Raw genomic sequence first — 231,242 nt, 5'->3', positions numbered from 1 at the left:
CCAGATCAGCCTGGACTAGAGGGAGATCTTACCTTGAAAAAAAGGCCCGGTGTGTGGTGGTGCACACATGCCTTTTATCCCAGCACTTGGGAGCAGAGGTCGGAGGATCACCGTGAGCACGAGGCCAACATGAGATGACACAGACAGATGCACAATGTCACTTACATCTGGAGTTCATTTGCAGACGCTAGAAGCCCCGCACATCCATTCACTTTATTTCTCCCTCTCTCTCTCTCCTCTATCTCTCTATGCTTGCAAAATAAATAAAATAAATTTTACCAAAATTTAAAAAAAAAGATTTAGGTTTAAGGCTAGAGGGATGGCTTAGCAGCTAAGGCACTTGCCTGCAAAGCCAAAGGACCCAGGTTCAGTTACCCTGGACCCACATAAGCCAGATGCACAAGGTGACACATGCATCTGGAGTCATTTGAAGCAGCTGAAGGCCTGGGAGCACCCATTCTCTCTCTCTCTCTCTCTCTCTCTCTCTCTCTCTCTGTCTCCTCTCTCTACCTCTAGCTTTGCAGGCAAGTACCTTAACCACTGAGGCATCTCTCCAGGCTCTCTGTAATTTTTGATAGATGCTATCCAGAATAGGTCAATCTGTAGACACCAACCAGATTGGTGGCTGTCAGGGGCTGGGGGCAGGGGAGAGGAATGAATGACTTTTGGGTTTTTTTTTTTAAATCTTTGCGGTGATGGAAATCATTCAGAACAAGACAGATGATGGGCTGGGCATGGTGCTGTGCCTGCAATCGCAGCACTTGGGACATGCCAGTCTCTCGAGTCTTATGATGAGGCTCCTCCTAATTGGATGTGTGTGTGTTTTAAAGATTTTATTTATTTGTTTATTAGAGATAGATAGAATGAGAACGAGCACGCCAGGGCCTCTAGCCACTGCAAACAAACTCCAGATGCATGTGTCACCATGTGCATCTGGCTTAAATGGAACCTGGAGAATCAAATCTGGGTCCTTAGGCTTCATAGGCAAATGCCTTAACTACTAAGCCATCTCTCCAGCCCCTCATTTGATTCACATAATGGAACCTAACCACGTGTGTGAATCTCTTGGTCTTTCTTCCTCTGGCTCTTCATGTGTGTCTTTCTCATCTCCTCTCCCTTTTCCCAAGCTGACTCCCCTATGTGAGGGGGATCTTTTGGCTTGAGCTCTCCTACCTTGCTCTCCACTAGTGTAAGCCCCTTTTTCCTAGGCTGTTTGTCTTGCTCATTCCTGCCTGCTAGCCTTCCCTCTTGATCCTAATGCTCCTTAAAATAAACCTTGTAATTCAGAACTTACCCCTCTCTAAGTCCACACATTTTCAATTCTTTGCTAACTTTGAGACAAGGCCCCAAAAGATAGAGGGACCACGGGCCTGGGAGCTTCTGCAACTTTAATGGAATTTAATCCCACCCTGGAAAGACAATCCAGACTTTTGGGACTGAGTTTACTGCGAGGTGCATTTTTTTTGTTTTGTTTTGTTTTGTTTTTCGAGGTAGGGTCTCTCTCTGGTCCAAGCTGACCTGGAATTCACTATGTAGTCTCAGCGTGGCCTTGAGCTCAAGGCGATCCTCCTACCTGTGCTTCCCGAGCGCTGGGATGGCTTGTGAGGTGCTTCTTTACAAAACCAACACACTCCAATGCTTGGCGTCCACCAAGCCATTCACGTCCACTGCTTGAAGACCTGCCCACGGCTGAACTAGGGCCTAGGTGGCCCGAGGGCGCGGCTGGGACTTACCAGACCACGCCACGTCCAGGCGGGTCCCCAAAGGCGGTGGCGTAGCCACGGCCGCTGCAGACGAGCAGCCCTAACGGCTGCGGCCGGAACGACCTTGACTGTGGCAGTCTGGGCTTCGAGGGAGGACCTGGCCCCAAGCACGCAGCTCTGTCCAGCGGGAAGGCGAGACCTCGTGGTCCCGACATGCACCGCGCGCGAGTACGTCACTGCGGGGCGGCTCCTGCGAGATAAGGGCAGGCGGCGTCCAGTTGCTAGGCAACAAGGCTAGGTGACTCTGCTCCCATTCAGCTGCTGATCTTTGGTCCTGAGCGGAAGAGCTTGCATGTGGCTAGCATCTTGCCCTTCTCAGACTGGGAGAACCCACTCCAATTACTCTATTTTTTTTTTTTTAAATCCGCTTTTCCCATTCCTTCCCCTCTTTTCTTCAACTTATTTTTCTGGTGTCCACACTGGCTTTGCTTGGAATCCCTTCGTGATTTAGCAGCGAAGGCTATAGGGGAGTGACATCGTCAGGTTGGGGAGGGTTTCCATCGTGAGCTTGGACTTCTAGATAAATTACATTGTAATCACTTCAAGCTTCCCTGGTGATCATTCCCATAGGGAAGTTTAAAAAGAGGAAGGAAAATGTCCAATCGGTGCTAACTTGGTTGGAGAGATAGATGGCTTAGTGGTTAAGGCATGGTTAAGGCTCTTGCCTGCAAAGGCTAATGACCTGAATTCAATTCCCCAGTACCCACTTAAAGCCAGATGCACAAAGTGATGCATGCATCTGGAATTTGTTTGCAGCGGCTGGGGGCCCTGGTGCGCCCATTCTCTGTTTCTCTTCTCTCTCTGCTTGCAAATAAGTAAGGGCACACCAGTGCTTTTTTTTTTTTTCTGGGTGGGGGGGGGGGTTGCAACAGAATTTCACTATGTATCCCAGGCTGACTTCAAACCTGGGATCCTCCTGCCTCTGCCTCCAAAGTGCTGCAAGTTTATCACTATGGCCTGCCTTTCTGGCACTCCGGGATGTCGTAGATAAAACCCGAGGCTTGTGCATGTTAGGATGAGATCTGCTGCTTAGTGCCCTTCCCCCACCCCCAGATCCTCACTAGAAGATTCTAGGCAAGTGCTCTGCCCCTGAGGCACACCCCTTGCCTGCAAACCAATGTTTCTAAGACATATGATCAAAGGTGAACTTGATGAATGAACCTCACAATGCAGCAGGCTGGACACTGGAGCCCAAACCCCAGGGCCACTCTGGTTGATCAGTAACCACCACTGTTCTCCATGACCAGGCTGAAATATTTATTTGAAAAATTGAAAACACAGGCGCAATGCATTATACAAAGAAAGGTCTTAATACCATAATCAAAGTTTCGTTGGAAGGAAACAAAAGCCAGTGGCTACCTGCCCTGGGAAGGTAGGCACTCTGTGAAAAGTGAACTTCATTTATTGGGACTATTCTAATGGAAGATTGGGGAAAAGGTTAAAAACAGAAAAGAAGGGGGGAAAAAAAAAACACAAACCCAACCCCATCCCTGCAAATCTGAGTTTTTTATAAGTTAGAGACATTTGTGTTATCAAGATTTAACTGAACCTCCTCGGTTTGTCCCTTGCATGGTAATCAGCCTAATTGAGGGTATTCAAACCTGAGGTAGTTGAGGGTCACCTGAAAAAAACATGTCTGGAAAGATCTATGCTCAGAATTGGATCCCGCAGCATCTAACCATTTCTGGCTGTGGCTCCTGGGATACGAGGCACTGTCACCATTGTGTGGCTGGTCCTGTTTGGCCCGGACCTGGGAGACAAGAAACTAAGCAGCCAACAGCCAGCTTAAATCGTTGTGACTGCAGGGCTGTGTGGTGGTTCCCTACGCCATAGGCAGTGCGTTTTCTGGGGGAATCCAAGTAGCGGAGAGAGGTCTGAGCTGTGCGGGTTGAAAGGTTCGTGTGGAGGACTCAAGATGGCAGAGGAGGGGGTCTGAACTGCTTTGGGTGGAAGGCCAATGCTGGACCTGAAGGCTTTCCTTGAGAGACAAATTTCCAGAGATATGTAAAGGTGGCAGAAGGCAGCCAGACATTTGTCAGCTGTAAATATTAGGATGAAATGGTGTCAGGAGACTCTTCTACACCAACAAGTTGACCAAGAAGCAAGAATTCCCCAGGCTGGAATTGCGAGCCAACTCTTCCTAAGAGGACAGAGGCCATAGCGGACTGACATGACCAAAATGACAAGTACCTGTGATCTCAGAATATCTGAGAGAAATCCTTGGGTCTTGATTTGGTGGCTGAAACAATTGGAATGCCATGTTGGGCAACAGATCCAAAAAATAATCTAGATTACATTCTTTTTTTTTTTTTTTTGGTTTTTCAAGGTAGGGTCTCACTCTGGTCCAGGCCGACCTGGAATTCACTATGTAGTCTCAGGGTGGCCTTGAACTCATGGAAATCCTCCTACCTCTGCCTCCCGAGTGCTGGGATTAAAGGCGAGTGCCACCACGCCCGGCAAAATAGATTACATTCTAACTCATTAAAAAAATTTTTTTTTTGGGGGGGGAGACTGGATGGCTTAGCAGTTAAGGCGCTTGCCTGTGAAGCCTAGGAAGTTCTGTGCGAATCTCCAGGTCCCATGTAAGCCAGACACACAATGATGCAAGCACGCAATTTGGCACACACGCACAAGGGGGCGCGTGTGTCTGGAGTTTGCTTGTAGCAGCTGAAGGCCCTGGTGCACCCCACTGTCTCTCACTCTCTGCCTCTTTCTCTCTCTCAAATAAATAATTTAAAAAACTTTTTTTGGAGTCAGGGTCTCAGTATGTAGCCCAGTTAGCCTTGAATTAACAAATCCTCCTGCCTCAGCCTCCCAAGTGCTAGCATTGACAGGCAGGTACCACCATGTCTAATTCAAGGTCCTTGCTCATAGAGCTCCATGTTGCCCGATTCAATGTCAAATGCAGCTCACTTTGAATCCCTTTTCAATCCCAAACCATTATTTTGCCACTTTCCTGCCTAGTTAGGATCAGTCCACACTCATCCACAACTCAGGCTGACCTCAAGCTCATCACCACAGCCCAGGCTGGCCTAGAATTTATGACCCTCCCGGCTCAGCCCCTGAAGTGCTGGAATTACAGACATGCACCACCACGCCCAGTTTAAGCCTATCACAGTTGCTAACCTGAGTGAGCTATTATCCAAGCAATTATATGACATTGGACAAGCAGGGACACGTGTGGCACTGAATCACCCTGTGCTCAAGGCGCAAGGCAGAACTCACTAGGGTCTTAGAAATAACTGTGACCTCTTTTTAGAAAAGGCGCTCTGCAGAGAATCCTGCCCTATTGAAATACACTTGGTTTCTCCTTTGACTATGACCCACAAGTGAGAACAGTTGAGTCTAGAACTCTGGAAAAGCTGATCCACACAGAACACACAGATCAGCCTAGTTGGCACAAATGGGCCCAAGGGTGCTACATACTGCTTATTTTGACCCTTGAACTTAAGAAATGTTAAGTCCTGACACTGTATCAACCAACACAACACTGCCCTGTGACTACCACGGACAATTCCTTTAGCCCAGCGTGTGTGGGGGGGGCGTGGTCAACATGTTTGGAAAATGGTCGTCTTGGTTTCTGGGACAGTTTTCAGAAAATGCTCAGAGATGGAGGGTGGGTGGGGAAGGGAGGGAGAGGCTCTTCCCAGCGATCAGACAGAACTCTCACAGCTTGTCACTCTGCAACTTGGGGACAGGTCAAAGGGAAGCACCTGCTGGCTCCTACCTATGAGCTGCTATAGATAACATGGAAGCCTCTCCCCCCCATCCCCGGATCAGAAGGTCACTTAATTTCAGGGGTTCCATTTTGAGCGTGGCAAAGTGCTATCGGACTGCTTGTATCTAGGTGGCTGTCCTCTGTCCCATCCTGGCTGCAGGGCGGCCAGAGGCAGGCAGTCATAACCACTGGTCCACTGTACTTGTTTCCCCTGCTCTTTGATGCTTTGAGAAACCAACCAGCCTGCTTTGGAATTCCAAGACTGCAACTGACCAGAGGTGACACCTTGGCCTTGTCTGTGATGGGAGGGGGGAGAGGGAGGGAAGACTGAGGTTGGAGGGCTCAGCCGGGCACGTCTGGCCACAGTCACCTGCGGCCTGCATTGCTCCCAAGCATCTCTGTGGGGTGTTGGTACTTGGAAGGGCAGTAATAAATACGAAGGGTCCTACGCCGAGCCAAGTTCTCTCCTGATGGGAGCAAACAGGCCTGATCTTGTGGGCGTGTGGAATAAGTAGCACTCGGAACTATCGTCTCCTAGTTCAACAGGATGCCTGGGGAAGGAACTGTTTCCAGTCCTTTCCTGTGCTCCCTTGGGGAACTGCCTAGGTTTGAAGGGAGGCAACCCGGGTGGTATGGCATGGGTAGTTCCCTCTGGGGTTGTAGTGTTGCTATTCACACCAGCTCCACTCGAGCATGTGAGGAAGGGAGGTGAGCCTCGTCACAGGAGCTCCTAAGGGAGATGGCCCTCAACAGCTGGGCCCTGGGCATCCTGTTCTATTTCTCTGATGTCCCCTGGCTTGTGAAGATGGACAGAAGCATAGAGCTGACGTCCAGCTTGAGGAAGGAAAGGCACTCACTAGACGATTACTGCCTTTTGAGGAGAGCTGTCACCAGCCCTGGGGGAGTGACCAAGGCTGACCGGAAGCAGCTGAGCTGGAGCACCAAGGCCTAGCCTAAAGGGCACCATAATGTGTGTGTGTGTGTGTGTGGGGGGTTCCCCCTCCTGGAAGGCTCAGAGTTCCAGATGGAGGGTGTGTGTGTGGGGGGGTTGGTAGGTGCCCTTTGGGAAAGTTCGTTGTGTGAGTGAAGCTTTCCAAAATGTAAAACCAAAAGACCCAAACGACCACCACAAGAAGCAGTGGGAATCCTTGGAATTGCCAAAAGTGGGGAGGGGCCTTGCTTTGGCGTGCTCTGCGGGGGGTGGGGGGAACCCCCAACTCCTTCCCTGTTCTTCTGAGCGTGGATTCAGACCGCCTTCTGGTGTGGGTGGAATCCATCAGACCTTGGATGCTCACAGGTTTGTGCAAATGATGAAATGCAAAAGACTGAGAGGAAAGAAAGAAATTAAAAAAAAAAAAAAACACGTGTGAGATGTCCACGATCTCAAATCTAAATGACGCAGCTTAAGAAGGGCATGGTTGTCGGTGAGAGAAAAATACTATGCAAGACCGGTTAGCCATATTCATGTTCTCTGTGGGCCCAAGCTTGCCTGTGGCAAGCTTGCTCATGGAGGGTGCCCCTGGTGGGGGGCATGAGACGCCTCAGCTCTGGTCAGTGGGTAGTGTGACTGTTACAGAGTCTGGCCAGCAGAGGGAGGGGTGTCACACACACAGGGGTAATGAGGATTTACATTCTGGCGAACGGGGCGCTGGCTCGGCTCTATTCTTTCTCAGGCACTGGGTCTGGCAGCGCAGATCTTGCTTCTGACCCTAGGAGGAAACAACTCACGTCAGATCGTACTTTGTGCGCGCACAAACTCTTCCGCAAAAATTGTTAGCACTGCCAGGCGCACGCCTTTAATCCCAGCACTCGGAAGAGGTGGGAGGATCGCAGTGAGTTTGAGGCCACCCTGAGACTACACAGTGAATTCTACGTCAGCCTGGGCTAGAGTGAGACCCAATCTTGAAAAAAAAAACCCACCCCAACAAAAAAAGTGCCACCATGATGGGCTCTCAGATTCAGGATGACCATATAATGGTGGCATCGATTATGTTCCAATGTCTAGGACTCATGATGACAGATAGATGGTTTAGTTACCAGGGTTGATCAAAATCAATAAACCACAGTCAGGCTTGTGATACACTAGACTACTGTGGACGTATGGAAAGGAGCACACATAGGTGATGGGGACACTGGAGAGATGGTGCAGAGGTTAAGGTATTTGCCTGCAAAGCCTACGGCCCTGGGTTCGATTCCTCAGGACCCAGGTAAGCCAGATGCATAAGGCGGTGCATGCATCTGGAGTTCGTACACTGGGCATGGTGATGTACACCTTTAACCCCAGCACTTGGGAGGCAGAGGTAAGAGGATCACCCTGAGTTCGAGGACACCCTGAGACTACATAGTGGATTCCAGGTCAACCTGGGCTAATGTGAGACCCTACCTTGAAAAATCATAAAAAGATGTGAAGTACATTTGTAGTGGCTAGAGGTCCTGGAGTGCCCATTTTCTCTCTCTGAATCTTTCTGTCAAATATAATTTCTTTTTTTTTTTTTTTGGCTGAGGTAGGAGGATTGCTGTGAGTTAGAGGCCAGCCTGAGATTAATTCTAGGTCAGCCTGAGCTAGAGCGAGACCCTACCTCTCAGTCCTCCAGCCTCAGCCTCTCCAGTAGTTGGGATTAATGGTGTGCACCATTAGGACCAGACTGGGGGCTTCATTATTCTTCCACCCCACTTCTCCTCATGAATATTTCTGTATCTTTTGGCCATTTTGGTGTATTGCTGATTTTACTCAGTCAGAGCCTTGTAATTCTCTTGACCCATCTGCTGTATCTCCACTGAGCACCACTCATCCAACCACAGCCTTGTTTGGTAACAAGACTAGTAGTGATCCAGGAAGGGCACAGGAGTGACTGAGTGCTGAGTGATAAGTTCCTGGGCCAATGTTGAAGTCTTTATTTTGATTTTTAAAATTTTTATTTATTTGTAATGGAGAGGAGAGGGGAGGGGAGGGGAGAGGAGAGGAGGGGAGGGGAGGGGAGGGGAGGGGAGAGGAGAGGAGAGGAGAGGAGAGGAGAGGAGAGGAGAGGAGAGGAGAGGAGAGGAGAGGAGAGGAGAGGAGAGGAGAAGAGAGGAGAAGAGAGGAGAAGAGAGGAGGAGACAGAGAGGCATGCCAGGGACTTCAGCTGCTGCAAATGAACTCCAGATGCATGTACCACCTTGTGCAAGTAGATTATGCGGATACTGGAGAATAGAACCTGGGTCCTTTGGCTTTGTAGGCAAGTGCCTTAACCACTAAGCCATCTCTCCAACCTTTTATTTTAATTTTTTTTTGTTTTGTTTTCTGAGGTAGGGTTTCATTCTAGCTCAGGCTGACCTGGAATTCACTATGTAGTCTCTCAAGGTGGTCTTGAACTGATGGTGATCCTCCTACCTCTGCCTCCCAAGTGCTGTGATTAAGGGCGTGCGCCACCATGCCTGGCTATTTTAATTTTTTTTATAGATACATATTTTATTTTATTTTTGTTTATTTATTTGAGAGTGACAGACAGAGAGAGAGAGAGGAGAATGGGCGCGCCAGGGCCTCCAGCCACTGTAAATGAACTCCAGATGCATGCGCCCCCTTGTGCATCTGGCTAATGTGGGTTCTGGGGAATCAAGCCTTGAACCAGGGTCCTTAGGCTTCACAGGCAAGCACTTAATCACTAAGCCATCTCTCCAGCCCTGTTTTAATTTTTAATATAGGTGGTGGTTGTTTCTTTTGGGCTACATAGCCCAGGGTGGCTTCCAGATTGTGATATGCTGTCTGGGAATGCTGGGATTACAGATGTGTGCTTCCACATCTGGGTCAGTGTTAGGTCTTGAATGGTTTCAATTGACTACAATGTATTCCTGCTTTAGGCTTAACGGATATTATGAAAAGAGGAGGAGGGAGACACAGAGCCCAGGGTTCCCTATTACAGAGAAAGACCCTCACCTGAGGTGACACTGTCAGTGCTCAAGGTCAGCTTACCTTCTTCCCAGCCCTCAGCAACACCAGCAAGCTCGTAATGCTTTTTCCGAAGCTCTCCTAGCTTTTGACGCTCCTTCTGCAGGTCGTTTTCTAGCTCCAGCACCCTCACCTGTGGATAAGGACGTGGAGTTTGCCCACCATATTATGGTTTTGTTTTTGTTTTAGTGTTGGGAATTGAAGCCATCACACACTGCTGAGTTAAGTTCTTGATCTGCTGAGCTACGCCCCCAGTCCCTCACTAGGAAATTCTAGGCAGGAGCTCTACTACTGAGCCACGACCCCAGCCCCTCACTGGGGGATTCTAGGCAGGAGCTCTACCACTGAGTCACACCCCCAGCCCCTCACTGGGGGATTCTAGGCAGGAGCTCTACCACTGAGCCATGCCCCCAGCCCCTCACTGGGGGATTCTAGGCAGGAGCTCTACCACTGAGCCACGCCTCCAGCCCCTCACTGGGGATTCTAGGCAGGAGCTCTACTACTAAGCCACGCCCCCAGCCCCTCACTGGGGGATTCTAGGCAGGAGCTCTACCACCGAGCCACGCCCCCAGCCCCTCACTGGGGAATTCTAGGCAGGAGCTCTACCACTGAGCCACACCCCCAGCCCCTCACTGGGGGATTCTAGGCAGGAGCTCTACCACTGAGCCACGCCCCAGCCCCTCACTGGGGATTCTAGGCAGGAGCTCTACCACTGAGCCACACCCCAGCCCCTCACTGGGGATTCTAGGCAGGAGCTCTACCACTGAGCCACGCCCCCAGCCCCTCACTGGGGGATTCTAGGCAGGAGCTCTACCACTGAGCCATGCCCCCAGCCCCTTATTGTGTTCAAATTTTATATTTCCATCATATTCACCCCATTTCCATAGCTCACTGAATCCTTAATCGCAAGCCTCAAATCCATTTTCCCCTTCCACTATCACCAGTGGCTCTTCTGTGTCACTGAGACCCTCCTCTGGCTACAGTGCTTTACAAACCAAATATATAGTGAATGGCAGGTGGGCCCAGCTTCTGTCCCTGGTAAATGTGCTCTGATGAGTACTCTCTACATCAACTTGATTAGGAATCACCTTAGACACTGGACAGGCACACCTGTAAGTGTGTTTCTGAAGCCATTTACAGAAAGATCAACTGGAGAGGGACAATACACCAACATGAGACAATATATACATACATATATATATACATATATATATATATATATATATTTTTTTTGTTGTTGTTGTTGTTGTTGTTTTGAGGTAGGGTTTTGCTCTAGCCCAGGCTGACCTGGAATTCACTATGTAGTCTCAGGGTAGCCTTGAACTCATGGTGATCCTTCTACCTCTGCCTCCCAAGTGCTGGGATTAAAGGTGTGCACCACCATGCCCGGCACCAACATGTAATATTGATGGCACCATGGAATGGGTTGCGGATGCAAACAGAGTAACAGGAGAAGCTGGGCATGGTGGTGCACGCCTTTAATCCCAGCACTCAGTAGGCTAAGGTACAAGAATTGCTGTGAATTTGAGGCCAGTCTGAGACTAATTCCAGATTAGGAAGAGCTAGAGGAAGACCCTACCTTGAAAAACCAAAAGAAAAAAAAAAAAGATTAGGTCAGGATCACTCCATCTGGGGACAATAATTAGGTAAGAACAATTTAGATATTATCTTGTGTTCAGAGAAGCTATTAGAATAATTTAAGCATGAAGGTGACCTATTGACCCTTATGTTTTCTTTCTTCTTTATTTTTAAAAATAAAATATTTATTTATTTATTTGACAAAGCGGGAAAGAAAGAGAATGGGTGCACCAGGGCCTCCAGACACTGCAAACGAATTCCAGACATTTGTGACCCCTTGTACATCTGGCTAACGTGTGTGTCCTGGGGAATCAAACCGGGGTCCTTTGGCTTTGTAGGCAAGTACCTTAACCGCTAAGCCATCCCTCCAGCCCTCTTTTTTTTTTTTTTTGAGGCAAACTCAACTCACTGCCTTTTTTTATGGGTGTGTGTGTGTGTGAGAGAGAGAGAGAGAAAGGGAGAGAGAATTGGCACACCAGGGCCTCTAGCTGCTACAATCGAATCCAGACACATGCACTCCTTGTGTGCGCATGTGGCCTAGTGTGCCTACATCACTGTGCATTTGGCTCATGTGGGACCTGGAGAGTCAAACTTGAGTCATTAGGCTTCGCAGGCAAGTGCTTTAACTGCTAAGCCATCTATCTCTCCAGCCCAACCCTATGTCTTCAAAATATGATGTGGAAAATGAGTGTGTTGTGGAAGGTCAACAACAGAAGCAAAGTAGCCCAGTTACTTTTTCTTTCCCTCCCTCCCTCCCTCCTTTCTCTCTTTCTTTCTTTCTCTCCTTCTTTTCTTCCAGGTAGGGTCTCACTCCAGCCTAGGCTGTCCTGGACTTCACTATGTAGTCTCTCAGGGTGGCCCTGAACTTCCAGTGAGCCTCCTACCTCTGCTTCCAGAGTACTGGGATTAAAGGCATGTGTCACCACACCTGGCTTTCATTTCTTTTTAATTTTTAGTTTCTGGACACAAGATCTTTCTGTGTAGCAGACTGTCTGGAACCAGACAGGACTTGAACTTGGGGTCCTCCTGTCTTAAGACTTCTTGGTGCTGGGTGCACATGCCTATAATATGAGCCTTCACAAGGTGGATGGCTGGGGGATCAGAATTTTAAGGTCAACCTCAGCTTAGGGAGTTCAAGGTCAGCCTGAGCTATAGGAGACCTTGACTCAAAACAAAATAAAACAAAACAAAAACCGCAAACCAGCTCATAGACTAGGATCATCAGAAGATCTCTGGTAGTGTTTAAAGGAACATTAGTGCAAGCCTACTGAGCAAGAGATAAGATTCTGATCTTTACTAATTACTGCTTGGCACCTCTACAGTTTCTTCCAGCATTGTTTACATTCAGTCTTGGACTAGCAGGTGCTTCTATGTTTATTTCTCTCTTTGTTTCCAATCTCTCTCTTTTACGTGTGTGTGTGTGTGCGTGTGTGTGTGTGTATGCACGTCGAGTTGTACATGTGCCATGGGTTGTGCATGGAGATCAGAGGATAGCCTTGTGTATTGGGCTTCTCCTACCTGTTTGAGAAAGGGTCCGTCTTGTCATTCCAGACTAAGTGGCTCACAAGCATCTAGATTTTCCTTACATTGCCTTGCTTTCCATTTCATAGGTGTGATAGAATTATAGATGTGTGTGACCTTTCTTTTCCTTTTTTAAAGATTTTTTTTTTTTTTTTTAATTAGAGAGAGAGAAAGAATGGGCACCCAGGGTCTCCAGCCACTGCAAACAAACTCCAGATGCATGGGCCACCTTGTGCATCTGGCTTACGTGGGACCTGAAGAATTGAACCTGGATCCTTAGGCTTCGCAGGCAAGAGCGTTAACTGCTAAGCCATCTCTCCAACCCCCTTTCCTTCCTTCCTTCCTTTCTTTTTTTTGGGGGGGTGGGGTTCAGCTTTACGTGGGTGCTAGGGATCTGAACTCTAGGAATTAGCAGGCTTGCAGAACAAGTGCCTTTAACCATTCAGCCACTCCTCCAGCCCAACTCTTGTTTCTTTAGAGTCTTCCTTATGGAGCTTAGGTTGGCCTGGAACTCACTAAGTAGCCTAAGTGGGCCTCAAGCTTGTGGCATCCCCGTGCCTAGGTTTCCCATGTGCTGGGATGACATGCGTGCCATCATACCAGCCTTTGTTTCCCCAGATGGGCACAGTATTTGGGGTCGATGTGCAGGTGGGCACTAGTTTCACATATGTCCATGGTGTTCTCACCTGGGAATCCATCTCCTGGCGTTTGATCTGGGTCAGCGTCATGCTTGAGAAGTCCATATTGTCTGTAAGGAAGGAAATAAGGAGGTCTTGTCGAGTCTGTAAGCCCAACGAGCCCTTCCCTCCCACGACTGCTTTTGCTTGGGAGCTTGGCGCCGGCACCGTGACTGCAGTGAGGGGGAGAGTGACGGCGGGGCCACCTCACGTCCCCTTGTCAGCGCTGCAGGCGAGTACACGAGAGCTGCACGCTACACGCACGGGCACACATTACACACACCACACCGCGCCGCCACGTGCCGCATCTCAAACACACGCGCCCCAAGAGACAAAAAGGAAGAAAGAATTTACGAACCGAAACTTGTGTGAAATCAGGGTCACGGGGGTGCGGGGTGGTAACGGGGGAATGCAGAGAACGGTTGAAGGGTTACCTGTCTCCTCGATCTGAGATTTGCCAGAAATGGTGGAAGCCACCACCTCGGCCGTGGCCTGGTTCACCCTCCGAGAAGCCTGCTGAAGCTGGGTCAGGCCGTGGCTACCCTTACCAGCTTTCACCTGCCGGGACAAAGCGGAGTTACGTCGCACCAAACCTGGAGCAGCAAGGATGGGAGCAAAGGGCTGGTCTGATGGTACTGGCGAGCTTGTAAGGTCCATTCTCACCGCCAGCCGGCTTCTCCGAACACTGTGCGGCAGGTCCTGGCTTTGTCTGTAATGTGAACCATCACTCCCGGCACATAGGCTGGGGTGCTTCCACGCTAGCTTTCTTTTTATTTTATTTTATTTTATTTTTATTTATTTATTTGAGAGCAACAGACAAAGAGGCAGAGAGAGAGAGAGAGAGAGAGAGAGAGAGAGAGAGAGGGAGGGAGGGAGGGAGGGAGAGGGAGAAAGGGAGGACATGCCAGGACCTCCAGCCACTGCAAACAAACTCCAGATGCATATGCCCCCTTGTGCATCTGGCTAACGTGGGTCCTGGGGAATTGAGCCTTGAACCGGGGTCCTTAGGCTTCACAGGCAAGCGCTAAACCACTAAGCCATCTCTCTAGCCCCATGCTAGCTTTCTCATGTAAACTCATCCAGTTTCCCATGATCAACTTCCAACTGTGGAAGACAATTTGGGACCATGAGAAACAACATGGAATAAGGAATATTCTCACTGGGTGAGACACTACCTGGTGAAGAGGCACAATCTTTATGTGAGGAGGAATGGGCACGGGTTCAAGCTTAGAGACACATGAGGGGCAGGGAATGGCTATATCTGAGTCAGGTGACTTGTGGGCTGCATCACCAGTTATCTCCCAGCACATCCAATTCTATTTATTTCTTTTTATTTATTTGTGGTAGGGGTGGAACTCAGGGCTTTGTGCATAGTAGGCAATTGCTCTACCACTGATTCATGCCCCGAGCCCCTCACTGGGGGATTCTAGGCAGGGTCTCTACCACTGAGCCACATCCCCAACCCTTCACTGGGGGATTCTAGGCAGGAGCTCTACCACTGAGCCACGCCCCCAGCCCCTCACTGGGGGATTCTAGGCAGGAGCTCTACCACTGGGCCATGCCCCAGCCCCTCACTGGGGGATTCTAGGCAGGAGCTCTACCACTGAGCCACGCCCCCAGCCCCTCACTGGGGGATTCTAGGCAGGAGCTCTACCAATGAGCCACATCCCCAGCCCCTCACTGGGGGATTCTAGGCAAGTGCTCTACTGCTGAGCTATAGCTCTGGCCTATTTTTAAAAATTATTTTATTTATTTGAGAGAGAGAGAGAGAGAGAAAGAGGGAGGGAGAGAGGGAGGGGGGAGAGAGAGAGAGACAGAGAGAGAGGAAGAAAGAAAGAAAGAGCATGACAAGGCTTCTAGCCTATGCAAACAAACTCTAGATGTATGCGCCACCTTGTGCATCTGGCTTACGTGGGCCCTGGGGAATCAAACCATCAAACCTGGTTCCTTTGGCTTTGCAGGCAAGAGCCTTAACCACTAACCCATCTCTCCAACCCTCTGGCCTATTTTTTAATTTTTCTTCTGAGACAAGGTCTTGCCAAATTGCTCAGTCTGGTCTCGAACTCAGTCTGTAGCCTAGGTTGGCCTTAAACTGTCTAGCCTCCTGCCCTGGGCTCTGGAGCAGCTGGGATTACAGGCCTGTGCCAGTGGGTTAGCTGAATGCTTTGTGGATGTCAGGTTGATTACTTGGAGCCTGGGTGTCTGGGACCCTCAAAGGCTACTTAACTGAAGGGAGCAGCAAGGCACACACGTGAAGAGCTAGAGCAAGGTCTGGGCTCTTGGCTGACAGATGTTGGGCTTTGAGGAACATTATTATATGATTATTGGAACATTAAGAATCAGAATTTTTTTTTTAAAAAAAAACTATTTTTTGAAATTTCTTTTATTATTTACTTACCAAAGAAAGAAAGAGAGAGACACAGAGAGAGAAAATGGGTGTGCCAGGGCCTGTAGCCACTGCAAACAAACTCCAGAAGCATATGCCATCATGTACATCTGGCTTACGTAGGTTCTGGGGAATTGAACCTGGGTCCTTAGTCTTTGCAGGCAAGCACCTTAACCACTAAGCCATCTCTCCAGCCCAAGAGGCGGAATTTTTATCTGGGACTCAACCAACCTGGGCTGTGGATAAATCGCCTGTGCTTGGGGTCAGTTATGTGTAAGCCTTACAGCGTCATGGGGGAGTCGGACATGGGTCCTACCTTGGATGCAGCCACCAGCTGGGCGGTGCTAGCAGCAATCTCACGAGAACACACCATTAGCTCCTCAAACTTCCCTTTGCCTTGTACCACAAGGTCTGCAGCGTCTCTGACAGTCAGGAAAAGGACATGAAGGATAAGGTTGCAGACAGCCATGACAACTCCTGTCTCCATCACCAGCCCACCCGGAAGTTCCTGCGTCCGTGTCCTCCAGAGAGACCCTGAGTCCCTTTCAAATTCTCAGTCCTACCGACTTCCTTGTCAATCATCTGTTTCCAGATTTTTTTCCCCCCAAGATGGGGTCTCATTTTAGCTCAGGCCCACCCAACCAGATTTTGTTTTGTTTTGTTTTTTGAGGTAGGGTTTCACTCTAGCCCAGGTTAACCTAGGAATACACTATGTGAATGTAGTCTCAGGCTGGCCTCGGAACTCACAGTGAGCCTTCTACCTCTGCCTCCCGAGTGCTGGGATTAAAGGCATGTGCCACTACACCCGGCCAGATTTTCGTTTTTGAAAAAAAAATATTTTTGGGCTGGAGGAATGGCTTAGCAGTTACGGCATTTGCCTGCAAAGCTGAAGGACCCAGGTTTGATTCCCCAGGACCCATATTAGCCAGATGCACAAGGGTGCGCATGCATCTGGAGTTCATTTGCAGTGGCTGTAGGCCCTGTTCTCTCCCTCTTTCTCTGTCAAATAAATAAAAATAAAATATTAATAAGTATTTTTACTTATTTATTTCCAAATGGTGTTGGGCATACCAGGGCCTCTTGCCACTCCAAACCAACTCCAGAAGCATACACCACTTTGTGCATCTGGTTTTACATGGGTACTGGGGAACTGAAGCCACACTGGCCAGCTTTGCAAACCTTTAATTGCTGAGCCATCTCCCCAGCCACTGTTTGCAGTTTTTTTTTTTTTTAAGGTAGGATCTCACTCTAGCCCAGGTTGGCCTAGAATTCACTATGTAGTCTCAGAGTGGTCTTGAACTCATGGTGATCCTCCTACCTCTGCCTCCCACGGGCTGGGATTAAAGGTGTGCACCACAATGCCCGGCTGGTTTCCAGATTTTAAATTACTTCTTGGCAGTGCTAAAAATTGATCCCAGGGATCTACACATGTTCAGCTCCAGCCCCAGCTACACTCTCAGTCCTTTACACCCCACACTGAGACAAGGCCTTCCTATATAAGTGAGACTGGCACTGCGTAGCCCAGGCTGGCTTGAACTCAGGCTCTTCCTGCCTCAGACTCCTGAGTGCTGGGATTATAGGGAGGCACCCCATGCCAAGCTATGGGATGGATACTTTTTCTCCCTTATTGCCAGTGGATTGCAAGTTGGTATAGAGGGAGCCTTGGGCCCAGACACTTACACCATGATGGTAGCTCCCCAGCCAACAGCTTTGGAGGCAGAAATCAGCCCTTCTGTCCACCGAGAATTCTTGGCATAAAATTCTTTCGGGGATGCAGTACCCTATAGAAGTAAAAATAACAGTTTGTTTATATTTATTTATTGGGTCATCAGACTTTGCAAGCAAGCCCCTTTAACCACTGAGCTAGCTCTCCAGCCCTATCTTTATTTATTTATTTCTTTGTCTGTGTATGTAGAGGTCAGAGGTCAGTGTCACAAGTTTTCCTCAATCACTTTCCACTGTGTGTGTATGTGTATATATGTGTCTGTGTGTATACACTTTTTGTTTTGTTTTTTTCAAAGCAGGGTCTCACTCTAGCTCAGGCTGACCTGGAATTCACTCTGTAGTCTCAGGGTGGCCTTAAACTCAAGGCAATCCCTCTACCTCTGCCTCCCAAGTGCTGGGATTAATGGTGTATGCCAGCACGCCTGGCTTTTATCTTTTTTGTTTTTTTTGAGGTAGGGTTTCACTGTAGCCCAGGCTGACCTAGAATTCACTATGTAGTCTCAGGGCGGCCTCAAACTCACGGCAATCCTCCCGCCTCTGCCTCCCGAGCGCTGGGATTAAAGGCGTGTGCCACTGTGCCTGGCACATCATTGTATTTATACAGTTGGCACTCCATGTCTGAGGATTCACCATTTATTGACTCAACCAACCATGTATCAAAAATGCCTGATTAAAAAATAATTATTTGGAGCCGGGTGTGGTGGCACATGCCTTTAATCCCAGCACTCAGGAGGCAGAGGTAGGAGGATCACTGTGAGTTCCAGACCACCCTGAGACTACATAGTAAATTCCAGGTCAGCCTGAGCTAGAGTGAAACCCTATCTGGAAAAAGAAAATGTTTGTGTCATATCTTGAGGATACCACAAGCAGAGTCAACCAATCACAGTTTAAAAATATGAGAAGAGCCGCGCGTGGTGGCGCACACCTTTAATCCCAGCACTAGGGCAGTAGAGGTAAGAGGATCACTGTGAGTTCGAGGCCACCCTGAGATGACATAGTGAGTTCCAGGTCAGCCTGGGCTAGAGTGAGACCCTACCTTGAAAAAAAAAATATATATATATATGAGAAGATATTATGTGTAGTGAATATGTACATATATTTTTTTATCATTTCCTAAATAGCAGTTTAAAAACTATCCACGCAGAATTTACACAGTATATGGCTTATGAGATATCTAAAAATAACTTGAAGTATACGGGATAATGTATGAAGGGTATTTGCAAATCCTGTGTGTTTTTTTTTTTCCCCTGGGGGAAGAAAGAGGTGGCATTGAGATAGGGTCTAGATGTATAGCCAGGGTGGACCTCAAACTCGAGAACCTTCTGCTTCAGCCTCCTGAGTGCTGGGTTAACGGGTATATGCCACCACGCCTGACCCTACATCATGTTGTAGAGAAGGAACATGAGCATCTGCCGACCTGGGAATCCAGAGGAACCTGGAAGCAGGCCCCCACATCCTGAAGGACAGCGATACCAGGTTTGCCCTCAAGATCTGCCCAGTCTCCTGGCGCTCTCAGCTGTCAACAAGGTTTCCATAGCAAGTCTGCCTGGCTTCCAGTGCCCGAAGCCATGGCTAAGTTCTCCTGAGAGAGCCACCACCAGGGCCTGCGGTTTCCCAGAGTGTCTGCTAAAGTCCACGAGAGCGGCAGCTCTGCCCTTGATGCGGGCAGGACGTGATCTCAGCTCGGCTGGACTTCAGTGTGCGTGGGGTTAGCTAACCCCAGTTCCAGCCAGGGGCCCTTGTCACCACCATGCTTACCCTGCCGCTCTCCACGATCTCCCTCTGGAGGTCCTTGGAGGCCACCACCAGGACCTGGATGGCTTGCATCAAGCTGGTACAGGAGCCCAGGATCCTGTGGAAACCAAAATCGGTCAGGGCCCCGGGGACCAAGAGGCGGGAGGACCCTTCTCTTTCTCACTCCTAAGCCAGGCAAACTGTGATGGGCATGGGGCGGAGAAGGCGCTGAGGTTGCTCAATGATGCTCAAGGAGGGCTGGTGAGGGAGGATCCACGCGCTCCTGTGGATGTGATCTGTAGGGATCCCACTTACCTACGCCACCTGGATCACACTGACCTTTCGTTCACCTCCAACTTGACTCCTGTGTCTCCAGCTCGGGATTTGCTGAGCATTTCCTGTGAAAAGGAAGTTTGATTTTGGAAAAGAGAAAACAAATAAAATACAAAAGTAAGGGCTGGAGAGATGGCTTAGCGGTGAAGGCACTTGCCTACAAAGCCAAAGGACCTCATTTCAATTCCCCAGGACCCACCTAAGCCAGATGCACAAGGTGGTGCATGCGTCTGAAGTTCTTTTGCAAAGGCTGGAGGCCCTGGTGTGCACATTCTCTCTCCCCCACTTTTGTCTCTCTCAAATAAATAAATAAACAAAAGGATGGCCTTTCTTCCTTCCATCCTTCTTCCCTTTCTTTTTGCAGAGAGGGAGAGAAGAAAGAGAGGATAGAGACAGACATAGAGAATGGGCGCACTAGGGCCTCCAACAAACTCCAGAAGCATGCACCACTTTGTGCATCTGACTTTCGTGGGTCCTGAGGAATTGAACCTGGGTCCTTTGGCTTTACAGACAAGGGCCTCAACTGCTAAGCCGTCCCTCCAGCCCCTCCTTCCCTTTCTTTTCATGATACTAGGAATTGAACCCAGGGCCACATGCTTATGCGGGTGCTCCACCGTCAAGCCATGCTCAGAGCCCTTCACAAAGGGCTTCTAGCAGTTACTCGACTCCTGAGACACGCCGCAGCCTCTCACTAGAGGATTCTGGAAATGGCTGTTTTGTTTTTCCTCAATATTTTTATTTATTTATTAGCAAGCAGAGAGAGATAGAGGGATGAGAGATAGACACAGAGAATGGGCATGCTGCAGCTTCCAGCCACTGCAAACAAACTCCAGATGCAAGTGCTCCTTTGTGCATCTGGCTTTACATGGGTCCTGGGGAAATGAACCTGGGTCCTTTGGCTTTGCAGGCAAGCGCCTTAACCATCTCTCCAGCCCTAGTTCTGACTTTTTCTTTTTCTTTTTTCTTCCTTTCTTTTCTTTTCTTTCTTTTTTTTTTTTTTTTTGGTGGTTTTTCAAGTAGGCTCTCACTCTAGCCCAGGCTGACCTGAAACTCACTATGTGGTCTCATTTTTTTATTTTTTGGTTTTTCGAGGTAGGGTCTCTCACTCTAGCTCAGGCTGCTATGGAATTCACTCTGATTCTCAGAGTGGCCTTGAACTCAAGGAGATCCTCCTACCTCTGCCTTCTGAGTACTGGGATTAAAGGCATGTGCCACTATGACTGGCCCTCTAATTTTTCTCTTTCTTTCTTTTTTTAAAAATATATTTTATTTCTTTATTTGAGAAAGAGAGAGAATGGGCATGCCAGGGCCTCCAGCCACTGCAAATGAATTCCAGATGCGTGCCCCACCTTGTGCATCTGGCTTATGTGGGACCAGGAGATTTGAACCTGGGTCCTTTGGCTTTGCAGGCAAACGCCGTAACTGCTAAGGCATCTCTCCAGGCCCCTCTGATTTCTTTTATGGGGGACTAAGACATGCTTTGGAAAATAGCTATGAGAGCATTACTATAGAAGATTGTGGTGGTTTGAATTGGGTAATTAGGAGTCTCCCATAAACGAATGTATTTTTTTTTAATTTTTTTTATTTATTTATTTGAGAGCGACAGACACAGAGAGAAAGACAGATAGAGGGAGAGAGAGAGAATGGGCGCGCCAGGGCTTCCAGCCTCTGCAAACGAACTCCAGACGCGTGCACCCCCTTGTGCATCTGGCTAACGTGGGACCTGGGGAACCGAGCCTCGAACCGGGGTCCATAGGCTTCACAGGCAAGCGCTTAACCGCTAAGCCATCTCTCCAGCCCAACGAATGTATTTTGAATGCTTGGTAGACTGACAGCTGGTGGCAATTTGGGAGGTGGAGCCTTGCTGGAGGAGGTGTGTTGTGGGGGGGGGCGCTTAGAGGTGTTACAGGCAGCTCCCCTTTGCTAGAGTTCAGGTCACTGTCCTGCTGCTGTCTTCCACCTGCTGTGACAGAGCTGATGTCCCGCCTCCGCTCATGCCCTGTCATCATGAAGCTTCCCCTTGAACCCTGTAAGCCCTGTAAGACTGTAAGCCAGGAAAAAAAACAAACAAACCACTTCCCTCCCATCAGCTGCTTTTGGTTGGATGCAATGAGACAGTGAGTGGGTGACTAGACGATGGCAAAGATTTCTCTCACCTCAATCCGGGCAGTGGCGGCTTCAATGGCAGCCGAAGTGGCAGCCATCTCCTTGTCCACCAGGTCCCCCAGCTCCTCCTGTTTGATGTCCAGGCCCCTGGGCAGCAATTCCTGTGAACCACATTGCAGAGGTTGAAATAACACGCTGCCTTTCTCTCGGCCCGTGCATGGGAACCGTGGATAAGGCTTTGACCACAGACCCTGTCAAGTCCTTTAAGCCATGCTGTGAGTGTTGGGACCTCATGCCTCTTCCTGCTCGGCACACTCAGAACCACGTCCTTCTGGGACGCCACCAGCCACAACCCTACAGAGCCATTAAGATGCAGTTGCTGGGGTCCCAACTTCTTATTTGCACCTATCAATTATACTTGATAATGGGAAGATTTTTTTTCTTTTGTTTTCTGAGGTAGGGTCTCACTCTAGCCCAGGCTGACCTGGAATTCACTACGTAGTCTCAGGCTGACCTCGAACTCATGGCGATCCTATTATTTCTGCCTCCCAAGTGCTGGGATTAAAGGCGTGCGCCACCATGCCCGGCTTTTCTTTTCTTTCTTTCTTTCTATTTTTTAGAGTGACCGAGACAGAGAGGAGAGAGAGCAAACTGGTGCGCCAGGGCCTCAATCACTGAAATCGAACTCCAGATGCTTACGCCACCTAGTGGTCATGTGTGACCTAGTGCTTGCCTCACCTTTGTGTGTGTGGCTAAGGTGGGATCTTGAAAGTAAAACATGGGTCCTTAGGCAAGCGCCTTAACCACTAAGCCATCTCTCCAGTCTTTGTTGTTTTTCAAGGTAGGGTCTCGCTCTAGCCCAGGCTGACCTGGAATTCACTATGTAGTATCAGGATGGCCTCAAACTCAGAACAATCCTTCTCCTCAGCTTCCCCAGTGCTGGGATTAAAGGCGTGCACCCCCATGCCCGGCTGGGAGTTGATTTTTCTTTTTCTTTTTTGGTTTTTCGAATAGGGTCTCACTCTAGCTCAGGCTGACCTGGAATTCACTCTGTAGTGTCAGGGTGGGCTCGAAGTCATGGCGATCCTCCTAAACTTTCCCTCCAAGTATGGGGATTAAAGGCATGTGCTACCATACCCAGCTATAATTATTTTATACATTTTATTTATTTATTTGAGACAGAAAGAATAATAGGCAGAAAGAGATAGCAAGAGAAACTATGAATGCCAGGGCCTCTTACCACTGCAAACAAACTCTGGATGCATATGCTACTTTGCTCGTTTTGCTTTATGTGGGTCTGGAGAACTGGACCCAGGCATCAGGCTTTGCAAGTAAGTGCCTTTAACTGCTGAGCCATCTCTCCAGCCTCACCTTTTTTTTTTTGAGGTAGGGTCTTACTGTAGCTCAGGCTGACCTGGAATTCACCATGTAGTTTCAGGCTGGCCTTGAAATCAGGGCACTCTTCCTACCTCTGCCTCCCAAATGCTGGGATTAAAGGTGTGTGCTACCCCTCCTGGTTTTGTTTTTAAAGATTATTTATTGGGCTGGAGAGATGGCGTAGCGGTTAAGCGCTTGCCTGTGAAGCCTAAGGACCCCGGTTTGAGGCTCGGTTCCCCAGGTCCCACGTTAGCCAGATGCACAAGGGGGCGCACGCGTCTGGAGTTCGTTTGCAGAGGCTGGAAGCCCTGGCGCGCCCATTCTCTCTCTCTCCCTCTATCTGTCTTTCTCTCTGTGTCTGTCACTTTCAAATAAATAAATAAAAATTAAAAAAAATTAATATTTAAAGATTATTTATTTATGAGAGAGAGACAAATAGGCAAATAGAGAGAGAATGAGATCGCTAGGGCCTCTAGCCACTCACTGCAAATGAACTCCAGACCCATGTGCCACCATGTGCATCTGGCTGACGTGGGTTCTGAGGAATCGAACTTGGGTCCTTTGGCTTCACAGGCAAGTGCCTTAACTACTAAGCCATCTCTCCAGTCCTGTTTTTTTTTTTTTTTTAATTAAAAAAAAATATCCATTTTGAGACAGACAGAGAGAGAGAGAGAGAAAGAGAGAGAGAGAGAGAGAGAGAATTTGAGTATGGGCACACCAGGGTATCCAGCCAGTGCAAAAGAACTCCAGATGCATGCGCCACCATGTGCATCTGGCTGACATGAGAATTGAACTTGGGCCCTTAGGCTTCACAGGCAAGCACCTTAACTGCTAAGCCATTCTCCAACCCCCCCACTTTTTTTTTTGAAACAGGGTCTCATGTAAGCCATGTTTGACTTGAACACACCAAGTAGCTAACAACGGCCTTAAATTTCTGATCTTCAAGCTTCCGCCTCCCACCTGCTGCTCAGTCAGACGTGCATCACCACATTGGGTTTCTGTGGTGCTGGAGATCGATCCCAGAGCTCTGTGCACGCCAGGCAGCCCTCTACTGACTGAGCCACCTCGCCAGCCCTCATGCTCAGGTATTTTTTGCATTTACATGACCACCTAAATGCCAGTACTTGCATACCAGACACACACACCAACTTTATGGAATGAGCAAGAACACTCTGATGTCTGTGTCCATATTAAGTGTTGGCTGACACGAAAATGAGGGAACTGGGACGCAGGGATGGTTAGCAGTTAAAGCGTTTGCCTGCAAAGCCAAAGGATCCCGGTTCGATTCTCCAGGACCCACGTAAAGCCAGATGCACAAGGGAGTGCATGCGTCTGGAGTTTGTCTGCAGTGGCTGGAGGCCCTGGCGTGCCCATTCTCTCTCTCTCTCTCTCTTAAATAAATAAATGAATACATAAGCAAACGAGGGAACTACCTATCCTTTCCTTTGGTAGCAATGGTGAGACCAGTGGCTCTGGGGTCTTGGAGGTGGCAGGATGGATATTAGGGGCCCCAACTGGCTTCCTAGTCTCTGATCTCCCTCATGCAGTCTCCTGGAGTGCAGAGGCCCTGGTGTGTCCATTCTCTCTGCCTGTCTCTCCCCCCCACCTCTCTCTGCTGGCAAATGAATTAATAAATATTATATTAAAAAAGAATGAGCCGGGCGTGGTGGCGCATGCCTTTCATCCCAGCACTTGGGAGGCAGAGGTAGGAGGATCGCCGTGAGTTTGAGGCCACCCTGAGACTCCATAGTGAATTCCAGGTCAGCCTAGGCTAGAGTGAGACCCTACCTCAAAAACCAAAAACCAAAAACAAAACAAAAAAAAAGAATAAGAGAAAATCTTTATTAGCTAAACATCTGATAGGGGATTAATATCTAGAACATTTAAATAATTTAAAAAGTCTAAAGACCAGGGCCGGGTGTGGTGGTGCACACTTTAGTCCCAGCACTTGGGAAGCAGAGATAGTAGGAGAGCCAAGAGTTCGAGACCACCCTGAGATTATATAGTGAATTCCAAGTCAGCCCAGGCTAGAAAAAAAAAAAAAAGAAAAGAAAAGAAAAGAAAATCACCAAAAATACCTCGCCAATGGCCTTGATCTTGCTGAGACAGTTCCTCATGGCCGTGCAGTTGGGGTTCTCTGTGGCTCCCTCTTCCAGGGAGGACAGATAGGCCAAGGTCTCCCTGCCAAAGTGCCTACAGGCCTCGGTCAGAGCTGGGGACACAGGACACAGACATTTAAGTGCCTGCTGCTCCCCGGTGTTCAGCAGTGGCCCACCCCACCTCAGTACTCACAGTCTGCAGGCTCTGGTGGGGCCCGGAGGCTGGTGCTGCTCCCCTGAATGATGGTGTCACTGGTCAAGTGGACCAGCAGGGTCATGGAGTGCAGAAGCCCACCGATGTCTGCAGAGAGTAAGAAGGACAGCCTTAGCTGCGGAGTTATACATACACTTTCCTTGGTACGCAGGAATCTGTCGCTGTTCCTGCATTTGAGTTCCAACATGTATTTACTGTTTGTTTGTTTTGGTTGAGGGAGGCTCTCACCTGGCCCATGCTGACCTGGAGCTCACACTGCAGTCCCAGGTTGGCCTCAAACTCACAGGGATCCTTCTACCTCTGCCTCCTGAATGCTGGGATTAAAGGTGTGTGCCACCACGCCCAACTATTTATTTTGTCTTTTCAAGATAGGGTCTCGCTCTAGCCCAGGCTGACCTAGAATTCATTATGTAGTGTCAAGGTGGCCTCGAACACATGGCGATCCTCCTACCTCTGCCTTCCAAGTACTGGGATTAAAGGTGTGCGCCACCATGCCCACCTTTATTTTTATGTATTTATTTACTCTTGCCATTTTTGTACTTAATTTTTTATTTGTATTTTTAATACTTTTATTTTTATTTACTTATTTGGGAAAGAGAGGGAGAGAGAGAGAACGGGTGCGCCATGACCTCAGCCACTGCAAATGGACTCTAGAAGCATGCGCCACCTTGTGCATCTGGCTTTATGTGTGTACTGGGGAATCAAAGTTGATCCCTAAGCTTTGCAGACAAACATAGTAACTTCTGAGCCATCTCTCCAGCCTCTTCATTTACTTATCTATTTGTCTGTCTGTCTGTCTGTCTGTCTATCTATCTATTGAGAGAGAATGGGCACACCAGAGCCTTTCAACCACTGTGAACGAACTCCAGGCGTGTGCGCCCCCTTGTGGGCATGCATGACATTGCATGCTTTTCTATATGGGATCTGGAGAATGCAACAGGAGACCTTAGGCTTTGCAGGCAAGTGCCTTAACCGCTAAGTCATCTCTCCAGCCCTATTTATTTATTTATTTTTAGTATCTTATTTATTTATTTGAAACAGAGCGAGAGAGAGAGAGAGGGAGAGAGGGAGGGAGAGAGAATATCAGATAAATAGAGAATGGGCATGCCAGGGTCTCTAGTGACTATAATTGGAATTCAAGATGCATGCGCCACCTAGTGCATCTGGCTTTACGTGTGTACTGGGGAACTGAACCTGGATCCTTAGGCTTTGCAGGCAAGTGCCTTTGCCGCTGGGCGATCTCTCTAGCCCAACTTTATTTTATTTTTTTGAGATAGGATCTCACATAGTCCAGGCTTGCCTTGAACTTGCTATGTAGCTGAGAATGACCTTGAACTTCCAATCCTCCTCCATGCCTGTTTTATGGGTGCTGGGGATGGAAGTCAGAGCTTCGCGCATACTAGGCTCTGCTACCGAGCTCCATCCAGAGACTTGAGCTTTGTTGTATTAGGGTTTGTTTTGTTTTTTCCCCCCTTTCTTCTGTGGTGCTAAGACTATAGGCATTCAATACCTCAACAGACTACATCTTAGGCTTTTCTGTCTATCTTTCTCTTTTGTATGTGTGTGTCTGGGCATGTGTGTGCACATATGTATGCATGTGCATAGAGGACTGAGGTCCACAGACAGTGTCTTCTCAATCACTCTCCACATTCTTTACTGAACAGTGTCTCTCACTGAACCTGGAGTCCTCTGACTTGCTTAGTGTAGCTTGCCAGCTGGTCCCAGGGATCAGCCTGTCTCTGTCTCCTGAGTGCCAAAGATTACACAGGAATGCGTCTCTCCACCCAGCGTTGCTGGTGGTGCCTGGAATCTGAGCTCAGTCCCTCAGCCAGTGCTTTGACCCCCTGAGCCATCTTCCCAGCTGGACCTGAGCAGCTTTGAACCCCATCCGGCTGCCCTCAGTGACATAGCCCATGGTTCACTTTTTACTTTTTTTTATTTTTATTTTTAAATATTTTATTTATTTATTATTTATTTGACAGAGAAGGACAGACAGAGAGGCAGATAAAGAGTGGATGCACTAGGGCCTCCAGCCACTGCAAACGAATTCCAGATACATGCACTACCTTGTGCATCTGGCTTACATGGGTTCTGGGGAACTGAACCTGGGTCCTTTGGCTTTACAGGTAAGTGCCTTAACGGCTAAGCCATCTCTCCAGTCCCCCCTTTTTTGTGTGTGCCCCCCTTACCTTCTGGGCAGGCCAGATACTGGCTGTGGTTCTTTTCCAGTTGCTCGAGGCAGCTGGAAACAGACTTGACCTTGGAGAGAAGGTGATCTGTGAGAGAGAAGACAGCAGAATCTCAGCAAGGGTTCTCATGGCTTTTTTGTTGTTGTTGTTTGTTTTGTTTTTCGAGGTCGGGTCTCTAGCTCAGGCTGACCTGGAATTCACTATATAGTCTCAGGGTGTCCTTGAACTCATGGTGATTCTCCTAGCCCTGCCTCCTGAGTGCATCACCACACCTGACTTGTTTTTAATTTTTTTTGAGACAAAGTCTCACCCTGAAGCCCAGGTTGGTCTTGAATGTTCTATGTAGTCCCTGCTAGCCTTGAACTTGAGAGATCATTCTGCCTCAGTCTCCTGAGTGCTTGGATTATGGGTCTGTGCCAACATGCTTGGTTTACTCTATGCCTTATGAGGCCTCCTGGCACAGCCATAGCTTCTACACCTCAAAAATCCCTTTTAATTAAAAAAAAAATATTGAGAGAAAAAGAGGCAGACAGAAAGAAAGTGAGTACGGGTGTACCGCCAAGGAAGGCCTCCTACTGCTGTAAACAAATTCCAGACACATGCACCACCTTTGTGTATCTGGCTTTACGTGGGTACTGAGGGAATCGAACCTGGGTTGTCAGGCTTTCAGGCTTGGCAAGCAAGCCTGCGCCTTTAACTGCTCAGCCATCACCTCTCCAGTCCCAGAATCCATTTTACTTCAAGATTGCTTCAGGGTTCTGCTTGCTGCATGACCGACTATTAGGGTTTGACTCTGAAGGGCTTCCATGAGCTCATGTGTGGAATGCTTGCTCTCCAGCTGGGTATACTACCTGGGGAGGCTCTGAAAACTTGGGGGGGGGGCAGTGAGGTACAGCTGGACCAAGTGTGTCACAGCACCCAGGTGCAAGGGGGTATAGGCTAGCCTCACTCACTTCCTATCTTGTTCTCTGCTTCTGGATCCACCATGACGTGAACAGCCTCCTGCACACACTCCCGCCGCCACGAACCGAACTGCTCAGTGTTGCCTTCCGCGAGCCAACATAAATCTCCCTCCCCACGTGGCTCCTGCCAGGTACTGTGGTCACAGCAACGTAGAAGTAACTAACAAGCTGACTAACGCAGTGCCTATCACGCCAGCAGGGCTATAGAAGACACGACTGCTCAGGCCCTGAGCCAGACATGCCAATTTAATTGACAGAGCATGGGGCTCTGGCATCCAGCTGGGCAGACAGCCTCTGGTCTATGTGCCAGGGCGATTTGTGCCAATGGGGAGCACTGTGGGCAGAACAGGTGGAGGAGTACCTGCAGATCCCGCACAGCTGATGAGGGCGGGCTCCTCCAGCTGGCTCAGCGCCTCCTGAATCACCTGCTCTGCAGCCTCCCTGGATCTTACCAGTAGCATTTTCCGCTGGTCCTCTGCAAGCTGGGACACAGATTCCTAGAAATAGCCCAGGAAGGGGAGAGTCTGCCGTGGAGCCCGTAATGCACCCCAAGCAACGTCCACCTAGGAGCACACTGGGGTTCCTGGCTAGTCAGCTCACGCTGACACTTCTGAGGTCCAAGCAGGTCAGCTCAAGGTAAGAAAAAATACCTGTCCAGAGGTGTGACAGCTGACCTTGGGAGGCTATGAGATGGATCCACTCCTAGGGTGGAAGCCAAAGTACCTGATGACTAATCTTGTCATCTTGACTGGATTAATATATAATATATGCCTAGGATATTAGTAGGCCACACCTCTGGGTGTGTCTGTGAGGGCATTTCCAGAGGCCATTAAGTCATGAAAGCTCTGACCAAATCAACCCTAATAACCCCTTGATGGGTTTGAAGTTTTTTTTTTTAAATAATTAAAAAAGTTTATTTCAGAAAGAGAGAATGAGAATTGGCATGCCAGGGCCTCAATTGAACTCCAGACGCTTGTGCCACCTAGTGAGCATGTGCAACCTTGTGCTTGCCTCACCGTTGTGCGTCTGGCTAACGTGGGATCTACAGAGTCAAACATGGGTCCTTAGGCTTCACAGGCAAGCACCTTAACCACTAAGCCATCTCTCCAGCCCTCTTGGCTTTTTTTTTTTTTTTTTTTTTAGGAAGGGTCTTAGTCTAGCCCCAAACTGACCTGGAACTCACTCTATAGTCCCAGGCTGGGCTTGAACTCACAGTTATCCTCCTACCTCTGCCTCCCAAGTGCTGGGAATAAAGGTGTGCACCACCACGCCTGACTAGTTCTTGGCTTTGTTTTATTTTGTTTTTGAGGTAGGGTCTTGCTCTAGCCCAGGCTGACCTGGAATTCACTATGTAGTCTCAGGGCGGCCTCGAATTTCCGGCAATCTTCCTACCTCTGCCTCCCGAGTGCTGGGATTAAAGGCGTGCGCCACCACGCTTGGCTTTTTGTTGGTTTGGTTTTTTAGGAAGGGTCTCACTGTGGCCGAGGCTGCCCTGGAATTCACTATGTAGTCTCAGGGATGGCCTCAAACTCATGATGTGCGGCACCACGACCACCCGACTTAGTTCTTGGCTCTTGCTCACTGGCTGGCATTCAGAGCCATGCCTATAGAAGGCCTTGGCAGTGCAGCCGAAGGTCATGAACCCTTCACAGCACCCCTCCTCTGGCTTCCACACACATGCCAAGGCCCACTGGTATCTCAGTGGGTTTCCATTACTTGCCTGGGCACTGGCCAGTTTGATCTGGGTGCATTCCAGCTGCTCTCGCAGGGCCGATAATTCCTCCTCTCGGTGAATTGCGACAGTCGCCAAGCCTTCTCGTTCCTTCTCTAGTTCCGCAATCTGCGTCACCCACCTGGCTTCTGTCTGCAATGGCGACCACACAGGCGTACAGAGATGCTGGGTGAATGAAACTGTCCCTTTTCCAGAGGTCCAAGCCCACCTCCCGGCCCCAAAGAGCAGGGGGTGAGATCTCTTCTGATGCCACTCTCACTGGCCCTGAGTAAGTGGGGAGTCACAGATGGGGTCAGTTTGGTCGCGGACAGGATGTGAGGGGCACCCAAGGGACGGGAGCCTGGAGAAGCTCACCTGGGCAGAGGTTTCCAGGTTGCTATGGAGAACCTGCAGCTCCTGTCTACTGGTGGCAAGTTCTTGCTTCAAGCTCTCCACAACGTCCTGCTGCTCTTGGGTCTGAAAGACAAGTAAAACACAAGGTTTCTGACCCGGGTGGGAACAGCAGAATATGCAAATATAGGAATATACAAATATAAACGCTCCCCAGCTATCAATGGAGACTGTATACACCACTGGGTCTGTTACAATGGGGGGGGGGGGACCGGGGCAGGGGGAGCGGAGGTAGGCAAGCTCCCATGTGGTATGGATGACTTTCTATCTCACGTAGTTTATTTTAGGTGTACAGGAATGCACGTGTGTGCACCTTACTCGATCACTCTCCATCTTATTATTATTGTATTATTAATTATTACTAGCAGTATTATTTTACTTTTTTCAAGGCAGGGTCTCTCTCACTCTAGCCCAGGCTGACCTGGGTCTCACTGTATATAGTCCCAAGCTGGCTTCAAACTCATGACAACCCTCCTACCTCTGCCTCCTTAGTGCTGGGATCGAAGGTGTGCTCTACCACGCTGGGCCACTTTTATTTTTTTGAGACAGGTCTCTAACTAGACCCCAGAGCTTGAAAACTCAGTTAGACTAGCTAGCCAGATTGCCTGGGGATCCGCTCTCTCTACCTCCTCAGCACTAGGATTATAGATAGGCCACCACATCCACTTGGCATTCATGTCTCTGAACGCATCTCAAGCTTGAGTGGTAAGTGCCTTATCCACTGAGCCGTCTTTATTTATATAGAGTACTGCATCCTTATTTATGTATTTATTTATTTTTTTGAGGTAGGGTCTCACTGTAGCCCACGCTGACCTGTAATTCACTATGTAGTCTCAGGGTAGCCTCGAACTCACAGTGATCCTCCTACCTCTGCCTCCCAAGTGCTGGGATTAAAGGCGTGTGCCACCACACCTGGCTTTTTCCTTCTTTTTTGTTTAATTTTTTAAAAAATTTTTCGGTTTTTCAAGGTAGAATTTCACTCTAGTTCAGAATGACCTGGAATCCACTATGTAGTCTCAGGGTGGCCTCGAACTCACAGCGATCCTTCTACCTCTGCCTCCCAAGAGCTGGGATTAAAGGCGTGCACCATCACGCCCAGCAATATTTTATTTATTTATTTATTTATGAGAAAGAGAAGAGGTAGAGAGAGAGAAGAAGGGAGGGAGAGAATGGGCACGCCAGGGCCTCCAGCCATTGCAAATGAACTGCAGACACATGTGTCCCCTTGTTCATTTGGCTTACATGAGTCCTGGGGAATTGAACCTGGGTCTTTTGGTTTTGCAGGCAAGTGCCTTAACTGCTAAGCCCTCTCTCCAGCCTCCATGAGTCTCCTCCTGCTCACCTTCCGCTGGACCTGGTCAGTTATGCGCTCGAAGGAATCTTCCAGCTCTTTTTTCTCTCTTTCCAAATCCACCTGGGCTTGCCTGGCCGTGGACAACTGTTTAGTCACCTCTGCATTCTATAAGGGAAGAAGAGTGTCTTGAGTGGACATCTCTCAGGCGTAAAGGGCATCTCCCTTCCAGAACGAACTATCCTTGTCAGACTTCTGAGGGGCAGGGGGGCAAACACAGGATTCTTTTTCTAGCTGGATGAAAGCCAGAATCAAGCTATAACTTTTTTGTTATTTGTTTATCATGGCAGGGTCTTACTTTAACCCAGGCTTACCTGGAACTCACTCTATAGTCCTAGGCTGGCCTTGAACTCCCGGCTTCAAGCTATAACATTTTTTTTTTTTTGAGGTAGGGTCTCACTGTAGTCCAAGCTGACCTGGAATTCACTATCAGTCTCAGGGTGGCTTTGAATTCACAGTGATCCTCCTATCTCTGCCTTCCAAGTACTGGGATTAAAGGCGTGTGATGCCATACCAGGCCTTTTCAAGCTATAACTTTCAATGCTGAACTTTCAACTATTTACATAAATAACATATATTTGTTTGGTTTGGTAGTTTCTTTCTTTTTTTCTTAAAAAGTTTTTTGGCTGGACATATGGCTTAGCAGTTAAGGTATGTGCCCTGGTGTACACATTCTCTCTCTCAGATACGATAAAAAAAAAAAAAAGACTATTTAAAAAAAAGTTTTATTTAGCCAGATATGGTGGCACACACCTTTAATTTCTGTACCTGGGAGGCAGAGGTAGGTGGTTCGCTGTGAGTTCAAGGCCACCCTGACACTACATAGTGAATTTCAGATCAGACTGGACTAGAGAGAAAGACCCTACCTTGAAGCCCCCCACCAAAAAAGAAAAAAAAGTTTATTTATTTGCAAGGAGAGAGAGAGAATGAATGGGAGTACCAGGGCCTCTAGATGCTGCTAGCAAATTCCAGATGCATGCACCAGTTAGTGCATCCAGCTGTATGTGGGCACTGGGAAATCAAACCCAGGTCGTTAGGCTTTGTAGCATCTAAGCCAGCTCTCCAGCCCTGGTATTTTCTTTTCTTTTCCTTTTTTTTGTGATAAAGTCTCACTCTGTACTGGAACTCACTGTATTAGTCCAGTCTAACCTTACACTCTTAGAAACCTCTTTCCTCCCAAATTCTGGGATTCGAGGTGTGAGCCAGTATACCTCACTTTACTTTTTTTTTTTTTGGTTTTTCGAGGTAGGGTCTCACTCTGGCCCAGGCTGACCTGAAATTCACTATGTAGTCTCAGGGTGGCCTCAAATTCATGACTATCCCCTACCTCTGCCTCCCCGAGTGCTGGGATTAAAAGCCTGTGCCACCACGTGCGGCTCCTCACTTTACTTTGTATTTATTTCACTGAAATAGGGATAGGCCCGCTGGCTCAAACTCACAATCTTCTTGCCTCTGCCTCCCGAACAATGGGATAACAGGCATGCACAACCATGCTCAATTCAGATGGGAAGTAATTCTTGGAGAAACCCGAGGTGCAGACTGATTTCTCCCTGTACTGTAGAGTGGGGGGGGGGATGGTGGCGAGGGGTCAAAGGTCATACCTTCCGCAGCAGGCCAGCGTGGTTTTGAACCAGTTCACTGTACTTCTCCTTTAGCTTGCTGTATCGCTGTTCATTGGCCTGGGCCTTCCCTGCATCGACAAGGTCCAAGGTGAGGTGTCTCCTCTGGCTGGGACCACCTGCCTTCTTCCCAGAAAACCAGGATCCCTAGAAGATGTTTTCTTTCCACCAATGCATAGACCCTTTGTCCCTCAAAATACCCTATAGAAACTTCTCTGGGAAGTCACCCTTTGACGCTTTAAAACAAATTTTTTTTTCCCCCCAAGGTAGGGGGTCTCCCTCTAGCCCAGGCTGACCTGGAACTCACTGTGTAGTCTCAGGCGATCCTATCTCTCCCTCCTGTGTGCTGGGATTAAAGGTGTGTGCCACCTCTCCTGGCTACCTTTGGCTTTTCTTTTTTAAATATATATTTTTAATTTTTGTTTATTTTTATTTATTTATTTGAGAAAATGGGCGCGCCAGGGCTTCCAGCCACTGCAAACAGACTCCAGAAGTGTGTGCCCCATTGTGCATCTGGCTAACGTGCGTCCTGGGTAACTGAACCTCGAACTAGGGTGCTTAGGCTTCACAGGCAAGCGCTTAACCACTAAGCCATCTCTCCAACCCAACCTTTGGCTTTTTTTGAACCAGGGTCTTGGTATGTAGCCCAAGTTAGCCTTAAACTCATGGTTCATTCATTCATTCTTTTATTGTTGTTGTTTTTCTGAGGTAGGGTCTTACTCTAGCCCAGGCTGACCTGGAATTCACTATGGAGTCTCAGAGTGGCCTTGAACTCACGGCGATCCTCCTACCTTTGCCTCCCGAGTGCTGGGATTAAAGTCATGAGCCACCATGCCCGGCAAACTCATGATTCTTTCATCTCAATCCCCCAGTAGGTGGGTACCACCATGCCAGGCTCCAAGTCAATGGTTGGTTAATTTTTTTGTATGTGCATGCATACATGTGTGTTAATACATGTGCACATGCACACGCCTGTGTATGGAGGCCAGTGGTCCATGCTTGTGTCTTAATCCACTGGTATCTTTTTTTAGTTTTTTATTTTTTTTTTTGGTTTTTCTAGGTAGGGTCTCTCTCTAGCTCAGGCTGACCTGGAATTCTTTTTTTTTTTTTTTAATATTTTATTTATTTATTTGAGAGTGACAGACACAGAGAGAAAGACAGATAGAGGGAGAGAGAGAATGGGCGCACCAGGGCTTCCAGCCTCTGCAAACGAACTCCAGACGCGTGCGCCCCCTTGTGCATCTGGCTAACGTGGGACCTGGGGAACCGAGCCTCGAACCGGGGTCCTTAGGCTTCACAGGCAGGCGCTTAACCGCTAAGCCAACTCTCTAGCCCTGACCTGGAATTCTTTATGTAGTCTCAGGGTGGCTTCAAACTCGTGGAGATCCTTCTACCCCCTGCTTCCCGAGTGCTGGGATTAAAGGCGTGCGCCACCACGCCCGGTGACTACATTATTCTTTGAGACAGGGTCTCCCTGAACCTAGAGCTCACAGATGTAGCTGGTCTAACTAGCCAGTGAGCTCTAGGGACTCCCTGCCTCTACTTCCCCAGCACTGGGAATGCAGGTAGGTACATGGCACCATGCCTGGCATATGTGTGGGCATGGCCGAATCCAGGCTCAGGTCCTGATGCTAGAGCCTGAGCCCTCTCCCCAGTCCTGGCTTTGTTTTGTTTTGAGACAGGCTCTGCCTATTGTAGCCTAGGCTGGCATCAAATTTGTGATTTTCATGCTTTAGCCTCCCAGGTGCTAGAATTACAGGTGGGTGCCCCTAACCCTGGCATAAAAGTTGTCTTTGTCTTTCTTTCTTTTTTTAAGAATGCACCTGATTTATTAAGAGCTTGCCTGTGAAGCCTAAGGACCCCGGTTCGAGGCTCGGTTCCCCAGGACCCACGTTAGCCAGATGCACAAGGGGGCGCACGCGTCTGGAGTTTGTTTGCAGTGGCTGGAAGCTCTGGCGCGCCCATTCTCTCTCTCTCTCTCTGTCTGTTGCTCTCAAATAAATAAATAAAATAAACAAAAAAAAAATTTTTAAGCCAAAAAAAATGCACCTGATTTAAATTCCTCTATGACTTGATGCTTCCTCAGCACTTATGAATACATAGGTTTTATTAATTTAAAACTTGTGTGTGTGTGTGTGTGTGTGTGTGTGTGTGTGTGTGTGCACAAGGGTCTCCTGACACTGCAAAACAAATGCCAGGCCCACACATCACTTTGTATCCCATTGCATCTGGCTTTATGCGGGTACTAGGGAATTGAACCCAGGCCGTCAGGCTTTGCAAGCAAGTGCCTTTGGCTGCTAAGCCATCTCCCCAGCTCCTGATTTTAATTTCTTTTTGGTTATACAAGATCTCATGCAGCCCAGGCTAGACTTGAGCTTGCTGAGTAGCCACGGGTGACCTTAAACTGCTGGTCCTCCCGCCTCTCCCCCGGAATGCTGGGCTTACAGGATGTGCCACCATGCCCGACATTAGCAGTATTTTTGCCATTTATGGTCCCCCTGCTCCCCTTCCCCCAGGTAGGGTCTCACTCTTGCTCAGACTGACCTGGAATTCACTATGGAGTCTCAAGCTGGCCTCAAACTCATGGTGATCCTTCTACCTCTGCCTCCCAAGTGCCGGAATTAAAGGAATATGCCAGCATACCTGGCTCTGAATTGATGATGATGATGATTTTTCTCCTTAGGCCTGTCTCTTAGGGAAGGCCCCTCCGCCAGGACAGGAGCCCTGTCCTCACTCACTGTTGTGCCTCTGGTTGCCTTAGGCCAAGGGGTGCTTTGGATGGAGCCCTGCTTGCAAACCTATCTCTATCTGATGATAAGAGCCAGCTGTCTGGAAGCACTTCGGGAAGGACGCAGCGCGAGGTAACCCTGGCCTGAGCCGGTACAGACCCCGGGCTCCCTCCCACATGCACGGCCGGTTCCTGGCCGTGGGGCCCTCACTTTCTATCTCAGTCAGACTCCGCTGTGCCTTCTCCTTGTCCTCTCGCTGCTTTTTCAGCTCGTCCAGCTCCGTGCGCAGGAACTCGCAGTCATCAGAGGCCTGACGCCCCAGGTGCTGCTGCTCGGCCAGCTCTGCCTCCAGCTCGCTCACGCGGCCCTTCAGCTGCAGCACGCCCCGCTGGCCCTGCGGGAAGCAAGGGGCTGAGGAACTGCTGCTTGTGCTGCTGCTGCTGCGGCCACGTGCCGGGACCAGGCAGGCTGAGCAGGACCCACCGCGTTACCCCACTGATGCAGGACAGTTGACCTCGGCTTCTGGGATTTGCTGACCCACATATCCAACAAACCATGGACGGGAAAACTTGACACCTGCCCCTCACTGGGGGATTCGGGGCAGGAGCTCTGCCACTGAGCCACGCTCCCAGCCCCTCACTGGGGGGTTCTAGGCAGGAGCTCTACCACTGAGCCACGCCCCCAGCCCCTCACTGGGGGGTTCTAGGCAGGAGCTCTACCACTGGGCTACGCCCTATACTAAGAATTGGTCTTCTGTATCACTGATTCCTGACAAAGGTAACCACTGCTACTTCTAGGTCCACTGGGTTCCTGGCATAAGTCAGGCCTTTAAAGGCAAGTGCCATGGAAATGAATTCATTTTTCTTTCTTTTTGATGGTTTCTCAAGGTAGGGTCTTGCTCTAACCCAGGTTGATCTGGAGCTCACTGTGTTGTCCCAAACTGGCCCTGAGCTCCCAATGATCCTCTTACCACTGCCTCCTGGGTGCTGGGATTAAGAGGGTGCACCACCACACCCAGCTATGGAAATGAATTCTAATGTAGATGCGAAGACAGTCGAATTCACGGCCTTTGGCATCTCTACTGATTAAGCTGACTTATAAGGGGACCAACCAGCACCGTGGCACACGAGTGTTCTGTGAACGTCAGTGGCCGGCTGGTGATGCGCAGAGCAGATGGCCCGGCGCGTACCTCAGTCTTTGCGTTCTCCAGCTGCGCCGTCAGCCCGCTGATCTCTCTGTACAGGCGTTCAATCATGTGGTCCCTGGGGAGAGAAGAACGGGTTAGCTGCCACCGTGCCTCTCCTCCTCCTCCCCGCTAATGGGGAGATCCGGAAGGGATGGAAAAAGTTGGTACTAAGTTAGGGACGGTTCTTTTTTTTACTTAAGACAACGCGTCCTAGCGAAAGATGATCCTCTGGCCACAAGAATGTGCGTGCTGAACTCACGGGAGTGGCACCGCATCTGGTTTTATGTAGTGCTGGGGACAGACCCTGGGAACGTGCATAGCAGTCAGTCAACCCACCAGATGAGCTGCACCCCACACATTTATTTTTTTTCAAGGTGGGGTCTCAGTCTAGCCCAGGCTAACACGGAATTCACTTTGTAGTCCGAGGCTGGCCCTGAACTCACACTGATGCTCCTACCTCTGCCTCCTGAGTGCTGGGATGAAAGGTGTGCACCACCACAGCCAATCCCAGCCCTATTTTGATAAGGGTACTCACGGGGGACCATTCATCGACTCTGTAAATTATACAGTCAATCTTTCATAGCTTCAGATCCTACACTCATGATGTTAATGGACTGCAAATCAAAAGTGAATGCCTGAGGGAAAACATACAGACAAAAAAGCTGGGCGTGGTGGGGCACGCCTTTAAGCCCATCACTTGGAAGGCAGAGGTAGGAGGATCGTGGTGAGTTCGAGGCCACCCTGAGACTACATAGTGAATTCCAGGTCAGCCTGTGCTAGAGCGAGACCCTACCTCAAACCCAATCTCCCAGAAAATAAATAAATAAATAAACCACAAATACAGAAAAAGAACTATTTAAGCTGTATTCACATCCCATCAGGCTTTATAAGTCATGTAGAAATCAGTTCATGTATATAGAAGGATGTGCATAGGGTATATGCAAATACTAACTATTCCAATCCAACTTTATATACAGAACTTGCACGGCTGTAGATTTTGGTGTCCATGGTGGGGTGGTCATGCAATAAGGTCTCTTGGATACTAAGGGTTGATTGTAACCTAAGTGTTACGAGATTTTAATCTAATACTCATAGGTACACAATTACTGATCTTGTGGGAATAAAGGGGCTCATATTTGAGGGTCAAAATGTTCTTTTTAAAAAAATTTTATTTTTTGCAGTACTGGGTTTGCTCATGTTAGGCAAATACCTTCAGGCTGAGACACGCTCCCAACCCTTCACTGGGGGATTCTAGGCAGGAGCTCTACCACTGAGCCACGGCTCCAGCCCCTCACTGGGGGATTCTAGGCAGGAGCTCTACCACTGAGCCACACCCCCAGCCCCTCACTGGGGGATTCTAGGCAGGAGCTCTGCCACTGAGCCATGGCTCCAGCCCCTCACTGGGAGATTCTAGGCAGGAGCTCCACCACTGAGCCACGCCCCCAGGCCCTCATTGGGGGATTCTAGGCAGGTGCTCCACTACTAAATTATACTCCCAGCACTAAGACTTGTTTCCTTTTTTAAAATCCAAGAAGCCTAGTTATTATGAATCCCTCTTCAAGGCCTGGCATGTAGGTTCATGCTTGGATGCTAGCCCTCAGGAGGCAGAGGCAGAATTACCTGAATTCCATGCCAGACTGGGCTATGATGTGAGATCCAGTCTCAAAAAGCTAACCGAGGGCTGGAGAGATGGCTTAGCGGTTAGGGCCCTTGCTTGCAAAGCCAAGGGACCCAGGTTTGATTCCCCAGGACTCCCATAAGCCAGATGTACAGGGTGGCACATGTATCTGGAGTTTGTTTACAGCGGCTGTAGGACCTGTTGTGCCCATTCTCTCTCTTGTCCTCTCTATTGACCTCTCTCAAATAAATAAATAAATTTAAAAGAATATAGATTTAAAAAAAAAAAAGCTAGGGGCTGTAGAGATGGCTTAGCGGTTAAGCGCCTGCCTGTGAGGCCTGAGGACCCTGGTTTGAGGCTCAATTCCCCAGAACTCATGTAAGCCGGAGGCACAAGGAGGCGCACATGTCTGGAGTTCATTTGACGTGGCAGGAGGCTCTGCTGCGCCCGTTCTCTCTTTATCTGCCTCTTTCTCTCTTTATCTCAAATAAATCAATACATAAGTAAATAAATCAATTAATTAAAGAAAAGCTAATAGAATCCAAAAGAAAACGTCTCTTGGGGTAGTTCTTGCATGGCAGACCGTGGCTAACTGAGTCCCTGTATGGAGCGCCTCACCCCAGTTTGGACTCACTTCTCATCCTTGTTTACACCGTTTTGATTGTTGAAATTGAAGGGATCGCTGCTCAGTGAGCTGCCGAAGATGTCATCAAACTTGTTGTCAAACAAACTCTGCAGTGACCAACAGGGACAGGGAGAGAACAAGTCAGAGAGCCAGAGGATTCCATGCGGGCGGTCAAATGACGGGCATGCACAATCCCCCTTTTCTTTTTTTTGGGGGGGGGGTTGAGGTAGGGTCTCACTCTGGTCCAGGCTGACCTGGAATTCACTATGTAGTCTCAGGGTGACCTTGAACTCATGGCGATCCTCCTACCTCTGCCTCCCAAGTGCTGGGACTAAAGGTGTGAACCACCACTCCTGGCCTTTTTTTTTTTTTTTTTTAAGTATTTTATTTATTTATCTGCAAGCAGATAGACATAGAAGAGAGAACGAGTGTGCCAGGGACTCTCGCCACTGTAAATGAACTCCAGATGCATGCACCTCTTTGTGCATCTGGCTTTACATGGGTACTGGGGAATCGAGCGTAGGTGGTTAGACTTTGCAGGCAAGTACCTTAATCACTAAGCCATCTCTCCAGCCCTTTTTCTTTTTTTTAATTTTAATTTTAATTTTATTAATTTTTTGAGTAGGTTTTCACTGTAGCTCAGGCTCTCCTGGAATTCACTATGTAGTCTCAGGGTGGGCTCGAACTCATAGTGATCCTCCTACTTCTGCCTCCCGAGTGCTGGGATTAAAGGCGTGTGCCACCACGCCCAGCCCTTTTCTTCATTTTATAAAAAATATTTTTATGTTTTCATTTGCAAGAAGAGAAAGAGAAGAGAGAGAGCAAGAGACAGACAGAATGGGTGCATCAGGGCCTCTCTAACCATTGCAAACGAACTCCAGATGCGTGTGCTACTTTGTGTATTTGGCTTTATGGGGGTCCTGGGGAATCGGACCAGGGTTGTTAGGCTTTCAGGCAAGTGCCTTAACCGCTGAGTTATCTTCTCCAGCCTCATATTTCTTTGCTTTAAAAATATTTATTCAGGGGCTGGACAGATGGCTTAGCGGTTAAACAGTTGCCTGTGAAGTGTAAGGACTCTGGTTCGAGGCTCGATTCCCCAGGACCCACGTAAGCCAGATGCACAAGTTGGCACATGCGTCTGGAGTTTGTTCTGGAGTTCCTTTGCAATGGCTAGAGGCACTGGCTCTTTCTCCCCCCACCCCCTGGCTTTCTCTTTTTGTCTGTTGCTCTCAAATAAAAAAATTAAAACAAAATAAAAATATTTATTCATTTGAGGGAGAGACATCAGGCTTTACGTGGGTGCTGGGGAATCAAACCCAGGACGTCAGACTTTGCAAGCAAGTACCTTTAACCACTGAACAACCTCTCCTGCCCTGCTTTTATTTCTTTGCTTGTGTGTTGTGCAGGGGTGAGGTACAAATGTGTATGTGTGTGTATGGAGAAAACACTTTCCTTTTTCCTTTTCCTTTTAATATATGGGTGCTAGGGATCAAATTCAAGCCTTTTCAGACCTTCATGCTTGTTGGCAAGGGCTTTTGCCTGCTGAGCCATCTTCCCATCCTTTTATTTATTTATTTTTGTTTTTTTAAGGTAGGGTTTCACTCTAGTCCAGGCTGACCTGGAATTCACTATGGAGTCTCAGGGTGGCCTCAAACTCATGGTGATCCTCCTACCTCTGCCTCCTGAGTGCTGGGACTAAAGGCATGCACTACCACGCCCAGCTCTGCTCAGCTTTTTACTGTTGTTTTTTCAAGGTAGGGTCTTGCTTTACCCAGCCTGACCTGAAATTCATTATATAGTCTTCAGTCTCTCCTCAAATTCACAGCCACTAAAGGCATGTACCACCACATCTGGGTTTGTTTTGTTGGTTTGTTTGTTTTGTTTTTGTTTTTTGAGGTAGGGTCTCACTCTAACCCAGGCTGACATGGAATTCACTATGTAGTCTCAGGGTGGCCTTGAACTCCTGGTGATCTTCCTACCTACCTCCCAAGTGCTAGGATTAAAGGTGCATCACTATGCCCTGCTTTTTTTTGTTGAAATAGGTTCTCATATAGACCAGACTGGCTTCAAACTTCGCTAAGCAGCTGGGAATGACTATCCTCCTGCCTCTACCTCCCAAATGTTGGAAATACAGGTATGGGCCACCATGGCTGGCTTCAAGAATCCTACCTTGGTTTGGTTGAGACCCACCATTGAGAGCTGCAAGGAACCACAGAGAAGGATGCTCGGCTCAGGTTCCTCCTTGGTGGTGACATAGACAACAAACGCCAGGTGTGGTGGCATGCATCTATAGTTCCAGCTATCTTAGAGGCAGAGGCAGGGACAGGAAGATTGGGCACAGGAATTTAAGATCAGCCTGGGCAATATCCTGAGATCCATCGCAAAACAATGAAGGGCGGGTGGGAGTGGAGAGATAACGGAATTGGTTAAGTGTTTGCAAGGCAAGTAACCAAGTTTGATTCCCAAAACTCCGGTAAAAGCCCGCTGCAGTGCCATGCGCCTGTAATCCTAGAGCTGGGGAGGTGGAGACAGGAATCTTTGGGACTCACTGGTTAGCCTAGTCTAGCTGAATGAGTGACCTCTGGGTTCAGTGAGAGAGTAAGGAGAGTGACGGAGGACGACACCTGAGCTGTTGTCAAGCTCTATCCTGCACATACACACGTGTGCCCGTGCACACATGATCACACATGCATACTATTCACACACACACATTCAATTAAAACAAAAACAAAAACAAAAAGGGCTGAAGAGATGGCTCAGCAGTTAAGGCACTTGCCTGCATAGCCTAAAGACCCTGGTTCAACTCCCCAGTGCCCATGTAAAACCAGATGCACAGTGGCGCAGGCATCTGGAGTTCGTTTGCAGTGGCTGAAGGCCCTGATGCGCCCTCTCTCTCTCTCTCTTTCAAATAGATAAAATATTAAAAACATTAAAAAAAAAAAAAAAGGTGGCACACGCCTTTAATCCCAGCACTCGGGAGGCAGAGGTAGGAGGATCGCAGTGAGTTTGAGGTTACCCTGAGACTACATAGTGAACTCCAGCCAGGTCAGCCTGAGCTAGAGTAAGACCCTGCTTCAAAAAAAAAAAAAAAAAAAAAAAGCCTTGAAAAAAATTGAGGGCCAGGCGTGGTGGTGCATGCCTGTAATCCCAGCACTCAGGAGGCAGAGGAAGGAGGATCACTGTGAGTTGGAGGGCAGCCTGAGACTACATAGTGAATTCCAGGTCAGCCTGGATGACAGTGAGACCCTACCTCAAAAAAAAAAAAAAAAAAAAAAATTAAGGGCTGGACAGATAGCTCAGAAGTTAAGGCACTTGCCTGCATAGCCTAAAGACCCTGGTTCGACTCCCCAGTGCCCATGTAAAGCCAGATGCACAGTGGCACAGGCATCTGGACTTCATACGCAGCGACTGGAGGCCCTGATATGCGCCCACTCTCTCGCTGTTTCACTCAGTCTTCTATCTCTCTCCATGCTTGCAAATAAATAAATAAAAATATTTTTTAAAAAACCAAAGATGGAGCTGGGCATGGTGGTGCACGCCTTTAATCCCAGCACTTGGGAGGCAGAGGTAGGAGGAGTGCTGTGAGTTCGAGGCCACCCTGAGACTCCATAGCGAATTCCAGGTCAGCCTGGGTTACAGTGAGACCCTATCTCGAAAAAAAAAACCAAAAAACAAAAAACAAAGATGGGGCTGGGGAAATGGCTTAGCAGTTAAGGAAGGTATTTGCCTATGAAACCTAAGAATCCTGGTTCGATTCTCCAGGACCCATATAAGCCAGATGCACAAGGGGGCGCACAAGCGTCTAGAGTTCATTTGTAGTAGCTGGAGGCCCTGGCACGCCCATTCTTTCTTTCCCTCTTCCTCTTCCTCTCTCTCTCAAATAAATAAATAAATAAAACAAGGATGGGGAAATCCCTCCCAAGGGCCTGCACCTGCTGAGAGGCATCCATGTCCATGAGATCATCCTTCTCCAAGACGGGCTCGCTGTCTGGGGACGAGGCTTCCACCGGGATCACCACCACGGGGCTGATGTGCTCCGACAGGGCCGACGCTCGTAGGAAGTTGGGTGGGTTCTGAAGAGGTGAGAAACATCCTCAAACCATGCTTACCTGCCAGGCCCGGGGTGTAGGGGAGGTGTCCCCACAGTGCCCAGGGTATGGCCGGGTATGTGTGCTCACCTCGGGTAACTGGGGGATCTGAATGAGTCGCTTGAAGTACTGTAGATTGCTGGAACGGTGGAACAGATCTTTCAACCTGGGGGGTGCAGAAGGGTAATAGGGGTGTTGCGTATGGTTACCAGTGCCAGGGAGAGGACAAGGCAACTGCACCCTAATGTTCCCACCCAATACCTACCCCTCCCCCCAAAGGCACAAGGTTGCTGAGGAGCTGGTCTCCATGGTTCTAGGATTCAATTGTGATGTTACAGCCCAGGTCACAGACAGTTAGCTCTTGGAGTAGTTAACGACTGGTTGTCTACTTGGCAAGATTTAGAATCCTAATGGAAACAAATCTGCGTGTATCTTCAAGGGGTTTTCTTTTCTTTAGTTTTTATTTTTTTACTTTTATTTTTTTTTTAAATTTTATAGTATTTTCCATGATTATAAAAAAATATCCCATGGTAATTCCCTCCCTTCTCCCCCCGACACTTTCCCCTTTGAAATTCCATTCTCCATCATATTACATCCCCGTCTCAATCATTGTACTTACATATATACAATATCAACCTATTAAGTATCCTCTTCCCTTCCTTTCTCTACCCTTTATGTTGCCTTTTTACCTTACTGGCCTCTGCTACTAAGTATTTTCCTTCTCACGCAGAAGCCCAATCATCTGTAGCTAGGATCCACATATGAGAGAGAACATGTGGCGCTTGGCTTTCTGGGCCTGGGTTACCTCACTTAGTATAACCCTTTCCAGGTCCATCCATTTTTCTGCAAATTTCATAACTTCATTTTAGTTTTTATTTTTATTTACTTATTTAAGAGAGAAGGAGAGAGAAAGAGGCAGAAGAAAACAGGCGCACCAGTCTCCAGCCACTGTAAACCAACTCCAGACGCATGCACCGCCTTGTGTATCTGGCTTACATGGGTCCTGGGGAGTTGAACCTAAGTCCTTTGGCTTTGCGGGCAAGTACCTTAACTGCTAAGCCATCTCTCCAGCCTGCCCCCCCCCTTTTGTTTTGTTTTTTCAAGGTAGGGTCTCGCTTTAGCCCAGGCTGACCTGGAATTCACTATGTAGTCTCAGGGTGGCCTTGAACTCAAGGCAATCCTCCTACCTCTGCCTCCCCAAGTACTTGGGTTAAAGTCATGCGCCACTCTACCTGGCTTTAAATTTTTTTAAATTAATTAATTAATTTATTTATTTTGTGATTTTTCAAGGTAGGGTCTTGTTGGGGACCACCCTTAAGAAATGCTTCATCTTTCCCTTACCCCCTCCTCCACCCCCGCTGCATTCTGGCTAAAGAACAAACATTCTGCTCTGCGCCTGCAGTATCAAGGTCCCTGAGTTATGACTTCTCAGAACAACCACAATGTCTCTGGCCTGAGGCTAAGAAGAGTTTGTAACCTTCCACCACCTAGGTCACCCTGACCCCCTTCCATATGATCCATGCCTTGTGCAAGAAGATTCCCTACTGTCTCACCCTCTACTCCCCTTACCCCTCCCCTACCTAAAACTTTAAAAGATGAGCCTTCTGGCTGAATAAACGACTCTCGACAAGCATTGGTTTGCCTGAGTCCATTCCCCTCTCTCGCCCATTTTCTTTGCAGGCTAAGGTCCTCCTGGTGCCCCCACGAATAACTAGGTCCCGTGGGTCGGGGCAGGGTCTCACTCTAGCTCAGGCTGACCTGGAATTCACTATGGAGTCTCAGGGTGGCCTTGAACTCACAGTGATCCTCCTACCTCTGCCTCCTATGTGCTGAGATTAAAGGCATGCATCACCATACCTTGCTAATATTTTTATTTTTACTTATTTTATTTGAGAGAGACAGGAGAAAGATCTTTTTTCTTCTTCTTTTTCAAGGTAGGGTCTTGCTCTAGCCCAGGCTGGCCTGGAATTCACTACGTAGTCTCAGGGTGGCCTCGTACTCACGGTGACCCTCCTACATCTGCCTCCCGAGTGCTGGGATTAAAGGCATGCGTCACCACGCCCGGTTTTGAGACACGGTTTCCCTTGTCTGATGTAGGATTCTCCTGACTCTGGTTCCCTGCTGTGGGTGCACTGGGATTACGGACGTGTGAGTTTCATTGTGTCCAGCTTCACGTGGACTCTGTAGATCTGAACTCCAGTTGGCAGGCTTGTGGAGCTATTGCCTTTAACCACTGACCCATCTTTCTAGCCCCACCAAGTTTCTAATTTGAATCAAAACACTAAAGATGTCAAGTGTGTTGGCGTACGCCTTTAATCCCAGCACTCGGGAAGCAGATGTAGGAGGATCACTGTGAGTTCGAGGCCAGCCTGAGACTACAGAGTGAATCCCAGGGTTAGCCTGGGCATGAGCAAGACCCTTACCTCAAAAAAACAAAACAAAACACTAAAGACCAAGAAAACTGACATGAGCAAGGGTAAGAAATTTCTACCATATTTGGTACAGCAATTTTCTGTAGCTTAGCCTTGTAAGTGAACCTTTCAGCCTTTCAGACTGCAATATTTAGGTATTGCTGCGACATCACTACGCTCTCCCTGAATTCCAGGACAGCCAGGACTCTGAGAATAGTAGCCTCTATGTAGAGCTAGAAGGACAGAAAAAAGGAAGGAAATAAAACAGCTGAGCACACGTCCTCGTCTTCCTGGGCCGGAGCCAACAGTAATAGACTCAACTGCTTTTGCAAGCTACCGGAATTTGACATTTCAGGAAACCAGCTGCAGGGCCTGTCTCCAAGGATTTAATGAGTCATTTGTTACAGAATAGGCTCTAGGTTTCCCCAGGGGAACAAGGAAGCCAGGAGGTTAGTTCAGTCCTACACTGGTACTTTGTTTCTAGGGGGCCAATCAACAAGCACATGCTTTTTTTTTTTTTTGGCCGGGTGTTGTGGCGCATGCCTTTAATCGCAGCACTCGGGAGGCAGAGGTAGGAGGATCGCTGTGGGTTCGAGGCCACCCTGAGAACACCAGTGAATTCCAGGTGAGCCTGAGCTAGAGTGAGATCCTACCTCAAAAAAAAATAATAAAATAAGAAGTAACTTTTTTTAAATTTAATTTATTTATTTATTTGAGAGCGACAGACACAGAGAGAAAGACAGATAGAGGGAGAGAGAGAGAATGGGCGCACCAGGGCTTCCAGCCTCTGCAAAGGAACTCCAGACGTGTGCGCCCCCTTGTGCATCTGGCTAACGTGGGACCTTGGGAACCGAGCCTCGAACCGGGGGCCTTAGGCTTCACAGGCAAGCGCTTAACCGCTAAGCCATCTCTCCAGCCCAGAAGTAAATAACTTTTAAATTTTATTTTTATTTATTTATTTGAGAGAGAGAGACAGGGCCAGGTAGAGAGGGAATGGGAACACCAGGGCCTCCAGCCAATGCAAATGAACTCCAGACGCGTGTGCACCATAGGCATCTGGCTTACGTGGGTAGTGGGGACTCAAACCTGGTGCTTAGGCTTTGCAGGCAAACACCTTAAGAACTAAGCCATCTCTCCAGCCCTAAAGAATTTTTGTTTTTGTTTTTGTTTTTCCAGGTAGTGTCTCACTCTAGTTCAGGCTAACCTGGCATTCACTATGTGGTCTCAGGGTGGTCTCAAACTCATGGCGATCCTACCTCTGCCCCCCTCACATGAGTGCTGGGATTAAAGATGTGCGCCATGACACCCGGCTCTAAATATCTTTTTTTTTTTTTTTTTGGTTTTTCGAGGTAGGGTCTCACTCTGGTCCAGGCTGACCTGGAATTAACTCTGTAGTCTCAGGATGGCCTTGAACTCGCAGCGATCCTCCTACCTCTGCCTCCCGAGTGCTGGGATTAAAGGCGTGCGCCACCACGCCCGGCTTTAAATATCTTTTTTTATTGACAGCTTCTATAATTATAGACAATAAACCATGAAAATTCCCTCCCCTCCCCTCCCTTTCTGAGTATGGGTCACCTCACGTAACAATTCTTTTTTTTTTTTTTTTTGAGAATGACAGACACAGAGAGAAAGACAGATAGAGGGAGAGAGAGAGAATGGGCGCGCCAGGGCTTCCAGCCTCTGCAAACGAACTCCAGACGCGTGCGTCCCCTTGTGCATCTGGCTAACGTGGGACCTGGGGAACCGAGCCTCGAACCGGGGTCCTTAGGCTTCACAGGCAAGCGCTTAACCGCTAGGCCATCTCTCCAGCCCTCACATAACAATTCTTTACAGTCCATCCATATTTTCTGTAAAGTTCATAATTTTATTTCTCTCCACTACTGAGTGAAACTCCGTTGTGTGTATACGCCATATTTTCATTACACAGTCATCAGTTGATAGACATCCAGACTGTTGCTCTTGTGAATACAGCAACAATACAATGAACATGGATGTGTAGGTTTCGCTGTAGTAGGAGAGGGAGGCCTCTTGCCCAGGAGCGGTATGGTGAGTGTGGTTTTAATTTACATTTCCCTGATGGCTAAAGATGTTGGGCATTTATTCATATATATCTACTGACCATTGTATTGTGGCTACAGGTTCTCTCTCATACATGGACCTTAGTGTAACATATCTCTATGTAGGTATGCAAAGGGGGACAAATGGATAAAATCTAGGAATCTAGAAACGTGAGCAAGAGAAGGAAAAAGACGATGAGGAAGGAGGAGACAGTAGGGGAAGTTGCAAAAGGCCACACAGGACATGTAAGAAGAAAGGAGGGGCTGAAGAGATGGCTTAGTGGTTAAGCGCTTGCCTGTGAAGCCTAAGGACCCCGGTTCGAGGCTCAATTCCCAGGACCCATATAAGCCAGATGCACAAGGGGGCGCACGTGTCTGGAGTTCGTTTGCAGTGGCTGGAGGCCCTGTTGCACCCATTCTCTCCCTCTCTCTGTCTGTTGCTCTCAAAGAAATAAAAAAACAATTAAAAAAATCTACCAACTGGGCACTAGCTTTCAAAGCCTGGGCTTGAGTGAGGCCCCCACCTCATAAAAAAAAAAAAAAAAAGAAAGAAAGACAGAAGAAAGGAGATGGGGGGAGGATACACGGAGAGACAGAGTGATGGAAGAGATGAACGGGAAAGAGTCAACTAAAAGTATTATGTTTGAAAATGCCACAACAGTACCTAAAACTTTGAATATTAATTAAAAAAAAAAAACCTACACTGAGGGCTGGAGGACCCATGTTCCACTCTCCAGATCCCATGTAAGCCAGATGTATAAGGAGGCCCAAGCATGCAAGGTCGCACACATACCCAAGGTGGTACATGCGTCTGAAACTCGACTGCAGTGGCTGGAGGCCCTGGGGCCCCAATTCTTTTTCTCTCTCATAAAAAAAAAAAAAATAAAAACAAAACAAAAAAAAATCTGAAAATAGGGCTGGGGAGATTGCTTAGCAGTTACGTTGCCTGCCTGTGAAGCCTATGGACTCAGGTTCAATTCCCCACTACCCAGTAAAGCCAGATGCACAAAGTGGCGCATGTGTCTGGAGTTCGTTTGCAGTGGCTCGAGGCCCTTGTGCACCCATTCTTCTCTCTTTCTCTTTCTCCCAAATGAATAAATTTAAAAGAAAAACACAAAATTGAGACTAGAACCACAGGATCCAGCTGTAGCACTCCCGGGCCTAATGTGCTTGGAGGAATCTAAGTCCGCTTCCCACTGACGGGCCTGCCTACCCATGTTGTAAGAGCACCGTTCGCTGGCTGAGATATAAAGCCCACCCAGATGTCCAGCAAAGACGGATCGATGAGAATGTGACTGATCAACACAGGGCAATTTCAGCCCACCATAAAGAAGATTCATGTTCCAAGAAATGAAAAAGCTGGAGAGATGGCTTAGCGGTTAAGGCGCTTGCCTGCGGAGCCGAAGGATCCAGGTTCAATTCTCCAGGTGGTATGTCTCTAATAAATAAACTTAAATAAATAAATCTTTTTTTTTTTTTTAAAAAAAAAAAAAGAAGATCCAAGATATTTAGTTTACTTTTTGAGGTAGGGTCTCACTCCAGCACAGGCTGACCTGGCCACCCTGAGACCTATGTAGTCTCAGGGTGGCCTCAAACTCACTGCGATCCTCCTACCTCTGCCTCCCGAGTGCTGGGATTAAAGCCGTGTGCCACCACGCTGGGCACGTTCATCTATTTTAGTATATATACAAGACTGCACACTTCCCTGACAGCTGTTTATCAGGTACGAAGGGTGCAATAATTAATAATATGGTCAAACAGAAACAAGTCTGGATGAAACAGTGATGGGAAGCTCAAAATTTTGGGGTGGGACTGATGCAACAAGAAAAATAAATGGTTCAAATAGAGGGCCAGAGATTAACTTGCTGAGATGTCAAACAATGACCACAGCCCCACTTTATGAGCTAAAATATAGACATCTACACCCTGCTAGTATTTCAAAACACATGGTTTCGTGTGACTCGATTTTCTTTCAATGTTTTGGGGGCTAGGGGGATAGCTTAGTGGTTAAGGCACTTTCCTACTAAGCCAAAAGACCCAGGTTCAAGCCAGATGCACAGGTGGCACATGTGTCTGAAATTTGTTTGCAATGGCTGGAGACCCTGGCACACCCATTCTCTTTGTCTCATATAAATAAATAAAAATAAAAAATATTTAAATTTTGTTTTTTATATTACAGGATCTTTTTTTTTGTTTTCATTTATTTATTTGAGAGTGACAGACAGAGAGAGGAAGAGGCAGATAGAGAAAGAGAGAGAGAATGGACACACCAGGGCCTCCAGCCACTACAAATGAACTCCAGCCGCATGCGCCCCCTTGTGCATCTGGCTAACGTGGGTCCTGGGGAATCGAGCCTGAATCAGGGTCCTTAGCTTCACAGACAAGCACTTAACTGCTAAGCCATCTCTCCAGCCCTTACAGGACCTTTTCAAATACATTGCCAGACTGGAGAGATGGACTTTAAGGTGCTTGTCTGCAGAGTCTAACAACCTGGGTTTGATTCCCCAGTACCTACGTAAAGCCAGATGTTTAACGTGGCATATTCATCTAGAGTTTGTTTGCAATGGCTAGAGGCTGTAGTAGGCCATTCTCTTTCTTTTTTATTTATTTGCAAGTAAATAAAATAAAGTGCATGTGTGTATACATGCACATATGCGTGCCTACATGTAGGTCAAAGGACCTCAGGTATTACCCTCAGAAATACTATCCACCTTTTAAAAAATATTTTTATTTAATTATTTATTTTGGTGTTTCGAGGTAGGGTTTTGCTCTAGTCCAGGATGACCTGCTTTCACTATGTACTCTCAGGGTGGGCTCGAACATGTGGCGAAGTCAAGGCAATCCTCCTACCTCTGCCTCCCAAGTGCTGGGATTAAAGGCATGCACCACCATGCCCGGCTATTTTATTTTATTTCTATTTATTTATTTATTTATTTATTTATTTATTTATTTATTTATTTATTTATTTGACACACAGAGAGAGAGAGAGACAGACAGACAGACAGACAGATAAAATGAGCACACCAGGGCCTCTAGTCACTGCAAATGAACTCCATATGCATGTACCACCTTGTGCATCTGGCTTATGTGGGTCCTGGGGAGTTGAACCTGGGTCTTTTGGCTTTGCTGGCAAGCTCATTAATCACTATGCCATCTTTCCAGTTCCCTCATTTTTTCTAAAAAATATTTATTTATTTGAGAGAGCGAAATAGGCAGGGAGAGAAAAGGAGAGAGAATAGGTGCACCAGGGCCTCTAGTCACTGCAAATGAACTCCATATGCATGCGCCCCTTATGTATCTGGCTTACATAGGTCCTGGGGAGTTGAACCTGGATCCTTTGGCTTTGCAGGCAAGCAGCTGAACCTCTAAGCCTTATCTCTAGCCCCCAGGCCCCTTTAAAAATATATTTTAAAAATTTATTTCTTTATTTGAGAGAGACATAAAGAGGTGGACAGAAAAAGAGACAATGGGTGTGCCAGGGTATCCCGCCACTGCAGACGAACTCCACACGCATGGGCCACCTTGTGCATCTGGCATATGTGGGCTCTGAGGAATCTAACCTGGGCCCTTTGGCTTTGCAAGCAAGCGCCTTAACCTCTCCCCTTTTGCTGAGACAGGGACTTTCACTGGCCTGGAGTTCACCAGTTAGGCTAGACTGGCTGACCAGTGTACCCCTGAGATCCTCCTGTTTCCATTGCCCCAGCTGGGATTATAGGGCATTTACTGCCACACCTGGCTTTTTTTAAAGGGTGCTAAGGCACACACTTTACTCACTGAGCCATCTCTCCAAATCTTTTTAAAAATATTTTACTATTATTTATTTATTTATTTGACAGAGAAAGGAGAGAGAGAGAATGGGCACGCTAGGGCCTCCAGCCACTGCAAACGAACTCCAGACACATGTACCCCCTTGTGCATCTGGCTAACGTGGGTTCTGGAAAATTGAACCTGGGTCCTTTGGCTTTGCAGGCAAATGCTTTAATTGCTAAGCCATTCTTCCAGCCCTCCAATTCTAAACATTTTTAATTAATTAATTAATTAATTGAGAGCGACAGACACAGAGAGAAAGACAGATAGAGGGAGAGAGAGAGAATGGGCGCGCCAGGGCTTCCAGCCTCTGCAAACGAACTCCAGACACGTGCGCTCCCTTGTGCATCTGGCTAACGTGGGACCTGGGGAACCGAGCCTCGAACCGGGGTCCTTAGGCTTCACAGGCAAGCACTTAACTGCTAAGCCATCTCTCCAGACCTCCTCCAATTCTAATAGTACTCCCAAACCTCCATTTTTTTTTCCCTAGGCCTTGAACTCACAGTGATCCTCCTACCTCAGTCTCCCAAGTAATGGGATTAAATGGCATGTGCCACCATGCCCAGATCTTATAGAACTTTAAAAAAATAGTTTTATTTATTTGCAAGCAAAGAGATAGAGAGACAAGAGACAGAGAGAATATGTGCACTAAGACCTTTCTTTAGCCACTGCAAATGAACTCCAGATACATGTGCCACTTTTGTGCATCTGGTTTTACGCTGGTACTGGGGAATCGCACACAGGTCCTTAGGCTTTACGGGCAAGTGCTTTAGCTGCTGAGCCATCTCTACAGCCTCTAGAACATTAAAATTTTTTTTCTTTCTTTGTTTCTTTTTTGGTTTCTTTTTTTCTTGGTATTTCAAGGCAGGATTTTACTCTAGCCCAGACTGACCTAGAATTTACTATATAGTCTCAGGATGGCCTTGAATTCAAGCCAATCCTCCTAGCTCTGCCTCCTGAATACTGGGATTAAAGGCGTGGGACACCACACCTGGCTTTTAAAAAATAGTTTAAAAAAATTTTTTTAATTTATTTTTATTTGAGAGAAAGAGGGAGAGAGAGAGAGAGAAAATGGGCATGCCAGGACTTCTAGCCACTGCAAATGAATTCCAGACACAAGCTCCACCTTGTGAATCTGGCTTACATGGGATCTGGAAAATTAAACCTGGGACCTTAGGCTTCACAGGCAAGCACCTTAACTGTTAAGCCATCTCTACAGCCCTGGCTTAAACAAAACAAAACAAAAAAAAGTCTTATTTATTTGCAAGCACAGAGAAGACAAAAGAGAATGGGCATGCCAGGGCCTCTAGCCACCACAAATGAATTCCAGATGCATGCGCCACTTTGTGCCGATGGCTTTCCGTGGGTACTGGAGAATCAAATCCTGGTCGTTAGGCTTTGCAGGCAAGTGCCTTAACCACCAAGCCATTTCTCCAGTTCCTAAAAAGTGTTTCTTAATTGACAATTTTCATGCGTGTACGTAGTATATATATATATATATATATATATATATATATATATATTTTTTTTTAAAGAACATGGTCTATTTTTTTTTAAAGATTTATTTATTTATTTGATTATTTGAGAGTGACAGAGAGAGAAAGAGGCAGATAGAGAGTGAGAGAGAGAATGGGCACGCCAGGGCTTCCAGCCACTGCAAACAAACTCCAGACGCGTGCGCCCCCTTGTGCATCTGGCTAACGTGGGACCTGGGGAACCGAGCCTCGAACCGGGGTCCATAGGCCTCACAGGCAAGCGCTTAACCACTATGACATCTCTCCAGCCCCCGCAGTATATTTTGATCACAATCTCCTCCCATCACCTTATCTTGTCATCCCTTCCTATCTCCTTTCCACTGAACACACCCCCCCCAACATGTCCCTCTTCTACTTTGAGGTCTTCTTCTTTCTTTCTTTTAGTGTGTGTGATTTACTGAGTTTAATTAGGGTTGCCAGCGTGGGCATGGGTGTGGGGGGGTTTATTTACACGTGCAACTCACCAGTGGTTACCCCACTGAAGAAAAATTCTCCTCTCCTCAGCAGCCAGTGCCAGTGTCTCCTCAGGGAGGGATCAAAGTGCTGAGAATAAGTGAGTGTCGATGGCTCAGGGCAAAAGGAGAACACTGTGTCACGCTTCAAGGCTCAGGAAATATTGCAGAAGGTGGGGGGGGGGTGAAAGGAATGTACGAGAGCAGAGGATGAGGCGGAGCGCCGTGGAACCCTGTCTTCTGGACGTGACCTTATGACGGATTGCCATCTGCACAACGCTGGGCCCAGAACACTCCATCATGGACGACAGAGGAGCGCCCCAGGACTCCAGCCCTACCTAAGGAGTTACTGGCAGGACAGGGTTACGCAGAGGACTTTGTGACATTTTGAGTTCCTTCCCTTCCCTTGAGCCACTTACTTGGTGAACTGCTCCATGAAGCGGTCCCGGTGGCCCTGAAGGGTATCCGCTGGGAGACCTGGAGGAAAGTGGAGGGCATGAGGGCACACAAGGAGCCGGGGCTGGGCACAGCCGCAGCAGGGCCCTGCAGCGTGGATTGCCAGCTAGCTGGCAACAGCTTCATATTTTTGCACAGGCTAAGCCCTGGGCCATGGACAACTGTGCGCCCTGGGGGGAGTTCCTAGGATGCCAGGAGTTCAAGAGCTTCTCTAAAGATTTCCTGATAAACACAAGTCAACAACTCGTGATCTGAGCTGACTCGAACTCGTGATCTGTCTTATGCTGGGATTACAGACAAGTGCCACTACACCTGGATTGATTTTATTTTATCTTTTAAATATTTTACTTTATTAAGCTGGGTTTGGTGGCGCATGCTTTAATCCCAGCACTCTGGAGGCAGAGGTAGGAGGATAGCCATGAATTAGAATAAAGAATGAATTCCAGGTCAGCCTGGGCCAGAGTGAGACCCTATACAGAAAGGGAGAGAATGGGCATGCCAGAGCCTCTAGGCACTGGAAATGAACTCTTGACGCAGGCATCAACTTGTGCATCTGGTTTAGTCAAGGGAATTGAACCTGGGTTCTTAGGTTTTGCAGACAAGCACCTTAACCATTAAGCCATCTCTCTAGCTCTAATTTTTATCTTTTCCACCTCCAGAGCAGTGGCTCAGTGTGTCCCTTTTCCATCCATCCATCCTTCCTTCCTTCCTTCCTTCCTTCCTTCCTTCCTTCCTTCCTTCCTTCCTCTCTTTCTTTCTTTTCTTCCCCATGAGGTAGGGTTTTGCTTTAGTACAAACTGACCTGGAATTCACTATGTAGTCTCAGGCTGGCCTTGAACTCATAGTGATCCTCCTACCCCTATCACTGGAGTGCTGGGATTAAAGGCATGCACCACCACACCAGGCTTGATTTTATTTATTTATTTATTTAAAATCTTCTGCCTACCTCTGCCTATCAAGTGCTGGGATTTAAAGGCATGTGCCGCCATGCCTGGTTTTGATTTTATTTTTTACTTTTGTTTTTTTAAGTTAGGGTCTCACTCCAACCCAGACAGACATGGAACTCACTGTGTAGCTCAGGTGGGCCTTGAATTCAGTTTGCCCATTATCTCAGTCTTCTGAGTGCTGGGATTAAAGACGTGAGTCACCATGCCCAGTACTGGTAACTGATTTTACTTTGTGTGTGTGTGTGTGTGTTTGTGTGTGCGAGTGCATACGCATTTAGGCATGTGTGTGTGAACATGTACGTGCATGTGAAAGCCAGAGGTTGATGTTGGGTGTCTTCCCCAATCCCTCTCCACCTTATTTTTTTTTAAATATTTGATTTATTTATTTGTGTGTGCACGCGGGCCAGAATGGGAGTGGCTAGGGCCTATAGCCACTGCAAAGGAACTCCAGATGCACATGCCACTTTGCACAGATGGCTTTATGTGGAGACCTGGGAATCGAACCCGGATCATTGGGCTTTGCAGGCAAGCGCCTCAAACGCTCAGCCATCTCTCCAGGCCACTCGTTATCTTTTGAGACAGTGTCTCTTAGTGAATCCAGAGCACAGCAATTCAGCAAGCCAGCCAGGGATTCTTGGACAACTTCCTGTCTCTGCCTCCCATCCCTGGATTACCAGCTCGTACCATGCTGGCATTAATGCGGGTGCTGGGGATTTGAACTCAGATCCCCACGCTTTCATCACAAGCACTTTATCCACTGAGCCATCTCCCCAGCCCTATTTTTTTTTTTTTTCGTTTATTTTTTTGTTTATTGTCTCTTTCTTCTCCCCCCCAGCTTCCCTCTAAGACAAAATCTAACTATGTTACCCAGGCTATGTTACCTTGGACTCCTACCTCTACTTTTTTTTTTTTTTTTCTTCAAGGTAGGGTCTCACTCTAGCCCAGGCTGACCTGGAATTCACTCTGTATTCTCAGGGTGGCCTCGAACTCACGGTGACCCTCCTACCTCTGCCTCCCAAGTGCTGGGATTAAAGGCGTGTGCCACCATGCCTGCCTTGGCCTCCACTTCTCAACTAGCTGGGACAACCAGTACCTGCCACTGTGAGGTACTTTTCCTTGTTTTCAGTGTCTCACATTGTAGACCAGGCTATCCTGAAACTCACTATGTAGCCCAGGCTGGCCTCCAACTCATGGCAATCCTTTTGCTTCAGCATCCCCGGGCCTGGGATTACAGGCGTGCACCTCCACACTCTGTTTTGGATCTTTTGAAATTCCAAACTGGTGATCCTCCTGCCTCTGCCTCCTAAAAGCTAGATTGATAAGCATATGCCACTAAGCCCAGGTTTTAATTATTTTCAGTGGGTGACAGACACAGAATGTACATGCATAAATTATGATAACTCAAATTGGCAAATGTAGCCATGTGTGGTGGTAAATGCCTGTAATCCCAGCAATAACGATGCTGAGGCAGGAAGACAGCAATTTTGAGGCTAGCCTGAAGAATGTAGCAAGACCCTGCTTAAAAAAAAAAAAAAAAAGTTGGGTGGCAGAGGTAGGAAATCACTGTGAGTTCTAGACTACACTGAGACTACCTAAATGAATTCCAGGTCAGCCTGGGCTAGAGTGAGACCCTACTTTGAAAAACAAAACAAAGCAAAACAAAACCCAGAAATGAAAACAGTAAAGCTAGGCACAGTGGTGTACCCCTTTAATCTCAGAAGTCTGGAAAGAGAGGCAGGAGGATTACTCTGAGTTGCAGGGCAGCCTGAGACCATATAGTGAATTCCAAGTCAGCCTGGGCTAGAGTGAGGCCCTATCCCAAAAAAATAAAGAAAAGGGCTGGAGAGATGGCTTAGTGGCTAAGTTGCCTGCCTGTGAAGCCTAAGGACCCATTTTGGACTCTCCAGATTCCACATAACCCAGACACACAAGGGTGAGGTAAGCACAAGATCACACATGCCCACTAGGGGGCGCATTTTGATTGTAATGGCTGAGGCCCTGGCACGAAAGAAAGAAGGAAAGAAAGAAAGAAAGAAAGGGAGAAAGAAAGGAAGATGCGGGGGGAGGGATCGCACTGGAGAGATGGCTTAGCAGTCAAGGTGCTTGCCTGCAAAGCCGAAGGACTAAGGAAGGTAAGATTCCCCAGAACCCATATAAAGCAGATGCACATGGTGGCAATGTCTGGACTTCGTCTGCAGTGGCTAAAGACCCTGGTGTGCCCATTCTCTCTCTCAAATAAATGAAATAAATGAAAACAAAACAAAACAAAACAAAACAGAAAATATAGGCTCAGCGAGCAGAGTGCCTAATCTAACATTCACAAAGCCCTAAAGTCAAGCTCGAGTGCAGGGCATGGTGGCACATGTCCAAAGTCCCAGCACCGGGCAGGTAAAGTCAAGAGGATCAGAAGTTCAAGGTCATCCTCAGCTACATGGGGAGTTTAAGGTCAGTTTCAACCACATGAGACCCTTTATTGAAAAAAAAAAAAAAAAAAAGACCAAAGTAGACAGGGGATGGAAATGGTTATTTTATCTCTGAACTCTTTCCCAAGAACTCTTAATCCTAGTCATATTACAAAAATAAGATCTGAAAAAGCTGAATTGAGGAACATTCTATTAAAAAAAAAAAACAAAACAAAACTTGACCAGTATTCAAAACTGTCAAGGTCATCAAAAACAAAGGAAGCCTGAGAAGCTGTTTCAGCCAAAAGGAGTAAAGACACAGTGACTAAGCGATATAGAGTCCTGGATGGAATCCCAGAAAAAGAGTGCTGGGTAAGAATTGTAGAAATCTGAGTGAAGTCTGGACTTTAGTTAAAAGTAAGGTATCAAGCCGGGTATGGTGGTTCATGCCTTTAATCCCAGCGCTCCGGAGGCAGACGAAGGAGGAGCACCATGAGTTTGAGGCCACCCTGAGACTACATAGCTACTTCCAGGTCAGCCTGGGCCAGAGTGAGCTCCTGCCTAGAACCCTCCAGTGAGGGGCTGGGGCCGTGGCTCAGTGGTAGAGCTCCTGCCTAGAATCCCCCAGTGAGGGGCTGGGGGCGTGGCTCAGTGGTAGAGCTCCTGCCTAGAATCCCCCAGTGAGGGGCTGGGGGCGGGGCTCAGTGGTAGAGCTCCTGCCTAGAATCCCCCAGTGAGGGGCTGGGGGCGGGGCTCAGTGGTAGAGCTCCTGCCTAGAATCCCCCAGTGAGGGGCTGGGGGCGGGGCTCAGTGGTAGAGCTCCTGCCTAGAATCCCCCAGTGAGGGGCTGGGGGCGGGGCTCAGTGGTAGAGCTCCTGCCTAGAATCCCCCAGTGAGGGGCTGGGGGCGGGGCTCAGTGGTAGAGCTCCTGCCTAGAATCCCCCAGTGAGGGGCTGGGGGCGTGGCTCAGTGGTAGAGCTCCTGCCTAGAATCCCCCAGTGAGGGGCTGGGGGCGTGGCTCAGTGGTAGAGCTCCTGCCTAGAATCCCCCAGTGAGGGGCTGGGGGCGTGGCTCAGTGGTAGAGCTCCTGCCTAGAATCCCCCAGTGAGGGGCTGGGGGTGTGGCTCAGTGGTAGAGCCCCTGCCTAGAATCCCCCAGTGAGGGGCTGGGGGCTGGCTCAGTGGTAGAGCTCCTGCCTAGAATCCCCCAGTGAGGGGCTGGGGGCGTGGCTCAGTGGTAGAGCTCCTGCCTAGAATCCCCCAGTGAGGGGCTGGGGGCGTGGCTCAGTGGTAGAGCTCCTGCCTAGAATCCCCCAGTGAGGGGCTGGGGGCGTGGCTCAGTGGTAGAGCCCCTGCCTAGAATCCCCCAGTGAGGGGCTGGGGCGTGGCTCAGTGGTAGAGCTCCTGCCTAGAATCCCCCAGTGAGGGGCTGGGGGCGTGGCTCAGTGGCAGAGCTCCTGCCTAGAATCCCCCAGTGAGGGGCTGGGGCGTGGCTCAGTGGTAGAGCTCCTGCCTAGAATCCCCCAATGAGGGGCTGGGGGCGTGGCTCAGTGGCAGAGCTCCTGCCTAGAATCCCCCAGTGAGGGGCTGGGGCGTGGCTCAGTGGTAGAGCTCCTGCCTAGAATCCCCCAATGAGGGGCTGGGGGCGTGGCTCAGTGGCAGAGCTCCTGCCTAGAATCCCCCAGTGAGGGGCTGGGGTGTGGCTCAGTGGTAGAGCTCCTGCCTAGAATCCCCCAGTGAGGGGCTGGGGGCGTGGCTCAGTGGTAGAGCTCCTGCCTAGAATCCCCAGTGAGGGGCTGGGGGCGTGGCTCAGAGGTAGAGCTCCTGCCTAGAATCCTCAGTGAGGGGCTGTCATAATGTGCTTGTGAATCACTGACTGACCTTTCTAACCACGCCTCCTGCTTTTTTTTTTTTTTTAAAGTATTTTATTTATCTGAAAGAGAAAGAGGGAGAGAGACAGGGAGAGAGAAGGCAGGCCAGGGCATTCAGCTGCTGCAAACGGAACTCCAGGCATGCGTCCCCTTGTGTGCATGTGCAACATTGCTTGCTTGCATCACTGTGTGTCTGGCTTACATGGGACCTGGAGATTCAAACATGAGTTCTTACTGCTAACCCATCTCTCCAAGCCCCTCTTTTTACAAAAATATTTATTTATTTATTTGTGAGAGAAAGAAGGAGCGAGAACGTGAATGAATGGGAGTGCCAGGGCCTCTTGTCAGTACAAACTCACCACTTTGCGCATCTCACTCCCTTCCTTCTTTCTTTGCTCCCTTCCTTCCTCCCCTCCTTCTTTCCTTTTGTTTTTTATTTTTTATTTTTTTTTTGTTTTTTCAAGGTAGGGTCTCACTCTAGCCCAGGCTGACCTGGAATTCAATATGGAGTCTCAGGGTGGCCTCAAAGTCACGGCGATCCTCCTACCTCCCAAGTGCTGGGATTAAAGGCGTGCGCCACCACGCCCGACTTTTTATTTTTTTCAGGCAGGGTCTCTCTCTAGCCCAGGCTAATTTGGAACTCACTCTGTAGCTTAGGGTAGCCTCTAACTCATAGCAGTGCTCTTACTTCAGCCTCCCGAGTGCTGGGATTGTGAGACGGTGCTACCACGTCTAATTTCCACCTTAATATTTGTTGTTGTTTGTTTTTTGTTTTTTTTTGAGGTAGGGTCTCATTCTAGCTCAAGCTAACCTGGAATTCACCATGTAGTCTCAGGGTGGCCTTGAACTCCTGACCATCCTCCTTCTGCCTCCTGAGAGCTGGGATTAAAGGCATGAGCTACCATGCCCAGCATCCACCTTATTTATTTATTTATTTATTTATTTAATTTTTGTTCTTTTTGATTTTTCAAGGTAAGGTTTTGCTCTGGCCCAGGCTGACCTGGAATTCACTATGTGGTCTCAGGGCGGCCTCAAACTCAATGATCCTCCTACCCCTGCCTCCCGAGTGCTGGGATTAAAGGTGTGCGCCACCATTTTTAAGCTGATTAGACTTCTTTATAACTTCGATCCGTACAAAGGAATTAGGTTGACCAAAAGCTTGGAGAGAAGTGCCTTTGGTCATGCGCATCTGGGCCGAGGTGTTCACCCTCAGTGTGTATCTGAGAACACGTAATGTGCTGGGTGAATGGTGATGTGGTGGAGCTAGACATCCTGGGGTACAGCTCTTGAAAGGCCAGGATCTGGACTGGGCACTCTGAAGGTTGGGGCTGTTCTCTCGTGGCTGGGAGCCCCAGGAATTGGGGGAAAAGAGCAGAAGGCTCTTGGGGACTGGGGGACCCAAGTTTCTCCAGCAACACCCTCGGGCTGAGCCCGTCCTCCCCGCAGTGGCCGAGGCGGCCCGCACACTCACAGGAGTGCAGCTTGAAGAGCAGCTTGACGGTGTAATCATACAGGTGGCTACAGTCCAGGATGACCTGAATCAGAGGGGCGAGGCGGCACTGCCCGGCCGTCGTCACGGACACGGAGCGGGACATGTCCAGGGAGTTGAACACTGTGGAAAAATGGAAGCGAAGGGCAACAGAGTGAGGCCATCACAGGTGGCTTCTGTAGGGCAGCAGAAGTGGGGGGGGGGGCCCATATCATCCACCACAGCCTTATTCTGTGCCCTGTTCTCTCTCTGCAGTCCTAGGGCTGAGATCAGGGCCTCACTCATGCTGCAAAGGAGCTCTACCGCTGAGGACTACCACAGATTCTAGGCAAGTGCTCTACCCCTGGGCTGTGCCCCCAGGACATTTTGATATTTTATTTATATGTTTATTTTAGTTTTTCAAAGTAAGGTCTCGCTCTAGGCCAGGCTGACCTGGAATTCACTGTGTCATCTCAGGGTGGCTTCGAACCCACAGCGATTCTCCTATCTCTGCCTCCTGCGTGCTGGGATTAAAGGCATGAGCCACCATGCCCGGCTATATTTTACTTATTTATTTATTTGAGAGAGAGACACACACACACAAAGAGAGAGAAAGTGGCAGAGGGAAAGAGAGAGAGAGAGTATGTGTGTGAATGTGTGTGCCAGGGCCTCCAGCCACTGCAAACCAACTCTAGAGGCATGTGCCACCCTTGTGCATATGTCTTATGTGGGTTCTGGGGAATCAAACCTGGGTCCTTAGGCTACACAGGCAAGCGCCTTAGCTGGCAACGTATCTCTCCAGCCGACCCCAAGATATTTTGTAAGTTCATCTATTTATTTACTTTTGTTTTTTTTTTGAGGTAGGGTCTCACTGTAGCTCAGGCTGACCTGGAATTCACTATGGAGTCTCAGGGTGGCCTCGAACTCATAGCAATTCTCTTATCTCTGCCTCTTGAGTGCCGGGATTAAAGGCGTGTGCCACCATGTCCGGCTTGTAATTTTATTTTCAGACAGGGTCTCCCTATGTAGTCTAGGCAAGCCTTGGATGCTCCATCCTCCTGCCTCAGCCTCCTTATGAGCTGGGATTTGCAGTGTATCATAGCACAGGCTTTGTGCACTGTATCATCTATTTAACCGTTATGACACTCAATTGGACAGAAAAGAGCCTCCCTGCTATACAGAAGTGAAGAAATGAAACCTAATTCAGTTGAAGGTGGTCACAGAGCTAATGTGTGCTGAGCCCGAGGCCTCCAGTGGCTAGACTGGGTGCCTTTCCTCCTGACAGCCTGATGCTCTGTGTAGAGACTCACTGTCATCTTGGGCATAAAGATTTATTCATATTCTATGAGACCTGCCCGTGTCTGAACAGAAAGATACAAGATGTCATTTTAAATTTCTAACCTCATGGGGAGACAGGGTGGGTATTTAAGGACAGCCCTCAGTCTCTCCAGACCTCTGGACGCATCATACCAGGAAGAGAGTATTTAATATGTGGGGAATGTTATCAAGCAGCGATCAGAGGGCTGGGGAGATGGCTCTGTGGATAAAATATTTGCTACTACCCAAGTATTAAAGGTGTGGAGCACCACCCTGCCTTTAATCCCAGCACTCAGGAGGCAGAGATAGGAGAATTACTGTGATTTTGAGGCCACCCTGAGGCTACATAGTGAATTCCAGGTTAGCCTGGGCTAGAGTGAGACCCTACATTGAAAAACCAAAAAGCAAACCAAAACAAAAACAAAACTTGCTTAATCAAACTAGAATACTCAAGTTCCATCTCCAGACCCCAAATAAAAAGCAAGAGTCAGAAGTCATTATGCCAGTGAAATATGAGGTGGAGAAAGCAGATTTTCCCCAAAGCCAGAAGCTCATTGCAAGTGCAGCAAAAAAGAGAATGCAGAATGAGAAACCTCATCTCACGAACCAGTGAAGATGGATCGGAAAGTTGTCTTGCGACATTCACACACGTATGCACCTGCATTCACACACACACACACACATACATGAACACAAATGGATACATATGTACAAATAATTTCTTTTTTTTTTTTTTGTTTTTTTGTAAGTGTCACTCTAGCCCAGGCTGACCTGGAATTCACTATGGAGTCTCAGGGTGGCCTCGAACTCACGGTGATCCTCCTACCCCTGCCTCCCAAGTGCTGGGATTAAAGGCGTGCACCACCACGCCTGACATAATTTTGTTTGAAAGGGCTGGGAGTAGTGGCATATGCCTTTATTAATACCAGCACTTGGGAGGCCAAGGCGGGAGGATCACCGGGAGGTACCCTGAGACTACAAAGTAGGTCAGCCTGGGCTACAGTGAGGCCTTACTTCAAAAAACAAACAAAAGGGCTGGAGAGATGGCTTAGCGGTTAAGCGCTTGCCTGTGAAGCCTATGGACCCCGGTTCGAGGCTCGGTTCCCCAGGTCCCACGTTAGCCAGATGTACAAGGGGGCGCACACGTCTGGAGTTCGTTTGCAGTGGCTGGAAGCCCTGGCGTGCCCATTCTCTCTCTTTCCCTCTATTCGTCTTTCTCTCTGTGTCTGTCGCTCTCAAATAAATAAATAAAAAATGAACAAAAAAAAATTAGAAAAAAAAAAAAAAAGACCAGAAAGTGAAGGGACTTATTCAGCTGTGGCTTCCTGGTGGCTTGCCATGGGGGCTCTGGGGACATCAGAAGGGGGAGGGTACGTGTGTGTATGAGGTAAGTGAACCGCGGCTGGGGAGTGGAACAACGGCTGTCCTAATCAAAGACTGACCCGGGGATCTGGGGGAGCTGTCAGAAGTACCCCGCCTTTACTCTCCCCAGGTTCAGAAGGAATGCTGCTCTCTCTCCCACTCTTCCTCCCTCACGTAGCCCAGGCTGGCTTGAACTCACTACATACTGAGGGTGACCTTGAACGCCAGATCCTCCTGCTTCCACCTCCAGAGTGCTGGATGGTGTGCACCACCATAACGGGTTGCTGCAATGCTGGGGAATCGAATCCAGTGCTTCCCGGATGCTAGGCAGGCACTCTACCACTAAGCCATGCCCTTAGCTGCTCCCTCAATTTCTTTTTCTTTTCTTTTGACAGCTTTTATTAACATTTTCCATGATTATAAAAAATATCCTATGGTAATACCCTCCTTCCCCCCCCCCCGCACTTTCCCCTTTGAAATTCCATTTCAATTTCTTTTTAATTTTTTTTTTTTTTACATTTTTACTTAAAGAGAGAGAGAGAGAGAGAGAGAATGGGTGCACCAAGGCCTCGAGCTGCTGCAAACGAACTCCAGACGCATGCACCACCTTGTGCAGCTGGATTACATGGGTCCTGGCGAATCGAACCTACGTCCTTCGGCTTTGCAGGCAAGCGCCTTAACCACTAAGCCATCCCTCAATTTCTTACTCCATAGATCTATCCACATTCAAATCAGACCCTAGACTCAGCAAGTGGATAGCCAGCCACAAGCCCTCATCTTAACCTGGCTGACTTTTTCCTTCTTCTTATAACCAACTGTCCACTGTCCCTGGGGACCCTGGGTGTGTAGTGGACAAGGCGATGACTTTCCTTGCCAAGGAGAAGCCTAGAGCCGCCCGTGCTCCGCCTCGCCTGTCTGCACAGGTCCCTGCCAGTGGGTTCATCTGGCAGCTGAAAGAAATAAAATAAAAGAGCCCAAACGGTTGTAATGAAAAGGCAGCTTTACTTCTTGACACAAATTAGAACCAGCTGTCACTGCAAGGCAGTCATTCGTTGTCTACTGGTTTCCTCGGGCTCCGATCTGGCAAGCAGCCAGCGCCAGCTCGATCTCCCGAACTTCCCCGGAAGCCCCCAGGAATGCCTTGTGGTGGCAGCGTGACCAGGCACGAGGGTCTCCAGCCTCTCTGTGCCTCCAGATGCTCTTTGGCAAAGCTCAATTTCTTTCTTTTTTTTTTTTTTTTTTCGAGGTAGGGTCTTACTCTGGCTCAGGCTGACCTGGCATTCACTATGTAGTCTCGGGGTGGCCTCGAACTCTCAGTGATCCTCCTGCCTCTGCCTCCCGTGTGCTGGGATTAAAGGCGTGCGCCACCACGCCCAGCTATCTTTCTTTTTATTTACTTATTTGAGAGAGAGGGAAAGAGAGAAGCAGAGAGAGAGAATGGGCGTGCCAAGGGCCTCTAGCCACTACCAATGAACTCTCCAGATGCATGTGCCATCATGTACAGCTGGCTTTTGTGGGTACTAGGGAATCGAACCTGGGTCCTTAGGCTTTGCAGGCAAACGCCTTTCCCGCGAAGCCAGCTCTCCAGCCTGCAAAGCTCAATCTCTACGACAGTACATTTCTCACAAGGGTTTTGGAAGACCAGTGAGATGTGAGGCGTGCTTGTGCTGTGCCACGGACTCTGGCTTTGAACTTGGTGGGGATGACCTGGGGAAATGATGAGTATAATGTCTGCCTGCACTGCAACTCCCACATGCTATCTTTTCTTCATATATATACCCCCCCATATATATATATATATATATATATATATATATATATATATATATATATATATATACACACACACATATAGATATATATGTATGTATGTATGTATGTATATATTAGAGACAGAGAGAGAATGGGTACACCAGGGCCTCAAGCCATTACAAATGAACTCCAGACATGCATCATCATGTGCATCTGGCTTAAGTGGGATCTGGAGAATTGAACCTATCCTTAGGCTTTGCATGCAAGCACCTTAACCACTAAACCATCCCTCCAGCCCCTATCTTCCTTCCTTCCTTCCTTTCTCTCTCTCCCTTTTTATTATTTATTTATTTGAGAGCGACAGACAGAAAGAGAAAGAGGCAGAGAGACAGAATGGGTGCACCAGGGCTTCCAGACACTGCATATGAGCTCCAGATGCATGCACCCCCTTGTACATCTGGTTAATGTGGGTCCTGGGGAATCGAGCCTTGAACTGGGGTCCTTAGGCTTCACAGGCAAGCACTTAACCACTAAGCCATCTCTCCAGCCCTCTCCTTTTCTTTTTTGAGGTAGGGTCTTGCTCTAGCCCGGGCTGACCGGGATTTCACAATGCAGTCTCAGCGTGGCCTCGCGCTCACAGTGATCCTCCTGCCCCTCTGCCTCCTGAGTGCTGAGTGGTGGGATTACAGGTGTGCGCCACCACACCTGGCTTTCTGTTTTCTGCTGCCCATAGTGGCAGGCAGGTGGCTGGAGAGGCTGGACTGCTGGGACAGAGCTTGGATCAGCCCAGTAACAATTTCTAACTGGCCCTTTACCAAGTAAGCCCATTCCTAGAATATCACACCTGCATACAAATGTAGCACATGGCAAGACTACATGTGCAAACCTGGAAAACCATCTATCCAGAGCTGTCACAACCACAGCTCAACGTTACAGGTGAGTACCAGAGGCCAGGAGATGGTTCAGTCAGTAAAGTGAGGACCTGAGTTTCAGTCCTCAGTACAGACATTAAAGCTGGGTGTTAAGACAGGGACGGGTGTGGTGGCACACACGCCTTTAATCCCAGAACCTGGGAGGCTGAGATAGGCTGTGAATTCAAGGCCACCCTAAGCGGTTAGCAAGTCAGTACCTCCGTGTTTTTACAAGCAACAGTATTCCACTGTTTCGGTTTTCCTCGGTTCACAATCTATGCAGAACTGGTCAAAGCATTAAGGAATTGGCACCCCGTCACAAGCCCTGCCTACCAGGGAGGCGAGAACACATTGGTAGAGCACTTGCCACGGGAACACGGCTGAGGACATGAAAGGAAGCTGCAATTCAGACAAGAAGACTCCAAGGATGGAAGGCACATCCGGACACTGAGAGGCCACCGGCAAGTTCAAGAATGTTAGCAGGACTGGAGAGATGGCTTAGTGGTTAAGGCACTTGCCTGCAAAGCCAAAGGACACAGGTATAATTCCCCAGGACACATGTAAGCCAGCTGCACAAGGTGGCGTATGTGTCTGCAGTTATTTAGCAGCTGAAGGCCCTTGTAAGGGCTGGAGGGCTGGCTTAGCGGTTAAGGTATTTGCCTGCAAAGCCAAAGGACCGAGGTTTGATTAACCAGGATCCACGTTAGCCAGATGCACAAAGGGGCGCATGCGCCTGGAGTTCACTTGCAGTGGTTGGAGGCCCTGGTGCACCCATTCTCCCTCCCTCTCCCTCTTTCTCTGTCAAATAAATAAATAAAATAAAATGTTTTAAAAAATAAAAATAAAAAGAATCTTAGCAGTGCACATCATACTCGCCCAGAGTCAGACCCTTGATAACAAATACCTTAAGGGCAAGCACCTAAAGAGAGGGCTCAGCAGCTAAGGGAATTTGCTATACAAGCATGAGGGCCTGAGCTCAGATCCCCATGTAAAAAAGGTGGATGTGAAAAGAAAGAAAGAAAAAGAAAAGCTGGTGTGACCACGCAAGTCTGTAACCACAGTGTTGAGGGCTCCAGAGACAGGAGGACTTCTGGGGCTCTCCAATCAAAAGTGCTGTGAGCTCTCATACTTGGGCTGCAAGGCCACTGAGAAATCCTGCTGGAACTGAGCTGATAACCTCCTCCATGTAGACCAGCTGACAGAAAGCTGGAAGAAGCCATTCTACATGCAGTTCAATGGGAGAAAGAGAAAACACCAATGAAGATACTCAACAGTGGACACTGCAAGCCTTATATTTGGCCAGCCAAGCCAAATGAGCCAATGGGTACAATAGTGGCACATCTGTTATGGGGGAAACCAACTGCCCTCTAATTGGACTGGAGGCCTGCTCCATGGGAGGGAATACATCTCTGATACTGAAAACTTAAAACAGGTGTAGCCATGAGCCCTAGGGGGTGTAACATCTGCTGATGTCTAGACAAATGTATATACTATGCTCATAAAACTGCCCAGTAAGCACTTCTCTTAATGTTCATACCCTTATATGAATGCTACTCTCACTTTTGGTAGAGAACCTTCTCTTTTCAGATGGCATGACCTTGAGATGATTCATAAGGCATCATGGTGCTGGAAAGAAGTGACAGGATTGCTCAGCACTGCAATATCTCTATCACACCTTCCAAGACTCAGGGTCCATTGTGGAAGATGTGGCGGAAATAACGTAAGAGCCAAAGGAAGGGTAGGACTCCTTACAACGTGCTCCTCCGGCCACAAAATGGCCTGGATATCCATGACCTCACAGTGCCCGACACTACCTACACAAGACCGTCATGAGGAAAAGATGATGACATCAAAATAAAAGAGACACTGATTGAGAGGAGGAGGGGATATGATGGAGTTTCAAAGGGAAAATAGGGGGAGGGAGGGCATTACCATGGGATATTGTTTACAATCATGGAAGTTGTCAATAAAAAAAAAAAAGTGATGTGAGCTCTAGGTTGTCAAGAGTCCCTGTCTCAAGAAAACAAGGCAGGGCTGGACAGATGGCTTAACAGTTAAGGCACTTGCCTGTAAACCCTAAGGACCCATATTCAACTCTCTAGGCCCCACGTAAGCCAGACACACAAGATGACACAAGGTCGCATATGTGCACCAGGTGGTGGACATGTCTGAAGTTACATTGCAGTGGCTGGAGGCCCTAGCGTACCAATTCTCGCTCTCTCACTCTGTCTTGCTCTCTCTCTCTTTCTCATAAAAAAATTACAAAAGAAGAAAATAAGGCAGAAGAGCAACAGAGGAAGACCTCTGGCCTCTGCGCAAATGCATGCGAGGCCCCCACACACCTTCACAGACGAGGATGTGAGAGCCGGGTGTGGTGGCATGCTCCTCTCATCCCAGTAGTCAGGAGGCAGAGGTGGGAGGATCGCTGTGAGCTCAAGGCCAGTCTGGGACTACAGAGTGATTTACAAGTTAGCTTGGCTAGAGAGACTCTACCTCAAAAAGAAAAAAGAAAAAAAAAAAAAAAAGAAGGAAGGAAGGAAAGAAAGAAAATATACCTAACATGCAGCCCTTCCCTACCCAAGGAATGAAAGCCCAGAGGCCAATCTGCTGGCCCATGTGGGCAGATACAGGGCTGGACCAGCAGGGCATGGTGGCACATGTCTAATCCCAGCAGTCTTAGAGACTGAGGCAGTAGGCCTGCCATGAATCTAAGGGCAGTCTGAGCTACATAATGAGTTTCAGGCCAGCCTGGGGTACAACCCGAGATCTTTTCTCTAAAAATCAAGCCAAAAAAAAGCAGGGGGTTATTAGGGGCTTAGCAGTTAAGGTGCTTGCCTGTAAAGCCTAAGGAACCATGTTCAATTCTTCAGATCCCATATAAGCCTGATGCACAAGGTGATGCAAAGTACATGAGGTTACAGATGCACACAAGGTGGCACACATGTCTGGAGTCCAATTACAGTGGCTGGAGGCCCTGGCGTGCCAAATCTCTCTCTCTCTCCAAATATATATATATATTAAAAAAGGCCAGTCTTTTGGGCTGACCTCAAAAAAAAAAAAAAAAAAAATTAGGGCTGGAGAGAAGGCTTAGCAGTTAAGGTAGGGCTTGCAAAGCCAAAGAACCCAGGTTCTATTCACCAGGACCCACGTAAGCCAGATGCACAAGGTGGCACATGCGTCTGGAGTTCATTTGCAGGGCTAGAAGCCCTGGTGCACCTATTTTCTCTCTCTATCTGCTTCTTTCTCTCAAATAAATAAGTTATTTAAAAAAAGGCGTGGAAAAATATTACCAAAAAAAGGGGGGGTGAGCTGGGCCAGGCTAGAATCAAGCTGTTAATTGGGTTACTCTTCTAAGAACCTGGGTCTCCTGGGAGGGACAAGTCTTACCAGTTTGGAAGAGGTTCAATTCACACTCCAAGTAGTCAAACATCTCCACTGTGAGCTGGAAACTGGACCCAAGAGGAAACAGAGATTAAATTCCAGATTGATTTTTAAATTTCTTTCCTTTTTTTTGGTTTTTCGAGGTAGGGTCTCACACTAGCTCAGGCTGACCTCTGTATTCTCAGGGCAGCCTTGAACTCACCCTGATCCTCCTACCTCTGCCTCCCGAGTGCTGGGATTAAAGGTGTGCACCACCAGGCCTGGCCTAAAATTCTTAAAAACAATTTTTTTGCAGCTCTAGAGATTGAACCTACTACCTTGTAGTACATGCTAGGCAAGTGATCTAAAACTGAGCCAAGCCCCCAGCCCCTCATGGAAGGGGGGGGGTTCTAGGCAGGGGCTCTACCACTGATCCACATCCTCATCCACTAAGCCAGGTTTTCACCTGTCCCTCCCCTATACCATTCTCCTGTTTTCTCACTCTAAGGCATCCATACGAGCAGATGCACACATGCCTGCATATGCCCACACCCCCCACTTCCTACCCACATATATATTATGAAGACCAGTCATAGACTAAGCCGGTCAAAGGCTACCCGAGGTTAGCGACAGAGAGAGAACAGGCATTAGTTTTAGGCTGGAAAACGGAGAGTGAGCTGATTGAGGTGGCGCACGCCTTTAATCCCAGCACTTGAAGGCCGAGGTAGGAGGATCACTATGAGTTTGAGGCCGCCCTGCGACTCCATAGTAAATTCCAGGTTAGACTGGGCTACAGTGAGACCCTACTTCAAAAAAAAAAATAAATAAATAAATAAAAAGAAATATAAAAAAAGAAAGAAAAAAATGCAGACAGGAGGCACCATGGTGCTGAGAAGAAATGACAGAGGAGTGCTCAGCACTGCGATATCTCTATCACACCTTCCAAGGCTCAGGGTCCATTGCGGAAGAGGTGGCAGAAAGAATGTAAGAACCAAAGGAAGGGTAGGACTCCTTACAACGTGCTCCTCCGGACACAAAATAGCCTGGATATCCATGACCTCACAGTACCTGACACTACCTACCCAAGACCATCATAAGAGGAGGAAAAGATGATGACATCAAAATAAAAGAGAGACTGATTGAGAGGGGGAGGGGATATGATGGACGGTGGAGTTTCAAAGGGGAAAATGGGGGGAGGGAAGGAATTACCATGGGATATTGTTTACAACTATGGAAGTTGCCAATAAAAAATATGTTTTAAAAAAATGTAGAGTGAGAGACAGAGAAGCCAGACAGAGGTTTTAGGTGCAGGAAGTAGCACCAGCAGCAAGTTTTCCCAGGGTCATATCACCCCTCCCAACAGGCCCTCTGTGACGCTAGACACAAGGGCTTCCTTTCCCAGCGTCGCCCGAGGACGGCCACTTACAAGTTGTTGACGTCACTTTCCCCAGCCTCATCCAGCTGTCGGTCACTCATCTGAAGATTGCCCGGGAACCTGGGGTTCTGGAAGGAAGGTGGAGAGGCCATCAGAACTGGGCACAAGAAGAGTCTCGTGGGGAATGTAGAACAGCGAAACGTTGCTTGGTTGGCATGTGCCAGGTCCTCGGTTCAACATCCCCTACCCCCAAAAGTGGGAGGGGCACTGGGGAGACAAAGCACTTGTCACGCAAGCATGAGGACCTGAGTTCAGATCCCCGGGAGCCGTGTAAATGTGGGGTAGGTGCAGTGACCTGCCTGTGATAACAGCATGCAGAAGGTGGAGACAAGGGGCCCCCAGGGCAAGCTTCTAAGGTAGACTCGATCAACTGGTGAACTCTGGGCCCAAGTGTAAGGTGCAGCGTGATTGAGCAACACACCAACATCAACCTCTGGCCTCCACACGTACACACACACACACTCGCACTTATACACACACACAAGAAAAAAACAAAACCAAAATACAAAACAAGCCAGACACGGTGGCTCACACCTTTGATCTCAGCATTCAGGGTGCAGAGGCAGGAGGATTGCCCTGAGTTCAAGGCCAGCCCAACCCGGCCTGGACTACAAGAGTGAGTTCCAGGTTAGTCTGGGTTACAGTGAGACCCTGCCTCAAAAGACAAAACCAGGGGCCAGGCATGGTGGTGCACACCTTTAATCCCAGCACTCGGGAGGCAGAGGTAGGAGGATCGCCATGAGTTTAAGGCCACCCTGAGGCTACAGAGTGAATTCCAGGTCAGCATGGGCTAGAGCTAGATCCTACCTCAAAAAACAAACCAACCAACCAACCAGGGCTGGGGAGATGCCTCAGCATTCATGGTGCTTGCCTGCAAAGCCTAGAGACATGGATTCAATTCCGCAGTACCCACAGAAAGCCAGATGCACAAGGTGGTGTGTGCATCTGGAATTTGTTTGCAGTGGTGAGAGGACCTGGTGTGCCCACATTCATTCTCTCTCTCTCTCTCTCTCTCTCTCTCTCTCTCGTAAATAAGATAAAGTGAAAATGAAAAAAACAGGGCTGGAGAGATGGCTTATTGGCTAAGTGCTTGCCTGTGAAGCCAAAGGAGCCTGGTTCAAGGCTCGATTTCCCAGGACCCACGTTAGCCAGATGCACAAAAGGGTACACGTGTCTGGAGTTTGTTTGTAGTGGCTGGAGTCCCTGGCGTGCACACATTCTCTATCTGCCTCTTTGTCTGTCGCTCTCAAATAAATAAATAAAAATAAGCAAACAAAAAAAAATCTGTCGAAAATGAAAAAAAAAAAAAAAACAAACCAGGGCTGGAGGAGTGGCTTAGTGGTTAAGGTGTTTGCCTGCAAAGCCAAAGGACCCAGGTTCGATTCCCCAGGACCCACATTAGCCAGATGCACAAGGAGGCGCATGTGTCTGGAGTACGTTTACAGTGGCTGGAGGCCCTGGCGCGCCCATATTCTCTCTCTCTCTCAAATAAATAAATAATACATATATTAAAAAAGCAAAGCCCAAAACAAACAAACAAAAAAACCCCAAACCTTCCCAGAAAGTCCAAGGAAATCATTATGAACAAGCCATGCCTATACTGAGCATGTGCAAGAGGCCCTGTGGGGAGCTGCTGTCTTTTCAGGGAGGAGGGGTCAGTCCACATGACTTCACACAAACGAACCCCTCATTAACTCACAGCAAAGAACACCTGCTACCCAGCATTGGCGCGTAAGGTTCCTCCCTTGCAATCAGAGGCCTGGAACATTCTATACATAACATGATGCAATGAAACCCTGCATGTGAGAATTTCACTTGCTAATCACAGACACTTATTAATAACTGGTTCACTCTGGTTCCTATCTAACCTTCCTGTTTCCTTCGCCGTTTCCTTAGAGCTGCCGTGGTGAGCTCATGAGAGTTCAGGAAAGGCTAACCCACGCTGTTCTACTAAACTTCACTGCCATTATTTTGCATGTGTATGTGTGTGGCGTGCATGTATGTCTGGATGTGTGTGGGCACGTGTGTGTGTGCTTGTGCACATGGAAGCTAGAGATCAATACAGGGCATCTTCCTCAGTCACTCTCCATCCAGTTCTTTTCTTTTTTATATGACAGAGAAAGAGAGAGAGAGAATTGGCATGCCAGGGCCTCAGCCACTGAAACAGAACTCCGGCCACATGTGCGTCCTTGCGTCACATTGTGTCTGGCTTATGTCAGGCCTGGAGAGTCGAACATGGGTCCTTAGGCTTTTCAGACAAGCATCCAAGCATCTTAGCATGCATCACTAAGCCTCCAGCCCCACAATTCTTTTATCATTTATTTTCATTTGATTTCTTTTTTTTTTTTAAAGATTAATTTATTATAGATAAAGGGAAAGAAAGAAAGAGAGTGAGTGAGAATAGGGGCACCAGGGTCTCTAGCCACTGCAAAGGAACTCCAGATGCATGTGCCACCATGTGCATCTGGCTTACGTGGAACCTAGAGAATCAAACTTGGGCCTTTAGCCTTCACAGACATGGACCTTAACTGCTAAGCCATCTCTTCAGCCCTATCATTTATTTTCAAGATAAGAGAGAGAATGAGAATAGCTGTGCCAAGACCACTTGCTTCTACAGACTCCAGGTGCATGCACCACTTTGTGTATCTGGCTTTCTGTGGGTACTGAGGAACTGAACCCAGGCCATCAGGCTTTAAACAAGCACCTTTAACCACTGAGCAATCTCTCCGGCCCTCCATCCTATTTGAGACAGGGTCTCATATTGAACCTAGAGTTCCCTAATTTGGCTAGACTAGCTAGCCAGCGAGTCCTAGGGACCTGCCTATCTCTGCCTCCCCAGTGCTGGGATCATAGGTTTGCCAAGCCTGGCATTTTTTTTTTAAAATTATTTATTTATTTATTTGAGAGCGACAGACACAGAGAGAAAGACAGATAGAGGGAGAGAGAGAGAATGGGCGTGCCAGGGCTTCCAGCCTCTGCAAACGAACTCCAGACGCGTGCGCCCCCTTGTGCATCTGGCTAACGTGGGACCTGGGGAACCGAGCCTCGAACCGGGGTCCTTAGGCTTCACAGGCAAGCGCTTAACCGCTAAGCCATCTCTCCAGCCCCCTGGCATTTTTCTTGTATACTTGGCATCCAAACTCTGGTCTTTATGCCTGGATAACAAGCACCTTACTCACTGAGCCTTTTTGTTGTTGTTGAGGTAAAGTCTCACTCTGGGTCCAGACCGACCTGGAATTCACTATGTAGTCTTGGGGTGGCCTTGAACTCACGGAGATCCTCCTGCCTCTGCCTCTGGAGTGCTGGGATTAAAGGCGTGCGCCACCACGCCCAGCTCTGAGCCGTAGTATTTTTTTAGAATAGGTCTGGTGGTATTCTCCAAGCTGGCCTAACACTTCTGGGCTCAAATGATCCTCCTGCCTCAGCTGTGGGACCAGCTGAGACGACAGGTGCGTGTCACATCACCAGCTCGTCTTACTTCTCACAGAATATATTTAGCACAGTAGACTGGATGGTGAGAGAATACTGTACAATGTCCTTCCCAGGTCAAGAGAAGTCCGTCCGTGCACAGCAGTCATGTTATTCATTCTCCTTCCATGCGGCTTGCCTGAGAAGTGTGCTACCACAGGACAAGGGGAAGAGGTCACAGAAGGGTGGGTGGCTACTGCATGAAGCAACTGTTAAATTCTAGAATGAACATTCTGACATGGACTTTGACTTTTGACAGTGAGTGGTGAGACTCCAGAGTTTTTGTCTCATGTCATTCTGAAGTCTGCTCTCCTTATTTTTGGCTTGCTGACACAGGGTGTCTTCCATATAGTGCTGGCTGGCCTCTAAATCTCTCATCCCCCTGCCTCAGCTTCGTGAGTAACTGGGTTACAAGCCTGTCTGGCCTCTCTCGGTTCACTCTGAACCTTCTGCCAGCAGTTCTCCAAGGGTGGTTCCAGGAACAGGAATTTTAGCGTTACCAGGAGCTTGCTCGAGCCATAAATTCCCCAGATCCTCTGAAGGTAAATGCATGATCCTCTCCTCCCCCGGGACTCAGGAATGGGCTCATGAACAGAGCAGCCCATTTTCAGTTATGGGGTCTCTGACACCAAACACAGAGCTTGTTTGTTTATTTGAAAAACAGGAGCAGCTGGGCGTGGTGGCGCATGCCTTTAATCTCATCACTCGGGAGGCAAAGGTAGGAGGACTGCTGTGAGTTCGAGGCCAGCCAGAGACTCCGTAGTGAATTCCAAGTCAGCCTGAGCTAGAGGGAGCTCCTACCTCAAAAAAAAAAAAAAAAAAAAAAAAAAAAAAAAACCCAAATAAAATAAAATAAAATAAAAAACCCAACTAAGGTGGAAGCGATTGAGGATGACACATGATGTTGACTTCTGGCCTCCACACCCACACCCACACATGCACACACACATATGAGCATGTGTGCACACCACACACTCACACAGACACACACATGTCACTGCCTTCTATATCAGTTCTTTTTAGCTGGGAGTGGTGGTTCATGCCTACAATCCCAGCGCTAGGGTAATGAGTCTGAGGTCAGCCTGGGGCTATACAGACAGTGAAACACTGCGCATCCCCCCTGCACCCCTCCAAAAATAGTGTTTTTGTGCCATTTGAACCAAGTAACACCCAGTGGATGTTGTTCCCCTATTTGGAAAATGAGGAACTAAGTAAGGGCAGAGGACATAGGTCAAAAGCTTCCTCACACCCTGCGGTCCTGACCACAGTTGCTCCATCATCTGGTTTCCTCCTCACACCACTGCTGAGGCCTGGGATCCCCACCCACTCCCAGATGCCCAGGTGGTTGTGGAAAAAACTGACAGGAAAGGCCAGGGAGGGGCTGCGGCTGGAGCAGGGGAGGGCCTGGCTGGGGCTGAGGGCCCAGGGGCTGAGGGCGGCCTGGGGGGGAGGCTGGGCCTCGGATGGTCACCTTGGTGTGGAATTCCATCTTTGTCCTTAGCAGTCTGAGGTAGATGCTGCACAGCTGTCCATAGCCCTCGCTCAGGTGGCCCTTTGGGGAAGAGCAAAGAGAACAGTGAACGACAAGGGACATTTGTGGTGATGGCCTGTACCCAGGAATTGCCTTTCCTCCCTGACTTGCTGCCTTCCCTTGCTTCTCCTTTCCTTCCCACTCTTCCTTTTGTTGAGACAGAGCATTCTTGTGTAGGCGAGGCTGGCTTCAAATGTGTAGTAATCCTTCTGCCTCTGCCTCCTAAATCCTGAGATCACAGACATGTGCTACCATGCCCAGTTAATCTTTTTCTTTCTTTTCCTAAGATTTTTTCAAATTTTTATTTATTTGAAAGAGAGAGAGAGAGACAGCACAACTGGGCCTCTGGACACTGTAAGCAAACGCCAGACGCATGCGCCACCTGTGTATCTGGCTTATGTGGGTAATGGGGCATCGAATCTGGGTCCTTAGGCTTCACAGCAAGTGCCTTAATCGCTAAGGCATCTCTCCAGCCCCCTTAAAAAAAATTTTTTTTTTTTTAAAGTTTATTTGCAAGCATTGAGAGAAGAGAGGCAGAAAGAATGGGCATGACAAAGCCTCTAGTCACTGTTAAAGGTACTCCAGACACATTTGCCAATTTGTGCATCTGGCTTTACATGGGTAGTGGGGAATCAAACCCAGGCCATTAGGCTTTACAGGCAAGCACCTTAAACTACTGAGCCATCTCTCCAGCCCTGCAAATTAAAAAAAAAAAGAAAGAAAAGGGGGCAGTTAAGGTGCTTGCCTGCAAAGCATAATGACTCAGGTTCGACTCCTCAGAATCACGTAAACCAGGTGCACAAGGTGGCACGTGGATCTGGAGTTTGACTGCATTGATTAGAGGCCCTGGTGCACTAATCCTCTCTCTCACACACAGATTAAAAAAAAAAAAAAATTACAGGGGCAGTTTTGATTCCCCAGGACTCACATAGGCCAGATGCACGAGGTGGCACATACATCTGGAGTTCGTTTGCAGTGGCTGGAGGCCCTGGTGCACCATTTTCTCTATCTTTCTCTGTCTCAAATTAAAATATTACGTACATAGCCAGGTACAGTGGTACATGCCTTTAATCTCAGCACTCAGGGGGGCAGAACCAGGAAGATGCTGTGGGTTTGAGGCCAGCTTGTAAGTAAAGAGTGAGTTCTGTGTCAGCCTGGGCTAGAGTGACACCCTTCCTCAAAAAGAACAACGACAAAATTTGCGGATGTGGTGTGAGTGGGCATGTGCACACGTACATAGGCCAGAGGTCAACGCTGGGTTTCTTCCTCAGTTGCTCTCCTTATTCTTTGAGAAGAAAGGGGTCTCCCCCTAAGCCAGTGCTCACAGCTAGCCTGCAAATCCTAGGGATTCTCCTGTTTTCTCCCCAGCTAGATGCCCTGGCACGCCCATTCAATCTTTCTCCCTCTCTCTCCCTCTCTCATAAATAAATAAAAATAAAATGTTCAACTCTCCAGGTCCCACGTAAGCCAGACGAAGTGCGCACATCACACAAGGAGCACATGCGTCTGGAGTTTGATTGCAATGGCTGAGGCCCTACCATGCTATTTCTCTCTCTCTCTCTCTCTCACTAAAAAAAGAAGAGGAGGAGGAGGAGGTGGAGGAGAAAAGAAAAGGCCCAACTAGGTGTAGTGGCACACACCTTTAATCACACTCAGAGGCAGATGTAAGAGGATCACTATGAGTCCGAAGCCACCCTGAGGCTACAGAGTGAATTCCAGGTCAGCCTGGGCTACAGCAAAACCCTACTTCAACACCCCCACCACCACCAATAAAAGGCCACTCTGTTAGGCTTGCTCCCACCAAAAAAAAAAATTTAAGTGAGGCATGGGCTGAAGAGATGGCTTAGTGGTTAAGGCACTTGTCTGCGAAGCCTAAGAACCCATGCCCCATCTCTCTCCAGATCCCATGTAAACCAGATGCATAAAGATAAGGTGTGTAAGGTCGCACACTCCCACTAGGTAGGCCAAGTGTCTGGAGTCTGATTGCAGTGGCTGAGGCCCCAGCGCACCAGTTCTCTCTCTTTACAAAAAAAAAAAAAATTTTTTAAGTGAGGAAGAGGGCTGGAGGGATGGCTTAGCAGTTAAGGCATTTGTCTAAGAAGCCAAAGCACCCAGGATCAATTCCCCATAACCCACGTTAGCCAGATGCACAAGGGGGCGCACACATCTGGAGTTCATTTGCAGTGGCTGGAGGTCTGGGGCGCCCATTCTCTCTCTCTCTCCCTTGTTCTGTCAAATAAATTAAAAAAAAAAAAAAAGCGAGGAAGAAAAATATCAAGTCCTAGGCCAGCTTGGGTTATATAGCAAGACTTTGGGGGAAAAAAATCTAAAGAATTTATCTTTCTCTGATTATGAAAATAAATGGCTGACAATTTGGAAAATATAGAAAAGCACAGATGAAATCACCCTCTAACCACTAGATGTGATCATGCTAACTGATGATGTAGAGCCTTCCCTATATTTGTTTAAATAGGTATTTTATTTGTTATTTATTTATTTCAGAGAGAGAGAATGGTCACACCAGGGCCTGCAGCCACTGCAAGTGAAATCCACCTTGTGCATCTGGATTTATGTGGGTTGTGGGGAATTGAATCTGAAATTCGGGTCCTTTGGCTCTGTAGGCAAGTGCTAAGCCATCTCTCCATCCCTTATTCTGTTTTGTTTTGTTTTTCAATTTTCTTTGAGTTTTGATTGGTTTGTTTGTTGAGACAGGATCTCATGTAGCCCAGGTTGACCTGGAACTTATTATGAACACTACAGGCTGACCTTGAAATCCTGATCCTCTTGTCTCCACCTTCCAAGTGTTTTGCTAAGTTAGGAAGATCAAGAGTTCCAGACCAACCTGGGCTATGAGACTCTAACCATCAATAAAGTAAAGCTGGGGCTGGACAGTTGGCTTAGCTATAAAGGCACTTGCCTGCAAAGCCAAAGGACCCAAGTTCGATTCCCCAGAACTCACATAAGCCAGATGCATAAGGTGCAACTGGAGTTCGTTTGCAACAGCTGAAAGCATGCCCTCACTCTCTCTCTGTACCTAGCTCTTTCTCTCTCTCTCAAATAAGTGTAACTGTACAAGCAATGAGGACCTGAGTTCAGACTTCCAGAACCCATCTAAATGTCAGGTGTGGTGGTGCAAACCTGTACATGCAGCTCCAAGGAGGTGGAGGAGACAGGAGGAACCCTAGGGCTTGCTTAGTAGCTAGATTATCTGAATCAGTGAGCCCCAGGTTCAGTGACTGACCTTGTTTCAAAAAATAAGGTGAATGGGCTGGACAGATGACTAAGCAGTTAAGCGCTTGCCTGTGAAGCCTAAGGACCCCAGTTTGAGGCTCGATTCCCCAGGACCCATGTTAGCCAGATGCATAAGTGGGCACACATGTCTGGAATTCATTTGCAGTGGTTGAAGGTCCTGGTGTACTCATTTTCTCTCTCTCTCTCTCAAGACAAAGATCTGTTGCTCTCAAATAAATAAAAATTTTAAAAACTAAGGTGAAGGCTGGGTGTGGTGGTGCACGCCTTTAATCCCAGCACTCAGGAGGCAGAGGTAGGAGGATCACCATGAGTTTGAGGCCACCCTGAGACTATATACATAGTGAACTCCAGGTCAGCTGAGCTAGAGTGAGACCCTACCTCAAAAAACTAAAACAAATTAAAATAATAATAATAATAATAATAATAATAATAATAATAATAATGTGAAGGCTGGGCATGGTGGTCCAGACCTTCAATTCCAGCACATAGGAAGCAGATCACTCACTGCAAGTTCAAGGCCACCCTGGGAGTACTTCGTGAATTCTAGGTCAGCCTGCGCTACTGTGAGACTCTACCTTAAAAAACCATCTCCCCCCACAAAAAAAGAGAAAAACCAAAAAATAAGGTGGAGAGCTCTTGAAGAAGACACCAGGACTGGAGAGATGGCTTAGCGGTTAAGCACTTGCCTGTGAAGCCTAAGGACCCCGGTTCGAGGCTCGGTTCCCCAGGTCCCACGTTAGCCAGATGCACAAGGGGGCGCACGTGTCTGGAGTTCGTTTGCAGAGGCTGGAAGCCCTGGCCCGCCCATTCTCTCTCTCTCCCTCTATCTGTCTCTCTCTGTGTCTGTTGCTCTCAAATAAATAAATAAAAAATTAAAAAAAAAAACAAAACCAAAAGAAGAAGACACCAGATGTTGACCTCTGGCATTCACACATGTGCACATGCACACACACACACACATGCCTGAACACATATAGCAACAGAAGGAGAGGAGGAGGAGGAGGACAGAGAGGGTGAGGAAGGAAAGGACGCCCACACCGCCACTCCCACATGGAGGGGTCCTCCTTGAGGAAGGTGGAGAAAATCTACCATTTGTGTGATCAGAGGGAAGGAAAGCCTACTTCAGAGAATCAGACTCGTGAGTGGTTCCTCTGGGGGATCTCCCAGAATTCATAAACCCTCAATTGAGAATCTAATTGAGACTGATTTCTATAGAGGCAAATTCTCTCTGGAAGAACCTGCCTTTCATACAGACTTCAAAGAATTTCGGGCTGGAGAGATGGCTTAGCGGTTAAGTGCTTGCCTGTGAAGCCTAAGGACCCCGGTTCGAAGCTCGATTCTCCAGAACCCATGTTAGCCAGATGCACAAGGGGGCACATACGTCTGGAGATTGTTTGCAGTGGCTGGAAGCCCTGGCGCGCCCATTCTCTCTCTCTCTCTGCCTTGTTTTCTGTCACTCTCAAATAAACAAATAAAAATGAACAAAAAATTTTAAAAAAAAAGAAAGTTAAAAAAAAAAGAATTTCCACAAAGTCCTTTGGAGTAGACTGAGGTAGGAGGATCGCCGTGAGTTCAAAGCCACCCTCAGATTACTGAGTGAATTCCAGGTCAGCCTGGGCTAGAGTGAGACACTACCTAGAAAAAAATTAAACACACATGCAGAGAGAGAGACAGAGAGAGAGAGAGAGAGAGAGAGAGAATAAGCAAAGTATAGCAGAAATGCCAAATGGATGAAACCCATCTCTAAGAAGACTCCAAATAATGACATGATAAAAAGTGACCTATAACATGGGTGTGCTCAATATATTTATTTGATTTTGGTTTTTGGAGGTAGGGTCTCACTCTAGCTTAGGCTCTCAGGGTGGCCTCAAACTCTTGGCAATCCTCCTACCTATGCCTCCCAAGTGCTGGGAGTAAAGGCATGCACCACCGTGCCCTGCTTATTTTTATTTTTATTTGATTTTTCAAGGTAGGGTCTCACTCTAACTCAGCCTAATCTGGAATTTACTATGGAGTCTCAGGGTGACCTCAAACTCATGGCATTCCTCCTACCTCAGCCTCTCAAGTGCTGGGAGTAAAGGCATGCACCACTGTGCCCAGCCAAGATAACCTTTTTTTAAATAAAATATTTTATTTATTTGAGAGAGAAAGAAGGAGAGAGAGCATATGGGTACGCCAGGGCCTCCAGCCACCATAAACGATCTCCAGACGCATATGCCCCATTGTGCATCTGGCTTACGTGGGTCCTGGAGAATTGAACTGGGGTCCTTAGGCTTTGCAGGCAAACGCCTTAACCGCTAAGCCATCTCGCCAGCCCGGGTGTGCTTAATATAGCTAAAGCAGTAAAAGACTATCTCAAAATATTTTGGGGCCAGGCGTGGTGATGCACACCTTTAATCCCAGCACTGGGGAGGCAGAGGTAAGAGGATCGCCATGAGTTCGTGGCCACCCTGAGACTACATAGTGAATTCCAGTCAGCCTGGGCTAGAGTGAAACCCTACCTCGAAAAACCAAAAAAAAAAGGGGGGGGGAATTTAAAAAGCTAATTTCTTAATGCACCGTGAGCCCAAAGGGAAGAAGTATTAACATTGATAATGTCCCTGCTACAGTGTCCCAATGCACGGTCACCTTTTAATTCGTTAACTTTTGCATGTGAGTGAATGTGTACGCCTGTTTATATGGACATGGACCCACGCGGAGGCCAGAGATGGGCACACGTCCTCTCTATTGCTCTCCATCTCATTTACAGAGACAGGGTCTCTCTGGAACCAGAGCTCACTGATTCAGCTAGGCCAGCTAAGGCAGCTTAAGCCCCCGGAATCTGTTTCCGCCTCCCCAGCACTGGGATTACACGAACGCACCACTGCGCCTGACAAGTAGGTAGACGCTGGTGATGTGAACTGAGGCCCTCCACGCGTGCGCAGTGAGTGGTTACTGACTGACCCATCTCAGGATATCAGCCCCCAGGATAACTTTCAGGCTGGAGATTCCATTGGCAGGGGGGGACTCTGGGGCCCTGGAACCTTTCGGCAGCTTCTAGGGATCAGGGAAGGTGGCAGACATGGTGTTATTTGCTATTTGTGGGGGGCATCCTTGGCCTCTCTCTCTGAGACTCATGGGATAAACCTTGTTTAGACAAGATGCAAGAGATGAGCTGGTCCATATATATATTTTTTTTTGGGGGGGGGGTTATTTCTGGAGGTAGGGTCTCGCTCTAGCCCAGGCTGACCTGGAATTCACTCTGTAGTCTTAGGGTGGCCTCGAACTCACAGTGGTCCTCCTACCTCTGCCTCCCAAGTGCTGGGATTAAAGGCGTGCGCCCCCACGCCCAGCCAAGCTGGTCCCTTTTCGGTACTCCTTGTCAGGCTAAGTCCGCCTGTGAGGAGCAGGGGTCCCAGGATGCGTCTCCACACTCACCCACATCCTGCTCATGTCGCTTAGTTCATTTTTGTATCTGAGAGAGTCCCTCAGGACCTGGAGAGGCAAGAACAGAGCCGTGAGTAGAGGCAGGAGGTGGCCAGAGGGTGGTCTGGCTGGGCCTAAGCTAGGAGCGACCCGAGAGGAGAGGGGTACCAGTCTCTCCTGGGAAAACAAAGGGAAACTAGAGAAAGGGTGTGACAAGGGACGCGGCCTTCAGCCCAGACAATCTCTTCCCCAGGGACTCACGTTTGGGTGTCCGTCTCGGAGCAGCTTGTGGAATACGTGGCAGAATTTCCAACAGAGCATGGCATTGCTGGAGAGAGGCAGCCGGTTGACCACGGACCAAAATGTCTGTGCCCCTTTCTCATGGTGGGTGCCCAGGATGCACGGTGAGGAGGGTCAGGGAAAGACAACAATGATAAATCTTGTTCTGGCCAGGCGTGGGGGTGTGCGCCTTTAATCCCAGCACTTGGGAGGCAGAGGTAGGAGGATTGTGGTGAGTTCGAGGCCACCCTGAGACTACATAGTGAAATTCCAGGTCAGCCTGGGCTAGAGGGAGACTCTACCTGGAAAAGTCAAAAACAAAAACAGAACCTCATTCTGATTGGATCTAGTTTATGACACAGTTTCCCTCAACACTGATGGGTTTAAAGCATGAGCCACCATATTCTCCAGAAATGGAAGTATCATTTTTGTTGTTGTTGTTGTTTTGAGGTAGGGTCCCACTCTAGTTCAGGCTGAGCCGGAATTCACTGTGGAGTCTCAGGGTGGCCTCGAATTCATGGCAATCCTCCTACCTCTACCTCCCAAGAGCTGGGATTAAAGGCGTACGCCACACCATGCCTGGCATGCTTTTTTTAAAAAAAATAATTTATTTATTTACTTGAGAGAGAGAATGGTCATGCCAGGGCTTTCAGCTGCTGCAAATGAACTCCAGATGTAATCATGACCTTGTGCATCTGGTTTACATGGGTCCTGGGGAATCGAACCTAGGTCCTTTGACTTTGCAGGCAAACACCTTAACCACTAAGTCATTTCTGCAGCCCTGAAGTGACTTTCTTTTTATTTATTTATTTATTTGAGAGCGACAGGCACAGAGAGAAAGACAGATAGAGAGAGAATGGGCGCGCCAGGGCTTCCAGCCACTGCAAACGAACTCCAGATGCGTGCGCCCCCTTGTGCATCTGGCTAACGTGGGACCTGGGGAACCAAGCCTCGAACTGGGGTCCTTAGGCTTCACAGGCAAGCGCTTAACCGCTAAGCCATCTCTCCACCCCTGAAGTGACTTTCTTGAGAGAGGGTATCTCTTTTTTTTTTAATCTGCACAAGTGGTTGTCAGCTGGGAGAGGTCCTGGCACGTCTTCTGTTGAGTGTAATGGGCTCTTGGGAAATAGCTAACATTTTTTGTTGTTGTTTTTCCAAGGTAGGGTCTCACTGTGGCCCAGGCTGACCTGGAATTCACTATATAGTCTCAGGGTGTGTGTGTGTGCATGTGCACATGTGTGAATGCCAGAGGTCAACATCTGGTGTCTTCTTCTTTTGGTTTTGTTTTTTTTTTTAATTTTTTATTTATTTATTTGAGAGCAACAGACACAGAGAGAGACAGATAGAGGGAGAGAGAGAGAATGGGCGGGCCAGGGCTTCCAGCCTCTGCAAACGAACTCCAGACGCGTGCGCCTCCTTGTGCATCTGGCTAACGTGGGACCTGGGGAACCAAGCCTCGAACCGGGGTCCTTAGGCTTCACAGGCAAGCGCTTAACCGCTAAGCCATCTCTCCAGCCCTTGTTGTTTATTTTTATTTATTTATTTGAGAGTAACAGAGAGAGAAAGAGGCAGACAGAGAAACAGAAAAAGAATGGGCATGCCAGGGCTTCAGCCACTGCAAACGAACTCCAGACGCTTGCGTCCCTTTATGCATCTGGCTAGTGTGGGTCTGGGGGAATCGAGCCTCGAACCGGGGTCCTTAGGCTTCCTAGGCAAGCGCTTAACCTCTAAGCCATCTCTCCAGCCCTCCTTTGTATTTCTTTAAATATATATTTTGTGTGTGTGTATAAGAGTGAGAGAATGAATATGAGTGTGCCAGACCCTCTTACTGCTGTAAACAAACTCCAATTGTACTACTTTGTACATCTGGCTTTATGTGGGTACTAGGGAATCCAACCTGGGAGTTCGAGGCCACCCTGAGACTCCATAGTGAATTCTAGGTCAGCCTGGGCTAGAGTGAGACCCTACCTCAAAAACAAACAAATAAAAAAGTGAGTTGTGAGCTGGACAAAGTGATGCAGTGCTTACAATCCCAGCACTTTGGGAGGTGGATCAGAAGTTCAAGGTCAGGCTCAGCGACTTAGGGAGTTGGAGACCAGTTTGGACCACATGAGACCTTATCTCAAAACAAACAAACAAACAAAAATAAATAAACTGAAAAAAACGTCTGGGCTTGGTGCCCTCCTGGGTTCCTCCAACCATGACTGGCCTGAGTGGGGGTGTCTCTGAAGTCAGGGCTCCCTGAGGTCACAGATGCAGTGGGAAATGACTCCAACCTGGCCTGTTCAGGCCGAGGATTGTCCCTCCTGTTGCTGAGCAAGGAACCTCATCCCGGCCCCACATTTGACCTCCTGCAGGGTCTGTCTTCCAAGTATCCCACTCCAAAGGATATTTCTGGCGTGTTTTTCCTTCACAGCCACTTCCTGCGTATTAATGGCCTTATTGACACTGACCGTCTGCAAAACAAGAGGGGGGGGGAGGGGAAGCGAGATGAGATGAGTGATCACCACAGAGTGGCTGAGAATCTGCAGGAGGCCGGCCCCTTCTCCCCACCCCCACCTCCAGTGGTCCTCCTGTTTGCTGCCCACCCTGGCCAGGCAGGGCCTACTGCTTTCTCTGTGGGTGCCCAGCTTGGCCGGGTGAGGAGGAGCTGGGATGGGGGGGAGGGTTGGAGCAGAGATGGGCAGTGCTCCCAGGCCAGCTGGGCCCAGGCTGTCCAGTTTTGCTGCCTGGCATTGGCTGTGCCCAGCTGCTGTACCCGCCTGCCACTCACTCTATTGGCATCACAACACTGCAATTAAAAAAAAAAAAAAGGCCACACAAAGAAATGCTTTTCATCCCCAGGGAAACATTATTCCTCAGGGCACAAGAGGAAGAGACGCTGATGTCAAGGAGCCACAGAGGCCGGGGACCAGTCAGTCACCCCTCTGCCACCTCTATGCGTGGGAGGGGACCGGGAGAGCTTCCCTGGCATTCTTGGTCATCTCGTAATCTGAGAGCAAATTCCTTTTCCTTAATTAATCGAAAGACAAAAGCCACATGCCTCTCAGTTTCCTTTCTTTTTATTTTAAAGTTTTTTGGCATGTGTATGTGTGTATGGTGTGCATGGGTGGGTGGGTGTGTGTACATGCACATGTGCGTGGGTATGGAGGCCAGAGGTCAATGTCACGTGTCTTCCTCAGTTGCTCTCCACCTTTTTTAAAAAAAAAAAATTTATTTTTAATTTTTTTTCATTTATTTATTTGAGAGCGACAGACACAGAGAGAAAGACAGATAGAGGGAGAGAGAGAGAATGGGCGCGCCAGGGCTTCCAGCCTCTGCAAATGAACTCCAGACGCGTGCGCCCCCTTGTGCATCTGGCTAACGTGGGACCTGGGGAACCGAGCCTCGAACCGGGGTCCTTAGGCTTCACAGGCAAGCACTTAACCGCTAAGCCATCTCTCCAGCCCGCTCTCCACCTTTTTAAAAACATTTTATTTATTTATTATTAGAGACAAAGAGAGGAAGAGAGAGGGAGAATGGGCGCACCTGGGCTTCCAGCCATGGCAAATGAACTCCAGACACATGTGCATCTGGCTTACATGGGACCTGGAGAATCGAACCTGGGTCCTTAGGCTTCTCAGGCAAGTGCCTTAACTACTAAACCATCTCTCCAGCCCACTCTACTTTTTTTTTTTTTAAAGAGCTTGTTTTGTTTCTTCTCCCCCCCCCCCCACCCTTTGAGATGAGGTCTCACTGTAGCTCAGGCTGACCTAGAATTCACTATGTAGTCTCAGGGCGGCCTTGAACTCATGGTGATCCTCCCACCTCTGCCTCCTGGGATTAAAGGTGTGCACCACCATGCCTGGCACTAAAAATACTTTTAATGACAACCTCCATATACAGAGATTTTGTTGTTGTTGTTTTTGTGTTTTTTGAGGTAAAGTCTCACTCTAGCCCAGGCTGATCTGAATTAATTCTGCAGCCCAGGTTGGCCTGAAACTCACAGAGGATCCTCCTACCTGAGTTTTAGGTGTCCTGGGAGGACCACACCTGCCTTCCCTCCCATCTCCTCCCCTCCTCTCCCCTCTCCTCCCTTCTCTTCTTTTTATTAAGACATCCCAGGCTAACTTCAAACTTGATTTGTAGCTGAAGATGATAAGAGGACCTTAAACTTAGACCATCCTGCTTCTACCCACCCCAAATGTCAGGATTACAGGTGTGCGTTCCCATGTCTGAATTTTACGGGTGCTGGGGATGGAACCTAAAACTTCATTTCCAAAAACCAGGTGATGGTGCTGGTTGTGGAGGTTCACATCAGTGATCCCAGCACCCGGGGAAAACGGGAGCAGAAGTAAGTTTGAGGCCAGCTTAGGCACCTGAGACCCTGCCTCAACAAACACACACAAACAGCAGGAGATGGGCGGGGAGTCTCTCCTGCAGCTTGCAGATCCGCCAATCCATAGCATCAGCCACTGACCTCCCGTGTTCCTTGGATTATTCTGGAGCAAATAAATCCCAGCCATTAGATCATTTTATCAGTAAATCACCACTCCTGGTAATTGTGAAAAGACTGATAAGCTAAAGCTGGATTAAGTGAGTTTTAGGTCCCGACCCAGTTTTAGACTTGGGGAGCTGGGTCAGTAGATGTTGGAGCAAGTGTTCCATGTAATGCATGCTTGGGCTCCTTGGAAGGTTCTTGAATAGGCCAGAGGGTTTGCTACAAACACCGCTGTGGGGAAAAGAGTGGGAGGTGGTGCCTCCCAGTCCAGACTCCACACAACTGGGAAGGTCCTACCTAGCACTGATGCTGGGAAAGAAGTCACTTCCTAAACCAACAGCTCCAAGACACCTGCAGGCCCCAGAAGCCCTCTTGCAGCTGGAGAGTCTCGCAAGAGCTCCCATTCATTGCCGCCAGAACGTCCAATTCCCTCTCAGTAACATTCACCATGGTGGTGTGTCCCAGGAGGGACGGGTCACCCCATGGTGGAAGGCCACAACCCAGCCTCCGTGGCATGGCTTCTCAGCCCTCACGAGATAGAAGGCAGGTGACCAAACCTCAGCGTTCCGGACACTGTCCCAGTTTTGAGACAAGATTTTACAATGCAGCCTATGCTAGCCTTGAACTTAAGATCCTCCTGCCTCAGTTTCCTTGGTGCTAAGATTACAGATGTGTACCTCAATGCCCAGCTCATACTGGGCTCTTTTTTTCCTTCAGTTTTTCCAAGTGGGGTCTCACACTGGCTCAGGCTGACCTGGAATTCGCTATGTAGTCTCAGGGTGGCCTCGAACTCACAGCGATCCTCCTACCTCTGCCTCCCTAGTGCTGGGATTAAAGGCATACACCACCATGCCCAGCATCATACTGGGTTCTTTAAAGCAAGCTGTGGCCAGGCCTGAGGTACCAGCCTGTCATCCCAGCTACCCTAGAAAAGCTGTGACAAGAGAATCACAAATTCTGTACAGTGAGTTTAAGGCAGCTTGGACAATTTGGTGAGACCCCGTCTCAGAAAAAGGAGGGGGCTAGAGAGATGGTCAGCGGTTAAGGTGCTTGTCTGCAAAGCCTGAGGATCCAAGTTCGAGTTCCCAGCACTCACGTAAGCCAGATGTACAAGGTGGTACATGCGTCTGGAGTCTGTTTGCAGTGGCTGAGGCCCAGACACACCCATTTTCTCTCTCTCTCTCAAATAAATAAAATATTAAAAGAAAGAAAGAAAGCCAACCAGCCAGCTGGGAGTGGTGGCACATGCCTTTAATCCCAGCACTCGAGAGGCAGAGGTAGGAGGATCACGCTAAGTTCAAGGCCACCCTTAGACAACAGAGTGAATCCTGGTCAGCCTGAGCTACAGTGAGACCCTACCTCAAAAAACCAAATCAAAAGAGAAAAAAAGAAAGAAAAAGGAGGAGGAGGAGAAACAGCAGCAAGTAGGTCACCCAGGGTACTCTGGATGTGAGCAGCCTTGATGTTGCCAGGGTAGACATGCCCTGTTCAGACCTGTTTCCATAACACACTATGTAACCAGTTTGCCCCTCTCCCGTTCCATCCTGTATTACACATATTCCTATACATTTCTACATGAGACAGTAATTTTACTCTCAATTAATTGCTCTCTCACATGGTTCCGCTGTCCTCAGATGGAGCTGACAGGGTCTCAAACTTCTGATCCTGTATCTTCACCACCTGAGGGCTGAGATTACAGGAGTACCACCATGCCTGGCTCATGCTGTGCCTGGGAGGGAAGCCAAGGCTTTGGGACTGCTAGGCAAGCATTCTATCACCTCAGACACGTCAGATACCCAGGTCATCAGCTACCCACGGCCGTGCCGCAGTAGAATGAGATGAGACTTATTCTGTAGCGCAGGCTGGCCTCAAATTCACTGTGGAGCTCAACGTGGCTTAAAACTCAAGATCTTCCTCTCGCCTCACTCAGCCTCCCCAGTGCTGGGATCATAGATACACACTACCTTCCTACCCCATCAAAATTCATATCCAGAGAGCGGGGACCCTGTCTTCACCGCCCACGTGGACACACAGCTGGCGGAGACAGACAGTAATGGAAGCTCAGTGAATCCTTGGTCCCCGGTGCTTCCCAGCTCCCTCTGTGCAGTCCCAGATAATAGGATCGTACCACTGAGAACGATCAATTCCTGGGCTGGAGAGATGGTTCGGCGGTTCAGGCGCTTGCCTGCCAAGCATGACGAGCTGGGTTCGATTCCCCAGTATCCATGAAAGGCCAGATGCACACTGGCGTATGCATCTGGAGTCAGCAGCTGCTGGAGGCCCTGGTGCGCACAGCACATTGTCTCCCCGATTCTCTTCTCTCTCTGCTTGCAACTGAATAAAAATATTTTTTTTAAAAATTCTTCCCTGTCCCTGCCTGCAGCCCAGCCTCTCGGAAGGAAATTATCTGGCCCGAAAAGGCCCAGTCCTTCTACAGGTTAATGTTTGTGAGAGCAGAGCAGGGGTCTCCCACAGTGGAGAGTGAAAGTCGGGGGCTCTGTGTCTCACCTCAGAAGGAGGGTCTAGGTTAGAAAACATCATCTAAGAACAGGCTGTTCTCTTGCTTCGCTGGAGTCACACGGGACCTAAGACCAGCGGCGGCTCCCCTGAAAGGAAGCCATTGTACAAGACTTCCTGCCCCAGCTGGCCCTTGTGTCCCAAGCTGGTCCCTGAGAGCCAATTATCAGCAGGCAATACAGGAAGGGTGGCTTTCTCCCGGATTCTCTTCCCCCCTCCCCAGTCCTCCCCATCCTCCAGCTCCCTCAGGAAAGCTCACTCGGGTTGTGGCCAATGAGAAGCCTTTGGGCTTTGCTATTAGAAGGGGGAGTGAGGCTTGGGCCAGCCTGTGGGGCCAGCTGGTCATTGTCGGGTCACGCACACAGCTCTGGGCTGCAGCCCAGCCCTTCGGCTGCCAAGGCCAGGCTACTTTGCAAAGGTTCAATGGTAGGGGCGGGCAGAGAGGATGTGCCCTGGGTGGGGGTGGGGGATCTGAGGCAAGGGGCCAGAGGAGGACCAACTGCTGAGGTCAAAAAGAAAAATCTAGAAAAAAGAAAAAAGGCAGAGAAAGTGGAACTGGGGGCGTGGCTCAGTGGTAGAGCACCTGCCTAGAACCCCCCAGTGAGGGGCTGGGGGCGTGGCTCAGTGGTAGAGCTCCTGCCTAGAATCCCCCAGCGAGGGGCTGGGGTGTGGCTCAATGGCAGAGCTCCTGCCTAGAATCCCCCAGTGAGGGGCTGGGGGCGTGGCTCACTGGTAGAGCTCCTGCCTAGAATTCCCCAGTGAGGGGCTGGGGGTGTGGCTCAGTGGTAGAGCTCCTGCCTAGAATCCCCCAGTGAGGGGCTGGGGGTGTGGCTCAGTGGTAGAGCTCCTGCCTAGAATCCCCCAGTGATGGGCTGGGGGCGTGGCTCAGTGGTAGAGCTCCTGCCTAGAATCCCCCAGTGAGGGGCTGGGGGTGTGGCTCAGTGGTAGAGCTCCTGCCTAGAATCCCCAGTGAGGGGCTGGGGGTGTGGCTCAGTGGTAGAACTCCTGCCTAGAATCCCCCAGTGAGGGGCTGGGGGTGTGGCTCAGTGGTAGAGCTCCTGCCTAGAATCCCCAGTGAGGGGCTGGGGGCGTGGCTCAGTGGTAGAGCTCCTGCCTAGAATCCCCCAGTGAGGGGCTGGGGGTGTGGCTCAGTGGTAGAGCTCCTGCCTAGAATCCCCAGTGAGGGGCTGGGGGCGTGGCTCAGTGGTAGAGCTCCTGCCTAGAATCCCCAGTGAGGGGCTGGGGGTGTGGCTCAGTGGTAGAGCTCCTGCCTAGAATCCCCAGTGAGGGGCTGGGGGCGTGGCTCAGTGATAGAGCTCCTGCCTAGAATCCCCAGTGAGGGGCTGGGGGCGTGGCTCAGTGGTAGAGCTCCTGCCTAGAATCCCCCAGTGAGGGGCTGGGGGCGTGGCTCAGAGGTAGAGCTCCTGCCTAGAATCCCCAGTGAGGGGCTGGGGCGCTATCTGGGATCATGGCAACAAGATGGTGGGGAAAGTGACTGTTGCCCAAAGAGCAGACACAGTGAGGAAAATCCACCCAGGAGGTGGTCCAACTGCACACATGTGTTCTTGAGGGATCTAGTGAGAGGAAGCGCCCACAAACCAGTGTTTGTGACTGTTACAAGTCATGTGCGGTCACCCTTGCTTCCCTGTTAAATTCTAGACCAGTGTTTCACAGAAGTGAAGTAGACATGGTGAGTCAGCATGAATGTCCATAGTTCAGGCATTCAACAATGTCTCTATGTTAAAAAATTATTTATTTATTTAAACTTAGCTGGTCACACTACACCTTCCCCCCCCCAAATATTTTATTCTTATTTATTTTGGAGAGAGAGGAAGAGAAAAAGATAGAATGGGTACACCAGGGCCCTCAGGCTCTGCAAACGAACTCTGGATGCATGCACCACTTTGTGCTTCTGGCTTACGTGGGTCCTGGGAAACTGAACCTGGGTCCTTTGGCTTTGCAGGCAAGTGCCTTAACCACTAAGCCATCTCTCCCAGCCCATATTTATTTATTTATTTGAGAGAGAAAGAGGCAGCAGGAGAGAAAGAGAACGGGCATGCCAGGGCCTCTATCCCCTGCCCAACTCCAGATGCAACCCCAATTTGTGTATCTGGCTTTACATGGATACTTAGGAACTGAACCCAGGATCCTGGGCTTTTCAGGCAAGAGCCTTGAGTGCTGAGCCATCTCTGCAGCCCTGGCCTCTCTATAAGAACGATGATGGTAAGGAGTGCTTGTCCCAGGCATGAATGGGATATATACAGGGTCAGATGTAAGGGGTATTGGAAGCGGCTCCCAGTACATCTGAATGACAATGACCTAGAATCGCCCTGTGAAAACCAGCTTGGCAGAAGATTCCCAGGCCATCATCCACCAGTGGCAACAGTGCAACAGCAGCAGGGAGGAGAAAGATTGCCAAGTTACGTACGACGGGGACGTCATTATGAGAGAACGTCTTTGTGGGGGTGGTGCACGTGGGGGTGGATGAGCACACACACGTGTGAACGTGCGTGCGGGGGCCAGAGGACAACCTTTGAGGGGCATTCCTCAAGCGCCATCACTACTTTTTTGTTTTGTTTTGATTCGAGGTAGGGTCTCGCTCTAGCCCAAGCTGACCTGGAATTCACTGTGTATTCCCAGGGTGGTCTCAAACTCACAGCAATCCGCCTACTTCTGTCTCCCAAGTGCTGGGATTAAAGGTGTGTGCCATCACACCTGGCCATTATTATTATTATCATTATTATTATATTACTTTAATTTTGGGTTTTCAAGGTAGGGTCTCACTCTAGCCCAGGCTGACCTGGAATTCACTATGTAGTCTCAGGGTGGCCTCGAACTCAGTAATCCTCTACCTCTACCTCCCAAATGATGGGATTAAAGGTGTGTGCCACCACGCCCAGCTTTATTTTTATGTTTTTAGGCAAGCCCAACAGGTTGGCTTCTTTTTCTTTCTTTCTTTTTTTGTCTTTTCAAGGTAGGGTCTCAACTCTACCCCAGGCTGACCTGGAATTCACTATGGAGTCTCAGGGTGGCCTCAAACTCACGGCAATCCGCCTACCTCTGCCTCCCGAGTGCTGGGATTAAAGGTGTGCGCCACCATGCCCGGCTTCTTTTTCTTTTCTTTTTAATGAGAGAGAGAGAGAGAGAGAGAGAGAGAGCAAGATAGAGAGAGGAAGTTGGAATGACAGGGCTTCTAGTCACTGTAATCAAACTCCAGATGTGTGCACCAACTTGTACCTATGTGCAACCTTGTGCATGCGTCACCTTGTGTTTGGCTTATGTGGGATCTGGGGAGTTGAACATGGGTCCTTAGGCTTCACAGGCAAGTGCCTTATCCGCTAAGCCATCTCTCCAACCCCATTACTATTTTATTTTCCCCTTAGACGATGTCTCTCAGTATCCTGGAACCCACCAAGCAGGGCCACCTGTCTCTGCCTCCTCAGTGCTGGGATTACAAGAGTGGACCAGCACGCCTGGTTTTGTGTGCGTTCATGCATGTGAGAGCGGTGCACATGCGCAGCACATGTCTGGTGGTCAGAGGACGCCTCACTGCTGCTGTCAGTCCTCATCTCTCACGCTGTTTGAGGACGAGTCTCTCCTTTTTCACTACTGCTTGCCTGAGAGGCTTCCAGAGGATTCTCCTGTCTCTGCCTCCCTTCTTGTGGTAGGCACACTTGCTACAGCATCTGGTCTTGCAGGGGTTCTGGGACTCAAACTCAGGTCCTCCTGCTTGCAAGGCAACTTTAGTAAGTGGTTCATTTCCCCAGCCCCATTAGAAAATATTCTGCCAGGCGTGGTGGCGCACACCTTTAATCCCAGCACTCGGGAGGCAAGAGGTAGGAGGATCGCTGTGAGTTCAAGCCACCCTGAGAATGCACAGTGAATTCCAGGTCAGCCTGAGCTAGAGCAAGACCCTACCTCAACCTGAGCTAGATAGAGTGAGACCCTACCTCAAAAAAATGAACAAAAATACACACACATGTATATTATTCTTAGGTACATCAACTGCATTGCATCATCTAGAATAAAAGCCAACGCTTATTTTCATAAAAAATTTTCATTAATAGCCAGGGGTGGTGGCACATGCCTTTAATCCTAGAACTTGGGAGGCAGAGGTAGAGGATTGCTATGAGGTCAAGGCCAGCCTGAGACTCCATAGTGAATTCCAGGTCAGCCTGGGCCAGAGTAAGATCCTACCTTGAAAAACACAAAATAAAATTATACATAAATATAGATGGATGGATGGATCTGGGCATGCCTATAATACTGGGGCTGGAGGATCACTGCAGCTCCCTGGTCAGTCAGTTTAACTGAAAAACGAAAAGCTCCAAGTTCAGATACAGTCTGTCTTAGGGGGAAAAGGCAAGACAGTGATAGATGAGGGAACCTAACATCTTGCTGTTGTCTCTACATGTGTGTGCATGAATCTCACACACACATGCATCCAACATACAGGTTACACACACACACAAACCCAAACAAAAAGGAAAGACAAAGCAACCTTCAAACATCTCCACTCCTTACCACTTGGAAGAGGCAAGGCCTCAGCAACTAGACAGGGACTTGAGTGAGAATGAGAAGGATTCTCTATTCATCACAGCCCCACCCGGCAAACAACTCCCTGTCTTGCAAGCAGCAAGCACATCACCAGGGCTGGCAACACCACAGGGCATGACTCAGTGATTAAAACACAGGAACGTATTATTGGCCCATGCAATGAAACTCAGATGTACATACTCAGATGTATATTATCTGTCAAAAGAAGCCAGATTCAGGGCTGGAGAGATGGCTTAGTGGTTAAGCGCTTGCCTGTGAAGCCTAAGGACCCCGTTTCGAGGCTCGATTCCCCAGGTCCCACGTTAGCCAGATGCACAAGGGGGCGCACGCGTCTGGAGTTTGTTTGCAGTGGCTGGAGGCCCTGGCGCGCCCATTCTCTCTCTCTCTTTTCCTCTCGCTGTCTGTCGCTGTCAAATAAATAAATAAAAGAAGCCAGATTCAAAAGGCCACAGACTGTACGACTCTACTTATAGGACGATCAACAGATGGTAACAAAACTAGTCGGAACTATCAAAACAGAACAGGTCAGCGGATGCCAGGGAGCTGGCATTATAGAAGGAGCTAGCCACAAAAGGGTTTCAGCCTCCCACCATGTCCCCCTCCCTCTCCTCCTACTTCTTTTTTTCCTCCCTGAGGTGGGAGAAAGAGATATCACCAATGAAGATACTCAACAGTGGACACTGCAAGCCTTATAATTGGCCAGCCAGGCCAAATGAGCCAACGGGTGCAATAGTGGCACACCTGTCATGGTGGAAACCAACTGCCCTCCAATTGGACTGGAGGCCCGCTCCATGGGAGAGAATATATCCCTGATGCTGAAAACTTAAAACAGGGGTAGTCATGAGTCCTAGGGGTGTAACATCTGCTGATGTCTGGCTAAATGTATATACTATGCTTATCAAACTGTACAGTAAGCACTTCTCTTAATGTTCATACCCTTATATTAATGCTACTCTCACTTTTGGTAGAGAATCTTCTCTTTTCAGATGGCAGTGGCCTTGGGATGACTCAGAAGGCATCATGGTGCTGGAAAGAAGTGACAGGAGTGCTCAGCACTGCAATATCTCTATCACACCTTCCAAGGCTCAGGGTCTATTGCGAAAGAGGTGGCGGAAAGAATGTAAGAGCCAAAGGAAGGGTAGGACTCCTTACAACGTGCTCCTCCAGACACAAAATGGCCTCGGATATCCATGACCTCACAGTGCCTGACACTACCTACACAAGACCATCGTAAGAGGAGGAAAAGATGATGACATCAAAATAAAAGAGAGACTGATTGAGATGGGGAGGGGATATGATGGAGAGTGGAGTTTCAAAGGGAAAAGTGGGGGGAGGGAGGGCATTACCATGGGATATTGTTTACAATCATGGAAATTGTTAATAAAAATTTGAAAAAAAAAGGGGGGGCCATGGGGGAGATGGCTCAGTGCTGCCTGAGTGTGAGGACCAGGGTTTGAACCCCAGCACCCATGTAACTGGGGTGAGCAGCTGTGTGCAATCCCAGCACTAGGGAGGTGAAGACAGCTAGACTAGATGAGTTGGCAAGGTGTAGGCTCAAGTGAGAGACTCTGCCTCAGTAAAATGAAGAGAGGAGAAAGAGGAATTGAAGAAAACACCTGATGTCAACGTCTGGCCTCCACATGCACACAAGTGCACGTACCCCCCACGATGTACACCACACGCATGCACACCACACGCACATACACATACATGTAAAAAAAAACTCTCTCTCTCTATCTGTCTTTCTCTCTGTGTCTGTCGCTCTCAAAAAAATAAATAAATAAATTAAAAAAAAAAGGGCTGGAGAGATGGCTTAGCGGTTAAGCGCTTGCCTGTGAAGCCTAAGGACCCCGGTTCGAGGCTCGGTTCCCCAGGTCCCATGTTAGCCAGATGCACAAGGGGGCGCACGCATCTGGAGTTCGTTTGCAGAGGCTGGAAGCCCTGGCGCGCCCATTCTCTCTCTCTCCCTCTATCTGTCTTTCTCTCTGTGTCTGTCACTCTCAAATAAATAAATAAATAAAATTTTAAAAAAAGTTGTTATTGCCTCTTTTGTTCCAATAAGAAGCAAAAGAATGGGCTGGAGAGATGGCTTAGCAATTAAGGCGCTTGCCTGCAAAAGCCTAAGGACCCAGGTTCGATTCCCTAGTACCCACGTAAGCCAGGTGCACCGGGTGGCTTATGCGTCTCTTATTCTTTTGCGGTGGTTGGGTGCCCTAGCATGCCTATTCTCTCTCTCCCTCTCTTTCTCTCTCTTTGCAATAAAAAAGATAGAATTAAAAAAAAAAAAAAAAAGAACCAAAAGGGAGCCAGGCGTGGTGGTGCACACCTTTAATCCCAGCACTCAGGAGGCAGAGGTAGGAGGATCCCATGAGTTCGAGGCCACCTTGAGATTACATAGTAGTGAATTCCAGGTCAGCCTGGGCCAGAGTGAAACCCTACCGCCAAAAAAAAAAAAAAAAAAAAGAACCAAAAGAAGGTAGTGTGTGGGAAGCCCCAGAGCAAGAACTGAGGACTGGAGGAGACCAGCTCAACACCCTCCAAACGAGTTGCCCTTGCAGCATCTTCAAGGAAGCAAGTCTTGGGTTCAAATGCTCACGTGCTATACGCCAGACCTTCGGGCAGAGCTCCTCATACTGTCAGAGGGGCCACTCCCTCAGGCAGGCCCACCCCAGCGAGACGGTCCACAGAGCCCGAGTTCACCACAACCAGCCACTCTGGAGAACCCGGATGGAACAAAACTCCGTCGGAGAGCGGACATAGGCCCTTGCTCTCATCTAAGCTCTCAGCAGGGCAGGTGACATAGTGGGAAGGGACTCTGCAGAGCCCTGACCCCCAGCCCACACATCAGCTAGTCCTGGCATGGTCCAGTCACACATCATCACACCCTTCTGCAGGGTCCCAAAGAGGGAAGGCTCGAATGATCTCATCGGTTTCCGTGTGCGTGTTCACACGTGTGTGGGCGCACAGGCGTGTGCTTGAGTAGGAAGGCCAGAGGACAACCTAGGACGTTGCTCCTCAGGCACACTGTCCACCACTTTATTGAGAGAGGCACTGTCACTGGCCCAGCTAGAGCTCACAAAGTAGGCTAGACTGGCTGGCCAGTGAGCCCCAGGAACCCACCTGCCTCTTCGATGTTGGGATTGCAAGTGCATACCATGTGTAACTTTAAAAATATGCATTTTGGGGGCTGGAGAGATGGCTTAGCGGTTAAGCGCTTGCCTGTGAAGCCTAAGGACCCCGGTTCGAGGCTCGGTTCCCCAGGTCCCACGTTAGCCAGATGCACAAGGAGGCGCACGCGTCTGGAGTTCGTTTGCAGTGGCTGGAAGCCCTGGCGCACCCATTCCCTCTCTATCTGTCTCTTTCTCTCCCTCTCTCTCTGTCACTTTCAAATAAATAAATGAACAACAAAAAATTTTTTAAATATAAACTCTAGGGACCGAAGGCTGGTCCTCATGCTTGTAAGGCAAACACTTCACTGACTGAGATTATCTCCCCAGCCCTGTTCCAAGGAAACAGGGAAGTAACAGAGGACACCTGATTCCTCCACATGCATGTGTGAAGCAGGACGCACACACACAAGTGAGAAAGAATCAACGAAAAGAGAAAAACAAAGACAGAGGAGACATGGAGACTAAAGATCCCTTTGGCTCAGACAAGCACACCTTGATTTTTAAGCAAATCTACCTTTTCTCTCTGGAAAATATCAATTGGTGTGGAGAACACATTAGGAGATTATTATTCCCTTCACAAAAGCACCTGACACCACATTGCTTTAAATAGCAGCTTCATTAGTACATTTAAAATTGGGTTCAGTTTATAGAAGTGTGATTTAAACAAAACCACATCTGTTACATAAAGCTCAGGAAAACAGCATTCCTCCCAAGTGACCTTTAACTGGAGAGCCCGTCAGTACAGATGACCACCTGCTTTCTTCCAGAAGATACTCAGCTTCGATCTCTTGTCTCCTACTTCCACAACTCACCCTGATTGGGATTAATTAGGGGCCATATCAAATCTTTTATCTCCCTCCAAACTTTGAGCAATGATTCTGGATTTTTTTTCATACTCAATACACATTTCTTTTATGCACTCAATACACATTTTGTGTATGTGTGGTGCACATGTGCATGTGGATGCTTGTATGTGTGTGGGTTCAAGTGCACGTGTGGAAGCCAGAGGTCAATTCTGGGTGTCTTCCTCAATTGCTGTAATAATCTTTTCTTTTCTTTCTTTCTGTTTTATTGAGGTAGGGTCTCAATCTAGCCCAGGCTGACCTGGAATTCACTATGTAGTCTCAGGGTGGCCTTGAACTCACAGTGATCTTCCTACCTCTGCCTCCCGAGTGCTGGGATAAAAGGCGTGCGCCACCACGCCCAGCTCTATCTTTTCTTTTTAATCTAATTAATTAATTTATTTGAGAGACAGAAAGAGGCAGAGAGAGAGAGAGAACGGGCGTGCCAGGGCCTCTAGCCACTGTAAACGAACTCCAGGTGCGTCCGCCCCTTTGTGCATCTGGCTGTTGTGGGTCCTGAAATTTACCATGTAGTCTCAGGGTAGTCTTGAACTCACAGCGATCCCCCTACCTCTGCCTCCAGAGTGCTAGGATTAAAGGCATGTGTAGAATTTGCTTTTGCTGATTCCCACCCCACCCTCTAGCCCCCTTCTCCTTTGCCCCCAGCTCCCCTTCCCCCTGCATTTTCCCTCCTTGTGTTTATATCATATACTACAGGGTTCTTGTGTATGAACTCTGTAGATGACAATGTCGTTTCACAAAAGTCAAAAGGATGGACAATAATGTATAGCTATTACAGCTACACTGAAACTAACTTCACTGAATTGATGGGGGAAACTGAGGCCCAAGTGGTTCAGTCACTTGCCCAGCTGGTCACAATGTGTGTGGTGGTCGGTCGTCACCGTCAACTTGATGGCTCTGGAACCACCTAGGAGACACATCTCTGGGGATATCTATGGCAGTGTTTCCAGAGAGGTTTCATTCTGCGTGGGTGGCACCACCCCATGGGCGAGGGTCCCAGGGAGAAGGAAAAGGAGAAGCGAGCTGAGCACCAGCACTCATCGTCCTCCGTTTCCTGACTGTGGTGTGACATGAGCCTCACACTTCTGCCGCCAGCACTCATCGTCCTCTGCTTCCTGACTGTGGTGTGACGTCAGCCTCACACTTCTGCCGCCAGGCTTTCCCTGCCGTGATGGGCCTGTCCTTTGTCAAACCATGAGTGAGAATAAACCTCTTCGTCCTTAAGTTCCTTCTGTCACACATCCTGTCACAGCAGGGAGAAAAGCCTAGCTAGCTAGATGGCCAAGTTAGTAAGCACCAGATTGGAATCTGAACCCCAGATCTTGGGGACTGGGGAGGAGGTGCTTGCTGGCAAAGACTGCTGGCCTAGGTTCAATTCCCCAGTTCCCATGTCAAGCCAGATGCACAAGGGATACATACAGGTGGAGTTTCTTTGCAGTGCAAGAGGCCCTGCTATGTCCATGTGTGTTCTCTCTCTCTCTCTCTCCCCCATCACAAATAAAAATTAAAAAGACCCTAAGGCCAGGCAGAGAGGCCCACACCTTTAATCCCAGCACTCGGGAGGAAGAGGTAGGAGGATCCTGTGAGCTAAAAGGTCAGCCTGAGCTAGAGTGAGACCCTCCCTCGAAAAAACAAACAAAGCAAAAAGATCTGAAGACATGAAACCAGTTTTCAAGGTAGATAAATTAGCTATATTCTTTGTAGCCTGAGAAGGATAATTCAGGGACGAAAACACACTGGTTGATGCTAAGACCTCAGGTTCAGGGATCAACATACTTTTTTTAAAAAAAAAATTTTATTTATTTATTTGAGAGCGACAGACACAGAGAAAAAGACAGATAGAAGAAGAGAGAGAGAATGGGCGTGCCAGGGCTTCCAGCCTCTGCAAACGAACTCCAGACGCGTGTGACCCCTTGTGTATCTGGCTAACGTGGGACCTGGAGAATTGAATTTGGGTCCTTAGGCTTCGCAGGCACACGCCTTAACCGCTAAGCCATCTCTCCAGCCCTCAACATACTTTTAAACAGACAACAGGAGCACAGGTCTTATGGATATATTAGGTCAGAAGAAATGGAGGCAGGAGGCTCGGGAGATCAAGGTAATCCTTGACTATATAGAAAGTTCAAGACCAGCCTAGGCTGTGTGAGACTTTGTCTCAAAAACAAACCAAAAGAAAAACTCCAACAGAAACAAAACAAGGGCTGGGGAGAGGGCTCAGAGGGTAAAGTGCTTGCTGTACAAGCATGAGGATCTGAGCATGTAACCCCAGAAGCCATGTAAATGCTGGGTGTAGGTGTGCACCTGTAATCCAGGCTCTGAAGAGATGGAGACAGGAGGATCCCTGGGATGTCCTAGCTAGCTAGCCAAACTGAATAGCTGAGCTCTGGAGTCAGTGAGAGACCCTGTCTCAAAAAAAATAGGGGAGCTGACAGAAAGCTGGAAGAAGCCATTCTGCATGCAGTTCAATGGGAGAAAGAGATATCACCAATGAAGATACTCAACAGTGGACACTGCAAGCCTTATATGCCTTATATTTGGCCAGCCAAGCCAAATGAGCCAACGGGTGCAATAGTGGCACATCTGTTATGGGGGAAACCAACTGCCCTCTACTTGGACTGGAGGCCCACTCCATGGAAGGGAATACAACCCTGAAAACTTAAAACAGGGGTAGTCATGAGCCCAAGGGGTATAACGTCTGCTACTGTCTGGCTAAATGTATATACTATGCTTATCAAACTGCCCAGTAAGCACTTCTCTTAATGTTCACACCCTTATATTAATGTTACTCTCACTTTTGATAGAGAATCTTCTCTTTTCAGATGGCAGTGACCTTGGGATGACCCAGAAGGTATTATGGTGATGGAAAGAAATGACTGCAGTGCTCAGTACTGTAATATCTCGATCACACCTTCCAAGGCTCAGGGTCTAATGTGGAAGAGGTGGCGGAAAGAATGTAAGAGCCAAAGGAAGGGCAGGACTCCATACAACATGCTCCCTCCGGCCACAAAATGGCCTGGATATCCATGGCCTCACAGTGCCTGATACTACGACACAAGACCATCATAAGAGGAGGAAAAGATCATGACATCAAAAGTTAAAGAGAGACTGATTGAGATGGGGAGGGGACATAATGGAGAATGAAGTTTCAAAGGGGTAAGTGGGAGAAGGGAGGGTATTACCATGGGGTATTTTTTTTTTTAATTTTTTTGTTCATTTTTTATTTACTTATTTGAGAGCGACAGACACATAGAGAAAGACAGATAGAGGGAGAGAGAGAGAATGGGCGCGCCAGGGCTTCCAGCCTCTGCAAACGAACTCCAGACGCGTGCGCCCCCTTGTGCATCTGGCTAACGTGGGACCCGGGGAACCGAGCCTCGAACTGGGGTCCTTAGGCTTCATAGGTGAGGGCTTAACCGCTAAGCCATCTCTCCAGCCCACCATGGGGTATTTTTTATAATCATGGAAGTTGTTAATAAAAAAAAAATAAATTTAAAAAAATAGGGGAGCTGGACGTGGTGGCACACGCCTTTAATCCCAGCACTTGGGAGGCAGAGGTAGGAGGATCATCGTGAGTTCGAGGCCACCCTGAATTCCAGGTCAGCCTGGACTAGAGTGAGACCCTACCTCAAAAAAAAACAAAAAACAAAAAAAAAAAAAAACAGAAATAAATAAATAAGATGAAATAAAAAATAAAGTGGGCAGCAGTTGAGGAAGACACCTGATGTCACACTCTGGCCTCAAACACACATGCACATATGTATGTCCTCATTCATAGAAACACACAAACACATGCATGCACACCATACACACAAAAATAAACTAGATATGCAAGCAGTACCTGTGCCTTGACTGCCCTCAGGAGACCATGGAACGTCCTGGCAACAAGGCAGAGAGAGGCGTGACAGATCTTCCTTGCTCCAACCCAAGAAGTGAGCGTAAGCTGGCGAGACGTGCTAGCCATTTCTCAGGCCAGGGCGGGTGGCAGACACTTCTAAGGTGGATTAATCCTGAGCGGTGGGACTGTGAGGCGACTTCCTCAGACAGCACCGCCACCAAGAACTCTCTCACTCTCTGTCTCCAGGACCAAAGGGGAGCCCTTCCCTCGGGGAGGCAGGAGGAGGCAGCAGTGAGGAGGGTGGCAGGTGCCCACAGGACCTCTGTGGGGTAAGCCCTGCCTGGGCCCTGCAGGCCTCACAGCTGCCATCTTGATGCGCCATGCCTATCATCTTTCTTTTTTGCTGCTCTGTGCATGTGTATATGTTAATGTGTTCGCGTGGAGGCCAGAGGACGGCCTCAGGAACAGTGCCCACCTCTCTTTTTTTTGTTGTTGTTGTTTGCTTTTTCAAGGTAGGTTTTCAGGCTGACCTGGAATCCCCTACGTAGTCTCAGGGTGGCCTTGAACTCACGGTGATCCTCCTACCCCTGCCTCCCGAGTGCTGGGATTAAAGGCATGCGCCACCATGCCGGGCCTTGGAGAAAGATTTTTAAACAGCAGAACAAAAGCCTTTGGCCCCTTGGTTTCCCACCAGGAATAGATGGTAAGACCCTATTGCTGAAGACGACACATACTTGGGCTGCAAGGCCACTGAGAAATCCTGCTGGAACTGAGCTGAAACCTCTTCCATGTAGACCAGCTGACAGAAAGCTGGAAGAAGCCATTCTGCATGCAGTTCAATGGGAGAAAGAGAAAACACCAATGAAGATACTCAACAGTGGACACTGCAAGTCTTAAATTTTGCCAGCCAGGCCACATGAGCCAAAAGGTGCAATAGTGGCACATCTGTCATGGTGGAAACAAACTGCCCTCTAATTGGACTGGAGGCCCGCTCTATGGGAGGGAATACATCCCTGATACTTAAAACAGGGGTAGTTATGAGCCTTAGGGGTGTAACGTCTGCTACTGTCTGGCTAAATGTATATACTATGCTTACCAAACTGCCCAGTAAGCACTTCTCTTAATGTTCATGTCCATATATTAATGTTACTCTCACTTTTGGTAAAGAGCCTTCTCTTTTCAGATGGCAGTGACCTTGGAAGGACTCAGAAGGTATCATGGTGCTAGAAAGAAGTGACAGGAGTGCTCAGGACTGTAATATCTCTATCACTCCTTCCAAGGCTCAGGGTCCATTGCGGAAGAGGTGGCAGAAAGAATGTAAGAGCCAAAGGAAGGGTAGGACTCCTTACAACGTACTCCTCCGGACACAAAATGGTCTGGATATCCATGACCTCACAGTGCCTGACACTACCTACACAAGACCATCATAAGAGGAGGAAAAGACAATAACATAAAAATAAAAGAGAGACTGATTGAGAGGAGGAGGGGATATGATGGAGAATGGAGTTTCAAAGGGGAAAGTGGGGGGAGGGAGGGCATTACCATGGGATATTGTTTACAATCATGGAAGTTGTTCATTAAAAAAAAAAAAAAAACCCTTTGGCCCCTCTGATATTCTGTTTTGTAATCAATGACCCTGGTTCAAGTCCTCAGTACCCATGTAAAGCCAGATGCACAAAGCGGTGCGTGAGTCTGGAGTTGACTTACAGTGTTGGGAGACCCTTGCACGCCCATACTCACTCTCTGTCCATCTCAAATAAATAAGTACTACTTTCAGTGGCTGGTTCTAGTGTGTCCACCCCCATGTGCTGACAGACACTGACACACAAAGCAGCTTCCATAAGGATCGACACCAAACTGGCAGCAGTCGTGTTAGATGACTGCTTCATCTTTTAAAAATACTTTTATGGGCTGAAGAGATGGCTTAGCGGTTAAGCGCTTGCCTGTGAAGCCTAAGGACCCCGGTTCGAGGCTCGGTTCCCCAGGTTCCACGTTAGCCAGATGCACAAGGGGGCGCACGCGTCTGGAGTTCGTTTGCAGAGGCTGGAAGCCCTGGCGCGCCCATTCTCTCTCTCTCCCTCTATCTGTCTTTCTCTCTGTGTCTGTCGCTCTCAAATAAATAAATAAATAATGAAAAAAAAATAAATAAATAAAAATAAAAATACTTTTATTTATTTATTTATTAGAGAGAACTGGTGTGCCGGGGACTCAGCCACTGCAAATGAACTCCACATGCATGCGCCACCATGTGTATCTGGCTTACGTGGACTCTGGGGAATTGAACCCAGGTTCTTAGGCTTCACAGCAAGTGCCTTAGTGGCTAAAGCCATCCTTCCAGTCTTCTTATACCTTTTCACAAGTTCACTATCTCCTGTGGATAACCCATCTCCCTGCTGCTGCCAATGACCACAGCCATGGGACATTAAAATTTGTACCCACAGCGTGGGAGTCCCAGCCCCGCTACACTGCAACGTCAGAAAGCAAGGCGCTTATGACCATTTCTCCTCAGTAGCTGAGAAACCAGTAAGGGCAGAAGATTCCCCACATGGCGGGGCGTGGTGGCGCATGCCTTTCATCCCAGCACTTGGGAGGCAAGAGGTAAGAGAATGGCTGTGATTAGGAAGGCAGCCTGAGATTACACAGTGAATTCCAGGTCAGCCTGAGCTAGAGCGAGGCCCTATTTTGAAAAAGAAACAAAAATAAAAATAAAAAAGAAAGTGGCGTGGTACAATTGTCTGGTGTCATTTGCAGTGGCAAGAACCTTGACCACACACATACAAATAAATAAGTTAAAAGGCAAGATAGGCATGAATATAAAAATACTTAAGCACGGGCTGGAGAGATGGCTTAGTGGTTAAGGTGCTTGCCTGCAAAGCCAAAGACCTAGGTTCGACGCCCCAGGACCCGTGTAAGCGAGCTGTGCAAGGGGGCGCATGCATCTGGAGTTCATTTGCAGTGGCTGGAGGCCCTGGTGCGCCCATTCTCCCCCCCCCTTTCTTTCTTTCTCTTCCTGCCTATTTCTGTATCTCTCTGTGTCAAATAAATAAAAAATATTTTAAAAAATACTTAAGCAGGACATGGTGGTGCATGCCTTTAATCCTAGCACTCGGGAGGCAGAGATAGGAGGATCTCAGTGATTTCGAGGCCACCCTGAGACTACATAGTGAATTCCAGCCTGGGCTACAGCAAGACCCTACCTCAGGAAAAAAAAGGGGGGGGGGAGGAGACGGGGGTGGTAGCACCTGCCTTTAATCCCAGCACTCAGGAGGCCAAGGTAGGAGGATTGCTGTGAGTTCAAGGCCAGCCTGAGACTATTACATAGTGCCTTCCAGGTCACCCTGGTCTAGGGTAAGACCCAAGTGAGACCTAGAAAAACCAGAAGAGAGAGAGCAAGCTAACATTCAAGGTGAGTCAGCCTATGGGATTTGACGTCCCTGAGCCTCGGTTTCTCCATCTTTCACACAAAGTAGGTATTACTCTTTTCTGACGCTGCAACATTGACCAAAGTGCCCTGTCACCCTCATTCTAGTCAATGTTCCTGGGCACAGCTGAGAGGGTCTCCTATCTTTCTGGCACATGATATCCACCCAGAGCCATGACCAACGATTTGCCCTCTTAACACTTGGCTCCCTCAGTGGGCATCTGTGGAATAAGAGGCAGAGGCTACATCCGGGGAGCTGGCTCGGCTGGCAAAATGTTTACCTTATAAGCATGAGGACCTGTGTTGGATCCCTAGTACCCAGGTAAGATGCCAGCTGTGGTGGCACATACATGTAATCCCAGCATAGGGAAGGCAAAGATAGGAGAACTCCCTGAGGCTCACGGATCAGCCAGTCTAGCCTAACTGGTACACTCCAGGCCAGTGACAGATGTGCGGAGGCCAAAGGCCGAGGTTGGATATCTTCCTCACTCTCCACAAAGTAGGCCAGTGAGGAAAGTTCCTTCCGCCCTCTCTCCTTTCCCTACCTCTCTCCTTCCTTCCTTCTTCCTTTCCTTCCTCCTTTCCCTCCTTCTTTCTTTCGCTTGCACGCGCTCTCTCTCCTTCCTTCCTTATTTCTTCCTTCCTTCCTTTCTTTCTCTCCTCCTTTCCTATTTTATGTTGTCTGATTGTTTTTCGTTTTTCAAGGTCGGGTCTCACTCTAGCTCAGGCTGACCCAGAATTCATTAGGTAGTCTCAGGGTGGCCTCGAACTCATGGCAATCCTCCTACCTCTGCCTCCCGAGTGCTAAAGGCGTGCGCCACCACGCCGCCTCTCTGTCACTCTTGCCACTGTGTGTGCCAGACTAGTTGGTCCAGGAGCTTCTGGGTTCTCCTGGCTTCGCCTCCCACTGCTGGGGGTGCACTGGGATCATGAGTGTGCACCACTTTGCATCAGGTTATATGTGGGTGCTGGGGAATCAAACCCAGATCACCAGGCTTTGCAGGTAAGTGCCTTAACCACTGGGCCATCTCTCCAGCCCAGCACTTGCTTTCTTATCTGAAAAACATAGTTAATTATATCTGCCCTGGCCTCCTCTACAGGTTGAGGTGAGATGAGGCATGCATACACTGTTGTGCACACTGTGAAAATACAAACAGTACTATACGCTTCATATTGTTCCAGAAGGGCGGGTACTGTTGCCTATGTGCCCCAAATGATGGCGGTGCATTCTCTCTGTGTGTAGAAAAGGCAGACTCCATCAGCAACCTCTAACAGGGATCTGTACCTCGTCCCTGAGTGCAGGCTTTAACTGGCTTAGTTTAACTGGCTTTTCCTGTGGGCAGATATCTGATGTCATCAAAAATTCATCAGTGGCAGCAGCTGGTGAATCCACTGACTACTCATTGTACCCTCATTCAGAAAGATAATGAGACCCGGGAGAGCCGGGTCCCAAGAGCCATCAGCTGAAATACACAGCTTAGGCACAGCCCTTCAGGCCCGTCAAGAGAGTCGCCCTGGGTCAGATAAGGCTTCAGACACAGTTTCACAATAACCACCGTGTCAGAGGCCTTTCTACTACAAGTTACAGCTAGGCATGGTGGTCCATGTTTATAATCCCAGCACTGGGGTTTTGGAGGCTGAGGAAGAAGGGTCACAGGTTAGAAGTCAGCCAGGACCGACATGCTGAGACCTTGTTTAAAAAAAAGGGAAGGGAGGGCTGGAGAGATGGCTTAGCGGTTAAGTGCTTGCCTGTGCAGCCTAAGGACCCCAGTTCGAGGCTCGATTCCCCAGGATCCATGTTAGCCAGATGCACATGGGGGCGCATGCGCCTGGAGTTCATTTGCAGTGGCTGGAAGCCCTGGCATGCCCATTCTCTCTCTGCCTCTTTGTCTGTTGCTCTCAAATAAACAAATAAAAATTAAAAATATATTTTTTTAAAAAAAAGGGGGGGTGACAAATGGCTTAATCTACGTAGAATTCCCCAGTGAGGGGCTGAGGCTCAGTGGTAGACCTGCTGCCTGGGATCCCCCAGTAAGGGGCTGGGGTATGTGTTCCCTAGTATGTGTGAGACCCTGGGTTCCATGCATCCCTAGTACTACAAAAATAAATTTAAAAAAATTATCTCCAACTTTTACTAGGATCCTCTATAGCATGTTAGAGAAGAAGCTGAGAGCTGAAGTAAGAAATGGAGGGATGGCTTAGCAGTTAAGGCGCTTGCCTGTGAAGCTGAAGGACTCAGGTTCGATGCCCCAGGACCCACGTAAGCCAGATGCATAAGATGGCGCATGCATCTGGAGTTCGTCCACAGTGGCTGGAGGTCCTGGCGTACCCGTTCTCTCCCCCCACCTTTTTTTTCCTTCTCAAATAAATAAATAAAAGCCACCTCTAAGTTCAGCGAGAAACTCTGTCTCAAGGAAACAAAGTGGAAGAGCTGCAGAGGAAGACACCGCCATCTACTCTGGCACAGGGCATGCATGACATAAGAACCCGGGCCTCCTGCGGGACGGGAAAGGGAGCAGGCGGTCGGCGCCTGGGCTGGGAAAGGTTCTCTTGGAGAAACAGTCCCCCGTCTGTGTGGCTCACAAAGAGCGGAGGACAATGGCTTCTGGGCTGGGCGCTGCGCTGCTCAATGATTAATGAGAATCAAATATCACTTTTGTTTGGGCTCCAAGCTAAAAGAGGAATGCAGCCATAAATGTACCTCTCCTGTGTTCAAAATCCCCCAGAGCTTCCCCAATCCCTTCAGACCAGGGTCTGAGCACCTTGGCTGGCATTCAAGGCCTTTCTGGGTTGGGTAGAGCCAACCATCTGGCTATTTCCTGATCTCAAATCTCTGCCCCGGCCAAAATGTGCCCAGCCTCGCCCAATGCTGCCCACTCCCCTCTTCCTGTGATTCTGCCAGTGGGGTGATGCCTTTCACTGTTTTAGCAGTGCCAACTCCACCTAGCCTGGTCTATGCATGCCATTTAAACTGCAGTAGAGCCCCTTCTCAGACCTCCAGGGCCCTTGAAACTGTGCCTTCTGATTGAGGACCACCAGGACAGCTGACTGCAGCTTAAATCCCATAGGCCTTTCACTCAGAGTCCCCCCAGGGGGCAGGGTTGGGAAGATTGCTCAGAGGATAAAGAAAGCACTTCCTACACAAGCTACCCGAGTTTTGCCACACCCCCCGCCCCCCCCAGAATCCACCTAAAGCCAGGTGTGCAGCAGGAGCATCTGTAATTCCAGTGCATCTAGAGAGGGGAGGTGGAGTCAGGAGAACCCCATGGGCTGGCCAGCCTGGCAAATGCAGCTGTGAACACCCAGAAAGACCCAGGGTAGGAGCTAGGAAGACAGCTCAGTGAATAAAGCATTCACCACTCAAGCCTGAATACCTGAGTTCGAACCCCGACACCCCACGTAAAAAAAAAAAAAAAAGGCTGGAAACTGTCTATAATCCCAGCGTGCCAATGGCAAGATGGAAGGAAGGTGGTGACGAGAGAAGGTCCTGGAGGCTCATGGTGAGGGCAGCAGTGAATGATAGCAAAGTGAGATTCAGAAAGAGAAACCCTGCCATGAAACAAGTAGAAAAAGCAAAGAATGATTGACTCAAAAAAGGTGTTCTCTGACCGCTGCACATGTGCCTGGCGCTCACTCACACACAAACATGGGTATATGCACACACACGCACACACGGAATAACTTTTTTTTCTTTTTCAGAAAAGCAGGGCTGGAGAGATGACTCAGTGGTTAAAGGCGCTTGCTTGCAAAGCCTGACACCCTGGGTTCAATTCCCCAATACCCACATAAAGCCAGATTCAGTGGTGCCTGCATCTTGAGTTCGCTTTAGTGGCTGGAGGCCCTGACATGCTCTCTCTCTCTTTCCCTCTCTCTCTTTCTGCAAATAAAGTCAAAATATTTACAAAGGAGCAGGGCGTGGCGGGACACGCATTTAATCCCAACACTGGGGAGGCAGAGGTAGGAGGATTGCCATGAGTTCAAGGCTACCCGGAGACTACATAGTGAATTCCAGGTCATCCTGGGCCAGAGTGAGACCCTACCTTGAAAAACAACAACACCACCAAAACAAACAGTATATGGCAAAGACCAATAGTCAAGGTTGTCTTCCAACCTCCAGACATGTCATAGCAAACCTGTGCCTGCATTCACACATACACATACACACAGGAGCCCCAGGGAACATGAGGCCTTGGGATATATATGTATATAGCGTGTGTGGGTGTGCATGCACACATGTGCACGTGCGTGTGTGGACAGGGTCTCCTGGATCGAAATGAACGGAACTGCGCACAGAACCCAGAGCTCACTGATTTGGCTAGTCTGGCTAGCCAGCCTGCTCCTGCCTCTGCCTCCCGAGCGCTGGGATTCCAGGCGGGCACCACCACGCCCGGCATTTAGTGGACACCAGGGGATCTGAACTCAGATCTGAACTCCCACTTGCCGCGCTTTCCCTCTGAGCCACCTCCCGGGCCCTCCGAGTTGTTTCGTGTGCCATTCACCCAGTCCTGGGTGCAGAACTGGAGTAAATACACCGTGGGCTCATGAGACATGGGAGGAGGCAGACTTTCTGGAGGCAGAAAAGTCCCTAAAACCTACAACTTGGTTCTGGAAGAGAAAGTGGCAGGGAGCAGGGGGAGGGAGGGAGGTCTGGCAGGTCGGTCTTTAGCGTCGCAGGGGCCATCCAATGGCGCAGCGATGGGACGCTCAGTCATAACCCAGACAGAGGACCCTCTAGTCTTGCTGTGGCACTGGAAGGTGAGGGCTCTTTGCATGTGTGTGCCTGCTTCAATACATGTGTGTGGAGGCCAGAGGCTGACACTGAATGTCCACCTCTATCACTCTCCAGCATTTTTTTTTTTTTTTTTTGAGGTAGGGTCTCACTCTGGTCCAGGCTGACCTAGAATTCACTGTGTAGTCTCAGGGTGGCCTCGAACTCACAGCAACCCTCCTACCTCTGCCTCCTGAGTGCTGGGACTAAAGGTGTGCGCCATGAGACTCCACCTTTTCTTTCTTTCTTTCTTTCTTTCTTTTTTAATGTTTTTCGAGGAAGGGTTTCACTCTAGCTCAGGTTGACCTGGAATTCCCCATGTAGTCTCAGGCTGGCCTTGAACTCACAGCGATCCTCCTACCTCTGCCTCCCGAGTGCTAGGATTAAAGTCGTGGGCCACTACACCTGGCTCCACCTTATTTCTTAAGACGGCCTCTCTCACTGAATCCAGACCTCATCAATTTGGATAGACAAGCGATTCCTGGGGACCCTCCTACCTCTATTTCCCCAGTGGTGGGGATTATGCACCACTATGTCCAGCTTTTACGTGGGTGCTGGGGACCCACACTTAGATCCCACTGAGCCATCTCTTCAGCCCCAGGAAAGGGTTTTTTGAAGCAGAATTCTAACAGCTGTCCACAGAACACATGTCTCTAGACACTGTCTGGGTACGGACATGATTATGTCCCCATACAAAGACAGGAAACCTGAAGGGCCCCCTCACCCAGGTACTGAGTCAGCCACTTGGAAATGGGTCTCTTGCCAGAAGAGAACTCTCACCTGTCACTTGCCCAAGTCCCTAATCAAGACCGAGTGTCAAAGGCTAGACAGAGACCAGAATGGACCTGCCTTCTCTATGGCCATGGCTGGCCGGGCAAAGGGCACCCTCTGGGGAAAACTAGCCCCAAACCTTTTCTAAGCTACAAGTAGACCCAATACCGAGGTCCCCATTGACACACACAGGTATACTCCTTTCTTCAGCTGCCATGGGACCCCCCCACACACAAGCACAGACCCATCAAGTGGAAGGACGCCTCCCTGGTCTGACACATCAGCTCTTAAAGAGTTGCAAGGCTAGCTGGGAGGGATGGGGTACCCTAACCCACCCTTGGGTCTCAGAGGAAAATCCAAGTGTCCAAGCCTGTGCACCTTCCCTGAGAAGCCATCTCAAATCACAGCAGCCCATCCAAGAAGACCTGTCTCAGTGCTCAGCTGCTCTTGGGTCAACTAGCAACAATTTCTTTCGCCCTCGGCAGCGTTTGGGTGGGTGGGGAGCGGGGCTGCTCTAGGGGAGGCCACCGACCCCTCCATTCTTAAAGGCACTGAGCTATCAGATGCGCAAAAGGGGGTTACTGCCACCCCCTCACACCCATCCCCCCCCTCACTTAACTGGCTTACAAGTGGCCAGTCTAGAACACGGTCCCTCTAGGCCCTTCACTTAGCCAAAGCCCCAGGATGGTTGGCTGCTCTCCTCCTAGGGACACCTGTACATCCCAGTGCACAACAAACCTTCCAGCAAATCTCAAGCGGTGTGGGGACAAGGGAGGCTCTGAAAAGGGACCGCAGAAGCCCCCCTTCCTGCAAGGGTGGCCCCCTCCTTCCACCCTGCAGGTTGCTCCGTTCAGGAGGCTTGGGAACAGCCTAGTGTGTGCATGTGGGGGGCTGGGGGGGGGGGAGGAGGGAGACACAGCCCAGGACGGCCAGCGACGCGGCGGGAAAGCGGGAGTCAAGCCCATGGCGGTGGGGCACCCCGTCCCCGGAGCGGGGCCGACAGGCGGGATCAACAGCCCAGAAACTTTGAATGGATCACGCCGCAGACTCGGTGGGGAGGAGGAGGACGGGGGGAGGGAGGGGCGCGCGGGGCCGGTGGGGGCGGGGAGCCCGGGGGTGGGGGGGGCGGTGTCTCACTTACCATCTTGTTCACATCCATGACCGAGGTTGCGGGGCGTCCCTCCCCGCACCCCCCCCCCGCCTCCACCTCTCTGGAGATCCCGGGGTCCCCTGGCCCTGAGCGATGGTTGCTGCTGCTGCTGCGGTGGCAGCGTGGTCACTGCAGCCCCGGGGGTGCCATGCTGCTGCGGGCGAGGGCGGCCGGCGGCACCTCCGCGGCTGGACCGCGGACGGCGGGGAGGGGGCGGGGCGGGGGCCGGGGAGGGGGAGGGGGCCGGAGGGCGCGCGCGCCCGGCTGCGGGGGAGGAGGAGGAGGAGGTGGGGGAGGAAGGCGCGGTCCCGCGGGTGCAGCCGCGAGCGCACAGGCGGAGAGAGGGCTCCCCCACCCGGGGAACCCCGAGATCCGCTGGGAAAGGTGGGGGGGGCGGGCCTGGCTATGGATTCTCGGACTCGTGATCACCCCACCACCACCACCACCCTACACCCCCCACACCACCCCTCGGGAGCTCCGGCTAGAGTGAGGGTTGAATGACAAAATGTTTAGTTTCTGCTGGAGCCTGGGAGGCTGAGTTGGGATCTGCCCGCCAGGAAGTGTGTTTGTGTGCGTGTATGTGTGTGTGTGTTGGTGGGGGGACCCGGGGGCACTCAGGAAATGCGTGGGGGAGGCGACCGAAGGGGTGGGAAGAGGTGGATGGGATGGGAGGGGAGGGGAGGGCGAGCGCGCATTCCAGAAGGGGCAGGGGGTCCGGCTAGGCCCCTCCCCACTGGGCTTTCTTCTGGACAAAGAGGGAATTCAGTCCCTGGATGGCCTCCTGGGGCTAATCCCCAGCGCCCTCCCAAATGAGGCTGGGGTCTGCAAACAGATGGGCAAGTGGAAGTGGCACCAGGTTTCCCCCCAACACACACACTCCGCAGCCCCGGTCTCACGTGCCCACCCTTCCCGCAAGTGAGCCCCTTCCTGGAGGCTGGCTGGCTTTTAAGTGGTGTGGAGCACCTCATCTCTCCAGCCAGAGGCCCCCACCTCCCAGCTGGCGTACAGAAGCCAGAAGCTAGCTCTCCCCACTCTGCCAGACAGCTCTGCTCCCTGAAAACGCACCTCCGGAGTGAGGTGTTCCAGAAACGAGGCCTACCATCTGCCCCTGCCCTTAGGAAAAAAATCGGGGCGGCACGGCACAGAGCATATTGAAGACAGCAGGCGTCTGAAGGTTCACTTAGACCATCTACAATCCACAGGGAGGAAACTGAGGTCCTGCGGATAGTGGATTGCCCCAGGTCACATGCCTAAAGAGAGGCAGTGTGGCTCAAGTCCCCAAAAAACTTCCAATGATGCTTTACAGGTGAGGTATATAACTTTTTTTTGTTTCCTTTTTTAAAAAATTATTAATTTTATTTATTTATTTGAGAGAAAGAGAGGGTGCGCCAGGCCTTTAGCCAATGCAACGAACAAACTCCAGATGCATGAGCCACCTTCTGCATCTGACTTCATGTAGTTACTGGGGAGTTGAACCAGGGTCCTTAGGCTTTGCAGGCAAGCACCTTAATGGCTGAACCATCTCTCCAGCCCATTGTGTTTTGTTTGTTTTATGAGAGACAGAGAGAGAGAGAGAGAATATGGGTGTGCCAGGGACTCCAGCCACTGCAAATGAACTCCAGACGCATGCACTAATTTGTGCATCTGGCTTAAATGGGTTCTGGGGAGTAGAACCTGGGTCCTTAAGCTTTGCAGGCAAGTACCTTAACCACTAAGCCATCTTTCCAGCACGATTTGTTGTTTTTTTTTTTTAATTTTTGGTTTCTTAGAGGTACAGTATTCACTTTAGTCTGGGCTGACCTGGAATTCACTATGTAGTCTCAGAGTGGCCTTGAACTCATGTTGATCCTCCTACCTCTGCCTCCCAAGTGCTGGGATTAAAGGCGTGTGCCACCACACCCGGCCTGGTTTTGGTTTTTTGAGGCAGGGTCTCACTCTAGGCTCACCTGGAGCTTACTCTGTAGTGTAGGCTGGCCTCAAACTCATGACAATTGTTCCTCTGCTTCCCAAGTGTGGGGATTATAGGTGTGAGCCACCACACCAGGTTTGAGGCATACAGTTTTTATGATCTTTGTTGTTTGAGACAGGGTCTCATGTAGCCCAGGGTAGCCTGGAACTCACACCAAGGATGACTAATGATTCTTTCAAATGAGGAAGTGACAGGCCTCTTCCTTCCTGCCCCTTTCTGTACATAATGGATGGAGCCTGTCGGACTAACTAGCCATTCCCCTAACAATATGAGTTTTCTTTCTTCTTTCTTCCCCCCCCTCCCCCCAGGTAGGGTCTCACTTTAGCCCAGGCTGACCTGGAATTCACTATGTAGTCTCACTCATGGAGACCCTCCTAACTCTGCCTCCCAAGTGCTGGGATTAAAGGCGTGCACCACCATGCCTGGCTCAGGCTGAGTTTTCTTAAAAATATTTTATTTAGGGCTGGAGAGATGGCTTAGTGATTAACGCTCTTCCCTGCAAAAGCCCACGCTCCACTCTCTGGATTCCACATAAGCAGGAAGCACACAGGTGAAGCAAGCACAAGGTCGCAAGTGCCCACAAGGTGGCGGAAGCATCTGGAGTTCGATTGCAGTAGCTGAAACCCTGGCTCGACAATTCTATCTCTAAATAATAGTAATAATAATAATTTTAAAATACATTTCAGGGGCTGAAGAGATGGCTTAGTGGTTAAGTGCTTGCCTGTGAAGCCTAAGGACACCGGTTCGAGGATTGATTCCCCAGGACCCACATAAGCCAGATGCACAAGGAGGCGCACATGTCTAGAGGTTGTTTGCAGTGGCTTGGAGGCCCTCGTGCACCCATTCTCTCTATCTGCCTCTTTCTCTGTCTCTCTCAAATAAATAAAAATGAACAAAATCTTATATATATATATTTTTTATATATATATATATATATATATTTTAAAGCCGGGTGTGGTGACATATGTCTTTAATCCCAGCATTTGGGAGGCAGAGATAGGAAGATTGCCATGAGTTTGAGGCCACACCTGAGACTACATAGTGAATTCTAGGTCAACCCAAACTAGAGTGAGACCCTACCTCAGAAAACAAAACAAAACTATACACACACACACACACACACACACACACATTTTAGAGCCAGGCGTGCTGGCGCACACCTTTAATCCCAGCACTTGGGAGGCTGAGGTAGGAGGATCGCTGTGAGTTCTAGGCCAGCCTGAGACTAATTCCAGGTCAGCCTGGGCAGGAGCAAGACCTCTCTTCGACAAACAACAACAACAACAAAAAAATCAAAACAAAACAAAATTTGCGAATCCTTAATCTTGGACTCCAAGATTTTTTTTCTTTCCTTTATTGGGGTAAGGGAGGGGGGGCTTTTAAAAACATTTAATTTATTTTATATATATATATATGTTATAACAGGTTCTACTCTTTTATCCCCTCGCCCCTGCTTCCTGAGAGGCTTCCCACCCACTCTGTGGCTCTTTCAATCTTTCTGCCCCCTCTTCCACACTGCTCCCTGAGCCATGGCAGGCCTGTGGGCAATTTGATTTAGTGTTGAGTTCTCTGTAGCCACAGTATTTCAGTTTTGATTGATGGGGGTGGGGAGGGGCTTTTTGAGATAGGAGTCTTAGTCGGTATACCTGGAACTCACTAGGCAGCCCAGGCTGGCGTCAAAATTGGGACAGTCATCTGGCCAAAGCCTCTAGTGTGCTCAGATTACAGGCTCATGTCACTGTCACCATGCTCAGCTACCCAGAACCTTTGGCACCTTCCCAGATGAAGCCCACTTGCTCATCTTTATAATGAAGACAGTGAACCTAAGGACTCGAGTTCAATCCCCCCAGTTCTCACATAAAGGCAGGTGCACAAAGTGGCACGTGCATTTGCAGCGGCTAGAGGACCTGGCGTCCACATTCTCTGTCTTTGTCTCTCTGCTTGCAAATAAATAAATAGAAATACAAAATGAGGATAGTGACACCTACCACCTAAGTGGGTCATGAGAGTCTCCCAAGCCCTACCTATAGGGAGCTAAACAATGACCCCCAAAGAGACTCATCAGGTCCCAACCTCTCGCACCTATGAACACCACCTTCCATGGTGAAGACTCGACAGGTATGTTAAGGACTGTGAGATAATACAAAATGGCAGTCACACGTGGCCTTACAACAAGAAAGGTTGAGAACTGGGCGTGGTGGCGCACGCCTTTAATCCCAACACTCAGGCAGAGGTAGGAGGATCTCCGTGATGAGTTTGAGGCCATCCTGAGACTCCATAGTGAATTTCAGGTCAGTCGGAGCTAGAGTGAGACCCTACCTGGAAAGAAAAGAAAGAAAGAGAGAGAGAGAAAAAAAAAGAGGTTGACAACACGCACATCCAGAGGAGAAAGTGCAGCTCATGGTGAGGTCACAAGCCACAGGATGCCTGCAGCCACCAAAAGCAGCCCTAGATTTTCTCGGAGGCTCTGAAGGAAGCTACCGGGGATGGCATGGGGTGGCCTTGCTCTTGTGGCATCCAGCTTTTAAATCTATTTCAAATGTGACAGTGACAAGCCCCATTTACTCCCCAGAGGCTGGCCCTGGCCCTGCATGAAGAGGCCTGCTGGACTCTAGCTCCATCAACACTTTTGTTTCATTTATTTATTTTTTATTTATTTGAGAGAGAGAGAGAGAGAGAGAGAAGTAGAGAGAATGGGCACACCAGGGCCTCTTCCAGCCACTGTAAATGAACTCCAGACACATGTGCCACCTTGTGCATCTGGCTTACATGGGGAATTGAACCTGGGGTCCTTAGGTGTCACAGGCAAGTGCCTTAACCACTAAGCCATCACTCCAGTCCAACACCTTTCTTTGATAGAGGAACTTTCTAGCTTCTAGCCTCTAGAATGGGGAGAGAAGAGAACTGTGTTGTTTTAACCAGTGGGTCTCCGGCTAACTTTGCTTTAACAGCCACTGGAAATGAACACACGGCTCGTGTCCCAGCCCCACATGGACGCCTGCCTTGGGCTATGCTGTTTCTCTAGTTATCTGGCTGAGTGACCTGTGAGGGAGCCCTGCTCCATTTACAATAGCAGCCCCCCCCCCCCGCAAAGAAGCACAAACACGTGCATGCCACAGGTATGGACCCATGTGATCACCCCTATGAGCCTGGGTTGCCCTGCTCTGGTGGGGGCTTTGGAATAAGTGCTACAGACACAGCCAGCTGTGAATGGGGAGCCCAGTAGACCTTGGGCTGCTGCTGTGTCCTTTTATTGGCTGAGAGGGCTCAGACTGAGAAGCATCCATGTGCTCAAACCCACAGGTCAGTTACTTCCCTGTTCTCTTGTATTGTCTAGTCCTAACTGGTAGGTCTATCTCCGTTTAGATTCCTAAACCAGGAACTTCCAAGCTGGCCTTAATTCTTCCTTTGACAACCTCTCATTCCCATGCCACCTAGTCAGATTCCATGCTGTGGTGGTTTGATTCAGGTGACCCCCATAAACTTAGGTGTTCTGGATGTTAGGTTCCGAGCTGATTGAGATTTGGGAATTAACACCTTCTGGAGGTGGTGTATTGTTGGGAGCGGGCTTTGGGTGTCATAGCCAGTTTCCCCATGCTAGTGTTTGGCACACTCTCCTGTTCCTGTTGTCCACCTGATGTTGGCCAGGGAATGAGGTCCACCCTATGCTCATACCATCGTTTTCCCCTGCCATGGTGGAGCTTCCCCTCGAGTCTGTAAGCCAAAGTAAACCTCTTTTTCTCACAAGCTGCTCTTGGTTGGGTGATTTCTACCAGCAATGTGAACCTGACTGCAACAGTAAAGTGGTACCAAGGAGTGGGATTGCTGCTAGACACCTGACTGTGTGGCTTTGGCCTTTTGGAGCTGATTTTCAAGAGGAATGTGGAAGGATTTGAAACCTAAAAGACGCCTTGCAGTGTTGTAAGTACAGCTTGATGGACCATTATGGTCAGAGTTGAAAGACCTGAGCAGTAAGAACTATGGACTGTGAGGTTAGGCTTATGAGGGTGAGAAAGAGCTTTGCCTGAACTAGGCTAGCAGTTTGTGTGAGGCTTGCTGTTATGCCCATCTCCTGAGAAGTTGTGCAGGGTTGCTTTGCATAGAAATGAACTGGTGTGAGCAAAGGAATATGGCACAGAGAGAAAGGATGAATTGCTGCCTGTTCAACTACAATTGAGAGATTACAACCTTTGAGATTGGACCACCTGACCTGCACTAGGGTAACTGGAAGAATGTAGACTGAGCCACACTCCTAGCCCCTCACTGGGGGGATTTTAGGCAGGAGCTCTACCACTGAGCCACGCCCCCAGCCCCTCACTGGGGGATTCCAGGCAGGAGCTCTACCACTGAGCCACGCCCCCAGCCCCTCACTGGGGGATTCTAGGCAGGAGCTCTACCACTGAGCCATGCCCCCAGCCCCTCACTGGGGGATTCTAGGCAGGAGCTCTACCACTGAGCCACACCCCCAGCCCCTCACTGGGGGATTCTAGGCAGGAGCTCTTCCACTGAGCCACGCCCCAGCTCCTCACTGGGGGATTCTAGGAGCTCTACCACTGAGCCACACCCCCAGCCCCTCACTGGGGATTCTAGGCAGGAGCTCTGCCACTGAGCCACTGCCTAGAATCCCCTAGTGGGGGCCGGGGGCGTGGCTCAGGGATAGAGCTCCTGCCTAGAATCCCCAGTGAGGAATTATGGTCCTGGCTCACTATTTGAACATTTGCCTGGTGTCCCTCAGTGAGGGGTTGGGAGCGGTCTCTCAAGGGTAAAGCACTGGCCTAGCATACACCCTGGGTTCCTTCCTCATGCACAGGTTAAAAAAAAAAACTGCAGAAAGTATCTGAGACTCCCATTCTTTGAAGTAATCTACACAGTAAGGAACTGCAAATGCACTGGTGAAGGGTGACACCTACTGGTGACCAGTTTCTGCAGCCCAGCCTTAAGACATACCACACAGATGGCCCTGGATGACTGGACAGGGCAGGGCCTTGTCACAGAGTTGATGGCCTGGGGTGATAAGGAGGGCAGGACCTTTCTACAGAGTATTGTGCTTTAAAGGCAGAAGGTTCCATAAATTCCCATTATGAGGTTATTTATTAATAACCAAACAATACTGCTTGCAAAAAGGCCTTAGAAACCTTAGCAACACATTTTTCCATAATCTGATTCAACTGTTCCAAAAATCAGACCACACAGAAAGTATACTAATATGACTACATAGATATCTTGCAGACAAAGAGTTCTATTTAAAAAATAATAATAATAAATAAAAGTTCTGCTGGGCATAGTTGTGCACTCCTTTGATCCCAGAACTTGGGAGGCAGAGGTACGAGGATCGCCATGAGTTTGAGGCCATCCTGAGACTACATAGTGAATTCAGGTCAGCCTAGGCTGGAGTGAGACCCTACCTCAAAAAACCAAACAAACAAAAAAATTTTAAAAAAAGTGCACTGAAATCCAAGGATAAGGAGGAGGAGTAGAGTAGTCTGAAGGTTCCTTGATGGTATTTATTTGTTTTGGTTTGGTTTTTCGAGGTAGGGGCTTACTCCGGCCCAGGCTGAACTGGCATTCACTGTGTGGTCTCAGGGTGGCCTGGAACTCACAGTGATCCTGGTACCTCTGCCTCCCGAGTGCTGCTATTAAAGGCATGCGCTGCCACACCCGGCTTGGTTTATTTTATTTTATTTATATTTATTTATTTTTTTTTTTTTGAGACAGGAGCTCATGTAATCCAGACTGGCCTCAAACTTGATAAATAACTAAAGATGACCGTGAACATCTGGTCTTCCTGCTTCTAACCTCAACGGCTGGAATTACAAGTGTGCACCCCCATGCCCAGGTTCACACAGTGCCAAGAACGGCACTTGGGGCTTTGTGCATACTAGATGAGCACTTTTCAGCTGAGCTACCTCCATAGCCTGCCTTTTCTCCCTTCATTCAGTCTAGGACCCTAGGACCCCCAGCCCACAGGAGCACACCAACATTCAGCCTGGGTCCTCCCTCTTCAATTAGTCCTTTCTGGAACCACCCTCATGCCAGAGGCGTCTCCTGGTGATTCTAAATCCCATCACGTTGACAATGAAGATTAACCATTGACCTTACATAGAGAGCAGTCATTGGAACAAGTTCCTTGACTTTTCTATTTTAAGCTTCCATTCCCTTATCAATATTACATTAATGCTGATGGAGTTAGTATGCGCTAATAGGGCTGTACTAAAAATCAAGTAAGGGTCTTGAGAGATTGCCCAGTGGTTAAACGCACTTGCTTGCAGAGCTTGTTGGCCCAGGTTCAATTCCTCAGTACCCACGTAAAGCCGGATGTACAACGGGGCACATGCAGTGGCAAGAGGCCCTGGCGCGCCCGTTCTTTCTCTGTCTCACTCTCTGTTTCTCTTTGCTCACAAATTTAAAAAAAAAAAAAAAATTTGCTAGGTGTGGTAGTGCACGCCTTTAATCCCAGCACTCGGGAGGCAGAGGTAGTAGGATCACCGTGAGTTCGAGGCCACCCTGAGACTACATAGTAAGTTCCAGGTCAGCCTGGGCTAGAGCGAGACCCTACCTTGAAAAAAAAAAAAAAAAGTGAAATGGAACAAATCTCTTTGGACAATTGGTGGCACATGGGACTCGCAGTAGGATTTCTTATGCTGGGAAACACAAAGCTGTCCCCCCCCACACACACCCGTGGTCCTACAAAGGCAGCATGTCAGAGCTGTGGTCAGAGTCCTGAGGTGACCCATAGCAGGTGTGGGCCTGCAGGAACCCTAGGTTGCCCTGGTGACCAATCCCAAGCATGCCCCCTGGTGTAGGGAAACACTACACGTGCTGTGTTTTTACAGTGACGCAAATATGAGTGCAGATTGTAGTCCCCGCAGCGGGCATCTGGCACGGTGCCACCCAAGCCCTGAGAAAGGCTGTTCAATAAAGACCTAGTTTCAGGGCTGGGACTTTACCTCAGTGGCTACAGTGCTTGCCTAGCATGCACCAAACTGTAGCTTCCATCCCCGGTACCACATCAACCAGGCATGGTGCCACACGCCTGTGATTCCAGCACTTGGCCAGGTGGAAGCAAGAGGGTCAAAAATTCAAGGTCACCCTTAGCTATACAGTGACCTTGAGGCCAGCCTAGGCTACATGGGACCCTGTTTCAAAGATCAACAACAACTGGACTGGAGAGGTGGCTCCCCGGTTAAAGGCACGTGCTTACAAAGCCTGACAGCCCTGGTTTGACTCCCATGTAAAACCAGAGATACAAAGTGGCTCATGTATCTGGAATTCCTGTGCAGTAGCAAGAGGCCCTGACATGCCCATTCTTTCTTGCGCTTTCTCTCTCTCTTTCTCTCACTGTCTCTTTCTGCTTACAAATGAATGAAAAACTTAAAAAAAAAAAAAGGGCTGAGCCGGGCGTGGTAGCACATGCTTTTAATCCCAGCATTCAGAAGGCAGAGGTAGGAGGATCATTGTGAGTTCAAGGTCATCCTGAGACTACATAGTGAATTCCAGGTCAGCCTGGGCTAGAGGGAGACCCTACCTCGAAAAAAAACAAAACAAACAAACAAAAGCAAGGACTGGAGAGATGGCTTAGCAGTTAAGGCACTTCCAGCAAAGCCAAAGGACCCAGGTTCAATTCCAAGTACCCACATAAGCCATATGTGCGGGGTGGCACATGTATCTGGAATTTTTTTTGCAGTCACTAGCAGCCCTGGCTTGTCCATTCTCTCTCTCTCTCTCCCTATCTGCACATGCATGTGTGTGTGTGTGTGCATGCACGCATGAAATAAATAAATAAAAGAGTCAAGCATGGTGGTGCAAGCTTTTAATCCCAGCACTCGGGAGGTGGAAGAGTAGGAAGATCAACATGAGTTCAAGGCCACCTTGAGACTACATAGTGAATTCCAGGTCAGCGTGGGCTAGAGTAAGACCCTACCTCGAAAAAAAAAAAAAAAAAAAAGCAAAATAAATGACCTAGCTGCAGGCATGTGAACACAAGAACCACGGTGCTAAGGCTGTACAATCCGGACAGAGTGTTTTGTCAAACACAGTGTCCCCGGGAGCTAGGCCCACAAGGTCTCACTCACAGCCGGAACACTAACGCACAGCAAAGGTGGTGACTTGCCCAAGTTCCCGGAAGCAGTGACCAAGATTTCCATGCACCTGCCTGAGTGTTTCAGCGGTCCGATCCACACACGTCCACCAAACAACCCCACAGGGGTCAACTCACAGCAGCAAGGGGCTCTGATCACTCTCAGCTGACTGACTGTGGGCCTTCTGGGAACAAGGCCCCCAGCAGAGACAAGTCTGCGCTAGGGCACTCCCTGGGCACCAGCTGGGGACGTCACGGCTGTCCATGGGGAATGTTGAAGGGCCACCATTAATGCGCAATGAGCAGAGGCCAGGAGCACCACTTAGTGGCTGGGAAGAGAACCCTGCAATTATCAGCGCCGAGGTCGGTGTGCAGAACTCCGGGAGACTGGAAGTGTGTCCTCTTGATCTAGCAAAAGGCTGGTAGGAGCCAGGCGTGATGGCGCATGTCTTTGATCCCAGCACTCGGGAGGCAGAGGTAGGAGGATTTGTGAGTTCAAGGCCACCCTGAGATGACATAGTGAATTCCAGGTCAGCCTGAGCTAGGGTGAGACCCTACCTCGGGGGAAAAAAAAAAAGGTTGGTAGGGTCCTACGAGGAAAGGCTGGGAGTAACAAACACTCCTCTTGTGCAGGCACTGACTAAAATGGGCACAAGCCTGGGGGGCAAAGGGGAGACACGTAGCCATGGCGTCATCCTGCCAACTCTGAAATGTGGAATTCTGCCTTCATTCTGCCTTCACTCTTGCCTCCCAGGGGCCGCCCACGCATCCAGAATTAGAAGGAAGGATACACATAGGGGCAAATATATATATTGTTATTGACAACTTCTACACTTACAGACAACAAACCATGGTACTCCCCTCCCCTCCCCCACTTTCCCCTTCTATTGTTTTTTGAGCCAGGGTCTCACCCTAGACCAGGCTGACCTAGTTCTCCCTCCCTGGCCTCAAACTCACATTGATCTTCCTACCTCAGCCTTGCAAGTGTTGGGATTAAAGGCATGAGCCACTATGCCCAGCCTTAATTATAATTTTTTTTTTTTAATGAAAGTACAGAAAAGCTGGGGCCTGGGGAGGTGGCTCAGTGGGTAAAAAGTACTTGCTGTCCAAGCATGAGGACCTGAGTTCAGATCCCCAGGATACATGTAAAAAGTCACACTTGCCTGCAACGCCTGACGACCCGGGTCCAATTCCCCAGGACCCATGTGAAGCCAGATGCGCAAATTGGTGCATGCATCTGGAGTTTGTTTGCAGCACAGGATGTCCTGGCGCACTCATTCTCTCTGTCTCTCTTCTATCTCTCTCTGCTAGCAAAGAAAAATATTTTTAAATAAAAGCCAGACCTGGGCTGGAGAGATGGTTTAGCATTTAAGGTGCTTGTCCATGAAGCCTAAGGACACAAGTTTGATTCTCCAGGACCCACATAAATCAGATACACATGGTGGTGCATGCATCTGGAGTTCGTTTGCAGTGGCTGGATGGCACTGGAGGCAGGGCAGCCTGGACTAGAGTAAGACCCTGAATCAAAAAAGATAAAGAAGCCAGGTGTGGTGCACACCATTAATCCCAGAATTTGGGAGGCAGAGGCAAGAGGATCACTGTGAGTTCAAAGCAACCCTGAGACTACATAGTGAATTCCAGGTCAGCCTGGGCTAGAGTGAGACCCTACCTCGAAAAACCAAAAATAAAAAGTTTTCTGACTGAACACACATGTTGTTGCATGTACGTGTCCATGCACATATGTGCCTGCACATAAACACATACACCTCACGTGCGTGCACATACACACACAAAGATAATAACAAGGAAAGTACTTTGCCCACACTTAGAGTCCCCAGAGTGTAGTGTGAATGATCATGACCACAGAGTCAACACTCGAGGTTCTTTACTAGGCACCTGCTGCGCACAGCCGCGCCTTTCTCTGGACTTGGAAAGTCAGCAGTCAAAGCCAGGCTGTGCTTTTACTAACCCTGCGCCTGCGCATGTGAATCCCTTAGGACACTGGTCCTAGCTGTGGCGTAACCCTTCTCTGGACAGGAGCTCTACCACTGAGCCACGCCCCAGCCCCTCACTGAGGGATTCTAGGCAGGAGCTCTACCACTGAGCCACACCCCCAGCCCCTCACTGGGGGATTCTAGGCAGGAGCTCTACCACTGAGCCACACCCCAGCCCCTCACTGGGGGATTCTAGGCAGGAGCTCTACCACTGAGCCACGCCCCCAGCCCCTCACTGGGGATTCTAGGCAGGAGCTCTACCACTGAGCCACGCCCCCAGCCCCTCACTGGGGATTCTAGGCAGGAGCTCTACCACTGAGTCACACCCCCAGCCCCTCACTGGGGGATTCTAGGCAGGAGCTCTACCACTGAGTCACACCCCCAGCCCCTCACTGGGGATTCTAGGCAGGAGCTCTACCACTGAGCCACGCCCCAGCCCCTCACTGGGGGATTCTAGGCAGGGGCTCTACCACTGAGCCACAATCCAAGCCCCTCACTGGGGGATTCTAGGCAGGAGCTCTACCACTGAGCCACCTCCCAACCCCTCACTGGGGGATTCTAGGCAGGGGCTCTACCACTGAGCCACACCCCAGCCCCTCACTGGGGGATTCTAGGCAGGAGCTCTACCACTGAGCCACAACCCCAGCCCCTCACTGGGGGATTCTAGGCAGGAGCTCTACCACTGAGCCACACCCCAGCCCCTCACTGGGGGATTCTAGGCAGGAGCTCTACCACTGAGCCACGCCCCAGCCCCTCACTGGGGGATTCTAGGCAGGAGCTCTACCACTGAGCCACACCCCAGCCCCTCACTGGGGGATTCTAGGCAGGTGCTCTACCACTGAGCCACGCCCCCAGCCCCTCACTGGGGGATTCTAGGCAGGAGCTCTACCACTGAGCCACACCCCAGCCCCTCACTGGGGGATTCTAGGCAGGAGCTCTACCACTGAGCCACACCCCCAGCCCCTCACTGGGGGATTCTAGACAGGAGCTCTACCACTGAGCCACAATCCAAGCCCCTCACTGGGGGATTCTAGGCAGGAGCTCTACCACTGAGCCACACCCCCAGCCCCTCACTGGGGGATTCTAGACAGGAGCTCTACCACTGAGCCACAATCCAAGCCCCTCACTGGGGGATTCTAGGCAGGAGCTCTACCACTGAGCCACCTCCCAACCCCTCACTGGGGGATTCTAGGCAGGGGCTCTACCACTGAGCCACACCCCAGCCCCTCACTGGGGGATTCTAGGCAGGAGCTCTACCACTGAGCCACAACCCCAGCCCCTCACTGGGGGATTCTAGGCAGGAGCTCTACCACTGAGCCACACCCCAGCCCCTCACTGGGGGATTCTAGGCAGGAGCTCTACCACTGAGCCACACCCCCAGCCCCTCACTGGGGGATTCTAGGCAGGAGCTCTACCACTGAGCCACACCCCAGCCCCTCACTGGGGGATTCTAGGCAGGTGCTCTACCACTGAGCCACGCCCCCAGCCCCTCACTGGGGGATTCTAGGCAGGAGCTCTACCACTGAGCCACACCCCAGCCCCTCACTGGGGGATTCTAGGCAGGAGCTCTACCACTGAGCCACAACCCCAGCCCCTCACTGGGGGATTCTAGACAGGAGCTCTACCACTGAGCCACGCCCCAGCCCCTCACTGGGGGATTCTAGGCAGGAGCTCTACCACTGAGCCACACCCTCACCTCTGGTAGTCAAGACAGGAACAACTAAATAACCAGAGCTAGGTGTCAGGAACCCCCACCCAGGTCTTGACTGAAGCCAATGAATACAGGAGATGAGGAAGTGTGACATTTCCTCTCCTAGTCTCTCCTCCTGTGGGAATTTCCAAGCTTCCACCTGGAATTTTCCATCCCTTAGCCAAAGGCTCAGTGTCAGCTGTGACCTCTGAGCCCAGTTCCCCTGTACTACACTAGATGAACCCGGGGACCACGGGCCTTCACGGCACATTTGACATGACAAGGCAGAGAGAGGCTCCAAATGGCTGAGCTATTTGAAAACGCCCTCCCTGCTCCCAGAGATGTCCAGCAACACACTCCCCGCCTAGAAGGCACACTGGCCTGGTCTTAGCATGCTATTTTTCACTGCCAGGTTCTGAGCAGCAAAGATTGGGATTTTTAAAAATCCTCCCATGTACGTTTGGGTAAACGGGCAGAGATGATGGGCCTGTCAGGAGACAGCTGGGAGCCGCTCAACCAAGGCCCTTAAGTCAGCAGCCGGCAGGAAGTCTAGCCTCAGAGCCTCAGACAACAGGGCTCCTGGCTTCGGCCTGCCCACTCCTAAAATTGCAGGCAGCAATTTCTGCACCTCAGGGACCCAGGCCAGGGGCAGCCAGCCTCATCCACAGAGATTTTTCCACTGTTCCCTCCCTAAGCACAGTCCAGAGCTCGCTCTCTCTCTGAGTGTGTGTCCTGGTACCTTTCTCTCTCTCTCTCTCTCTCTCTCTCTCTTTTATTATTATTATTATTATTTTGGATGGGGAGGGTTTAAAGGTAGGGTTTTGTTCTCGTCCAGGCTGACCTGGAATTAGTCTCAGGGTGGCCTCAAATTCACAGCGATCCTCCTACCTCTGCCTCCCAAGTGCTGGGATTAAAGGTGTGTGCCACCACATCCAGTTTGGGCATCTCTTTTTATTTTTTTATTTTATTTTTGCATGTGTAGGTCATGCATATGCATGTTCATATGTATGTGGACACATGTGTATATGTAGGGACACGTGTGTGTGGAGGCCAGAGGTTAATGTTGGGTGTCTACCTCAGTCACTCTCCACTACACCCCCGCCCCCAGGGAAGGTCTCACTTTAGCCCAGGCTAACCAGGAACTCATGATGTAGCTTCAGGCTAGTATCAAACTCACTGAGATCCTTCTACCTCTGCCTTCCCAGTGCTGGGACTAAGGATGTGTGCCACCATGCCAGGCCTATGCTCTACCTTTAGCTTTTTTGGGGGACTGGGTCTCTCCCTGAACCCAGAGGTCACTGTTTTAGTGACAGTAAGTAGTCAGCAAGTCCCAGAGATCCTCCTGTGTCTCTTACAGTCTCAGTGTTGGGATTATAGGTGTGTGCCACATGCCCTGCTTTAAAAAATATATATGCGAGGGGCATCCATGCCACACATGCACCCCTTTGCATCTGGCTTTATGTGGAGGAATTGAACATAGGTCAACAGACTTTGCAAACAAGCATGTTTAACCACTGAGCAATCTTGACAGCCACCCTGCCCTGCTTTTAAAACAAACTCTTTTTTTTTTTTTTTTTTTTCCCCGAGGTAGGTGCTTGCTCTAGCCTAGGCTGACCTGGTATTCATTATGTAGTCTCAGGCTGGCCTTGAACTCACAACGATCCTCCTACCTCTGCTTCCTGAGTGACGGGATTAAAGGTGTGCACCACCACGCCCATGAAAGAGTTTTTTTAAATTTTTTTGTTTATTTTTATTTATCTGAGAGCGACAGAGAAAGAAGCACATAGAGAGAGAGAATGGGCGCGCAGGGCCTCCAGCCACTGCAAATGAACTCCAGACACATGCGCCCCCTTGTGCATCTGGCTAACGTGGGTCCTTAGGCTTCACAGGCATGCGCTTAACCGCTAAGCCATCTCTCCAGCCCATAGTTGTTTTTTTTTTTTTTTAATTTTTATTTATTTTGGAGACAGAGAGAGAGAGAACAGGCACACCAGGGCCTCCAGCCACTGCAAACGAACTCCAGACGCACGCGCCACCTTGTGTATCTGGCATACGTGTGTCCTAGGGAATTGAACCTGGGTCCTTTGGCTTTGCAGGCAAGTGCCTTAACTGCTAAGCCATCTCTGCAGCCCAACCAACACTGCGGAGGTTTGATTCAGGTGTTCCCCCATAAACTTAGGTGTTCTGAATGCTAGGTTCCCAGATGATGGACATTTGGAAATTAACACTTCCAGGAGGGAGTGTCTTGTTGGGGGCAGGCTTATGGGGGTTACAGCCACTTTCCTCAAGCCAGTGTCTGGTGTTGGGAGCTGTAGCTGCTCTTTGACCATGGGAACTGCAGCTGGTCTTGGATCTCCGGGCACAGCGGCCTTATCGTACGGCCTTGGTAAAGCAGACTTCAGACACAGAGGCATTGATGGCCTTGGTGGAGCAGACTTCAGAAAGCACTGTTTTGAGAAAGTTTTATTTTCTGTATATAAGCTTGTGCTTGCCTGAATAAATTTCAGACCTTGATCAGACTCTAGACTCAGTCTCCTTCTTTGTGTCTGTCTTGTCTCCCATCCAGGTTAATTTCCCCTTGGGTCCTTGTTTCTGGCACACCCTCCTGTTGCTATTGTCCACCTTAGGTTGGCCAGGGGGTGATGTCCACCTTCTGCTCATGCCATTGTTTTCCCCTGCCATCGTGGAGCATCCCCTTGAGCCTGTAAGCCAAAATAAACCTCTTTTCCCCACCAACTGCTCTTGGTTGAGGGATTTCTACCAGCAATGTGAACCTGACTGCAACAAACACGTTCTTTTTTTTTTTTGTTTTTTCTAGGTAGCATCTCACTTCAGCTCAAGCTGACCTGGAATCCTGGAATTCACTATAGGGTCTCAGGGTGGCCTCGAACTCACAGTGATCCTCCTACCTCTGCCTCCCCAGTGCTGGGATAAAAGGTGTGAGCCACCATGCCCAGCTCAACGTATTCTTTTGTTTGTTTGTTTGTTTTTTTCCTTAATCTTCGTCACCATTATTGTGGGGAGGGGAGGTAAAATTTTGACAGAGCTTGCAGGAAGAGGTCTAAGCAGAGGGAACTGGTTTCCCTGTTGAGTTTCCTCTCACCATCTATGATTCTCATCTTCCCATATGGTCTCCTACCCAGGAGAAAAGGAATCAGGACCGTGTTGGTCTACATTGCACCCTAGGAATAGCAAGCTTTTAGGGAAAATAAATAAATAACTCTTGATCCTCCTGCCTCAGCCTCATGAGTGCTAGGATTACAGGTGCGTGTCACCGTGCCCAGCGTAGGTGCTTTGGAAGCAAAACTGTGTTCTCGGGCTGGAGAGATGACTTAGCCACCAAGGCACTTGCCTTCAAAGCCTAAAAGAACCATGTTCAACTCTGTGGGTCCCCGTAAGCCAGATGCGCAAGGTGACACAATCACAAAGGTCGCACATGCGCACAAGAGGGCGCACCCATCTTGAGCTCGGCTGCAGTGGCTGTAGGCCCTGGCGTGCCAACTCTCTCCCGCTCTCTCCTTCTCTGTCCCGCGCATGTGCATGCGCACGTGCACAAACTCATACAGACTGTGTGTGGCGGCACACGCCTTTAATCCCAGCACCTGGGGGACAGAAGTAGGAGGCTCACTGTGAGTTCAAGGCCACCCAGAGACTACATAGGGAATTCCAGATCAGCCTGGGCTAGAGTGAAAACAAAACACAAAACAAACAAAAAGTGTGGACCATGAGGGGGACAGGAAGTACCAGCTCGGAGATGCCAGTGGTGGCAGAGCGCCAGCATCCCCGCTCTGGGCTGGTGGCAGCCAGGCTAATTCTATGTTATTACACAGCCTTTACAGGAAGCCAGCCTGGTCCAACAATCAAACAGCAGAAATTTACAGGCCTGGGGGGGAAAGGGAAGGAAAGGAAGGGAAAGAGAAAACAGAAGGAAAACAAAGCCTCCTCCGCCCCAAATTGATCCTGGGTTATTTTTAGCTGCGTATCCATCCCACATAGTTCTTTTTAAGAGTCACAGCACAGGCCGAGTGCAGAAGCTGCTTAGTGGAAGGCAGCTGCCCATACAGGTGGATGGCAACAGGGAGCACATGCAAGCTCTTGCCTGGACAGAAACAAGAAAGGGAGCTGGGGGAGGCGGGAGGGTCAGGGGTTCAAGGCTAGCCTTGGCTATATAGTTTGAAGCCTGGCTGAGCTACATGAAACTTTGTGACAAAACAAAACAAAAAAGTCACTGGGCGGGAGAGATGGCTTAGTGGTTAAGGCGCTTGCCTGTAAAGCCTAAGCACCCATGTTCCCCTCTCCAGGTACCTATAAGCCAGATGCACAAAGGTGAGGCAAGCACAAGGTTGCAAATGCCCACTAGGTGGCGCAAATGCCTGGAGTTTGACTGCAGTGTCTGAGGCCCTGACCCACCAATTTACTCTCTTTTGAAAAATAATTTTTTTAAATATTTTTATTTATTTATCTGAGAGACGGAGGGAGGGAGGGAGAGAGAGAATGGGTGTACCACAGCTTCCAGCCACTGCAAACGAACTCCAGATGCATGTGCCATGTTGTGCATCTGGCTTACGTGGGTAGTGGGGAATATAACCTAGGTCCTTTGGTTTTGCAGGCAAGCACCTAAACCGCTAAGACATCTCTCCAGCCCAATAAAATATTTTTAAAAAAGGAAAGTCACTGAAATCATACATATATGGCTTTTCCTAAAGTACTTAAAAGTACATTAAAAGTACACTTAAGGGCATTCTCTCTTGGGAAATCTGTCTCTCTCTCTCTCTCCCTGCTTTCCTCCCTTCCTCCCTCCTTCTCTCCCTCTGTTCTGCTTTCCCTCCCTCCACTAGTACCTGTGCTTAAATCTGTGACTGGACTGTTTATCAGTGTGTTTTTGCTTTTTTTAAAATTTCTGACAAGGTCTTATTGTGTAACAACCCAGGCTGCCCTTGAACTTATGCGATCCTCCTGTTTCAGTCTCCTGAGTGCTAGGGTTATAGGCGTCCATTACCACACTTGTCTGTTCACATATGTGTGCAGGGTGTGTGCACATATGTGCATGGAGGCCTAAGGTTGACCTTAGTGGGTTGTCCTGAGTTGCTCTCCACCTTCCTTATGGAGTCAGGGCCTCTCGTTGAACCCAAAGCTCATTGATTTGGCTACATTAGCTAGCGGGGAAGCCCTGGGGATCCCCCTGTCTCTGTCTCCCCAGCACTGGGACTACAGGTGTGCATGGCTGTGCCTGGCTGAAGATTGAACTTGGCTCTTTTTAATTTCATTTTTCATTATTTATTCTGAGAGAGAGAGAGAGAGAGAGCAGGCATGCCAGGGCCTTCAGCCACTGTGAACTAACTGTGGAAGTGTGCGCCCCCTTGTGTGCATGTGCGACACTGCACGCTTGTGTCACTGTGTGTCTGCCTTACATGGGACCTGGAGATTTGAATATGAGTCCTTAGGCTTCCCAGGCAAATGCCTTAACCTCTACACCACCTCTTCAGGTCATTTATTTATTTATTTATTTTTCCTTTCGAGGTAGGGTCTTACTCTAGCCCAGGCTGACCTGGAATTCACTATGGAGTCTCAGGGTGGCCACGAACTCACGGTGATCCTCCTACGTCTGCCTCCTATGCTGGGATTAAAGGCGAGTGCTGGGATTAAAGGCGTGAGACACCATGCCCAGATCCAGTGGGTCTTTTTTCTTGTTGCTGTTTTGCATGCATGTTTGTGTTGTATGTGTAGTGTGTGTACAGGACATGTGTGTGTGTGTGCAGAATATGTACCCTGCAAGCAAGGCCCCAGAGGAGAATGCTGGGTGTTCTCCCTACACTCATCAGCATGTTTTCTTTCTTTCTTTTTAATATTTATTTATATTTATTTGACAGAGAAAGAGGGGGAGAGACAGAATGGGTGTGCCAGGGCATCCTGCCACTGCAAATGAACTCCAGATGCATGCACTGCCTTGTACATCTGGCTTACGTGGGTACTGGAGAATTGAACCTGGGTCCTTTGGCTTCACAGGCAAGTGCTAAGCCATAACTCAGCCCATCGGCATGTTTTCTTGAGATGGAGTCTCTCACTTACTCCAGAGCTTGCCTTTTTTCATGAGCCCCAGTGATTCTCTAGTCTCTGCTTCCCATAGGACTGGGGCTGTTCACATGGTGCTGGGGAAATGAACTCGGGCTGTCTCAGGCCCACTCAGACCTCATGCTTTTGCAAGAAAAGCTCTTACCAGCCCCAAAGGCGTAAAGTTTAGATGTGTGATTGTGAGTTCATGAAACTAAGGTGCGTGCCTTTCCTGGGCTCTAACACCCCCAACAATCAGCTTCAAACAGATCCTGCAAGATGGAAACACATCTGCCCAGCTCCAGAACTGAAGATGGTACTTAGAATGTACTGGGCAGCTACGCTGGCTGTGACAATAGAAAAGGAAGAAGGACAAGGTTAGGTTTGGGCATTGGGATGTATGCATGGAGGCAGGAACAAAAATGAAACAACTGTATAAGACAATAGGAGGACTGGGCGTGGCTCAGCGGGGAACACCTGCCTAGAACCCCCCAGTGAGGGGCTGGGGGCGTGGCTCAGCGGTGAACACCTGCCTAGAACCCCCAGTGAGGGGCTGGGGGCGTGGCTCAGTGGTAGAGCTCCTGCCTAGAATCCCCCAGTGAGGGGCTGGGGGTGTGGCTCAGTGGTAGAGCTCCTGCCTAGAATCCCCCAGTGAGGGGCTGGGGGCATGGCTCAGTGGTAGAGCTCCTGCCTAGAATCCCCCAGTGAGGGGCTGGGGGCGTGGCTCAGTGGTAGAGCCCCTGCCTAGAATACCCCAGTGAGGGGCTGGGGGGCGTGGCTCAGGGGTAGAGCTCCTGCCTAGAACCCCCCAGTGAGGGGCTGGGGGCGTGGCTCAGTGGTAGAGCTCCTGCCTAGAACCCCCCAGTGAGGGGCTGGGGGCGTGGGTCAGTGGTAGAGCACCTGCCTAGAACCCCCCAGTGAGGGGCTGGGGGTGTGGCTCAGTGGTAGAGCACCTGCCTAGAACCCCCCAGTGAGGGGCTGGGGGCGTGGCTCAGTGTTAGAGCTCCTGCCTAGAATCCCCCAGTGAGGGCTGGGGGCGTGGCTCAGTGGTAGAGCACCTGCCTAGAATCCCCAGTGCGGGGCTGGGGGTGTGGCTCAGTGGTAGAGCTCCTGCCTAGAATCCCCCAGTGAGGGGCTAGGGATATGGCTTGGTGGTTGAATGCTTTTGTATCATATGCAAAGCCATCAGCTCCATTTCCAGCAATATAAAATAAAGATAAAAAATAAATAAGACTGCAAGAAAGCAAGGAAGAGGTGAAGGTCTTCAGGGACAAGTTCCGCTCTAGACAGTCATTCTCTGGGTGGAGACACTTCACCCGCTCTGAACATGACCTCAGACCCTGCTCTGAGACATTTTCTCTCCTGCATCTGTCTGTCCAGTCTTACGGATGGAACTCCCGATTGCTCCGGGGAATCCTGTCTGATGTCACAACTTTACAAATGACTTTTGCCCCCAATCCTGAAGGCGGGCAGAAGAAGGGGGTGGTGGAAAGGAGAGTGAGGGAGGGAGGAAAGATACTAGAAATGAAGAAGATCAGCTAATGGGGAAGGAGGGAGGAGGGTCACGGAGGTGGATTTCTCTTTGGAAAAGGCTGGTGGTGGAGAGGTGAAGACGCACAGGAAGCTCCTAAGGAGATGGAAAATTCCTGAGAAGGCAGCTGAGCTCTGAAAGAGGGATGGTTTGTGCACGGGTGGGGGTAGAAGGGCTGGAAGGAGCTGGTATGTACGGAGGAGAAAGGGACTGTGGCAGAGTAAAAGTCTTGGAGGAGGGAAGAGGGGCAGGCCCAAGAGATAGAATGAGTAGGTAACTTAGGAGAGGTCAGCTAGAGAAAACGAGGTAATGACATTGTGATGGTTAATCTAGGTTGTTAACTTGGCAGGATTTAAAATATTTTATTTTATTTATTTGACAGAGAAAGAGAGAGAGAGAGAAAATGGACATGGCAGAGCCTCCAGCCACTGAAAATGAACTTCAGACGCATGTGCCCCTTTGTGCATATGGCTAATGTGGGTCCTGGGATATTGAACCTGGGTCCTTTGGCTTTGCAGGTAAATGCTTTAGTTGCTAAGCCATCCTTCCAGCCCCAGCTTGGCAGGATTTAGAATCACTCTGGAAAGCTGGGCGTGGTGGTGCATGCCTTTAATCCCAGCACCTGGGAGGCAGAGGTAGGGGGATTGCCATGAGTTCGATGACACCCTGAGACTACATAGTGACCTGGAGGTCAGCCTAGACTAGAGTGAGACCCTACTTCGAAAAACCAAAATAAATAGATAAATAAAATAAATAAATAAAGTCACCATAGAAACAAATAACTTGGGCATGTCTGTAAGGGAGTTTCCAGATTAATTTGAAGTAGGAAGATCCACTCTAAATGTGGGTGTTGCCATTCCCTGGATTGGGGTCCTGGGCGGAATAAAATGGAGAAAGAAAGCAGCAAGATGAGCATCCACGGTCCTCTGCTTCCTCACTGTGGCTACAATGTGACCAGCCAGCTTCCTGTTCCTGCCACCAACCCTTCCCCACCATGACAAACTTGACAGACTCTGTCCCCTGGAACTGTGAGCCAAAAACAAACCCCTTAAACCGCCTCTTGTCAGGCATTTGGTTACAGCAACAGGTAAAGTAACTAATACAGATATCAAACAGGTAATGAAGTTGTAACAGACACCAAGGAGCTGCTTTTGTGAAAGCTCTGACCCCTCATTTGGACCCACAAGGGAAAGTAACGCCACCCGGGATGGAAGCCTGACTTCTCTGCCTTAGTATCTTTCTTCTTCTTCTTTTTGGATTTTCGAGGTAGGGTCTCACTCTCGCCCAAGCCAACATGGAATTCACTCTGTAGTCTCAGGCTGGCCTGGAACTCACAGTGACCCTCCTACCTCTGTCTCCCAAGTGCTGGGATTAAAGGCATGCATGTGAACAAAAGGCACAAAAGGGTCAAGCAATTAGCAAGGGCACAAGGCTCAGGGTATTACATTCTGGCTCTAAGGCCTAATTAACCTTCACCATTATGCCAGTCTGTATCTCACAATAACACACTAAATGAAAAAGCAGGATGTAAAACCATTTATAGAGTATGAGGACAATTCCATTAAAATGTTATAAATATACATGCGTGTATATTTAAGTATGTGCATATATATTTATAGGCTAGGTATTTTTAGACAGATACTGGAAAAGAATACACCAAAATGTTACCAGTGGTGATTTTTAAAACTGTTTTTATAGCTTTTCTAAAATTAACATTAATATGATTAACAGAGAAATATTTAAAATAGACATAGAAATGGGAAAGTATCAAAGACATTCTATAAAAATAGACTTTTGGGAAGAACATTACCTTGCCAACCTATCCTGAGAACTGGAATACAAAATATTTTGCGCAATTTGGGCTGGAGAGATGGCTTAGTGGTTAAGCACTTGCCTGTGAAGCCTAAAGACCCTGGTTCGAGGCTCGATTCCCCAGGACCCACATTAGCCAGATGCACAAGGGGGCGCATGTATCTGGAGTTCGTTTTCAGTGGTTGGAGGCCCTGGCGCGCCCATTCTCTTTCTCTCTCTCTCTGCCTCTTTCTCTATCACTGTCAAATAAATAAATAAAAATTTAAAAAAAGACTTTGCATAATTCATTGGTAATAATAGAGAATATGTGAATTACAAGACCCTGGGTTCAGGCTACTTAGGAAAGTACTCATGTCCTTAGCCTGGTGTGGTGGCGCACACCTTCAATCTCAGTACTCAGGAGGCAGAGGTAGGAGGACCGCTGTGAGTTCAAGGCCATCCTGAGACTACACAGTGTATTCCAGATGAGCCTGGGCTACAGTGAGACCTTAACTCAAAAAAAAAAAAAACAAACTTATGACTTGGGGATGGAAAGATGGCTTAGCAGTTAAGGCATTTGCCTGCGAAACCTAAGGACTCACGTTCAACTTTCCACGTCCCACGTAAGCCAGACACACAAAGGTGAGGCAAGCAAAAGGTCACACATGCACACAACTGCAGTGGCTGGAGGCCCTGGCAAGCCAATTAATTCCCTCTCTCTCTCTCTGTCTCTCTTCCTCATTAAAAAAAACAATATAGGAGCTAGGCATGGTAGCACATACTTTTAACCCCAGCACTCGGGAGGCAGAAGTAGGAGGATCAAGGCTGGAGGAATGGCTTATAGTTAAGTGCTTGCCTGTGAAGCCTAAGGACCCTAGTTCAAGGCTTGGTTCCCCAGGACCCATGTTAGCCAGATGCACAAGGGGGCGCACGGTCTGGACTTTGTTTGCAGTGGCTGGAGACTCTGGTGCACCCATTTTCTCTCTCTGCCTTTCTCTCTCTGCCTGTCGTTCTCAAATAAGTAAAAAATGAACAACAAGAAAAAAGAAGTAGGAGGATCACCGTGAGTTCAAGGCCACCCTGAGATTACACAGTGAATTCCAGGTCAGCCTGGGTTAGAGCAATACCCTACCTCAAAAACAAAACAAAATAAAGTAGCTGAAGCTAGGTGTGGTGGCACACACCTTTAATCCAAGTACTTGGGAGGCAGAGGTAGGAGGATCGCCGCCATTAAGGCCACCCTGAGACTACTTAGTGAATTCCAGGTCAGCCTGGGCTAGAGCAAGACCCTACCTCGCAAAACAAACAAACAAACAAACAAACAACAACAAAACAACAGCTGATTTGAAGCATCTGTATAGTAATTCTAACGTTTGTACTTTTGGACAGTTTTTATTGATTTCTTCTCCCCTCCCACCCAATTAAAGATTATTTTTCCTGTTCATTTCTTTATGCATTACATAATTTCCGTTGAAAGGTCAACATTGGAAATAGCATGTCAGTAACTGCTGAAATCAGGTTCTGACCTCCTTGCTGATGGTTTTAGTTGCTCTTTCCTTAATGGCTTTCCCAGTAATTATGCAAAAATCTGTATTCCAGGTCACGTGCAGCTGCGAAGTCTTTGCTTAGTTAGCTTAGTGACCAGCTAATGATTAGACAGGGAGCGCCTTAGCCTTCTAGAACCAACAAGTCTTTCTGCTGAGATGCTGTGTGCGCATGTTGGGCATACCTTCACCACTTCCGTAGTGCGGTAACTCCATTCAGAGTCTCAAGGTCAGTCAGAGGTGAGACAGCACTGCCTTCTCCAGTCTTTCCTGGTCATGAACACATCCACCACACATAGAAGCACACACGCTGTTAACAGTCAATTTCTCGTTGCTGGCCCAAAATAAAAATCAGTTTCAGGGGCTGCAGAGATGGCTTAGCGGTTAAGACATTTGCCTGCGAAGACAAAGGACCCCGGTTGGATACTCCAGGACCCACATAAGGCAGATGCACAAGGGGGCACATGCATCCGGAGTTGGAGTTCGTTTGCAGTGGCTGGAGGCCCTGGCGTGCCCATTCTTTCTCTCTCTCTCTCTCTCTCTCTCTCAAATAAGTGAATGTTTTTAAAACAATCAGTTTCAGGAAAGAAGGATTTATTTCCATTCACAGTTCCGGGTTACCATCCGTCATGGATGGGAAGACGTGGTGGCAGGAACTTGAGGCAGAGCCATTCAACATTCAGGCCACAGTAAGGAAGCAGAGAGCAATGAACACTCATGTTCAGCCAGCTCTGTCCTTCTGAGACACCCTGGGGCCCCAGCCCATGACAAGGAACCTCCCACAGTTGAGCTGGGTCTTCCCATCTCAAGGAACCTAATCCAGATAATCCCTTACTGGCAAGACCAGAGGCTAACCGAAGCTAGATAATTCTTCACAGGTGATCTTAGGTCCCATCCTGGTCATGTTGACAATATAAATCAACACACACACAACCTTTATTTGTTGTGTTTTGTTTTTTCAAGGTAAGGTTTCACTCTAGGCCAGGCTAGCCTCAAACTCATGAGGATCCTTCTATCTCAGCCTACTGAGTGCTGTGGCATACACTTTAAATGTGACAAAAAAATTTTTTTTTTCGAGGTAGGGTCTCACTCTGGTCCAGGCTGACCTGGAATTAACTCTGTAGTCTCAGGGTGGCCGTGAACTCACAGCGATCCTCCTACCTCTGCCTCCCGAGTGCTGGGATTAAAGGCGTGGGCCACCACGCCCGGCTTGACAAAAAAAATTTTTTTTTTTTTTTTTTGAGAGCGACAGACACAGAGAGAAAGACAGATAGAGGGAGAGAGAGAATGGGCGCGCCAGGGCTTCCAGCCTCTGCAAACGAACTCCAGACGCGTGCACCCCCTTGTGCATCTGGCTAACGTGGGACCTGGGGAACCGAGCCTCGAACCGGGGTCCTTAGGCTTCACTGGCAAGCGCTTAACCACTAAGCCATCTCTCTAGCCCTTTTTTTAATTTTTATTAACATTTTCCATGATTATAAAATATATCCCATGGTAATTCCCTCCCTCCCCACCCCCACACTTTCCCGTTTGAAATTCCATTCTCCATCATATTACCTCCCCATTACAATCATTGTAATTACATATATACAATATCAACCTATTAAGTATCCTCCTCCCTTCCTTTCTCCACCCTTTATGTCTCCTTTTCAACTTACTGGCCTCTGCTACTAAGTATTTTCATTCTCACGCAGAAGCCCAGTCATCTGTAGCTAGGATCCACATATGAGAGAGAACATGTGGCGCTTGGCTTTCTGGGCCTGGGTTACCTGACTTAGTATAATCCTTTCCAGGTCCATCCATTTTTCTGCAAATTTCATAACTTCATTTTTCTTTACCGCTGAGTAGAACCCCATTGTATAAATATACCACATCTTCATTATCCACTCATCTGTTGAGGGACATCTAGGCTGGTTCCATTTCCCAGCTATTATAAATTGAGCAGCAATAAACGTGGTTGAGCATGTACTTCTAAGGAAATGAGATGAGTCCTTTGGATATATGCCTAGGAGTGCTATAGCTGGGTCATATGGTAGATCAACCTCTAGCTGCTTTAGGAACCTCCACACTGTTTTCCACAATGGCTGGACCAGATTGCATTCCCACCAGCAGTGCAGAAGGGTTCCTTTTTTTTCCACATCCCCGCCAACATTTATGATCATTTGTTTTCATGATGGTGGCCAATCTGACAGGAGTGAGATGGAATCTCAATGTAGTTTTAATCTGCATTTCCCTGATGACTAGTGATGTAGAACATTTTTTTAGATGCTTATATGCCATTCGTATTTCTTCCTTTGAGAACTCTCTATTTAGCTCCATAGCCCATTTTTTGATTGGCTTGTTTGATTCCTTATTTAACTTTTTGAGTTCTTTGTATATCCTAGATATTAATCCTCTATCAGATATATAGCTGGCGAAGATTTTTTCCCATTCTGTAGGTTGCCTCTTTGCTTTTTTCACTGTGTCCTTTGCAGTGCAAAATCTTTGTAATTTCATTAGGTCCCAGTGGTTAATCTGTGGTTTTATTGCCTGAGCAATTGGGGTTGTATTCAGAAAGTCTTTGCCAAGACCAATATGTTGAAGGGTTTCCCCTACTTTTTCCTCTAGCAGTTTCAAAGTTTCCGGTCTGATGTTAAGGTCTTTAATCCATTTGGACTTAATTCTTGTGCATGGTGAGAGAGAAGAATCTATTTTCATCCTTCTGCAGATATATATCCAGTTTTCAAAACACCATTTGCTGAAGAGGCTGTCTCTTCTCCAATGAGTATTTTTGGCATTTTTATCGAATATCAGGTGGCTATAGCTACTTGGGCTTACATCTGGGTCCTCTATTCTGTTCCACTGATCTACATGTCTGTTTTTGTGCCAGTACCATGCTGTTTTTGTTACTATGGCTCTGTAGTATAGGTTAAAATCAGGTATGGTGATACCACCAGCCTCTTTTTTGTTGCTCAGTATTATTTTAGATATTCGAGGTTTTTTGTGATTCCAAATGAATTTTTGGATTGTTTTTTCTATTTCCATGAAGAAAGCCTTTGGAATTTTGATAGGGATTGCATTAAATGTGTAGATTGCTTTAGGTAAGATTGCCATTTTCACGATATTGATTCTTCCAATCCAGGAACAAGGGATGTTTCTCCACTTTCTAGTGTCTTCTGCAATTTCTCGCTTGAGGGTTTTAAAGTTCTCATTGTAGAGATTCTTTACTTCCTTGGTTAGGTTTATTCCAAGGTATTTTTTTTTTTTTTGATGCAATTGTGAATGGGAGTGATTCTCTGATTTCATCCTCTGTGTGTTTGTTGTTAGCATATATGAAGGCTACTGATTTCTGTGTATTTATTTTGTATCCTGCTACATTGCTGTAGGTTTTGATCAGCTCTAACAGCTTGCTAGTAGAGTCTTTAGGGTCCTTTATGTATAGAATCATGTCATCTGCAAATAATGATAACTTGATTTCTTCCTTTCCAATTTGTATCCCTTTTATGTGTGTCTCTTGCCTTATTGCTATGGCTAAGACTTCCAAAACTATATTAAATAGAAGTGGGGACAGTGGACACCCTTGTCTTGTTCCTGATTTTAGTGGAAAAGCTTCCAGTTTTTCCCCATTTAGTAATATGTTGGCTGTAGGCTTGTCATAAATAGCCTTTATTATATTGAGATATGTTCCTTCTATTCCCAGTCTCTGTAGGACTTTTATCATGAAGGGATGTTGGATTTTGTCAAATGCTTTCTCTGCATCTAATGAGATGATCATGTGATTTTTGTCCTTCAACCCGTTTATGTAATGTATTACATTTATAGATTTGCGTATGTTGAACCATCCCTGCATCTCTGGGATAAAGCCTACTTGGTCAGGGTGAATGATCTTTTTGATATACTCTTGTATTCTGTTTGCCAATATTTTGTTGAGAATTTTTGCATCTATGTTCATGAGGGAGATTGGTCTGTAATTTTCTTTTTTTGTTCTATCTTTGCCTGGTTTTGGTATCAGGGTGATGCTGGCCTCATAGAAGGAGTTTGGTAGAATTCCTTCTTTTTCTATTTCCTGGAAAAGCTTAAGAAGCAATGGTGTTAGCTCTTCCTTAAAAGTCTGGTAAAATTCAGCAGTTAATCCATCCGGGCCTGGGCTTTTTTTAGTTGGGAGATTATTGATAACTGCTCGGATCTCCATGTTTGTTATAGGTCTATTTAAGTGATTAATCTCATTTTGATTTAATTTAGGTAGGTCATATAGATCAAGGAAATCATCCATTTCTTTCAGATTTTCATACTTTGTGGAGTATATGCTTTTATAGTATGTCCCTATGATTTTTTGAATTTCTCTGGAATCTGTTGTGATGTTACCTTGTTCATCTCTGATTTTATTAATTTGTGTCTCTTCTCTCTTTCTTTTGGTCAGATTTGCTAAGGGTTTATCGATCTTGTTTATCCTTTCAAAGAACCAACTCTTTGTTTCATTAATTCTTTGGATTGTTCCTTTTGTTTCTATTTCATTAATTTCTGCCCTAATCTTTATTATTTCTTCCCGTCTACTAATTTTTGGTTTGCCTTGTTCTTCTTTTTCCAAGGCTTTAAGGCGAAGCATTAGGTCGTTTACTTGCGACCTTTCTAATTTCTTAATATAGGCACTTAAGGCTATAAATTTACCTCTTAGAACTGCCTTCATTGTGTCCCAGAGATTTTGGTATGTTGTGTTCTCATTATCATTTGACTCTATAAATTTTTTGATTTCCTTTTTGATTTCTTCATTGACCCACTCATCACTTAGTAGTGTATTGTTTAGTTTCCATGATTTTGTGTATGCTATATAGCCTTTCTTGCTACTGATTTGTAGTTTAATTCCATTGTGGTCAGATAGAATGCAAGGAATTATTTCAATTTTCCTGAATTTGTTAAGATTTGCTTTGTGTCCTAATATATGGTCTATTTTAGAGAATGTTTCCATGTGCTGCTGAAAAGAATGTATATTCTGCAGCCTTTGGATGAAATGTCCTGTATATATCTGTTAGGTCCATTCCTTCTATGACCTCATTTAGTCCAGATGCCTCTCTGTTTATTCTTTCCCTGGATGACCTGTCAATTGATGAGAGTGGGGTGTTAAAGTCACCCACCACCACTGTGTTTGGTGTTATCTGTGACCTTAGTTCTAATAGTGTTTTGACGAATTTGGGAGCCCCCATGTTAGGTGCATATATGTTTAGGATTGTAATGTCCTCCTGTTGGAGTGTGCCCTTAATCAATATAAAGTGACCTTCCTTATCTTTCTTGACTAACGTCGGACTAAAGTCTACCCTGTCTGATATTAGGATAGCAACCCCTGCTTGTTTTCTAGGCCCATTTGCTTGAAACACCGTCTTCCAACCTTTCACCCTAAGATAATGTCTATCCTTTGTAGAAAGGTGAGTTTCTTGGAGACAACAAATTGTAGGATCCTGCTTTTTAACCCAGTCTGCAAATCTATGTCTTTTCGTTGGGGCATTGAGACCGTTGATATTAAGAGATATTATTGAAAGGTGTGTATTTATGTTTGCCATTTTTGTGTGTGTGTGTGTGTTACTGGTTCTACCTGTGCTCTCTTCTGTTAACTGGTATTTGAGTATAGCTTGTTTTTTCTAGGTTCCTTATATGTGTGCTTTTCCTTTTGTTCAGCATGGAGGATTCTATCAAGTATTTTCTGTAGAGCTGGTTTTGTCTTCAAATACTCCTTTAACCTGCTTTTGTCATGGAATGTCTTTATTTCTCCATCTATTTGAATGGATAACTTTGCAGGATAAAGTAACCTTGGTTGACAGTTGTTATCTTTCAGAACTTGGAATATATCACTCCAAGCCCTTCTGGCTTTAAAAGTTTGTGTTGAATAATCTGCTGTAATCCTGATGGGCTTGCTTTTGTAGGTAACTTGAATTTTCTCTCTAACTGCTTTCAATATTTTTTCTTTGGTGTGTGTGTTTGGAAGTTTGATTACAATATGGCAAGGAGAGGTTCTTTCTGGGTTTTGTCTGGCTGGGGTTCTAAAGGCTTCCTGTATCTGTATTGGCACCTCTTTCCCAATTTGGGGGAAATTTTCCTCTATGATTTTGTTGAAGATGCCTACTATGCCTCTGGAGTGGAGTTCTTCTCCTTCTACTATGCCCTGAATTCTTATATTGGATCTTTTCATAGTGTCCCAAATATCTTGAAATTCCCACTCATACTTTTCTATAAGTTTGTCTTTCTCTTTGTTGGACTGCATTAGGTCTGCCACCTGATCTTCTAGCTTAGATATTCTGTCCTCTCCCTCATCCATCCTACTGGTGAGATTTTCTAAAGAGTTTTTTATTTCATTAACTGTGTTCTTCATTGCTAGTAATTCTGACTGGTTTTTCTTTATTATTTCTATTTCCCTATTTATGTCTTGTATTGCCTTCTTTATTTCATTAAATTGGTGTCCTGCCTCTTCTTTGATTCCTTTGATTTCCTCTTTGATTTCTTCTTTGATTGTTTTCATGTGTTCTTTGACCTCTTTGAACATATTTATAATTATTCTTTTGAACTCTTTCTCAGGCATTTCCTCTAACTCTTTCTCACTGGAGGACATTTCTGATGCATTAATACTTTTAGGTGGATTTATATCATCTTGCTTTTTAGTGTTTCTTGTGTTATAATGTATATATTTTTGCATCTTGGATTAAGTTAATGCTTGGATTTTCTAGCTAGCTGTGTATTCTTAGCTGTATCAATTGATTTGATGTAATATATTTTCAGGGTAGGACCTTAAGGTATTAGGTGTGGCTCTTAAGACTCTCAGAGTATCTACAAAGATGTTCTTAGGGGTTGAGTTTCCCTGCTATAGGAGTATTCAAGCAGGCTGAGTGGAATAAAATACAGGTAGATTCTAAAATTTAACTAAAGACTGTACACATTCAATCAAAAACAGCCCCGAGTATGTATGCAAGAGTAGTTATTATAATGACCAGATCCTCTATCAACAAAGAGGTTTAGATTTCTGGTCTGTTGAGGGATCCAAGTCAGCTTGTGACTAAGTGAGACCCTTCCCTGGTGCAATCCCAGTTACCTTGGGTGATTTTGGTCTCAGTCAAGTTGCTGCCTGGGTCGTCGGGCTGCTGTTCTGATTTCTGGAGCTGGGCACTTGCTTTTCCTACGGGGCAAACCGAGCCGCTGCTGCTGCCACCGTAGCTGCCACCGCCGGAGCCACCACCGCTGCTGAAGCTGCCGCTGCTGTGTCCACCGCCGCTGCTCCCCCCGAAGCCACTGCTGCGGGATGTGCCGCTGCTGCCGCTCCTGGGTCCGCTGCTGCTGGGGCCGCTGGTACCGGTGCTGGAGCTGCTGATGTTGCTCCCGAACTCTGCTCCTGCTTGGGTCCCGCCGTCAGCCCAAGTTGGCGTGGCCGGGTCCCGGGCCGCTGCTGTGTTCGCTGGAGCTGGGTTCAGGCGGTGGGGGAGGGGAGGGAGCCGCGGCTGCTCTGGTTGTCTCGCTGCTCCACGCGTTCTTCTACCTCGCGGTCTTCTCCTCCGCTGCTCGCTGCCGCTCTCCCCTCACGTGTCCCGAGTTGCGGAGAGCGCGGTGTGAGGGGAAAATCCCGCACCTGGCTTTTCCTGTGGCTCGAGCCGAGAGTCTGGCGGTTTTCTGCTGCGCCGCGGCCACGGCGGTTGGCCGAGCTGCCAGAGCCGCTGTTCCCGCCTGTGCAGGCTCTGGATGCTCTATAACTCTTCTACTTCTCCGCTGCTGCCTCAATTTCCTATACACCTCACTTTTTAGTAAAAGTGTGTATTTTGCTGAGTTTTTTTGGTCTTTTTCCCCCCTAGGCTGCTTTGGCGTGGTACCTACGCCGCCATCTTAACCGGAAGTCCCCAACAAAAAAAATTTTTATTGACAACTTCCATAAATATGGGCACTAACCCATGATCATTCCCTCCCCCCCCACTTCCCCCTTGAAATTCCACTCTCCAACATACCCCCTCCCTCTCTCAGTCAGTCTCTCTTTTATATTAATGTCATGATCTTTTCCTCCTATTATGATGGTTGTGTAGATAGTATCAGGCACTGTGAGGTCATGGATATCCAGGCCATTTTGTGTCTGGAGGTGCACGTTGTAAGGAGTCCTACCCTTCCTTTGGCTCTTACTTTCTTTCCGCCACCTCTTCCGCAATGGACCCTGAGGAGCCTTGGAAGGTGTGATAGAGATATTGCAGTGCTGAGCACACCTCTGAATGTGACTTTTTTTTCCAAACTTTAAAATGTTTTATCACCTTTTTAAAAAATTATTTTTATTTATATATTTGAGAGAGAGAAAGTAGCAGATACACAGAGCGAGAACGGTTGAGCCAGGACCTTTAGATACTGCAAACAAACTCCAGATGTGTGCGCCCCCTTGTCCATCTGGCTTGGGGGTGTGGGTGTGGGTCCTGGGGAACTGAACCTGGGTTCTTTGGCTTTGCAGACAAGAACCTTAGCCACTAAGCTATCTCTCCAGCTCAGCTTTAAATTTCTTTATTTCTTTCTTATTTCATTTATTTATCTTGTATTTTTGATGTAGGGTCTTTCTCTAGCCCAGGCTGACATGGAATTCACCATGTAGTCTCAAACTCACAGTGATCCTCCTACCTCTGCGTCCCAAGTGCTGGGATTAAAGGCATGCACCACCACAGCCGGCTCCAGCTTTAAATTTAAAATATATATTTTATTTACTTATTTATTTGCAAGCAGAGAGAAAGAGAAAAGACAGAGATAATGGGCATGTCAGGGCCTCCAGCCACTGCAAATGAACTCTAGATGCATGCACTACCTTGTACATCTACATGGGTACTAGGGAATCAAACCTGGGTCCTTCGGCTTTGCAAGCAAGCACCTCAACCACTGAGACATCTCCCAAGCTCCTTAACTTTTTAAAATTTTATTTATTTGAGAGAGAGAGAGAAAGAAAGAGGGAGAGAATGGGTGCGCCAGGGCCTCCAGCCATTGCAAATGAACTCCAGACACATGCGCCACTTTGTGTATCTGGCTTATGTGGATACTGGGTGTAGCAGACAGCCTCACATTGCTGGCATGAACCTCCAGACCAGACAAAGCTTATGGGAGGAAGAATGGATTTATCTGAAGCTTACAGACCCAGGGGAAGTTCCATAATGGCAGAAGAAGCTGGCCTGCTTTCACAGATCCAAAAAGCAAGCAAGCTCACTTCAGGAACTCCAGGCAAAGCCCAGGCACCTCACGTATCTTTAGATTGGAATTCCAAATCCACCCTCATACTTTAGGGCTGGACCCTAGAATGCACCCACAATGGCATCTCCTTCAGGCAAGGAAGCTGGAAATCCAAGAAGCTTTAAAAAAACTGAATCTTTTCAAACTATCACACTGAGGAATCAAACTTGGGTCCTTAGGCTTTGCAGGCAAGTGCCTTACCCACTAAGTCATCTATATCTCATTCCTTTATTATTTATTTATTTATTTGGAAAGAGAGAGAACAAGAGAGAATGGGCACACCAGGGCCTTTCAGCTGCTGCAAATGAACTCCAGACATATGCGCCCCCTTGTGGCACAAATGCGACATGGTGCATTTGTGTCACTGTGCATCAGGCTGCGTGGGACCTGGAGCTTTGAACATGAGTTCTTAGGCTTCTCAGGCAAGTAAGTTAAATGCTAAGCCATCTCTCCAGCCCTTATTTTTATTTTTTGAAACTGTGTCTCGTTGACCCCAGGCTGGTCTTGAACTCTTCAAGATTGACTTTAAACTGATTCTCCTACTTCCATCTCTAACTACTACGATACCAGCATGTGCCACCCAGCTTGGTTTTAATTAGTGCTAAGGTTTGAACACAGGGCTTCTTCATGCAGGCTAGACAAACATCCTACCAACAGAGCTATATCCCCAGCCCACACTCTGGCGTACTTACAGTGTCTTGAACAAGCTTATTCTTGTCTTGGAGCCTTCGTGTGTATTGTTTCCTAGGCCTGAAACTGTCCTGTAATCTCTGCTTAGCTGGTCCTATCACCTCATTATGGTCTCTGCTTAAATGGTAGCTCTTCAAAGAGGTTTTCCAACTACCCTTTCACATAACTCTCCACCCCTCATTCATTCCCATCATTATTTTTTTTTTTTTGGAGGCAGGGTCTAGCCCAGGCCAACCTGGAATTCACTATGTAGTCTCAAGTTGACCTCGAACTCATGGCTATCCTCCTACCTGTCTCCTGAGTGCTGAAGTTGAAGGAGTGCACCACCACACCTGGTCCCCATCACTTATTCTTCATTCTCTGCTCTTCTTTCTTTCTTTCTTGGATTTATTTATTTGAGAGAGAGAGAGAGAGAGAGAGAGAGGAAGAGGCAGATAAAGTGAGAGAGAATGGGCATACCAGGGCCTCTAGCCACTGCAAACGAACTCAAGACACAAGTGCCACATTGTGCTTACATGAGTATTGGGGAATTGAACCTAGATCCTTTGACTTTGCAAGCAAGTGCCTTAACCACTAAGCCATCTCTCCTGCCCCCTCTGCTTTTCTTACAATCCAGGATGTGTCATGTAGGTATTTGTTTCTTGTCTAATGTTCCAGATAGAACCTATGTTCTATGAGAATACACTCTAGCCAGGCGTGGTGGTACACACGGGTACGCCCAGGACTCAGGAGGAACAAGCAAGAGGACTGCACATTTATGATCAGGTGGAGTGAGAGAGTGAGAACAGGTGTCAGCAAAACAAAACAAAAGCTGAGTGTGAGCCGGGCATGCTGGCGCACGACTTTAATCCCAGCAATCGGGAGGCAGAGGTAGGAGGATCACCGTGAGTTCGAGGCCACCCTGAGACTACACAGTGAATTCCAGGTCAGCCTGGACTAGAGTGAGACCCTACCTCGAAAACCCTAGGTTCCATCCCTAGCACTGCATAAGCCAGCATGACAGTGCATGCCTGCAGCCCCAGCTCTTGGGTGGTGGAGGCAGGAGGATCACCTCACACCAACTGTTGTTACCTGTACAAGACTTGCACAATATTGGGCCCATCAGCATTCTGTCGTGGATGATGGAGAAGGGCATGAGGCCCCTCTGGTGGTTTGATTTAGGTGTCCCCCATAAACACAGGTGTTCTGAATGCAGGTTCCCAGCTGATGGCAACTGGAAATGAAAGCCTCCTGGAGTCAGTGTATTGTTGGGGACAGGTGTTACAGCCAGTGTCCCCTTGCTAGTGTTTGGCAGGCTATTGCTATTGTCCACCTTATGTGGGCCAGGGGGTGATGTCCATCCTCTGATCATGCCATCGTTTTCCCCTGCCTTGTGGAGCTTCCCCTCAAGTCTATAAGCCAAAATAAACCCCTTTTTCCCCCAAAGTTGCTCTTGGTTGGGTGATTTTTGCCAGCAATGCGCACCTGACTGCAATAGCCCCCGTCCCTCCCTGAGGGGCTACTGGCAGTAATGGTGGCTGGGGGAGAGGGAGCCACCAGTAGGCTGCAGTGCCTTGGTAAGAAACCCCCAACCCATGTTCATGCAGGTAGCCCTAATTAAACTCAGTGGAGCACATACATACACACACAGACACACAGAGAGAGAGAGAGAGGGAGGGAGGGAGGGAGGGAGGGAGGGAGGGAGGGAGGGAGGGAGGGAGAGGGAGAGAGGTAATAAAGAGGGACTAGTGGAAAGAAGAAGGGGTGCAGTGGAAGGGGATGGGGAGAGGGGACAAGAGAATAGGAAGGGAGTTCTATCAAAATACATTGTGGGCACGCCTTTAATCCCAGCACTTGGGAGGCAGAGGTAGGCGGATCGCTGTGAGTTTGAGGCCACCCTGAGACTACATAGTGAATTCCAGGTCAGCTTGGGCAAGAGTGAGACCCTACCTCGAAAAAAACAAAAGAAAAAAAAAAAACACACACACACATTGTGGGGCTGGAGAGATGGCTTAGCGGTTATGCACTTGCCTGTGAAGCCTAAGGACCCCGGTTCGAGGCTCGATTCCCCAGGACCCACATAAGCCAGATGCACAAGGGGGCGCACATGTCTGGAGTTCGTTTGCAGTGGCTGGAGGCCCTGGTTTGACCATTCTCTCTCTCTGCCTCTTTCTCTCTCTTTGTCACTTTCAAATAAATAATTTAAAATACACAAACAAATTTTAAAAATACATTGTGTACATGTATGAAAACTGCCCATAAAAATCTTAAGAAAAAAAAATAAAAAAGAAGCTGGGTGTGGTGGCATACACCTTTAATCGGGTGGCTGTGGTAGGAGGATCTCCATGAGTTCAAGACCAAGCCTGGGACTAAACAGTGAGTTCCAGGTTGGCCTGGGGCTAAAGTGAGACCCTTCCAAAAACAAAACACAAAGCAGCAGCAGCAGCTCAAGATCATCTTCAGTGGTCGGGGAAGGCGGCTCCATGGCTCAGTGGGTTAAAGCACTTGTACAAGTATGACCCGAGTCCAGAACCCACATGAACCCGGATGCAGTAACCAGAACAAAGCTAGCCTCACTGTGTGCTGGGCCACGGTGGGACATTCAAGGGCTTTGGGAATGAGGCTCAAGACTAAATGACCTTCACAGTACATTTGAATGTTAACATCTTCTTCATTTAGTTAGTCATTTGAGAGAGAGGGAGAAAAAAAAATGAATTGGCACAGCAGGGTCTGTAGCCATTACAAATGAACTCCAGACACATGTGCCACCTTGTGCATTTGGCTTTACATGGGTACTGGGGAATCAGATCTCGATCCTTTGGTTTTGCCAGCGAGTGCCTTAACCACTAAGCCATCCATCCAGCCCAGGAAGATGGTTTTGAGCACCTTGTCCACACTTGGAAGGAAGGGTGGCCTACCATAGTCACTCCTTGGATTTCTAGGAGGGATGCCCATGGGACCAGGGCATATGTGTATCCTGTATGTGCTCCTCCAGAAAGCAACATAGGCAGGAGAGCCAGCTCAAAAACAGACCCCAGGGGCTTCTCCTCTCCCTGCATGAAGGAGAGACGACTAACTGGAGCCTCTGGAAGTCCTCCCTGCAGAGGTGAGAGGTCAAGGGTGTCTGTGAGCTCTGTTTTTAAAGACAGGGTCTCATAATGTAATCCAGGCTTGTTCCAAAACTCAAACTCACTATGTAGTCCAGGTTAGCCGCAGACTTCTGATCCTCCCATCTCAGTGTGGGGGACCGCAGGCGTGGACCACTGTGCGGAGCTGTGACCGTGATCCTGAACGTGGTTACAGGCGTGGACCACTGTGCAGAGCTGTGACCTTGACCTTGCACATGTTTACAGGCGTGGACCACCGTGTGGAGCTGTGACTGAGGTCCTGAATATGGTTACTGGCATGGCCCACCGTGCGGAGCTGTGACCTTGATCTTGAACATGATTACAGGTGTGGACCACCGTGTGGAGCTGTGACCAAGGTCCTGAATATGGTTACAGGCGTGGCCCACTGTGTGGAGCTGTGACCGAAATCCTAAATATAGTTACAGGCGTGGCCCACCGTGCAGAGCTGTGACCGAGATCCTGAATGTGATCACAGGCGTGGACCACCGTGTGGAGCTGTGACCGAGGTCCTGAAAATGGTCACTGGCGTGGCCCACTGTGCGGAGCTGTGACCTTGATCTTGAACATGATTACAGGCATGGACCACCGTGCGGAGCTGTGACCGAGGTCCTGAATATGGTTACAGGCGTGGCCCACCGTGCGGAGCTGTGACCGAGGTCCTGAATATGGTTACAGGCATGGCCCACCATGCAGAGCTGTGACCGTGATCCTGAATGTGATCACAGGCGTGGACCACCATGTGGAGCTGTGACCGAGATCCTGAATATAGTTACAGGCGTGGCCCACCATGCAGAGCTGTGACCGTGATCCTGAATGTGATCACAGGCGTGGACCTCCATGCGGAGCTGTGACCGTGATCCTAAATGTGATCACAGGCGTGGACCACCGTGCGGAGCTGTGACCATGATCCTGAATGTGATCACAGGCGTGGACCTCCATGCAGAGCTGTGACCGTGATCCTAAATGTGATCACAGGCGTGATCCTAAATGTGATCTTGAATGCAGCGTTTAGTCTTCCCTGGCATGTTGTAACATTTACTCAAATGTGTGCATCCAAACCGACACAAGCTGCTTCCTCATGTTGTCAAGCTATAGACAAGCGGAATGTAAATGGAAGAGGTACCATTGCTGCTGCATGCGCTCTTGCCTTCCCTTGCATCCTAGGAGGACGCTGAACTCCCACTTGCAGTAACTCGCTCTTTCTTTCTCTGCTTTTTTTATTTATTTGTCTATGTGCGAGAGAGAAGCAGAGGGAGGGAGAAACGAGAGGCAGACAGTGACCGGGAGAAGAGCGCACTAGCAGCTCAGCACCTCCGCAGGCTCCCAGGTGAGCGCCTTAACCACTAAGCCATCTCTCCAGCTTTTGTTGTTTATATGATTTTTTTTTTTTTGGAAGATTGGGTGGTCCTCTAGCCCAGCCCAGGCTGACCTGGAATTCACCATGTAGTCTCAGGGTGGCCTCGAACTCACAGCCATCCTCCTACCTCTGCCCCCTAAGTGCTGGGACCATAGCCATGTGCCACCACGCTCAGCTGCTGCTTTTTTTTTTTTTGTACACAGGTTTTCATGGACTCCAAATTTACTATATGTATGTCAGGATGATTGATCTTCAACCTTTTCTTCTTCTTTTTTTTTTTCGAGGTAGGGTCTCACTCTGGCCCAGGCTGACCTGGAATTCACTATGGAGTCTCAGGGTGGCCTCGAACTCACAGCGATCGGCCTACCACTGCATCCCGAGTGCTGGAATTAAAGGCGTGCGCCACCACGCCCGGCTCAATCTTTTCTTTTCTCCTCTGAGATAGGAGCCCAGGATTGCCTCAAACCCATTATGTAGCCAATGATAACCCTGAACTCCTAACACCCCCCCACACACGCCGTCTCTACCTCCAGAATGCTGAGATTGCAGGCATATGCCACCACACCAGGTTTATGTGGCTCTGGGATGGAACCTAGGGCCCTGTGCATGCTAGGCAAGCTCTCTACCAACTGAGCTACATCCACAGCTTGCCATCCAGAAGACAGAGAGAGAGAGAGAAAGAGCACACCAGGGCCTGCAGCCACTGCAAACGAACTCCAGATGCATGCACTTCCTTGCGCATCTGGCTTACGTGGATCCTGGGGAATTGAACCGGGGTCCTTTTGCTTCTCAGGCAAACGTCTTAACTGCTAAGCCATCTCTCCAGCCCCATCTGCCTTTTTGAGACAGGGTCTTTCACTGGCCTAGAACTCACCAAGCAGAGCTGAGCAGGCAGCATCCGGGAACTTCCTATGTCTGCCTCCTCAGTGCTGAGTTAACAGGCAGGCGCACACCACCGCACCTGGCTTTTTCCACATGGGTTGTGGGGACCTGCACTCAAGATCTTCATGCTTGCAAGGCAAGCACTTTACCAAGGGAGCCATTTTCCCCGGCCCACATGGGATGTTTCCCTCCCAAAGGTTTCTCTCTTTGACCTTTGCAGGCTTATCTTCCTCAACCAGCACAAAGAATCCTTCCTGCAACCTCTAGGTTCCCTATACACTTCCATAAGGATGCACTAGGACATTGTTCATTTAAAAAATTTTTTAAATATTTTATTCTTATTTATTTATAAAAAAAAAATAAATGGGTGCGCAAGGGCTTCCAGCCACTGCAAATTAACTCCAGATACATGCACCACCTTGTGCATCTGGCTTATGTGGGTCCTGGGGAATCGAACCAAGGTCCTTTGGCTTTGCAGGCAAGCACCTTGAGAGCCAGAGAAAACACCAGGGCCTCTAGTCACTGCAAACAAATTCCAGATTCATGTGCCACTTTGTGCATCTGGCTTTATGTGGGTACCGGAGAATAGAACCCAGGTTGTTAGGCTTTGCAGGCAAGTGCTTTAACCACTGAGCCATCTCTCCAGCCCAGGAAACTGTTCTTGAATATTTCTCTTGCCAGTTTCTGGACCCACCAGGGCACCTGCCCACACTGCAAGTGCCCCAGTGGCATGCTAAGATCCAGGAGGGGTACATGCCTCTGTGGAGCCCCCCCCCCCCAAGCAGGGCCATGATGGGAAATGAAGGCTCTGCTTGTATCACATGACCAGGAAACCTCAGCCACCCCCATCCCCGACCCTGGGGCCTCTCAGAGCATGTTCAGTCCTTACGAGCCCGCTGCACTGTCTTTAGGGGTAGACGTGGATGGGCCATGGCTTGAGCCCCTTCAGAGTAAGTGGCTGGATCACAGCCAGGGGCAGCCAAGATGACAGGAAGCCACACTGAGGAGAGATCTGCTTGCAGATGCCTCTCCGGATGAGGGGACCTGGGACACAAAGTCCCACCTGTCAGGTCTTCCATGCAAAACTAGCCCCCCGCTGTCTCAGGCTGGGCTCCCTGCCTGCTGCCAACAGCTGCCTTCCTCGGAGCCTCTGATCCCCCCCCACCCCCCCGGACAGCTGCACCCAACCGGCAAGTGGGTTATAAGTGTTGATCAAGGCATTCCCCAACTCTGGCTAAGCGCAAGCTCTGACCACAGGAGCCTTGTGGGATTGGCAGCAGAGTGCCCTTGTGGCACCTGGGTGTCCCTGACTTGGAGGACAAGCTGGCCTGGGGGCTTTCTTCTCGGGTGTGTGCCGGTGGAAGTCAGAGGACAACCCTGGGTGTTAACCCTCACCTTCTGCAGGCTAGCTGGGCCCCAAGTTTCTGGGGATTCTCTTGTCTCCGCCTCTTAGCCTTCTGTAGAAAGGCTCGGACCAGAGATACTCACCATTGTGCCCAGCTTTCTGTGGGTTCTGGGCATCCAAATTCATTCAAATTGTTATATTTGTGCCAAAAGTACTTTTTTTTGCCCACTGAGCCATCTCTTCAGCCCTCCAGGCCATAAGTTTTTATTTATTTACTTATTTGAGAAAGAGAGAGTGAAAATGGGCACACCAGGGCATTTGGCTGCTGCAAACAAACTACAGAAACATGTGCCACCTTGTGCATCTGGCTTACGTGGGTCCTAGGGAATCAAACCTAGGTCCTTTGGTTTCACAGGCGAGTGCCTTATCCACTAAGCCATCTCTCCAGCACCCCCCTTTTTTGAGGTAAGGTCTCACTCTAGCCCAGGCTTACCTGGAATTCACTATGTAGTCTCAGGCTGGCCTTGAACTCATGGCAATCCTCCTACCTCAGCCTGGGATCAAAAGCATGTGCCACCATGCCCGGCTTCACCCCTTTTTTTAATTAATTTTTTTCTTTATTCATTTGAGAGAGAGGGAGAGAGAGGCCTCACGAGTGCTGAGATTAAAGGCATGCACCACCACACCAGGCCTTCTTGAATATCTTGATAAGTAACCTGTGTTGAAACTGTGAGTAAACACATTACCCACTGGGCCCAGAGCCCTGGCTGGGAAGCCATGATGGCATTTCCATTCTGCTCATTTATTATTTTGTTTTGCTTGCAGTCAAGCAGTCCTTTGTTATTTTATTTACACAATGGTCTTTGTGAGGCTCACTCTTTCCCCAAACACTCCACTGTGTAAGGCAGCCTTTGTTTCGGACAGGCAACCCCTCGGGGCCCCCTGCCCCCTTTTCCTGACCTCTTTTCTCCTCTTCTCTTATTGGTGTGGACCCACCAGGAAAAAGGATTCATGGATATATATAGATATATAGATATATATACACATATATATTTGCATCCCAGATTCTGTAAAATTACCTTTTATGTTCGTCAAAAAAATAAAATAAAATAAAAAAGAGGCCCGCTCTAGACATGCCTGGTACTGCAAACCTAATCAAAAGCCTAAGGCAGGGGAGGTCATGAGCCTTAGGGGTATAAAGCCTGCTCTTGTCTGCATAAATGCATATATTATGCTCACCAAACTGCTCTGTAAGCACTACACTTAATGTTCATATTCATATATTAATGCTGCTCTCACTTTTGGTTAGAAAAGCTTCTCTTTTCAGATGGCAGTGACCACTGGGATGACCCAAAAGGCAACATAGTGCTGAGGAGAAGTGACAGAGGAGTGTCCAACACTGAAACATCTCTATCACATCCTCCAAGGCTCAGAATCCACTTCGGAAGAGTTGACAGAAAGAAGGTAAGAACCGGGCTGGAGAGATGGCTTAGCGGTTAAGCACTTGCCTGTGAAGCCTAAGGACCCCGGTTTGAGGCTCGGTTCCCCAGGTCCCACGTTAGCCAGATGCACAAGGGGGCGCACGCGTCTGGAGCTCGTTTGCAGAGGCTGGAAGCCCTGGTGCGCCCATTCTCTCTCCCTCTATCTGTCTTTCTCTCTGTGTCTGTCACTCTCAGATAAATAAATAAAAAATTAAAAAAAAAAAAAAAGAAGGTAAGAGCCAAAGGAAGGGTACCACTCCTTACAATGCAACTGTCCAGACAGAAGTTTGTCTCGATCTCCATGACCTCACAGTGCCTAGCAATACCTTCACAAGACCCTCATAATAGGAGGAAAAGAAAATGACATCAAAATAAAAGAGAATCTAACAGAGGGAGGGAGGAGATATGATGGAGAGTGGAGTTGTGAAGAGGAAGGTGAAGGAGGTGAGGAAATTATCATGGTTTATTGTCAGTACAGAAGTTGTCAATAAAAAATTATGGGCTGGAGGGCTGGAGAGATGGCTTGGCTGTTAAGCGCTTGCCTGTGAAGCCTAAGGACCCCGGTTCGAGGCTCGATTCCCCAGGACCCACGTTAGCCAGATGCACAAGGGGGCGCACGCATCTGGAGGTCATTTGCAGTGGCTGGAGGCCCTGGCATGCCCATATTCTCATTCTCTCTCTCTCTGCCTCTTTATCTGTCTGTCACTTTCAAATAAATAAACAAACATAAAAAAGTTGTATTTAAAAAAAAAATTATGGGCTGGAGACATGGCTTAGCGGTTAAGCACTTGCCTGTGAAGCCTAAGGATCCTGGTTGAAGGCTCAATTCCCCAGGACCCACGTTAGCCAGATGCACAAAGGGGTGCACGCATCTGGAGTTTGTTTACAGTGGCTGGAAGCCCTGGTGTGCCCATTATCTCTATGTCACTCTCAAATAAATAAATAAAAATGAACAAAAAATTATACATTAAGGCTGGGCGTGATTGTGCACACCTTTAATCTCAGCACTCGGGAGGCAGAGGTAGGAGGATTGCTGTGAGTTTGAGGCCACCCTGAGACTCCATAGTGAATTCCAGGTCAGCCTGGACCAGAGTGAGACCCTACCTTGAAAAGAAAAACAAACAAACAAATAAAAATGCAAGGACAGACAGAATGGACATGCCAGGGCCTCCTGCCACTACACACAAAATCCACACTGCATGCGTCACTTAGTGCATCTGGCTTTACGTGGCTACCGGCGACATCAAACACAGGCTGTCACGGCTTTGCAGGCAAGTGTCTTAAATGGCTGAGCCATGGCTCCAGCCCCTGTGTTTCTATTTTAGTTACTGTTTTAGCTGGGTGTGGGACAATTGACTGAGAAGGGGCTGGGGGAGATGGTTCGTTGGTAAAAATGCTTCACCGCCAGCTTGAGGACCAGAATTCACCTCTGCAGGACCCAGGTGAATGCAATGCGGGCAGGACACGGCACAAGCCTCTAATCCCGCTGCTGGGAGAAGGGGCGAGCAGACGGGATTCCTAGGGCAAGATGGTTAGCTGCACTATCTGAATCGTGAGCTCCGGGCTCAAGTGAGAGACTCTGCGCCGATAAATAAGGTGGAGGACAATCCAGGAAGAAGCTCGGAATCAACCTCTGCCTTCCACACGCATGCACACACCCGTGTTGACACAAAAGACACTTACTTCAAAGAGAAATAGGAAGTCGTTTATTCTGGAGCCAAATATGAGTGACCATGGCCCGGGAACACGGATTTAGGTTAATCCTAAATTCCATGTTCCAAACATGTTAACAATTTCATGAAGGTTTTGTAGTTACAGAACCAAAGAAAGTCATATCAAGGCCGCTTTTCAAAGACACTGGCTGACCATCAGACAGCCGTGCTAAGGCAGGGCAAGTGGATCTCCACCAGAGACCTCAGAAGCCATCTGATTACATTCTTAGCCCTTGGGTTGGCGGAAGCTGGGGGTCTGTTCTTGGATTCCAAAAATGATTACACCTGATCAGCTGACAGTCACCAGGATGTTAGTTTAGACACAGAGGCGGGCAGTAAGTGGCTATTGAGGGGCTAAAGGCAGCCCAAGGTAGTTAGGCTCTGGTCTTGTGACACGCTGTCTCTCTGTGCTCACTGGAGCTTCATTATTTATCAGTCCCTCCAGTTCACACATACATGGGCATGTGCACAGACGTGCCCTACACATAGGAATACTCATGTGCATATGCACACCACACAAGTATCCACACTAAACACAACTGCAAGAAAAGCAGACTGAGCATCATTTTCTGCTTGTTTTCTCAAAGCATGATGTTTAGGTGCTCTGGTTCAAATCGTCTCCCTCAATTTTTTTTTTTTTTTTTCTGAGGCAGGGTCTCACTCTAGCCCAGGCTGACCTGGAATTCACTATGTAGTCTCAGCATGGCCTGGAACTCATGGCGATCCTCCTAACTCTGCCTCTTAAGTGCTGGGATTAAAGGCGTGCACCACCACACCCAGCTCGCTCATTCTCTGTGTTTCTAAAAAAAGAAGAAAAAAGTCCTTCCAGGTGTGGTAGAGCACGCCTTTAATCCCAGCACTAAGGAGGCAGAGATGGGAGAGTCACTATTGAGTTCAAGGCCACCCTGAGACTTACACACTGATTCCAGGTCAACTGGGCTAGAGTGAGACCCTACCTGGTAAAACCAAAAAAAGAAAAAGAGAGAAAAAAAAAAAAATTGGCACACTAAGGCATCCAGCCATCGCAATTGAACTCCAGACGCATGCGCCACCTTGTGCTCATGCGCGGCCTTGCATCACCTTGTGCATCTGGCTTACGAGGGATCTGGAGAGTCAAATGTGGGTCCTTAGGCTTCACAGGCAAGCTCCTGAACCGCTAAGCCATCACTCCAGCCCTCTTTTTGTTGTTGTTGTTTTTGTTTTGGTTGCTGTTTGTTCATTAGGAAACAGGGTATCATGCAGCCCATACTGGCCTCCACCTCTCTATGTAGCTAAGCACAATCCTGAACTCATGACCTTCCTGACTCAACTGCTCAAGTGCCAAGAATACAAGTGTGTGCCACTGTGCCCAGCTCTCAATTTCATGTATTAGAAATGTAGTCCTCAAATTCAAATGTCAAGGGTGTTTAGAAATGAGTCCTATAGAACCTGACTATTTCTCAGGGGCTCTGTCTTCCAGAACAGGCTCACCCACTTGTGGATTCATGGATAACTTCGTTGTTTTCCTCATCACTGTGACAGAAGCGCCTTAAGGGAGGAAGGGTTTACTCTGGCTCACGGTTCTAGGGGGTGCCAGTGCATCGCCAAGGGGGAGGCATCCGGTCACAGCAAGGCAAGCCGGAAGAAGAGAACCCAGTCAGATCCCATGTGCTTAGCAGGCCCAGCAGATGACTCCGGAGACAAGGCACTTGCCGTGTACGTGTGAGGTTCTGAGTTTGGGTCCCCAGCTGGACCCTGTAAGGAAGGTGCCTGTAGTCGCAGCTCATCCACCAGCAAGAAGGAAAGTGTAGACCGAGGATGGCCTAGAATCTCACAGGCCAGCAAGCCTGGCAAACACAGTGGGGAGCAATGAGAGATCCTGCCTGAAACGCGATGGAAGACACAGAAGAACATCTGAGGTTCTCCACTGACCTGTTCGTGGATGTGTACGCACGCACGCACACATGCACACACAGTGATTTGACACCCAAACAGTGCTCACCAGAAGACAACATGCTACTGCCAGGCTCTTAGAATTCCCAGTCTCCAAGTAGGCTTTATCCCAGAAATGCAGGGATGGTTCAATATATGCAAATCTATAAATGTAATACATTATATAAATGGGTTGAAGGACAAAAATCACATGATCATCTCATTAGATGCAGAGAAAGTGTTCGACAAAATCCAACATCCCTTCATGATAAAAGTCCTGCAGAGACTGGGAATAGAAGGAACATATCTCAATATAATAAAGGCTATTTATGACAAGCCTATAGCCAACATATTACTAAGTGGGGAAAAACTGGAAGCTTTTCCACTAAAATCAGGAACAAGACAAGGGTGTCCACTGTCCCCACATTTATTTAATATAGTTCTGGAAGTCTTAGCCATAGTAATAAGGCAAGAGACACACATAAAAGGGATACAAATTGGAAAGGAAGAGATCAAGTTATCATTATTTGCAGATGACATGATTCTATATATAAAGGACCCTAAAGACTCTACTAGCAAACTGTTAGAGCTGATCAAAACCTACAGCCATGTAGCAGGATATAAAATAAATACACAGAAATCAGTAGCCTTCATATATGCTAACAACAAACACAGAGAGGATGAAATCGGAGAATCACTCCCATTCACAATTGCATCAAAAAAAATAAAGTACCTTGGAATAAACCTAACCAAAGAAGTAAAGAATCTCTACAATGAGAACTTTAAAACACGCAAGTGAGAAATTGCAGAAGACACTAGAAAGTGGAGAAACATCCCTTGTTCCTGGATTGGAAGAATCAATATTGTGAAAATGGCAATCTTACCAAAAGCAATCTACACATTTAATGCAATCCCCATCAAAATTCCAAAGGCATTCTTCATGGAAATAGAAAAAAACAATCCAAAAATTCATTTGGAATCACAAAAAAACCTCGAATATCTAAAATAATACTGAGCAACAAAAATAAGGCTGGTGGTATCACCATACCTGATTTTAACCTATACTACAGAGCCATAGTAACAAAAACAACGTGGTACTGGCACAAGAGCAGACATGTAGATCAGTGGAACACAATAGAGGACCCAGATATAAGTCCAGATAGCTATAGCCACCTGATATTCGATAAAAATGCCAAAAATAATCATTGGAGAAAAGACAGCCTCCTCAGCAAATGGTGCTGGGAAAACTGGATATGTATCTGTGGAAGGATGAAAATAGATTCTTCCCTTTCTCAATGCACAAGAATTAAGTCCAAATGGATTAAAGACCTTAACATCAGACCTGAAATTCTGAAACTGCTAGAGGAAAAAGTAGGGGAAACCCTTCAACATATTGGTCTTGGCAAAGACTTTTTGAATACAACCCAAATTGCTCAGGCAATAAAACCACAGATTAATCACTGGGACCTCATGAAATTGCAAAGATTTTGCACCGCAAAGGACACAGTGAAAAAAGCAAAGAGGCAACCTACAGAATGGGAAAAAATCTTCGCCAGCTATATATCTGATAGAGGATTAATATCTAGGATATACAAAGAACTCAGAAAGTTAAATAATAAGGAATCAACCAAGCCAATCAAAAAATGGGCTATGGAGCTAAATAGAGAGTTCTCAAAGGAAGAAATATGAATGGCATATAAGCATCTAAAAAAATGTTCTACATCACTAGTCATCAGGGAAATGCAGATTAAAACTACATTGAGATTCCATCTCACTCCTGTCAGATTGGTTACCATCATGAAAACAAATGATCATAAATGTTGGCGGGGATGTGGAAAAAGAGGAACCCTTCTACACTGCTGGTGGGAATGCAATCTGGTCCAGCCATTGTGGAAATCAGTGCGGAGGTTCCTAAAACAGCTAAGGATTGATATACCATATGACCCAGCTATAGCACTCCTAGGCATATATCCTAAGGACTCATCTCATTTCCTTAGAAATACGTGCTCAACCATGTTTATTGCTGCTCAATTTATAATAGCTAGGAAATGGAACCAGCCTAGATGTCCCTCAACTGATGAGCGGATAATGAAGATGTGGCACATTTATACAATGGGGTTCTACTCAGCGGTAAAGAAAAATGAAGTCATGAAATTTTCAGAAAAATGGATGGATCTGGAAAGGATTATAGTAAGTGAGGTAACCCAGGCCCAGAAAGCCAAGCACCACATGTTCTCTCTCATATGTGGATCCTAGCTACAGATGATTGGGCTTCTGCGTGAGAAGGAAAAACCTCAGTAGCAGAGGCCAGTAAGTTAAAAAGGAGATATAAAGGGAAAAGAAAGGAAGGGAGGAGGGTACTTAATAGGTTGATATTGCATATATGTAAGTAGAATGATTGTAATGGGGAGGGGATATGATGGAGAATGGAATTTCAAAGGGGAAAGTGTGTGGGGGAGGGTATTACCATGGGATATTTTTTATAATCATGGAAAATGTTAATAAAAATTGAGAATAAAAAAGAATTCCCAGTCTCTAGAACCATAAGCCAAAAATAAACTGTAGTCTATACATAATTTTGCTACAGCTACCGAAGGTATGGAGTAGGGCTGCAGAGATGGCTTGGTGGTTAAGGCACTTGCCCACAAAGCTTAAAGACCTAAGACTACATAGTGAATTCCATGTTAGCCTGATCTAGAGTGACACCCTACCTTGAAAAAATAAAAAAATTTAAAAAAGAAACAAAGAAAAAAGGTGGCGCATGCCTTGATCCCAGCACTCGGGAGGCAGAGCTAGGAGGATCACTGTGAGTTCAAGTCCACCCTGAGACTACATAGTGAATTCCAGGTCAGCCTGAACTAAAGTGAAACCCTACCTCAAAAAATCCAAAAGAAAATAAAATTAAAAAGGAAAAAAAATGACAAAGTATACCTAGCATTTAGCATTTCTCTTAAAAAGTTCAGAACCAGGGCTGCAGAAATGGCTTAGTGCTTAAGGCGCTTGCCTGCGAAGCCTAAGGACCCAGGTTCAATTCCCCAGTACCCACGTAAGCCAGATGCACAAAATGGCACATGTATCTGGAATTTGTTTGCAGTAGCTGGAGGCCCTGGTGTGCCCATTCTCTCCTCTCTCTCTCCTTTCTCTCTCTAATAAATAAATAAATATGGTTTTTTTTGTTTTTTGAAGTAATCACATCGGCAATACAATATTTTTTTTAAAGCTCAGCAGGGCGTGGTGGTGCACATCTTTAATGCCAGCGCTTAGGAGACAGAGGTAGGAGGATCATTGGGAGTTCAAGGCCACCCTGAGACTGCATAGTAAATTCCAGGTTAGCCTGAGCTACAGTGAGACCCTACCTCAAAAAAACCACACACACAAAAAAAAAACTTAGTAGCAGAGGCCAGTAACTTAAAAAGGAGATATAAAGGGAAGAGAAAGGAAGGGAGGAGGGTACTTAATAGGTTGATATTGTATATATGTAAGTACAATGATTGAGATGGGGAGGTAATATGATGGAGAATGGAATTTCAAAGGGGAATGTGTGCGGGGGGAGGTATTATTACCATGGGATATTTTTTATAATTATGGAAAATGTTAATAAAAATTGTGAAAATAAAAAAAAAAGTTCAGAACCAGCTGGGTGTGGTGGTGCACGCCTTTAATCCCAGCACTCAGGAGAGGTAGGAGGATCGCAGTGAGTTCAAGGCCACCTAGAATATAGTGAACTCGAGGTCAGCCTGGACTAGGGAGTGAGACTCTATGTCTAAAAAAAAATTCAGAACCATACAATTATTTTCTTTCCTTTCTTCCTTTTTTTTTTTTTTTTTTTCTTTCCCGAGATAGGGTCTCACTCTAGCCCAGGCTGACTTGGAATTCACTAGGTAGTGTCAGGGTGGCCGCGAACTCACGGCGATCCTCCTACTACCTCTGCTTCTCGAGTGCTGGGATTAAAGGCGTGCGCCACCATGCCTGGCTCCTTATTTCTTAATGTTTTTTGAGACAGGGTTTTGCTAAAGTAGCCTCAGACTCACAGTTTCTGCCTTAACCTTCTGAGTGCTGTGCTGGGATTGCAAGCCAAGTGCCACGAGGCCTGTGTAGAACCATCCAATTTTTGCTCCTGTACCCCAATATGTGTTTTCTCCCTAGAACCCCGTTACTAACCCTACCTACTGCTTAAACATTTTACGGTAGCTCACCGTAGTACGTCCTTGGCCATTAGTCGTACCGGACATTTGTGGCTAGCAACTGTGTTTCCTGGGAGAATTTTCTTGTGCAACTTTATTTCCTTTCTTTACCTTTCTTTGTTCCCCAGACTCAATTTTTTTATTTTGAGCCCTCTGAATTGATGTGTTTTTTTCTTTTTTTTTCTTACGTGGTAGGGTTTCACCCTAGTCCAGGCTGACCTGGAATTCACTATGTAGTCTCAGGGTGGCCTCGAACTCACGGCGATCCTCCTACCTCTGCCTCCAGAGCACTGGGATTAAAGGCGTGCGCCACCACGCTCGGCTTTTCCTAACACTTGGAGGCAGGGAAGAATTTCCGAGTTCTTTCCTTGGCGCTCTGTTTTTGCTTTAACTTCCACTAACCCCTTGTCCTCTGGGGATGCTATTTCCACGTTTCCTGAGCTTTCTTCTGGACTTGTTTGTTTCATACGGATCGCTTTTTCCAGACGGCTTTCGGCTCTGTCATTCACAGATTCTTGACTTTCTTTCGATGTCGGCTCAACCTTGGTGAAATGTTTATCATAGCAGTCACGTGCTCAAGTTAACTAGAAATGCTGCAAGCCTGGTGGAGTTCATTCCCTGGCAAATTGTATTTTACGGGGAGTGGGTCAGGAGTCAGGAGACAATTCCCAAATACCCGTTGCGTAAGGTTTTCTCTGATACCTTGGGTTTCTCCAGAAACTTCTACTGACCTGAACCTCCTGGGAGGTGGATGGCAGATGGCTTGCATTTGGCTCATCTGATGGAGGGAAGGTTCCAGACCTGCCATTAATCCCCTTGCTCTGGGCACCTGCTCCATCCTACTGCTAGTAACTGACTAAGCAAGGCAGGTACCTTCATGGGTAGACTCCAGGGTTAACGCACCTTCAAAGTATCCTTTATTTTGGGCTGGAGAGATGGCTTGGCGGTTAAGCGCTTGCCTGTGAAGCCTAAGTACCCCGCTTTGACGCTCAATCCCCCAGTACCCACATAAACCAGATGCACAAGGTGGTGCATGCATCTGAAGTTTGTTTGCAGTGGCTGAAGGCCCTGGCGTGTCCATTCTCTGTCTGCCTCTTTCTGTCTGTCGCTCTCAAATAAATAATAAAAAATTAAATTGAATTTAAAAAAAAAAAACATGCTTCCTTTGTTCAGGGAGAACACTGCTTGGGAAATGACACCCCTTTCTCCTTGCCTGCTGCAGGTAATCAATCTTTCTCCATCTTCTATGTTTTGGCTCTGTTTCTTTTGAGCTTTGTGCTAAGATGCAAACCAATTGTATTTACTTATACTACCCTCGACTAACATGGACTTTTGGGGTTAAAAACTGTAGTGGTGGTGGGCTGGAGAGATGGCTTAGCGGTTAAGTGCTTGCCTGTGAAGCCTAAGGACCCCAGTTCGAGGCTCGGTTCCCCAGGTCCCACGTTAGCCAGATGCACAAGGGGGCGCACGCGTCTGGAGTTCGTTTGCAGAGGCTGGAAGCCCTGGCGCGCCCATTCTCTCTCTCCCTCTATCTGTCTTTCTCTCTGTGTCTGTCGCTCTCAAATAAATTTAAAAAAAAAATTAAAAAATAAAATAAAATAAACTGTAGTGGTGGGGCTGGAGAGATGGGTCGGTGCTTAAAGGCATTTGTTTGCTAAGCCTGAAGCCCTGGTTCGCTTCCCTAGTACCCACCTAAAGCCAGATGCACAAAATGACGCATGTGCCTGGAGTCTGTTTGCAGTGGCAGGAGACAGTAACGTGCCTGATCTCAGTCTCTCCGTCTCTCTCAAATAAATAATTAAGTATTTTTAAATGTTTCATTTTTATTTATTTATTTGAGAGAGAGAGAGAGAATGAACACACCAGGGCCTCCAGCCACTGCAAACAAACTGCAGAAGCATGCGCCTCCTTGTGCATCTGGCTTACGTGGGTCTTGGGGAATCAAACCAAGGTCCTTTGGCTTTCCAGTTAAGCACCTTAACTGCTAAGCCATCTCTCCATCCCCTAAATAAATACAGCTCAGGCCCACGGCTACAAAACACCTAACTTAGAATTCAAGAGAGACAGGGAGGGCTGGAGAGATGGCTTAGCAGTTAAGGCGCATGCCTGCAAAGCCTAAAGACCTGACTTGGGTTCAATTCTCCAGGTCCCATGTGAGCCAGTTTGCTTTAGGCAGTCTCACTGTGTAGCTCAAATTGGCCTTGTAGTCACTATGTAGCCCAGGCTAGCCTAAGAACTTTTGCTCCCCATTTGTTGTGAACAAATACCTGACTGGAAGCAACCTAAGGAAGGAAGGAGTTTTTTTCTAGCTCACAGGTTTTTGTATTTTTTTTTTTTTTTTGAGGTAGGGTCTCACTCTAGCCCAGGCTGACCTGGAATTCACTGTGTAGTCTCAGGGTGGCCTCGAACTCTCAGTGATCCTCCTACCTCTGCCTCCCGAGTGCCAGGATTAAATACCCCATGCTTGGCCAGGGGCTTGTTTTGTAACTCAAGCTGACCTTGAATTTGACCTGACCTTTTCTTTTTTAAATATTTTATATATTTATTACAGAGACAGAGAGAGGGAGAGGGAGAAAGAGAATGGGTGCATCAGGGCCTCTAGACACTGCAAACAAACTCCAGATGCGTGTGCCACCTTGTGTATCTGGCTAACGTGGGTCCTGGGGAATCAAATTGGGTCCTTAGGCGTTGCAGGCAAGTGCCTTAACTGACCTTTTCTTTTTTTTTTCTTGTTGTCCAGCCTGCCTTTGAGTTCCTGAGCCTCTTGTCTCAGCCTCATGGGTGTGCTGGGCTCATAGGCATGTGCTAACATGTCAGGCTCTGCTTTCTGGCACATTCTCAAGATGACTGGTGATACAGAGAAAAGTTAGTACCAGTGGGCAGGTTGCTTGCCTGCCATACAAGCAGCCCTGGGTTCTATGCCCAGCACACATAAACTGGGCACAGTACTGCATGCTGTAATCCCAGCAGTAAGGAGGTGGAGGTGGGAGAATCACTTTAAGGTCATGCTTAATCACACAGCAAGTTCAAAGCCAGCCTGGTCTATATGAGACCCTGTCAAAAAAAGAAAGACTGGGAGAGGCTGGGTGTGGAGACAGAGGTAGGAGGATCATCACCCTGAGACCACACAGTAAATTCCAGGACAGCCTGGGCTAGAGTGAGACCCTACCTGGGTGGGGAGGAGACGGAGGAGGAGGAGGAGTGGGGGGAAAGAGAAGGAGAGAGGGAAGGGTGAAAAAGAAAGGAAGGAAGGGGGGGAGGAAGAAAAGCAAAGGAAAGGAAGGAAGAAGGAGGGAAAAGGAAAAACAAAAAGAATACTCTACTGATGTCTACGTATCTCTCTCATAGCACTTTTTCCCTTACACTAACCTTCCTTATTAAGTCTTGGATTTTCCCCCATGTTTCTCCTGGAGTTTCACTGGATACAGCAGGGTCTGGACTCCTTCAGTAACTCAGCATGTTCAGATCAGGGTTGAAAACAGGAGGGTAAGGTCTGTGGTGAGGGACAGAGGGAATTCTCCATATAAAGACATTTAAGTTCCATTAAAAAAAAAAAAAAAATCGCATGGGCCAAACAAAACAAGCCCGCGAAAGAATCCAGCCCTGGGGACGCCAGCCTGTGACTTCTGTGGTGGCATGGTCTCTCTTTCCTCCAGGGTCCCTTCTCTTCCCCTCAAATCCGTAGCCATCCTCCAGGGCCTTCTTCCAGCCCCACCTGCCTCTGATGGAGGCATCTCTGGCCTCCACCCAGTCACAGTTAGAATGACCAGACTACACGCCACTGGCTGGGCAGCCCTGAGGTCTCTCGGGGGTAACTGGAGACCATCCAGCCTCCCTGGGTTCTTTTTGGCGTCCCTTGCTACTGTGGCTGGAGAGTGCACAGCAGTGGCCGCTCAGCCCGTCAGCTCTCCCTGGGGTCTGGAAGCAACTTGAACTCAGCAATCAAGTCTGATTCATAGCTGACTCCTGGCGCCTGGCTCTGCGGGCCTCAGGAAACCAGATCTGGCTGCGTGATGAGTGTTGTGAAAGGCACGCTGACATTCCACGAGTCCCATTCATCTCAAACCCACGCTGACCTCAGTAGAGCAGCGAAGGAGTCCCCACCCTCAAAGGACAGGCAAAGCGTCCAAGAAAGGGCAGTCTGACTTTACAATGGCCATTATGAACCCTCAAAAAGGATCTGTTGGTTTATTGACAAGGAGATTACCTTCCGGTCACTCAGAACATAGCCACCACACAGAGAACAGCACACTAGCAAGAGGAGACACTGGGATATGGGGGCCCTGGTAAAGAGAACCCCTGTGAGCCCCTCACTGAGGCTATGAATGCTCTTCCCCTTCATTGGGGGCTTCTAGGCAGGACTGAGCCACACCCCAGCCCCTCACTATGGGATTCCAGGCAGGAGCTCTACCACTGAGCCACACCCCAGCCCCTCACTGGGGGGTTCTAGGCAGGCACTCTACCACTGAGCCACACCCCAGCCCCTCACTGGGGGAGTTCTAGGCAGGAGCTCTACCACTGAGCCACACCCACAGTCACTCACTAGGAGATTCTTTTTATTTTTATTATTTATTTATTTGAGAGTGACAGATACAAAGAGAGTGAATATGGGCACTCTAGGGCCTCCTGCCACTGTTAATGAACTCCAGACACATGTGCCACTTTGTGCATCTGGCTTTATGTGGGTACTGAGGAATTGAACCTGGGCTGTCAGGCTTTGCAGGCAAACACCTTTATCTGCTGAGCCATCTGTTCAACTTTCACTGGGGGATTCTATCTAAGTTCTCTAACACCGAGCTATATTCTCAGCTCTCTTTATTTCGAGACAGAGTCTCTGAGTTGTCCAGGTCTGCACTTACTCTGTAGCCCAGACAGGCCTTGAATTTGCAACCCTGCTGCTTCTGAGTAGCTACTTTGACAAGCCTGTGGTACCAAGCCAGATGTAATGGTCTATATTCATGGTCAACTTGACAGAACCTAGAATCACGAGGGAGGGTTATGTAGGTTAGGTTAGCCTCTGTGCAACCTATGAGGGATTCTCTTGATTAGGTTACTAATTGAAGCAGGAAGACCCACCTCAGCTGTGGGTGGTACCATTCCAAGTACTGGAGTCCCGGACAGTATAAAAAAAGGAGAGAGCTCAGCTGGAGAGATGGCTTAACAGTTAGGGCACTTGCCTGTGAAGCCTAAGGACTCAGGTTCGATATCCCAGAACCTACATAAGCTGGATGCATATGGTAGCACATCTGTCTGAAATTCGTTTGCAGTGGCTAGCCCTAGCAAGCCCATTCTCATTCATTCATTCTCTCCCTCCCTCCCTCCCGCCCTCCTTCCCCACCCTCTCTCTCAATAAATAAGTAAAAATTAGGGATGGAGAGGTGGTTTAGTGGTTAAGCGCTTGCCTGTGAAGCCTAAGGACCCCAGTTCGAGGCTCCATTCCCCAGGACCCACGTTAGCCAGAGGCACAAGGGGGCGCACGCGTCTGGAGTTCGTTTGCAGTGGCTGGAGGCCCTGGCGCGCCCATTCTCTCTATCTGCCTCTTTCTCTGTCACTTTCTTTAAAAAAAATTTTTTTTTCCTCTGTCACTTTCAAATAATAAAAATATTTTTTTTTAAAAAGTGAAAATTAGATTTACAAAAGGAGAGAGCTGGCTGAGCATTGGCATTCATCCGTCCCTGCTTCCTCCCTGTGGGCTGAACGTGTGGGCAGCTGTCTTAGTAGGCTCCTGCTACCACGCCTTTCACCCTTTCACGCCACGGTGAGCTGTAACTTGGAACTGTAAACTGAAATAAACTGTTCTTTCCTTAATCTGATTTTTTTTGTCGTTGTTGGTGGTGGTATTTTCAAGGCAGGGTCTCACTCTAGCCCAGGCTGACCTGGAACTCACTCTGTGGTCCCAGTCTGACCTCAGATTCACAGCGATCCTTCTACCTCTGCCTCCCGAGTGCTGAGATTAAAGGCGTGCGCCACCACACCAAGTTTCCTTAAACTGGCTCTGGTCAGGTATTTTGTCCCAGCAATGAGACACTGACCAATATACCTGCCATCACCCAACAACCTCACATAGCCCACCTTACATATGTGTGTGCTTTCCCGATACGTGGTCGTTTGTCTTCCTATCAGACTTACCCTCTGGGAAAACACCCTGCTAGGGATGGTCCAGTGTTGCCTAAAGACTCCTTATGCTGAGGAATCCTATACAGCTAACACCCACTGGGGCCAGGGCACTCTCCACAGAAGACTAACACGTCAGCAGTGTTTTGGGGCTCTGGTTCTGGTGTCCTGTCAATCAACTGTCTCCACATTTTAAGTTGGAACACCACACAAGTGATTCTTTGGCAACCGTACTGCACAGGCTTTTCAATTCCAACATTAATCGTTCATGCTTGGAGCCAGGCAGGATGGTGCACGCGTATCATCCCAGCACTTGGGAGGCTGAGGCAAGGAGAAACTCTGAGAGTTTGAGGTCAGCCTGAGTTCCAAGCTGGCCTGGATGGCAGAGTGAGACCCTGACCCAAAAAGAAAATTAAAGAGCTAGAGAGATGGTTTAGCGGTTAAGGTGCTTGCCAGTGAAGCCTAAGGACCCATGTTCCACTCTGCAGATCCCACATAAGCCAGACGCACAAAGGTGAGGCAAGCCCAAGGTTGCACAAGCCCACTAGGTGGCAAAAGCATCTGGAGTTCAATTTCAGTGGCTGAGACCCTGGTGTGCCAATTCTCTCTCTTTAAAATAAAAAAAAATCAAAATAAACCCTTTCATATTTGTTTACTATGTAATAAATGCCAATCAAATCTTGGTTACCAGGCTGGAGAGATGGCTCAGTAGTTACAGGTACTGGATTCACTTTCCCAGTACTCATGTAAAGCCAAATGCACAAAGTGGTGCATGTGTCTGGAGTGTATTTGCAGTGGCAGGAGGCCCTGGAGCATCCATACTCTCTCTCTCTCTCTATTATAAATCAAATAAATCAATCCAAATCCTAGTTACCCCATAGGGGAACAAAAATGATAAAATGAGGGCTGGAGACATGGCTTAGCACTTAAGTAAGGCTTTTGCCAGCAAAGCCAAAGAACCCAGGTTCAGTTCCTCAGTTCCCATGTAAAGCCAGATGCACAAAATGGCACATGTATCTGGGATTCGTTTGCAGTGGCTAGGGGCCCTAGCATACCCATTCTCTTTCCATCCGCCTCTGCCTCCCTCAAATAAATAAATAAAAATTCCGGGCATGGTGGCACATGCCTTTAATCCTAGCACTTGGGAGTCAGAGGTAGAAGGATCGCTGTGAGTCTGAGGCCATCCTGAGACTACGTAGTGAATTCCAGGTCAGCCTGGACTAGAGTGAAACCGCACCTGGAAAAACCAAAATAAATAAACAAACAAACAAAACTTAAAAAATGATGAAATGTTTAAGCTTCAACTGCACAAAGAGCAAGATTTTCCATACACAAGAGCTTAGTGGAGAGAGTTACTTGGTTTTTTTTTTCCCTTACAAAAGAGATATAAATTCTGTCCCAAAAGAAATTCAAAAGTCCCAACATAGTCCTATTTACAGTCCAGAGGGGACACTTGAGATACAGAGCATCATTCCAAAGGGTTTTAGACTCTCAGTGGCCCAAGATAGAGGCCCAGAGAGAGACAGCAGGTGAGAGGCGGCTGCCCCCCAGGAGGGCGCCGGGCAGGGCGCCTTAGATGAGCGCCTTAGATGAGCGGAATCTCAGTGCCGGCCTCGTCCTGAGGCCTGAGCTGTTTCTTTCATGATTTATGCGTCTGCGCCTGGTCTTTCCACCCAGAAGGACTCCAGGCCTGTGTCTTGTCACCTGCTGCTTGTCACCCGGTACTTGAGAGAGACAGGGAGGGAGACAGAGACGGGGGGGGGGGGGGGGGGGGGAAGGAATGCTGGTGTGGACGGCTTGCTCAGAGTGCACGCTCCTCTGGGGCTGATGGGTCCTGGAGTTGGGGAACAGGGTGCCTTCAGGGTTACCTACCAAGGCCAGCTCTGAGAGTGGCAGGACAGGTACGCCTGCCGTCCTCCAAGACAGGAGGTGGTGTATTGTTGTTTTAGGGATCTTGTTTGGTTTTTGTCATGGAGACAGGGTATCCCTGTGTCATCCAAGCCTAAGCTGGCCTCAAAATTGTCATCCTCCTGCCTCAGCCGCTTGAGTGATGGGATGACAGGCCTGTGCCACCACATCTGGAATCTGGCTCTCGTGTGGTGTTTTTGTTGTTGTTCATTATTTGTTTATTTTATTTGAGAGGAGAGAAAGAGGCAGATAGAGAGAAAGAAAAAATGGGAGCGCCAGGGCCTCCAGCCACTACAAATGAACTCCAGACACGTGCGCCCCCTTGTGCATCTGGCTAACGTGGGTCCTGGGGAATTGAGCCTCCAACCAGGGTCCTTAGGCTTCACAGGCAAGCATTTAACTGCTAAGCCGTCTCTCCAGCCCTCGGTGGTATTTTTAATTCTTCCTTTGGAAAAAAAAAAAATGAAAAGGAGTGAGAGGGCTGGAGAGACGGCTTAGCGGTTAAGACGTTTGCCTGCAAAGCCAAAGGACCTCGGTTCAATTCTCCAGGACCCGTAAGCCAGATGCACAACGTGGTACATGTGTCTTGAGTTCGTCTGCAGTGGTTGGCATGCCCATTCTCCCTCTCAAATAAATAAATAAATTTTTTTTTTTTTTTAAAAAGGAGTAAGCTGGGCGTGGTGGTGCACGCCTTTAATCCCAGTACTCGGGAGGCAGAGGTAGGAGGATTGCTGTGAGTTCAAGGCCACCCTGAGACTCCATAGTGAATTCCAGGTCAGCCTGAGCTAGAGTGAGACCCTACCTCGAAAAACCAAAAAAAAAAGTGAGAAGCCAGGTATGGTGGCACACACCTTTAACCCTAACACTCAGGAGGCAGAGGTAGGAGGATTGCCATGACTTCAAGGCCACCTTGAGACTACAGAATGAATTCCAGGTCAGTATGGGCTACAGTGAGACCCTACCTCGAAAAACCAAAAAAAAATAAATAAATAAAATAAAATAAAGAGGGAGAGAGAATGGGCACACCAGGGCATCTAATCACTGCAATCAAATTCCAGACACGTGCACCCCCTTGTGCACGTGTGCAACCTTGTGTGCTTGCGTCACCTCATGTCTGGCTTACGTGGGACCTAGAGAGTTAAACATGAGTCCCTAGGCTTCACAGGCAAGTGCCTAAACTGCTAAGCCATCTCTCCAACCCTCAGGTGATTGGGTTTTTTTGTTTGTTTGTTTATTTTTGGTTTTTCAAGGTAGGGTTTCACTCTAGCCCAGGCTGACCTGGAATTCACTATGTAGTCTCAGGGTGGCCTGAACTCACAGTAATTCTCCTACCTCTGCTTCCCCAGTGCTGAGATTAAAGGCATGCACTATCATGCCTAGCTTTCAGGTGGGTTTTTTTTTTTCAAATTTTTATTAACAACTTTCATGATTATAAAAAGTACCCCATGGTAATACCCTCCCTACCCCCACTTTCCCCTTTGAAACTCCATTCTCCATCATATCCCCTCCCCAATTCAATCAGTCTCTCTTTTATTTTGATGTCATGATCCTGTCCTTCTCTTATGATGGTCTTTTTTTAAAAAATTTTTTGTTTATTTTTATTTATTTATTTGACAGTGACAGCGAGAGAGAGAGAGAGAGAGAGAGAATGGGTGGGACAGGGCTTCCAGCCACTGCAAACGAACTCCAGACGCATGCGCCCCCTTGTGCATCTGGCTAACGTGGGTCCTGGGGAACCGAGCCTCGAACCAGGGTCCTTAGGCTTCATAGGCAAGCGCTTAACCGCTAAGCCATCTCTCCAGCCCTCTTATGATGGTCTTGTGTAGGTAGTGTCAGGCACTGTGAGGTCATGGATATCCAGGCCATTTTGTGTCTGGAGGGAGCACGTTGTAAGGAGTCCTACCCTTCCTTTGGCTCTTACATTCTTTCCGCCATCAGGTGGTATTTTTAAACAGAAACTAGAAGGAATTTTTGAGACATGACTGCCTGGCAACAGAAATCTAACCTTCAAGGTCCAGATTGGTGACAGGGCTGTGGTGACCCGCTGACACTTCTAGATCGAGCCATCCACAGCCTGGCTGGCTGCTCCCCCCCCCCGGGAAGCCTGGTGGGACTAGGTGCTTTTTCAAGGGCTGGGGGTAGTTATTTTTTCCCCTTCTCTTCTGTTCAGACATAACATCACCAGCATAGCTCTTTAAATATCTGTGCTCAGAGGCTATATTTAGAGACTTTTTGGCCCTTAAAATGAGCCTGATTTCCTGTAGCACCAAGTTCTCAGCAACAGGAGTAGAGGCCAGGGGGACTCCAGGGCCCTGGCAGGCGCTCGGGTGCCTGAGATGAGACGTACAAGCACTGTGAGAACGGGGGCGGGTGGCTCCTAGTGGATGGGCCACCGCATCCAAGATGGAGGGAGCAGTGGCACCTCCAAAGTCACGGCGGAGACAGCTGGCTGCAGGGCAGCCATGTGGGCCAATATGCCCATGTGCTGCGTAGCCATGCCCCTCTAAGAGGGCAGGAGGGCTAGCCACTTACGCATCCGTTCACCCATTCCTGAAATCACCCGTTTGCCGATCTTTAGTTACTCATCCACAAACTCGTCACTCGTTTGCTTGCTCATTCATTCACTCCCTCACATTCAGTCACGCACGCGCTCATTCATGCAGTCCCTCCCTCACTTAATCTCAGCCCTGCAGTTACCATTACTTATTCCTCTCACTCATCTAGTCATTTATTCACTCACTCACTCACTCACTCACTCACCCATTTATTCATTCATTTGTTCAATCCCTCATTCAGAGGCTCACTGAATTGTTCATCTCAAGCGCTCGTTCACTGATTGGCTCTCACTCATTTACTCATTCGTTCATTCAATCACACAACTCATTGGCTTGTTCAGTCACTCATTTGCTCAAGCGCTCGTTTATTCTTACTCTATCAGCCATCTCCTGATTCGTTCCCGTTCATTCACGCAATCACTCAAGTACTCAGTCATCCTTCCCTTGCTCATTCAGTCATTCACTGACACATTCACTCATTCACCCAGGCTCATTCATCCATTTCCGTCTCATTCATTTACTTACTCAATTACAGTTACTCAGTCACACCCATTCTTTCCGTCTACTGCTCAGCTATTCGTCTCAATCACTCATTTACTGATTAATTCTCACCCACTCATTTACGTATTCACTCATACATTCCTTCACTCACTAATTTCCTCACCCACTTGTTCATTCACTCATTCTTCATTCATCAGTCACTCACCAGTCACCCAATCACTCACCCATTAATCCAGTCACTCCTTCAGTCATTTCCTTATTCACTAATTCTGGGGGGTGTGTGTGTTTAATTTTTTACTTATTTGAGAGAGACAGAGGCAGAGAGAATGAGCACACCAGGGCCTTTTTTATTTTTATTTTTTTGAGGTATGGTTTCACTCTAAGAGCCCAGGCTAACCTAAAATTCACTATGTAGTTTAAGGCTTGCCTTGAACTCATGGTGATCCTCCTACCTCTGCCTCTTAAATACTGGGATTAAATAAAGGCATGCACCACCATACCAGGCCTTATTCACTATTTTTTGGTTGTTTTGGTTTGGTTTTTGTTTTCTGAGGTAGGGTCTCACTCTAGCCCAGGCTGACCTGGAATTCACTATGTCATCTCAGGGTGGCCTCGAACTCACAGCGATCCTCCTACCTCTGCCTCCCGAGTGCTGGGATTAAAGGCGTGCGCCACCACACCGGGCTCTTCTTCACTAATTCTGATCACTAACTTATTCATTCACTCAGCATATCTCCTCAGTGGTCCTATATGCAAAACCTGAGGCCTAAAGGAGTTTTAGGGCATAGAGCAGATGACACACACAGCCGTGTGAGATTATTCCTGGAAAGGGCCCTTGGGGAGGCTTGCAGGGGGTGCCCTGGGGAGCCTGGGGTGGAAGGTATTCCTGTTGCAGGTAGGAGGGAAGGCTTCGGTAGCACAAGGGAGCAGGGGCCAACAGCCCGCCAGCATGGGCCACGGCTGTGGACCCTCTTATTCACCATTCAATGGGCCCAGCCGTGAAGAAAGCTTTCCACATGATAGTGAGGGGCTTCTCTGGGATTGTACAAGATGGTAAGTAACCCCAAGCGTGGGGGTGCATGCCTGCAATGCCAGTACTCAGGAGGCTGGGGTAGGGGAACCACTGTGAGTTACAGGCCAGCCTAGGCTACATAACAAGACCCTGCCTGAAAAGAAGGGAAGGAGAAGCTGAGGGAGATGGCTCAGTGGATAAAACGCTCACTGCTTTAAACCTGAGCACTTGAGTTTGATCCCCAAATCCATGTAAAAAGGCAGAAGTCTTGATGTGCTTTTATCACTGGTAGTTTGAATAGATGTCCCCCAATAGTTTCAGGAATTGTTTTTTTAAATTTATTTATTTATTTATTTATTTATTTATTTATTTATTTATTTATGAGAGAGAGAGAGGGAAGAGAATGGGCATGCTGGGGCTTCCAGCCACTGCAAAGGAACTCCAGATGCATGCGCCACCTGTGCATCTGGCTTGCCTGAGTACTGGGGGGATCAAACCTGGGTCCTTAGGCTTCACAGGCAAGTGCCTTAACCACTAAGCTATCTCTCCAGTCCTAGAGTTTTATTCAAGCTTGTGACTTGGTCTCACTGTGGGTGGATCCTGGGGTCTAGCCTTAAGGTGTTACAAGGCGGGGGGGGGGGGCAGATCTGAATTCCAGCCTAAGGTATGCAGAGCTTATGAGCTCCGCCTGGGGTTTCCCGAGTGTGCTTGCTTATGGGGGTTCGTGGTTGCTTTTCTCTCTGTGTGGATCTGTGTAAGAGGGGCCAGCTTCTTCTGCCATTATGGAACTTCCCCTGGATCTGTAAGCTTCAAATAAATCCTGCTCCTCCCATAAACTGCACCTGCTTTGGAGGCTCATCCCAGTCATGGGAGGCTGACAACAATAACTTTGGTAAGCTGAGGGTGAGACAGAAGGTGGAGACAGGACAGTTTTTAGGACGTTCAAGAGCACAGAACAATGGTAGAGTAAGATCCAGAGAGGGAAAATCCCTGCCTCAAATGCGGACTGATTAGAGCAGCTGACCTCTGACCTCCACACTGTGGCACGCACCATCCCCCTAACTATCACACACGTGCGTGCATATACACACGAAAAAAAGAAAGAAAGGAAAAAGGGCCGGGCGTGGTGGCGCACGCCTTAAATCCCAGCACTCTGGAGGCAGAGGGAGGAAGATCGCTGGGAGATCGAGGCCACCCTGAGACTCTATAGTGAATTCCAGGTCAGCCTGGACTAGAGTGAGACCTGACCTTGAAAAAAAAAAAAGAAGAAGAAGGAAGGGGAAGGAAGGAAAGGACAGGAAGGGTAAGGGGAAAGGGGAAGAGGGAAAGCAGAAGCAAACTGCCTGGGCTACGCAGTGAGTTCCAGGCCAACCTGGGCTACAGTGTGCGTGACTGCTGAAGACTGGAGGAGGAAGGATGGGAAGGGAGAGTGGGAGAAGAAACAGAGAAGAGAAGCCGCCGGCCCTGGGGGGTGCCCCTGAGCGTGTGACCTCTGCTGTCCCAGCGACGGAGGACTCCGTGCGGACAGTGGGTACACGCTGGCGGACATCATCGCTAAGCAACGTGCCATTCGATTTCTTCTTTGTAACATTTTAATTTAGGATAATTTTAGATCTTCAGAAGTGTTGCAAAAATAGAACAGAGTTCCCACACACCCTTTGCCCAGCTTCCCCTCCTATATTAGCCAACGTCTTATGTAACCACTGAAAAGTCAGCCAGACTACCAAACTCACTTGATACACTACTATTGACTCTACTACAGACTGAGTTTGCTTTCGATGTTTCAGATCCAACCTGGGACCCGCCTGGCATTGACTGTCACGTGTCCTTGAGTGTCCTCATCGGTTTTTCGAGGTAGGGTCTCACTCTGCCTAGGACTGACCTGGAATTCACTATGTAGTCTCAGGGTGGCCTTGAACACATGATGATCCTCCTACCTCTGCCTCCCAAGTGCTGGGATTAAAGGTGTGCACCACTACGCCCGGCCCATCAACTCTAAAAAAAAAATTTATTTTGAATTATTTATTTGACAGAGAAAGAGGGGGAGAGAATGGGTGCACCAGAGCCTCCAGCCACTGCAAACGAATTCCAAATGCGTGCACCCCCTTGTGCATCTAACTAACGTGGGTCCTGGGGAATCAAACCTGAGTCCTTTGGCTTTGCATGCAAACACCTTACCCGCTAAGGTATCCCTCCAGCCCTGTCCTCATCAACTCTTGAGAGTTCAATTCATCATGACCTTGACTGAGCATTATTAGAAAGTCAACTTAGATGGTCAAGTCTCTAATTGTTCCTAACAATTAAATTAATTAATTAATATTTAAATAATTAAATAAAGCAAGCCAATGGAAAGTAAAGGGAACAGATAAGGTCTATTGAGTGCCTGCTGTTTGCCTAATACAGCGTTTCATCTTTTAAAAAGTATTTTTATGTATTTGCAAGGAAAGAGAGAAAGATTTAGAAAATGGGTACACCAGGGCATCTTGCTCCTGCAAAGGAACTTCAGATAAATGCACCACTTTGTGCATCTGACTTTACGTGGGTACTGGGGAGTTAAACCTGGGTTGCTCAGCTTTGCAGACAAGTGCCTTAACCACTGAGCCATCTCTCTAGCCCAGTGCTTCATCTTAAAATTTTTTTTAAATTTTTATTTATTTGAGAGAGAGTGTGTACTCGAGAGAGAAACAGACAGAGAATGGGCATGTGAGGACCTCCACCTGCTGCAAATGAACTCCAGATGCATGCACTGCTTTGTGCATCTGGCTTACGTGGGTCTTGTTGAATCCTTTGGCTTGGCAGGCAAGCACCTTAACCACTAAGCCATCTCTCCAGCCCAGTGTTTCATCTTTTATACAGAAGGTATCACATTTAAATCCTTCCAGCACCATAATGTACTAGGCCTTCCAGGGGTACAACGCCTTTCTTTATTTTTTATCTCTTGGGACCAGGTGTATTTGAGAATTTACAGCCTGGGTAACACCCTCAAGTAGAGCCCAGCGATATATTTTCAACACAGGGCATACTAAGGTGGGAATATTACAAGGTCCTGAAAAGTACCTGCCTGATCCCAAAGTTTGAAAAGCAATGTTGGCTTTCAAGAAGATTAGAGTATCTTTAGCCAGATATGAGTCAGGGATACAGCAGAAAATGTCTGGAAATACCTCTTCAAAAACTCTTTTAGGGCTAGAGAATGGCTTAGCAGTTAAGGCGCTTGCCTTCAAAGCCAAAGGACCCAGGTTTGACTCCCCAGGACCCACGTAAGCCAGATGCACAAAGGATGCACGCACACACATCTGGAGTTCATTTGCAGTGGCTGGAGGCCCTGGCATGCCCATTCTCTCTCTCTGCCTCTTTCTCTGTCTGTTGCTCTCAAATAAATAAATAAATTTTTTTTAAAACTCTCTTTTAAGAGCCGGGCGTGGTGGCGCACACCTTTAATCCCAGCACTCAGGAGGCAGAGGTAGGAGGATTGCCATGAGTTCGAGGCCACCCTGAGACTCCATAGTGAATTCCAGGTTAGCCTGGGCCAGAGTGAGACCCTACCTCGAAGAAAAAAAAAAACAAAACTCTCTTTTAAAAAATATAGGGCTAGAATTTGAACCTTGGTTTAATGCCCCAGGACCCACGTAAGCCAGATGCACCCATTCTCTCTCTCTTTCTCTTAAATAAATAAATAAATAAATAAATATGTACGTATGTATATACATACTTATAGCTAGGTGTGGTGGCACACACCTTTAATCTCAGCGCTTGGGAGGCAGAGGTAGGAGTATCACTGTGAGTTCGAAGCCACCCTGAGACTACAAAGTGAATTCCAGGTCAGCTTGGGCTAGAGCAAGACCCTACCTTGAAAAAAAAATCACAAAAACGGAAAACATATACTTATTTATTAGCAGAGAGAGAGGGAGGGATAGAGACAGAGAGAGAAAGTATGGGCACTGCAGCCAGAGCCTCTTGCTACTAAAAACAAACTCCAGGTGCATGGCCTTATGTGGGTACTGAGGAATCAAACCCTGGCAGGCAGGCTTTGAAAGTAAATATCTTTAATAGCTGAGTCATTTCCGCAGCCCTCAAAGCTCTCTTATTATTTGTTTTTTAATGTTCCATTCCCTGAAACAAAAGACATCCTGGTACTCAGAATAAATGAAAATGAATAAATTTTCAACATCCGCAGACTCCGAGCTCCTGTCGCTGTGTGGCAAAAAAAGAGATGACGACCCCATGGGGCTGGGAGATGGAGGTGGCTCCGTGGGGAAAGGGCCTGCTGTGTAAGAGCGAGGACCTGAGTTCAAATCCCAGGAGGTCAATAATCCTAGCGCTCCTATGGCAAAATGGGGAGACAGACAGGAGAATCCCCAGAAGCGCTCAGGGCAGCTAGCCTGGCAACCGCAAAAGTGAACAAGAGACCCTGCCTACAAGTTAGAAGGTGAGAACTGATACCCAAGGTTGTCCTCTGACCTCCACATGTGTGCCAGGCCCACGCACACCCACACAGCCCATACACAGAGAGGGGAAAACTTTAAAAAGGAGAGAGAAGGGGCTGGAGAGATGGCTTAGCGGTTAAATGCTTGCCTGAGAAGCCTAAGGACCCCAGTTCGAGGCTCGATTCCCCAGGACCCATGTTAGCCAGATGCACGTGTCTGGAGTTTGCAGTGGCTGGAGGCCCTGGTGTACCCATTCATTCTCTCTCTCTCTCTCTCTGCCTCTTTCTCTCTGTGTCACTCTCAAATGAATAAATAAATAAATAAATAAATTTTTTTAAAAAAAAAAAAAGGAGAGAAGCTGGGCATGGTGGCGCACACCTTTAATCCCAGCACTCGGGAGGGAGGCAGAGGCAGGAGGATCGCTGTGAGTTCAAGGCCACCCTGAGACTACACAGTGAATTCCAGGTCAGCCTGAGCTAGAGTGAGACCTAACCTCAAAAAACAAAAAAATAGGGCTGGAGAGATGGCTTAGCGGTTAAGCGCTTGCCTGTGAAGCCTAAGGACCGCGGTTCGAGGCTCGGTTCCCCAGGTCCCACGTTAGCCAGATGCACAAGGGGGCGCACGCGTCTGGAGTTTGTTTGCAGAGGCTGGAAGCCCTGGCGCGCCCATTCTCTCTCTCTCCCTCTATTTGTCTTTCTCTCTGTGTCTGTCGCTCTCAAATAAATAAATCAAAAAAAAAATTAATAAAAAAAAATAAAAAATAAAAATAAAAAAAGAGACAGACAGAGAGAGAGAGAGAAGCCAGTGTAATAGCACACATCTTTAATCCCAGCACTTGGGAGGCTGAGGTAGGAGAATGGCCATGAGTTCGAGGCCAGCTTGGGACTACATATTGAATTCCAAGTCAGTTCTGGCTACAGCAAGTCCCTAACTCAAACAGAAAAATCATAGTACTCGGGAGGCAGAGGTAGGAGGATCGCCATGAGTTTGAGGCCACCCCGAGACTCCATAGTGAATCCCAGGTCAACCTGAGCTACAGTGAGACACTACCTCAAAACACACACACACACACACACACACACACACACACACAGAGGGAGAGAGAGAGGGAGTAATAGCCACTCCCTTTGGCAACAGTCATCCTGGGATTCCCACTATCTTCCTAGGTATACCAAGATCTTTATGACACTGTGACCGAACACCTGGCAGAAGCAACAGAAGGGAGAAAAGGGTTTTAAATTGGCTCACAGTTTCTGAGAGCTCATCCCCTCATGGGGGATAGGACATGGTGGCACAGAAACCAGAAGGAAGGCCCGAACCAGGGGCAGGAATAACCTTCCAAGGCCCACCCCTGGTAAGATACTGCGGCCAGGCAGGTCCCACTTCCTAAAAGCTCCACAACCTCCGAAAATAACACCACCTGCTGGGGATGGAGCCTCCCTTCCATCCGTGAGCCTGCTGGGACATTTCTGATTCAATCCGTGACGCATTTTATTTGCCAAACGCTGGGATGACAGGTGTGCATCACCACACCCGGTTTCTGTGACTCTGGTCATCAAACCCAGGGCTTTGCGCACGCTAGACAAACACTCTACCCACTGAGCCACTTCCCCAGCCTACCTTTTTTTTTTTTGAGAAAAGATCTTACTATTAGCCCAGGTTAGCTTCAAAACTGCAATACTTCTGCTTCAGCCTCCCAAGTGCTGGGACAGCAGGCGTGAACCATCACACCAGACTAATTATTTATTCATGTGAGAGAAAGAAGTAGAGAGATTGAGAGAGAGAATGGGCACGCGAGGGCCTCCAGCCACTGCAAATGAACTCCAAACGCATGCGTCCCCTTGTGCATCTGGTTAACGTGGGTCCTGAGAAACTGAACCTGGATCCTTAGCCACTAAGCCTTCTTCTCCAGCCCCCGACTAAGGCTTTCCAATGTTCAGTCTAATGCTCTGGAAGTGTCCGCCTGCTCTGCACCTAAGCCCAGAAATACCAGAACATTCCAGATACTCCCCTCTCAATGAGCCTGAGAAGGAATAGGGGAATGATGGACCAGGCCTCGGGGACCCCACTCATGGGCCCCACATCTGATCCCTGCCTATAAGCCAGTTCTTTTCCTGAAGAGATACCTCCCCAGGCCTATCATTGCATGTGGATTTCCCACCCTCCTCTGTTTGTTGTTGTTGTTTGTTTGTTTGTTTTTCTTTTTGAGGTAGGGTCTCTCACTGTAGCCCAGGCAAACCTGGAACTCGCTCTGTAGTCCCATGCTGGCCTCAAACTCATGGCGATCCTCCTACCTCAGCCTCCTATGTGCTGTTATTAAAGGCGTGCGCCACTACCCATCTTTTTTAATAGCACAGCCCTTCATCTAAAAAAAAAATTAAATGTCAAGTAAATGATCTGAGATTAGCCAAGTTGGAGTTGTACCAAAGAACTCGATGGCCCAGCAGGAAAAAGAAAAATGTTCTGAATGGCCTTTTGAATTTGTCTTTTCAGGAGAAAACTTCTGTGAACAGCTGCCAAGCATGGAATCCAGTGTTTGATCTATGGCCATGACAAGCACACATCAAACAGCAAGAGTCCCTTGGAGCCCAGAAAGGTAGCCAGGCCTGGGCGTCACTGAGCACCTTGCCTTGGACTGCGGCTTACCTGTTAGCTTCTATTTGTTTTCTTTGTGTTTGTGTGTGTGTGTGTGTGTGTGCACATGCGTGCATGCAGGTACGTGTGTACACATTTTTTTTTTTTTTGGTTTTTCGAGGTAGGGTCTCACTCTGGTCCAGGCTGACCTGGAATTAACTCTGTCATCTCAGGGTGGCCTTGAACTCACGGTGATCCTCCTACCTCTGCCTCCCGAGTGCTGGGATTAAAGGCGTGCGCCACCACGCCCGGCTCGTGTGTACACATTTATGTGTATATGATATATATATATGCTGTGGTGGTTTGATTCAGGTGTCCCCCTTAAACTTAGGTGTTCTGAATGCTAGGTTCCCAGCTGATGGATATTTGGGAATTAATGCCTCCTGGAGGGAGTATATTGTTGGGGGCGGGCTTATGGGTATTAAAGCCAATTTCCCCTTGCCAGTGTTTGGCACACCCTCCTGTTACTGTGGTCCACCTTCTGTTGGCCAGGGGGTGATGTCCACCCTCTGCTCATGCCATCGTTTTCCCCTGCCATCGTGGAGCTTCCCCTCGAGCCTGTAAGCCAAAATAAATCTCTTTTTCCCAGAAGCTGCTCTTGGTTGGGTGATTTCTAACAGCAATGTGAACCGGACTGCAACATATGCTAATAAACATATATAAATGGAACTGGTGATAGAACCAAGGGCCACATGCTAGACAGCCCTCTACCATGGAGTTATAACCCCATCCCTTACCATCACTGTGACTCAGAGGTAGTGCCTAACACCTAAACATCAGCATTACCAGGGAGATAAAAACCCCAGGAAAAAGGGATAAAGGCTGAACACTGGCCTAGAATCCCCCAGTGAGGGGCTGGGGGTGTGGCTCAGTGGTAGAGCTCCTGCCTAGACTCCCCCAGTGAGGGGCTGGGGTGTGGCTCAGTGGCAGAGCTCCTGCCTGGAATCCCCCAGTGAGGGGCTGGGGTGTGGCTCAGTTGTAGAGCTCCTGCCTGGAATCCCCCAGTGAGAGGGTGGGGGCGTGGCTCACTGGTAGAGCTGACTAGAACATTGAAGGCTCTGGGTTCCATCCTCAGCACCACAAAATAAATAAATAGCCTCAGTGAAGACAAACCCAAGGAAAACCAAAATATAAGGTGTCTACTTTCCTTCGGACATAGCTGAGCATATAGGCAACCAGTCACACAGAGCCACCACCACACCTAAGAAATGTCCACTGTAGACTGGTCTGGGACTGTGCCACTAGCCAGAGACTCAAAACACTCCTGTGACAAGGTCAGTGTGTGGACATGTTGTCTACTGACGACCCTATACTCTCAAAGCTCTGGGTGGATCACGGGGCCCCCACATTTTACAATCTGCACCCTGACGCTGGAACGGCAGCCAAGCCTAAGAGCTCCCACAGCACAAGTCTCTCAGATGAGTCTTAGTTTTTATTTAGTTGAGACAGAGAGAGAGTGAAGGAAGAGGCAGACTGAGAGAGAATGGGCACGCCAGGGTCTCTAGCCGCTGCAAACAAATTCCAGACACATGTGCTACCTTGTGCATCTGGCTTACACAGGTCCTGGGTAATTGAACCTGGGTCCTTTGGCTTTGCAGGCAAGCGCCTTAACCACTAAGCCACCTCTCCAGCCCCAGTCTTAGATTATCTTTAAACTTGCGTCTCTCTCTGAATTTATGCTTATATATAAGTGTGGTATTGTGTGTGTGTGTGTTTGTGTGTGTGCGTATATGTGTGTGTTGGCCAGAGTTTGATGTCACTCTCCATCTTATTTATTCAAACAGCCTCTCACTGAACCTGGAGCTCACCAATTCGGCTAGACCAGCTGGCCAGGCAGCCCCCAGGGGTCCTCCTGTCTCTGCACCCCAGGACGGGCATTGTACTGCCACACCTGGCTTCTGTGTAGACACTGGGGCTCTGAACTCAGGTCCCCACGCTTACTAAATTTAATCATTTGAATTTCTTTCTTGGTGTTTTATCCAGTATTTTATTTATTTGAGTCTTTACAGAAGATAAAACACTTCTTACATCTATGATCTCATGTTCCTCGCTTAAGAACATGGAATAAAATCTCTAATCTCCTATACTGAAATTCGTGTAAATGATAAGAGGAGAGACCCATGCCAAGCCATCGAGCCATTTCTCCAGCCCTAAATGTGCTTCTTTGGAGCCTGATGGACACACTACTCTCTGGCAGCCTTTTGAAAAACTACCAAACACTTGATTATTCTGAAATTTAGAGATGCCCAGAGCCATCTGCTTGGCACTAGGGCAGCATGCTAAGTGATGAAGGAGAAATTTAGAGCCCTTGTTCACAAAGGAAGGCAGGCAAACAGGAGATGCAAATGAACGGCAGTGTGGATGTGTGGGTCAATGACAGGGGCTCCGCTTCCTGGCTGCAAGCTTGTGATTTGGAAATCCACGTGCCCTGTTGCCCTGTTCCGGGCACCTCAGGAACACTTAGGATGGATGACAGACTGAGGCAGACCTCAGCGGAGGAGCAGACTGATGAGAGGCAAAGTCCCAGACCTGTCTCCACCTCCCCGGGGACAGGCTGTCTTTTTTATTTTCTTTTTTTTTTTAATATTTATTTGTATTTATTTATTTATTAGAGAGAGAGAGAGAGGGCGAAAGAGAGCACAAGAGACAATGGGCACGCCGGGGCCGCCGGCCACAGCAAACGAACCCCGGCTGCACATGCCACCATGTGCGTCTGGCTCATGTAGGACCTGGAGAATCGAACCTGGGTCCTTAGACTTGGCAGGCAAGTGACTTAACCACTGAGCCATCCCTCCAGCCCAGTCTTTTTTTATTTTCTTTCACCTTTTGCATGTTGAAATATATGTCACTATGGCTGGGTATGGTGCATGCCTGTAATTCCAGCACTGGAGAGTCAGGGAGGAGGATTGTGAGTTCAAGGCCAGCCTAGGCTACAAAGCAAAACCCTGTTACAAAACCAAACCAAACCAAACAAAAACCCTGAAAGTAAAAAAATATATAAATTTAGATTATATTTTTTGAGATAAGGTTTCATTATCTTGCCCATGTTGGTTTGTAACTTCTGGACTCAAACTATCTTCCTGACTCAGCCTTCCTAATGCTAGGATTACAGGTATGCACACCATGCCCAGCAATTCTCTTCTCCCCTCTCCTCTCCTTCCCTTCCCTTCTCTCTATTCTCCTCTCCTTTCCTTCCTCCTCCCCTCCTCCCTTGTCCCCCTCTCCCTCTCTCGGTTGGTTTCTTGCTATGTTGTCCAGTTGACCTTGAACTCATGGGCTTAAGTGATCTTCCTGCCTCTATCTCCTGAGTGGATGGGTCCACAGGTACACACAACCATGCCTGGCTGAATTCATAACCTTGGATGGTGATCTGTGTTGCAACTTCCTTCTGGAAGAAATTTTCAATATCCAATAAAATCACCTGGAAAATACTGAGAAAAATAAACTCTCTGTACCTTTTCTAAGTTACCAACCGCAGACAGGTTTCCATTTCAAAAGGACATATATATGGTAAGTTTTTAATTTTTAAAAATATTGTATTTAAGCCGGGTGTGGCGGCGCACACATTTAATCCCAGCACTCGGGAGGCAGAGGAAGGAGGATCACCATGAGTTCAAGGCCACCCGGAGACTAAATAGTGAATTCCAGGCCAGCCTAAGCTAGAGTGAGACCCTACCTCAAACCTCCCCCCCCGCCAAAATTTTTCTTTTAGGGTTTTTATTTTTATTATTTATTTATCTTTTTAAATTTTTATTAGCATTTTCCATGATGAAAAAAAATTTTTTTTAATTTAAGTGGTACGTCTGTCATGGTGAAAACCAACTGCCCTCTAATTGGACTGGAGGCCTGCTCCATGGGAGGGAATACATCCCTGATACTGAAAACTTCATGAGCCCTGGGGGTGTAACGTCTGCTGCTGTCTGGCTACATGTATATAACATGCTTATCAAACTGTCCAGTAAGCACTTCTCTTAATGTTCATAACCATATATTAATGCTACTCTCACTTTTGGTAGAGAACCTTCTCTTTTCAGATGGCAGTGACCTTGGGATGACAAAGAAAGCATCATGGCGCTGGAAAGAAGTGACAGGAGTGCTCAGCACTGCAATATCTCTATCATACCTTCCAAGGCTCAGGGTCTATTGTGGAAGAGGTGGCAGAAAGAATGTAAGAGCCAAAGGAAGGGTAGGACTCCTTACAACGTGCTCCTCCAGACACAAAATGGCCTGGATATCCATGACCTCACAGTGCCTGACACTACCTACACAAGACCATCATAAGAGGAGGAAAAGATGATGACATCAAAATAAAAGAGAGACTGATTGAGAGGGGGAAGGAATATGATAGAGAATGGAGATTCAAAGGGGAAAATGGGGGGAGGGAGGACATTACCATGGGATATTGTTTACAGTCATGGAAGTTGTTAATAAAAAAATATACATATATATTTATATATAAATATTATATATTTATATGTGTAAATATACATATATATGTATATAAGTATACATACATACATATATATATATATATATATATATATATATATATATGTTTATATATATGTATGTATATTTTGTTTAGCCAGGCGTGGTGGCACATGCCTTTAATCCCAGCACTTGGGAGGCAGAGATAGAAGGATCACCATGAATGAGTTCAAAGCCACCCTGAGACTACGTAGTGAATTCCAGGTCAGCCTGGGTTGGAGTGAAACCCTACCTTGAAAAACCAAAAAAATAAAAAATAAAAAAAATGTATGTGCATGTGTGTATATATATGCAAGGGGGGAAGAGAGGGAGAGAGGAAAAAGTGTGAGACAGAGAGAATGGGCGTGCCAGGGTCTCTAGCCACTGTAAAAGAACTCCAGATGCATGCACCACTTTGTCATCTGGCTCTAAGTGGGTACTGGGGAATCGAATTTGGGTCGTTAGGCATTGCAGGCAAGTGCCTTAATTGCTAGCTCCTCTCTCAAGCCCTAATACAAATTTTCTGTAGTAAGTATATAAATGTATATGTGGATGTCTATGGTGAGCACTGTGGCACACATGCGTAATCCCAGCACTCCGGAAGGCAGAGGCAGGAGAGGAGAATAAGGATGTAATCGCCACCTTTACGTTAGCCACACTGTGGGTTCAAAGCCAGCTAGGGTTACCTAATGAGACTGTCTCGACAAAACAAAACATCTGGGATCAGACTTGCCACATTCAAACCTCAGTCGTGTCCCTTTCCTACTCCTATGCGGGCGGTTTAACCTCTCTGAGTCTCAGAATCTGTATGGGCAGGTAAAATGGCTTAGTGGTTAAGGCGTTTGCCTGTGAAGCCTAAGGACCCCGGTTCAATTCCCCAGGACCCACGTAGGCCAGATGCATAAGGGGGCGCAAGCACCTGGAGTTCGTTTGCAGTGGCTCAAGGCCCTGGTGCGCCCATTCTCTCTTTCTTTCTCTCAAATAAGTAAATAAAATATTTTTTGTTTACTTTATTTATTTGAGAGTGACAGAAAGATGCAGGCAGAGAGAGAGAATGGGCGCACCAGGGCCTCCAACCACTGCAAACGAACTCCAGACGCGTGCGCCCCCATGTGCATCTGGCTAACGTGGGTCCTGGAGAATCGAGCCTTGAACTGGGGTCCTTGGGCTTCACAGGCAAGCGCTTAACGACTAAGCCATCTCTCCAGCCCTAAATAAAATATTTTTTAAAATTGACCATAATCACTCATGTACTGCATGGTGGTTGTGGCCTGAAAGAGGAATGTTAAGGCATTTGCCCGCAAAACCATATGCACTAGGTGGCACATACATTTGGAGTTCGTTTGCAGTGGCTGGAGGCCCTGGCGTGTCCATTCTCCATCTGCCCTCCCACCCTCTCTCCCTTGCTCTCTTAGATAAACAAGTAAATAAAATTATTTTGGACTTTTTTGTTTTGTTTTGCTTTGTTTTGTTTTGAGGTAGGGTCTCACTCTAGCTCAGAATGACCTGGAATTCACTCTGTAGTGTCAGGGTGGCCTCGAACTCACGGTGATGCTCTTACCTCAGTCTCCTGAGGGCTGGGATTAATGGTGTGCACCACCACACCCAGCCTAATAAAAATATTTTTAAAAATTAAAAAAAAGAAAGAACTGGTTCTCTATTTTGCCATCTGAGCCCCAGGCACCACAAATCCCAGTCTCTCTCTGCTGGCTCGCAAGTGTCAGGCTGAGCTGTCCGGGACTAGGAACAGGGTTCCTCCCTGGCCTGCCCCGGCAGGAAAACAGGAAGCAGCCTCCACCCTGCGGCCGGGAGGTGGGACTGCCAAGCTGCCTTGACTGGGTGGGCAACTCTCCAAAACCATCAGAGCTTCTGGAAGCAGCAGCAGCAGACTGGCCTCGGCCCACCGCACCGAGTTGCGCCCTGCTACACCCACATCTTCTCCACGAAGCGTCCCTAGGGCGGAATACGCAAACCGATGAATGCACAATGCGGTCCTCTTGGTGCCTTGAAATTGGGCCAGGGAAGGAATCCCTTAAGTGCTTAACTGGAGAAGGGAATCTGCTCTCCTGGTCCCATCCCTTCCTCAGGTGCCGCACCAGCCTTGGAGAAAGCGTGTGTCCCTGATCCCTGGTCTCCATCTCCCATATGGGGCTCTGGGAAACTCCACTCAACAGAGTGGCTGAGACCTTAGCAGAAATGCAGGTGTGACACTGAGCTCATCCGACACCTGTCATCTCAGGAGGTTTGGGAGTTCAAAGCTAGTCTTGGTAACATAGGGAATTTGGGGCCAGCCTGGATTACATGAGATACCACCTCAAAAAAGAAGAAAGGTAGGCCGGGTGTGGTGGCGCACACCTTTAATCCCAGCACTCGGGAGGCTGAGGTAGGAGGATCGCTGTGAGTTCGAGGCCACCCTGAGACTACAGAGTGAATTCCAGGTCAGCCTGGGCTAGAGCGAGACCCTACCTCAGAAAACCAAAAATGAAGAAGAAAGGGACAACTGTTGGTCTTTTTCCACTGTCTGTAAGTCTGTTTACAAGAAATTTTCAAGTTAAGACATTTGAGAGCTGGAAGGACTTTCTGTAGTCATTTCCAGCTTCTCATTTTGAAATGAGAAAGTTCAGTAGCACAATCAAACGCTCCCACTCTCTGGAAAGTACACTCAGATCACAAGTTAAGAATGCTTAGGGATTACTACAACCATAGATTAGGGGAAGAGCCCCTGCCTAGAATCCCCCAGTGGGGAGCTGGGGGCGTGGCTCAGCAGCAGAGCTCCTGCCTAGCATCCCCCAGTGAGGGGCTGGGGGCGTGGCTCAGTGGTAGAGCTCCTGCCTAGAATCCCCCAGTGAGGGGCTGGGGGCGTGGCTCAGTGGTAGAGCTCCTGCCTAGAAGAGCTCCTGCCTAGAATCCCCCAGTGAGGGGCTGGGGCATGGCTCAGTGATAGAGCTCCTGCCTAGAATCCCCAGTGAGGGGCTGGCTCAGTGGTAGAACCCCTGCCTAGAATCCCCCAGTGAGGGGCTGGGGTGGCTCAGTGGTAGAGCTCCTGCCTAGAATCCCCCAGTGAGGGGCTGGGGTGTGGCTCAGTGGTAGAGCTCCTGCCTAGAATCCCCCAGTGAGGGGCTGGGGTGTGGCTCAGTGGTAGAGCTCCTGCCTAGAATCCCCCAGTGAGGGGCTGGGGGCGTGGCTCAGTGGTAGAGCCCCTGCCTAGAATCCCCCAGTGAGGGGCTGGGGGCGTGGCTCAGTGATAGAGCTCCTGCCTAGAATCCCCAGTGAGGGGCTGGCTCAGTGGTAGAACCCCTGCCTAGAATCCCCCAGTGAGGGGCTGGGGTGGCTCAGTGGTAGAGCTCCTGCCTAGAATCCCCCAGTGAGGGGCTGGGGGCGTGGCTCAGTGGTAGAGCTCCGGCCTAGAATCCCCCAGTGAGGGGATGGGGTGTTGCTCAGTGGTAGAGCTCCTGCCTAGAATCCCCCAGTGAGGGGCTGGGGTGTGGTTCAGTGGTAGAGCTCCTGCCTAGAATCCCCCAGTGAGGGGCTGGGGTGTGGTTCAGTGGTAGAGCTCCTGCCTAGAATCCCCCAGTGGGGGGCAAAGGGAGTGGGTGTCTCTTTGGACACACTGTCTTGTCCTAGGCCCTGCTCTGCCTCCTGGTTGCTGTGAGGTGAGCAGCTTTGCTCCTCCCATCCCCTTCCACTGTAATGAGCTGCCTTACACCAGAAACAACAGCCAAGTGAAACCTGGAAATCATGAGCCAATATAACTCCTTCCTCTCTTGAAGTTGTTAAGGTCAGGCACTCTGGCACTGGGAGGGAAAGTAAATAACACGTATCACATGGGGTGGAATTTTCTGCTTGTACCGTCGTGCCCTCACGCATAGCTTCTGCCGTGCTGTGGACTCTGGTTTTCAGATGAGGCATACTCAGCCTGTGCTATGTGCTAGCTTGCTATCTTTTTATTTTTATCTTTTTAAGGGTAAGGAAAAGGAGGGGCTGAATAGATGACTTAGCTATTAAGTCGCTTGCCTGCAAAGCCCAAGGGTTCAGGTTTGATTCCCCAGTACCCATGAAAGCCAAGTGCACAAAGTGGTACATGTGTCTGGAGTTTGTTTGCAGAGGCCACAGGCCCTGGTGTGCCCATTCCCAATCTCTCTCTCTCTCTCTCTCAAATAAATAATCTTTTTTTTAAAGGCAAAGGAGCTTTATTGAGAAAAGGGTGGAAAAGCCCAAAAATGTTGATTCTCCTGACTGCCACAGCCTCTCGAGTAGCCAGGACTGCGGGTATACACTACAATGCCAAGTGTGAGGGTTACTTGCTTGCCTAAGGATCCAGGTTGGATTCCCCAGGACCCACATAAATCAGATGCACAAGGTGGCGCATGCATCTAGAGTTCATTCGCAGTAGCTAGAGGCCCTGATGCACCCATTCTCTCTCTCTCTCAAATAAATAAAAATATTTTTAAAATGAAAAACAAATTTAAAAGGTGTTAGGACATGGGCTGGAGAGATGGCTTAGCGGTTAAGCACTTGCCTGTGAAGCCTAAGGACCCCGGTTCGAGGCTCGGTTCCCCAGGTCCCACGTTAGCCAGATGCACAAGGGGGCGCACGCGTCTGGAGTTCGTTTGCAGAGGCTGGAAGCCCTGGCGCGCCCATTCTCTCTCTCTCCCTCTATCTGTCTTCCTCTCTGTGTCTGTCGCTCTCAAATAAATAAATAAATAAAATTAAGAAAAAAAAAGGTGTTAGGACAGAGTCAAGAGAACAGAGCTGTGTGGGCAGGGGAGAGATTGTTGAAGGCAGAGACAAAAGGACCCATAGGCTAGGAAGCTGGCAGGGGTTCTGAGAAGCTGGCATGACAGTGGTGAGAACAGTGGGACAGCTAAGGAAATGGAAGTAGGTAAAAGAGAAGTGGCATGAGTTTGGCACCTTGCATCAGAGGAAGGGAGTAGGTGGGTGCCAGGCACGAATGAAAGGGAAGCAAGCAAGAGTGGGAAGCCAGGCTCTAGGACTGCTTGTCTGGGGTTCGAGTCCCAGCTCTGTTACTTAACTGACAGGAGCTACTTATTGCCCCCCTTAGGACTCACTGACTTTTTTCATGTGCGCGCGTGTGTGTGTGTGTGTGCGCGCACGCGCGTGCATGCAGTATGCAGGCACATGGGTATGCACGTTCGTATGTGTGTGGGGGGATGCATGCTCACACATGTGTGTGCTTGTGGAGACCAGTGGCTGACGTACGGGGTCTTCCTAGATCACTCTCACTTTATTTACTGAACTTGAACCCAGAGCTCGCTGATTGGCTAGCTAGCCAGCATGCCCAGGAGATCCTGTCTCCACCTCCCAGGCACTGAGGTTGCAGGCGGGCTGCCGCGCCCCTCTGACACGTAGGTAGAATCTGAACTCAGGCCCTCATATTTGCATGGCAAGTGCCCTATCCACTGAGCCATCTCCTCAGCCCTCCTTTTCTTTGTTTTCTTTCCTTAAAAAAAAAATATTTTATTTTTATTTACTTATTTGAGAGAAAGATGCAGACACAGAGACAGAGTATGCGCTCCAGGGCCTCCAGCCACCGCAAATGAACTCCAGCAGACACATGTGCCACATTGTGCATCTGGCTTACATAGGGCCTGGGAAATCAAACCTGGGTCCTTGGGCTTCACAGGCAAGTACCTTGACCCGCTAAGCCATTTCCCCAGCCCTGTTTTCTTTCTTTCTTTCTTTTAATTTTTTTGGTTTTTCGAGGTAGGGTCTCACTCTAGCTAAGGCTGATCTGGAATTCACTATCTACTCTCAGGGTGGCCTCAAACTCACAGTGATCCTCCTACCTCAGCCTCCCGAGTGCTGGGATTAAAGGCACACGCCACCACGCCCAGGCATCTTCCTTTCTCTTTAATATTTAATCAATCTATTTATTTGACAAAGAAAGAGGAAGACAGAGAGAGAGAGAATGGGCATGTGAAGGCCTCCAGCCACTGCAAACAAACTCCAGACACATGTGCCCCCCCTTGTGGATCTGGCTAACATGGGTCCTGGAGAATCGAACCTGAGTCCTTTGGCTTTGCAGGCAAATGCCTTAATTGCTAAGCCATCTCTCCAGCCCTTTTGGGTTTTTTTTTGAGGTACAGTCTCACTCTAGCTCAGACTGACCTTCATTATGTAGTCTCAGGTTGGCCTTGAATTCACAGTGATCCTTCTACCTCTGACTCCCAAGTGCTGGGATTAAAGGCGTGTGCCACCATGCCCGGCTCCTGTTTTCTCTTTCTTAAAACAGGATCTCAAGTGTCCAGACTTGCTTCAATGTGGCCAAGAACTCCTGATCCTCTTCCTGCCCCTACCCCCCCCAAGTGCTAAGGACAGCATGTGTGCACCATTATACTTTGCTCACTGCAACTTCCTTAGCTGCAGAAGAGGAATTATAAATTGAGCATCTCTCACCCAAAATGCAAAATCTGAGCTGCTCTGAAATACAAAACTTTTCCAGTGTCGGAAGGATGGAAAATTCCACACCTGACCTCCTGTGGGGGGTCACAATCAAAATGCAGAGGCACTAAAAATACTGCATAAAAAATTACCTACTCCCTTGCTTATCATGGTGGCATACATCTATAATCCCAGAACCTGGGAGTCTGAGGCAGGAGGATTTCAGGGCCTGGGTACGTAGTGAGACTCTGTCTCAACAAAAGAAAACAAGGCTGGAGAGATTGCTCAGTGATTAAGGTACTTGCCTTCAAAGTCTAAGGAGCCAGGTTCAATTCCCCAGGACCCACGTAAGCCAGATACCCAAGATGGTGCATGCATCTGCAATTCATTTGCAGTGGCTAGGGGCCTTGGTGTGTTTATTATCTCTGTATATCTGCCTCTTTCTTTCTTAAATAGAGGCCTGAAGAGGTTGGCTTATCTGAATATAGTAAGTTATCACCAGCATTATTATCAGTGAGAATTAAAATGGAAAAGGACAAGGCCACTGATCTAAAGAAAGCTCATAGCTTTCTTTTTTCTTTTTTAATTTTTATATATTTGAGAGAGAGAGAGAGAGAGAAAGATGGGGAGAGAGACAGAGAGAATGAGCATCCAAGGGCCTCCAGCCACTGCAAACAAACTCCAGATGCATGTACCACTTTGTGCATCCGGCTTATGTGGGTCCTGAGGAATCGAACCTGGGACCTTTGGCTTTGTAGGCAAGTGTCTTAACCGCTAAGCCACCTCTCCAGCTCATGAAAGTTCTTTCTTTTCCTTTCTTTTCTTTCATTTGTGTGTATGTACATGTACGTGTGTAGGCACATGTGTGCCACAGCGTGCATGTGGAGGTCAGAAGAGAAGCTCGGGATATTGGTCCTTGCCTCCCATCCTGTTTGAGACGGGGTCTTTCTTGTTTTGCTACTGGGAAGTCCAGACTAGCTGGCCTGCAAGCTTCTGGGTTTTCCTGACTCTGCCTCCCACTGTCACAGGCAGACATACTGGGATCATAGACATGTAAGGTACTTGCATCTGGCTTTATGTGGGTTGGGGGATGGGGGCGGGATCAAAAATCTGGTAGTCAGGCTTACATAGCAAACGCTTTTAATCACTGAGCCATCCCCCAGCCCTCTTTCCTTCCTCTTCCCCTTCCCTCCTTCCCTCCTCCTTTCCTTCCCACATAGTGCTGGGGATCAAACCCAGGGCCCTGAGCATACTAGGCAAGTGCCCACACCCCTGGCCCCTCTTTGAAGGATTCTCAACAAATTCTCTACCAATGAGCCACAACCCTAACCCCTCACTGGAGATTCTAGGCAAGTGTTCTGCCTCCATCCCTTTTTCCTGGGTTTTATCTTCTGGGTAATGCTGGTGTTTTGGATCCTCTGACCACATAGCAACCTCTCTTTGGCCAGGCCTCTTCTGGAGCTGGTCTCTACTTTACTCATCTCTGTGTTCCAGCCACAGTATGTGCTCCCCAAATGGATGTTAAAAAAAAAAAAGAGTGAAAACTACTTTCTCACTAAATAAATACAGTCAGGGCTCATCTGTGGTCCTAGCACTCAGGAGACTGAGGCAGAGGATCACATATTCAAGGAAAGAATACAGTGAAATCCTTTCTTAATAAAAATACAATTGGAAGCCTGCCGTGGTGGCGCACACCTTTAACCCCAGCACTCGGGAGGCAGAGGTAGGAGGATCACCATGAATTTAGGCCACCCAGACACTATATAGTGAATTCCAGGTCAGCCTGAGCTACAGTGAAACGCTACCTCGAAAAGCAAACAAAAAAAATACACTTGGCTAGGCATGGTGGTACACACCTTTAATCCCAGCACTTGGGAGGCAGAGGTAGGAGGATCACAGTGAATTTGTGGCCAGCCTGGAGCTACCAAGTGAGTTCCAGATCACCCTGGGCTAGAGTGAGACCCTTTCTTGAAAACAACAGAAACTACACTCAGGGTAATTTTGCTTGTCTGTGATTAGTAACTCTTCTAGCTCCTTCCAGAAACATCCTAGTGGTGGTTTGATTCAGGTGTCCCCCATAAACAGGTGTTCTGAATGCTAGGTTCCCAGCTGATGGATATTTGGGAATTAATGCCTCCTGGAGGCAGTGTAGTGTCAGGGGCAGGTTTACGGGTGTTATAGCCAGTTTCCCCATGCCAGTGCTTGGCACTCTCTCCTGTTGCTATTGTCCATCTGATGTTGCCCAGGAAGTGATGTTCACCCTGTGCTCATGCCATCATCTTCCCCTGCCATTATGGAGCTCCCCCTCCAGTCTATAAGCCAAAGTAACCCCCCGACACACACACACAAGCTGCTCTTGATCAGGTGTTTTCTGCCAGCAATGCGAACCCGACTGCAACAACCCTCTCGGCCTACAACAGGGCAGTGACCATTTGGATGGCTCTGACTCTTGGAGCCTGAAGTCCTGGCTTTGAACCTCCATCCTTTCACTCACCAGAGGGATGACCCAAGGCAAGGTGACAAGCCACAAAGGGTGAGATCATTCACTGTAAACTGTAAAGTACTCCCCACATTATGTACCATTACAGCAGCTGCTCTGGGTTTTTTTGTATTTTTTTTTCTTACGAAAGAGTGTGTGTGTGTGTGTGTGTGTAAGAGAAAATCAGTGTGCCAAGGCCTCCATCCACTGCACGCATGTCCCACTCGTGCGCATGTACAACCTTGTGCACGTGTGTCACTGTGCGTCTGGCTTACGCGGGATCTGGACAGTTGAGCCTGGGTCCTTAGGCTTTGCAGGCAAGCACTTTAACCACTAAGCAATCTCTCCAGCCCAGCTTTTCTTTTCTGTTCTTTTTTTTGAAACAGGGCTTTATGTATTCCAGGATGGCCTCAAACTTACTACATAGCCAAGGATGAGTTTGAACTACTGAGTCTCTTGTCCTGGGACCACAGCCATGAACTATCATGCCCAGTGCTGGGGACACTAGAGCCTGGTGCATGCTAGACAAGCATTCTATCAGTTGAGCCACATTACCAGCTACAGCTAAGATCCTGTACATAATTAAAAAAAAAAAAAAGGGGGGGGGAAGGGGGAGTAGAGAGGAAAGAAGGTGGAAAGAAAGGAAAGAGTTACTAGACATTTAACAGTTGGTAGAGTGCCTGCCTAGTATGCAAAAGGCCCTGGCTTCCATCCCCAGCATTGCATAAACCAGGTGTGATGCCTGCCTGCAATCCCAGCCCTGAGGAAGTGAAAACAGGAGAATAGAGTTCAAGGTTAGCTGGACGTGGTGGCGCACACCTTTAATCCCAGCACTCAGGAGGCAGAGGTAGGAGGATCGCCATGAGTTCGAGGCCACCCTGACACTACACAGTGAATTCCAGGTCAGCCTGGGCTAGAGTGATGCCCTACCTCGAAAAACCAAAAAGTAAAGTAAAATAAATAAACAATAAAAATACATAAATAAAATTATAATAAATAAATGACATAATATTGCACCATTAGGGGAAAATGTCCTATCTCCTGGGGTCCGGGGCTGATGTACCTTCGGAAGATAAAATTAACTAGCAATTTTCTTGCAGGAGAGGGGCATGATTCGAGACACTATGTAGATCAGGCTGAGCTTGAACTCAGGACTCTCCTGCTCTGGGCTCCTGCGTGTGATGAGCTAGGCCACACGTCTATCCTCCACCATAGTCACACACCACCAACATCAAGCACGTGAGAACACAGGGGAGCCCAGGGCACAGGGTCGGACTGGCACTCGGAACACCCACTCTTCACTGAGGGCCACACACGGAGCAAATGCTGACAATACGGGTGACTGGAACGGGCCTGTTCTGCCTCCGTCCCCTCTTCCATTAGTCTCAGCCAATTAATCTGCAACACTAGGATTTTGCTTTAGGCAGTTTCTTTAGGCCATTCCCCATAGCTGGAATGATCCATCCCTTCCTCTTCCCGGGACTGATGCTAAGTCATGCAGAAGGGCAGGGTGCCCTTGTCCTACGAGGTCACTTTTCTACTCCCTAGAAGCAGCCCTGTCTCTCTTCACAAGGGTTCATCACAGCCTGCAGCAGTGAGTAACATTTTATTTCTTATGTCTTACCTCCCCGGTCAGATCGTAACAATAACTAACCCGGGGGAAGTGGCCCAGGCCTGTTGTCCCAAGCACTTGGGAGGCTGAAGCAGGACCATCGGGAGTTTGAAGCCAGCCTGGGCAGCATACTGAGTTCCAGGCCAGACAGAGCTTAAGAGAAAGACCGTTTCAAAAAAACAAATAGGGGTGCCGGGCATGGAGGCGCACACCTTTAGTCCCAGCAGAAGTAGGAGGATCACTGTGAGTTCGAGGCCACCCTGAGACGACATAAGTGAATTCCAGGTCAGCCTGGGCTAGAACGACACCCTACCAACACACACACACACACACACACACAAATAGGGGCTAGAAAGATGGCTTAGTGGTTAAGGCACTTGCCTACAAAGCCTAACAACCCGCATTAGATTCCCCAGTACCCATGTAAAGCCAGACACACAACATCATCTGAAGTTCATCCTCCGTGGCTGGAGGCCCTGGCATGTGCTCTCAAATAAAGTATAATAAATAAATAAATAAATAAATAAAAACAGGGCTAAAGAGATGGCTTAGCAGTTAAGGCACTTGCCTGCAAAGCCAAAGGACTCAGGCTTGATTCCCCAGACCCATATTAGCCAGATGCTCAAGGTAGAGTTTGTTTGCAGTGGCTGGAGGCCCTGGTATACCCATTCTCTCTCGCTCTTTCTCTCTCTCCCTTCCTCTTTTCTCTCTCTCTCAAACGAACAGGCCAGGAGGGGTGGTGCATGCCTTTAATCCCAGCACTTGGGAGGCAGAGGTATGAGGATCACCATGACTTTGAGGCCACCATAAAACTACGCAGTGACCCTACCTGGGGAAAAAACAGGGCTGGGGACATAGTTCAGCCAGTAAGCTTGTTCTTACAAGCACGAGGACCTAAGTTGGATCTCCAGTATCCATTTAAATTGCCAGATGTAGTGTGAGCCTGTAACCCCAGTGCTAGAGAGACAAAGGCAGGAAGGTCTCTGGGGCCTGATGGCAGCCAGTCTAGCTTCACTGGTGACTTTCAGACCAGCAAGAGACCTGGCATCAAAGGAAATGGATGGTGCCTTAAGGAATGACACCTGAGGCTATTCTCTGACCTTCACATGCATGGACATACATGACCATCTATACCCACATGAACATGCATACACATACAAGCACATGTGCACATTAAAAAAAAAAAAATCACTGAAACGGGGCTAGCTAGGGAGATGGCTCAGTGGGTAAGAGCACATGCTATGCAAGCGTGAGGACCCAAGGGAGCCGGAGTTTGACCCCCAGCACCTAAGTGAAAAGCTGGCCATGGCCATGCAAGCCTGTAACCCCCATCCTGTGGAGAATGGAGACAGAAAAATCGCTGAGGGGCTGGAAAGATGGCTTAGTGGGTTAAGGCACTTGCCTGCAAAGACTAAGGATCCAGGTTCAGTTCCCCAGGACCCATGTAAGCCAGATCCACAAGGTAGCACGTGTCTGGAGTTCGCTTGCAGTGCTGGGATTAAAGGCATGCACCACCACACCCAGCTCAAAGTAAGTTTTATCTTTATTTTGTTTTATTTTTAAAAAACCACTTTATTTTTATTTATTTGAGAGCAACAGACAGAGAGAGAAAGAAAGAGAGAGAATGGGCGCGCCAGGGCCTCCAGCCACTGCAAAAGAACTCCAGACACGTGCGGCCCCTTGTGAATCTGGCTAACGTGGGTCCTGGGGAATCGAGCCTCAAACCGGGATCCTTAGGCTTCACAGGCAAGTGCTTAACCACTAAGCCATCTATCTCTCCAGCCCGGTTTTATCTTTATCTTACAATAAAGAAATGGAGACTTAAGAGGTTTGGCCTGGCTGGGCTTGAGTGACACATGGATTTAATTCCATCACTTGGGAGGCAGAGATAGGAGGATCACTGTGAGTTTGAGGCCAAAGGTTACCTTGCTTCACACATTACCCATGTCTGGCTGCAAAACTGAATTTTTTTTTTTTTTTTTTTCCCGGATATACCTGAGACTCAACATCAGCTCTAGGTAGTGCTTAAAGTTTGGGACCACATCCATCTGTGTTCCCCAGTAAGTCATTTAAGCCCTGTAGGCCTCAATTTCTACTGGGTAACACATAGCTGAAACCCACCACAGCAGTTCTTGGCAAGATTAAAGAAGACAGCCAACACAGCACTGTGTTTAGATCGGTGGCAAACACAATAGTTAGCTACAATTATTATTATACCTTTGTCACTGATTCTCTTGGTCTCACAAAATGCAGACTGGATCAGAAAAGTTTGTTTGTTTTAACATGTTTTCGAGGAAGGGTCTCACTCTAGCCCAGGCTGACCTGGATTTCACTATGTGGTCTCAGGGCTGGGGTTAGCATTTGGGAGGTGGAGGTAGGAGGATCTGTGCAAGTTTCTGGCCTGGTTTACATAACAAGTTCCAGGCCAGACAGTGCTACATAGAGAGTCCCTGTTGCAAAAAGAATTTCAATAACCAGGGGAAAAAAAAAAAAAAAAAAAAAACACCTTTCTGGCCAAGTGTGGTGATGCACGCCTTTAATCCCAGTACTTGGGAGGCAGAGGTTAGGAGGATCACTGTGAGTTCAAGGCCAGTCTGAGACTATATAACGAACGCCAGATCAGCCTGGGCTAGAGCAAGACCCTACCTCAAAAAAAAAAAACAAACAAAAACAAAGATAGCCAGATATGGTGGTTCATGACTTTAATCCCAGCACTTGGGAAGCTGAGATAAGAGGATCGCTGCAAGTATGGGAATAGTTTAGGCTATGTGGTGAGTTCTAGACCAACCTGGGCTACAGAGGCTACAAAGTGAGACATGGTCTCAAAAAAAGATAAAAAATAAAAAGCCAGAAATGGTGGTGGGTATCTGTAATCCCAATACTCTGTGAGAAATGGTGACAACAGGAGGATTTTCTGGAAGCTCAAGGAACAGCAGCAGAGGGAGATCCAGGGACAGACTCGAATGAAGCACAAAAGTGAGGACCTAACGGAAATTGCCCTCCGCCCTCCACGTGACGCCGTGGCACACATGTGCCTGCACTGCCACACACACTCTCATACACATATGAGGTCACATCTCACTCTCACACACACACGTCACATCATACACTCACACACACACACACCAGGTCACATCTGGCCAATTTCACAAAATGTAGAATATCAGAAAACACTGAAGCCAGCCGTGGTGGCGCACGCCTTTAATCCTAGCATTCGGGAGGCAGAGGTAGGAGGATCGCTGTGAGTTCGAGGCCACCCTGACACTACACAGAGAATGCCAGGTCAACCTGGGCTAGAGCGAGACCCTACCTCGAGAAAAACAAAAAGAAAAAGAAAACCCTGACATAATACTTCCTTCATTGGACGTTCCCTAGACAACTATAAGAAATACCAGTCATGGCTGGAAACTTTCACAATCCTAAATTTCTATCATGTCAACAGCTCAAACTCTTATTTATCTGAGAGTCACCAAGGAATGTATTGCTATAAAATGACTATTACTTTTCCTCTTTCGATTACAGTGAAGAGAGAGAGAGAGACAGAGAATGAGTTTGAACAGTCTTTCATAGAGCAAGGAACCTCACATGACCAAGCAAAGTAGAAACACCCAAGACCAAAATCAAATTCTCTTTTAAAAAAATATTATTTATTTTAGGAGACAGAGAGAGAGAAAGGGCACACCAGGGCCTCTTGCCACTGCATATGAAATCCAGACACATGTGCCACTTTTGTGTGTCTGGCTTTACATGGGGAAATCAAACTCCTGACCAGCAGGCATAGCAAGAAAGCACCTTTAGCCGGGCGTGGTGGCGCACGCCTTTAATCCCAGCACTCGGGAGACAGAGGTAGGAGGATCACCATGAGTTCGAGGCCACCCTGAGACTACATAGTGAATTCCAGGTCAGCCTGAGCCAGAGTGAGACCCTACCTCGAAAAACCAAAAAAAAAAAAAAAAGAAAGAAAGAAAGCACCTTTAAATTCCTGAGCCATCTTCTCAGTCCTTTTCTTTCTTTCTTTTGAGGGTTCAGCAAGGCCCCAAGCCCAGCTGGACCCTAGGAGACAAGTGAATGGTTCTGCTGGGGTGTAAGCATCCCACTTCCATCAGCTCCAGACACACTTGGGTGTGGGGGTTAAGTGGATCAGAAACTAGAGGGAGATGAAGTATTTAAGGTAAAGAAAAAAAAAAAAGATTTCTTCTTTGCAAGATTCCGTTTATAGAACACACAGGTCCCCTATCTTTTCCATTAGCACAACACAACAGCGGACCTACTGGCCTTTGGCAGTGGAAGCCCAACTGGATGGTCAAAGTAAACTGAGAGCTAAGGCAAAGAAATCTATGTGACACTTTCAGCACTGGGATGCCAAGGGTTGACACTCTGAAATAGGATTTCCACGCAATGAACTGACGGCTATATCACACACATCAGCTTGACTCGGTCCAGTGAATCAACGCACGAAGCATCACAGTTCGAGGTAGGAGTGGATTGTGGCTTTTTGTTGATAACGCGGAGGAATGTTGGCCACCAGACAAATAGGGCGGTGTTCCTATCAGCTGTCAGGTACATCTTGGGGGCCGGGGGTGGGGGTGGGGGAGGGGGGGTCCGGAGAGGGATAAAGCGAAAACTCCAAGTCGGGATTCTGGGTACCACTGGACAGTTAATCCTGACAAGCAGTTGGCTGTCAGGCTAAGTGCCCCACACTTGCCCCTGACTTCCGCACGCCCCCCCCCCAACACGCACCCCTTGTCCAGCTCCCCTGGGTCAGTTTCCAAGCTTGGCCGCACGTCGCATTTCCTACATTCCTTCCCACCGCTCAGACCCCTTTGGCCCTGGCTTCAGAGGCCGACAGCTGGGGCTGGGGAGAGCCAAGTTGGAGGCACTGGTGAAGGGGGTTGGGGGGGTTGCAGAGGAGTCGCGGTTGAAGTCAATGGGAGCAAGAAGTGATGAGCGGCCCACGAGAGTTCCCACCCATCCCATCCCCAGATCGGCGTCCCCACACTTGCTAATCCCAGCGGACCCCAAGCGCGTCCCCTTGCCTGGGGGGGGGGTGGTCACCCCTTCCATCAACTCCCCTTTCGGAGCATCCCCTTCTCGCCTCCCTTTATCCAGTGCTTGACCGGGTGCAGTCCTCTGGACAGCACGGATCTGCAGCTCCTCAAAGCGCGCCCAGCTCCCCCAGGCCACCAAGGATGTTAGCCCGGGTCCCCAGGCTCCCCGGGATCGCTGAGGTCTGCACCCCAGATGCTCCTGATAGCAGTTCCCACGCCCGTTCACCTTCCCAGGCCTGCAAGACCCTTACTCCCTTCAAAACCTTTTCTGGACACAACGTCGTCTTCTCAAGGTGCCCCAGGGATGCCCCAGGGATCCCCCCACACCACGCACACACACTCACCCCAGTCCTCACCTGAGTCCGCTCGAAGCTCTCGCGCTCCGCCGCCTCCAGCCCCGCACCGACCCCACGCCGGCTCAACACCTTGGGCAGAGGGTTAGGCACCTGCTTCATGGAGCTGGCCATCCGATCCATGTTGCCTGGGTGAACCCGAGTCCTCAAGGGCCCTTCGGCCACCCCCCGGGATCCCCACGGTGCTACCCACCCCGCCCTACCCGCGGGGATCCGGCGCTAACGGGACGGATCTCTCCTCCCATTGGTTGAGAGCGCCGTCCATCTCCTTAGGCCCCGCCCCCCCCCGGCGGAGAGGCGTTCCCTGCACGCCTCCGCCCACTCCAAAGGCGCCCGGCAAAGCTGCGCCGGGCTGGCCCCACCCCCAGGGGCTTAGGCGCACCATCATTGGCCTAAAGGCTTGTCTGTCATCGCCCTGGGGGCGGGGATTGGCGGGTTGCCCTACCCTGCTCTCGCTCGCCCCGCCCCACGCCCGGCGCCCCGCCTCCTCGCCCCTTCCCCGCGGGCCTTGCGGGTGCGCTCGTCCTAGGCGCGGCTCCACGCGCTTCCTTGCCGCTGTCGTTGTCGCTGTCGCTGGCGGGGTTGCCCGTGCGGGACGCGGTGCGGGACGAGGGAGGCGGGCCTTCCCCGGAGGATCCTGGCCCCCCTGGGAATAGCTTGTTTACCAGTAGCTGTTGGTGTGGAATGGGAGAGCGCGGGAAGCGCCGCCCGGGCCGGCCCGCGGGAACCTGGAGCTCCGCCTGCCGCCCTGGTAGCTCTCCCTTCCCTGCGAAGTCCCCACGTGCTGGGCTGGATGTGCGGAAACCTCTTCTTCTGCTTTCTCAGCTGACCACCCATCCTCTGGGCCTCACTGATGGTAGAAACCTCTGCAGACACTTAAAAGAGAAAAACACACACACACACAAACCGGGCGTGGTGGCGCACGCCTTTAATTACAGCACGACGGCGGGGGACGGGGGGCTGGGGGCGGCGGGGGGCAGAGGTAGGATCGCCGTGAGTTCGAGGCCACCCTAAGACTACATAGTGGATTCCAGGTCAGCCTCAGCTGGAGTGAGACCTTTCCTCGAAAATAAAACAAAAAAGAAAAACCACAAACTTTTGACAGTTTCCACATATGTACATATATTTATTTTGCTTTTTTGTTTTGTTTTGATTTTCGAGGTAGGGTCTCACTCTATCTCAGGCTGACCTGGAATTCACTCTGTATTCTCAGGGTGGCCTCGAACTCACGGTGATCATCCTACCTCTGCCTCCCGAGTGCTGGGACTAAAGTGTGCGCCACCACGCCCGGCTTATTTTGCTTTTTAAATATTTATTTGAGAGAGCGAATGGTCGTCGTCAAGGCCTCCTGCCACTGTACTTTGTGCATCTGACTTTATGTGAGTGTTGTGGAATCAAACCCAGGTCCTTAGGCTTTGCATGCAAGCATCTTAACTGCTAAGCAATGTCTCCAGCCCTTACAATTTTATTTATTTTTGAGAGAGAGGCAGATAGAATGGGCCTGCTTTTAGTTCCAGCACTTGGGAGACAGAGGTAAGAGGACTATGAGTTCAAGGCCACCCTGAGACTCTTCTCCCTGGGCTAGAGCAAGACCCTATCTTGAAAATAAAAGGGGGGGGGGAGGGAGGGAATTAATATGGGATTTTTTTTTAATAATCATGGAAAATGCTAATAAAAATAAATTTAAAAAAAGAAAATAAAAATAAACAAAACACCTAATCTATGGGGGGCATACATTCAGATCACCACAGAGGGTGACGCATGGCAAGGAAGACATGGTGGCAGGAACGTGAGGCTGCTGGTCTCTGTGCATCCATAGTCAGGAAGCAGATTGATGAGAGCTAGTACTTAGTTCACTCTTCTTTCTTTTTCTTTATTTGCAAGCAGAGAGAGACAGAGAGAATGGGTATGCTAGGACCTCTAGCCACTGCAAACAAACTCCAAATACATGTGCTCCTTTGTTCATCCAGCTACATGTGGGTACTGGGGAGTCAAACCTGGATCATCAGGCTTTGCAGGCAAGCACCTTAACTGCTAAGCCGTCTCTCCAGACCCCGCTATCTCTTTCATTCAACTCAGGACCCCAGCCTGGAATAGTAGTGTGGTGTATATTTAGGTGGGTCTTCCCACTTCCATTAATCCAATCTGGAAACTCCCTTCATAGATATGCCCAGAGCTTTGTCTTCTGAGTGATTCTAGATCCTGTCAAGTTGAGAGTCAATATTGAAGGACTCAGAACCAGAGGGACGCCATGACAGGCTTCAGAGTCACCAGTAGGCCTAAGTTTCTGTTTCCCAGCAAGGTTTAAATAAGAATTTAACAGTTACTCAAAAAAGATCACAAATTGTTTATGCCATACATTTCTATAGTCACAAGACAAGTTGCTTAAGTTCCTCAAACACACATAGCCAATCACAATAAAGGTTACCTAACCTGCTTGAAATTCCCCTAGACCCCTGCCCACCAGCTCTGCCCCCCAGCATCCTAAACCTATCAGAAAAATGCAAGTGCAGTTACTACTTAAATCTACCAATCATGTAACCATTCCCCTACTTCTTTGTTCAAATCCCTATAAAAAGCCTGGCCCCCCCCCCCACCCCCTGCTGCTCAGGGCTCTTGTATGGATCCACTGTGTTGGTGTAGTCAAGAGTCCGAGCTTAAGCCCGAAATAAAGCTCCTTGCCTTTGCATGCGTCCTTGGTGGTCACTGGGGGCGCTGAGAACTGGGCATGACAAATATTAAGCACCATGGCCTCACCGTTCCTTCCAGCAGAGAGCTGGGTCTGCACAGGTACTCCAGGAGAATGATGTCAGTAAAAATTAAAAAGAGAGAGAGAGAGAAACAGACCACAGCTCCTACATTCTGCCCTCCGTGTGACCACTGCGTTCTGGGCTTGTCTTATTCTCTGGCCTCAAGTAAGGAATGATTTAGGAGTCTTTGCCCGGATTTTATGGCATCAATAAACACGGGGCCCTTTAAACAGGGATTAAAGGATTAGCAGGGCTCTTATTAGAATAAACCAGAGTAGGGATGAGGAATTTGTGGCTTGGAGGCACCCAGGAGGGAAAGAAACTAGTGACTTTCCTCTTTGTGACCCTCAGCACGTTAAAAAGGATTTCCCACTGGCCACCAACAGCTAAAGTGAACAGATAAATAAATAACTAAAATAAATGATTGATGATTGCCCAGCTCTAGATGGATCCTATACATCATTCCCTCCAGGGCTCAAGGAACATCACTGAAGATGGGAAGGAAAGAGTGTAACCGGATGCCACTACCTGCACAAGACTGCACGTGGTGGGGACATTCTGTTAGGGATGGGGAAGGGCCTTGGGAGGTCACTTCCTTCCCTGAGGTGCCAGTGACTGTTGAAGGTTCATGAAGAGGGAAGTCATTCTCTTCTGTGGCATAGCCACTGGTAAGAGATGAGGGAAAGGAGTACAGTGAGAATGAGGAGAAGGGGGTGGGATAATGTGGGTGCACATTATCAAAATGCAATACACGTGTGTAATACGTATACGTAATATATAAACATATATACACACACATATATATATATAGACATATATGTGTGTGTGTATCCAAGAGTCAAAGTGGATTTCACACTTGATACAGATAGCAAAAGGAAAGGCAAAGAAAAAGGAGGAAGGGGCTAGAGAGATGGGTCAGCACTTAGGAGACTGCCTGCAAAGCCTAATGACTCTGGTTCTATTCCGCAGTACCCGCATAGAGCAGATGCACACAGTGCCACATACCTCTGGAATTGGTTTGCAGTGGCTAGAGGTCCTGGCTCACACTTTCGCCTCTCTCTTTCCTTGCAAGTAAATTAAAATATTTTTAAAAAGAAAAAGGAAGGGAGGAAGGAAGAAAAGATAGCTCTCACTGAGCAAGCACTTTACTGCTGAGCCACACCCCCAAGCCCCTCACTGGCAGATTTTAGGCCAGAGGCAGGCACTTTGCCTTGGAGCTACATCCCCCATTCCTATAATCCCAGCTGAGGTAAGGGGGGGTCGCAAGATTGCACTAATCTGTTCTATATAATGAGACCCTGCTGCTAAAAAACAATTAAATTAATTAATTAAAAAATCTAGGCTGGCATGGTTGTGCTCATTAATCCCAGCACTCAAGAGACAGATGTCGGAGGATTGCTGTGAGTTCAGGGCCATTATGAGACTATATAGTGAATTTCAGGTCACCCTGGGCTACAGTGAGAACCTACCTCAAAAAACAAAAAACAGGGCTGGAGAGATGGCTTAGCGGTTAAGCGCTTGCCTGTGAAGCCTAAGGACCCCGGTTCGAGGCTCGGTTCCCCAGGTCCCACGTTAGCCAGATGCACAAGGGGGCGCACGCGCCTGGAGTTCGTTTGCAGAGGCTGGAAGCCCTGGCGCGCCCATTCTCTCTCTCTCCCTCTACCTGTCTTTCTCTCTGTGTCTGTCGCTCTCAAATAAATAAATAAATAAATAAATAAATAAATAAATAAATAAAAAGAGCAAGGTTCAATTCTCCAGGACTATGTAAACCAGAGGCACAGGTGGCACATGCATCTGGAGCTTGTTTTCAGTGGCTGGAAGCCCTGGCGTGCCCATTCTCTCCCTTTCTCCTCCCCTCCCCAATAAATAAAAATAAAATATTTAAAAAAAAAGTAATGTAAACATAAAATAACAGGCAAACAGAGAAATGACAAAAACCTCCAAGAAGGTTGTTTTGGTGAATGCTGGGATATTTTTATTTATTTATTTATTATTTTATTTTTGGTTTTTCACGGTAGGGCTCATTCTATATATAATATGTATTATTTATTTATTTGAGAGAGAGTAAGAGAGGAGAGAAACAGGCAGATAGAAAGAGAATGGGTGGGGTGTGGTGGGGCACACCTTTAATCTCAGCATGTGGGAGGCGGAGATAGGAGGATTGTCAAAAGTTCAAGGCCACCCTGAAATTACATAGTGAATTCCAGGTCAGCCTGGGCTAGAACGAGACCCTACCTCGAAAAACAAACTAAAAAAAAAAAGAGAGAGAGAGAGAATGAGAATGGGCACATCAGGGTATCTAGCCACAACAAACCAACTCCAGACAGATATACTACCTTGTGCATCTAGCTTTATGTGGGTGCTAGGTAATCAAACCTGGCTCCTTAGGCTTTGCAGGCAAGGCACTGTAACCGTTCTCCAGCCCCAGTAACTTTTTAAAACAATTTATTTATTTATGTATTTGAGAGAAAAACACAGAAAGAAGCAGACAGAAAGAGAGTATGGGTGTTCCAGGACCTTCTGCCATAGTAAATGAAATCCAGACACATGTACCACTTTGTGTATCTGTCTTTACATGGGTGCTGGGGAATCAAACCCAGGTCATCAAATTTAGTAATCAAGCACCTTTAACCAGAGAAATCTCTCCAGCCCCAGAGGGTGACTCTTCCACTGAGAGTGATGAGCCAAAACAGAATGTGAAACCTGGGCCAGAGGCAAAATGGGGAAGACCCACATCAACATGTGTCAGACAGTCATGAGGCAGGGAAGATAGTTTGAAGGGCCCAGGGTGAAAGCCTATGGTTGTGTCTGTGAGTAAACTCATTTCCTATGCTGCCAAAATGATGTTACAGAGCAAGATGAGGGGGCTGAAGAGATGGCTCAGCAGTTAAGATGCTCGCCTACAAAGCCTAAAGACCTGGTTTGATTCCCCAGCACCCATGTAAAGCCAGATGCACCGAGTGGCACATGCATCTGGAGTTCATTTGCAGCAGCTGAAGGCCCTGGAGTGCCCATTTCCCCCACTTCTCTCTGTCTCACACTGCTTGCAAACAAATAAATAAAAATATTTTTTAAAAAAAGATGAGGATGGGGCTGGAGAGATGGTTTAGCAGTTAAGGTGTTTGCCTGCAAAGCCAAGGAATCCCGGTTCAATTCCCCAGGACCCACATAAGCCAGATGCACAAGGGAGCACATGTGTCTGGAGTTTGTTTGCAGAGGCTAGAGACCCTGGTGCACCCATATTCTCTCTCTCTCTCTGCCTCTGTCTTTCTCAAATTATTAAATAAATATATATATATTTAAAAAGACGAGGATGGGCTGGAGAGATGGCTTAGCAGAGAAAGTGCTTGCCTGCAAAGGCTAAGGACCCATGTTCTACTCTCCATATCCCATGTTAGCCAGACACACAAAGATGAAGCAAGCGCAAGGTCGTGCATGCCCACTAGGTGGCGCAAGTGTCTGGACTTCAGTTTCAGTAGCTGAGGTCCTCATGTCGCCATTTCTCTCTGTCTTTCTTACTCTCTCTAAAAAAAATATTTTTTTTTTTTTTTTTTACTTTTTAAACGTTTAATATGTAGTTAAACTGACCAAAATAAAATTGGACACTGTTATCAAAAGCAGGCATGACTAATATTAAATAAATAAATTTGTTTGTTCTTTCAGCCTATATTCTTTTTTTTTTTTTAAATTTTTATTAACATTTTCCATGATTATAAAATATATCCCATGGTAATTCCCTCCCTCCCCACCCCCACACTTTCCCGTTTGAAATTCCATTCTCCATCATATTACCTCCCCATTACAATCATTGTAATTACATATATACAATATCAACCTATTAAGTATCTTCCTCCCTTCCTTTCTCCACCCTTTATGTCTCCTTTTCAACTTACTGGCCTCTGCTACTAAGTATTTTCATTCTCACACAGAAGCCCAGTCATCTGTAGCTAGGATCCCCATATGAGGGAGAACATGTGGCGCTTGGCTTTCTGGGCCTGGGTTACCTGACTTAGTATAATACTTTCCAGGTCCATCCATTTTTCTGCAAATTTCATAACTTCATTTTTCTTTACCGCTGAGTAGAACTCCATTGTATAAATGTACCACATCTTCATTATCCACTCATCTGTTGAGGGACATCTAGGCTGGTTCCATTTCCCAGCTATTATAAATTGAGCAGCAATAAACATGGTTGAGCATGTACTTCTAAGGAAATGAGATGAGTCCTTTGGATATATGCCCAGGAGTGCTATAGCTGGGTCATATGGTAGATCAATCTCTAGCTGCTTTGGGAACCTCCACACTGTTTTCCACAATGGCTGGACCAGATTGCATTCCCACCAGCAGTGCAGAAGGGTTCCTCTTTTTCCACATCCCCGCCAACATTTATGATCATTTGTTTTCATGATGGTGGCCAATCTGACAGGAGTGAGATGGAATCTCAATGTAGTTTTAATCTGCATTTCCCTGATGACTAGTGACGTAGAACATTTTTTTAGGTGCTTATATGCCATTTGTATTTCTTCCTTTGAGAACTCTCTATTTAGCTCCTTAGCCCATTTTTTGATTGGCCTGTTTGATTCCTTATTAGTTAACTTTTTGAGTTCTTTGTATATCCTAGATATTAATCCTCTATCAGATATATAGCTGGCGAAGATTTTTTCCCATTCTGTAGGTTGCCTCTTTGCTTTTTTCACTGTGTCCTTTGCGGTGCAAAATCTTTGTAATTTCATTAGGTCCCAGTGGTTAATCTGTGGTTTTATTGCCTGAGCAATTGGTGTTGTATTCAGAAAGTCTTTGCCAAGACCAATATGTTGAAGGGTTTCCCCTACTTTTTCCTCTAGCAGTTTCAAAGTTTCCGGTCTGATGTTAAGGTCTTTAATCCATTTGGACTTAATTCTTGTGCATGGCGAGAGAGAAGAATCTATTTTCATCCTTCTGCAGATATTTATCCAGTTTTCAAAACACCATTTGCTGAAGAGGCTGTCTCTTCTCCAATGAGTATTTTTGGCATTTTTATCGAATATCAGGTGGCTATAGCTACTTGGGCTTACATCTGGGTCCTCTATTCTGTTCCACTGATCTACATGTCTGTTTTTGTGCCAGTACCATGCTGTTTTTGTTACTATGGCTCTGTAGTATAGGTTAAAATCAGGTATGGTGATACCACCAGCCTCTTTTTTGTTGCTCAGTATTATTTTAGATATTCGAGGTTTTAAAAAAAGATGAGGACTGTTTGGAGAACGTTGAAATGAGTTTGTCTGTGGATGCTGGGTCTCAGCTACTGCTCAGTGATACCCATGCAGGAGTCAGAATGTCAGACCTCTAGGCCGGACGTGGTGGCGCACGCCTTTAATTCCAGCACGCGGGAGGCAGAGGTAAGAGCATCACTGTGAGTTCGAGGCCACCCTGAGACTACATAGTGAATTGCAGGTCAGCCAGAGCTAGAGTGAGACCCTACCTCAAAAAAAGAAAAGAATAGCAGATATGTGGGCATCAGGGTGTGTCCCCTTCATAGGACGGCTAAAGCACAGAAAGCTTGAGCAAACCCCAGACTGGGAGAAGGTGTTTGCCAAACATGGATGTGGTGTGTACCCAGAGTCCACCAAGCTCAAGTGCACGGCACCCTCGGGTTACACTATTCATCCAACTCAGGCTGTCTAAAGCCCAGGACCACAGAGCAGGGGGCAAGTAGGGGACTTAGAATAACAGGGATCTATGTCTGACAGTGTGTTTCAGTTTTTAAAATTTTACTTTTATTTATCTATTACAGACAGAGTGAGAGAGAATAGGCACACCAGAGCCTCCAGCCACTGGCAAACGAACTCCAGATGCGTGAGCCGCCATGGGCACCTGGCTTACATGGGACCTGGAGAATTGAACATGGATCCTTAACTGCTAAGCCATCTCTCCAGCCCTATTTCATTTAAAATATTTGTTTATTTATTTACTTGAGAGAAAGAGGCAGAGAGAGAGAATGGGCACACCAGGGCCTCCAGCCACTGAAAATGAACTCCAGGTGTATGCGCCCCCTTGTGCATCTGACTTACATGGGTCCTGGAGAGTTGAAAAGGGACCCTTTGGCTTTGCAAGCAAGCATTGTAACTGCAAAGCCGTTTCTCAAGCCCTGACAGTGTGTTTCATTGTGTTTTAGCCTTTGCTCAGGGCAAATAAAAGTTGTACATGCAAAATACAGTTAAGGAAGCCTGGTGGGTGGGGATATATCCCAGCTACTCAGGACTCTGAGGCTAGACAGCTGAAAGGTTAGGCCTTCTTAAACAACTTAAAGAGAACCTATCTCAAAATTAAAAAAAAAAAAAGTGTGGGGCAAGGTGACGCACAACTTTATTCGCACCCCCAGAGACCCTCTTCCCCCAGCAAGGTTCCACTCCCTACAGGTTCCAGTACCTTCCCAAACAGCACCACCAGCTGGGAAATAAGTGTTAAAACATAGAAACCTGTGGGAGAAATTTCACACTCAAACCACATCACACATCAAAAGTGAGATCAGGACTAGGGGCGTGGCTCAGTGGTGGAGCTCCTGCCTAGAATCCCCCAGTGAGGGGCGGGGGGCGTGGCTCAGTGGTAGAGCTCCTGCCTAGAATCCCCCAGTGAGGGGCTGGGGGCGTGGCTCAGGGGTAGAGCTCCTGCCTGGAATCCCCCAGTGAGGGGCTGGGGGCGTGGCTCAGTGGTAGAGCTCCTGCCTAGAATCCCCCAGTGAGGGGCTGGGGGAGTAGCTCAGTGGTAGAGCCCCTGCCTGGCATTTGTGAGGTCTTGGGTTCAATCTCCAGCAATGTAGGAACAAAATAAAAATGACTGAGCTGGAGTGAAACCCTACCTGGAAAAATTGGGAAAAAATAAATAAATAAAAAAGAAACATGAGACTCACACATGGGGACCAAACCCACACCTTCCATGTGTGTTTGCCCTCTCTTTGGGGGACAACAGAGGACCCTGAGTACTTTAAGGAGGTCCACCCACCTACCCCCATCTCTTGCTTTGCCACTACTGTCTGCTCAAGTTCACGGCCATGAAATCCCATGAGGCTTCTGACCCTGTAAGTCAAGACCCTAAAGAAGCCGCCAACCCCATACAGCATGCCCCCTGAAGCACTGAGCCCTGCCTTCCCTGCCTCCATCTCTCACAGCACTTCATCAATTTATTTATTTTAAATATTTATATTTATTGGAGAGAGTGAGTATGGACACCTCAGGATCTTTTTTTTTTTTAAATTTTATTTATTTATTTATTTGAGAGCGACAGACACAGAGAGAAAGACAGATAGAGGGAGAGAGAGAGAATGGGCGCGCCAGGGCTTCCAGCCTCTGCAAACGAACTCCAGACGCGTGCGCCCCCTTGTGCATCTGGCTAACGTGGGACCTGGGGAACCGAGCCTCGAACCGGGGTCCTTAGGCTTCACAGGCCAGCGCTTAACCGCTAAGCCATCTCTCCAGCCCACCTCAGGATCTTTTGCTGCTTATCATAAACTCCAAACACTCCACTTGGTACACCTGGCTTTATGTAGGTAATGGGGATTCAAGCCTAGGCTGGCAGGCTTTGTGAGTGCCTTTCACCACTGGACTGTCTTTCTTCAGCCCTTAATTCATTTTTTTTTTTTTTAAAGATAGAGTCTTATTATGTAGCTCAGGCTAACCGTGAACTCACAATCCTGGCCTCTTGCGTGGTGAGATCACAGGCAATCACAACACTATGCCAGGCCACTCCCTTCCTATTGATCAGAGTCCCTGCTGTGAGCTTGTGAAGGGGTGTTGCATGTAACCAACACAGCAACCCAGTGCCTCCTCACAATCCTTACAAACCATCAACTGCAGCTTTACAAACTCCATTTTGTTGGAGGTTAATGGAGGCTCAGGTTTGGAGAATTATCTCAGCTCACAGGGCTGATCAGCAGTGGATCTATGCTCTTAGCCCCCCTAGATATTTCTTGTGTACAGGTAGGTCATGCATGTGGAAGACTCTATTAAAAAAAAAAATTGTGGGCTGAAGAGATGGCTTAGCAGTTAAGCACTTGCCTGTGAAGCCTAAGGACCCTGGTTCGAGGCTCGATTCCCCAGGACCCACATTAGCCAGATGCACAAGGGGGCACACGCATCTGGAGTTCATTTGCAGTGGCTGTAAGCCCTGGAACGCCCATTTTCTCTCTCTCTCTATCACTCTTTCTCTCTGTCACTCTCAAATAAACAAATAACTGAACAAAAAAATTCTCATGGGCTGGAGATATGGCTAATATCTGATCAAATTCTAGATCAGCCAGCACTACTAGTGAGACATGGTCTCAAAAACAACAACAAGCTCAGGCTGGAGAGATGGCTCAGAGGTTAAGGCACTTGCCTGCAGAGCCTAATGACAAGAGGTCAATTCCCCAGTGCCCACATAAAGCCAGATGCACAGAATGGCGAATGCATCTGGAAATCATTTGCAGCAGCTGGAAGCCCTGATTTGCTCATTTCTCTGTGTTTCTCTTCTATCTCTCCCTGCTTGCAAATAAATAAATAAAAATAATATACATTAAATTTTTTTTGTATCTATTTACAAGCAGAGAGAGACAGAAAGAAAGAGAGAGAGAATGATTCGCCCCAGGGCCTCTAGCCTCTGCAAATGAACTCGAGATGCATTCGCCACTCTGTGCATTTGGCTTTATGGGGGTATTTGGGAATTAAACCAGGTCCTTAGGCTCTGCAGGCAAGTGCCTTAACTGCTTAGCCATCTCTCCAGCCCAGAAATATTTATGTTATTTATTTCTGAGAGAGAGAAAAAGAGAGAATGGGTGCATCAGCACCTCTAACCATTGTAAATGAACTCCAGATGCATGAATCACCATGTGCAGCTGGCTTACATGGTTACTGGGGAATCGAACCTGGGTCCTTAGGCTTCACAGACAAGTACCTTAACCACTAAGCTACCAAAAAACCATTTTTCTAAAAGCCCACAAAGGAGCTGGAGAGATGACTTAGCGGTTAAGGTGCTTGCCTGTGAAGCCTAAGGACCCATGTTTGACTCTCCAGATCCCACATAAGCCAGGCGCACAAAGGTGACACAAGCTCACAAGGTCACACATATGCACAAGGTGATGCACACATCTGGACTTCCATTACAGTGGTTGGAGGCCCTGTCAAACAAATTCTCTCTCTCTCTGTCTCTCTCTCTGTCTCTCTCTCTCTCTCTCTCTCTCTCTCTCTCTCTGTCTCTCTCTTGCTCCCTTTCATAAGAAAAGGAGCAGCCTGTTGGGCTTCCCTAAAAAAAAGAAAAAATAGAAATAGAAAAAAGAAAGAAACCTACAGAGGCTGAGCGTGGTGGCGCACACCTTTAATCCCAGCACTTGGGAGGCAGAGGTAGGAGGATCGCCATGAGTTTGAGGCCACCCTAAGACTGCATGGTGAATTCCAGGTCAGCTTGGGCTAGAGCAAGACCCTATCTCGAAAAACCAAGAATTATAAACAAATAAATACAACTAAAACTACTGGGCCTAGGGCGATGGTTCAACAGTTAAAGGCTCTTTTGCTTGCAAAGCCGGATAGTCCAGGTTCAATTCCCCAGCCACCCAGATAAAGCCAGACAGGCATTCCATTTCAGCAGCAAGAGATCCTGGTATATCCATACACACATACATGTATGAATGTATAAATAAATGAATAAGAAAACTGCCAAGTCAGGAATGGTGGCTGTGATGGTTTGATTCAGGTGTCCACTACAAATTTAGGTGTTCTGAATGCTAGGTTCCCAGCTGATGGAGATTTGAGAATTAACACCTCCTGGAGGGAGTGTATTATTGGGGGTGGGCTCACGGGTATTATAGCCAGTTTCCCTTTGTCAGTGTTTGGCGCACTCTTTTCTGTCCCTGTCATCCACCATATGTTGGCCAGGGGGTGATGTCCACCCTCTGCTCATATCACTGTTTTCCTCTGCCATCATGGAGCTTGTCCCTCGAGTCTGTAAGCCAAAATAAACCTTTTTCCCACAAGCTGCTCTTCATTGGGAGATTTCTACCAGCAATGTGACCCTGACTGTAACAGCGGCGCACGCCTTTAGTCCCAGCACTCAGGAGGCAGAGTAGGAGGATCGCTGTGCATCCAAGACCAGCTTGGAACTACACAGTGAATTCCAGGCCAGCCTGAGTTACAGGAAGACCCTACCTCAAAAAGAAAGAAAGGGAAGAAGAAAAGTGCTCATACAAGGAAGAACCCAGCATTGCACAGGACACAAATGCCACCACGGGGCTCACTGTAGATCAAGCCTTGTGCATTTGCCCTGGACTCGCCACGCGGAATGGGTAAGGCAGCAGCACATCTTGTCCTGGGCTGGCGGGGGCTGAACCAGCTCCTGGGGCCTCCTGGCCAGCCCTGTCTCAGCTCTAATGCACTGGGTAGATGCCTGTCTGCCCCGGGGGAGCCTTAATGGAGGCCCGAGTCAATAGCATCAGCTGAACCAGTGGCTTCCTAATGGGAGAGGCAAGGTCATTACCAAACAGAGGGGGGAAGTGAAGGACAGAAATGAAGAGGCGTTGGTTGCTAGGGAACCAACGACACCCTGGCCAATCCCTGATTTGCTTTTGTTTTTGTTTTTGTAGTTTTGGTTAGGTAGGGTCGTCTTAACTCTAGGTCAGGCTGACCTGGAATTCACTGTGTAGCCTCAGGGTGGCCTCGAACTCACAGCGATCTTCCTACCTCTGCCTCCCCAGTGCTGGGATTAAAGGCGTATGCCATCATGCCCAGCTTCCCTGATGCTTTTCTGTTGTTTGTTTCTTTCTACAGACAGGGTCTCCTGTAGCCCAGGCTGGCCTTGAACTGCTGGACCTCCTGTCTCCACTTCCTGCATGTTGGGGTTACAGGCATGCATTGCTGCCATTCCTCCTCTTCCTCCTCCTCCTCCTCCTTTTTTCTCACTCTAGCCCAGGCTGACCTGGAATTCACTATGTAGTCTCAGGATGGCCTTGAACTCCTGGCGATCCTCCTACCTCTGCCTTCCGAGTACTGGATTTAAAGACACATGCCACCACGCCCGACACTTCTTTCTTACAGAACCTTTCTCAAGCTTCTGAACGCAGCTTGGCCTCCTTCCTGAAGGCTCTGTCTTTACAGGTTGGTCTGTGTCAGAATGCTTTAGTTCCCAGAAGGAATTTAGGTGCAAAGGGACTCTGTGCACCTTATAGTCCAACCTCCTTGTTCCATAGCGAAAAACACATGCCTAAGCATATGGGTACCCCCAAACTCACATGGGCCTGCTGGCTTTTACGGGGGTCTTAATAGCTTTATGTGCATTTTTTTTTTGCATGTGTCTACATGAGGGTGTGTGTGGGTATGGAGGTCTAGAGGCTGACATCGGGCATCTTTTTCTTTACTTTCTTTTCTTTTTTTTTGGTTTTTTGAGGTAGGGTCTCGCTCAGACCTGGAATTCACTATGTTGTCTCAGGGTGGCCTCGAACTCAGAGTGATCCTCCTACCTCTGCCTCCCGGGTGCTGGGATTAAAGGCATGTGCCATCATGCCTGGCTCTTCCTCCCCCCCCCCCATCCCAGGCATCTTTTTCAGTTGCTTTTCATCTTTTTCACTGAACCCAGAACTCAATGTCTGGGGCTAGTCTAGCTATCCAGCTTGCAGTGAGGAGCCCCTTTCTCCACCCCCCAAGCACCCAAGGGCCACCAGTCCCGCGTGGCATTTATGTGGGCACGGAGGGTCGGAATGCCACTCTTCATGAGTGTGTGGCCAGCACTTTATCTGCAGAACCATTTCCCCAATCCTATTATCATTATCATCATTGTTGTTGCTGTTAAAAAAGCTAAAAGTTAAATTTATTTACTCAGCTAAGAATTAATTGTTGAGGGGCTAAGACATATCTTGGTCAGCAGACGAAAAAAAAATCCCAAAGGAAAAATAAAAGTGTTGAGAAATGATCCAAAGGGACGACAAGAAAGAAAGACAGTTCAGGCTCAAACAAAGTAAAATGGAGTTCATTGTTAGGGCGCCTGGCTGCAGAAATGATTGATATACAAATTGCCACGTCTTGTTTGTTCACTTGCACCTCCTCTTGGCTATGAAAACTATAAAATGGAAATATAATGTCAGCTTGGGGCCAGAGCTTCTTTGGAGGACAACCTCAAGCTCTTTGGCCCTGGGGGTAATAAACTCCTGTACTTTCACTCATACTGGCGTTGGAGTGATCTTTCTGGAGAATTTCTCCAACACCATCATCATCATCATATGAGACAAGGTTTTGCAGTGTAGCCCCGGCTGGCCTCAAATTCACAGTGATCCTCCTGACTTAGCCACCATGCCCCACTGAACTCTCTCTCTCTCTCTCTCTCTCTTTATTTTTATTTTTTTAATTTTCAGGGAGGGTCTTGCTCTAGCCCAGGCTGACCTGGAATTTACTATGTAGTAGTCTCAGGTTGGCCTCGAACTCACAATGATCCTCCTACCTAATCCTCCAAGAATGCTGGGATTAAAGGCAAAGCGAGCGCCACCACACCCATCTCTCAATAGTGCCTATGTTCATCCGCCTCCCCCCTCTTCCCGTGCCCTCTTGCCCTAGTGATTCTTCACCAGCTCAGTCTCAGGTCGATCCCCCAGTAAAGACTCACGGACTGCGCTTTGCTTAGAATTGGCCAGTGGTCAGGGGAGCTGTGGTAAAAATCCCTACGAGATGGCAGAGGACTGTTGCCCTCTACTGGTAAATCTGTGGAACTACAGTTAAAAGTTTCTTTTGTTGATAACCTATCAAAAGCAAGCAAGCCTGCCTGCCTGAAATGTCCCTCACAGGCTCGTGTTCCCCAGCAGGTGGCACTGTTTGGGAGGCCGGTAGGAGTAAGTCATTAGGGCGGGACTTTAAAAAAAACTATTTTATTTTTAAAAATTTATTTATTTGAGGGAGAGAGAAAGAGAGTGGGAGAGGGAGAGACAGACAGACAGACAAGAGAGAATGGGCACTCCAGAGCCTCTGCAAATGAGCTCCAGATGCACTGCCACCTTGTGCATCTGGCTTACATGGGTCCTGGGGAATTGAACCTGGGTCCTTTGGTTTTGCAGATAGGCACTTTAACCGTCAAGCCATCTCCCCAGCCCAGCTAATTTTTTTTTTTTTTTTTTTTTGGTTTTTCGAGGTAGGGTCTCACTCTAGCCCAGGCTGACCTGGAATTCACTATGGTGTGTCAGGGTGGCCTTGAGCTCATGGCAATCCTCCTACCTCTGCCTCCCAAGTGCTGGGATTAAAGGCGTGCACCACCACGCCCGGCTCCAGCTATTTTACTTTTAAAACATATTTTAGGGCTGGAGAGATGGCTTAGTGGTTAAGTCATTTGCCTGTGAAGCCAAAGGACTCAGGTTCAATTCCCTAGTACCCATGTAAGCCAGATGCACAAGGGGCACATGCATCTGGAGTTCATTTGCAGTGGCTAGAGGCCCTGGTGTTCCCATTCTCTCTTGTCTGCCTTTCTTCTATCTCTCTCTGCTTGCAAATAAATGAAATTATATTTTTTGGTGTGGGGGCACATGCCTTTAATCCCAGCATTCAAGAGGCAGAGGTAGGAGGATTGCTTGTGAGTTCGAGGCCAGCCTAAGACTACATAGTGAATTCCAGGTCAGCCTGGGCTAGAGTGAGACCCTACCTCGAAAAAAACAACACACACACACACACACACACACACACACACACACACACATATGCTTTGTTTGTTTGTTTGTTTGGTTTGTTTTGTTTTTTGATTTTCAAGGTTGGGTCTCACTCTGGTCCAGGCTGACCTGGAATTAACTATGTACTCTCAGGGTAGCCTTGAACTCATAGCAATCCTCCTATCTCTGCCTCCTGAGTGCTGGGATTAGAGGAGTGTGCCGCCATGCCTGGCAACAAAAGTATTTTATTTCTTTATTTATTTATGAGTGAGAGAGAAAAAGAGACAGATGGAGAGAGAGAGAGAGAGAGAGAGGGTGAGACAATGGGCCCCCAAGGCCTCCAGCCACTGCAAATGAACTCTAGATGCATGTACCACCTTGATCTGGCTTACATGGGTCCTGGGTAATTGAAACTGGGTCTTCAGGCTTTGCAGGCAAGCACCGCACCTTAACCACTAAGCAATCTCCCCAGCCCTAAAAATATTTATTTGAGAGAGAGACAGAGGGAGAGAAGGGGCACTCCAGGGCCTCCAGCCACTACAAACAAACTCCAGATGCATGTGCCGCCTTGTGCATCTGGCTTACCAGGCTTTTGGGGGATTGAACCTGGGTTCTTAGGCTTCACAGACCAAATGCCTTAACTGCTAAGCCATCTCTATGGCCAGATGTTTAAGGTTATATACTGCCCCTGCTTCCTGTCTCTTCTCTTGCTCTGCTTCCTAGTCCACCATGCTGGGAGCCTCCCCAGCCACATTCTCCCACCGCCAGAATCTGAGCTACTTTCCTTGATTTTCTCACATAGATGGAAGGAAACATGACCCAAATATTTACACCCTGGATTTATTTCTGTCCGTGTAGTAGTCAACTTCACATTGCTGGGATAAACCTCCAGACCAGACATAGTTTATGAGTGAAAGGGATTTATTGAAGCTGACAGATAGCGAGGAAGTTCTACAATGACAGAAGAAACGGGCCTGCTTTCACAAATCCAAGGGAGGGGGAAGCAAATGAAGAGCCAACCTGACTCCATTTTAACAACATGAGCCCTTTTGATATAATGACTAGGTTAAGTTTCTTTTTTTTTTTTTTCTCAATTTTTATTAACATTTTCCATGATTATAAAAAGTATCCTATGATAATACCCTCCCTCCCCCCATTTCTCCTTTGAAATTCCATTTTCCATCATATCCCCTCCCCATTTCAATCAGTCTCTCTTTTATTCTGATGTCATGATCTTTTCCTCCTCTTATGATGGTCTTGTGTAGGTAGTGTCAGGCACTATGAGGGCATGTATATCCAGGCCATTTTATGTCTGGAGGAGCATGTTGTATGGAGTCCTACCCTTCCTTTGGCTCTTACATTCTTTCCTACCACCTCTTCCGCATTAGACCCTGAGCCTTGGAAGTTGTGATCGAGATGTTACTCAGTACTCCAGTCACTTCTTTCCAGCATTATGATACCTTCTGAGTCATCCCAAGGTCACTGCCATCTGAGAAGAGAAGATTCTCTACCCAAAGTGAGAGTAGTGTTAATAAAAGGGTATAAATATTAAGAGAAGTGCTTACTGGCCAGTTTGATAAGCATAGTATATACCTTTTTCCAGACATCAGCAGATGTTACACCCCTAGGGCTCATGACTACCCTTGTTTTAAGTTTTCAGTATCAGGGATGTGTTTTCCCCCCATAGAGCGGGCCTCCAGTCCAATTGGAGGGCAGTTGGTTTCACCATGACAGACATGCCACTATTTCACCTATTGCCTCATTTGGATAAGTTTCTATTTCTTTAAGTTTCTAGGTCTGAGCTGGGGCCACAAATTGTTCCCTGGTTACTCTTCCCAGGACTGTGTATTCATAACATTTCGGGAAGTAGTTTAGCTGTAACAGCTGGTCAGCTTCTGTCACCATGTTTGCTTGCCTCTGAAAACCCTATACCCTGTGATTTCTATGGTTTCATCCTATAAAAAGAGCCTGAGAAACTGACTCAGGGCTGCTCTCTACACCCCCACCTTAGGGAGGCAGCTGCTGGACCAGCTCTATTGTACACAATTAGAAGCTTGCTTCAGGGCTGGAGAGATGGCTTAGTGGTTAAGCGCTGGCCTGTGAGGCCTAAGGACCCTGGTTCGAGGTTCGATTCCCCAGTATCCATGCAAGCCAGATGCACAAGGTGGCGCATACATCTGGAGTTCATTTGCAGTGGTTGGAGGCCCTGATGTGCCCATTCTCTCTCACTGTCTTTGTCTCTATTTGCTTACAAATTAATACATAAATATGCATTTTTAAATGCCTGACAGAAGCAGCCCGAGTAAAGCAATACTTATTTTCGCTCATGGTTTGAGGGCACAGCCCATCTTGGTGGCAGTGAGGCAACTGGTCATATGGCATCCACGGGCCAGACGCAGGGAAAGATGAACACTAGTTCTCAGCTCGCTTTCTACTTTTCTCTTTTCTTTCTTTCTTTTTTTTTTTTTGAGGTAGGGTTTCACACTAGCTCAGGCTGACTTGGAATTGTTATGAGCATGTAAGGACCAGCATATGGTCCAGGGCCAGTTTAGGATAAACAAGTTTGTTGTGAGAGTAAAAAAATGCAAAGTCAAAGCTTGTAAGCAAAACTAAGACTAACTGTGTGCAGTGACGTAGTAGAGATTAGCAGATGTGTGTGTGGAACTATTAGATAAGTATTGGAAGGTATAAAAACCCCAGCTGCTCAGCAACCATTGTCTCAGTCTCCCCGACACTATGACTGACTGAAAGGTTACTCAGCAGTCCTGACTGAGACCCCCGCGAGTAATCACCGATCCGAATTCATCAGCCCAACACTCTGTCTGAATGATCATCCATAAGCCAGAGCACTAGCTTATGCCAGCGGACCAAGACTCGGCTTGGAGCGCAGCTCGAACCTCGTGTTGGTCAGGTCGTAAAACGTCGTAAAATGTTGCAACTCAAATCTCGCGTTGTCAGGTCGTATACATGTTAGACTCGTTAGAAATATTCTTGTGTTAGTAATGTAGCGATGAATATACCTTGGTTATATATTATATTAGCTGTAATATTATTTGTGATAGTTTGGACTTGCTTGTGCGTGACTTTCATCCCAGTAAACTCCTTTGCAAGTATACCAGTGTCTGAGTATCATTGGCCTTTGCGGGCGGAATCCTCTCAACCAATCATCTTTGAGAGTGCTCGTGACAGGAATTCATTACATAGTCTCAGGGTGACCTTGAGCTCACTGCAATCCTCCTACCTCCTACCTCTGCCTCCTAAATGCTGGGAATTAAAGGTGTGTGCCACCACACCCATCTTTTCTCTTTCTTTCTTTCTTTTCTTTTCTTTTTTTTTTTTCTTTTTGAGGTAGGGTCTCACTCTAGCCCTGGCTGACCTGGAATTCTCTATGTAGTCTCAGGTTGGCCTCGAACTCATGGCGATCTTCTTACCTCTGCCTCCCGAGTGCTGAGATTAAAGGTGTGTGCCACCATGCCCAGCCTTTTCTTTCTTTTTTAAAAAATATTTTATTTGTTTATTTGAGAGAGAGAATGGGTACATCAGGGCCTCCAGACACTACAGAGTAATTTCACATGTACCACTGAAAGACCCAGAAACCAGACTGGCGCCATGACGGGCTTCAGTGAGGCGCTGCCCTGGCTAGGCCTAAGTTTCAAATTCCTGCTTAGGCAGAGGACCTGAGTCAGCCCCTAGACATGTCCAGGCTTGCCTAAGACTTGTCCCTCCTGCCTGTCCGCCCCAGCCAATCAAAAGAAGACAAGTACAGTCACTGGTTAAACCAACCAATCATGTAGCCGCCCCCTACTTCTTTGTTCAAATCCCTGTGAAAAAACCTGTCCTCCCGCTACTCCGGGCTCTTGTACAGATCCACTGTATTGGTGAAGTCAAGAGTCGGAGCTTAAGCCCGAAATAAAGCTCCTTGCCCTTGCATACATGTTTGGTGGTCACTGGGGGCACTGAGGACTGGGCATTACACCACCTTGTGTGCATCTGGCTTACATGGATACTGGGGAATCAAACCTGGGTCCTTAGGCTTCGCAAGCAAACCACCTGCCAGGTGCAGCCTTTCCCCCCACCACGATTTGGCTTCAGTCCTCTGTCCTCGTCCTCTACCCTCAGTAAGTGTCTCCCACAAACCAGCTTGCTCTCAGGAGTCCTCTCCTCTCTCACATCCCCTCCTTTGCTTCTCATTGTTCAGTTCTTGACCTCAAAGATGCCTTCCTCTCCATTCTCCTCCACCTCCATTTCTATGATCTCTTCACTTCCACCTGGGAGGACCCCAATACTCATACTGCCTTTCAACTCACCTGGACTGTCCTTCCCCAGGGTGTGAGAGACAGCCCCCACCTCTTTGGTCAAGCTCTCTCCACCGGCCTTTTGTCCTTGGATCTGTCACCCAGCACACTTTTACAATATGTAGATGATCTTTTGCTCTGCTCACCCTCTCTTTATCTAAACTATATACCAACGAACTTAACTTTCTCAGATCTAAGGGATATCGGGGTATCCCCCCCAAAAAAGCTCAATTTTCTTTAACTCAAGTGAGGTACCTGGGTTTTCTCCTCACCCCCACCTCATGACAAGTCACCCTAGACCGCAAACAACATCTTTGCTTCCTCTCCCCGCCTACCTCTAAGGAAGAATTTTTCTCTCTTCTTGGCTTTGCTGGGTCCCTTAGCATGTGGATTCCAAACTTTGCCCTGCTGGCAAAGCCCCTTTATGACAAAGCTTAGGGAGACCCTCGTGAACCCCTAGACCCTAAGTCAGAGACGGAGGCTGCCTTCTCCGCCTGTGCCATGCCCCTTTGGAAGCTCCTGCCTTTGTACTCCAGACCTTCAGCAGTATCTTCTTTATTCCACAGAAAATAGGGGGCATGGCAGTGGGGGTTCTGAGTCAAATGAAGGGTCCATCCTTTGCCCCTGCAGCTTATCTTTCTAAACAACTAGAAACCTCTGTCCGGGGCTGGCAACTGTGCCCACGCACACTTGCTGCAGCTGCTCTTCTGGCCCAAGAGGCACAGAAATTCACTTTTGGGTGACAACTCACTGTCCTCTTCCCCCACAGACTTACAGATCTACTCTCCAAGCTGGGCGTGGTGGTGCACGCCTTTAATCCCAGCACTCAGGAGGCAGAGGTAGCTGCCCTGAGACTCCATAGTGAATTCCAGGTCAGCTTGGGCTACAGTGAGACCCTACCTCGAAAAACCTGATCACGCCTGGTATATAGATGGCAGCTCTTCTGCTAACTCACAGGGCTCTCAGATATCAGGGCATGCTATGGTCTCAGATGACCAGATCATAGAGACTGGCTGTCGTGAGCACTCTCAAAGATGATTGGTTGAGAGGATTCCGCCCGCGAAGGCCAATGATACTCAGACACTGGTATACTTGCAAAGGAGTTTACTGGGATGAAAGTCACACACAAGCTAGTCCAAACTATCACAAATAATATTATAGCTAATATAATATATAACCAAGGTATATTCATCGCTACATTACTAACACAAGAATATTTCTAACGAGTCTAACATGTATACGACCTGACAACACGAGATTTGAGTTGCGACGTTTTACGACCTGACCAACGTAAGGTTCGAGTTGCGACGTTTTACGACCTGACCAACGCGAGTTTCGAGCTGCGATGTTTTCGCTCCAAACTGAGTCTTGGTCCGCTGGCATAAGCTAGTGCTCTGGCTTACGGATGATCATTCGGACAGAGTGTCGGGCTGATGAATGCGGATCGGTGATTACTCGCGGGGGTCTCAGTCAGGACTGCTGAGTAGCCTTTCAGTCAGTCATAGTGTCGGGGAGACTGAGACAATGGTTGCTGAGCAGCTGGGGTTTTTATACCTTCCAATACTTATCTAATAGTTCCACACACACATCTGCTAATCTCTACTACGTCACTGCACACAGTCTTAGTTTTGCTTACCAGCTTTGACTTTGCATTTTTTACTCTCACAACAAACTTGTTTATCCTAAACTGGCCCTGGACCATATGCTGGTCCTTACATGCTCATAACATTCCACCCCCTGACACCTGAAATGTAATCAACATGAAAGGTGTCATGTACTGGTTATCTGCTTTGAATAGGATACCAGAGTTGTCTCACAGGACTGGGGTTTACAGAGTCATACGGTCGTCTGTCTGATGAGCTTGTAATGTTATTAAAGGGTCTGTGTAATTTTATTGGTAAAGCAAGCATTTTCATTCTTCGATAAGTTCTATGTAGTTCGTACCAAGTTTTATAAGCGGAAAATTCTTTAAGCAAATCTCGTAAGAGAGGGCGTAACATTATTCTCATGGTTGCAGTGATTGTGGTTCTGTAGGTGCACTGATTGCAGTGCAACAGTGCCAATCTCCATATAACAATTGCTCAGCTTCCTCCGGTCTATGTCTAATCATATTTCTACAAAGCTCATAATGGGCATGATTGCCTTTACAAATAAAGCATGAAAAAAGGCTAGCTAAGATATGTAGGAATCTGTCCATTGGATGTCTTTCAACATATTCTGTACCGTGACACATGAAATGAGTAAAGAGTAACAATAAGAAATCGTCAGTTCTAGGACCATTTAGGAATCTGGAAGAATATCTTGAGAGGCAAAAGTGGCAATCTGGCATATCATTATGGCGAAAGTTGAATCCCATACGGTAGAATAGGTCCAATAAAATCAATCTGTACCAGAGTATTAAATCCCATTTTATAACCAATTTTTCCATGATAATTCTTATTGAACCTTAACTTGCTATTAGGACAATTAACACATATTTTTAAGGCTTGGTTTATATTATGCCATGTAACCTTCAAATTCCTTTGATCAAACCACTGTTTCAAAGCATGGGCACAAATGTGTCCCATAGTATTGTGGAGATTCAATATCTCCTGTTTATGAATATTAATAGTCTCAGGGGAACCCAATGTTCCCTGTTCTGTATTTTCTGGGTTTTGTATTTTATAAGTTGTTACAATTTTCTTTTTCAGAGGACCAATGTCCTCTACCTTATATTGTTTTTTGATTTTAATATTGGTTAATAGAGCTGCTAATCTGTCCACAACCTCATTATTCTTATGGGTTTCATCTTGTTTTCCTGTATGGGCATCTACATGATGTACAATAATTTTAACTGTTTCTGAGATTTTATCTAGTTCTTTCCATACCTTATCTGACCATAGTGGTTTACCATTTATTTTCCAGTCTGCTCTACGCCATTTACCTGACCAAACTGCAATTCCATTGGCTACACACCAGGAATCTGTATATAAATTTAGCTCTTTTTTATTTTCTTTTTGAGTTTGTCTTGCAGCTAAAAGTGCTGCAATTACTTCGGCATGTTGTGCAGATTTATCTGTTCCTTGGTCTGTAATAATCATACCATCACTTGGCCTATAGGCGGCAGCTTTCCACTTTACTCTGTTATTAGAGGTTGTTGAAGATCCATCAGTGAACCAAGCATTCGGGATGCCTTGTTGGAACTCCTTAACGCCCCACAGACCAATGGTCCGATCTGGGCCAGGTTCCTTTATTTTAGGTATCACCTTTGGACTTATTAGCCATTCTGATTCCTCTGGTGCTGGTTGTGTTTCTCAGTATGTTCTCTGAGTTCTGGGGTATCTTGCCTTGTGTAGACACTTCATTGTGCTTCACAAAGTCATTTAGATACCATTTCCATTGTAGCACCTTTCCTTCCATGGGCAGTCCAGCCCAGGCTTGCTCTGGTGCCTTAATCCAATCCATGATTGATATTTCCGTTCTCAGAATGACCTTATGGCCTCTAATTAGAGAATGAGTGGTTCTGCACGCCTCATAGGTTGTCCATATGGTTTTCTCAAATAATGAGAACTTATTATCAGACCAAGGAAACCTTTTATAATAAAATCCAATTGTTGTTAATCTATTTCCTTTTGCAAAAATATTCCAATTGCCATAACCTGAAGTAAATAATATTTCAATAATAATAATATCACCTGGTTGTATGTAGCCAAGGTCCTTGTATTGTTTGATCAGTTCTAATATAGCGGTCACTGCTTGTTCTTGGGCTGTTTCCCATACAAAATCCTCAGCCTTTTTTATTATTTTATATAATGGCTGGAGTATTAGTTGCAGATATGGTATGTGTTGGCGCCAATAGCTGAACGCTGAACATACCAATTAAGTGCTGTACCTGTGTTTTCTTTTTTTTTTAAATTATTTATTTATTTGAGAGAGACAGACACAGAGAGAAAGACAGATAGAGGGAGAGAGAGAGAATGGGCGCGCCAGGGCTTCCAGCCTCTGCAAACGAACTCCAGACGCGTGCGCCCCCTTGTGCATCTGGCTAACGTGGGGCCTGGGGAACCGAGCCTCGAACCGGGGTCCTTAGGCTTCAGAGGCAAGCGCTTAACCGCTAAGCCATCTCTCCAGCCCTGTACCTGTGTTTTATTTTGTGGTCTCTCTAATGCATTTAATTTTTCTATCACTTCATCTGGGATTTTTGGTCCACTAGTTGTCCAATGTACTCCTAGGAACTTAACTTGTTCTGCTGGCCCCTGGATCTTGGATGGATTAATTGTCCAACCATGATCCCTTAAGTGTTGGATTAATTTTTGGGCTGCAGTAGCCACTGTTTCTTTATCTTGTCCTAAAATCAATAGGTCATCTATGTAAGTTAAAATTTCCACCCCCTGGCACTCAAAGTCCTCTAAAGTGCTAGTTAGGGTGGTATGGGCTATTACTGGACTGTTTAGATAGCCTTGTGGCAGTCTCAGAAATTTATACTGTTTATTCTGCCAAGTGAAAGTAGTAATTTCTTGGGAATCTAGGTGCAAGGGGATACCAAAGAACATGTCTGATAGATCTATAGTCGCCAACCATTTGGGGGATGCTTGTCTAATCCTGAGGAAAATGTCCTCTACATCAGGTAATGAGCCAGGCATTTTTGGACTTTTCTCATTAATTTTTCTGTAATCTACTGTGAATCTCCATTTACCATTGGGTTTCATTACCGGCCAAACAGGTGAATTATAATTAAAACTCTGAGTTGGTGCCACTATACCTTCCTTAAGCAAATCCTTCAATGTATTGGTAATATCCTCAATTCCTCCTTTTATAGGGTATTGAGGGGTAAAAGACGGGGGAATTTTTGGTAATCTTACTGGGTCCATTTTTACCTCTGCTAAATTAACAAATACCTTTTTAATAGCCTTATTATTTAAAAATTCTGGAAATATTTTCCTTATTTCATTAATTCCTAGAACGTTAGAGGGCGCTGTTAAGCTTGCGGCTTCTATATCTATAAGCTTATCATAAACTTACAAACACACATTTATTAGTGGCGCATCTCTATGAGAATTTACTCCTTGTATAGAAATATATTTTTTAGCTTTTTCTTGATTAGGGTGAGTAGTAATTATACTTATCTGGCTACCGGTATCTAGTAGCCACTTGGTAGGTATTAGTTTATTTTTTAATTTTATGGGAATATTTACAAACAGTCTGCTGTCATAGTTTCCTAGATTTATCTGGAAAACCTTGGTTGGCAGGGTTGGAAATTCGCGCAGTTTGTTATTTGTCTGCGTGGATTCCGCCCGGCAGGGGGCCCTGATGGGCCCCGTCGTCCTAAAAAAGGTCTAGAATAATTTGGTCTACTAAAGGGATAGTTTCTTTGGCCAAAAACACGGCGAAAGGGGCCCGTGGGTCCCTTAGGCCTTATAGGCATTGTATTTCTATTTCCAAAGGGTCTTATTTTAATATTAAAATAAGGTCTGGGTCTGTCCTTGTTCCCATTAAACCTCTTCCTGGGAAGTGTCCGTGCCTTAACTTGAAAAGACACTACATTTTCTGCTTCAAGTTCTCTAAATCCCTTAAAGAACTGAATAGCATCAGCTATAGTTTCTGTACCTTGTAAGTTACCTACAAGACTCATTTTTAAATGTTGTGGGGCACCCTTAATGATGAGCCTTCTAAAAGCAGGTAATAAAGGTGAGGCTTGTGGTGTCTCTGCCTGATTATACACATAATATAATACTCCCAGTTTTCTACAAATTTGTATTGCATCTGAATATGAATTCCACCTTCCTGCAGTTTCAAATTGAGTTAAATCCAAAGAGGGGAAAGCTAATCTCCAAGCTGCAGTTAGCCAGTCTATCAGGGAATGGGTGTCACCCTTTGAAGTTTCCAATACATATTCTAAAGCTTCATGAATGGAGGGGTTTTCAATAATACTTCTAATTTTTCTCATTTCTGTTTCATGAAGCATCACTGTGTCTGCCCCCTTTTCCCATAATTTTACTAAATACTGGGCATCCTTTAGTCCATTCTGTGCATAATCCCTCCTTAAATCAGACAATTCTTGGGGACTAAAGGTTCTGGACTCTTCTATGCAAGTTCCCGGTTCGGCGGGGGCTTTAGACCAATTAGGAGCTAATATTTTTATAGCTCCACCCATGGGAGTCCTTTTCGTAGTAGTAGTAACCGGGAAGGAGTAAGAAGCACCAGAAGGGTTGATCAGGTCCTTCTGCTTCTTCACAATATTCATGGCTAGCCTTTTGCCCATTATTCTGTCCTTGTCTAAATCTTGCACAGTTTTCATTAATACTGCCGGCACCTGTTTTTTAGAAACTGATTCCACAAAGGGTTTTTACCCTTTCTGGGTTAATTAAATCCAAATCAATATTAATTGGCTCCATTCCTATCCTAGACTGTACTGCTTCCGCAGTAGTTCTCCATTTGTCTTCCTCTTCTGAGGAGGGAGGTTCTCCTGTGACTGGAGAAACCTTTATTCCCTTCAGCTTTTTGATTAGGGAATTCATCTCCACAATAGGTCTGATAACCAATAAAGAAACTTAACTTCTCATTTGCGAATATACCAGGTCAAATTCGATGGATTTTCTAGCCTTATTAACTGTTCAAATTTTAAATCAGCTCTCTTTTCAATCCTTTTGCTTAGAAATCACATAAATTCTGACTAGTGACTCAGTTCCAATGCGCATCAACCCGCTCTTCCCCAGTTCCCTGGGTTGGCATCGTGGCGTCAAGTTAACAGTACTTCCGCACCCTTAGGGAGGGTGGTGTTTTCCTGGTCGGGTTTTCCCAGCACCAATACCCACTCTTCCTCCTGTTACAGAGTTGGCTTCATGGTGGTTGGTACTAACCCGTCGGTCACTCAGTCATACACTTAGTTTCAATTTCAAAGCTAGGATTTCTAGAAGCTATAATTTGAGATTGACCTTCTAATTATGGCGGAATCCTGCCTACTACGCCAACTGTCGCGAGCACTCTCAAAGATGATTGGTTGATAGGATTCCGCCCGCGAAGGCCAATGATACTCAGACACTGGTATACTTGCAAAGGAGTTTACTGGGATGAAAGTCACGCACAAGCAAGTCCAAACTATCACAAATAATATTATAGCTAATATAATATATAACCAAGGTATATTCATCGCTACATTACTAACACAAGAATATTTCTAACGAGTCTAACATGTATATGACCTGACAATGCGAGGTTCGAGTTGTGACGTTTTATGACCTGACCAACGTGAGGTTCGAGCTGCGACATTTTCACTCCAAGCCGAGTCTTGGTCCGCTGGCATAAGCTAGTGCTCTGGCTTACGGATGATCATTCGGACAGAGTGCCGGGCTGATGAATTCGGATCGGTGATGTGTACTGCGGGGGTCTCAGTCAGGACTGCTGAGTAACCTTTCAGTCAGTCATAGTGTCGGGGAGACTGAGACAATGGTTGCTGAGCAGCTGGGGTTTTTATACCTTCCAATACTTATCTAATAGTTCCACACACACATCTGCTAATCTCTACTACGTCACTGCACACAGTTAGTCTTAGTTTTGCTTACAAGCTTTGACTTTGCATTTTTTACTCTCACAACAAACTTGTTTATCCTAAACTGGCCCTGGACCATATGCTGGTCCTTACATGCTCATAACACTGGCCTGTTCCCTAAGGGGAGTACATCCCAAAAGGCTGATCTGGTAGCTCTCACTAGAGCCCTAACCTCAGCACAAGGCAAGACAGTTAACGTCTACACTGACGCTAACTATGCTTTCCATATTCTACATCGCCATGCTGCTATCTGGAAGGAGAGAGGTTTTCTCTCAGCTAAAGGAGCCCCCATTACTAACAGGCCCTCTCAAACCTGAATTATCTCGTGTTCCTAGTCTTCCTCCAATGCCAGAATGCTCCTC

The 231,242-nt window shown here is 48.0% G+C and overlaps 1 protein-coding gene across 4 annotated transcripts; it reads right to left on the bottom strand.

Annotated features, from left to right (window-relative positions):
• Positions 1–4,470: 4,470 nt before the first annotated feature.
• On the bottom strand, positions 4,471–202,866 carry Hip1 (huntingtin interacting protein 1). 4 transcript variants are annotated; one of them, XM_045142989.1, is made up of 32 exons: positions 202,687–202,866; positions 85,518–85,581; positions 83,108–83,250; positions 82,859–82,915; positions 76,130–76,210; positions 71,182–71,258; positions 69,783–69,844; positions 61,057–61,197; positions 54,330–54,387; positions 43,739–43,814; positions 43,493–43,633; positions 39,570–39,667; positions 37,321–37,393; positions 36,342–36,525; positions 33,385–33,473; positions 31,775–31,891; positions 30,397–30,498; positions 30,031–30,174; positions 28,672–28,807; positions 27,349–27,435; positions 25,139–25,246; positions 24,925–25,058; positions 21,520–21,630; positions 19,370–19,428; positions 19,055–19,148; positions 17,252–17,352; positions 15,888–15,993; positions 13,620–13,743; positions 13,195–13,256; positions 9,434–9,542; positions 7,112–7,190; positions 4,471–6,806 (listed from the first exon to the last, which is right to left on the bottom strand). In XM_045142989.1, exons 1-31 carry the CDS (start codon positions 202,804–202,806, stop codon positions 7,141–7,143), a joined length of 3,108 nt encoding a protein of 1,035 aa, XP_044998924.1. In that variant the 5' UTR covers positions 202,807–202,866; the 3' UTR covers positions 4,471–6,806; positions 7,112–7,140. The 4 variants fall into 4 exon arrangements, with proteins under 4 accessions (XP_044998924.1, XP_044998927.1, XP_044998926.1 ...); XM_045142992.1 differs by lacking the exon at positions 202,687–202,866 and adding an exon at positions 112,649–112,722; XM_045142991.1 differs by lacking the exon at positions 202,687–202,866 and adding an exon at positions 90,114–90,164.
• Positions 202,867–231,242: the final 28,376 nt, after the last annotated feature.

Source organism: Jaculus jaculus, chromosome 2 (genome assembly GCF_020740685.1).
Source record: "Jaculus jaculus isolate mJacJac1 chromosome 2, mJacJac1.mat.Y.cur, whole genome shotgun sequence".
Lineage (NCBI taxonomy): Eukaryota > Metazoa > Chordata > Mammalia > Rodentia > Dipodidae > Jaculus > Jaculus jaculus.
This window is presented reverse-complemented; position numbering and strand designations above follow the sequence as displayed.

Excerpts from the sequence above, each read along its gene's own strand:
- Hip1 (XM_045142989.1), bottom strand. The coding sequence starts at position 202,806 with ATGGATCGGATGGCCAGCTCCATGAAGCAGGTGCCTAACCCTCTGCCC. Across the intron at positions 30,499-31,774 it reads CTGACCAGGTCCAGCGGAAG|ACCCAAGAGCAGCAGGACGT; the intron begins GTGAGCAGGAGG and ends CTTGTCTTTCAG. Across the intron at positions 30,175-30,396 it reads ACCTGGAAACCTCTGCCCAG|ACAGAAGCCAGGTGGGTGAC; the intron begins GTGAGCTTCTCC and ends TCGCCATTGCAG.